At 44.8% G+C, this 288358-nt stretch overlaps 2 protein-coding genes across 6 annotated transcripts in view; one reads left to right on the top strand and one right to left on the bottom strand.

Annotated features, from left to right (window-relative positions):
• Window positions 1–7400: 7400 nt before the first annotated feature.
• Window positions 7401–120025, bottom strand: LOC140105516 (gamma-aminobutyric acid receptor subunit pi-like). Its single transcript, XM_072129461.1, has 10 exons — window positions 119810–120025; window positions 76086–76172; window positions 72964–73076; window positions 39313–39380; window positions 38222–38439; window positions 36392–36474; window positions 35175–35312; window positions 30485–30637; window positions 27570–27763; window positions 7401–10410 (listed from the first exon to the last, which is right to left on the bottom strand). Exons 2-10 carry the CDS (start codon window positions 76133–76135, stop codon window positions 10141–10143), a joined length of 1287 nt encoding a protein of 428 aa, XP_071985562.1. The 5' UTR covers window positions 76136–76172; window positions 119810–120025; the 3' UTR covers window positions 7401–10140.
• Window positions 120026–176312: 56287 nt separating this feature from the next.
• The window catches only part of CFAP46 (cilia and flagella associated protein 46), a 119165-nt gene continuing 7119 nt past the window's right edge, over window positions 176313–288358 (top strand). Inside the window, exons 1-56 of one of the 5 annotated variants that reach the window (XM_072131226.1) lie at window positions 176313–176395; window positions 179339–179414; window positions 182697–182821; window positions 184907–185038; window positions 186719–186783; window positions 187332–187496; window positions 188156–188279; window positions 189634–189728; window positions 191711–191824; window positions 194061–194160; window positions 195067–195165; window positions 195893–196083; window positions 199828–200056; window positions 204237–204357; window positions 206213–206339; window positions 207278–207405; window positions 209911–210053; window positions 211205–211338; window positions 219225–219437; window positions 221420–221633; window positions 223119–223268; window positions 225225–225332; window positions 226419–226585; window positions 228616–228747; window positions 230083–230248; window positions 232957–233044; window positions 234512–234671; window positions 234754–234937; window positions 236118–236271; window positions 236362–236630; window positions 237817–237933; window positions 239898–240059; window positions 241399–241547; window positions 243012–243110; window positions 245470–245566; window positions 245828–245971; window positions 246204–246404; window positions 247077–247183; window positions 249598–249780; window positions 250823–250955; window positions 256183–256380; window positions 258823–259011; window positions 262148–262264; window positions 264871–265050; window positions 266792–266959; window positions 270773–270870; window positions 271930–272012; window positions 272735–272892; window positions 273451–273575; window positions 275761–275843; window positions 276766–276930; window positions 277982–278061; window positions 279566–279626; window positions 280925–280960; window positions 281285–281387; window positions 283867–283979. In XM_072131226.1, the coding sequence (XP_071987327.1) occupies window positions 179366–179414; window positions 182697–182821; window positions 184907–185038; window positions 186719–186783; window positions 187332–187496; window positions 188156–188279; window positions 189634–189728; window positions 191711–191824; window positions 194061–194160; window positions 195067–195165; window positions 195893–196083; window positions 199828–200056; window positions 204237–204357; window positions 206213–206339; window positions 207278–207405; window positions 209911–210053; window positions 211205–211338; window positions 219225–219437; window positions 221420–221633; window positions 223119–223268; window positions 225225–225332; window positions 226419–226585; window positions 228616–228747; window positions 230083–230248; window positions 232957–233044; window positions 234512–234671; window positions 234754–234937; window positions 236118–236271; window positions 236362–236630; window positions 237817–237933; window positions 239898–240059; window positions 241399–241547; window positions 243012–243110; window positions 245470–245566; window positions 245828–245971; window positions 246204–246404; window positions 247077–247183; window positions 249598–249780; window positions 250823–250955; window positions 256183–256380; window positions 258823–259011; window positions 262148–262264; window positions 264871–265050; window positions 266792–266959; window positions 270773–270870; window positions 271930–272012; window positions 272735–272892; window positions 273451–273575; window positions 275761–275843; window positions 276766–276930; window positions 277982–278061; window positions 279566–279626; window positions 280925–280960; window positions 281285–281387; window positions 283867–283979 (7495 nt within the window). In that variant the 5' untranslated portion in view covers window positions 176313–176395; window positions 179339–179365. Of the gene's footprint in view, window positions 176396–177337; window positions 177590–179338; window positions 179415–182696; window positions 182822–184906; window positions 185039–186718; window positions 186784–187331; window positions 187497–188155; window positions 188280–189633; window positions 189729–191710; window positions 191825–194060; window positions 194161–195066; window positions 195166–195892; window positions 196084–199827; window positions 200057–204236; window positions 204358–206212; window positions 206340–207277; window positions 207406–209910; window positions 210054–211204; window positions 211339–219224; window positions 219438–221419; window positions 221634–223118; window positions 223269–225224; window positions 225333–226418; window positions 226586–228615; window positions 228748–230082; window positions 230249–232956; window positions 233045–234511; window positions 234672–234753; window positions 234938–236117; window positions 236272–236361; window positions 236631–237816; window positions 237934–239897; window positions 240060–241398; window positions 241548–243011; window positions 243111–245469; window positions 245567–245827; window positions 245972–246203; window positions 246405–247076; window positions 247184–249597; window positions 249781–250822; window positions 250956–256182; window positions 256381–258822; window positions 259012–262147; window positions 262265–264870; window positions 265051–266791; window positions 266960–270772; window positions 270871–271929; window positions 272013–272734; window positions 272893–273450; window positions 273576–275760; window positions 275844–276765; window positions 276931–277981; window positions 278062–279565; window positions 279627–280924; window positions 280961–281284; window positions 281388–283866; window positions 283980–288358 lie in introns of those variants that run through there. The other 4 variants (XM_072131228.1, XM_072131227.1, XM_072131230.1 and 1 more) reach the window with 4 other exon arrangements.

Here is a 288358-nt window from a genome sequence, read left to right on the forward strand (position 1 = left end):
GGAAAAATTGAAAAAAACCGCATGTGCGTCACGTTCTTGTGGGCCCAGTTTTTACGAATTTCCCTCTGCGCTCCAAATAACACCTCGACTTTAGTCTTTGGTTCGGTATGATCGCAGTGATACCAAATTTATATAGGTTTTATTGCGTTTTAATACATTTACAAAAATTAAACAAATGTGTACAAAAAAGAAAAAAAAAATGTTTGCTATCTTCCGACGCTAATAACTTTTTCATACTTTGGGGTACGGAGCTATGTGAGGTGTAATTTTTTGCGAAATGAGCCAAAGTTTTCATTGCTACCATTATGAGGTCTGTGCGACATTTTGATCACTTTTCATTACATTTTTTTATGTCATGTAAAAAGGTGTAAGAGTCGCATTTCAGACATTTAGGCGCCATTTCCCGTCTCGGAGGTCACCGTCGCCAATAACTGTTTTTATATTTTGATAGACCGGGCATTTTGGGACTCGGCGATACCTAATGTGTCTGTGATTTTTACTGTTTATTATAGTTTATATCAGTTCTAGGGGAAGGGGGGTGATTTGAACTTTTAATATTTTATTAATTTTTTTACATTTTTTTAACTTTTTTTTCTTGTTTTTTTTTTCTTAGACCATCTAGGGTACATTAACCTTAGATGGTCAGATCGTTCCTACCATATACTGCAATACAACTGTATTGCAGTATATGGCATTTTTGCACATGATTCATTACAGTGGCTCATTGTACCGAATCCTCAGAAGCCATTCAGCCTCGGGTCTGACGAAGACCCGAGGCTTCCATGGCAACCGATCGCCGCCCAATGACGTTCGGGGGAGTGACGATCTAGGTAAGATTGTGGTGCCCATGCGCCGCCACATTTTAAGTGCCGCCGTCGAATTTGCCGGCAGCAAACAACAGGTTAGCACACACAATTGGTGCAAGCACTGACCGCAGGTGTTAGCGATGGGTCTTTCCTGCGATATGCAACAAACCCCATCCCTGTATGTAGATGGCTCAGCCCATGAGCCCTCTTTATACACCCTTTATAGCTCAGTGGCGGATATATCCATCACGGAGCATGAAGGGGTTAATAAAATAATAACAATGTTCGATTATCATTTTTAATTCCATATTCAAACTCTTTTGTATCACTGGCTCTTTACCAGCATACTGTTTAGACTGTCCTGTTTTCCACCCAAAAATTACACTTTCAAATTTATGCTAAGTAGCTTCTCGGAGTGAAATCCTGCACCTGGTGGTGCAACCATTCTTTACCTCCTAGGCTGCCCATACAGCAGGCATGACTACACCTCAGTGCACCAAGAAGATAATTTTCATAAAGTCATCTGGGCCTTTGTTGAAAAGTGCAGTGCAAATTAAAGAAGCATTCCAGAAATATGAACGTCTGCTACAAAAACCCATAATGCTATAAAAAATGAATGCAACAAAGCTCAATGTCATAAATCACAGAACAAAGTTTAAATAGTTTGCTTTTATGATTCACAAAATGTATGGGTTTTCTATAGAAGGCAGAGTTTTCTCCAAGATGGCTGCCATCTACAACTACAACTCACATGAACCCTCAGTTCTCAGTAACAGCTTCTCCCTCTCATACTCTGCTCCCAGTGATTATCTCACCACAACACTGGCCATACAAGATGCACTGCAACCAACCAACTACAGCCAAATGTAGTGCTGATCACGTGACCTCCCCAGGCATGTGCAGAACATGTGACCAGCAGCCATCTTCTGTCCTGTGTCTCCCCCAGAGGGACATAATCAATGGACTGATTAAAGGGCCAGTAGTGTTTTAATTCTCCATTGCAGTCTATGTCACCAGCATTTTTCTGCTAAGGGGAGCAAAATTTTAAATAAACAACTCATTTCATATTAACTTATATTTTAGTGATATGTTTGATTGTGAATTATGCTTATTCCTGGAACACCCCTCTTGAATTTTATTCCGCAAACCAGACAAATCATTCCCTAAATTTTTTCTACCTTTGGCTACGTTAGCTCCTCCTACCGTCACTCACTGCTAATTTCACCATGCAGTGAGAGGGACAGCTTTCTGGTAAGGACAGGAAGTGGACAAGCAGAGGACTTCCTGTTTTCTCAGGCGAAGATTTTTAAGAACCACTGAGCTGTCAATCGAAAGAAAGAGGTGTGGCCTGGAGAAAACATGACTCCTTTTCAGGATATGACTCTTCTATACTCATTTTTACATCAGAAAATCAGCTGTGATTTTTCTAGTGGCAGATATTTTTAGGTGATATGGGACAAGTAGGTATCACTGGTGTGAGGGGTAAAATTATGGTGCCAGGTCTTCATTAAGTTGGAAGAAAGTGCAGTAGTAAGGGGTTTAAGGTAACTGATGTATTGTAATATCTCGAAACTATTGTCACATTATGACAAGTTCTTGACACCACGACAATAATTTGTAAACAGTAAGGAGATAAGGGACGTCTATTCATCCCCACCCATGAGACATGACATATAGGGGCACATTTACTTACCCGGTCCCTGCGCTGTCCGACGAGGATGAACTCTGCTGCGATTCACTAAGATTGTGCACCCATTATCCTGCATGTGTCTCTTCTCTGGTCAGGTTCTCCTTCTTCTTCCAGGTGCATGTAAGTGCTTGGCGTGCGACACAATTTCAAAATTAAATCCCGCCCCCCGATTTGTGTCGCATTAAAGCCGGCGCCGATGTGCCAAAATCCAATCACATGCGGCAAAATCCAATCACATGCAGCAAAATCCACCGCTAAATGCGGTGAGGATCGGAAATCGTCGGACTATCTGACCATGGTGCGACCGCAGGACCCTTAGTAAATGAGCCCCATAAGTCTATCAATCTTTCAGTTTCTCTGTTATTGCAGATCTGGAAGACTCTAGTATAATTACTGTTTATCAATACAGGAAAAATAGTAATGTTACCTTTCAGTATTTGGTATATGAAGAACCGGTGGAGTTGATTTATTGGTTTTGATTCCAGGTTATCAGTCCTCGGAGCGTGCAGGGGCTCCCTCTGCTGAGTGCCCGCGGCTACTGCACTCCATGGGTTGCGCATTTGCTGTTTTCTAGGACGGAGATGATTTAATGTTGGCAGCATTTAACAATCTTCTTTATAGACTTTTTCGGATCTGAGGTTGTTATTTTGCATTCTACAAATCTTGAGCGCCCCCTGGCTTCAGGAAGATGTCCTGACAAGCCCCACGTCTGCTCCTCGCTGGCATGCTAACCTTGTGGCATAATGTCTTTGATCCAAGCTTTTTCTCCCGCAGGCAAATAGAAAGGTTTGATTTTATTGAAGCATAAAAGAGGAAATTACAGCTGGATGATTTTTTTAGGGTCGGTCGTCATATTAAACAAACCACAAAGAGTTGCGGCAAAAATTGGGAATTTCTTCCTATTTTATCTGGAATTGGGTAATAACAGAGAACATGCTGAATATCTTGATATTTCTGTAAAGCATCCCATTAATTTATTTATATTTATTTTATTAAGATGTATGTAGAAAATTAGCAGATTTTTGGTTCCAGCCCCATTCACAAATCTTGAAGGTGTCCGATCAGAAATCTCCCAGCATTCCCTGCTGACTCATTACCTGCATAGATCTCAGCCCTCCTGACCACCTGGCTTATAGGTGACGGTGGTATGGCCCCACTTGGGTACATAAATAACATTTTATAGGAAATACAGTAGTTAACCCATGTGGTGGCACTCAGTTACTTTTGCTGTATGTTAACACAGTCCGGCCTTCGGATTCCCAGGTGGTGCCTCCTCTACTAATTTGGACACAAAGGGGCAGATTTACTTACCCGGTCCAGTCGCGATCCAGTGGCGCGTTCTCAGTGGAAAAGCAGCGGAGCTCCATAGGCGGATATAGAACTTTTGCGAGGAGCCGCCTAATGATAAATCCCCCCAATGGGTTCAAATTATAACTTTTTGAGGAACATACTCTAGCCAGTGCTTTACGCAAAAATAATTGTAAGATAAGAGATCTATGCCTTTATCATGTTACCTAGCGACTTACATGGCAACTACCATACTTCTTTCCCACTCCTGTCAAAGTGTCAAAGTCCTCCTCTGTCCACAGAGTGCGGCTTGGATGGCGTCCATTTTCCTATGTGTTTTGTGTGTCTAAACTGTGGCTTAGGTTGCTGCAGTATTGCGACTGACTGAATCAATCCTGGTTCCTCTGTAGCTCAGCTCTGTCAAACAGTTAACTTGAGTGATGGTCGCCCGATCTGGTCAGCAGTTGTGGGCCGCGTCCAGGAACCCCTTTATATATCTGCCCAATTCAATAACACCTTGCTGGTTCTACTAGCCTCCTCATATCTTTTCTTGGTTTCAGCTTGCTATTACTGACCTCAGTTACGTTTATCCAACCATTCTCTTGCTATATATATCTGTGCCTCACCGCAATATTGGATTTGACCCAGTTTCTTGTACATCTGTTATCTGAGTTTGTTCCTCTGTGTCTTGTCTGTCCTGGTTTTATACCACTTTCCCCATCTCAGACTGTGTTTTTTATTGGATTGATGTATTTTTGTGTCCTTGTGTGAACACTGGTCTGTCTTTGACTTCCTTCAACCTGTCCGCTCCCCATCTGCCTATGGGGATGTCTTATGAGGACATTTAGTGCCCATTGCTTTGACAGAGCCCGGGCATCCCAAATAGTCCTTTGATGTACCCTGGTTGACCAGTTTGACATTGTACAGTTCCACTTTTTCAATGAATATTTTTGGTTTTGATAAACTTATACAGAACCCCTCCTTTATGTAGACTAGTCCTTCAATTGTGTCATTTTATTCAAGGCAAAGTTCCTCCTGTAAAATATTTAATTGCGTTTTCTGAAGGCGTATTGTGGGTATGCGAAAAACATAGAGATCAGCGCTACCAATCTAGTCTTCAATGTGAAACATATTGGGGCACATTTACTTACCCGGCCCATTCGCGATCCAGCGGCGCGTTCTCTGCACAGGATTCGGGTCCGGCTGGGATTTAAGATGGTAGTTCCTCCGCCGTCCACCAGGTGGCGCTGCAGCGCCGAAAATAATCTTAACGCCCCGGAATGCACCATCCCATAGAAGGTGAAGGTGAGCGCTCCCCGAGCGACACATTTTCGTTTTTTAAATGCGGCGGTTTTTCCGAATACGTCGGGTTTTCGTTCGGCCACGCCCCCCGATTTCTGTCGCGCGCATGCCGGCCCCGATGCGCCACAATCCGATCGCGTGCGCCAAAAACCCGGGGCAATTCATGTACAAGCGGCGCAAATCGGAAATATTCGGGTAACACGTCGGGAAAACGCGAATCGGGCCCTTAGTAAATGACCCCCATTGTCTGTATGTGACCCCGGCTCAGTGGGTGAGGAAAAAGTTTAGTTTTGATAGATAGCAAAGGTTCTTGCAGCACCTTACAGGCTGTCAGCAATTTCTCTTAACAAGAACAGACAAGAACACATCTTAAGACTTTGTCTTTTTTTTCTCTTTTCTTGTAAGAAATGTACAGCAAAAGTGTCTGGAATCTATCATTTATACAAATGGAGGTATAAAAAGTTCAGATCTTCTTTTCATTCCTTCTCCATTTAGAGGCATGTGCCTCATTAGCGATGTGATTCCATGTAAAATGAAGAGACCTTGGTGAAAGAATTTGTTCATTTTTGATAAATATTAACTCTTGTGGTTAAATCATTGAACAAGACAGGAGGTCTTATCAGCACGGTGGCTCGGTGGTTAGCACTACAGCCTTGCAGCGCTGGGATCCTGGGTTCAAGTCCCATTAAGGTCAACATCTGCAAAGAGTTTGTATGTTCTCTCCGTGTTTGCGTGAAGTTCCTCCGGTTTATAATAATAATAATTCCTTTATTTATATAGCGCACACAGATTATGCAGCGCTGCACAGAGATTTCCAAATCGGTCCCTGTCCCCAATGGGGCTCACAATCTAATCATCCTACCAGTATGTTTCAGAGTGTTGGAGGAAAGCGGAGGATCCATAGGAAACCCACGCAAACACGGAGATAACATACAAACTCTTTTGCAGATGTTTACATGTGAACCCAGGACCCCAGCGCTGCAAGGATGTAGTGCTAACCACTGAGCTACCATGCTGCCCATATTCCTCCCATACTCCAAAACATACAGGTAGGTTGATTAGATTGTGAGCCCATTGGGGACAGGGACTGATTTGGCAAGCTCTGTACAGCGCTGCGTTATCTGTGTGCACTATATAAATATAAATGTCTTATCTAGGGCATTAGAGCCCTTATTAAATCCCAATAATAATGAGATGACTCTGTTCATTCTGTCTGAATCTACACAGCAAACCTGACAAGTGAACAATAAGAATTAAAAATAACTTCAGATTAAAAGTGTCTGATGCTGGATAGTAAATCTGTCACTGTTTACTACATTATAATACTCCTATTTGTTGATTTAATGGGACATACTAGTCACATGGTTGTCACAAATTAGGCCACTCCCACTTACCATTAAGTCACTCCCTTGTTTTCTTATATTAGAAATCAAAAAGCGTCTAAAACGTGGTACACAGCATGTTATACAAATACAAACTACTCTTAGTGGTATCATTCACGCTTTATTAGAAAAAAATAACAAAAATCTAGACAGTGCAATTTCGGCTATATAGGTAGAAAATAAAGAAATATACAGTAAATACATGTAGATACATAATTACTATATTGCATCCCCAAATACGGTTGTATGGAAGTATATGGTAACAATATGGATGGTACAGTATACAATGTAGATATATTTAGGTATAGATGTTTTTTTTAGGAATGAAAGTAAATATATAATATATGACTGTATCGTATGTATATAAAGGGAACAGCTGGAGTCAAAAATGTTTCCCTAGTAGTTGCCCTTGTGACTAGTAAAGGAAATCTACCATTTGTTTTTATGCATTGTGAACCAAACATCCCTTGAGAATGCTGTAGCTACACTGATGCAGAAACATATCTTGTTTAATCTCTGAACCAAATGGTTTTGGTCAAAAAACAATTATAATATTCAGGACCTTGGGAAAGCTGGGTGCCCTTGCTGCCTACATAAACACATTACTTCCACATACACAGCAGTTGCCTGAACTGTCCTGAGCTGGATGACTCAAACACAGCAGCCGGGGGATGGTGCAGCGATTGATTACTTCTGCCTGTCATGGATAACACAGTGATGATGTATTCTCGGCTTATGCTGGGCAGGACAAGGCTGGGGCAGTGCATAATTAGAGTAAGAGGAGAAGCGCTGGGGCAGCCACAGGAGCAAAAGAGCCTCATTAGCATAATATTAGAATTGTTTTTTCAGCAAAACCACTCAGATCAGGGATTAAACAAGATATGTTTCTGCATCAGTGTAGCTACAGCATTCTCAGGGTATGTTTGGTTCATAATGCATGAAAACAAATGGTAGATTTCCTGTAAAGAACATCTACCACCAGGATGAAGGGTTTTAAAACGAACATACTGGTGTGTGCCCCCTCTGGCAGGATCTACTCTTGTTAGAGCCAGGGAATAAGAAGCTAAAAGAAGAGCAGATCCTGGCAGAGGGGGCATACACCAGTATGTCGGTGTGTTTAGTTTACAATCCTTCATCCTGGTGGTAGATGTCCTTTCAAGAAAATGCTTCCTTCTCCTCTTATCAGACTCATTTCCTCATGCACTGTACTCACCGGTAAAATCTGTCTTTAGAGAGGAAGAGATTATACTACAGCCGGTGTCTATGGAAGTCTATAAAGAGAGGTGAGGAAGAGAAGGGAGTAGCTGCAGAGAGAGACAAAGAGATGGAAGAAAATACACTGCTGCTGCTTGTAGTAAGTGTTTTCTTAGAACAACTCATTGCTGCTTTGCTCAGTACTGCTGTATCATAAACTCAGGAAAACTAATTATAAGAGATGGAGTATTACTTCTACACCCAGTATTCATGTTTTGCATATTTTAAAGGGGTTTGAAATGATTGAATTAGGATAAGTGATCATTATCATATTGGAAGAAGTCTGACTTCTGGCATCCCAGATGAGCAGGTGATTGGAAGGGCTATGGCGAACGATGCAATTTCCTCTTTATATCTCTGAAACCAGTCTCTCCCTTCTTCTACAGCTTAGTCGCTAAGGGAATGCGATGGAATATCAACATATAGCGCTATTCCTTATCTACAATGAATAAGCCATAGCATTCGCACTAGTACAATGGGATATTGGGGAGGTGCTGAGAATCCATCTTATCTGAAATTGCCAACGATCCTAAGGATAAGATCTAAAAACCAATTACAGCTCAGCTTTCGTTTTGCCAGTGCTCATGAATATTTTAAAGGAGAGCTGTAATTGGTTGCCACGGACAACTAAGGGGATTCTTACTTTTAGACAGCTTGATAAATCTGCCCCTTTATGTTATATACTTTATTCTTCTGCTATTACAGTATATGCAGATTGCAATATAATAGAAATACAACATCCATTAGGCATAATAATCTGTCAGGACATGTACATTACATGAATGTTACACATTTGTGTCTGTTCACATTGATATTTGTAATGATGCTCACTTTGAGCTCCAAACATACCATAGGTTCCTATCCTCCCTAGTTTATACAATAACAGAGATGTCCCTGAGAGACACAAATAAATAAGTCTATGTACAATTCCAGTGTAACCTAAAATGGTTTTCCAGGAATTCCAGGTTGGAGCAAAAAATAAAGTCTACATACTCTGCTCCGGTACCTTGTTCAAATGTTTTGGCTTTTAACTCACCCCAGTGGGTCCAGTGACCCCTTGCACTACTGACCCAGTGGGCATCAGTGGGTGCCATCGATGTCACCCATTCTAAGTCTACAAGAAGACAATGGGACCCATCATGATATCCATCATTATAGACCAGGGGCACTTACTCATAGATTTAGGCACCGTGACTGTGGTAATCTTCCTTTATGGCCTCCTTCCTTCTAACATCCACTTTTAAAATTATGCTAATGAAGGGTGTTACCAAAGCCTTTGGGGGTGTTAGCAGAGCCCCTGTTGTAGCTTCACAGATTGTTACACTGTGCATGAGCATTTCCCACTCCCACTGTGTGAGATTACAGTAGGCTAAGGGAAGGCAGATGTACGAAGGGAACGGGGGGGGGGGGGGTGAGATGTGCTCCTACACAGTATTACAGCATGTGAAGCTGCAGTTTGGAGGGGCTTTGGTAATAACCCCAGAGCACTTCTGTCTCATTAGCATCATTTTAAGTTGATTTTAGAAGGAAGGAGGCCATGGATAACTCATATGAGAAGATGACCACAGTCACGGTGCCTGGATCTATGAGTAAGTGTCACTGGTTTATCGTGATGGGTTTTGATGATACTTATCCATTAAAGATATCTGCAAAACACCCTGGGGTCAGGAGTGCATGAAAATAATATGGTGTGCTTTTCCAGCTCCCAGTTCCAGGGGAAGCGGAACAGGGTAAGTACACACGGGCGTAACTACAGGGGAAGCAACTATAGAAGCTATTATGGGGCCCACAGTGTTAGGGGTCCCCTGGATCTAGGGTATTGGGTGTGAATTTGCTGCATGTGTGTATATGTGATCTGTATACTCTAAATGTGTATGCATATGTGTATATGCTGTATGTCTGTGTATATGATGCATGGGTGTATATGGTACTGTATGTATGTTTGAATATGCTGCATGTATGTATATATGGTGTGTGTATATACTGTATTTATTTATTTTTAAGGGGTAAATGGGGCCCCAATCAAAAGTCTGCTATGGGGCCTTGCTACTCCTAGTTACGCTCCTATGAGTGCGCTTTATTATTTTTGCTGGTCTTAAGGGGGAAGGGGGTTTCCAGGATTTCCTGGGGATCCCCCACATTTGACTGGGACATTCCTATTTTGGTAAGATCGTCTCTGAAAATGAGTCTGTACCATAAGTTTATGACTCCTGTTATGTATACAGTGCCGCAACCTCCACCGATCACAAAGTGATCACGAAATGGAGAACGCAAAATACTAAAATAAATATGACTGTAATTATTTGATTTGCAAATTTTCACCAGAAATAATAATTTTCTTCATTGCACAGAAAAATATGACTTTATGTGTTTTTCGTTTCGGCTCCGATACTTTTGTATATTCTGTAGCCGAATCGCTTCAAAAATACAAATAGTAAACCCAATAAAAAACATTAACTATAATAAAGCACAATGGAAAGGAAAGTCTGGAGTAGTTATCTATGTGATGGGGATTCTCAACCTGGAAGCAGTACAGAATACAAAGTAATCTTTTCATGGTGGCGGAGGTGATGCGGCCGCCCCGGGTCTTCTTATTTTTATTGCTGTCAACCTCAGTTGGGTTTTCTTCTCCACTGGAAATGGCGTTAATGGTCCCGTTCATGTCAATGTCTTCTTCTTCTTCAGGATCCTTTTGGTAAAATGAATAGATATAATGAGATTAGTAACATTACTATAGGTGGTAGTGTAGTAGTAGGTAGTGATCCTGCTAGTAGTGATAGTAATGTGTTCAAATTCCAATTCTTACATGTAGGATGTTGCTAGTTCAAGTACCTGGACCTGTTTTATTGGATAGCAAACTAACATCATATAGGACCCAAGATTTATAGGAAAGGACTAAACCTGGCCCCAGTTTTAAAGGATAGCAATATAAGTGACCCCAGTTTTATATGAAACATGCCATATTGGACCACAGTTTTTAGAGGATAGCACCATACAGGACCACAGTTTTTAGAGGATAGCACCATACAGGACCACAGTTTTATAGGATAGGACTATACATGTGTTTTTGATGTGTCCCTATTGACACATTCCATGGGAAAACACCATAAAATACCCCAGTTGTAAGGATAGCACCATACAGGACAACAGTTTATTTTAGGATAGGACTATGCATAACACCTGTTTTATAGGGTACATACCATACAGGACCCCAGTTTTAGGGATAGCACTATACAGGACCCCTGTTTCATAGAGTACACAGCATAAAGAACCCCAGTTTTAAGGATAGCACCATAACAGACCCCAGTTTTTACAGGATAGCACCATACAAGACCACAGTTTTATAGGATAGCACCATACAGGACCATATATTATAGGATAGCACTATACAGGACCCCTATTTTATAGAGTAAACAACATATAGGACACTAGTTTTAAGGATAGCACCATACAGGACCCCAGTTTTATAGGATAGGACTATACATGAGCCTAATTTTATAGGATAGGACTAAACATGACCCCAGTGTTTTAGGAAACATATCATACATGACCCTAGTTCATATATAGTAGCACCCTACAGGACCAAAGTTTTATAGGATAGGATTGTACATAATAACCCTAGTTTAATAGGTACTGTACATATCATACAGGACCCCAGGTTTAAGGACAGGACAATACATCATCCAAGTTTTTATAGGATAGCACCATACAGAACCTCATTTTTATCAGATAGGACTATGCATAACACCAGTTTAATAGGTACATCTCATACAGGACCCCAGTTTTATTGGACAGAGCCTCATTATATGTTATTCCATGTACTGGTCTTCTAAAACTAAGAAGAGATTTCAGGGTTCCCCTAAGATATAGATTCCACTTGTTTCCTGATCCTCTGTAGTTTTGTATTTGCTCTTGTCTTAATGTAATGTATGTGAACCTCTTACTGATTGTACAGCTCCATGGAATTCATGGTTCTATATAAATCATCATAATAAAAATAATAAGGTTCCTGATCCTGAATGCAATTGAACCCTTAGCACCCCTTAAAGTTAAGCCCTTTCCGAGAAACTCCTTAATGATGGTCCTCAGTCAGGTCATCAGTAGGGTATAAGCCCCTTCCAGCACCCAGAAACCTAGAGCTCTGTGAAGTGTGTAGTGGCCAGAAATGGTAATGAAATATTAGTCACAACCCCTCTAATTGTCCAAATATCTATATTTTTACTACTCAAAAATATGTCCTTGGAAGAACTTCTGTTCTAGGAAGAAAAGGGTCAGAAATATTTCAGTAGGATATAAAAGCAAGAAAGATCTAAGGATTCAGACAATACAGAACATCACAAACTATGAGAGCGTAAGCGGCGTCCAGCACCCGATACTCTATCGAGAGGCAGCAAATGAGCAATTATATAGAAGAGTCTCGCAGGAAGATGCTGATCTCTACACTTGTATTAATTAGGCTTATAACGCCTACCACAAGGGAATGAGGCATGAAAGTAACGGAATGGGCAGCGGGGTGGAAACTAGTTCTGTGACAGAAGGCAAAGCTAATAGCAACACTAACCAAACTCAACCACTCATGAGAAATACGAGTTCTGGGAATGTTTCATTTTTTCATCTTTTATTACTGAACATTCCGTGTAGAAATGACCCAACTTAGAACAATACGTAACTAGAACTTCTACTTTCATCAAAGGAATTCTCTAGTCAAACACTTACAGAGACTAGTAGTAATTTTGCCCATGCAGCCTTGTTAGATATTGTCTCTGGGCATCTGTGTAACCATACCTAAGTGTTCTGAGTAACAGCAGGATTGTGAAAAATGGATTTATTGTCCAGGATTGCAGCTGAACCTGGAGTCTAATCAACCTACCAGTATGTTTTGGAGTGTAGGTGTTAGATGTTAATTGGAAGTATAAAATCAGGGAGGCGGAGAGTTTAACACAAGCTCTGCCTGCCACTGAACACCTCCTCCCATTTGAATTACATCATCACTTTGAAAATGCATTTATATTCTAGGATTGTAGCTGGACATTTTGAACTGGGAGAGCTTCAGGAGATCTTGTCAATAATTGATGGTCCCAGAGCAGAGGACCATCAATAACAGTGAAGGGGACATTTTGAGGCAGGGAAAACTTGACTTCAGTGTTTAACTCTCCGCCTCCTTGACTTCATAAATCCAATTTACGTCTCACTTCAAAGTTGATTTTCTGGATGATGCCACCACACTGGGCTGTGAAAGAAACACGATCTATGGGGCAGATTTACTTACCCGGTCCAGTTGCGATCCAGCGGCGCATTCTCAAGGAGGTGGATTCAGGTTCTGCCGGGATTCATTGAGGTAGTGCGCCCGATGTCCACCAGGTGTCGCTGCTTCGCTGAAGTCCGACGGAGTTCACTGAAGTTCACGTTCCTGGTGCAGGTAAGTGCGTGTCGAGCGACACATTTTTAAAAAAAAAATACGGTGTTTTTTCCGAATCCGTCTGGTTTTCTGGCGGCCACGCCCCCCCGATTTCCGTCACATGCGCGTGCGCCAAAATCAGTAATTTTCAGGAAACTCGATGAAAAAACGCGATTCGGGCCTCCAATGTATCCTATTCTATGCGGTTGTATGCTGGGGAAACAATGTGAGTGTGACAGACTCCAATAAATTTAAGAAAACTGGTTAGGAAGGCGAGTTCGATTGTTTGCTCCAAGATGGAGGATTGGGAGTCTGTTGTGTGCCTGCGTATGTTTTCGAAATACAAGTCCATTTTGAGCAATGAAGTAAATCCACTACATAGTGTTTTAATTGGACAGCGCAGAACATTTAGCGAAAGGTTTCTGAAAATTAAATGTAGAACAAACAGATTTAAAAACTCATTTCTACCCCGGGTAATAGGGTTAGTTAACCTGGGTAATTAATTGAGACTACAGGGCACATTTACTAAGGGTCCGAACACTGCATTTTCCTCGGGTTCCCGACTTTTTCCGTTTTGCGCTGAATTGCCCCGGGTCTTTGGCGCACGCGATCGGATTGTGGCGCATCGGCGCCGGCTTGAATGCGACACAAATCGGGGCCGTGGACGTCGGACAACCCGACTGATTCGGACAAACCGCGAAATTTAAAAACCAAATTGTGACGCAAGATCAGCACTTACATGCACCGGGAATAAGATGGTGAACTCCGGCGGACCTCAGCGGGGAAAGCGGCACATGCAGGATCTCGGGGGCACTCTTAGTGAATGGCGGCAGACCCGAATCCTCATCGGACATTCCGGGTCGGCGTAAGTAAATGTGCCCCTATGTATACTCATGGCATGTAATTCTTACCGCTATTTCTTTTTATATATTTTGTGGTTTTCTTTTTATTTATTTATTTATTTGTCTTTTTTACCAACTTTTGTGTGTGTGCTTTGTATGTATTCTGTCATGTTTTTATTGTTTGTATCTGTATTTGTGATTATGTGGATGGAGCTGTTATTGTTGTGACACTACAATTTTCCCTATGGGGACAATACAGTATTCTATTTTATTCTATTCTATTCTATTCTGGAAGCTGCTCAGCTGCTTGTGACATACTTTTAGGGGTTTATTAGGCCAATTTATGGTGAAAAGTTCCCTTTAAACCAGAACCCTGCTACAGCTACAAATCTGATCAGAGGGGAAAAGTTTTGGCGCAGTTCAACACAGCAAGTTCAGGTCAATGCAATTTAAGAGTGCTCACCCAGTTCAAAAAGTCCAGCTATAATCCTGGAATATAAATGCGTTTTCACAGTGCTGCAGCTACTAACCACACACACAAAGGTACATTGTGCTTTGTATGGATGGCGTTGAACTGGCTTGCGTAGGACCCAGCAGTGTATTTAATTCTAAGGGCTTACTTGAAGGCTCCAAACTTATGTTACTTTGATCATCATTTTGCAAATTCCTTAAATGTTTCTGTTTTCTAGTCATTGGGGGTCATTTACAAAGGGCCCGATTCGCGTTTTCCCGACGTGTTACCCGAATATTTCCGATTTGCGGCGATTTCCCCTGAATTGCCCCGGGATTTTGGCGCACGCGATCGGATTGTGGCGCATCGGCGCTGGCATGCACGCGACGGAAATCGGGGGGCGTGGCCGAACGAAAAACCCGACGGATTCGGAAAAACCGCCGCATTTAGAACAAAAAATCTGTCGCGGAGCTTGCACTTACCTTCACTCAGCCCGAGCCGGTGAACTCCAGTGCGTTCCGATGCTTTTCAGCGCAGCAGCGCCACCTGGTGGACGGCGGAGGAACTACCTTAATAAATCCCGGCCGGACCCGAATCCAGTGCAGAGAACGCAACGCTGGATCGTGAATGGACCGGGTAAGTAAATCTGCCCCATTGAGTGCCTCTGTTATGAAGAACCTTTTAGTATCTGATCGCTTGCCTCTTATTTTTTTAATTTGTCTTATGGGGTCAAATCAGTAGCTTACTGCCGATCTAAAACACACAACCATTAATCACATGGACTGAACACAGTGAAGAAGGGACTCCAAGCATTATATAATACTATTTACTATAATACTTGGAGCTCTGTTTTGAAGACAGTGTTCCATCCATGAAATCCGGCCAGTATGGACTAAGTTTGTTTTAGCCCTTATTGTTTTTGTTTTCTTATAGGGGCTCATGTTCATGCCACCCTGTACTGATTTGTGCAACACTGGTGGTGGGATTCACTTACTGCATGGACTTATAGGGAATCCGTCAGTTAAAATAACCCACACTAACTAAACAGATCTTTGAAAACTGCTATCATACCACAGTACAACTACCCCTATATTGTTCCTCCCCATACCTGTAAAGTTCCAAAGTCTGTTTGTAAAGTTGACTCACCATCTATACATATTCATCCAGCTCATCTGGGCTTACTTTTTCTTCAGCTGAACTAACTTGGCTCTGCTACCTCAATCCCACCTCCCTCAGCAATGAGAGAGACAGTGTGTGACTCACTGAAAAGTAATCAACATGCTCAATCCCCATCCCTCAGGAATTCACTTTAGAGAGTCACACACAGCCTGAGGGAGGGGGAATGATGGAGCTGAGTTGGAGTGTCTGAAGAGAAAACACACTCCTTGTCAGTCAGGAAGCTGGGGTCATTTGTATAGAGGGTTAATCAACTTTATGAACTTTACAGGCATGGGGAGGAACAATATAGGGATAGTTGTACTGTTGTATAATAGCAGTCTTCAAAGATGTTTAGTGTGGGTTAGCTGACAGGTTCCTTTTAAAGGTTTGTGATACAAATGCAACTTAAAATGTTACCTATTCTCAGTGACCGGTAGCCCTGTATCCTGTCACATATAATACAAAGACCTGAGTATCCAACTCCTCTAACTTTATCAGTCTCATAGAAATTAGCGACATACACACGCTAGACCAGTGTGTTCCTTTAAAGCTCTCAGCTTACCCAGACCTGACTTTTAAGCAATAAACACTGTTCCTACTAATGTGATAAAAGTGAAGAGAGGATCTAAAACGCACATAATTGCCCTCACACTGAGAGGAACAGATGGGATTTTATTCTACATATAAATATATCCAGGGACTATAAGAAATGAGCAAGGCAGCCATTAAGGAACGTATAACTGCAAGAGGCTATCAGTGTGACGTCTGGGAGGTGCGCACAGGGTCAGGTACAGTTTCTTTTCCAATAATGTGCATAAAACAAAGGCGGTAAACCGGGAGAAGAGGGTGCTGCATGTGTGTGGTATATTTAAAAGTTAGGACTTTTTATAGCATGACACGTTTCCACCTATTACTTGGCTCTTCTTCAGGTGCATATTGGTAGTGAAATACATTTTCCATTAATGTGTTTTGGTGAGCTCATCTCCATACTTTTTCTCACACTGATCATTGTCTGAAGCCCATCATATCATATCTGGGTCCTCTCAGTAAGAACTAGTACCCCAAGATCTGGTAAAGAGGTCGATTCCAGGTTGCTTGCATTCCTTGTTAGCTTAGCATAATATTCTGCTAAGTACAATAATATTCTGAGAAGTATGAAACTGCAGTTTGACATTGCAGTTAGACAGGGCAGGTTGTTTTACTTGCCTACCGTCCATCTATTCCACCAGTACCAACTATCCATATCAATGCCTCCCTTCTTCACTCACCTTTCTTTACCACTCACACACTCTATACGTTATGTAACCAGACTAACTTATCACAGTCTTCTGCCGTGAAGCAAGAAATAACTTCGTATAAATCTCTGCAGCATCTTTTGTCTCTTTTCTCTCTCCTTCTGCTTGCTGCAGGGGACGTCTCTCCTAACCCAGGCCCACCTTCTGCTTATTTTAACACTTCACACAGAAACCCTGCTAACCTTATAAAGATTCAGTGTATCCCCTCTTCTCCTTCTCCACCCGTAACCCCTTTTAAATGTGCCCTATGGAACGCCCGCTCTGTGTGTAATAAACTAGAATCAGTTCATGACCTCTTTCTTTCTAAGTCTTTTGACATGCTTGCCATTACGGAAACATGGATCCAGCAGGATGACTCCGCCTCCGTTGCAGCATTGTCTTATGGCGGTTTACACTTTTCGCACTGTTCCAGACCTGAGAATAGGCAGGGAGGTGGGGTAGGCATACTCCTCTCTCCACAATGCACTTTCCAGGTCATTCCTCCTGTACCTTCTCTTACTTTCCCATCTTTTGAGGTCCACACCCTCAGACTTTTCCGCCCATTCTCTCTTCGTGTGGCTGTAGTATACTGTCCTCCTGGCTCACCCTATCAGTTTCTTGACCACTTTGCCTCTTGGCTCTCTCACTTTTTATCCTGTGACATTCCAACCATCATCATGGGAGACTTCAACATCCCTGTTAACACTCCCATTTCCCCTCCTGCCTCTCAGCTCTTAGCACTAACTACTTCTCTCGGTCTTTCACAACTCTGCGATTCCCCCACTCATAATGAAGGAAACATCCTCGATTTGGTCTTCTCCCGACCATCTTCAATATCTAATTTTACCAATTCCTCCTTTCCACTTTCAGACCATAATCTCCTTTCTTTTACTTTCAATAATCCTTCTCATTCTCAGAATCCTTCCACCCATACTCATCAACTCACAGAAAACTTACAGTCTGCACTGTCCCCCATCTCCTCTTTCACCTGTCCAAACCTGGCTACTAACCACTATAATCACACTGTCAGAAGCGCCCTAGATGAGATGGCACCGCTCACTATCCGAAATTTTCAACACACAAGCAGGCAACCTTGGCACACTGAACAAACTCGTTTCCTTCGGCAGTGCTCCAGGATTGCTGAACGTCTGTGGAGAAAATCGCGCACATCTGCAGACTTTCTTCACTTCAAATTTATGCTAAAAACGTATAACTCTGCCCTTCACCTTGCTAAACAGGAATATTTTACTAATCTCATATCCTCTCTCTCTAACAACCCCAAAAGGCTCTTTGATACCCTTCACTCCTTACTAACACCCAAGGTGCAGCCACCTGTCACAGACCTTGGGGCTGAAGATCTGGCCGCCTATTTTAAGGACAAAATTGATTGTATCCGCCAGGAAATAATTGCTCTATCCACTCACCCCACTAATCCCCTTCCCTCCGATACCTTATCTTGTTCACTCTCTTCCTTTGAGCCAGTCACAGAGGAAGAAGTGTCTAGGCTCCTTTCCTCTGCTCGCCCCACTACCTGCATCAGTGACCCCATCCCCTCACATCTGGTACAGTCTCTCTCCCCAGCAGTCACTTCTCACCTAACTAAAATTTTCAATCTCTCTCTCTCTTCTGGGGTCGTCCCCTCTTCTTTCAAGCATGCTATTGTTACCCCTTTACTAAAGAAACCTTCACTGGACCCATCCAATGCTACTAACTACCGACCAGTTTCTAACCTCCCTTTCATCTCCAAACTCCTGGAACGCTTGGTCTATTCTCGACTAACCCGCTATCTCTCAGCTAACTCCCTCCTTGACCCCCTACAATCTGGTTTCCGCTCTATGTATTCCACTGAAACTGCTCTTTCTAAAGTCTCCAATGATCTCCTCACTGCAAAATCCAAAGGTGACTATTCTCTCCTCATTCTCCTGGATCTATCCGCAGCGTTCGATACTGTGGACCACCAGCTCCTCCTTAGGATGCTTCACTCCATTGGCCTAAAGGACACTGCACTCTCCTGGTTTTCTTCCTATCTCTCTGACCGCACTTTCAGTGTCTCCTTTTCTGGATCTTTCTCTACTCATCTTCCTCTCAGTGTCGGGGTTCCTCAGGGCTCAGTCCTGGGTCCTTTTCTCTTCTCTCTCTATACTGCCCCCATTGGACAGACCATCAGCAGATTTGGTTTCCAGTATCATCTTTATGCTGATGACACCCAGCTATATACTTCTGCACGTAACATCACTCCTGCCTTAATCCAGAACACTAGTGATTGTCTCTCTGCTGTCTCTAACATCATGTCCTCTCTCTTCTTGAAACTTAATCTTTCTAAGACTGAACTTCTTGTCTTTCCACCATCTACTAACCAACCCAACCCTGACCTCTCCATCTCGGTCTGTGGGATCACTATAGCACCGAGGCAGCAGGCCCGCTGTCTTGGGGTTGTGCTGGACTCTGACCTCTCCTTTTTACCATATATTCAATCTCTTGCTCGCTCTTGCCGTATGCATCTCAGAAACATCTCCAGAATCCGGCCGTTTCTGACATTTGAAACTTCTAAAATGCTAATTGTTGCTCTGATTCACTCTCGACTAGACTACTGTAACTCCCTACTAATTGGTCTTCCACTCTCTAAACTCTCTCCTCTTCAATCTATTCTTAATGCAGCAGCCAGGCTCGTCTTTCAGGCCAAACGCTACACGGATGCCTCCAGTTTGTGCCAATCACTGCACTGGCTACCTGTCTCCTTCCGTATTCACTTTAAGATAATAACCCTCATCCACAAAGCTCTGAATAATGCTGCACCTCCCTATCTCTCTTCTCTCATCTCAGTCTATCACCCTTCCCGTGCTCTTCGATCTGCCAGTGACATTAGATTAATCTCTACCTTAATTCGAACCTCCCATGCACGTATCCAGGACTTTTCCCGAGTTGCACCAATTCTCTGGAATGCCCTTCCTCAGACTCTGAGACTAATGCCTACCCTCCAAAGCTTCAAACGTGCTCTTAAAACCCATCTCTTTAGGCAAGCCTATCACACTCGCTAACTGCTTGAAATGTCAACTCTCCCTTTACTAATTCATCCTATCTCCCATCTGTTATCTGGCAAACAGCTGATATATACCAAGCTCCAGGCTTCTCTGCAGTCTTTTTCACCTAGGACCCTGTAAATAAGATGGCGGCTGATGGCTGGTCCAAGCAGCAACATCATTGTTTAGTAAATTATTTATTAAATTATTTTATATTGTTCCCTTATAAAGAATGGCTGGACCATTATACTACCTCTTGTGTCACCCCCTCATCCTCATAGTTTGTAAGCTCTTGTGAGCAGGGCCCTCACTCCTATTGTTCTATATGACTGTTTGTACTTTGTAATGTAATATAGTTGTATATGTCCCCTATGATTTGTAAAGCGCTACGGAATTTGATGGCGCTATATAAATAAAGATTATTATTATTATTATTATTATTAGAGATGAGCGAACACTAAAATGCTCGGGTACTCGTTATTCGAGACGAACTTTTCCCGATGCTCGAGTGCTCGTCTCGAATAACGAACCCCATTGAAGTCAATGGGAGACTCGAGCATTTTTCAAGGGGACCAAGGCTCTGCACAGGGAAGCTTGGCCAAACACCTGGGAACCTCAGAAAAGGATGGAAACACCACGGAAATGGACAGGAAACAGCAGGGGCAGCATGCATGGATGCCTCTGAGGCTGCATAATCGCAACATTATGCCAAAATTATGGGCAACAGCATGGCCATGACAGAGTGACAGAATGAAGCTAGATAGTATCTAAAACATCCAATAATTGACCCTGACACTATAGGGGACGGCATGCAGAGGCAGCGGCAGCAGGCTAGAGAGTGTCATGGCGACATACCCTAAATGGACTCAGGCTTCAAACCAATGGGTGGCAGAGAGGAACCAAAGGAGGTGAGCAAGAAGCGCTCAAATAATATCGGTACATGATAAAAGTTTGCCAGTATATTTTGTGGATTACACAGCAGGGTGGCGACAAAGTTAACATGGAAGCCATGAAAACAACCCAAAATTCTGCCTGACACAGCTCGTTTGATAAGGGGACCATGTATGGAGGCAGTGAACTAGTAGTAGATTAAAGGTGCTGCAGCTAAAACTATGTTAGTTGGATCTTGGGATGGAGCTGGCGCTCTGCAGCCAGGCGAGCTTTCGCCAATCCAAGCCCCTGTCTCTAGGCTACTCCCCAAACAGCACTTCTAAGAACCTTTTGTATAAGATCAAGTGTAGTAGCGTTCTTATAAGTTTGGGATATGGCGGGTGAGGGGAATGTAAACAGCTGCGCAAGAAGCGCTGAAATAATATCGGTTAATCATAAAAGTTTGCCAGTATATTTTGTGGATAACACAGCAGGGTGGCGACAAAGTTAACAACTTTGATGTGGAATCCATGAAAACAACCCAAATTTCTGCCTGACACACCTCGTTTGATAAGGGGAGGATGTATGGAGGCAGCTATATGGACGACTTTTGGAGGTAGCAATGGAGACAACGTGTGGAGGCTGCTATGGAGACAATTTAATTTGGATAGTGCCTGTATGTGGCAGTCCCAAAAAGTTTTCAAACCAGAGGAGCAGGTAGGTGTCCCTCCAGAAAAATGGAATAGATTGAGTGCATGTATGTGGCAGTCCCAAAAAGTTTTCAAACCAGAGGAGCAGGTAGGTGGCCCTCCAGAAAAATGGAATAGATTGAGTGCCTGTATGTGGCAGTCCCAAAAAGTTTTCAAACCAGAGGAGCAGGTAGGTGTCCCTCCAGAAAAATGGAATAGATTGAGTGCCTGTATGTGGCAGTCCCAAAAATGTTTCAAACCAGAGGAGCAGGTAGGTGGCCCTCCAGTAAAATGGAATAGATTGAGTGCCTGTATGTGGCAGTCCCAAAAAGTTTTCAAACCAGAGGAGCAGGTAGGTGTCCCTCCAGAAAAATGGAATAGATTGAGTGCCTGTATGTGGCAGTCCCAAAAATTTTTCAAACCAGAGGAGCAGGTAGGTGGCCCTCCAGTAAAATGGAATAGATTGAGTGCCTGTATGTGGCAGTCCCAAAAATTTTTTAAAACAGAGGACCGGGTAGGTGGCCCTCCAGAAAAATGGAATAGATTGAGTGCCTGTATGTGGCACTCACAAAAATTGTTTCAAACAGAGGACCGGGTAGGTGGCCCTCCAGAAAAATTAAATGCATAAAGTACTATAGCAAGAGCCAGTGGGCCCTGTCAAAAAATAGCCAGTTTCCTCTGCTTTACTGTACAAAGAGGAGGAGAAGGAGGAAAATGAGGAGGAGGAGGAGTGGATCAATTATTCAGGTTGAGCTTCCTTCACCTGGTGGAGATTGGAAATTCTGAGAAATCCAGCCTTTATTCATTTTAATAAGCGTCAGCCTGTCAGCGCTGTCAGTCGACAGGCGTGTACGCTTATCTGTGATGATGCCACCAGCTGCACTGAAAACCCGCTCGGACAAGACGCTAGCGGCAGGGCAGGCAAGAACCTCCAAGGCGTACAGCGCCAGTTCGTGCCACATGTCCAGCTTTGAAACCCAGTAGTTGTAGGGAGCTGTGTGATCATTTAGGACGATGGTATGGTCAGCTACGTACTCCCTCACCATCTTTCTGTAAAGATCAGCCCTACTCTGCCGAGACTGGGGACAGGTGACAGTGTCTTGCTGGGGTGACATAAAGCTGGCAAAAGCCTTGTAAAGCGTACCCTTGCCAGTGCTGGACAAGCTGCCTGCTCGCCTACTCTCCCTCGCTACTTGTCCCGCAGAACTACGCACTCTGCCGCTAGCGCTGTCAGAAGGGAAATACTGTTTCAGCTTGTGCACCAGGGCCTGCTGGTATTCATGCATTCTCACACTCCTTTCCTCTGCAGGGATGAGAGTGGAAAGATTTTGCTTGTACCGTGGGTCCAGGAGAGTGAACACCCAGTAATCGGTGCTGGAATAAATTCTTTGAACGCGAGGGTCACGGGATAGGCAGCCTAGCATGAAATCTGCCATATGCGCCAGAGTACCAACGCGTAAGAATTCACTCCCCTCACTGGCCTGACTGTCCATTTCCTCCTCCTCCAACTCCTCCAACTCCTCTTCTTCTGCCCATACACGCTGAACAGTGAAGGACTCAACAATGGTCCCCTCTTGTGTCTCGCCAACATTCTCCTCCTCTTCCTCCTCATCCTCCTCCACCTCCACCTCCTCCGATATGCGCTGAGAAACAGACCTGAGGGTGCTTTGGCTATCAACAAGGGAATCTTCTTCCCCCGTCTCTTGTGACGAGCGCAAAGCTTCCGACTTCATGCTGATCAGAGAGTTTTTCAACAGGCCAAGCAGCGGGATGGTGAGGCTGATGATGGCGGCATCGCCACTGACCATCTGTGTTGACTCCTCAAAGTTACTCAGCACCTGACAGATATCAGACATCCACGTCCACTCCTCATTGTAGACTTGAGGAAGCTGACTGACCTGACTACCACTTCTGGTGGAAGTTGACATCTGGCAGTCTACAATCGCTCTGCGCTGCTGGTAAACTCTGGATAACATGGTCAGTGTTGAATTCCACCTCGTGGGCACGTCGCACAACAGTCGGTGAGCGGGCAGTTGGAGGCGGCGCTGCGCTGCCCTGAGAGTGGCAGCATCTGGGCTGGACTTCCTGAAATGCGCACAGATGCGGCGCACCTTCGTGAGCAAATCAGACAGATTGGGGTATGTCTTGAGGAAACGCTGAACTATCAGATTTAACACATGGGCCAGGCATGGCACATGTGTCAGTCTGCCGAGTTGCAGAGCCGCCACCAGGTTACGGCCGTTGTCACACACAACCATGCCTGGCTTCAGGTTCAGCGGTGCCAGCCACAGATCAGTCTGCGCCGTGATGCCCTGTAATAGCTCTTGGGCGGTGTGCCTTTTGTCGCCTAGGCTCAGCAGTTTGAGCACCGCCTGCTGTCGCTTAGCGACGGCACTGCTGCTGTGCCTAGAGCTACCGACTGATGGCGCCGTGCCCACGGATGGTAGTTCGGAGGAGGAGGTGGAGGAGGGGTGGGAGGAGGAGGAGGCATAGTAGGCCTGAAACACCTGGACCGAGGTAGGCCCCGCAATCCTCGGCGTCGGCAGTATATGACCAGCCCCAGGGTCAGACTCGGTCCCAGCCTCCACCAAGTTAACCCAATGTGCCGTCAGCGATATATAGTGGCCCTGCCCGGCAGCACTCGTCCACGTGTCCGTGGTCAGGTGGACCTTGTCAGAAACGGCGTTGGTCAGGGCACGGGTGATGTTGTCTGACACATGCTGGTGCAGGGCTGGGACGGCACATCGGGAAAAGTAGTGGCGGCTGGGGACCGAATACCGAGGGGCGGCCGCCGCCATGAGGTTGCGAAAGGCCTCGGTCTCTACTAGCCTATAGGGCAGCATCTCCAGGCTAAGCAATCTGGAGATGTGCACATTAAGGGCTTGGGCGTGCGGGTGGGTTGCACTATATTTGCGTTTCTGCTCCAGCGTCTGGGGTATGGAGAGCTGAACGCTGGTGGATGCTGTGGAGGATCGTGGAGGCGACGATGGGGTTTTTGTGGCAGGGTCCTGGGCAGGGGGCTGACTATCAGCTGACACAGGGGAAGGAGCAGTGGTGTGCACGGCCGGAGGTGAACGGGCTTGTTGCCACTGAGTGGGGTGTTTAGCATTCATATGCCTGCGCATACTGGTGGTAGTTAAGCTAGTAGTGGTGGAACCCCTGCTGAGCCTGGTTTGGCAAATGTTGCACACCACAGTCCGTCGGTCATCCGGTGTTTCCTTAAAGAACCTCCAGACTTCTGAAGATCTAGCCCTCGCCGCAAGAGCCCTCACCACGGGAGCTTCACTAGTTGACACATTTGGCGCTGATGCACCAGCTCTGGCCCTGCCTCTCCGTCTGGCCCCACCACTGCCTCTTCCAACCTGTTCTGGTCGAGGACTCTCCTCCGTCTCAGAAGCACTGTGTTCACCCGGCCTCTCAACCCAGCTTGGGTCTGTCACCTCATCATCCTCCGATCCCTCAGTCTGCTCCCCCCTCGGACTTCCTGCCCTGACAACAACTTCCCCACTGTCTGACAACCGTGTCTCCTCATCGTCGGACACCTCTTTACACACTTCCACTACGTCAAGAAGGTCATCATCACCCACAGACTGTGACTGGTGGAAAACCTGGGCATCGGAAAATTGCTCAGCAGCAACCGGACAAGTGGTTTGTGACTGTGGGAAGGGTCCAGAAAACAGTTCCTCAGAGTATGCCGGTTCAAATGCCAAATTTTCCTGGGAGGGGGCAGACTGGGGGGGGAGGAGGCTGAGGTGCAGGAGCTGGAGGAGTGGCGATTTCGGTGACATGGGTGGACTGCGTGGAAGACTGACTGGTGGACAAATTGCTCGAAGCATTGTCAGCAATCCACGACATCACCTGTTCGCACTGTTCTGGCCTCAACAGTGCTCTACCACGAGTCCCAGTAACTTCAGACATGAACCTAGGGAGTGTAGCTCTGCGGCGTTCCCCTGCTCCCTCATAAGCAGGTGGTGTCTCACCCCGCCCAGGACCACGGCCTCTGACCCCTGCAGTAGTTGGACGCCCACGTCCCCGCCCTCGTCCTCTACCCCTAGCCCTCGGGTTAAACATTTTTAAAATGAGAGTTATAACTTTAATTTTTTTTTAACTTTTTTTTGTGTTTTTTGTTTTTTTTTGTGTTTTTTGTTTTTTTTTGTTTTTTTTGTTTTTTTTTGTGTTTTTGAGTTTTTAAAACCAAACGATGCTATCCTATTGCTATGGCTATTTTCTAGCCAAGTATGAAAGCACACTACTATGCCAGATGAGATGACACTGAGTTATTAAACAAAATAAACGTAAAATAAAAAAGGACAAATGGCAGACTGTGCCTAATTGAAATCCAACCCCTACTAAATTTTCCCACTTCGGTCTTTGCTATGGATATGTGCGTCACTAAGCGCAAAACACAGCGGTCGCAAGTCTCACTACAAATTGCTCAGAATTGGCTAGTACATGCACTGCAGCAAGTACAGCCACCAGCAGATCAACCAGAAATCAAATATATAGAACGCTACTGTAGGCGTAAGTAAGCTGTTTGGATTCTCCTATGGCTATTTTCTAGCCAAGTATCAAAGCACACTACTATGCCAGATGAGATGACACTGAGTTAGTGCCTAATTGAAATCCAACCCCTACTAAATTTTCCCACTTCGGTCTTTGCTATGGATATGTGCGTCACTAAGCGCAGAACACAGCGGTCGCAAGTCTCACTACAAATTGCTCAGAATTGGCTAGTACATGCACTGCAGGAAGTACAGCCACCAGCAGATCAACCAGAAATCAAATATATAGAACGCTACTGTAGGCGTAAGTAAGCTGTTTGGATTCTCCTATGGCTATTTTCTAGCCAAGTATCAAAGCACACTACTATGCCAGATGAGATGACACTGAGTTATTAAACAAAATAAACGTAAAAAAAAAAGTTAATGGCAGACTGTGCCTAATTGAAATCAAACCCCTACTAAATTTTCCCACTTTGGTGTTTGAGGTGGATATGTGTGCCACTAAGAGCTAAACACAACGGTAGCAAGTCCCCCTGCTAATTCCTCACAAAATGGTACTAGATGCAAATAAAAAAAAAAAAAGTAGAACGTTATTGTAGCCCTAAGAAGGGCTGTTGGGTTCTTGGAGAATCACTCCTGCCTAACAGTAAGCTAATAGAACACCCTAACGCTTTCCCTGACCAGCAGCAGCTCTCTCCCTAGCGGCATCCAGACACAGAATGATCCGAGCAGCGCGGGCAGCGGCTAGTCTATCCCAGGGTCACCTGATCTGGCCAGCCAACCACTTGATCTGGCCAGCCAACCACTGCTATCGACGTGTAAGGGTACCACGTCATGCTGGGTGGAGTGCAGAGTCTCCTGGCTTGTGATTGGCTCTGTTTCTGGCCGCCAAAAAGCAAAACGGCGGGAGCTGCCATTTTCTCGAGCGGGCGAAGTATTCGTCCGAGCAACGAGCAGTTTCGAGTACGCTAATGCTCGACCGAGCATCAAGCTCGGACGAGCATGTTCGCTCATCTCTAATTATTATTATTAAGAGGTCCTCAAATTAGAATAAACCATTTGTCAGTGGTCTAGTAGTGGTCTCCAGCAGGGGTGTAACTAGGGCACCATAGCAGACCCCCCTACTAACTAAAAAAATATACATATTTGTACTCCCATATTTATCCACTCATATGAACACATTTATGCGCAATATATACCTCTATACATAGATCTGTCCCAGTAGCTGCTGACCTCATGGGGGAAGTACACGGCAGGAAAAAGAGATCCCTAGCCCCTCCGTTCTGCTATCGCCTCCCTCTCCCCCAACATTTGCTATCTGAGCTGCTGATTTATGCTAGGTACTGTGGATGATGTTATATACACTATGCTGTACAATGTGCATCATAATTTGTATATAACGGTTCACATCCTCCATTATTTAGTGTGTCAGGTTGGATGCAGGGCCCCTTGGCACTGTAGGCTCCATAGCAGCCGCTATGGTTGTAGTTACACCCCTGGTCTCCAGCATGGCGCACTGCAAGTTGGAAGCCACATATGTAAAGTATAGTGGTGTGATCAAGGTCTTAGAGTCATATTATTGTAAGAAGAAGCACAAAAGTAGATGTGTAATATCTCTAGTAGTTAGTATATAGGATACTGTACCTTTATAAAGTTCTTATGGTCTGGCCGATGAAGGGTACAGAAATGTGCGATTGCATATTCCAGAAGAGCTCCAAATATAAAACTGAAGCAAATGCCAAGGTAGACGTCAATCGCCTTTATGAAGCAGTTTGCGTTGGGCAGCGAGGTCCTGGCGCCCATCATGAGTGTGGTCATGGTTAGGACTGTTGTGACACCTGCAAAATACATACTAGCAAAACTTTATTTATTATTGTGTTAGAACAATGTAATAAATTATAGAAATAACAGATAACGTTGTATGTAATTGGGCAATGATATACATTGTATGTGAGGTGACCGGAGAGGCGGCTGCACATCCATGGCTCTCACCATTTACTTCTATAAGGTAACCTAGAAATCATTGAAACTGCAACAAAACTGGACCAATGATTGTCTCATTGATCATCCCCTAAGAAAGTCACATTCAGCCGGGGGGGCTGTGAAAAAAGTGTAATCACCCTGCTCCGGCTCTTGCGTTGCATTGATCACCCATGGCACTGCCATCTAGGCTAAGGGTTGAGAGGATAGCTATGGTGGGGCCAAGAGGCGTCCATTGTAATAGAACAAAGCTGCTGCATGGCTGAAGTGGGTCCCCTGACCCCAGACACTTCTGAATCAGCCACCAGCCAGCAGAAATGAGAGCCAACGCAGGGGTAGTAGACTATTCTTTATTGGTCACATCAGCTCCCCGGGAGTTTCACTTTTTGAGGCCTCTTTCACACTTGCGTTGCAGATCACGTCAGAGGGCTATGGGGCACATTTACTTACCCGGTCCTGTCGCGATCCCGATTCACTAAGATGGTGCCCCCGATATCCTGCATGTGTAGCTTCCCCGCTGAGGTCCGCCGGAGTTCACCTTCTTCTTCCCGGTGTATGTGAGTGCATTTCTTGCGACACAATTTGAATTTCAAATCTGGTACTTAGTCCGAATCAGTCGGGTTGTCCGACGGTCACACCCCACGATTTGTGTCGCATGCAAGTCGGCGCAATTGCGCCAAAATCGGATCAGGTGCGCTAAAAACCCCAGTTAAATGTGGCGCAAGTCGGAAATAGTCAGGAAACCCTACGAAAATGTGGTGTGCGGACCCTTAGTAAATGTGCCCCAATGTGTGAAAAACTGATGTTTTTTGCTGCATTTTTGGTCAGTTTTTGCTAGGAGTCATTAGCCTTTTTAAGTTTTTCACGTATGTATTGTTTGTGTTTTTTTACTGCATTTTCCATGCAAGTGTTTCAAATCACATGATTCTTTAATTGGTACCCACATGCCACTTCCTGCCCTTTTTTTCAAATCACCTAGCAACCCATCCATTTAAAAATGCATTGCACTTGCATTGCATAAGCAATGCGTTTTTCATCCATAGACTTGAATGGGGCATGATAAACATGCATGAAATGCCAAAGTAAAGCATGCTGCGATTTTGACACACGTCAAAGAAAAATGCATCCGCATGTGTGAAAAAAAATGCAAATAAGAAAAAGCCCATTGAAAACAATGGGACAGAGTGCAATTCGAGTTTGGAACAGCTAAAGCACGCACAGAACATGTGCGTAAGAGGCTTTAGGGGGAAAGTTTGTGCTTCAGGGGTTTACAGTGCATCCCCACACACACATACAGCATATTCACTCCCAATACAAACCCAATATCCTAGATGTTGGGGTCCCCAGACACTGCGGGCCCCACAGCTGCTGCTATGGCTGCTGTAGTTATGCCCCTGATACTTTATGACTTGAAAGAAAACTGGGTCAAGGAAAGGTATTGGTCCAGATAAATGAAAACTGGTGCAAACTACCTTTGTAGAGTTTGCCTCACTAATGTGCAGTTTGCGCCAGATAATCTAATAGTGTCACATACTTTTAGTAAATCTGGTCTGTTTTCAGGATGTGACACAGTTGCACCTTTTTTCTCTCAGTGTACGTAAAAATTATGGGTTATGATGCACCCCCTCCCCAGCTAAATATTGTGAGGAAATCACCTCTGCCTTTTGCCTTTTTGCATATTAAATCTGTGGGCTATATACGTTCCCATAAGACTGGAGAGGTGAATTATCGCTAAGCCTTGTTACCCTGTGTGTGTCTGTGTCTGTACGTCCCTAGAGGAGTGTGTATCTGGGTGTATGGGTCCTGGTGTGGGCGTCTCATAAGCCATAATTGTGAGCGGTGGCAGAGAGGAAGTTTATGGAATAAGTTTGTGACTGTATTGGGGAGTAAAGTTGCTTTGTGCAGTAACATTACATAGGCACCTGGGTGGTAGGGGGGTACATAGTGTGGTTGTGCGTTCTTTGGGCTGTGCGTGTAGTGTAGTGTCAGGAACTCTGATGCATTCGGTTTCCCTTACAGAATCGGGTGCTGGATGCAAGGGGAGTAAAATATGGCATAAAGACACCATCTCCCCTAGATGGGCAGGGCTAAATTGTGGGGCTCCCTAGTGCACCCTGTGATTGAACTCAAGAGTGGGGGGTTCAATATAGAGCACTTTTCTTCATACGGTTACAACAGAATTGTAGCGTAGTGCAGTAATAAATATGGCGCAAACTAGGAACCCACACTACCACGCCACTTTATGTGCAGAGTCTTCCAAGCGGGCCGACGGACGATCCGACGGATTTGGACAACGTGTGGGATATAACATTCAAAATTGTGTTGCAAGCCAAGCACTTACATGCACCGGGAAGAAGATGGTGAACTCCAGCGGACCTGAGTGGGGGAGCGACACATGCAGGATATCGGGCGCACAATCTTAGTGAACCGCGGCAGCTCCGAATCCTCGTCAGACAACGCACCTCAGGGATCGCGACGGGATGGGTAAGTAAATGTGCCCCAATATCTTGGAAATTAAAATGGCGCCCTCAGTACTTTACCTTGCTATGGTCTTGAGTATGACTACAATATTCTCTTACCTATACAAATTCTTGCTGGGACTGAAGACTGACTGATCCAAAAGGACACCCAGGAGAGTACAACCAGAAGGATAGATGGTACATAAGTCTCCAGAATGAAGTATAAAATATTTCTTTTTAAATCAAAATGGAAAATCAACTTTGGGTATCGTCCTGCAAAAATATAGATGATTGTGCGTTAGTGTCTACTATTTCAATAAAAAAAACTTGACTATGAGGAATTTGATGTAATAAAAGATGATCAGACATGAATGAATATCCTACTGACATAAAAAGTTAACTGTTTTTTCAGACTTTCTATCTATGTGTTTCATCATTTCTTGATATGATATGAGACCAATATCCTTTGGGGGACATTTATCATGGCGGCGCTTCTGCATTGGAGTATGACAAAGTCCCTGTCCCTCTGGTGCCATGGGATACATGAAGAAGTCCTGGCTTCTTGATGTGCCACTACAGAATTGAAAAAGGTCTTAAGAAGAACCCCCTGCATTCCGAATGCCCTCAGCCTCTTCAGCAGGTGTAGTCTGCTCTGACCCTTTCTGTGAAGTGCGTTTATGTTCTCTGCCCAATTTATTGTTGAGGAAGCAACCCAAGTACTTATAGGACTCCACTGCCACATTGTCAATGGATAAACACTGGTTGAGAAGGAGAACTGTGCCTACAGAAGTCCACCACCATCTCCTTGGTCTTACTAGCATTAATCCTAAGGTGGTTTTGCTGGTACCAGTCCACAAATTCCGAGATCAATTCTTTGTACTCCCTGTCCTCCTCACCTGTATTGAGGCCGACTATTGCAGAGTCATCAGAGAACTCCTGGAGTAGCACTAGTTGAATAGTCCCTGAAGTCTGATGTGTACAAAGTGAAGAGGAAGGAAACCAGAACTGTACGTTGAAGTGCACCGATACTACTAATTCTAAGAAGCTGATTCTATTCCCATATGCATCAAGTGTATCCCAGACTTGTAGGGGCTATAATATTCATACAGTCCAAAGCCCATGGTGGTCTTAATCCACCGCTGTGTATTACCTAAGAATATGGTGTCAAATTAAAGATACGAATCTCATCTTTCATATCGCACCATGCTTGTTCCAACTATGTGTAACTGCCTCTAGAACCACAAGCCTGATGCCATTTGAAAGATGAGAGTCTTATCTTTAATATGACACCTGCATGTTTCTAGGTACTGTACATCCAGAGATTTGGGCATCTAATCTGACACTCCCCCTGCAACCTCAAACTCCTACTCTTAAAACATCTTCTAATCTAATTTTCATGTGATTTTGGAGGAGATTTTTTTTATAGGTAAACGGGAGAGATTTCACATAAAATAGGTAATTCTAAAAAAGATTTCATACCCTACCTGAGGGGGCTGCTAGTTTAATAGGATAGAATCTGAGGACAGGTTCCCTTTAATGCCTATAATGTGGATACTTTTTGGCTGCATTCACACCTCTGGTTGACTTGTGTTTAGAAATGCAAGTCAACCGGAACAGATCGGACCAATCGCATATGTGTTTCAGTTGAATAGCGTAAAATTTGCAAGCACTCATATGCGCTCCTAGATTTTTTTTTTACTCCATGTTTACACCTTTGGCGAAAGCCCAAATTTACATCCTTTTTCATTTCCTTTACTGTATGGCCATTTTATGTTGTCTCCCTTTATGTACGAAGTGCAGCCTGTTATATAATGGAATGGAAGCACAAGGGCGGCAGGGACAGGCTTCCTCTCTGCATGTTGTCAGCCGGTTTATTTAATTACTTGCTCTCCTGATTTTAATCACCATTAAATGAACAATCCCCTCCCTTCCTCTTCACTGTCTAGTTGCTCAGTGGCCACAGATGGAGGGAACTGTAAAGTCTTATTTCTGATGCACTAAAATAAACTTGCCTATTGAACCTGTCTTAATACGCTGCAAGACAGACCAGTTAAAAAGTATTATTTCCTCCGAGTGCATCTGAAGCCGCCTAGTATGCTGCAGGCAACAGAAGTAAAGCAGATGCGGGTTATATAAGTCATCATATAATTTAACCCAATGCGAGTGAAATCTACAGAGCTCCACAGTTTGTGCGTTAACACTTCACTACAGTAACATGAGTTAAAGCAATGGTTACATATGTGTCTGGGTCTCCTACAGTTCATACTGTCAAGGTGAGAAGATGCTGAATTCATCTGGTGCTTTTCAGTTCTCTATTGGCTGCGCTGCTGGTTTTCTGCAATCCTTACTCTGAACCCACAAGGGTTAACAGTCTCACACCTTCAGAGCTCTTCACCTCTTACATGGAGTCATACTCTAATAAAAACTCTGTATGTGCTATCCCGCATTGCCGGTTAAAATATTGTCTTGCTAGCTTTCTGGTCTGGTTTTCTTGCTTGGCTTACGTTCATGAATATTCTCCTGTGTATATGATTCTGTGCTTTACATGCTATCTCAGCTGTGACCCGGATTGTCGACCTCCCCTTTGTGTTATTTGTTTGTCTGTCTTGTTATGTGTCCACATTTACACAGTGAGGTACTGTCTTTGTGGTTTTGTGATTGTCTTGTATTGCCTAGGATACGCAAAGGCAAGCAGGCAGAGCTTTTGGGAGGCTGGAGTTTTAGGTTTCGTCCCTGCGTCTAGTCTACACATTACAGCAGCTATGTGACATTTCAATGCTAGAAAGAGTGTCACAGTCTATGGGACTAAAGTCAGTGGACTCCCTGGACCTCCGTGGGGGGTAAAGATGCTAGCCGCATCCCGGGAGAGGAGTCCAAGTGGACTCCTGGTCTTCTCCAGAGCCCGCCGCAAAGCGGGATGGTCTTGCTGTGGCGAGGAGCCACCAGGTCGCTCCATGGGTGCGACTAGTCCCGCGGTGGCAGCCAAGTTAGGGACACAGGGCAGGCAGGACCACGGGAAAGGCAGGACCACGGGAAAGGCAGGACCTCGGAAAGACGGCTGGAAGGACCTCGGAAAGACGGCTGGAAGGACCTTAGAAAGACGGCTGGCAGGACCTCAGAAAGACGGCTGGCAGGGCCTCGCAAGACCACAGGATAACGGACCGCCAGAGGATAACCAGACCACCACAGGATTACGGGAACGCCACAAGAACGCCACATGAACACGGGAACGCCACATGAACACGGGAACACGAGAGGAACACGGGAACATCACAGATACACGGAGGCATCTGGAAATGCTCTGGAAACTCGGAGGCATCTGGAAACAATCAGGGAGGCTTTCTCTTCAGTAGAATGACCTGAAGATACGGCAGGAGATGCTGGGAGTCGCCAGGCTATATAGGAACCCGGAAATGCCAGTGCCAATAAGGAGGATGCTGGCCCTTTAAATTCCTGGAGAGTCGGGCGCGGCCTGGAAGGAAGGAGGCGCGCAGACTACACTCCGGGACCCGAGCGGAGCCAGGAGAGGTGAGTACAGGCGAGGGGAGCATGGCAGCACATGCAGCGGAGCACATGTTCACCCAAGATCCGCGACATGGATCGCGGGGACACACGTGACACAAGATCAAACCGGGGGCTGCGCAGCACCTTGGGACACGGGTGCCCCCGCAATCCGAGACATGGATCGCAGGGTCACCCGTGACAATGAGGCAAATCATTAAAGATTTGATTTGTAGATTTTTTTTAATAAGATTGGATTTGGATCTGAATTGAATTGGTCAGAACTGATGTTGCTTTAATTGTCCTGGAAATTGGTATATAACCCCCCTAATCCTCCAAGACAAATATTTTTCTTATCTGAAGGTCCTATTTCATTTTATTCATTTTTTTTACCATTTTTTTCTAACATTTTAAGTTTTCACCAAAACAAAATAATTACAAACACATTACGGAAAACATCAAACTCCCATTGAAACCAAAAGATGCTTTAATGGATCTGTTAGATTTCCATTATTATTGTATATAATGTCCTCCCAAATTGTAAAAGGAATTCCATGGCACACAATACACATAGAAAGGTCACCGTACATGGTGATACATATAATGCTGTCACAGTACATGGATAATACACGCATTGATGTATTAGTACAGAAATAATACGCACAGTGATGTCACAGTATAAGAATAACAGACAGTGATGTCACATGACGGGGATGTCACATACAGTGATGTCATACCACATGACAAATTGTAAAAGAAAATCAATCTAATGACATTTGATATAGACAGCAGAGACATGATGAACAACCAAGGTACCCCACAGAAAAACAAAATCAAACATTATGGCACATTCTGTAGGAACACCTCTTAAATTAATGTTGAACAATATGATCAACACTTTTTCATATTCCAAAATTAGCAAGTAAATCAAGTTAAATTAAACAGTACACATCTTTATGTTTTCTCCAAAATGCATCCGTAGGATGCTATGCTGTAGGATTAGGGGTGGCACCATCCATGAGGTGAGTTGAGCCTCTTGCCTCAGGTGACACCATCTTCAGCAAGAAGGGGGCGCAATCACTTGCTATAAAGCAGGACCTAACGCCTAAACAATAGTGTCTCTTCACACCCAATATCAGCACGGGTAGGAGACACAACATGGAGAACCTAATTTAATAAAACCATATAGCTTGCCTCAGGCGGCAAATACTTTAGATTCATGCCACCTTGGGATGGTACAGTTTTCCTCATTTGAAGGATGTTAGATGTAAGATGGTTTGATGATTGTGACTTGAACGGCTGCTCCTACCAGTTTCATATACGGCTTCAGACACTGATGTGTAGTGATCCTCTACTGTATACTGCGCCAAGCGAAGGGTATTAAGACCCCGCACTGAGTCGTTTCCTCTCGTCCAGTAGAACATGACATCATTAATGTTATATCCCCCTGTAGAGATAATGGACATGTCACATATATACAATTTACAAGCTCAGTAAAAATCTTATTTCATACAATCTTAATGCTCCAATAATAGAAGAAAATACTTTTATAAAGTACAGGAGTTCTGCAGATTGCAGAGGCTGGGACACAATTACACATTGCATTGGGACCCAACTACTTCTAATATCTGTAGATATGTCTGTCCATATAGGGGTTGGATCGAGTTTTATCTCCTTTCCACAAAGTAAAGTATAAATGTATGATGCTTGACTGACCCAGGTCTGTTAAGGACTTTTGGATTGACTAACAGAAGTCCTACTGGTGAAGAACCATTCAGTTGACCCATGCTCCAACGGTCACAATGTGAAGAGTCCAACATTAAGAAGTTAAATGTAAAACCTACTACAACCCCTTCAAATTAACTTGATGGAATTGTGTTTCTCAAATCCATTGCAATATCACAATTCTCTTCTAAACCCTTAAAAGATTGGTGTTGCAACATTCACCTTAACCACTACATACACCATGTAACCATTACATGTTAGTGAAAGTTTTCTCTTATTTGACACATTTCAAGGGATGTTGAGGTCAAAAGTAAAGACTTATCTGTACATATTAAATCCTAGAATTTGCTTGGACACTGTTAGAATAGGGGATATGTTTGTTCTTGCAAAAATTCTTGGGTTCCAAAACAGAATCTGTATCAGGGCAATGAGGACTTCTTGTAAGCCCACTCTGTACATTTAGAGTCTGTCCAGGTGTGTCCTATGCTTACTTTACTCCTGTAGGACTTCAGGACTGACAGAAGTCTTACCGCTAAACTTTAAGGACTTGTGTTTCTCAAATATCACAATTCACCTTCTAAACCCTTAAAAGATTGGTGTTGAAACCTTCACTGTAACCACTATATAACCACCACAAAACCACTAGCTACACCACTATATCATTACATTTTAGTGAAAGTTTTCTCATGTTTTGTAACACATATCAGGGGGGTATTGAGCTTAAAAGTAAGGAAAGACTTATCTGTACATATTAAATCCTAGAATTTGCAAGGATACAATAACTCATAGAATGTCTCTTACAGCTCTCCAGTTGCAGTGTGCAGGTTTGCTTATCCATAGGATACTTTGTTAGGTCCATACTGCACGCAACCGTCGTCGTTATCCTGCAGGAAAGCAAAAGTCCCAATAAATTGTTGGATAAAAAGATAGCACAAATGCCATATATATAAAATAGGTCAATAATAATCAATTGCAATAACAAGGTATGTAAATCTACAATGGAGGAATTACACTTTAAACCTAACAGGTTTGAGTAAACTATTAAGATTTGTCCAATTTGGACAACTTAATTTTTTCTCATGATATTTAGCTGGTATATAATCGAGTTTAAGCCGACGCGAGTATAAGCCGAGGCCCCTAATTTTACCACCAAAAACTGGGAAAACCTATTATAAGCCGAGGGTGGGAAATGCATTGGTCACAGCCCCCCAAGTATATAGCCAGCAAGCCCCCAGTAGTATATAGCCAGCCAGCTCCAAGTAGTATACAGCCAGCCCCCATTAGTATATAGCCAGCCAACCCCCTTTAGTATATAGCCAGCTAGCCCCCTTTAGTATATATCCATCCCCCTGTAATATATAGGCCAGTCCCGTTTAGTATATAGCCAGCCAGCCACCTTTTAGTGTATAACCATCCCCTTGTAGTATTTAGGCCAGCCCCCTTTAGTATACAGCCATCCCCCAGTAGTATATAGCCCGCCAGCCCCCTGCAGTATACAGCCTGCCAGCCTCCTGCAGTATACAGCCTGTCAGCCCCCTGTAGTATAGAGCCTGCCAGCCCCCAGTAGTATATAGCCTGCCAGCCCCCTGCAGTATACAGCCTGCCAGCCCCCTGCAATATACAGCCTGCCAGCCCCCTGTAATATACAGCCTGCCAGCCCCCAGTAGTATACAGCCAGCCAGCCCCCTGTAGTATACAGCCAGCCAGCCCCCTGTAGTATACAGCCAGCCCCCTGTAGTATACAGCCCACAGTATAGCCAGCCCAGCACTTAAAAAATATAAACTTATGTACTCACCTTAGGGTGGTCCCGATGTTTGGCGCGGCGTCTCTTCTGTCTTCTCCGTGATGCTCCGGTCCCCTGGCTCCTCTTCTTTGTTTGGTCTTCTGTAACAGCATATTTTGATGTGGCCGCTGATGATATCATAGTATGCGTCGGCAGGTCGCGTCTCTGCCGTCTGTTACAGAAGACCAAAGAAAGAAGAGGAGCCACGGGGACCTAACTAAGGGTGCGTCCACACGTTCAGTTTTTCAGATGCAGTTTTTGATGCCAAAACCAGGAGTGGAGTGAAAATAGGGGAGGAGCAAAACTTCTTAAGTCCTGACCCATTATGGTCCACAACTGCTTTTGGTTTGAAAAACTGCATCTTAAAAACGGAACGTGTGGCTGATCCCTTACAATAGCTTCCAGGTCTACCATCTTACTATTCCTAATAAACCTAGTTAGACACATTGGGGCAAATTTACTTACCTGGTCCTGTCGCAATCCCCAAATCGGACGGTCCAACGAGGATGAAGTCCAGCGCGATTCACGTAGCTCGTGCGCCCGAGTTCCTGCATCCGTCATTTCCCCGCCAAGGTCCGCCAGAGTTCACCCTCTTCTTCCCGGTGCGTGTCTTGCGACACAATTTGAAACATTAAATCCCGTGCATAGTCCGAATCCATCGGGTTGTCCGACGGCCCGCCCCCGTTTTGTGTTGCGTGCAAGCCGGAGCCGATGCGACAAAATCCAATTGTGTGCGTCAAAATCCCCTGTTAAATGCGGCGCAAAACGGAAATCTACGGAAATGCCCTCCGTGGGCACTTAGTAAATGAGACCCATTGCCTTAATACCTAATGAGCTTTATCTATACCTTAAAGCATAAAGAACTGTTCCATTTGGATAAATTCGTATCAGACGGTTTTCTACAGTGATGTCATGAAGAAATGATTTTTTTGAGTCCACAATGAATGTGTCCGGGACCCACAACAATTCCACCAGACGACCATCTAAACTTAAGCTCTTGTTGCCTTCAAAACAGAGTCGCTCATCAGTCCAGCGCTGTCTCAGGAATATGGTAGCGGTATAGTCCTAGAAAATGTAAAGAAAATTATACAAAATTTGGGCCATACATTTATAGTTACAAATTACAGGTGAAAAAAGGACAAAGGTGCCCCAAATTCAAGTAGCAATAAGATGAATGATGATCCAACCCATCAGATTGCCAAGACAGACCACGGTGTGGGACCTCAAAACTTTTACCAAATTTTAAACTCCTGAATTATTTTTTCTTGAGGAGATCAACCTAGGAAATATATTTTTCTCTTTCTACAGAGGACAGATGCAAGCTCAGCCAAACCCAACCTTAAAGGCGTTATCCACTGTCAGCAAATAATTTGTATTGTTTGTGTAATAAAAAGTTATACAATTTTACTATATACTTTCTGTATTATTTCCTCCTGGTTTTCTAGATCTCTCCTTCCCCTTCTTCTATAGGAAACTTCATTCAAACTTTATTCACTTCTTGTGGATAAACACCGGTTTCTAGTCATGTGATGTCACACAAGTAGCGTCATAACACACAGTTTTAATAATAATTCTTAATTTATATAGCGCACACAGATTACGCAGCGCTGCACAAAGCATGGCAAATTGGTCCCTGCCCCCATGGGGCTCACAATCTAATCAACCTACCTGTATGTTTTGGAGTGTGGGAGGAAACCCACGCAAACACGGAGAGAACATACAAACTCTTTGCAGATGTTGACCTGAGTGGGATTCGAACCCAGGACCCCAGTGCTGCAAGGCAGAAGTGCTACTCACTCAGCCACCGTGCCGCCCAGTTTTGCTTACTCTGTGTAACATCACATGACCAGAGATTAAGGAGCTGTGCACTTGTGTGAAATCACATGAGTATAATCTCCAAATTCAACTCTATTTCAAGAATTATAGTCAACGTCTTACCATATTAATTTCCGATATTGTATCAATGCTGGCAATGTCCAAACTCATTCCCACTGTCACAGGTCCATCTGTATGGAATCAATCACAGCGAGAATTAGACCGGGAACCAAGCAGGTCACAGGTCCCATCACTGTTAAGCGAAAAAGTGAGGGACTAGATATAGAAATATTCTTATATGAGCGATAATAAACCAGCAGACCTCCACAGAGTATGGGATGTGTTTATTCAGGGAAAAGTAAAGGCAATTAATAAGGTTTTTATGTCACCTTACTCACAGCTCTCACTTAGTCCTAATGGGTGCTAAAATGTACAAGTAGGGAATTGGATCTCTTACAACCAGACTGCACTAAAGAGATTTCAAATGTATATATTACTTAATATATTTCCTCTTTACCTCATATATATATATTAGCCTCTTAATGTCTTTGCCATTTTGCACCTTCCTGACACGGCCCACTTTTTAAAATCTGACAAATTGGTTATAACTTTGGGATGCTTTAAATTATCCAGGGATATGAGACTGGTTTCTCGGGACACGTTGCACTTTGTATTAGTTGGAAAATGTGGGTGTTATGTTTTGCATTTATTTATGAAAAAAATGTATATTTGGCAAAACTTATGAAAAAGTTTTTCAAAATTCAAAATTTTCGAACTTTTCCGACACACAGTCATAACACCAAAGTAACTAACATTTACCAAAATAACTGTTTTATGTTGGAATTTTTTTTAATGTGTCCTCTCATTTTTGCAGGATGTTATGAGGCCCCTACCCCAGTATAACGCCCCCCTCCCCCTTGTAGCTCCATTCCTTTTTTCCTGTGCTCCTGCAGGTCTGTGTGAGCTGGTGACACACACTATGATGTCAGCGGTGGCTGACGTCATAGTGTGCGTGTGGCTAAAGCGCATGGACCTGCGTTGCCATTCCAAGGACCTGCAGGGGTGTCGTAAAGGTGAGTACTGATTTTTTTCTTTTTAACTCGAATATAAGCTGAACTTTGAGGCTTTCAGCACTATTTTGGTGCAGACTTCCGGAGCAGTGGGCACCAGATTAATGAAGACCGTATGCCATTTTTTTATTAATCCGGCGCCCCCTGCACACTCCACAGGCAAACTGCACCTAGTACAGACTGCACTTCTTTTGAGAAATGTGGCCCACTCTGTCACATTTAATGACAGCAGTGCGAACTGTACTAAATGCAGTTTTCCTGTGTATAGTGCAGGGGGTGCCAGATTCAGGGTTTCTGGTGCACATTCTTCAAAAATCTGGCGCCCCTGCAATTTTTTTGGTGCACCTTTAACATGGGGCGTGCAACACATTTATGTCGGACTTTGTGTGTTAAATCTGGTGCACGGTCCGGCTGTGCAGCGGAACGCCCCCTAATTTGTGTTGCCTGATGACTAGTGACCCTTGTTATATACCTGTGCAAGCAGTTTGTCCTTGAAAGAACCTGCAAATTCAGACAGAAAAATGGCGCAAGGACCTTAGTGCCCCATTGTGTTTTTAAGAAATATACATGGCAGCAGCTTTCCGATAAGGACATCCTTGCCCTGACCTTGACTTTGTATTCGAGGTCACAATTACATAGAGATGAGTGACCATTTCTTCGTAGCTATATCACTGCTCACCAAATGTGTTAAGCGTGTCCTCTGATTGTTCCGAGCAGCACGCAGCATTAGCACATGCCATCTTGCCAGGAGAGGAGCAGCTGCGGCTGTCAGCTGGCTTTTCATTGCTATTTTTTCTTAATTTGCAGAACACGAGATAGAAATATGTTTTAAGCTGTGTCCTGTCCTCCTGAATGTATCTAGTGGTCAAGATTGAGGTACAGGAGAGGAAATATTGTCATACTAGGCTAGTTATTAAATGGGGGATCCATCTGGATGATTGTTTTAAGCCCCTTTTAGTTATAGGAGAGTGAAAATGAAGGATTGTTATTCATGCACCCTGGGGATTATGGGTATGGAATATGCAAATATGTTGTCATGGGTGGGAAAAAGAAAATTATGCATCCAGTGCTAACGCAAATAAGACCCTCTACAACGATCTCTGAGTATTGGATGTGGATAATAGCTAACCAAATAAGTAGTTCAAAAGAAATAAGCTCCCATTTGTAGACATCGCTGTTTTGTAGTCATTCAATCTAGGCAGTGCAGTGTAGGTAACTGGTTTAGCTAGATGAGAGGCCATAAAAGTTGGACAGGAAGGGATTCATTCTTCTTTTGAAAACTGCCTTTGCAGACCAGCCATGGATGGTGCACTGGGGATTCAGGCTAAGGAGTAATTCCTTCCTATCTATGGCCAGTTCTGATAAGCAGCAATGGAAGGGATGTAAAGGAAATTATTCTATATTCTATAACCATCAATGTTATTTTGATGTAAAAAGGCATCTAGGCTCTTCTTGAAGCTTTCTGCCTTCCCTGCTGTGAGCAGCTCCTGAGCTCGGCTATTCCACGGATTGACAGTTCTTACAGTAAAGAAGCCCTGTTACCTCAGGTGATTAAACCTTGTTTTCTCCAGCCGGAGACAGCGCCCCCTTGTCTTTTGACTGAAACAACTTTCCACCATATTTTTTGTATGGACCATTCATATAACCTAAATTTATATAAATTAATCATGTCACCTCTTAGTCGTCTCTTTTCTAGACTAAATAAATCTTTTTTTTAAATTTCATTTAATATCTCCTCATAAATGAGATCCTCCATGCTTAGCATTTTTGTGACTTTTCATTGTACCCTCTCCAGCTTCCTTTTTTGGATTGGCGACCAGAACTGAATGGCATATTTCGGGTGAGGCCGAACCAATGCCTTGTACAGTGGTAATATTACATCCCAATCCCGGAGGTCCAGACCACTTTTGATACATGACAAGATCCTGCTGGCTTTCGAGGCAGCTGATTGACATTGTAAGCTGTTATTTAATCTGTGATCTTCTAGTCATCCAGGGCCTTCTCAACAATGTACTCTCCTAGATTTACTCCATCCAAGGACATATGTTGAATGAGGATTATATGTCCCCAGTTGTATAACACTTGCATGTCACATACTCCTGTATACATTATTTTAGTAATCCTTCCAATATTTCGACCCACAATTGAAGTTAAGCTTCTAAATGTATTCCTGTACATAACAACTATATACAGGGTAGAATACGCCCTGAATGGTTTACAGCTACAGTTAAAAGGGCAATACATGATAAAAAAGGGGGCATTCAAAAAATATAAATCTGACGGGTCACCTGAGGCCTTTATTAAGACTTTTGTAATTATTAAGATCTGTACGAAAAAATTAAGATCTTCTAAAGTACAAAATGAAATACAAGTGGCCAAAGATAGCAAAACAAATCCCAAGAAATTCAGAGGTCAGAGCAGTTTGGACGCCTATATACTGAAAATGGGGGATTCCTTATTGGTGACAAAAGAAGGCGGAGATACTAGATGTATTTTTTAGCTCGATTTATACAATAGAAGAAAGACAATCTGGTGCGGGTGATGCATCCTGTAATATGCTAGACTTGATCCAATCTAAGCTCAATAAAATATATGTGTACAAGGCTCCTGGAGCAGATGGGTTACACGCCATGGTACAGTGCCAAGTGATTGGCACAAGGCAAGTGTGGTGCCAATATCTTAAAAAGACTCTAGATCTTCGCCAGGCAATTACAGGCCTGTAAGCTTAACTGAAATTGTCATCATGATGAACCAGGGAAATGTAATCATAGATCCAGGCAACATGACTGTAGTAATATTCCTACATTTGTTATCCATGGTCTCCTTCCTTCAAAATCTAACTTTTTAAATTATGGTTATGAACCAAAAGGGATATTACAAGAGCCCCCTGTGCTGTAGCTTTACAGGTTGTTACACTGTGCAGAGGAACTTCCCCCATCCTATTGTGTGAGATTGTAGAAGGCAGTGGGAGGGGACAAGTGCTTAGGGAACATGGAACTAAAAAATCATCTCCCCCTTCTGTTGGTCACCAAAGCCCCATTTTCAGTATATAGGGGTCCGACCTCCTTTGACCTCTGAATTTCTTGGGATTTGTTTTGCTTTATTTGGCCACTCGTCTTTCATTTTGTATTTTAGAAGATTTTATTTCTATCCTACAGATCTTAGTAAGCGTTTCGTAATTATTTAAGGCTTCAGGTGACCCGTCAGATTTATATTTTTTTATCATGTATTGTCCTTTCAACTGTAGCTGTAAGCCGTGCAGGGAATAATCTACCCCATATATACTTGTTATTTACAGGAATAAATTTAGAAGCATAAACATACATAATAGATAGGAATGTCTCCCATTTAACATTAGTATCATCATGTGACCCCAGTCTATATCTTTAAGTGGCGCCCTCAATTTTGGATAATTTACCTTTTTAAAATGTGATGCATTTGCTTCTTCTAACCTGTATTTGTTTTTAACAGTTTATGAAAAAAAATCCTTATGTTATGTGCATTGCTTACAGGTGGCTACCATATCCGGGGGAGCGGGCCACAATGTGGGGGGAGGAGGAGATGGACCACAATATAAGATGAAGCTTGGGGACACAATATGAGGGGTACCTGGGGGACACAATGTGAGGGGAAGCTGAAGGACACAATGTGAGATGGACCTGGGGGCACATTATGATTGGGAACTGTGCCACAATGTGAGGGGCATATGGTAGACACTAAGGGGGGGATTATACTGTGTGGGGGTAGAATAAAGGGGAAGGGCTTAGAACAAAAACATTTTTTCTCCCTTTTTTTAACTCAACAAAAGTTGGTAAGTATGTGATTTTGATGGTAGATTTCCTTTAACTTATCTAATGGTTTATGACATCTGTACATTCTATTATCACTATCCTATCTTGTATCAGGAATGAATCAGGATCTTAAGTTGTGTTGGTTTTATGCACATGTTTGGGTTAGTATAAGCAATTGACATAAATCTTTGGACAGCTTCAGCCAAGGCATTGTATAAGTGCCAGGGTCACTGATACTGAGTCTATCTTCCATCAGCAACGTTGTCAGGACTGATTTCCTACAGACATAGCACTAAAATAGCCGCACTGTAATCCACTAAATCAGGATCAACATCCATTATCATTTCAGATAGTAAAACTGCACTGTGGACAAAAGGTGGTCATACTCCTTACTAAGCGCAATGAAGGTCTAAAGAGCGATGGTCAACGGAGGTCAATCCATTTTTTTTATTGTTACATAATATGTTTTACTTTTTTCCTAAAGTTTTTATTCCCACCTTATAAATTTAAGGGATCCCATCAAATTACAGTTTTAGCCAATATAAATCAAGACCTATAACTGTGCATAACTATTGGAGAGCGTTTACAAGGGAGCATGCTTTGGAAAGCCATAATAGATCCATCGAAACCTAAGCCATATAGCTTTCCTAATGATGAGTTGAAGGGTCTGACTCATAAACCTTATTAACATAGAAGAAGTAATCCCTCGAAGAGACCACAGACTAAATCAGTAAAATGGATGACATTTGCGCTGGATTTTTTTTTTTAAGCAGGTTCGGCCAGGTTTCACGTAGGTTTCAGGAGGCCCCTGGGTGACAGAGCCTCAGTGGGCCCCTTTGCAATGAACTTACGTGGTGGCATTAACAATTCAGAAACTAAAACAGTCTTCTGTTCTCTAAAATATTCCCTAGTTTATCATACCAACAAGCCCCCTCATTGTTATTTTATACAAGCCTCTCTCACCCCCTATGGATTTATTAGGTACAGCCTCCACATCCCCATCGATTCCTTATTGGCACTTGCCCAGGTATGCCCAGTGCTGACGAAAATTCTTCTAGTTCTTAAAAAATATGTTAAATATAATAATAATTCCTTTATTTATATAGTGCACACAGATTATGCAGTGCTACACAGAACTTGCCAGATCAGTCCTTGTCCCCAATGGGGATCACAATCTAATCAACCTACTGTTTTGGAGTGTGGGAGGCAACCGGAGGAAACTCACGCAAACACAGAGAGAACATACAAAGTCTTTGCAGATATAAAAGTATATTGAGTGCATACAATACAGGTGAACTCTCCTGTACAAACAATAGTATATATTTAAGGAACACTCTGCTCCTTAAAACATTGGACTCATAAACTACGTGTCCAGTGCATTCCAGAGCAGAGTAGCCCCTGACTCTTCCAATTTCATGCAGTCATGACAGACATGACAGTCAGCCATGAATTACCACAGGCATGAGGGGACATGGGCAGAGTCACCAGAAACCCAAATTTGACATTTAATTATAAAACTGGAGGTAATTAATGTGCTTTTACTCTGCAGTCACAATCTAATACAATTAAATCATAAGCTAATTGTTTGTTTCAATAGGATAATTGCTTTTTAATTTTAGCAGCATGTTATGATGGTGAAAAAAAACCTTTGAATAGTAAAATTTCCTAAAAAGCTAATGGCGTTCTTAAACTAACAAACATGTAAAAAGCCAAAGACTGATCAATTATTTAGCATTTATGATTATTTTAGTAACCCAATAGTAACTACTGTCTGCTTTAAAATGGTCTGTTCATAAAGAGATTCTCTTCTAAATTATTGAACAATCTTATTATTTTGCAGGTTCAGGTAAAAAATGGTTAGAGAAGTTTTACGAGATTTATGGGATTTTTCCACCTAGCATATATATTATCATATCTGTAGAATTCCACCAGAGATCGCTACTCTTCAAGCCATGTAAGGCAGAAGCGGTTGTATCATGGTGGATACTGAAAGAAAATTCTGGGGGGAATTTATCATGACTGGGAGCATTGAGCACCGGCTGTGATAGTCCCCCGCCAGTATATTGTGTGCCTGATTTAATTCTACACGAGTACCTGCCTGGCCTAGAATTGTGCTATAACCTGTGTACCTGGTCCTCCTCTGCACACTTGAGGGTGATTGCTGAAAAAAGTTGTGCCCTAATAACTTTTTTGTGGCTTGTCCGTCTGGAAATTGGCTAACAAGCCATGGTAAATCCCTCTTCTCTGTTTTTCTAAACTGACTTGACTTGGGGAAAGTCTCCTTTTAAGATCTACTCTTTGTTGCAGGGAAACCACTAGATCACAACCTCTTGGTCTCAAGGTGACCGAGACGGCTCCAGAGACACCAGTGCATAGCACCAAACGGACAGACAGGGAAACAGAAAACATGGCAGGAAAGTAATATAAAAAATGTTGCTCCTGCCAAAGGTTCAGGGACACTGAGTGAACTTAGAAATCTCATTGCTAAGGAACATTACCATGAAAGGTTTAGAGGGTATGACCTGCCCAAATTACTGGCCACTGGGCCTAGTAGCCACCAGGCAACTGTAGTAGAAGAATGGACCCACAGAACGTACCATATAAATTCTACCCTTCAATATCTATATAATATTTGTTTTTGGGATATTGCTTCTCATTGAGGAGATCCGAGCTCCAGATGGAAAATGGCAACAGATACATTGGAATGCAATGCACCACACATTAAACAGCCTAGACTCGGGCTTCAGCCAACCAGAATTTCATCCATATGGAGAGGTAGGATCTCACCCCTGATCAGCAACTTGATGAGCACCTGTTGACTAGGTGAGAGGCCTTTGATATAACTCTTGGTGGTACAGTTTACCCCGCTCTATACTGATGAGGAGCAAAAGCAATTAAACAATGTAATTGTAATTTGGTGACGGGTTCCGCCTCTGGTTGCATAACCTCAGCCGCTGTGTCCGGCCATGCTTCAGCTTCTGAAGGGTGTGGAAGGCACCTCTCTCTCCTTCTTAAAGGCTGTCCCAGACTATCAGCGTGCACATCCAGCCCAGCCATATAGCCCAACATGACCTGTTCTCCACACCTGAGCAAAGGTTCCTAGCCTGCTTGTCCTTCTGTATGGTATCTGATTTTGCTTGCCTTCACTTGTGTAACCTCAGCTTGTTCTCTGACTCCTTTCCTGTTCTATGATCCCTGATATCCAACCCCAGCTTGTTTCCTGATCCTGAGCTGCCTGTCAGGAGCTTCTGCCTGTTCCTGACTTTGATTGTAGCATGGATGCCTCGACTCCAGTGTGACTTTGACTACTCGCTCTGCCATGTACCCCTTGGTACCATGTATCAGTGTCCCTGTGCCCGCTGGGCCAGCTGTTATAAATACTGGGACCACCACAAGAGGTATCAATCTCTCCAGACCCCTATACATTGGTAAAAGGGTGAATACCAGAGAGGTCCAGGCATTGCACCCTTAGTGTGTGGGCCAAAGTCTGACCAGTTGGATAGCACAGTGGGTTCACAACCAATTGCTTGTTACAATATTGTTGTCTCTTCCGATCGGAGGAGATTCCTTTTTAACTACAATTCTGTCTCAAGCCTTGGTTATTGGTCTGACTACCTTCCATATAATTTGTGGATAAGGCAAGACTTAGACTTAGGCTTTTTGTTTATAGAATTATTAAATCTACAGAGGAAATCTTTTTATTGGCTAAAACTAGATACTGTAACTAAAATCTTCTTCCAATGGATCTTTAGAGAGAGAGAAAGAGAAATAATATCCCATATTAACTATTTTTTACATTTTCCACAAGAAAGGTATTTATCTTCTGTCTAATTTTACAGAAGAATTTTACAGCCTTTGCTGCAAAACAAAAACATCAATCTGTAAGAAAACGACTGCGTTGTTAACCAGCCACGACTCAGATGAGATAAAATTAATGCCGGGGTTTTAGAGAAAATAAAAAGTATCAGACGCTTTATTGTCTGTTAGTTTATTGTAAATTTATTTAACAATGAAGAAACTTTACACTTCATGAGGGACATATCTGAGTTTTATTACCCCACCCAATAAACCACCCTTTATTCCACAACTGAATTTCTGTATAACTCAGTTTTATTTTGTAAAGATTTGTTTGAATAGATTCTTATCTTGGCTTAAACATAGTTATGGAAAACAATGAATACTTTTAAAGGGGCATTCCAGGAATAAGCATAATTCATATACAAATGGGTACTCAAAATATAAGCTAATGTGTAATTAGTTGTTATTTAAAATTTTGCTCCCCTTGGCAGAAAATGCTGGTGACATAGACTGTAATGAAGAATTAAAATGCTACTGGCCCTTTAATCAGTCCGTTAATTTCCTCCTCACGGTCCGTTGCAGAGATGACACAGGACAGAAGATGGCCGCTGGTCACATGTCCACATCACATGTCCCGCACCTGCCTGGGTAGGTCATGTGATCACCACTATGTTTGGCTGTAGTTGGTCGGTTGCAGTGCATCCAGTATGGCCACTGTTGTGGTGATGACAGTTATACATCATTACTATGGTAACAGAGCAAGAAAACCTGTTACATTATCACTGGGAGCAGAGCATAAGAGGGAGGAGGAGTTACTGAGAACTAAAGGATCATGGAACTTGTAGTTTCCAGTGGCGGCCATCTTGGAGATAACTCCACCTACGTTAGAGAGGCCATAAATTTTGTAAATCATAAAATCAAACTAAGCTCCGTTTTGTGACTAATGACATTGTATTCATTTATTTATATCATCATGCGGTTTTTTTGCCAGACATTCACATTCCCGGAATACCCCTTTAAGTAATTTTTATTTTTAAGTAGGCCTAATGAGTCATGTGCTGACTACCAGTGGGATTCCCATTTGGCACTTGCCCTGGCATACGCCAGAACTTGCAGGCCACCAGCCTTCTCCTCTAGTCGGACTGCTAGGACAGCATGCCCGCTGTGCAATCCAGTAAGCCAATCCAGAAGGAGGTGCCTGAGCAATGGAAGGTGCCTGAGCAATAAAGTTTCTAGTTCCAACTAAGATGTTTCTTTAGTTTAATCATTTGCTTGTTTTCTGTATTCTATCATTTTACTGTTTATGATGATGTTGCCCCCTGCCCTATCCTCTGCCTAATTTTTATCAGGTTCCTAACTATATCAATTGCTGTCTACTTATGGCCAGGCACCAGTGTCCAATGACCAATCTTGGTCAGCTGACACTAAACTGAGACTACTCCAGAGGTGGTTCCCTGCAGCACAATTTAGTTCCTCAAGTAAGGTTGAAGTGGGACCAAAACTTATGAGTCCCCAAAGGCCCAGGTAGTGGCCACAATCTCTCAAAGCTCAAGTTACATCCATGATTATACTTTTGTAAGGAGGACAACCTTCAATAGCATAATGTATAACATATAGGAAAAAGCGTGTGTCAGTCCATGTCTATACTTTGACTTTTATTGAAAGATACAGGCGGTCCCCGACTTACAGTTGACCCCTAGTTACAGACGGACCCCTCTGGCTCTCTGGGTGCTTTACTTTAGTCCCAGGCTGCAATGCTCTGTTTTAAAGTGTCTGTATTAAAGCTTTATTGATAATACTTGGTCACATGTCAACACAGAATTTTGAATATCCAATTGTCAAAATTTTGTCTGGAGTAACAACTATAAAATATACCAGTTCTGACTTACATACAAATTCAACTTCAGTAAATACCTAAAAACCCCATCTTGCACGTATCCCGGGGACTGCCTGTATATTCAGATATATAAGGCACCTCTGTTTAGTAGTTCTCTTGCTATTTTTATTTTCTATAGTAGTTGATTGGATGCAATGACCCCAATGGCTGGCGAGCAGGATATAGGGTAGTTGACCTGCCAAAGATGAGCCCCCCGTGTCATCAGCTATTTCTGATAAATAATACCACAGCACTGAGCGCTACCCAGTGCACCGCCTGGATGTCGGCGTGGTTTGTGCTTATGTACAGATTACACATTGCTGCAGCAGGGAACAGGCCATCAGAATATGTTATGTCAGAGCTGCCACATCTATTATCGGTGAAGAGTATTGTGCGTGATGAGATGAGGCGCATGGTGATGTGCACTTTACAACATTAAAATAATACCTGTCCAAAGTAATCATTCAGACAAGGTCAGGATTTCTTCAGCCTAAACTTGTAATTTCTTCATTTTTGTATGTCCATACTGAGACACACATTAAAGAACTATTGCTGGCTGCAGGAGGAGCTGTTTTATTATTTTTTGGCCAGTACATAGCTGGCAGAACAGTTAGAATTTCAGAAGGAGTGGGGTGTCCCGCCTGCCATGAAGAACAAATCCAATCATGCAGCCATGATATGGGAATGGTGACCTTATATCTTGACCTCAAGTGGAGATGACAGTAGAAAAGACTTCCTGAGCCACAAATTTGGACAAAATTATGGCCCAGACTGTTGGCTCACACATGGGGCTGTGGAAACCACGACACATAAAAAAGGACTTGTCTGCGTGTTATCTGTTGCATCAAGGGATAGCACATGGACATATAATAAGTTCATTTGCAGATGCCCTGATGTTTTCAAATGTATTGCATCACAGCGACTTCTTGTGGCCTCTGTGCTCAATGCCGACAAACCTTCCGCTACAACCCACGTACCTTGTGGCATCTTCATTTAGCCATGGAGTGAATGGCTACTAGCTTCATGAGCTAAAGTTGACTACATGGTGCTGTAATAGTCTAAGACACTTCCCACTGCTCTTTACAGGGGTTCATTATGGTCTCAGTGATGGGACCCCATGGAACGTGAGAATGGGTATCCATTGTACCTCCAGAGAATTGAAAGAACGGTTTCACGTGCGCTGATGCTTCATTCAACATCTATGGAACTTACGGATATGGGCAAGTATGGCACACAGTTATCTTCATCAGCACCATCAATAGAGCAGTAGAGCCCCCTTTTCATCTGGGATACAAAGGACCCCCATTATTAGGATTTATTGGCATCCCATCACTGAGAACCCCATGTGCATAGGGGCTAACTTCTGTGACTGGATAACCTTTTTAATGGACCGGCCAAGAAACAGGGTGAGTGTCTTAGCACAGTTTATAAAGATTTTTCTAAAAAGCTGTTGGGGACTTGATAATAAAATCTGTACTTCCTGCTAGTAATGGAAAGTTCAAAGTTAGATTTTTTTGTGCCGATTTGTGCCGCGTGAAAGCCGGCGCGATTGCGACACAAAACGATTACGTGCTACACAATCCCCAGCGCGATCCCAAAAAAGTCAAGAAAACCGACGAAAATTACCGTTATTAAATAAGCCCCATGGCTTCTCCTAAATTTCACCCATTGCAGTTAAGGACTAAAGCCACCGATATGTGTAACTGGAAGAATTTGCTATGGATTTGCAGCAGGAGTGTTTCTACTGCATCTGAACTCACCCTAAAACATGAACTTATTCCTTCTATAATGACAAATTCCTTCTGACTAAGGAAACAGCTGAAAGGGAATTTCTGCCAGGAGAGGCATAGCAGACTGGTCCTGTCCAATTAACTCCACGGATGGCTTTCCAATTAATATGCTTAATGTCAAGCATCCATAGGATCAGTCATTGAGAGGTCAAGGCTGACCTTTTCTTGTGGGTAAACTACCTGTTGGTCAAAATCATGCCCCCTCAAAAGTCCCAGATTAGGGTCCTGAAGGAGGGGGGCAGGTCTGTGGTTTCTTCAGAAATCAATGGAAAATCTAGTTGAGACGATGTTAAGAACTCACACATCTTCCAAAGATGCAAGTTTCAGGCCTTAAACGTGAAAACAACCATGGTTATCTGGGTGAATGAAGAATAGTTAAAAAAAAAAGTGCATGGTTATGGGTAAGGAGGAGAGGAGAGGGGGTTATTGGGACTGTGCAATAGTAAACACTCAACCCCTATCTACATTATAAGGGATAAGTTCTGAGAACTGTAACTCCTAATGTTAAGGAGAATGTGAGAAGTGCCCTTAAAGCAAACCTGGCACCAGGAATGTAATTTTTAGTTGGTGACAGGTTCCAATAGCTTCTGCAATGCTGATTTTACAAAATTCCTTTGTTAGCAGTCTGCATGATTTCAGTAGTTTATAAAACTTTATTTCTAGAGATGAGCGAACATGCTCGTCCGAGCTTGATGCTCGGTCGAGCATTAGGGTACTCGAAACTGCTCGTTGCTCGGACGAATACTTTGCCCGCTCGAGAAAATGGCAGCTCCCGCCGTTTTGCTTTTTGGCGGCCAGAAACAGAGCCAATCACAAGCCAGGAGACTCTGCACTCCACCCAGCATGACGTGGTACCCTTACACGTCGATAGCAGTGGTTGGCTGGCCAGATCAGGTGACCCTGGGATAGACTAGCCGCTGGCCGCGCTGCTCGGATCATTCTGTCTCTGGATGCCGCTAGGGAGAGAGCTGCTGCTGGTCAGGGAAAGCGTTAGGGTGTTCTATTAGCTTACTGTTAGGCAGGAGTGATTCTCAAAGAACCCAACAGCCCTTCTTAGGGCTACAATAACGTTCTACTTTTTTTATTTTAATTTGCATCTTTTACCATTTTGTGAGGAATTAGCAGGGGGACTTGCTACCGTTGTGTTTAGCTCTTAGTGGCACACATATCCATAGCAAAGGCTGAAGTGGCAAAATTCAGTAGGGGTTGGATTTCTATTAGGCAATAACTCAGTGTCATCTCATCTGGCATAGTAGTGTGCTTCCTTTGATACTTGGCTAGAAAATAGCCATAGGAGAATACAAATAGCTTCTTGAAGCCTACAGTAGCGTTCTATATATTTGATTTCTGGTTGATCTGCTGGTGGCTGTAGTTTCTGCAGTGCATGTACTTGCCAATTCTGAGCAATTTGTAGTGAGACTTGCGACCGCTGTGTTCTGCGCTTAGTGGCGCACATATCCATAGCAAAGGCTGAAGTGGCAAAATTCAGTAGGGGTTGGATTTCTATTAGGCAATAACTCAGTGTCATCTCATCTGGCATAGTAGTGTGCTTCCTTTGATACTTGGCTAGAAAATAGCCATAGGAGAATACAAATAGCTTCTTGAAGCCTACAGTAGCGTTCTATATATTTGATTTCTGGTTGATCTGCTGGTGGCTGTAGTTTCTGCAGTGCATGTACTTGCCAATTCTGAGCAATTTGTAGTGAGACTTGCGACCGCTGTGTTCTGCGCTTAGTGGCGCACATATCCATAGCAAAGGCTGAAGTGGCAAAATTCAGTAGGGGTTGGATTTCTATTAGGCAATAACTCAGTGTCATCTCATCTGGCATAGTAGTGTGCTTCCTTTGATACTTAGCTAGAAAATAGCCATAGGAGAATACAAATAGCTTCTTGAAGCCTACAGTAGCGTTCTATATATTTGATTTCTGGTTGATCTGCTGGTGGCTGTAGTTTCTGCAGTGCATGTACTTGCCAATTCTGAGCAATTTGTAGTGAGACTTGCGACCGCTGTGTTCTGCGCTTAGTGGCGCACATATCCATAGCAAAGGCTGAAGTGGCAAAATTCAGTAGGGGTTGGATTTCTATTAGGCAATAACTCAGTGTCATCTCATCTGGCATAGTAGTGTGCTTCCTTTGATACTTGGCTAGAAAATAGCCATAGGAGAATACAAATAGCTTCTTGAAGCCTACAGTAGCGTTCTATATATTTGATTTCTGGTTGATCTGCTGGTGGCTGTAGTTTCTGCAGTGCATGTACTTGCCAATTCTGAGCAATTTGTAGTGAGACTTGCGACCGCTGTGTTCTGCGCTTAGTGGCGCACATATCCATAGCAAAGGCTGAAGTGGCAAAATTCAGTAGGGGTTGGATTTCTATTAGGCAATAACTCAGTGTCATCTCATCTGGCATAGTAGTGTGCTTCCTTTGATACTTGGCTAGAAAATAGCCATAGGAGAATACAAATAGCTTCTTGAAGCCTACAGTAGCGTTCTATATATTTGATTTCTGGTTGATCTGCTGGTGGCTGTAGTTTCTGCAGTGCATGTACTTGCCAATTCTGAGCAATTTGTAGTGAGACTTGCGACCGCTGTGTTCTGCGCTTAGTGGCGCACATATCCATAGCAAAGGCTGAAGTGGGAAAATTCAGTAGGGGTTGGATTTCTATTAGGCAATAACTCAGTGTCATCTCATCTGGCATAGTAGTGTGCTTCCTTTGATACTTGGCTAGAAAATAGCCATAGGAGAATACAAATAGCTTCTTGAAGCCTACAGTAGCGTTCTATATATTTGATTTCTGGTTGATCTGCTGGTGGCTGTAGTTTCTGCAGTGCATGTACTTGCCAATTCTGAGCAATTTGTAGTGAGACTTGCGACCGCTGTGTTCTGCGCTTAGTGGCGCACATATCCATAGCAAAGGCTGAAGTGGGAAAATTCAGTAGGGGTTGGATTTCTATTAGGCAATAACTCAGTGTCATCTCATCTGGCATAGTAGTGTGCTTCCTTTGATACTTGGCTAGAAAATAGCCATAGGAGAATACAAATAGCTTCTTGAAGCCTACAGTAGCGTTCTATATATTTGATTTCTGGTTGATCTGCTGGTGGCTGTAGTTTCTGCAGTGCATGTACTTGCCAATTCTGAGCAATTTGTAGTGAGACTTGCGACCGCTGTGTTCTGCGCTTAGTGGCGCACATATCCATAGCAAAGGCTGAAGTGGCAAAATTCAGTAGGGGTTGGATTTCTATTAGGCAATAACTCAGTGTCATCTCATCTGGCATAGTAGTGTGCTTCCTTTGATACTTGGCTAGAAAATAGCCATAGGAGAATACAAATAGCTTCTTGAAGCCTACAGTAGCGTTCTATATATTTGATTTCTGGTTGATCTGCTGGTGGCTGTAGTTTCTGCAGTGCATGTACTTGCCAATTCTGAGCAATTTGTAGTGAGACTTGCGACCGCTGTGTTTTGCGCTTAGTGGCGCACATATCCATAGCAAAGGCTGAAGTGGCAAAATTCAGTAGGGGTTGGATTTCTATTAGGCAATAACTCAGTGTCATCTCATCTGGCATAGTAGTGTGCTTCCTTTGATACTTGGCTAGAAAATAGCCATAGGAGAATACAAATAGCTTCTTGAAGCCTACAGTAGCGTTCTATATATTTGATTTCTGGTTGATCTGCTGGTGGCTGTAGTTTCTGCAGTGCATGTACTTGCCAATTCTGAGCAATTTGTAGTGAGACTTGCGACCGCTGTGTTCTGCGCTTAGTGGCGCACATATCCATAGCAAAGGCTGAAGTGGCAAAATTCAGTAGGGGTTGGATTTCTATTAGGCAATAACTCAGTGTCATCTCATCTGGCATAGTAGTGTGCTTCCTTTGATACTTGGCTAGAAAATAGCCATAGCAATAGGATAGGATTGTTTGGTTCTAAAAACTCAAAAAAAAACAAAAAACACAATAAAAAACAAAAAACACAAAAAAACACACAAAAAAAAAAAAAAAAGTAAAAAAAAAAAAAAAGTTATAACTCTCATTTTAAAAATGTTTAACCCCAGGGCTAGGGGTAGAGGACGAGGGCGGGGACGTGGGCGTCCAACTACTGCAGGGGTCAGAGGCCGTGGTCCTGGGCGGGGTGAGACACCACCTGCTGATGAGGGAGCAGGGGAACGCCGCAGAGCTACACTCCCTAGGTTCATGTCTGAAGTTACTGGGACTCGTGGTAGAGCACTGTTGAGGCCAGAACAGTGCGAACAGGTGATGTCGTGGATTGCTGACAATGCTTCGAGCAATTTGTCCACCACCAGTCAGTCTTCCACGCAGTCCACCCATGTCACCGAAATCCCCACTCCTCCAGCTCCTGCACCTCAGCCTCCTCCCCCCCAGTCTGCCCCCTCCCAGGAAAATTTGCCATTTGAACCGGCATACTCTGAGGAACTGTTTTCTGGACCCTTCCCACAGTCACAAACCACTTGTCCGGTTGCTGCTGAGCAATTTTCCGATGCCCAGGTTTTCCACCAGTCACAGTCTGTGGGTGATGATGACCTTCTTGACGTAGTGGAAGTGTGTAAAGAGGTGTCCGACGATGAGGAGACACGGTTGTCAGACAGTGGGGAAGTTGTTGTCAGGGCAGGAAGTCCGAGGGGGGAGCAGACTGAGGGATCGGAGGATGATGAGGTGACAGACCCAAGCTGGGTTGAGAGGCCGGGTGAACACAGTGCTTCTGAGACGGAGGAGAGTCCTCGACCTGAACAGGTTGGAAGAGGCAGTGGTGGGGCCAGACGGAGAGGCAGGGCCAGAGCTGGTGCATCAGCGCCACTGTCAACTAGTGAAGCTCCCGTGGTGAGGGCTCTTGCGGCGAGGGCTAGATCTTCAGAAGTGTGGAGGTTCTTTAAGGAAACACCGGATGACCGACGGACTGTGGTGTGCAACATTTGCCAAACCAGGCTCAGCAGGGGTTCCACCACTACTAGCTTAACTACCACCAGTATGCGCAGGCATATGAATGCTAAGCACCCCACTCAGTGGCAACAAGCCCGTTCACCTCCGGCCGTGCACACCACTGCTCCTTCCCCTGTGTCAGCTGCTAGTCAGCCCCCTGCCCAGGACCCTGGCCCAAAAACCCCATCGTCGCCTCCACGATCCTCCACAGCATCCACCAGCGTTCAGCTCTCCATACCCCAGACGCTGGAGCGGAAACGCAAATATAGTGCAACCCACCCGCACGCCCAAGCCCTTAATGTGCACATCTCCAGATTGCTTAGCCTGGAGATGCTGCCCTATAGGCTAGTAGAGACCGAGGCCTTTCGCAACCTCATGGCGGCGGCCGCCCCTCGGTATTCGGTCCCCAGCCGCCACTACTTTTCCCGATGTGCCGTCCCAGCCCTGCACCAGCACGTGTCAGACAACATCATCCGTGCCCTGACCAACGCCGTTTCTGACAAGGTCCACCTGACCACGGACACGTGGACGAGTGCTGCCGGGCAGGGCCACTATATATCGCTGACGGCACATTGGGTTAACTTGGTGGAGGCTGGGACCGAGACTGACCCTGGGGCTGCTCATATACTGCCGACGCCGAGGATTGCGGGGCCTACCTCGGTCCAGGTGTTTCAGGCCTACTATGCCTCCTCCTCCTCCCACCCCTCCTCCACCTCCTCCTCCGAACTACCATCCGTGGGCACGGCGCCATCAGTCGGTAGCTCTAGGCACAGCAGCAGTGCCGTCGCTAAGCGACAGCAGGCGGTGCTCAAACTGCTGAGCCTAGGCGACAAAAGGCACACCGCCCAAGAGCTATTACAGGGCATCACGGCGCAGACTGATCTGTGGCTGGCACCGCTGAACCTCAAGCCGGGAATGGTTGTGTGTGACAACGGCCGTAACCTGGTGGCGGCTCTGCAACTCGGCAGACTGACACATGTGCCATGCCTGGCCCATGTGTTAAATCTGATAGTGCAGCGTTTCCTCAAGACATACCCCAATCTGTCTGATTTGCTCACGAAGGTGCGCCGCATCTGTGCGCATTTCAGGAAGTCCAGCCCAGATGCTGCCACTCTCAGGGCAGCGCAGCGCCGCCTCCAACTGCCCGCTCACCGACTGTTGTGCGACGTGCCCACGAGGTGGAATTCAACACTGACCATGTTATCCAGAGTTTACCAGCAGCGCAGAGCGATTGTAGACTGCCAGATGTCAACTTCCACCAGAACTGGTAGTCAGGTCAGTCAGCTTCCTCAAGTCTACAATGAGGAGTGGACGTGGATGTCTGATATCTGTCAGGTGCTGAGTAACTTTGAGGAGTCAACACAGATGGTCAGTGGCGATGCCGCCATCATCAGCCTCACCATCCCGCTGCTTGGCCTGTTGAAAAACTCTCTGGTCAGCATGAAGTCGGAAGCTTTGCGCTCGTCACAAGAGACGGGGGAAGAATATTCCCTTGTTGATAGCCAAAGCACCCTGAGGTCTGTTTCTCAGCGCATATCGGAGGAGGTGGAGGTGGAGGAGGATGAGGAGGAAGAGGAGGAGAATGTTGGCGAGACACAAGAGGGGACCATTGTTGAGTCCTTCACTGTTCAGCGTGTATGGGCAGAAGAAGAGGAGTTGGAGGAGTTGGAGGAGGAGGAAATGGACAGTCAGGCCAGTGAGGGGAGTGAATTCTTACGCGTTGGTACTCTGGCGCATATGGCAGATTTCATGCTAGGCTGCCTATCCCGTGACCCTCGCGTTCAAAGAATTTATTCCAGCACCGATTACTGGGTGTTCACTCTCCTGGACCCACGGTACAAGCAAAATCTTGCCACTCTCATCCCTGCAGAGGAAAGGAGTGTGAGAATGCATGAATACCAGCAGGCCCTGGTGCACAAGCTGAAACAGTATTTCCCTTCTGACAGCGCTAGCGGCAGAGTGCGTAGTTCTGCGGGACAAGTAGCGAGGGAGAGTAGGCGAGCAGGCAGCTTGTCCAGCACTGGCAAGGGTACGCTTTACAAGGCTTTTGCCAGCTTTATGTCACCCCAGCAAGACACTGTCACCTGTCCCCAGTCTCGGCAGAGTAGGGCTGATCTTTACAGAAAGATGGTGAGGGAGTACGTAGCTGACCATACCATCGTCCTAAATGATCACACAGCTCCCTACAACTACTGGGTTTCAAAGCTGGACATGTGGCACGAACTGGCGCTGTACGCCTTGGAGGTTCTTGCCTGCCCTGCCGCTAGCGTCTTGTCCGAGCGGGTTTTCAGTGCAGCTGGTGGCATCATCACCGATAAGCGTACACGCCTGTCGACTGACAGCGCTGACAGGCTGACGCTTATTAAAATGAATAAAGGCTGGATTTCTCAGAATTTCCAATCTCCACCAGGTGAAGGAAGCTCAACCTGAATAATTGATCCACTCCTCCTCCTCCTCCTCATTTTCCTCCTTCTCCTCCTCTTTGTACAGTAAAGCAGAGGAAAATGGCTATTTTTTGACAGGGCCCACTGGCTCTTGCTATACTTCATGCATTTAATTTTTCTGGAGGGCCACCTACCCGGTCCTCTGTTTGAAACAATTTTTGTGAGTGCCACATACAGGCACTCAATCTATTCCATTTTTCTGGAGGGCCACCTACCCGGTCCTCTGGTTTGAACAATTTTTGGGACTGCCACATACAGGCACTCAATCTATTCCATTTTACTGGAGGGCCACCTACCTGCTCCTCTGGTTTGAAGAATTTTTGGGACTGCCACATACAGGCACTCAATCTATTCCATTTTACTGGAGGGCCACCTACCTGCTCCTCTGGTTTGAAACATTTTTGGGACTGCCACATACAGGCACTCAATCTATTCCATTTTACTGCAGGGCCACCTACCTGCTCCTCTGGTTTGAAGAATTTTTGGGACTGCCACATACAGGCACTCAATCTATTCCATTTTACTGGAGGGCCACCTACCTGCTCCTCTGGTTTGAAGAATTTTTGGGACTGCCACATACAGGCACTCAATCTATTCCATTTTACTGCAGGGCCACCTACCTGCTCCTCTGGTTTGAACAATTTTTGGGACTGCCACATACAGGCACTCAATCTATTCCATTTTACTGGAGGGCCACCTACCTGCTCCTCTGGTTTGAAACATTTTTGGGACTGCCACATACAGGCACTCAATCTATCCCATTTTACTGGAGGGCCACCTACCTGCTCCTCTGGTTTGAAACATTTTTGGGACTGCCACATACAGGCACTCAATCTATTCCATTTTACTGCAGGGCCACCTACCTGCTCCTCTGGTTTGAACAATTTTTGGGACTGCCACATACAGGCACTCAATCTATTCCATTTTACTGGAGGGCCACCTACCTGCTCCTCTGGTTTGAACAATTTTTGGGACTGCCACATACAGGCACTCAATCTATCCCATTTTACTGGAGGGCCACCTACCTGCTCCTCTGGTTTGAAAAATGTTTGGGACTGCCACATACAGGCACTATCCAAATTAAATTGTCTCCATAGCAGCCTCCACACGTTGTCTCCATTGCTACCTCCAAAAGTCGTCCATATAGCTGCCTCCATACATCGTCCCTTTATCAAACGAGGTGTGTCAGGCAGAAATTTGGGTTGTTTTCATGGATTCCACATCAAAGTTGTTAACTTTGTCGCCACCCTGCTGTGTAATCCACAAAATATACTTGCAAACTTTTACCATTTAGGGATATTATTTCAGCGCTTCTTGCGCATCTGTTTACATTCCCCTCACCCGCCATATCCTAAACTTATAAGAACGCTACTACACTTGATCTTATACAAAAGTGCTGTTTGGGGAGTAGCCTAGAGACAGGGGCTTGGATTTGCGAAAGCTCGCCTGGCAGCGGAGCGCCAGCTCCATGCGCATCATGCGCTTCTTGCGCATCTGTTTACATTCCCCTCACCCGGCATATCCTAAACTTATAAGAACGCTACTACACTTGATCTTATACAAAAGTGCTGTTTGGGGAGTAGCCTAGAGACAGGGGCTTGGATTTGCGAAAGCTCGCCTGGCAGCGGAGCGCCAGCTCCATGCGCATCATGCGCTTCTTGCGCATCTGTTTACATTCCCCTCACCCGGCATATCCTAAACTCATAAGAACGCTACTACACTTGATCTTATACAAAAGTGCTGTTTGGGGAGTAGCCTAGAGACAGGGGCTTGGATTGGCGAAAGCTCGCCTGGCAGCGGAGCGCCAGCTCCATGCGCATCATGCGCTTCTTGCGTATCTGTTTACATTCCCCTCACCCGGCATATCCTAAACTTATAAGAACGCTACTACACTTGATCTTATACAAAAGTGCTGTTTGGGGAGTAGCCTAGAGACAGGGGCTTGGATTGGCGAAAGCTCGCCTGGCAGCGGAGCGCCAGCTCCATGCCAAGATCCAACTAACATAGTTTTAACTGCAGCACCTTTAATCTACTACTAGTTCACTGCCTCCATACATGGTCCCCTTATCAAACGAGCTGTGTCAGGCAGAATTTTGGGTTGTTTTCATGGCTTCCATGTTAACTTTGTCGCCACCCTGCTGTGTAATCCACAAAATATACTGGCAAACTTTTATCATGTACCGATATTATTTGAGCACTTCTTGCTCACCTCCTTTGGTTCCTCTCTGCCACCCATTGGTTTGAAGCCTGAGTCCATTTAGGGTATGTCGCCATGACACTCTCTAGCCTGCTGCCGCTGCCTCTGCATGCCGTCCCCTATAGTGTCAGGGTCAATTATTGCATGTTTTAGATGCTATCTAGCTTCATTCTGTCACTCTGTCATGGCCATGCTGTTGCCCATAATTTTGGCATAATGGTGCGTTTAAGCAGCCTCAGAGGCATCCATGCATGCTGCCCCTGCTGTTTCCTGTCCATTTCCGTGGTGTTTCCATCCTTTTCTGAGGTTCCCAGGTGTTTGGCCAAGCTTCCCTGTGCAGAGCCTTGGTCCCCTTGAAAAATGCTCGAGTCTCCCATTGACTTCAATGGGGTTCGTTATTCGAGACGAGCACTCGAGCATCGGGAAAAGTTTGTCTCGAATAACGAGTACCCGAGCATTTTAGTGTTCGCTCATCTCTATTTATTTCACATTCCCTTTCAGCAGCGTGTGGTGAGTCCCAAAGGAGGGGCAACTGGCTGCAGCTGCCCCCTCCCTGGGAACCAAATGCTGCTGGCAGGGACCCAGGTAATGTAAAATTATTATAAACTACTGAAATGATTGATAATACCCATGCTGCAGTATTATGATATCAGAAATAACTGATGACATAGGGACCTCGTCTTTGGCAGGTCTTCGCTTTTGGTTATGTCCTGCAAGCTAGGCAGGACATTCCTGATGAAAGGTTCACTTTAAGTGCCCCATAACAAAAATAATGCCAGTGTGTCAGGCTAGTAGGTTGTGGATCCCTTGGACCACTGCAGATGATGACACAAGCCACTACCTGGGACAGGAGTCTAAGTGGTACCCGGTTTTCACCAGAGCACGCCGCAAGGCAGGTTAGACAAGCTGTGGCGTGGTACCACCAGGTCGTTCCTCAGGCGTGACTTGTCTGCAGTGGCAGCCAAGATTGAGGTACAGGAACGGCAGTCAATCTCGAGGTCAGGTCCAGGCACAGGGTCAGGGCAGGCGGCAGAGATGCAACGTCAGAGTGCAATCCGGGGTCAGCAACAGGAGGTCCAAGCAGATGGGTACGGGAACACGGCACACAGGACAGCAGCACGGAGGAACACTGGTACACAGGAACACAGAGGAGCTCAGGTAACACATGAACACGGAGGGACTCAGGAACGTAGGAGACACAAGAACGCAGGAGACACAGGAACGCAGGAGAATTGCAGAAGAGCTTTCTCTCAGGCTGTGAGGCACAAAGATCCAGCAGGGCTTGCAGGAAGAGGCAGGCTTATGTAGAATTAGGCAATATGGAAGGCGCCCATTAATGGCGCGCTCGCCCTTTAAATCTGGAGAAGCTGCCGCGTGCGCCCTAGCAGTCGGGGACGCGCGCACACAGCAGAGGGGAGTGAGCCAGGAGGCGGGACAGGTGAGACGTGCTGGTGGGGGCAGAGGAGCACGGGTGAGTGATGTGGGTCGCGGGACCACCAGTGACACAGTGTTAAGGCTTCGACTTGTTTCAAGGCTCGACTACTGCTCTATTCACTTCTGTGGGTACTTTGGGTGAACTATGCCAGAAATAACATAGAATTAAAAGGAATCGAACATGCACACATGCCTTTCATTCAGTATGGGGACTTTAAGCGGATGGGGCATCAGTTACTATTATTGCACTTTTCCTTTAATAGTGTTAGCCCTGTAAGTGATGTTACTAAAGGATAAGTTGTAGGATTATTAAGAAGTCAGTTGCTTCTTCATAGTGGTCACGCAGACCATAGGAATCACTGCAGGGCTCGTATGCATCCCACAGTTGACCCTGTGATTGGGTGCAGTGCTTCATGGGCTCTATGGAAGTGCTGTTGACCGTATGGAACCATCAGACCTTCAATTTTCCACTTTAGTGCTATAAATGGTTGAAATGGCATTTTGAGTGTCCTGGAGTGTTCTAAAAGTAATAGTAAACTTGGATTGGGAAGATATGGCGCAGCAGTCCTAATACCCTCCCCTGGTCTTATAACCCCCAGTCCTAGAACACTCCTTCCAATCCTATAACCCACCCAGTTCTATATCCTACTCCCCCCAGTCCTATAACCCCTCTCCCCTCAGCCCTATAACACCTCCCCCCGGTCCTATAACCCCTCTCCCCCCAGTCATATAACCCATCTCCCCCAGTCATATAACCCCTCTCCCCCCATCCTATAACCCCCTTTCCCATAACCCCCTCCTCCGATCCTATAAAACCTCTCCCCCCATCCGATAACCCCTCACCCCTCAGTCCTCTAACTCCTCTCCCCCCAGTCATATAACCCCTCTCCCCCATCCTATAACCCCCATCCCCCAGTCCCATAACCCCCATCCCCCAGTCCCATAACCCCCTCCTACAATCCTATAACCCCTCTCCTCCTATAACCCCCCCATTCTATAACCCCTCTCCCCCCAGTCCTATAACCCCCTCAACCCCAATTCTATAATTCCTCTCCCCCATCCTATAACCCCCATCCCCAGTCCCATAACCCCCTCCTCCGATCCTATGACCCCTCTCCCCCCAGTCCTATAACCCCCTCAACCCCAATTCTATAACCCCTCTCCACCCATCCTATAACCCCTCTCCTCCTATAACCCCCCCATCCGATAACCCCTCAGTCCTCTAACCCGTCTCCCCCCAGTCATATAACCCCTCTCCCCCATCCTATAACCCCTATCCCCCGTTCCTATAACCCCCATCCTATAACCCCTCTCCCCCCGTTCCTATAACCCTTATCCCCCCAGTCATATAACCCCTCTCCCCCCATCCTATAATCCCCATCCCCCATCCTATAACCCCCATCCCCCAGTCCCATAACCCCCTCCTCCGATTCTATAACCCCTCTCCCCCATCCTATAACCCCTCTCCTCCCATAACCCCCCATCCCATAACCCCTCTCCCCCCAGTCCTATAACCCCTCTCCCCCCAGTCCTATAACCCCTCTCCCCCAATTGTATAACTCCTCTCCCCCATCCTATAACCCCCATCCCCAGTCCCATAACCCCCTCCTCCGATCCTATAACCCCCCTATCCGATAACCCCTCTCCACTCAGTCATATAACCCCTCTCCCCCCAGTCCTATAACCCCTCTCCCCCATCCTGCCTTGTTCTGTTAATATGCCCTAATTTGAATACTTGTTAATAATTCATTAGGATATATATTGCTCTGACTGATGAAATCTGAACACATAACCAGAGGGCAATGTAAATAAGCGAATATAGAAAAGAAATACCAAACTGTCTCATGTCGTTTAGCGCGATCCCTGGAAACCTCTCTAGGGGACAATATCTTGGAATGTTTTATTTTCGCTGGAGCCGATTATTCAAAATAATCAAATTTGTTTGAGGTTAAATTTGCTTTATCCGAACTGCGTAGTCGTGACTCAGTAATAAACTTCCCAGACACAGCGCACACAGTAATATAACATGAAAACAGACATCCCCTCGCATTTCTATATCCAGGTAAAGAGCCTTCAGCGTTTTATCTCCCCAGATTTAGGACTAGTTAGAATATATGCTCATCCGCAGCAGAGCGTCTACCGGGGGAGGATTACTGGGGGAAACTATTTTGTCTGAATTTACAACAACAAAAAAACTATGTAACGTGACTTGGGGTCCATATATGGAGCATTTTAGACACTTTTTAACACTTTTACAACTTTCATAAAAGGGGTATGGCTTTTCCAGAAAGGGGTGTGGCTTCAGACAGAGTAGGGGTGGGCTGATTATGACTGTAATACAAAAAGGAGGAGTAAAGGTCTAATTATGCAATAGATTAATCATCCATCAACAGACACTTTGAGAAATCTGGGGCATGTTAACGTATATACTCGAGTATAAGCCTAGTTTTTCAGCACATAAAATGTGCTGAAAACCCCTAACTCGGTTTCTACTCGAGTCAAGGAAAAAAAACAAAAAGTGAACTCACCTTCTGACGCTCTCTGGCATTCATCGATGCTCCGACATCGGGTCCTGGTCCTGGTCAGTCACAGTCTTTGTGACGTCAGCCGCATCAGCACACACTATGATGTCAGCTTGCGGCTGATGTCATGGTGCCTGTGACGGACCGGGAGGGGATGGCAGGCTATATACTCGAGGGGGCAGGCAGGCAGGCTATATACTTGAGGGGGCAGGCAGGCAGGCTATATACTTGAGGGGGCAGGCAGGCAGCCTATAAACTCCAGGGGGCTGGCAGGCTATATACTTGATGGGGCTGGCTATATACTCCAGGGGGCTGGCTGGCTATATACTCCAGGGGTCTGGCTGGCTATATTCTCCAGGAGTCTGGCTGGCTATATACTGGGGGGGGGGGGGGGCTGTGACCAATGCATTTCCCACCCTCGGCTTATACTAGAATCAATATGTTTTCCAGTTTTTTGTGTCAAAATAAGGGGACTTGGCTTATACTCAAGTATATACGATAACTTGTTACAGTCACTGTTTAAAAAAAAATCTTTATGTTTTTTCCATAGTAAAACAGTTCTGTAGCATCTTTATTTAAAGGGAATCTGTCATCAGTTTTGACTATATAATCCTGCAGATGGTGCTGGATATGGGCCCTAGAGATCTCTGTTAATATACCTTTATTAAAGTTGTTAGTAGCAGCAGGACTGTGAAAAACACATTTATAGTCCAGGGTTGTTGGTGGATTCAGAGCACTTAGGTACACTGGTATGTGAGGTATGTATAGGTCCTGTGTGTCTTCTGACACTATGCTCCTAGTCACACCTCTGGGAGTAAAAGGCATGTCCCGATGGTACTGGGGGGAGTCTGTGTTCTCTGGATTTCATGGGTTTGACCCCGGCTTTGTTCTTTGACCACGATTCCGATCTGTTATCCTCTGCGTACGACCTTGTCTTGTTCGCCAAAGCTGGCAGAGGACCGTTGTTGGATTCTGATACTTTGTCACCTACCCTGACTATGGACTGTTACCGACTATTCATTTGCCTGATCCTTTGGTGTCACACACCGTTGTCTGTGCCCACTGGGGTGGCTGCTATCCAAACCAGACCATCACCAGCGTTGTGATCCTTCTACAGTGAAGTCCAGATCCCTTTATAGGGGTGAAATCCAAAGAGAGCCCTTAGTGTTTGGCCAAAAGTCCAAATAGTTGGGTAGCACTGTCAGCCGACAACCCACTGGTTAATACAATTAGAGAGGTTTATGTGTTAACCAGAGGAAATGTTTGCAAGAATCCAATAGAAGATAGGCGGGAGACCCGAGATTGCTGATACCAGAAGTCTTTCAGTCCCAGAATAAGAACTGGAGGTCCAGCTCTGTTCTTTGTATAGTGGTCGGTGCAGGAACTGCAGCAAAGATCCTATTCAAAGAGGTTACTTGTAAATCTACCCATTAGAATTTGGGAAACCCAAATGTTGCTTGAAAGACTACTCCTGATGCGGTTGTCATATTCCGGACTGGGTTTTAGCTTAATCATTTAAAAATACATCTAAAATTCAAACTTGCCTACTAGAAAGAGTTTACATCCAGTACATGACGCATAAACACGAAAAGGAAACAAAAGAAAACGGGCCCTGAGTCTTACCTTAACGCTCATATAACCCGACAACGCTTAAGTAAATAGCTATATGATTTTATATGGACATGGCAGGTCTACATTTATGGTTACAGGAAAACATAGCCTGCAGCTCTGATACATCCAGGTACTTTATACTCAACCGCATATGTGCCACATCCCTCCCAAAAATCACTCGGAGTGCTGCAGAATTGTGTTGAAAATTGTGGAAAAGAAGTCACAATAATCCCATTGTTTACTGTCACATACTTAATCAAGATGTCAATGTGGACATTATTGTTGGAAAGTGAAATGAGAGGCAAAGGTTCGGTACGTGGTGACATTATAGTAGCAGTTGTGTAAGTAGTGACATATATGTGTATATTGTGTGGGAGATTTGGCCCAGTAGAGACCGTGGTAGCGGGGTGCTGTGATGCAGTTCAAGACAGTGACACCAAAGTACAGACCAAAACAGGTCTCGCCTGCGTTTATTGCAGCAAAAATAAAACAGCCTTTACATTCAGGCATTAAATAAAAAAAAATCCTACCCGTCAGGGTGCTAACTATACACGTATTCCACTAACTCACCACTATACAAAATCACTGGGCTGCTCCAGGCACAGAGGTCAGGGCTGTGTGCTCTCCAGCCTCCTTCCAGAGAGAGACAACACTTCCAGCTCTGCTGAGCGGTTTAAAAAAAAGACTGATTAGGCTGCTCCCATCACCTGTGTCCAAGGTGCTGGACACCCAACCTCAGCACTAAGGCCTTGCATAATAGCAAAACCTAGGGGAAACATACCGCCCATCCACAGTTAACCCCTTCAGTGTCTCACATACCCTCCCCCTCTGTTTGACCCTGTGGGGGCGAACACTTTTGGCCATCAGGCAGTGGGTACGAGACAGGGCATCGGCATTCCCATGCAGCTTTCCTGCTCGATGTTCTACCGTGAACTTGAAATTTTGTAACATTAGGAACCACCTTGTGACCCTGGCGTTCCTCTCTTTGGCCTGACTCATCCAGGTGAGGGGAGAGTGATCGGTCACTAGTGTAAACTGTCGCCCTATCAAGTAATACCTCAGGGATTCCAGAGCCCACTTTATCGACAAGCACTCCCTCTCAACTATACTATAGTTCTTCTCAGGGGGTGTGAGCTTGCGGCTCAGGAATGTCACAGGATGTTCCTCACCCTCCACTACTTGGGACAGGACAGCCCCTAAGCCCACGTCCGAAGCGTCAGTCTGCACAATAAAGGTCTTGGTGAAGTCAGGGGTGATCAGTACCGGTCCCTCGCACAAAACCGTCTTAAGTCGCTGAAATGCCCCCTCAGCCTCTTCACTCCACTTTACCATCACCGCCCTGCTACCCTTGGTCAGGTCAGTCAGGGGTGCCGCTATGGTAGCAAAATCGGGGATAAATCGGCGATAATAGCCCACTATGCCTAGGAAAGCCCTCACTTGCTTCTTGCTCATAGGTCGTGGCCACTGCTGGATCGCCTCCACTTTATTTACTTGGGGTTTGATGACACCTCGCCCAATACGGTACCCCAGGTAACGGGCCTCTTTCAGACCCAGTGCACATTTTTGGGGGTTCACTGTCAACCCTGCTGCCCTCAGGGAGTCTACCACTGCTTGCACCTTGGCCAGGTGACTCTCCCAATCGTTACTATAAACTATGATGTCATCCAGATAGGCCGAGGCATATCTCCGGTGAGGTTTTAGCACGAGATCCATTAACCTCTGGAATGTGGCGGGAGCCCCATGTAGCCCAAAGGGGAGTACCACATACTGAAAAAGCCCATCAGGAGTAACAAAAGCGGTCTTCTCTTTGGCCCTGTCAGTAAGGGGTACCTGCCAATACCCTTTCGTCAGGTCAAGGGTGGAGAAGAATCTAGCCTGTCCAAGTCGTTCTATCAACTCGTCAACCCTGGGCATGGGATAAGAATCAAATTTGGACACCTTGTTCAACTTCCTAAAGTCATTGCAGAACCGTAGGGAACCATCAGGTTTGGGAATCAACACAATAGGACTCGACCAGTCACTTTTAGACTCCTCGATAACCCCCAGGTCTAACATCTGCCTGACTTCTTCGGATATGGCAAGCCGGCGCGCTTCAGGGACCCGGTAGGGTTTTTGGTGTACCCGGATGTGGGGTTCGGTTATGATATCATGCTTGATGACTGAAGTACGTCCCGGTAACTTAGAGAACACATCCACATTTCGGAGCACAAACTCCTTCGCTTCCTGAATCTGGGCCCTGGAGAGGGACTCCGAGATCCGTACTTCAGGCACCTTGGCATCGGGTACACCTCCCTCCGGTGTCCCCTTCTTGGGGACAGATGCTTTTTCTACCCCCACGGCCATCAGGGACTCCCTTTCCCTCCATGGCTTTAGGAGGTTCACGTGGTATATCTGTTCGGGTTTCCTCCTCCCCGGCTGAGATACCTTGTAGGTTACCTCCCCTACTTTCTCCATGACCTCATATGGTCCTTGCCATTTTGCCAAGAACTTGCTCTCAACGGTGGGCACCAGAACTAGCACTCTGTCGCCTGGGTTAAAGGTCCTGAGTCTGGCTGACCTATTGTAGACCCTAGACTGGGCCTCTTGTGCCCTTGTCATGTGCTCCTTTACAAGGGGCATTACCGCCGCTATGCGGTCCTGCATAAGGGAGACGTGTTCTATCACACTACGGTGGGGGGTCCTCTCCTGTTCCCAGGTCTCCTTGGCTATATCCAAAAGCCCACGTGGGGAACAGCCATATAACAGCTCAAAGGGTGAGAAACCCGTGGAGGACTGGGGAACTTCACGTATGGCAAACATCAAATAGGGCAACAAACAATCCCAGTCCTTCCCATCCTTGCTGACCACCCTCTTTAGCATCCCCTTCAAGGTCTTGTTAAACCTCTCGACTAGGCCATCTGTCTGAGGATGATACACAGAGGTGCGGAGCTGTTTAACCTGCAGTAACTTACACATCTCCTTCATTACCCTAGACATGAATGGGGTACCCTGGTCAGTCAAGATTTCCTTGGGGAGGCCTGTGCGTGAGAATACCTGGAACAGCTCCCTAGCAATATTTTTGGAGGAGGTGTTCCTTAATGGAATCGCCTCGGGATACCGCGTAGCGTAGTCCAGGATAACCAGGATGTATTGGTGCCCCCTTGAGGATTTGACTATGGGGCCAACCAGATCCATTGCAATCCGTTCAAATGGCACCTCTATGATTGGTAGCGGGACCAAAGGACTCCTGAAGTGGGACACCGGGGCAGTAAGTTGACACTCAGGGCAGGAGCTACAATACCGGTTTACCTCCTCCCACACCCCGGGCCAGAAAAATCTCTGCAGGATCCTCTCCCGGGTCTTCTCAGCACCTAAGTGCCCTCCCAGCACATGTTTGTGTGCCAACTCTAGCACCAGCCTACGGTGAGATTGGGGTACTAGAAGTTGTTCAACCTCCTCACCCCGTATCTGGTCGACCCTGTACAACAGCTCCCCAACAATCACCATTCGGGGGTATATTTTGTCAGCCCCTGGTATCTGGAGTACCCCATTTATCACCTTAACATTCTCCCGTGCTTTAAACAAGGTAGGGTCCTGTAGCTGTGCAGCCCCAAAATTCTCACGGGAAAACTCAAGGTCCGGCATGTCGGCCACCTCCTCGTGGCCCTCGACCTCACCAGCTAGGACCTCTAGGGGAGAGAATTCATCACATGGGGTCACCCCTACTGCTGGTGTGGGTACATCGGCCTCAAAGGGTTCAGGGGCCAAGGCCGGACATACCTGACGTCCATTATCTGCAACAGCACTGGGTCTTCGTCTCCAGAGGTCCCAAAACACTGGTAAGTCTCTGCCGATAATAGCCTCATGAAACAGGGTCCCCACCACCCCCACTTCATGGGTAATAGTACCACAAGGTGTATGTAGGTTGATGACAGCAGTGGGATATTCGCGAGTGTCCCCATGTATACACAACACTCCCACTTTACGCCCACTGTACAGTCCAGGATCAACCAAAGTTCCCCGCACCAGGGTAACCAGACTCCCTGAGTCTAGCAAGGCTTCCACCGTGTGACCACCGATTGTGACCATACACACTTGGGGTTCTGCATCCGTGGCTGACTCGGCAGCCAGAACCGGCCGGGCAAACAGTGACATTCACCGGGTCTGGTTGCAGTCCATTGGCTCCACTGACAGGGGACAGTTGGCAGCAATATGGCCCATTTCATGGCATCGCCAGCACTGGATACGGCTATGACCTCTGTCACGAGCCTCACTGGGTTTCTGTGTATCCAAGCCCATCAGTGTACCCCCTCCCAACCTGACCTGTTTCCCTTTTTCTGCAGTAGCAGTCCTACCAGATGGTTTAATGGCCTTGTCACTGGCACTGCTTCGTGTGGGAGGGATAAGTAGAAGATCCTCCGTAGCCCGATATCTCTCTACTAGGGACACGAGTTCCTCAGCATTTGTGGGACCGGCCTGTCCAACCCACCGCTGGAGCCGAGAGGGTAGAGAACGGGTGAACTTGTCAAGAACCACTCTCTCGACCATCTGTGCTGGGGTGCAGTCATCGGGTTGTAGCCACTTCCGGACAAGATGGATCAGGTCATGCATTTGGGAGCGCGGGGGTAGTTTTTCAGAGTATGCCCACTGGTGGACCCGGCTGGAACGAACTTGAACGGTGACCCCAAGACGAGCCAGAATCTCCGCCTGGGGGCTGGGGGTACTCACGGGCCTCCGTTTCACTCAGGTCGTAGTAGGCCTTCTGCGATTCGCCTGTCAGGAACGGCGCCAGGACATCTGCCCACTGCTCAGCTGGTAACTCCTCTCGCTCAGCTACTCGCTCGAACACAGTGAGATAAGCCTCCACGTCGTCGGTCGCCGTCATCTTTTGTAAAGCCTTCTGCACTGCAGCCCGTGCGGAATGCTGGACAACCGGGTACCGTTGCAAACCAATATGGGACCCCTCAGTAGTCGTCGCTTGCGGTGCTGCCATAACGCCAGAAAACTTTTCCATCATCAGCTGGAACATGGCTCGGGACTCTTCCTGCTGTTGCTGTAGCATGGCTCGGGACTCTGCTTGCTGTTGCTGGAGCATGGCTTGCTGCTGTCGGGACCTCTCCTCCTGCTGCTGGAGCATGGCTTGCTGCTGGCGGGACCTCTCCTCCTGCTGCTGGAGCATGGCTTGCTGCAGCTGCCGATTAGCCTGGGACTCTTCCTGCTGCTGCTGCCGATTAGCTCTGGCCTCCTCTTGCAGGTATTTAATAAAGTCCTCTATCTTGGCTTTATCTTGCAATTTGCCTGCTGCTTTCACCCAGGCCATGCAATGTTGCAGGATGTAGCGAGCCTTTTCAGGTGTGTGTCTTTTGAACTGCCCGCATCCTCCACCATATGTGGGAGATTTGGCCCAGTAGAGACCGTGGTAGCGGGGTGCTGTGATGCAGTTCAAGACAGTGACACCAAAGTACAGTCCAAAACAGGTCTCGCCTGCGTTTATTGCAGCAAAAATAAAACAGCCTTTACATTCAGGCATTAAATAAACAAAAATCCTACCCGTCAGGGTGCTAACTATACACGTATTCCACTAACTCACCACTATACAAAATCACTGGGCTGCTCCAGGCACAGAGGTCAGGGCTGCGTGCTCTCTAGGCCCCTTCCAGAGAGAGACAACCCTTCCAGCTCTGCTGAGCGGTTTAAAAAAAAGACTGATTAGGCTGCTCCCATCACCTGTGTCCAAGGTGCTGGACACCCAACCTCAGCACTAAGGCCTTGCATAATAGCAAAACCTAGGGGAAACATACCGCCCATCCACAGTTAACCCCTTCAGTGTCTCACAATTGGGTGTTCCCCCCATTCTGATTGCAATATGTGTCATGTCCCTCTGTCTACAGTATAAGTATTTTCTCCTGACCCTTCTTGGCATCATCTCGTGTCTTCTATTACTGGGTTTACTGTATGTGCCCGTAATGTTCACCATACCATCAAGCTAACTCCAACCCTTCAAACCATTGACAATGGTGAAGAGCTTAGGCTATGTGCAGACGAGGGTGTGCACATACCCTCCATCTAGGGGGAAGATTACAGTCCATTGGAGATGGACAAGGTGAGGGGCTCCATAGGGAGACAGGAGGCCGTGCCAGAACACAGGCAGGCTCAGTCACGGTGCTGGCTCGGTGAAATTACATAATAGAAGTCAATGGAGGCCTTGGGCTGGCGGCAGTTTGTGCAGCCACTTCACACACAGCCACATACGGCCGTGTCCAAAGGTAGCTTTGGACTCTTCCACACTTATATGACATGGTGTATAATTTTACATAATAGAACAGTACTTACTATCGAAGAAAGGGCGCAAATATTTGTTGTATCCTTTCATGAGCTTCTGGATTGTAGGGGGAAGGATCTCTCCGTCCTTTCCGTCTGCATGAACACTGGTGATAAAACTGTTGCTGATGGAAATAATGGGAAAGAAAGAAGGAATATTTGTTAATACTTTGAAACATGATGAATTAATTAAGCAATTTGTAGTAGAGAAGATCTCAGGTTTTAAAAAATATTTTTTTTATACATAGAATTGAAAAATTAATTGTTAATAGACAAAGATCGCACTGTAGCATCTGTCCTGTTCTGCATTGAAAGCAAACCCAAAGATTTACAGTGTAATTCTTCATTTGTCCTGTTGCGACGCTGTATGAAAAGTGATCCTTGCTGCCAGATTTCTAAGCAGATTACAGACAATTGCTGCAATACAAGTGCCGTGCACTTAAAGGGGTTTTCCTATCTAGACTATTGATGACATATCCACAGCATGTATAATAAACAGATGATCATACTTTGAATGTTAGATTGATGAATGATGAAAATCTTGGAGTGCTGCCATCCTTTATTGCTCTATAAAGAGATGATAGATGCAGGTTACAGGGTTAGGAAGTGTTTCTATCTTGGGAAACTGAAGTCTGCCAACCCCCCTTCCTGCAGCCTGGTTGAATGTAGAGTGTGTCAGGCTTCTGGGGTAGTGAACCCCCTGGACTACCGCGGACGATGACACAAGCCAACATCTGTGACCAGAATTCAAGTGGCACCCGGCCTTCACCAGCGGGTTGCAAAGCGGGTTGGATTTTCTGCGGCGTGGTACCACCAGGTCGTTTCACAGGTGCGACTTTCCCGTGGTGGCTGCCAAGGCGAGGTCCAGAGTCAGAAGACAAGTTCTGACGAGCTCCACACGTTTTCCCACTCTCTATTCAATTCTGCTTCTCTCAAAGTCTTCCCCATTGTCGTCACTCCCATAGAGTGGAACGGAGAGTGGTAAGATTACACATCACGTTTTCCACTCTGTCTTCAAAAAAAAGTGGTCCATGGACATCTGTTGCTGAGATGGGTGTGAGTCCCACAGGTAGGCAGATGTGTGGGCACCTTTAATAGAAGCACAGAGTGTGAGAGACTCTCAGTTCACTGCACTGAAGTGTCTCCTGCCTGCTCTGATCAGACTCTATTATTGACTCTCTTTGTGGTACATTATCAATCCCATAATGTCTCAGCAAAGCATCACCACTTTTGCTGCATGTCATTTTTGCAGCACAAATCTATACAATCTTATTTCACTGGTGCACAAGAAGGAGAAGAGGTAACAACATAAAAATGTGTTCCGTCATAATCCAATACAGTTCATTCTAATATCCCCTACCACCGAGCTAGACAATAGAGTTATGTCACCTGATGTCCCAACCAGGAAATTACGAACCACATACTGTTATTACATATTACTCAGTTTAAACAATATGCAATAAACTATTATGCTTCCTGTAGGAGTGAATACAGACACCCAGCACTATTAGGGAATTTAGAGCTCCAGTCATAAAAAAGAAATATTACAATTAATCAGTACACAATGTTGGATCTATTTACATGAAAAACACAAAGGGGCTCATTTACTAACCCGGCCACTGAAGTTCACCGAAAGTGCATTGTCCGACGATAACTGTGCCGCGATTCACTAAGATCGTGCAGCCGATATCCTGCATGTGTCGCTTCCCCATTCAGGTCCTACAGAGTTCACCATCTTTTTCGTGGTGCATGTAAGTGCATTAGCGTGCGACACAATTTGAAAGTTAAATTCCACGCTCAGTCCGAATCAGTCAGATCATCTGACGGCAGGCCCTTCCCCCCGATTTGTGTCTCATGGAAGCAGTGCAGCTGCGCCAAAAACAGATCACGTTTGACACGTTCTTAGCACGGACACCTGTTAAATAACTGTCCAAAAAACCCTGTTAGATGCGGCGCAAATCAGAAATAGTCAGGAAACGCGACGGAAATGCGGTGTGCGGACCCTTAGTAAAAGTGCCCCAATGTGTTACTCTACTGGCCTGTGCTCTGTCTGTGACATCCCGTTTCCTGCTGGCAGATGAAGAAGACTACGTGGCCATTACTGTCTGAGTATAACCACTCCTATATCAGAGGTTGGTAGTGATTTGTCGTTTGTCTAAGTCACTGTTTCACGTGAGCGATGGGAGTCTGCTCCCTGCAATGAGCCGATAGCTCACTTAACCCCGCCCCTAACTGGCACCCACACCCCCTTTAACCCAATACAATCTGGTTAAAAGTGGTGGGGAGTGGGGGGACTGGCTGGACTGCAGCTCCGTTTTATACACGTAATAGGGAGCCGTTCAGGAGCCGGAAGAACCGAATCACTAGTGGTTGGAGGGGCGTCACCGGACGTCCTGAATCCTGCTACCAGAGGGTCATGTGACCTCATCTTAATCAGGTTGAGTATAATATGGGTGCTTTTTTTCTTGGGAACTTCTTAGTAGGACATAACTAGCATCAGTAATTAAAGAATTTTATTTTGTGGATGTATTTATGGCTTTGTGTATGTTTAAAATCTACAAAACATTTATGTGGTGTTTATTAAAAAGTATCTAAATTCAAAAAAGTAGAATATGGGCGACCCTCTAACGGTCCTCTACTTACCCTGGCAAAGTTTTGTATTAGTGGCCAAGCTTTTTAAATGGCAGAGGGGGTCACAGAAGATTTCCCTTGTCCCTGAGCTCTTACATAATTTAATATGTTTTCATGTCCTCCTGTATCTAAAATATTGGACTAATTACAGTAGGCTTCATGCGCACAAGCGTAAGTGGAGGCCCCTAGATGTCTATGGCACCCGGTGATGGTGCGGTGGGCACACACTTTCTCAGAGCACTTTGACCGTGCATGGACAAGTAAAGGCCATGTCCTATAATTTGCTGTATTACAGTGTAGGGTGCTTGGCTTTCTACGGAGAGTGGAGGGGTCAGTAGCGCTCACCCCTCCTCTCTCCTGCACCAATCTGGATTCTGCACATCCGTGTGTGAGTCCATAGTGAGATTCTACCCCAAGCTCAGAAGCCACTGGGATAATAAAACATAACATAAACACATAAAAGTAACATTTTGTTGCCCGGAAGAGACATTCCCAAACTTTACCTGCATATAACTGATAGAATCGCTGGGATCGCCCATTGAAAACGATACATCGTAGCACTGGAAGGGCAGCAGAGGCAGCAATGTATCCTGCAATGACAAAGGGAAACCGTAAGCATGGGGATGTCCCGAAACAGTCCAGATAAAGGTATCGCACTGTGCAATGCAAGGCCATTGCCTGTGTCACATGACTATCCCCAACCCTTCACCTCCTAATGTATAGGACACTGTAAAAACAAAACAGTTTCACCCACAATTGTCCAATGGATGGAAGAAAAAAGATTTCACTTTAAAAAAGAGTTTTTGGACAGGTTTTCCAAATTTGCGCAATTAAAAACGGACAAAAACGGATGCATTTCCAAAAACGCATGGGTTTTTTAACGGAGTGCTTAAAAACGGGTTCAAAACGCCACGTGTGCCACCACTCTCAATCTCCCCCATAGTCTGCTAGAGCTCCTGTAGGACAGGCTGGTGGTGGGAGTCTCCCGCTCCGCATTATAGTCCATTCCAGGTGTTTTCAGACTATTAGACCAGGGAAATGAAGCCTGGAAATCTACTTAGTGCCTGTGAGAACACACTAGGAGGTAAGGACACCTATATCTTGTTTGGTGCCTGGTATTAGGGTAGCAGTGAGATAGTGAGTTATCCTGCTGAAGACTTAGAGCTGGCTAAGGCCATGTTCGCACACAATCTTTTTAATCACATTGTTAATGCAATTATTTCTGTTTGCAGTATGTTTACATGGTATGTTAACAGGGCCGGATCATAGGGGGGGCTCCCGGGGCGCAAGCAACGGGGCCCCCACCACTTAGCCCTTTAAAGGGGCCCCCACCAAATGTGGGCGATTTGGGCAGTTGCACGACCGCCCGAATCGCCAACAGTGTACTTGGCTCCAGGCTCCCCGGCCAATTCGCACCGATGTTCCTCACTTTAGTCTTTGGCAGAGCGAGGGAACAATAAGTTCCATGCTCTGCCATAGAAGATCGCATAAAAACAAAAATGATGGCCCCCTGCTGCTAGTGGCGCAGTGCGTGACGTCTCAGCGTGTGATGATGATGCGAAGATGATGACGGCGCGCATCGGGGGAACGCTGGAAGGTAAGAACAATTTTATTTTATCTATTACTGTATATAGTTAATTATAGGGGGATTGTCTGTATATATTTATTATGGGGGGGGAGGTGTTGTATATAGTTGTCATAGGGGGAGTGTATGTAGTTAGTTATTATAGGGGGTCTGTATTTAGTTATAGGGGTTCTATATAGTTATTATAGGAGGACTGTATACAGTTATAGGGGTGTATAGTTATTATTGGGGGACAGTATATAGGGGGAGTTGTATATAGTAGTTGCTGGGGGGGGGCTGGATACGGCGGTTGCTGGGGGTGGCTGGATACGGCAGTTTCTGGGGGGGCTGGATACGGCGGTTGCTGGGGGGGCTGGATACGGCGGTTGCTGGGGGGGCTGGATACGGCGGTTGCTGGGGGGCTGGATACGGCGGTTGCTGGGGGGGCTGGATACGGCGGTTGCTGGGGGGGTTGGATACGGCGGTTGCTGGGGGGGCTGGATACGGCGGTTGCTGCGGGGGGGAGCTGGATACGGCAGTTGCTGCGGGGGGGGGCTGGATACGGCGGTTGCTGGGGGGGGCTGGATACGGCGGTTGCTGTTCCCTGTCTGGACTACATTGGCGCAACACCTACGGGAGCTGATGCGGGCTGCCGCGGCTGAGCACGGGCCCGAATGGGTGTCGGAGCAGCTGCAGGCAGCCTTGATTCCGGCAGCGGAGACGGATGGTCCGGGGGCAGGAGCACAGACAGCAGGTACCACGTGGCAGCGCACACGGAGGTTGCGGCCTCCGGAGCGCCTAAGTCCGTCGCCACGTGCAGCGAGGCGCCGGCAGCAGAGTGGAGAGGAGGGAACGGCTCGCGCTAGTGCGGGCTCAGCAGGAGAGAGTCGGGCGGCGGGGGGGAAGCATGGACAGCCTTCCTCCCGCCGGTCTCCGGTGCGGTCGCAGAAGGCCAGAAGGAATGTGGGAGGAAGCGGGCGCAGCTGGGGGAGAGATGCTGGAGCGGCGGCTGCGTCCTCGCCTCAGACGCTGAGAGGAGGGAGAAGGCAGACCCGGAGTGCGGCCCTGTCAGGTGCATCGGCGCAGGGCTTAATATTATCACCAGTGGGTTCCTTAGGCCAGGAGCGGGGGAGGGGGCGGACGCCCCGGGTGTCACCTACCCCTAGGGCCTTTCCACTCCAGACACCGGATGATAGTGCGCAGAGCCTTGCGGCTAGCCATGCGTCAGCGCTGCAGGTGGCAGGGGAGTCGTATGTACAACAGTCGGTGCTGGTTGATGATGCAGTCTCACTCCACGCTACAGAAGAGGTCGAGTCCCATGCGGAGTTCGAGGATTCCCTTCGCCCTGGCTCAGGCCCAACGGCTGCTCCGCTTCCTGTGCGTCAGCCTGGTGAGTTACTCATAGCACCTGTTTTGTCTTGTCCTGTAATGTCGCCTAATTGTCATGTGTTAGCTAGTCAATCGCAAGGGGTGGGTGGGGGAAGTGGGTCTGCCGGTCAGTCAGATAATCAGTTGACGCAGTTTTTTCAGGGCATGCAGGAGTTATTGCAAAAATGCGCGCCGGCCGCGAGGTCAGAGCCGCCCGCAGCTGCACCTCCAGTGCAGGTGTGGGCGGTAGACCCACCAGTGCAATTGCCACCCGCGTCGCCCCTTCCAGTGGCGCCCGCCGCATTGCCCGCTGCCGCTCCGGTTGCGTCGGATGTCAGGTCGGAGGACACAGCGCGCAGGGAAATTTACGTATGCTTTGGAAGCGCGTTGGGTTCGCATTTAAAACTAGAGGTGAAGGAGAAGATATGGAAGGACGAGTTGAAATGTTGAAATATTTTCATTGCTGCCTTTGGAAAAGTTTAACCTGGATCGGGGAAGGCCTGACGACAATAAGAAGGAGGATGCTGCTTGATCCCTCGCTCTTTTTTGAATTGGTGGCAGGCGTTCGCGATCTTGGCCAGCATTATTGGAGAAAAGACGCCGGAGCATTGTTCGGCTCTTTTTAAGTATATGGATACGATTGGTGAAGCGTATAGGCTGTATGGCGGACTAGCTTGGCTCCGGTATGACGAGAAGTTCCGCCAACAAAAAGCTATTAGACCTTCCTTGCGTTGGGACCAGAAAGACATTGACTTATGGATGAGTTTGATGACTGCGGCAAAGGTGGGGCAGCAGCCCTTTTGGAATAGCGGGGGGGCGGGCCCCCCTAGAGCAGGTCAGCAGCAGGAAGCGCCCGCGGGAGGGACAAGGCCAGGATGCTGCTGGCAATTCAATGAAGGCGCCTGCCGATTTGCTAATACATGCAGGTTCAAGCACGAATGCTCCCACTGTGGGGGTAATCACGGATACAATAGATGTTTTAAGCGACAGCGACCGGGTGCCGCGGAGCCTGCACGAAAAGGGGAGGACGCCAGTGAACCTAGAGCGCATGCTGCCGTGGCTAAATAAGTACCCGAATAGGAGGGCAGCGGTTTTGTTACAGGAAGGCTTTCAGTTTGGTTTTCGTATCCCGGGTGAGCACAGATTTGATCATCAGGGTGGGGGGAACTTGAAGTCCGCCTTACAGCATCCGGGAGTAGTGGGGGAAAAATTAAGTAAAGAAGTGGCTTTGGGGAGGATGGGGGCCCGTTTCGGGCCCCTCCTTGGCCGTATTTACGGGTGTCGCCTTTGGGCGTGGTGCCCAAGAAGGAGCCCAATAAGTTTAGATTGATCCATCACCTGTCCTATCCGCAGGGTGATTCTGTGAATGATGGGATAGGCGAGGATATGTCATCTGTATCTTATGTATCTTTTGATAAGGCGGTGGATTTGGTAAGGAAGTGCGGGCAAGGAGCACTGATGGGCAAGACGGACATAGAGGCGGCCTTTAGGTTGTTGCCGGTGCATCTGGATTCTTTTCACTTGTTGGGTTGTGTTTGGGATGGGTATTATTATGTAGACTGTTGCTTGCCTATGGGTTGTTCTTTGTCCTGCTCCTATTTCGAATCATTTAGTACATTCCTGGAGTGGGTAGTTAGAGCGGAGGCTGGGGTGGATACTATTATCCACTACTTAGATGACTTTTTGTGCGTGGGGCCGGCGGGCTCTAGGGTGTGCTCGGTTCTGTTACACACCATGGAGAGGATAGCAGCTCATTTTGGGGTCCCTTTGGTCCATGAGAAGACAGAAGGGCCGACGACAGTGCTTAGTTTCTTGGGGATTGAACTGGATTCTGTGGCAATGGAGTGCAGGCTCCCACAGGCGAAGTTGGTAGATTTGCGCCAGGCTGTTGAACAGGTTAGATTGTTGTGGAAGGTTCGTCTGAAGCAGCTCCAGTCAATTTTGGGAAAGCTGGCGTTTGCCTGCAGAATAATTCCGATGGGCAGGGTCTTTTGCCGCCGCCTAGCGGCTGCTACGGCAGGGGTAAAACATCCCATGCATTTCATTCGCTTGACGGGAGCTCTTCGGGCGGATTTAACGGTATGGTCACAGTTTTTGGAACAGTACAATGGAAAGTCAATGTGGATGGAGGAGTGGGTGAGCAATGCGGATTTAGAGTTCTTTACTGACGCATCGGGTTACATGGGCTTTGGTGCCGTTTTTAAGAACCATTGGATGGCGCATGAGTGGCTGGTGTCTTGGGTTGAAGCGGGGTTTACCAGGAATCTCGCATTGTTGGAACTATTCCCGGTCATGGTTGGTATTGTGGTATGGGGGGAAGAGTTTGAGGGGAAGAAGATAAAAGTGCATTGTGACAATATGGCGGTCGTGCAGTGTATTAATGCGCAATCAGCATCTTCTCCTCCTGTGGTGAATGTGTTGCGTTTTTTGGTGTTGGAATGTTTAAAACGTCATGTTTGGCTATGTGCGGTGCATGTTCCGGGGGTCAGGAATTGTGTTGCTGACGCCCTTTCTCGTTTTCAGTGGGACAGATTCCAGCAGCTGGTACCGGAGGTGGATCGGTGTCCTTATACTTGTCCTCAGCGGTTATGGGACCTGCCGTTCGGGCAGCATTGCCCTTTCTGAGATCATCAGTGGCGCCATCTACCAGTAGTGCTTACACGGCTGTGTGGAATGTTTGGGCCGCATTCTTGAAGGAAAGGGGAGTGAGTCCTGGTGCAGGTGATATGTTGCCAGTTTTATTTCTGTACGTAATTAGGTTGTTTGAGGCGGAGGTTTCGCCGTCGGCAGTAGTGAAGCAGTTGACGGCTGTCGCCTTTTGGTTAAAATGTCATGGGGTTGAGGATGTGACCAAGGCGTTTGTTATTAGGCAGGCCCTAAAAGGTTATAGGAGGTCGCATCCTAGACCTCCTGATGCGAGAAGGCCAGTGTCATTTGCCTTGTTGGAAAGGTTGGTGGAGGTAATGCCGCGGGTGGGTCGGGATGCATACGAGGCGGTGTTGCTGTCCACAGCTTTTTCATTGGCATTCTTTGGTGCATTTAGAGTAGGGGAATTGGTGAGCAGTTCAGCGAGAAGCCAGGATGGGTTGTGAAGGCATGACGTGTATTTACTGGAGGATAGGGTTTGCTGCAAATTGAGACGCTCAAAAACGGATCAAGAAGGTAAAGGGGCGGATGTGGTGCTATACCAGATGGCTGGGTCTGCGGTGTGCCCGGTAAGGCTGCTGCGGAGTTTCCTGGCTGTGCGCCTGGAGGACCCGGCAGTTTTGTTGGTGCATCGGGATGGCTTAGCGCTGTCAAGGTACCAGTTCACCGCAGTTTTTTGCAAAGCGCTGGGGGTGCTGGGGCTTCGGGCATCGGAGTTCGCAGCGCATTCATTTAGGATAGGGGCAGCTACAGAAGCAGCACAATGGGCCCTCCCAGCGCGCAGCATTCAGCGGATAGGTAGATGGAAGTCGGGGAGGTACAAGTTGTATGTTCGTCCTTCTCTGGTTATGTAGTGATGTTATGTGGTGTTGTGTGTTGTTTTCTTTTTCAGATTCAGCCCCTCTTGCCTCGTATGGATCATGGGGCATTCGTTTGTTTTTTGGGGAGCTAAGAGGGCGGAAGTGCGTTCGCAAGGTCGACAATTGGGTTTGGCAAGACAGGATGCCGTGGTCAGGTGGATTGGGATTAGGGGGATGGTATGGGGATCGTTGCTCAACCAGGTGCATTACTACTCACGCATGGACGCCGCCCCCGACATCTTAGTTATTCACTTGGGTGGTAATGATGTGGGGGAAAAGACTTCGGTGGATTTGATTAAAGATCTGAAGTGTGATATGTTGAGGCTGTGGGACATGTATCCGGGACTGATCATAGTATGGTCCGAAATAGTCCCTAGGATTAAGTGGAGGAATGCGAGGTCGGTGGCAAGCTTGAACAGGGCCAGAGCAAAAATCAACAAATCGGTATCGAAGTTTGTTGCACGTCATGGGGGATTGGTGGTAAGGCACCCGGACTTGGAGTCAGTCGACCCTTCTGTGCAGAGGGGGGACGGGGTCCATGTGAATCACATAGGCACTGATCTGTGGGCTTGGAGCACCCAATCTGGTGTGGAGTTGGCCTTCCAGGTGTGGAGGGACGGGCAGGTGTAAGGTTTTACACCTACCTCGTCGTGGCGGGATAAGGCCTTTGGGGGTTGTCTAGGAGGAAAAAATAATTCGCACAAAGATGTTGCTGTGCGCTTAACACAGAGTGGAAATGGAGAATGACGGGTATGGTAGCTGGCCCACCCAGAGGTGGGTACAGAGGGAATGGTTACCTGTGACATATTTGTCAGCTCTCGAGCCGGCGCGGTGCGGCGGGAGTAAGCAGGTAACGCTTAGGAATCACCCCTCTCAGGCCTTGTCATTTCAGGTTGTTAGAATTGCACTTTATTTGTACATGTTAATAAAAGTTAATATATATACTGTTTTATATGTTATATGTTATTTTAAAAAAACAGGCAGCTGTGGCCTTAGTTATCCATCGTCACGCAGTTGTAAGTGTCAAATATTTCCGGGTATTTGGGGAAGGGTCTAGGATATCCAGGTAGGAGGCTTCAAAGGAGGCCTATATTTGTCCTATAGGTCAGAAAAGGGCAGGAGGTTAGGCGGAGCCGTAACTGTATGCCCGCCTTGACCTAAGGGAAATTGGGCTGGGTTTAAGGTTAGGGAGGGGTTAGGGGTTGAGGAGTGAGTTAGGAAGTGAGGTCAGGATAGGGGAGTGTAGGATAAAAGCTGGGCCTTACCGGTGTGACTTCCTCTTGGACCCCCGGCGCTGGATCAAGATGCCCACCTGCCCTCCCTTTTTTTTTGTTTTTGTGTTGTTTAGTTTTTACCCCCCTTTTTTTTTTTTTTTCTTGTTCCTTATTTGAAGAAATATAGAGATATAAGTTGTTTTCTTGTCACGCAGCTGCGGGATAAGGCCTTTGGGGGGTGTCTCGGGGGAAAAAATAATTCGCACAAAGATGTTGCTGTGCGCTTAACACAGAGTGGAAATGGAGAATGACGGGTATGGTAGCTGGCCACCCGGAGGTGGGTACAGAGGGAATGGTTACCTGTGACATATTTGTCAGCTCTCGAGCCGGCGCGGTGCAGCGGGAGTAAGCAGGTAACGCTTCGGAATCACCCCTCTCAGGCCTTGTCATTTCAGGTTGTTAGAATGCACTTTATTTGTACATGTTAATAAAAGTTAATATATATACTGTTTTATATGTTATATGTTATTTTAAATAAACAGGCTGCTGTGGCCTTAGTTATCCATCGTCACGCAGTTGTAAGTGTATAATTGCTGATGTATGGACTAACTAGCCTCACATCCCTGTAGACGAAGTATTACATATAAAAAATAGCGGGGATGTGCATGAAAAACTGGCCTCAAGAAGTAGATATCAAATATACATTTATAAATTCCTTACTTTATTGTGATGCAAAAAAAGGATTCAGCAACATTTATCCACCGTCAACATGGCTAAAAAACATTTTAAACAAGATAAGAGCCTTACATCCGTGGCTATGCATTTTCTAAATTCTCACAACAGTCATTGCAGAGGCATAAAAATATATGGCCTTGAAAAAGTGGACATCAACATCAGAGGAGGGAACCCCACACCACTACTCTTACAAAAGGAATCAAGGTGGATCTACGAATTAGATACAATGACACCGAAAGCACTTAATGAAGAATGGCTATTTACTGGGTTCTACAAACAGGTATGAGCTAGCCCAGCACTAAGAAACTGGCATCATATACCATCTCTTAGATAACATCAATCCTTTAATATATAAGGGCACTATTCAGATTTGAGTTTTTCCAAAAGGCTTTTATTCGACATAGGGGTTACAATTTAGAAGATATTTTTTTATCACTATTGTGAGTCCAAATTTCACTTTTTAGCTGTCTTGATTTTATAATGACATCCCAAGTTTGTTTCACTCAGCACTTATGTTTGTTTTTTTTTTGTTTTTTTCTGTCGTTTGTTTTTTCACTAGTCGTAATTTCACTGACGTGTGCATATTGGAGAAAAAAATGGCCAACATCGTGAAACGAGAATACCGGCATTTGACCGCTTGGAGAATATAAGAGGACAATCTACACGGAAAAACGACTCATATGGCACAATATCAAGCACCACAAGAAGAGCACAACAAGGAGCACATAATTCAAAAGCAAAGTCAAGTTTGGTACTCAAGAGAAGATTCAAAGTCCGGATCAAATGACGAGGTCTTTAGAATTGGACACTCATGGACTATAGGTCCCTTTATCACCCTTCACAACACGTTCACAATTTACTCACATAGATTAAGTATAAGGACCTTGTCCACTAGACTTAAAAAATTCTTTCACCCCACATTACATCAGCGGCACACATATAGACTTGTATTCCCCTATATATCGCAGCAGCCGACATTACCTCATCCTCTCAGATCCAGTTATTATAGGCCATTACCCCACATCTACACACATGATGGGGCACTACTCATATTCATTGGCATCTACCGTAAGTGCCATAGCCTCTGCCCAATACATATATATATATGCACATTTATTAACCCCTGGCTTTACGTTATCATTTGTCTACAGACAAATTATACATATCATGATTAATGCCACCCACAGTTTCCAACATGCAATTATTTTACTATACTTACCTAAAGTTTAAGATTTCCGATAATACACGGGGCGGCGCTGGGGGGCGTGCTGTGGGTGCGCCTACCTGGTGACGCGCGGCCGGCACAAGCAGGAGGCGGAGGATTGTGCCGGTCTCGCGAGAACTGGGTGGGCGCATGCGCAGTGCGCTCCTCCACGGCCGCGATCACACGCAATACATGCGACTTCACACAGAAGAATCACACAGGTGAGTCCTCTCATGCCACTTACTTTTAGGGTATAAACAACGCCCAGCACCCCACACAAATCATACCCCTGAGGAAGCCTGTGGAGGCGGAACGCGTGGGGCACAACCTTCCATCCCCCAACAACAACACGGTGATATCATTCTAAACTGTTTTGGACTTTATGTGTTAGACTGCCTATGGCATAGGATGCACACTCATCACTTTTCAGGCACTTGCCACTTTATTTGTTGGATTAATCTGCATTGTTTACATAATTAGTCCCAACAGACCAGGATTTCTAGATTCACACCAGAGTCAGTCCATACCGGACCCATTGGGGGTTGTCAGCATATTGCACGAATTGTATGCATTTATGCACTGTATTATGGCATTTGTGGCCAGATGTTTTTAAATGTTTTTATGTTAGTGCTATGGCATCACAATAAAGTAAGGAATTTATAAATGTATATTTGATATCTACTTCTTGAGGCCAGTTTTTCATGCACATCCCCGCTATTTTTTATATGTAGCAGTTGTAAGTGTCAAATCTTTCCGGGTATTTGGGGAAGGGTCTAGGATATCCAGGTAGGAGGCTTCAAAGGAGGCCTATATTTGTCCTATAGGTCAGGGGGAACATGACGGTGGTAAAGGGGGGACCTATAACGCCTGAATTTCATGTATTAGTATTGAGGTAAGATGCTGGTCCTTGTTAAAAGAATAGAGTAGGTGGTGTATAGTGTAGTGGTGAGCGAGTATACTCGTCCGAGCTTGATGCTCGTTCGAGTATTAGAGTACTCGGAACGGCTCGTTGCTCGGATGAGTATTTCCCATGCTCGAGATCGAGCATTTAATTAAGAAAAGACAGTGAAGAACAGTGAACACAGGATCATTTAAGTGAAGAACAGATTGCAGATGTTCCGAACATCTGCTCACTTAGCCGAAGACACGAGCGCCGCCGCTGGATCAGGCATACAGGAGCAGACCCTGAAGTAGAGCGGAGAGGGGGCTGAAGCGGGCATGGACACACACACACACACGGATAAGGCCATGTTCGCACATGGAGGAGCGGGCATCACGGGACGGGCATGGAGGAGCAGAGCGGGCATCACGGAGCGGGGGCTGGAGCGGGCATGGAGGAGCAGAGCGGGGCTGGAGCGGGCATGGAAGATCGGAGCAGGCATGGAGGAGCAGAGCAGGGCTGGAGCGGGCATGCATGGAGGATCGGGGCAGGCATCACGGAGGGGGGGTCTGGAGCGGGCATGGAGGATCGGAGCGGGGGCTGAAGTGGAGGCTGGAGCGGGCTGGAGCAGGACCAACGGCACAGAAAGGACACATTGCAGATGTTTCGAACATCTGCTAACTTATCCGAAGACACGTGTGCCGAACGGTGTTCTTCACAATAGTATATGAAGAACATTATGGGGGTCATTTACTAAGGGCCCGATTCGCGTTTTCCCGACGTGTTACCCGAATATTTCCGATTTGCGCCGCTTGTACATGAATTGCCCCGGGTTTTTGGCGCACGCGATCGGATTGTGGCGCATCGGGGCTGGCATGCGCGCGACAGAAATCGGGGGGGCGTGGCCGAACGAAAACCCGACGTATTCGGAAAAACCGCCGCATTTAAAAACCGAAAATGTGTCGCTTGGGGAGCGCTCACCTTCACCTTCTATGGGATGGTGCATTCCGGGGCGTTAAGATTATTTTCGGCGCTGCAGCGCCACCTGGTGGACGGCGGAGGAACTACCATCTTAAATCCCAGCCGGACCCGAATCCTGTGCAGAGAACGCGCCGCTGGATCGCGAATGGGCCGGGTAAGTAAATGTGCCCCAATGTGTGAAGAACACATTGCAGATGTATGGAAACATCTGCAATGTGTCCTTCACACATATTGTTCATGGAGGTCACATGTAGTATACACTAGGGCAGTGATGGCGAACCTTTAAGAGGCCGAGTCCCCAAACTGCAAACCAAAGGTGACGTTTCTAGTGCAAGGTGCCAACACAGCAATTTAGCCCAATAGCGCCACAATACCACTATACAAGAGACAAATAACACTTTGACATCATGAGGCCACCATTACAACCACATAAATAGCAGAATTCTGGTTATAAAGACCACTATAGAAAGGCCAACATTACCAATAATAACGCTATACTAGAAGCTAATAAAGTGATGAATACTGTATTACTGCCATCAGTGTCGAACTGGTGTACCTTGGGCCCACCAGAGAAAAATTTGGGGGGGGCTCCTGTAGCTCCATGTATGGCTGTGTACTGTGGCTGTAGCTCCGTGTATGGCTGTGTACTGCGCCTGTAGCTCCGTGTATGGCTGTGTACTGCGCCTGTAGCTCCGTGTATGGCTGTGTACTGCGCCTGTAGCTCCGTGTATGGCTGTGTACTGCGCCTGTTGCTCTGTGTATGGCTGTGTACTGTGGCTGTAGCTCCGTGTATGGCTGTGTACTGTGGCTGTAGCTCCGTGTATGGCTGTGTATTGTGGCTGTAGCTCCGTGTATGGCTGTGTACTGTGGCTGTAGCTCCGTGTATGGCTCACCCCCACCTCAGTATAGAAATAGGGCCTCACCCCCCACCCCAGGATAGAAATAGGGCCTCACCCCCCACCCCAATATAGACAGACAAACACAGAGGGCCTTACCAAGTGCCGGCGAGGATGCGGTGACATCACCGCCACAGCACAGGAGCAGGCATCGGGCGCCGGGACCCCTCAGGCAGCAGCACGGGGCCCGCGACTCCGCATGCAGTGGGACGGGGCTGTGCAGACATCGGCGCGCTGGACCCCCGCGACTCCGCATGCAGTGGGACGGGGCAGTGCAGACATCGGCGCGCTGGGACCCCGCGACTCCGCAGGCAGTGGCCCGGGGCCGCGCATACATCGGCGCGCTGGGACCACGGGACTCCACAGGCAGCGTGCCATGAACAAGCAGGCAGCGGGACGCCGGGGCCGCGCAGGCAGTAGAGCTCTGTGACCAGGCAGGCATCGGAGTGCAACGGGGCCGCGCACGTACCCAGCAGGTGTCGGTGCCCACTTTGATGGGATTGGGGAGATGGTACGCGTGCCAGCAGAGAGGGCTCTGCGTGCCCTCTCTGGCACGCGTGCCATAGGTTCGCCACCACTGCACTAGGGAGAGAGGAGCTGCCATAGAAAGCACATGTACAGGATCAAAGATGGAGGCTGCACTATTACTAGTCCCTTATAATCTCACCTAGCTCTCTATAGTCTAGGTGGCCTACACCTTACTGCTATTTACTGCTATATAAGTGCGGGTCCCTCACATTTCTGGTCTATGTGGTCCAGCAATGCCTGTACGGAGTAATTGTAGTGGCTAGCTATGGGGAATTTAGTGATCTGAATAGAACCCCCATGTCCCTCCATATATATTCTACATTAGCCCATCCCAGGTCAGGTGTAATCACCACATGCTGCGTTCAGATCCTTATGTGCCTGGTGCAGTGTACATGACTTTCATCTCACTGCTTCATGGTAGTTATGGCACCAAGTTGTGTGTGTTATCTAAAATATATACATATATATCTCCTTTATTGTGTCTTATATATTATGGACTGACCATGTATACCTACCTTTTATGCACTCATATACTTTATAATTAGAGATGAGCGAGCACTAAAATGCTCGGGTGCTCGTTATTCGAGACGAACTTTTCCCGATGCTCGAGTGCTCGTCTCGAATAACGAACCCCATTGAAGTCAATGGGAGACTCGAGCATTTTTCAAGGGGACCAAGGGTCTGCACAGGGAAGCTTCGCCAAACACCTGGGAACCTCAGAAAAGGATGGAAAAACCACAGAAATGGACAGGAAACAGCAGGGGCAGCATGCATGGATGCCTCTGAGGCTGCTTAATCGCACCATTATGCCAAAACAGCATGGCCATGACAGAGTGACCGAATGAGGCTAGATAGCATCTAAAACATCCAATAATTGACCCTGACACTATAGGGGACGGCACGCAGAGGCAGCGGCAGCAGGCTAGAGAGTGTCATGGCGACATACCCTAAATGGACTCAGGTGAGCAAGAAGCGCTGAAATGATTTCCTATGTGAACAAAAGGTTGACAGTATATTTAGTCGATAACACAGCATGGTGGCGACATAGTGACCAAGTTCCATAACGTATCTGGTGAAACACCCGAAAAATTAGCCTGACACAGCTCTTTTGATAAAGGGACGACATGGGGAGGCAGCCATGGAGACGACTTCCATGATTAAGAGTGACTACTGGGGCATCCATATTGCTTCTATGATTGAAACTTCAGGTCTCCAGCATGGTGACAGATGGGCCGAGTTCCACTATGTATCTGGTGAAACACCTGAAAATTCTGCCTGACACAGCTCATTTGATAAGGGGATGATGTGCTGCATATCCTCTCGTGCTCCAGCGTCTGTGGTATAGACAGTTGAAAGTTGCACATGGAGACATTGGTGGACGCTGTGGAGGATCGTGGAGGCGAAATGGACAGGAAACAGCAGGGGCAGCATGCATGGATGCCTCTGAGGCTGCCTAATCTTGGGATGGAGCTGGCGGTCCGCTGCCAGGCGAGCTTTTGCCTGTCCAAGCCCCTGTCTCTCGGCTCCTCCCCACCCAAAATGGGCCTGGGGGCCAGAAGCGTTTACTTTGGAAAAATAATAATTTTCAAAGCAGGCCGGGTCGTTTGAATATTTCACCTAGGAATAATGGAATAGCATAGTGGTTCTATTTTTAATTGTTTTTACGGAAATGGTTCCATGATTAAGAGCGACAGTATGGGGCATCCATATTGCGCTGCTATGATTGCAACTTCAGGTCTCCAGCATGGCGGCGACAGATGGGCCGCGTTCCACTATGTATCTGGTGACACACCTGAAAATTCTGCCTGACACAGCTCGTTTGATAATCGGACGATGTATGGAGGCAGTGAACTAGTAGTAGATTAAAGGTGCTGCAGTTAAAACTATGTTAGTTGGATCTTGGGATGGAGCTGGCGCTCTGCTGCCAGGCGAGCTTTCGCCAATCCAAGCCCCTGTCTCTAGGCTACTCCCCAAACAGCACTTCTAAGAACCTTTTGTATAAGATCAAGTGTAGTAGCGTTCTTATAAGTTTGGGATATGGCGGGTGAGGGGAATGTAAACAGATGCGCAAGAAGCGCTGAAATAATATCGGTAAATGATAAAAGTTTGCCAGTATATTTACACAGGAGGGTGGCGACAAAGTTAACAAGTTTGATGTGGAAGCCATGAAAACAACCCAAAATTCTGCCTGACACAGTTCGTTTGATAAGGGGATGATGTATGGAGGCAGCTATATGGACGACTTTCGGAGGCAACCATGGCGATGACGTGTGGAGGTAGCAATGGAGACAATTTAATTTGGATAGTGCCTGTATGTGGCAGTCCAAAAAAGTTTTCAAACCAGAGGAGCAGGTAGGTGGTCCTCCAGAAAAATTAAATACATAGAGTACTATAGCTAGAGCCAGTTGGCCCTGGCAAAAAATAGCCAGTATCCTCTGCTGTAGTGTACAAAGAGGAGGAGAAGGAGGACAATGAGGAGGAGGAGTGCATACATTATTCAGGTTGAGCTTCTTTCACCTAGTGGAGAATGAAAATCCGGAGAAATCCAGGCTTTATTCATCTTGATAAGCGTCAGCCTGTCAGCGCTGTCAGTCGACAGGCGTGTACGCTTATTGGTGATGATGCCACCAGCTGCACTGAAAACCCGCTAGCGGCAGGGCAGGCAAGAACCTCCAAGGCGTATAGCGCCAGTTCGTGCCACATGTCCAGCTTTGAAACCCATTAGTTGTAGGGAGCTGTGTGATCATTTAGGACGATGGTATGGTCAGCTACGTACTCCCTCACCATCTTTCTGTAAAGATCAGCCCTACTCTGCCGAAGGGAAATACTGTTTCCGCTTGTGCAGCAGGGCCTGCTGGTATTCATGCATTCTCACACTCCTTTCCTCTCCAGGGATGAGAGTGGAAAGATTTTGCTTGTACCGTGGGACCAGGAGAGTGAATACCCAGTAATCGGTGCTGGAATAAATTCTTTGAACGCGAGGGTCACGGGATAGGCAGCCTAGCATGAAATCTGCCATATGCGCCAGAGTCCCAACGCGCAAGAATTCACTCCCCTCACTGGCCTGACTGCCCATTTCCTTCTCCTCCAACTCCTCCAACTCCTCTTCTTCTGCCCATACACGCTGAACAGTGAAGGACTGAACAATGGTCCCCTCTATTGTCTCGCCAACATTCTCCTCCTCTTCCTCCTCCTCATCCTCCTCCACCTCCTCCAATATGCGCTGAGAAACAGACCTAAGGGTGCTTTGGCTATCAACAAGGGAATCTTCTTCCCCCGTCTCTTGTGACGAGCGCAAAGCTTCCGACTTCATGCTGACCAGAGAGTTTTTCAACAGGCCAAGCAGCGGGATGGTGAGGCTGATGATGGCGGCATCGCCACTGACCATCTGTGTTGACTCCTCAAAGTTACTCAGCACCTGACAGATATCAGACATCCACGTCCACTCCTCATTGTAGACTTGAGGAAGCTGACTGACCTGACTACCAGTTCTGGTGGAAGTTGACATCTGGCAGTCTACAATCGCTCTGCGCTGCTGGTAAACTCTGGATAACATGGTTAATGTTGAATTCCACCTCGTGGGCACGTCGCACAACAGTCGGTGAGCGGGCAGTTGGAGGCGGCGCTGCGCTGCCCTGAGAGTGGCAGCATCTGTGCTGGACTTCCTGAAATGCGCACAGATGCGGCGCACCTTCGTGAGCAAATCAGACAGATTGGGGTATGTCTTTAGGAAACGCTTAACTATGAGATTTAACACATGGGCCAGGCATGGCACATGTGTCAGTCTGCCGAGTTGCAGAGCCGCCACCAGGTTACGGCCATTGTCACACACAACCATGCCTGGCTTCAGGTTCAGCGGTGCCAGCCACAGATCGGTCTGCGCCGTGATGCCCTGTAATAGCTCTTGGGCGGTGTGCCTTTTATCGCCTAGGCTCAGCAGTTTGAGCACCGCCTGCTGTCGCTTAGCGACGGCACTGCTGCTGTGCCTAGAGCTACCGACTGATGGCGCCATGCCCACGGATGGTAATTCGGAGGAGGAGGAGGCATAGTAGGCCTTTGAGACCTGGACCGAGGTAGGCCCCGCAATCCTCGGCGTCGGCAGTATATGACCAGCCCCAGGGTCAGACTCGGTCCCAGCCTCCACCAAGTTAACCCAATGTGCCGTCAGCGATATATAGTGGCCCTGCCCGGCAGCACTCATCCACGTGTCCGTGGTCAGGTGGACCTTGTCAGAAACGGCGTTGGTCAGGGCACGGATGATGTTCTCTGACACGTGCTTGTGCAGGGCTGGGACGGCACATCGGGAAAAGTAGTGGCGGCTGGGGACCGAATACCGAGGGGCGGCCGCCGCCATGAGGTTTCGAAAGGCCTCGGTCTCTACCAGCCTATAGGGCAGCATCTCCAGGCTAAGCAACTTGGAGATGTGGACGTTAAGGGCTTGGGCGTGTGGGTGGGTTGCGCTATACTTCCTTTTGCGCTCCAGCGTCTGGGGTATGGAGAGCTGAACGCTGGTGGATGCTGTGGAGGATCGTGGAGGCGAAGATGGGGTTTTCGCACGGAAGGTGTTTGGGCCGTGGTCCTGGGCAGGGGGCTGACTAGCAGATGACACAGGGGAAGGAGCAGTGGTGTGCCCAGCCGGAGGTGAACAGGCTTGGCCCCATTGAGTGGGGTGTTTAGCATTCATATGCCTGCGCATACTGGTGGTAGTTAAGCTAGTAGTGGTGGAACCCCTGCTGATCCTGGTTTGGCAAAGGTTGCACACCACAGTCCGTCGGTCATCCGGTGTTTCTTTAAAGAACCTCCAGACTTCTGAAAATCTAGCCCTCGCCACGGGAGCTTGACTACGGGCAACATTTGGCGCTGATGCACCAGCTCTGGCCCTGCCTCTCCGTCTGGCCCCACCACTGCCTCTTTCAACCTGTTCTGCTATAGGACTCGCCTCCGTCTCAGAAGCACTGTGTTCACCCGGCCTATCAACCCAGCTTGGGTCTGTCACCTCATCATCCTCCGATCCCTCAGTCTGCTCCCCCCTCGGACTTCCTGCCCTGACAACAACTTCACCACTGTCTGACAACCGTGTCTCCTCATCGTCGGACACCTCTTTACACACTTCTGCCACTACGTCAAGAAGGTCATCATGACCCACAGACTGCGACCGGTGTAAAACCTGGGCATCAGAAAAGAGCTCAGCAGCAACCGGACAAGTGGTTTGTGACTCTGGGAAGGGTCCAGAAAACAGTTCTTCAGAGTATGGCGGTTCAAATGCCAAATTTTCCTGGGAGGGGGCAGCCTGGGGGGAAGGAGGCTGAGGTGCAGGAGCTGGAGGAGTGCCGATTTCGGTGACATGGGTGGACTGCGTGGAAGACTGACTGGTGGACAAATTGCTAGAAGCATTGTCGGCAATCCACGACATCACCTGTTCGCACTGTTCTGGCCTCAACAGTGCTCTACCACGAGTCCCAGTAACTTCAGACATGAACCTAGGGAGTGTAGCTCTGCGGCGTTCCCCTGCTCCCTCATCAGCAGGTGGTGTCTCACCCCGCCCAGGACCACGGCCTATGACCCCTGCAGTAGTTGGACGCCCACATCCCCGCCCTCGTCCTCTACCCCTAGCCCTCGGGTTAAACATTTTGAAAATGAAAGTTATAACTGTAAAATTTTTTTAATTTTTTTTTTGTGTTTTTTTTGTTTTTTCTTGTGTTTTTTGTTTTTAAAACCAAACGATGCTATCCTATTGCTATGGCTATTTTCTAGCCAACTATGAAAGCACACTGCTATGCCAGATGAGATGACGCTGAGTTATCAAAAAATAAACGTAAAATAAAATGAAACTGGCAGACTGTGCCTAATTGAAATCAAAACCCTAATAAATTGTCCCACTTTGGTGTTTGAGATGGATATGTGCGTCACTAAGCGCTAAACACAACGGTCGCAAGTCTCCCTGCAAATTCCTCACAATATGGTACTAGCTGCACTACTAATGCCAACAAGCCCAGCCACAAGAAAAAAAAAAAAGTAAAATAAAACGTTATTGTAGCCCTAAGAAGGGCTGTTGGGTTCTTGTAGAATCACTCCTGCCTAACAGTATTCTAATAGAACACCCTAACGCTTTCCCTGACCAGCAGCAGCTCTCTCCCTAGCGGCATCCAGACACAGAATGATCCGAGCAGCGCGGGCAGCGGCTAGTCTATCCCAGGGTCACCTGATCTGGCCAGCCAACCACTGCTATCGACGTGTAAGGGTACCACGTCATGCTGGGTGGAGTGCAGAGTCTCTTGGCTTGTGATTGGCTCTGTTTCTGGCCGCCAAAAAGCAAAACGGCGGGAGCTGCCATTTTCTCGAGCGGGCGAAATACTCGTCCGAGCAACGAGCAGTTTCGAGTACGCTAATGCTCGAACGAGCATCAAGCTCGGACGAGTATGTTCGCTCATCTCTATTTATAATACATGATTGGTGGATGGTACAATACTGAGGGGATTACATGCTGCCTCAGCCTATAATGGAGCATTGTAATATTATATTACATTTATCCCCGTGAAATGGCTGGAGAATTAGCTAGACACATGGTCAGTGTTACTGCTGCACCTAATTCTGTAAGATAGATGGATCCTATGGATATATTCCAGGTCCTTTGGACGTTTTAGATCTTACCTGGCTAGTGTCTGACCTGGCTGTACTACATTGTATACAGAAATTTTAGTTATTACCACACGCAGCCAAAAGGCAAATAATTGATATAACTATGGAGCCTGTATTGCAGTGCGTGTATCTGCAGGATGGCACTGTCTGTATTCGGACCAGCAGGCTCTTCATATAGTATTTATCATCACTTGTGCACTGCAGCACTGTGCATCATAGCCAGGGACTTGAGGTAGTTGTCTCAAGTATAGCCCTCTGGTCTCTTCAAGATAATGATCAAAATTTGTATTCAAAAAAAAAAAAAAAGGGGCGCTCCCTGGGAAGATGGTTTTAGTTTTGTAAGCCATACCTGGTTGTGCTACCATCCAGTTGGTTTTGCAGCTAATAGATTATATGTGGTGAAATATTATATATGCACTTCTCTAAGGGGCGGTCCCTGAGAAGATGGTTTTGGTTGCACGCTATGCGTGCTTTGTATATATATGGAGACATATATGCACTTCTCTAAGGGGTGGTCCCTGAGAAGATGATTTTGGTTTTGGTTATCTACACCTAGTTACGCCCCCTAGCTGGCAAGGTTTGCGGCTAGCGGATCACTAGAGTGTTGGCTTGCACACAGTGGAGACATACACTCTCCGGCCACTTTATTAGGTACACCTGTCCAACTGCTCTTTTACACTTTAATCAGCCAATCACATGGTGGCAACTCAGTGCATTTAGGCATGTAGACATGGTCAAGACAATCTCCTGCAGTTCAAACCGAGCATCAGTATGGGGAAGAAAGGTGATTAGAGTGCCTTTGAAGGTGGCATGGTTGTTGGTGCCAGAAGGGCTGGTCTGAGTATTTCAGAAACTGCTGATCTACTGGGATTTTCACACACAACCATCTCTAGGGTTTACAGAGAATTGTCCGGTAAAAGAAAAAACATCCAGTGAGTGGCAGTCTCTGTGGGCGAAAATGCCTTGTTGATGCCAGAGGTCAGAGGAGAATGGGCTGACTGGTTTGAGCTGATAGAAAGGCAACAGCATCTCTGAACGCACAGTACGTCAAACTTTGAGGCAGATGGGCTACAGCAGCAGAAGACCACACCGGGTGCCACTCCTTTCAGCTAAGAACAGGAAACTGAGGCTACAATTTGCACAAGCTCATCGAAATTGGACAGTAGAAGATTGGAAAAACGTTGCCTGGTCTGATGAGTCTCGATTTCTGCTGCGACATTCGGATGGTAGGGTCAGAATTTGGCGTCAACAACATGAAAGCATGGATCCATCCTGCCTTGTATCAACGGTTCAGGCTGGTGGTGGTGGTGTCATGGTGTGGGGAATATTTTCTTGGCACACTTTGGGCCCTTTGGTACCAATTGAGCATCGTTGCAACGCCACAGCCTACCTGAGTATTGTTGCTGACCATGTCCATCCCTTTATGACCACAATGTACCCAACATCTGATGGCTACTTTCAGCAGGATAATGCGCCATGTCATAAAGCTGGAATCATCTCAGACTGGTTTCTTGAACATGACAATGAGGTCACTGTACTCAAATGGCCTCCACAGTCACCAGATCGCAATCCAATAGAGCATCTTTGGGATGTGGTGGAACGGGAGATTTGCATCATGGATGTGCATCCGACAAATCTGCGGCAACTGTGTGATGCCATCATGTCAATATGGACCAAAATCTCTGAGGAATGCTTCCAGCACCTTGTTGAATCTATGCCATGAAGAATTGAGGCAGTTCTGAAGGCAAAAGGGGGTCCAACCCGTTACTAGCATGGTGTACCTAATAAAGTGGCCGGTGAGTTTATATGAACTTCTATAAGGGCAAGGTCTCTGGGAAGATGGCTTTAGTTTTTCGGTCACATCAAATTTTTTACCACCTTCCAGAAGGTTTGCGGTTGGTGGAGCCGGATCTGATCTGCACGCTGAACGCACTTTATCCTGCTTTATGGACGTGGAATACCGGATGCAATTTCAACTTTGGCAAGCTATATATTTAGGATTTATGTCAAGAACTCCACTATTGATTAGTCATCAACAAGATAACTTTTTATTTATTCATTTTTTAATTCACAAATAATTTTAAATTTGGATGTAAAGGTATCAGAATGTGGGCCTTCTTTGAGGGTTATCCCTGGGAAGCCAGATATATGTAAGAGTTATGATGGTTTATACCTGGGTTATTCCACTGTTTCTTGCTATAGTTGAAGCCAGTGGTCTTATCTTCAGTATGGTTAATGCAGCTTATAAACAAACATGTGCAATCAAGATGGCGCTGGTGCTATATCAACTACAAAATAAATTTTCAATTGGATTGTTATCCGATTTGAGAAGACTACGTGGAGGATTATGGCTCGGCTCAGAGTGAAGAAGACACACACAGCATCTTGCAAAAGAAGCAGGTGGCAGGGTATACGCTATGCCGCCTATAGTGGTTCTCTCACACACACACCTAGTGGACTTAGCGGCTCAGCATTGTTCTCTAGATACTAGGTACAGCATTTCTGGTGGTTTAGAATAAGGGCAATGCATGTTTTGCAATATATAATACATAAGAACATGCAGAAAAGTTACTGTAGATACAGTAAGATTTTTCCCCGCAAGGTGGGGAGGAGGGAGTTGTAAATAGATGTTTTTGGTGTCTAGTACTTATTCTGGTGAAAATATATTTTGCTCCGCAGGCAGTTATTCCACATCATACTTATACGGTATCCTGCTTCACTGTATTGTTGGACACGTTTTGGTAGAGTATATCTGTACAATTTTGGAGTCCCACAATGCCACTAGATTGTGTTTGGTAATTTTCTCAACATTTTCTTATTTTACCCATTTTTATTCCTATGGATAGGATTTTGTGGTTTGGTGGTCGAATCCATTTAAGGTGTAAAATGGCCTCTTTGCGGCGGTGGAGGAGTCAGGTGGAAGGTGCAGGCAAGTTATTGGTGGACTAATTTAACTTATAGAGGATGCAAAACCTCATGGTGGTGAACAGGCTGAGCTTTGGAAGTGGCCAGCCTCAAGGGTCTGGTAATGGTAAAAGCAGCCAGGGGCGGGCACGGTGGTGAAGCACACAAGGGATGATCTTCACTAGGGTTATTGGTGCCCTTAAAGTGTACTGGCTCTGCTAGAATGGCAGCCAGAGCGCGCCACCCCCTTTATTGCTGTCTGGCCGGGGGCTATATGTCAGGCAGCTGTGGATTGGGGTATTTGGTGAATTCCACGGATAGCAATTCACCTGACTCCTCCTCTGTTTGCTTTATTCCAATGATTTAAATAAAGCTGTGGCCATTTAACCCATTAAGTTATGGGTCACACGTCACGGAGACATCCAAAAATCTCAGGCAAAAACTACTGAGGTAAAGAACCTATGGACAAACTCCACCAGAGAAAGTGAGGTCTTGAGGCATATCCTCCAGGCAATAAAGGGAGAGAAGACAGATGAAGAGTTATTGTTTATGCTGGCTGACTGTGAAATCTTCTCATTGCTGTCCAGTCCAATAGTGATAGAGGCCCTGAGAGATTATGGGGCTCATTTAATAAGGGCTCTGTGGCCGCACTTTCATCGGGTTTCTTGAATTTTTCAGTTTTGCGCTGAATTTCGCGGGGATTTTGGCGCACGCGGTCGGATTTTGCCACAATCGCACTCTGCCTTTCACGCGACAGAAATCGGGGGGCGTGGTCTTTGGCAACCCGACGGATTCGTAAAAACCGCAGAATTTAAAAAAACAAAATGTGTCGCAAGATCAAGCACTTACATGAACCGAGAAGAAGCAGGTGAACTGCGGCGGACCTCGGCGCAGCAGCGACACCTGCTGGATATAGGGCGCACGATCTTGGCAGAACCCGAATCCACGTCAGACAACGCGCCGCGGGATTGCAACAGGACCGGGTAAGTAAATGAGCCCCTATGTTTCTTTAGTCCAACAAGCTGCAGAAAAGCTGAACATTCAATTACGGAGTCTTGTTCGGGCGCTTGACAACCTGGGTAGAAAAATGTCTGACCTGTCCTATCAGATAATGGAGCTTGCAAGTGCAACTGCAGAACTAATAAAAAAGAGTAATGTTCATGGGCAGGTGCTCTGGCCGGGGTAGGATCCCATGCAGCGTCTCTGGAATCCTTCCGACCGATGGTTAACTGAAGTTATGATGTCCTGGATGATAAGTTCCTTGTATAAAGACATCTATCATTCGTGTGCTTGAGGCCTAAGACTGTAACGCATACATATTTTACAACCCACTCAATACCTATTCTGTTGCAATAAAATAAAAAATAAAACCTTTTTTGAAAAATATATTTTTCTCTGTATTGTGTTTCCATTATTCGCTGCCTAAACATAGAATAAAACCATTGCTGAGAGATGTCGGGTTTACAGAGTATAATAACCCCTTCTGCATATATTGTGTTTATAAATGTGCTTTCCATTGTAAGTAATTACTGTTAAATCACAATCCCAAATAAGAGCGTTTAATGTGCCCTGGGCCTTTCGGCACGGCTCGGTGAGCTGGCGTTATCCTCACATACAGTATCACTTTGATGTAAATAAGCAAAACTATTCAAATTCACTTAATTTCACACCTGACTGATCAGGGATGTGGATTTAAAGCTCCAGAGTAGAGATATAGAGGAAATCTAGAATATACTATGCATTATTAATGTAAATGATAGTATCCCATGGCTTGGAGGACACTTGACCAATACTGGAAGTCCCACAAGAGACTAGAAATTTGGCCACTTACCTGTATACTTTTGGTACTATTTTAAGCACTTTTTAGATTGTAACCATTGTTATGAACATGTTATCCCAAACCCCATAATAAAAATTCCCTAATATACTTAAAGTGAACTTGTCCACAGTAACTTAATTGTATTTGCTGATGACATCTTCAAATATGTTATGGGTGGCATCCAGGTGCTAACTCTGTAACACCCCCGGTCCCCGAAGGACCCGCAGTTTACGAACTACCCCCATGTGCAAACCTCGGTTTGGGGGATAAGGTAGCGGTCAGTGTTTTACAAAAAGACGGTCCGACACAGCCACACTACAACCTGTAAAGCCTATGAAAGGGTTAATGCAGACTACTGGCATATATTTTGACAGTGTGCAAACAGGTTAACTCACATTGGCTTAGAAGCCCAATGGGTACACATCTTATAACATTACAACGTTACAGATAGATAGGCTACTTAGGGTAGCACGATAGTAAATGTCTCTTTTCCTGCAAAGGAAAAGCATGGAAGTGCAAACATAATGTCCGTACCTAAAAGGAAAGGCATTAAGTGCAAAATAATAATACATTACATGGCAACTTTTCCTGGTAGTATCCGGCGAAAGTCTCACAGAAGGTCTTTAAACCCTTAAGGACGCAGCCATTTTGTAGCTTAAGGCTCAGCCCGATTTTTTGGATTCTGACTTGCGTCTCTTTATACGGTTATAACTTTTGAACACTGTTACTTATCAAAGCGATTCTGAGATTGTTTTTTCCCCACATGTTGTACTTCATTTTAGTGGTAAATTTTGGCAGATAAGTTTTGCGTTTATTTACAAAAAAAAAGAAAATATGATAAATTTTTGGAAAAATTTGCCATTTTCGAAATTCAAAATCATTGCGTTTTCAGGCAGATCGATTTACCACCTAAATAACTTGCTGAATAACATTTCCCATTTGTCTACTTTACATTTTCATAATTTCTGAAATGTTTGGATAATTTATTTTGATGTCACGCGGCTTGCAAATAGAATATCGCTTTTCCGGATTTTCAGAATTGACTATTTTGGGGATAAATACAGTTTTGAATGAAATTTTACATATTTAGCATCAAAACCCCCTATATAACCAACCCATTTTCAAATCTGCACCCCTCAAACTATCAGAAACAGCATTTACACAGATTGTTAACCCCTTGAGATCTTCATAGTAATTGAATCAAAATGGAGGTTAAATTTAGAATAGTCAAATTGTGCCGGTTATACGTTCATTTAGCCCTAAAATTTACACATTTCCAAAAGATAAAAATACAAAACCCACCATACAATTTGTTCTGCAATTTCTCCTGAGTACAAAGACCCCCCACATGTGGCTGTGACTTGTGTTATGGGGGCACAGCGAGGCGCAGAAGGGAAGGAGGGCCCTGCAGCTGCCAGGATTTTAGTTTCCTCATTGGCCCCTTTTGAAGGCTATAAAATTTTCGCTTTTTCGTTATTGGGGCCATGTGATGCCATTTTTTTTGCGGGATGAGATGCTTTTTCCAGTGTTACCATTTTTGGGTTTGTATCACCTATTGTTGAAAATTTAGGAACTTTTTTTGAGGACATGAGTAGAAAAGCATCAATTCTGTACTGGATTTTTTACTTCTTTTTTTTTGGTGTTCACCGTATAGACTAATAATCATGTTATCTTTATTCTATGGGTCGATACGATTACGGGGATACCAGACATGAATATATTTTCTTACGTTTTACTAAATTTGTCAAACAAAACCCTAATTTGGGGAAAAATCTATCATTTATGTATTGCCGTCTTCCAAGTGGCATAACATTGTTACTTTTTTGGCTACGGAGCTGGTTGATGGCTTGTTTTTTGCGGGACATGTTGTACTTTGCACCAGTATCATGTCGGAGTACATATGTTTTTTTGATCACATTTTATAGCATTTTTTGTGGGATTGAAAAGGTAAAAATCATAATTTTTGGAGGGTTTATAACAGTTTTTTTTATGGCGTTTATCGTGGGGGTTCAATAACGATTTACTTTTATTCTACGGGTTGTTACGCACGCGGTGATACTATATATGTGGGGTTTGTGTTATGATTTAGACTTTTTTTTGAGTTATATGTCTCTTTATATGTTTTGGGGCTTTTGGGCATTTTTAGTGATTTATTACTTTATTTTTTTATTGAATAACTTTTTTTTTTTTACTTTTTCACTTTTATACCATGGGACATGAACAAGTAATCATCTGATTGCTTGTTCATGATAATATTCTGCAATACTCATGTATTGCAGGATATTAGCAGTGTCAGCCTATACACTTGCATAGGCTGGCACTGTGCCAGTAAGATGACGTCACAGACGCCATCTTACTGGCAGTTCTTGCAGGTAACTCTGGGGTCCAGATCGGACCCCAGAGTTACTATAGCAACGATCGGCGCCCCCCGAAAACGGTTTGGGGGGGCGATCGTGGGGGAAAGAACCCCCAGCTGCATGTTAGATGCCGCGGTCGCGCTGACGGGTTAAGCACCCGCGATCGGAGACAACTCCGATCCCGGGTGCTACACTGGGGTGCCGGCTATCAGTCACAGCCGGCACCCCGTGTTTCCCGATGCCGGTTCAGCTCAGATCTTGAGCCGAACCGGCATCAGCTCAGCGTCCGATATATCAGACGCTGAGCGCTAAGTCACTGCGCTCAGCGTCCGATATATCGGACGCTGAGTGTTAAGAGGTTAATGACAAAGTTCATCTTCTGGGTACAGCCCTTGATGTGGGGAAAAGTGCAATAAAGACAGTAGAAAATCTCTTGACTGAGATAAATAAGGGTAAGAGTCTCAGGACAGTTTCTGGCTCTGTAGGGATAATGGAAATAAATATACATATGTACGCAGTACCTGAAGAAGGCTTTCAGCCCATCAGGGGTTACTCGGCATCGCTGGGTTCAGCAGAGACAGGATCCAGCTCCAGCAGGGAATCCTGTACATCCTCAGCGGGAGTAGGTGCCGGCTGGGGACACCCGGTGGTAGTAGCTGGTACTACAGGTGCAGCATTATCCTCCGGACATGCAGGGGGAGGAGCGCTGTCGCCGGGATGTCGGCTGCTCCAGCCGGGGGCTCAACTGAGCCAGGGACCACGGAGGGGTCCAGAAATAAATAGATGGGAACCTGCGGCAGCGCCGCGGCTCCTTCCAGCTCCGGTTCTTCTGGGGCCGGGTCGTCACCCCATTGGTAACCAGCAAGTGGAGAGGTGGGCCTCGTCGGAACCTCCGGACAAGGTTCACTAGCCGGGATGTCTTCTCCCACGGAAGAGCCGCGGGACCTGGCAATGCTCCCGGCAGGAGAGATGGTGGGGGTGGCGCCCTGGATCATGCCCGGCCCATGGATGGCAATGGGACCCGTACTCACGATCACCGTGGATGGAGCATTCACGTGGGTCACCGCCCGGGGACTCGCAGCCGAGGAAGACGAGGTGTTCGGGGATTCCGGCCACTCATCGTCCTCATACAGCTCATCGTAGGGTGGGTAGCGGTCCTCGTCGGAGTCCAGGATCCGGATCACACCAGCCGCCCATGGCCCTCGGGGCCCCTCCTGCAGGGAGAACTCGATGCACTCTCCTGGCTTCAGGTTGTGCAGTCTCTCTGGCAAGTCAGGCCTCTTGACAGACCGGCGGGAAATAAATACCTCCCGTCCGGTGTAGTCCTGGGTGGCAAAGCCATAGCCACGTTGCTTGTCGAAGAACCGGACCATGCCGTTGGTGTGGTTCTTTTCCACCCAGGCTCCAGCTGCAGACCGGCCGGCCATGTAACGCTGGGCCTCCTTCTCGCGGCGTCGCTGTTCTGAAACAGCGTCTCGGAGCCTCTGGCGGACGGCCTCACCTCGGCCTCGAGGCTGCGGAGGTGCCGGTGCTGGGGCTCGTGGCTCCGGTGCAGGCTCGGATCTCCGTGGTTGTCGGGCAGGTGCCGGAACAGGAGCAGGGGCAGCCGGAGGATCAGGAACCGTCACAGCAGGGCTAGCAGGCCGAACAGCAGGGACAGTAGGCCTCGGAGCAGGTGGCACGGCAGCAGTAGGCCCAGGCGCTGGCTCGACAGGAGTCGGGGCCTCCCCATGTGGCGCCTCCACGTGGGCCCGCGGTACCGGCATGGTAACCGGGAGAGGCACGAGGAACCGCCCGGGTGGTAATTGGTATTCTGTCACCGTCTCGACATACCTCCTGGTGACGAAGGCTTGGGTCAGTCCTCGATGCAGCCGGTGCCCAGCAAAGGGCCTCCGGACCGGCTGAGCAGAGACCACAACCATGGTCTCCAAAACCTCGAAGAACTCGGGACGCTCCACAGAAGGGAATGGCGGAGGACCCCACATGATGCTGACCTCACTGTCCAAGATCCGCACGAGTTCTTGCGTTTCGTGGAGGCGGGGCAGGAAGTCCGCTTCGTGCCAGAGGGAGGAGTCCAAGTCCTTCCCGCCAAGAGCTGTGGCGGGCTCTAATTTTTCCTGCGCCACAGGAGGCGGGGTTCGCGCCCTTCGCGCATGGGTGGAGCTTGGTGTGTCGTCTGGGTTTCCCGCCAGTGAAGATTTTGGCGGGCTGGAATTACTTGCTGCGCCACAGTTTCTGAGGTAAAATCTTTAGGCGTGGCAGCGCCGGATGTAGCAGAGCTGGTACAGTTCTTGCAGGGATTTACCTCTTGAGTGCTGGAGCGGCGCTCGACAGCACGTGGCAGCATTAACACAGTTCAATCCAGAAACACACAATCACTTGGGCCTAAACCCGGATGGCAGCAGGGTTAGGCAGCACAGTCTTTTTCAATAAAGGATAGTCTTTAATGCCGGAATAAGGCACAGAAGTATCAATCCTGTTCGTGACGCCACTTGCAACATCCCCCACCGGGGTCTAGCCTTTTCTTGGGGCCTGGAGACAGCCTGGGCCCGCAGTACCTGAGTGGCTGGCGGTTGCGGCCTAAGCACGCTTGTGTCACGGTGCTTGGTATGGGGAACCGGAGGGCTGTCCTACAGCCTGGCAGGTCTCCAGCAGGGTGGTGTTGGCAAGAAATGATGAGGGAGAGGCTGCTATAGCGGATCTCCCTGAGGCAACCCTTTGGTGTCTAGAGTATAAGTCTCTGTGTGGTGGACAGGGTGCCCATGATGGTGACAGCCGGAGTAGCAGGGACCAGACGGAGGCAGAGGTTGAACAGAAACACTTACAGTTCTTTATTGGAACCGACAGGAACATCAGCAACGTGCCTTTAACAAGATGGTGGAGTGCTGAGATGCAAGTTGGAGGGAGCCACAGGAGGTAGATCGCCAGCCTGGATGCAGAGGGCAGGCTGGGAGGTAGCTGTGTCCTAATAGGAAGCTTCAGCTTGTCCTGGAGTGCTTCAGGTATCACCCTTGAAGGTAGGATGATACCCCTTTCCTCACTAACTCTAATCTATTAGCTCCACTCTTCAGAGGCAGGGGCTAGGCTCTTCCTGCTCTTATCTGGTATGCTGGCTGAATAGAGTCTGGACTGGGGTAACCCAGTCTGCTTCTCTTCTCATCTGAGCTAGGCTAAACTAGTCTCTAGCTGTTCTGATCTTGTGCCCTGCAGACCCAGAGGGTCTGACTGGAACTGGTCTCTTCTCCCTCCTGGGAGAGACTCCTCTAGTTCTGGAAGTTTCCTGACAGGGTCTTGTAACTCCCCTGGTCAGGTGGTGGCTGCTCCTCCAATTACATCTCAGCTTACAGAGGACAGGATGTAACACAGATCATTGGATAATAGAATCTTACATCATACACAGATTAACTTCTGCCTTGCCAGGCAGGATTAACCACTGCAATGTCCCCTTTGTCCTATAAGGACCATGTAGTGTAATGTGGTTACATGCAGGTGGGGCGTAAGTCCCTGGGAAGGGGACCTGTCTATGTTTGTGTGTCTGGCTCCTCATGTATTCTTCCTCTGCTACACACCACCATCCTCCCCTCCCCTCCCCTCCCCTGCCTGCTCAATGCACATAACGGAAAGTAAGCAGAGGAGAGGGGGCTGCTTGAGGAGACTGACACAGGCTGTAGGATTCCACTGGGACTCACCACACACTGCTGGCAGGGAGCCAGGTAATGTAACATAAACCACTGAAATAATTCAGAATGCTGACAAAATCTGCTTAGCATAGGCTATTGTAAACTTACATCACCTGAGCACCTCCTGACTCTGTGGGCTCATAATTTATTCACAACCGCAATTGTACCCAGTCCCACCCCAGTATCAGAGTCAAACAAAAAGACAACAGAGGACAGCGCCTCGGGTGATATCGTTAAGTGAATCCGGCAATATCGTAGGTGAAATAGAGGGTGGTATCTTGTAAATTCAGCTCATTGAACGAATATGGATCTTCCTGGTATCAATATGGTCCATAGGCTAAAGTGTATTTGTAGGGGGTGTCACTATCCGTGCAGCTCCCGCAGCTCACAACGCACAGAGACACCACTAGGGGTACCACCCCAGTATCGTACAGACTACCTGTGACATCACTTTCTGTCACTGTGCCAAGACTTTCCTTGCCCAGACGGCTTAAAAGAGGTGCGACTGTGCAAGGAATGTCTCTGCATGTGCGGGCGCGGGACTTAGACTGCTGGGTGACGTCACGGGCAGGGCCGCATCTGCCATGAGGCGGGATGAAAATCCCGCCTCAGGCGGCAGATGAAGGAAGCGGCATAATTGCCGTTCATAATGTGGGTGATTCGGGCAGCTGCCACTGGAACGTCTATGGCATCTGTGTATACAGAGTGGCGCAGAGAGACAGATTGATGCTGCGCCGCTCTGCATACACAGATGCCATAGACGTTCCAGCGGCAGCTCTATAACTCAGGTGAGCTCTATTTCCGTGGAGGATCCAGGCGGTGTGTGATGACGTCATCACATGCAGCCTGTGTTCCTGCACGGAGCCGGGACCTGTCAGAAAACAACAGTGTCGGCGTGGGAAACACAGGTGAGTATTAGTTTCTTTTTTTCCTTCTGCTGGCCATGTTCAACATGTTTAGGGTTGTGCATAATGAAACTAGGGAGGGAGAAAGCTGCATTTGGAGTCCGGGTTTTAATTAAACTGGGGGAGTAGAAGGGATGTTTATAGGGTACAGTGTGTGACTAAACTGGGTAAGGGGCTGTATATGTGGCCATATCTGAATTAAACTGGTGGTTATAGGGTACTGTATGTAATTACACTGGGGGGCGGAATCTGTCTATAGGGACAGAACTTAAACTAGGGTTATCTGAATATAGGGGGCTCTATACAATTATACTGAGTGGAACAGGTGCCAAAATATAATTTAACTGGGGAGTGAGTGGATATGGGGTGCTTTATATTAATATTTAAGGTGGCACTCTTTAATTATAGTATAGTATATGTTTGTAAATTAGAGAGGGCTATATATATATAGATTAATTATGCTGGTGCTTTATATAAATTCATTAGGGAGCTTTATGTAAATAAATAACAGTGGGATGTATATTAATAAAATGACAATATATTATTGAGGTTGCGTTCACATATATTAGTACTGTTTTTGACACTTATGCATCTTATAAGTAAAAGCATGTGTTTTGCTTTGTTAATGTTCAATACTAATGTAAAAAGGGGACACAAATGCTATTGCTTATATAATTAACTTTTATGTAAATGTAGTAATGAGTTTTGTACAACATATTTTTTTAGATTTCAAAACACAATGCAAATGTATTATGGGAATGAAACCTTAGGGGGCTATATATATTAATTAAGGGTTCTGTATATGATGTATATGTAATAATTTATCAGGAGGTGCTATATCTAATCAGTTTAGGGGAACCCTGTATATATAATAGCAGGGGTGCTGTAAATACTTGAATTTATTCTTGAGGGCTTTATGTTGGAAAATTAATTTATTACAATATTTATTTAATTTATTTAGGAATCTAGTATACAAACGGTCCCCTACTTAAGAACACTCGACTTACATACGACCCCTAGTTACAGACGGACCTCTGGATGTTGGTAAGTTACTGTACTTTAGCCTTAGGCTACAATAATCAGCTATAACAGTTATCACAGGTGTCTGTAATAGAGATTTATTGTTACTCCTGATTCTTATGACAGTCCAACATTATTAAAATCCAATTGTCACAGAGACCAAAAAAAATTTGTCTGGGATTACAATGATAAAATATACAATTTAGACTAACATAAAAAAATCAACTTAAGAACAAACCTACAGACCCCATCTTGTACGTAACCCTGGGGACTGCCTGCATGCTATAATACTTTAGGAGGGCCACACACAGTGTATGTTCTATATATGGGGGACAGTGTGGTCAGTTGTGATGTGAGGGGTATACATATTTTAGAAGCACTGTTATCCAGGTGACAAACTGTAAGTGACTGTGGTATTTTATAGGCACAGTGTGGAGATGTGCTGCACAGAGCTGAATACATCTGGTTGTGATTTCAACAGTGATAAACCATGGTTGGGAGAAGTTGTATGGAAGTCCTTCAACATAATCACTTATAAGGTACTAAATGCCACTAATTGTTATCAATTGTTAGTAATGTTGACAGCGTTTTTCTGATCAGATAGTAGTAGCCAAAAGTAATAGGAGACCAGGGGTTAGGCTTTTTTTTTTTTTTGGGGAGGGGGGGCATAATTTCATTTTCCGCCTCAGGCAGCAAATAGGCCAGAATCGGCCCTGGTCACGGGTACTCTGAATGATACTGGGCTGGGTCCGTGCACAATAGGGGGTGTGAATAAATGATGATCCCTGAGAGGTGACAGAAGCCTGAGCTCCTCTGGCTCATTAGCATAAAGAATATAACTTTATATTTCTGCTAATTAGGACTCTCCTAATGCTAATAAATGTTTTAGAAATCTAGGGAAATAGCAATCCGTAAAATCTAATGGTAGATGATTTTAGAAGGACAGAGGACATGGATAACAAATAGATGAAGATTACTGCAGTCACGGTGACTGGAGCTATGAGTAATGTTTATCATGCTTTATTTTTGTATTCTATATAACACCCCCTCACACCCAATGGATTCAATGGGGCACTTTTACTTCACAGAAAGTGCATTGTCCGACGATAATGCACTGTGCCGTGATTCACTATGATTGTGCGCTCGATATCCTGCATGTGTTCCTTCCCCGCTCAGGTCCACCGGAGTTCACCTTCTTCTTCCTGGTGCTTCCTCCTGATGTATCAGGCAGCAGCGTAACTATCATATGCCAGCATAAGGTAAATAACCCCCACGGTGTGTGTGTGTGTGTGTGTATATATATCTCTCTCTCATAAATTACACATATAGTATATAAACCCTATATATTCACATGAGTACAGTATAAACACATATGTACATACAGTGTATATAGACGCTACATATACACTTCATGCAGCTCAGTAGCAGCTGACTATATGGGAGAAGTAGAGATGAAAGATTTCTGGTGCCGCTGTCCATAGGATTTCTTATTTGAGATCCCAGCTCAGGTGTGTACACTAGAAGATGTGCACTGCTATATGCATATTGCGATGTACAATTTGTGTACATCCTCCGTTCTTTGCAGTGTGGCAGGTTGGGTGGCCGGGCCCCTTGACATTGTGGGCCCTGTCGCAATTGCTATGGCTCCTACCCCTCCAGTTACGCCCCCGTCGTCTTTCTTGAGGTAAAATCTCATTCCTACAATGACTACAACGCAACAGGAAGTTCAACACATTTCTACACTAAGCTTCTTAATCATGATCTATCGTACCTGAGTATACCAAACATTAAAAATACTGCCCTTTACTCTTCCAGTCATCTCATCAAAGAGTCCAGCTCATAGCGATCACATTTAAGAAACAGCTACTCATCAATCGGGGTATAAAATCTTTATGTATAGTCCATAGGAAACAGCTGCTTATGTGACCATTCTTCCATCCCCCCCCCATAAGTGGGTTAATTGGTTACATACTTTAACAAACATAATTGCTATTCAAATATTAATGTGTCACTCTAGAATCTTACAGTAGAAAACATTGTCCTTAGATCGGTTACGGCAATAAAGTTGTAAGTGTTTTTTTTTGTTTTGTTTTGTTTTTTTTTGCATGAAATATTAAAATGCCTCACTTCGAGCATCCGATACGTACATTAAATGAACATTCTGACTAGATGACGGCTTGTTGGCAAGTTGTGAGAAGCTAATTTGGAAGTAAAAACAATTTGGACATTAAAACAATAAAAAAAAAAATTCAAAATAAACCTTCAGACAGATCTGATTTGGGACAAGCGGGGAATGTAAGAAATTATTGATAAATGGTACATGCTATACACTCACCGGCCACTTTATTAGGTACACCATGCTAGTAACAGGTTGGACCCCCTTTTGCCTTCAGAACTGCCTCAATTCTTCGTGGCATAGATTCAACAAGGTGCTGGAAGCATTCCTCAGAGATTTTGGTCCATATTGACATGATGGCATCACACAGTTGCCGCAGATTTGTCGTCTGCACATCCATGATGCGAATCTCCCGTTCCATCACATCCCAAAGATGCTCTATTGGATTGAGATCTGGTGACTGTGGAGGCCATTTGAGTACAGTGACCTCATTGTCATGTTCAAGAAACCAGTCTGAGATGATTCCAGCTTTATGACATGGCGCATTATCCTGCTGAAAGTAGCCATCAGATGTTACAGGGTACATTGTGGTCATAAAGGGATGGACATGGTCAGCAACAATACTCAGGTAGGCTGTGGCGTTGCAACGATGCTCAATTGGTACCAAGGGGCCCAAAGAGTGCCAAGAAAATATTCCCCACACCATGACACCACCACCACCAGCCTGAACCGTTGATACAAGGCAGGATGGATCCATGCTTTCATGTTGTTGACGCCAAATTCTGACCCTACCATACGAATATCGCAGCAGAAATCGAGACTCATCAGACCAGGCAACGTTTTTCCAATCTTCTACTGTCCAATTTCGATGAGCTTGTGCAAATTGTAGCCTCAGTTTCCTGTTCTTAGCTGAAAGGAGTGGCACCCGGTGTGGTCTTCTGCTGCTGTAGCCCATCTGCCTCAAAGTTCGACGTACTGTGCGTTCAGAGATGCTCTTCTGCCTACCTTGGTTGTAACAGGTGGTGATTTGAGTCACTGTTGCCTTTCTATCAGCTCGAACCAGTCTGCCCATTCTCCTCTGACCTCTGGCATCAACAAGGCATTTCCGCCCACAGAACTGCCACTCACTGGATGTTTTTTCTCTTTCGGACCATTCTCTGTAAACCCTAGAGATGGTTGTGCGTGAAAATCCCAGTAGATCAGCAGTTTCTGAAATACTCAGACCAGCCCTTCTGGCACCAACAACCATGCCACGTTCAAAGGCACTTAAATCACCTTTCTTCCCCATACTGATGCATTTTTTTATATGTTGCAAAATAATGTTTTAGCCAATTGGGCACTATTTTCCGTACTAGGGTTTAAAGGGAACCTGTCACCAGGAGACCCATTTTTAGCACTCCCCCAGTCCCCACAGAGCATAGTACATACACTGCCAAAGTGTTTTTGTATTAAAAATTCGTCTTAAAGAAAAAAAGGGATGTTATATTGTACCTTTCATTAGCATCTGCTGTGTGACTAGGCAGTTGCCTATTGGAAGGGGCTGGAAAGGAGCAGTTCCCCCCACCCTTGGGAAACAGCTACTCCATGTGACTTTTTCAAATATATGAAAACACCCATCACTTGGCTTAGCGACGCCCCCTGCTCCTCTACAGCCAATCCCGAGTGTGGGGAGTTATTCATATATTTGAAAAGGTCACATGTTTCCCAAGGGTGGGGGGAACTGCTCTTTTCCAGCCCCTCCCAATTGGCAACTGCCTAGTCACACAGCAGATGCTAATGAAAGGTGCTATATAACATATCTTTTTTTCTGTAAAACCAATTTTTATTACAAAGACACTTTGGCAGTGTATGTACTATGCTCTGTGGGGACTGGGGGAGTGCTAAAAATGGGTCTCCTGGTGACAGGTTCCCTTTAACGCTGGGAATAAACACTTATTGTATTTGTATAGACTTTTGGGACGTAACAATACCTAACATAACTTTTAGATACTAGTAACAATAGTCACTGTTAGGGTTCAGGGGGGCCCCATTAGGAATTTTGCCCCAGGGCCCAGTGAACTCTAGTTACGCCACCGCTGCAGATGGAGGGTCATGTGATCTGTCCATGAGCAATCTCCCTGCCAGGACCTTGATCTTTATAATTATTGCTAATGGACGGAGCCTTTTAACTTCATTCCACATTGGTTGAGGAATCCAATTCCATTTCTCAAGCAACCAATTCGGTACAATAACAAAACATAGAAAACGGTTCACAACGCGACATTGGGGTGGCCTCACATATAGGATATCAACGAGTGAAATAATCTCATGAAACAGTCTTGAAAAGTTTTATCATCTTATGTCATATGGATCTAGACATGTCCACCCTTGAGGAAAGGTGAGGTGTATCTCTATATACCTTCACGTCCATGCATACTACAGCTCCGCTCAGGCTTTTTGCACAAGCTTCTGCCTGTGAATTATGTATACTATAGAATATTTACTGTATGCTGTAAATGATGGATGTTTTCTATGAACCCTTTTAGTGTTCCTAGTAGCGGTTCTTTATTACTTGAATATTTATGTGTTTTGTTTATATTTATTTACGTAACAGTTGTCTTTTTTAATTTTGTGATGTTTATGGAGGCAAAGTAAGTTCCCATTAAAGTGTTGTGTGATGGTTGAATCAGGTTGGAAAAATGTATCAATCCAAGGCATTCCGACAGCTGAGACCCCACCCCATGAGGGACCTACAATGCTGGGGTTAGGGGTGGCCCACGCTATGCTGGGTCCACCAGGCACCATTGAGATGTCACCAGGTGTTGCTGCTCCCTGGCATGGATGGTAAGGCGTGGTGCACCCCTGTGGGAAATAAGTCCAGAGAGTCGGGGTCTACAGTGACATTTCCTTCTTTACTGAAGATAAAAACGACCTGGGAAAAATGGAGAGTAGGAGGGTCTATCGACCTTTGAATCCCATATCTTCACTGACGGTCAGAAAGGGGAGACACAAAGAACACAGGGGCGCTCTCCTTGTGCAGTACCGTTAGTAGTAGGTTTGGAGTGAGTAAAAATAATAAGTGCTCACCTGGTGGCACAATACCATGTGCATGTAAGTACAACTCCCTGCCTTCATTTTCTTTTTACCTGTTTCCATCCAGGTGGACCGGCAGGTAGTGAGGTTTACAGGTTAAAAACTCTTGAGTTCCAGAGTGGAGTAACTCAAAGCGCTCACGGGGGTCGGATTAGCAGAATGTTACAAATTCTATTTATTAGTTGCTACGCGTTTCCTGATGTAGGTTCAAGACCTGAACCGAAATGTGTAGCAACTAATAAAAAGAAATTGTAACTTCCTGCTAATCCGACCCCTGTGAGCGCTTCTTCGAGTTACTCCACTCTGGAGCTCAGAATTTTTAACCTGTACTTCTGTACTGAAGAAATTCAAGTGCAAAGCAATACAGGCAAATGGCTGACTTCTCCATTGTCCTCCCTGGTAGAAAAAGCGTTAATGCCGAGGAAGGGTCTGGGCTCGCTGTCCCTCTCACATGGACACGGGCACAATCCAATAAATCTGACATGCATACTAAACAATCTACACCTTTTTGTGGAAGACAGCACAGGGAGAACAAATGTTCCTTTTGGATGTTTTTTTTTCCAGCCATTGACCTTCATAAGGTCCATCGGGACTTCCACGTTTTTAGCCAATCCATAGAGTGCAACAAAGCACCGGACATATAAACATGCATTCTCTCTGCAGCAGGTCTGGAAACAGGTCTCACGTTCTGCAGATCGCAGTGGTGCGACTCCACTGCACAGGGCACCACAATTCCCCCACCTGCTCCAAACTAATGGGACTAAAGTGTCACAGAAGTCAAAAGAACATCCACAGGTTAATGTCACACTTGATACAACCACTTCAACACCTTAAAGAGGACCTGTCACATATATAAAAAAGGTCCATTGGAGCTGCCTACTAAAGTAAGCTCCTAGCGCTAGCCCATTTTTAGCAGTGATAAACTGCTAGCTTTATCGGAACTGCTGCCGCGCAGTACAATAGGAACGCCGTATTCATGAGGGGGCGGGACTAGGAGAGGGTAACTGATGGCCTATGGAGTGGAAGGGAAGGTTAGTACTAGGCTAGGAGGAAGCAGCACCTCGGACCACCCCCTCATGCTGTGAGCTCGGTCCGGTGTTCCTATTGTACTGCGCAGCAGTGTCTGCTATTGTTATCAGAGGGTTCCGATAAAGTTAGCAGTTTATCACCTCAAAAAATGGTCTAGTGCTAGGAGCTGCTTACCTTAGTAAGCAGCTCCTATTGACCTTTTCTATAGATGACCGGTCCTCTTTAAGGATACGGGCTAAAATGGTCTTGAGGGGAGGGCACTTTTCTGACAAAGACGCAGCAGGGTTTGTTTGATGTGTTAAGTTGTATTTTTACAGTAAAAAAATATGATATAAGAAAACCTGTACATGTTTGGAATCTCCTAACCCACAGAATAATTATATTTTACTGTTTTAGCAAACATTTTTTTTATTTTTTATTCCTCAATAAAAACAGGATTACTAGGGTTTCTTTTTTTGTGGGGAAACGGTTGGTAGTATTTTGAGGTACATACAACTTTTTGATCACTTTTTTTGGTAGGTAGCATTAAATAGTTGAAATAGGTTTTTCTTATTTTTTTTATGTCTATCATAGTGTGAATATAACAAAATATCTGTTTAGCCAAGATCGCTACGGATACAACAATGCCCATTTTGTGAGAGTTTTTTTTTCTTTTTTGCATTGTATTTTTAACTCTTTATATAGGTACTTATGGGGGAAGAAGGAGATTTTTGGGGGTGTTTTTATTTTTATTTTATTTTTTTTTTTAATTTTTAAAAATGTAACTTTTTTTTTTTTTTAACTGCCCCACTATGGGATTAAAACTAAGCATACCTTAATAACTTATATGATGCTTTGAAGTACTGCAATGTATTGCATTGTATCTGTCACTGTTTCACTGACAGTTTGCCTATTAGACTCTGTCTTGAATTGGACCTAATAGACATCCGTACATGGCAGTCTCGGAGGTCTCGTTCAGATCTCTAGCTGTCATGGCCATGTCCCGAATTTGCCTTGCGGAAGGGGTGGGGCTAGTAAAAAGAAAGATCCCTGATCCCTTTGTCTCTCTTGTTAGCTGCTGCGATTGTAACAGCTGTGGGGTTAAACTTCTCTGCACATAGAAATCTTTGGGCCGGGCAGACGGAGCAGGGAACAAGCTGTGTATATCAGCCGGTCCTCCTACTGCAGATTGGACTGACACTTTCACAGTGTCGGCTTGATTATCAGGACGAGAATACCTGTCCTAACGTGGCAACTTCCTGCTAATTAGGACGATTATTCTCATCCTGCGTTGTCAAGCAGTTGAGATGAAGTTGATTGAGAACAAACTAACAAAACAACTTTACCATAAAAATCTGTAGTACATAAAATGCAGGACAGACTATACATGACTATAATGCCATTTAGCATCTGTGCAGCTTACTGTCCGCTCAGCATATGTGACTGCTTGCTACAATTCGCTTCCATTACTGTCTATGAAAGAGCATTTAGAACGGAGGATTAACATGCCAGCGATGCTGGGCACATCTGGATGGCAGGCAGCCAGTCGTGGAAAGCAGCTGCAGACCCTGGCTCTGTGCGGGGGGTCTTTTCTAATAAAGTGTTATTTTATGTCACAATTTCAGGCAGGAAATTAAAATGATGGTTTTTACTCTGAAATTAAGAGTTACAAAATTACAGGAGAATGAACCAATGTGTTTTTTTATATTGGGGCTACAACTTACAACTTACAGATTAGTCAATTAGATTAGTTCTATATTTTTTCCTGTGAGTATTTCGATCTGCATATGGTCTTACACAATAGTAAGGGGACACAAAGTTGTATCTCAGGTCCTACATATATACATATATACAGTGTGATGTGATGACACAATATATGGATACCGTACTCTTATTAAATTCAAATCTCTAATGCAGATTTATTACAAAAAGATGTATAAAACTAAACACATTGTTATACAGTCTCCATAGACCCACAATGGTAGTCTTGGGGTATAGAGATGAGTTCAGTGACTTTAAGGGGCATCAACATGGAACAAATGGGCGTCCTAAATAGTGAGCAAAAGTGTTGTCTACAAGTAGAGATGACTGGACCTATTGTTTTAGTTTGGGTTCAGCCACATGACCCGGACGTATTGCCATATTGGCAGCCATAAAGCCAATCCGGCAAATGGACGCCCCTTGCTACAAGCAATGCCCATGATTGGCTAGGGGAACACTGAACCTGAACTTAAATTACTGTCCACTTATCTCTATCTACAAACCAATGCCTGAAATTGTATATTGAAGCTGGAGTATCTAAGGGGTATCTATTGGATCAGGTCTTTGGTTGCAAAATGTGGATGAGATTTGTAAAAATCCCAAATGCTGTGATGATTACTGTACATCCTAGAAGTGCCGGTTTACATTCTGCCATTAGAACCAAATATAGACATCCCATCAATGTGAAAATTATGTCATCTGCATGCCATAGAAACGCTCCAAAATCCTAAGTAAAGCCTGCCTACAAGGTGGTAAGCTGTGATAGATATAAAAGGGTCCAAATCCATGTCTTTTGCTCAGGGGTCATGGAAATCAGAAACTTCTATCTTTTGTGGTTGGGGGGGAGAGGGTGAGTGTTACCGGTCCCAGAAGTAGGGCCTTTTTAATCAGGGCTTAGAGTCTCTCTGGCGCTCCGATTCAGTGCAGCGCCACCCACCTCTCTATGCTGGGGCTTGGCAGTGTTGTCATAGTACAGAGTGTAGCCGCTACAGTCTAGTACAGGCTAGACTGTCTAGTCATGTGCTGTAGTGGCAGCGATGGACCAGAGCACCGGGGACGGGAAAGTATTAGTTCTTTGTTATTTTTAGACCACACTTTGACCTATATAGAAAAAGGTCCCATCCTCCACAGGGTGTCTACAAATAGACACAAATAGACTATTAAATCGATTGTGCCATAATATCCACATACGTGTATTATCACTCACCAAGAACCCTAGAAACTGGGACAACCAACCAACCAGCCAGAGCCCTAGAGACTGGGAAAACCAACCAACCAGCCAGAGCCCTAGAGACTGGGACAACCAACCAACCAGCCAGAGCCCTAGAGACTGGGACAACCAACCAACCAGCCAGAGCCCTAGAGACTGGGACAACCAACCAACCAGCCAGAGCCCTAGAGACTGGGACAACCAACCAACCAGCCAGAGCCCTAGAGACTGGGACAACCAACCAACCAGCCAGAGCCCTAGAGACTGGGACAACCAACCAACCAGCCAGAGCCCTAGAGACTGGGACAACCAACCAACCAGCCAGAGCCCTAGAGACTGGGACAACCAACCAACCAGCCAGAGCCCTAGAGACTGGGACAACCAACCAACCAGCCAGAGCCCTAGAGACTGGGGCAACCAACCAACCAGCCAGAGCCCTAGAGACTGGGACAACCAACCAACCAGCCAGAGCCCTAGAGACTGGGACAACCAACCAGCCAGAGCCCTAGAGACTGGGACAACCAACCAACCAGCCAGAGCCCTAGAGACTGGGACAACCAACCAACCAACCAGAGCCCTAGAGACTGGGACAACCAACCAACCAGCCAGAGCCCTAGAGACTGGGACAACCAACCAACCAGCCAGAGCCCTAGAGACTGGGACAACCAACCAACCAGCCAGAGCCCTAGAGACTGGGACAACCAACCGACCAGCCAGAGCCCTAGAGACTGGGACAACCAACCAACCAGCCAGAGCCCTAGAGACTGGGACAACCAACCAACCAACCAGAGCCCTAGAGACTGGGACAACCAACCAACCAGCCAGAGCCCTAGAGACTGGGACAACCAACCAACCAACCAACCAGAGCCCTAGAGACTGGGACAACCAACCAACCAGCCAGAGCCCTAGAGACTGGGACAACCAACCAACCAGCCAGAGCCCTAGAGACTGGGACAACCAACCAACCAGCCAGAGCCCTAGAGACTGGGACAACCAACCGACCAGCCAGAGCCCTAGAGACTGGGTAAAAACCAACCGACCAGCCAGAGCCCTAGAGACTGGGACAACCAACCGACCAACCAGAGCCCTAGAGACTGGGACAACCAACCAACCAGCCAGGACCCTAGAGGATGAATGCCCTTTGAAGTTTCTGTGCTGCATAGAGTTCAGGTTCACGTGTTTGACCCATTCACTTCTCTGGGACTTATGGGAAAACTGTTCTTAGAGTCATCCTGGCTCCATTCAGTCCAGTAGATTTTAGGTCACTTTTGGTCTCCTGTTCCACGAATTGCTGCTTAGACCCCCAGCAATTAGATTACTATCCCCTAATCTGTTGAAATAGTATATTGTAGCATAACTCTTTCTTTCTTAAAATGTCCTGCCAAGAGGGCAAGTAAGGAAGAACATGTGTACACATAAATTTATTTGGATTCCGGCCATCATCAGAATTAAATATTTTAATAATTCCGCACATTCAGTGACTATAGACAGGAGGCTATGCTGTAGGGAACCCCATGTCAGTCATTACTTGCATTACTCACTTAATCCAAATAGGAAATGCAGTAAAAATAAGAATTTTGCACATATATAATTAGTTGCCGTACATTGTTTTTAGAAATTTATAGGATGGAACTGGGAGACTCTGCAAGTCACTTTGTTCATATGTTATTTGCATAATATTACCCAAAAAACACTACCGATGAAATGAAAAATGTAAAAAAAACAGGAATCACAACTTGGTTGGAATCGCACATACATCATAGAGAACAATATCAAAAGTTGATGACACTTGAAACAGCTGAACATCCTCCTATTTCTTCCAACCATCAATGTTTATTTCCCCAGCAGAAAGGATTGGACATATTGAAACAACATGTACAATCCTTTACTCACAAAACAACCAGCAGAGGAACCACTTACATGTTTTCAGGCCAACCCCACCAATTAGGGATGGTCCGATTAACGAATCCAGTTCAATGAACCTTCTACAATCAGATTTGATCTGATTGGATAGACATTGGCCAGAAATGAGACTGCACACCAATCCGACACCTGAACTAAGACCATTTCACATGATATGATGATTTGGATACAACTATAGGACTAACAGTTGGCCAATTGGTTAATTCCAATGATGTTAAATCTGTTTTTAAATCTCTTCTGCTTTATTCTTATTATATCTAACAAGTTCTATGGTCAACTGGTCAAAAATTGGTCCGAAATCTATACAAATAAACCGAAAAAGTGTCACACAAAACAGTCAATTTATCAGGACTGTTTATCATTATAATAAGTTTCAATTTCCGCCTTATTGTGAGGGACGACCCAAAAAGGGAAATCACAAATTCGGCTCTGCTACATCTGTATCATCCATGTTGTTTTATCATATTGTTATTACAGATGTAGCAGTGCTCAGTGGGTAGATTTAGCTACAAGCACCGAACCAACTCTGTTCCCTCCGTGAAAGTAACACAGATTATTATAATTCAATCTTCCTGAGCATTTTCTAAAAGTGACGAGTTATCAGTTCCACATTGCGCAGGAATCGTTTACGACAAATCTCTGGCATTTTATGACTTTTTACGAGACGTCACATTTAGACAAATTTATCTCCCTGTTCTGGAGTTCATTACTTTTTTTTCTCAGACCATCTGCCGTGTCTTTAACCAGATTAGCATCTATAGACGTATCCGAGGCAATAAAAGTCTGCCGGAAAATCAAATCTGTCCTGATTGTGCCCGTATCCCAACCTGACCTCCTGCCTAATGCTCCCTGCCATGTACACACACTCATGCCGCACGGATCAGACACCTGATGGGTGATACCACATAAAGGCAATAAGTTTTAGTCGTATACTCGCCTATGAGCTGCTCTTGTACATGGTGTCCTGTGGAAGGAGACGCAGGCGAAGTGGGATTCCCCTTTGGCAAAAAGTTGCTTTGGTCCTTGTGCACAGCGGAGGGTCCGGATCACAGCATGTTGGTGTTAGATGTGTACAGCAGCCAAGCTCTGGAGGATTGCAGATGCTCGGGATAAGAGGGAAGGCTTATGTCAGAGGGAACAGGCTGCAGTACAATAGGAGCGGAGCATGGAAAGTGTGAAAGAAGGGGGGAGGTCCTGTATCGCTATGACCCAGGAGGGGGCATCCACAGCCTAATGTATTAGATTTGTTTTATGCCTTGTGTATAGGACAACATCAGTGCTTAACAATGTGTATTCTAAAAGGAAAATGATTGAATCTGCTATTAAATAGGTTAAATTTAGAATCCAATTCATAGTATACAAAGTATATTACACTATTGTATTATATATTCTTGGCTCGTTTTTGTGTTCATATTTTTCAATTCCCTTCTTCAAAAATCCACAACTTTTTTATATATTCCGTTTTTTCTGACATTTGGGTGCTATTTTCTGTTACAGGGTTCGACGCTGGGAATAACTGTTAATTGATTTTGATAGATTGGACATGTTTGTTTTATTATTATATCAGTACTAGGGAAAGTGGGTGATTTAAAATTTAAAAGGGGTGCTCCCATTTCAGCAAATAAATGTTATTGTTTTGCTGAAAGATTCATTGACAAAGATTCATTGTGAATCGAAACGTTGCACTTTTTTCTATGCCTGTGTGAATAAAGGTTTAACCTTTTTTCATCATATTGGATGCTGTGGCCTTCTCTCCCCTTTTTTACTCATAGATATAGGCACTCTGACTGTGCTAATCATTTTTTATTTGATATCCATGGCCTCCATCCTTTTAAAATCAACTTGTATGTTTATTCTTATGACCCATAAGGGCTCCTAGGGGCATTAACAGAGCCTCTCAGTGCTGTAGCTTCACAAGCTGTTGTACTGTCTCCCTTCCCTCTGCCTGATGTCATCTGACTGCAGCAGAGGAAGTTTCACCACAAAGCGGGAGGGAGGAAGTGCTTCTGCACTATAGCTGATGGGCCCCGACTATAATGTACATAGTACTAGTTGACACATTATGGGCCCTCTAAGCATCTTGGGCTGCACCCTGTGACTGCACTCTCTGCAAGCCTTCAAGTTATGTTAACAGTGTAACAATCTGTGAATCTGCAGCATAGATGGGCTCTTCAGGATTTTAGAAGGAAGGAGGCCATGGATAACAAATATGACGATTACCACAGTCACAGTGTTTATCATGATGGATTTTGATGGCATATTTCCATTAATCCTTTTTCATTACCGTGAATAGAATTTATAGGGGTTTATCAGGCTTTAAATATTGATGATACATCCTTAGAGTGGGTCCTTGATATCAGATTGATGCGGTACATCATCCAGCACCTGTGCTAGGCATGTTTTGATTTCAAGTGATCAGATACATACATGGGGTCTGCTAATATTAGAAGACTAAAGGACCTTGGATGATGTTATATGACTTGTTGAAAAGAGTCGTGGGATATTGGGAGGAGTAGATGGTAGGGGCCAGCTGAGCAGGATAAACCTTCTCTGATGCCAGGGAATATAACATAAAGTTGATTTCTAATGATGTAGTTGTAATGATGTAAGGATGCACTTCCGGTGTATGTGTTATGTAAGGATCCCCAGGTAGATGATAGAGGGGAGGCCCATGATGTTAGCGGCAGCCAGGGATCACACATGGAGACAGGATGTAGAACATCAAACTTAGTCTCTTTATTCAAAGACTTCAACCCACTGGTAATGGGCTTTGGTAGAGGTCCTATCTGCCAAATTCCAAGGTAGTTTGGTAAAGAAAGATCACAGTCCTGATTCACAACCTTGGGGCTGGAGAAGGTAGAAGCTGCTTGTGCAGCAAGGTTACGGCAGGCTTTGTATAGCTAGATTACTGCAGCAGGCCTGCTGGAAAGAGATTATCCTCTGGTAGGAGATCTGGAACTTCCAGCTCGAGGGAATATAAGTTAAACCTCCTTCTGGGCGAAGTTCCAGGCATCCACCAATAAGGAACCTCAGTGCAGAGCAGGATTGACATAAGTGCAACAACAATTATCATTGGTTACACTATTAAACCCTCCCTTCCCTGGCAGATGATATCCAGCTAATCAGGCTCTATGGACAAATACCAAACTAATAGGAGCACAATATTTCATAATAACCGCATTCACCAGGCCATTACGGTAGAAGGTGTTGGATATCCACCAATCCTGATATTGATCAGCTATTGCATAAATATTTTTTTTTCCATATTTGTAACCCAGAAAACCCCTTCTATGGTGCAAGCGAAAAAAATTGTAGCAAAATAAATAGATAAAATGAAAGCCGTTTAACACGATATCGATCATGTGCATAAACATAACCCTAAACATGGACGCCTCAAACCCAGATAAATAATCCTCATCTGCATAGCAATAAATGAACACATTTAAAAGCAATTAGTGAAATTACAATGGGAGCCGATATATGATTATGTCCCTACCGAGATTAACGAAGGATTCGACGCAGTGTGTCCCTAAATCTCCGCTCAAACATTAGTATAATTCATCCTCCCAAGTTCAGCCGAGGTCTAAATGGCTAAAAAAGAGGAGATTATGGGTCGTTCTTCAAACAATAGGACAGAAAGCAGAGATTTATTCCTCCATCAATTTGACAAAACCCGACCGAAATCATAATTGAATAAAATTGGCTCTAATTAACAAAAGTACAAAAATAATAAATGATGGCGCGGCTGGCCGCTTTTATTTTTTGTGTAAAAAGACTAATGAGTTCAGGAATCAGTGGAGCACCGTCTCCCATATTAATCATGAAATTTATGAATTGTGACACCATTATCTTAATGGCACAGACACACACGGCGGGTATGAGGAAGGATAAACTGTCTATTCGGAAGCCGAAGATGGAATATCCTCGAATTCTAAGGATTGGCCTTCTCCGTTATGGGAAAGGCTGTGGGATAAATCATTCACCAATCACACTCACAACTTCTTGGGTCAGTGGCCCTACACCACTTCACCATATTCAATTACATATTTGTCTAGATACAGGCAGTGCCTGAGTTTTTTTTTTGGTCTCTGTGACAATTGGATTTTAAAAATGTTGGATTCTCATAAGAACCAGGATTAACAACAAAGCTTAATTACAGACACCTGTGATAACTATTATAGCTGTTTATTGTAGCCTAAGGCTAAAGTACAGTAAATTACCAACATCCAGAGGTCCATTTGGAACTAGGGGTCGTCTGTAAGTCGAATGTTCTTAAGTAGGGGACTGTCTGTATATAGGGTAGAAAGGAGAAAAAGACCGAGCGCTATCATGTGCAGCCTATTTTCGCAGAACTTACAATTTTCAGTCAGTTTCTCTCTCCTTTTTCAGTTGTGCAAACCGCCAAAAGCGTGAATCGCATAGATCTTTTATTCACCTTCTGCTTCTATCTGGGAGGTCCGAACGAAGGGTCTGAACGCCGCATTTCCATGGGGTTTTCGCAATTTTTTTTCGCTGAATTGCCCCGGGTTTTTGGCGCACGCGATCGGATTGTGTCACTTCAGCACCGGCTTGCATGCGACACAAATCGTGGGGCGTGGACGTCGGACAACCCGACTGATTGGGACAAACCGCGGAATTAAAAAAAGCAAATTGTGACGCAATATCAGCACTTATACACACCTGGAAGAAGACGGTGAACTCCAGCGGACCTCAGCGGGGGAAGCGACACATGCAGGAAATTGGAAGCACAATCTTAGGCAACTCCGAACCGAGGTCGGACAACGCACAGCGGGGATCGCGAGGGGACGGGTAAGTAAATGTGCCCCAATATCTTTTTGTAATTTTATGTATAAAATTGGTCATACAGACCTTAAAGGGAATCTGTCACCAGAAATTGGCCTAATAAACCACTACCAGTATGTTGTCAAGCAGCTGAGCAGCTTCTAGATCAGGTTTCTTTCATGGCCCAGTGTGGTGGCATCATCCAGAAAATCAACTTTGAAATGAGGTGTAAATTGGTTTATGAAGTCAAGGAGGCGGAGAGTTTAACACTGAAGTCAAGCTCTCCCTGCCTTAGAACGTCCCCTTTACTGTGATTGATGGTCATGTATTCAGGGACATCATTTATCAGATCTCCTAAAGTCCAGCGCATGATGTGAATCAATGAGAGGAGGTGTTCAGAGGTGGGGAGCATTTGACTTCAGTGTCTCTGCCTCCCTGACTTTATACTTCTTCAAAGTTGATTTTCTAGATGATGCCACCAAGCTGAAAGAAACATGGTCTAGAAGCTGTTCAACTGCTTGACAACATACTGGTAGTGGTTTATTAGGCCAATTGTTCTCGGTAACAATTTATCTGATTTTCTTCCCGCCATATATTTAAGTGTCCATGTGCATAAGTCACTAATTCATTAGCCAATACAAATGGGAGGCAATCGGCCACAATATATTCTGTTCATTTTACAATTGTTTCTATAATTGTTCACTAGTGTATTAATGGTGTGTTAATAAGTAAAATCCTTCACTTTTTTTTTTTAATTATATATTCTTCTTCATACTTACTGAGAGAGTTTTTCTCCATTCTGAACTTCCACGCAGCTAAAAGTACGGAAGCCAAAATGGAACAAAAAGAAACAGATCAGCACAGATGGGAGATTGACACAGTGGGGCACATTTCCCAGTCCTGTCACGATCCCAGATCCAGGCGGTCCGCCGAAGATTAAGTCTGACGCGATTCACCAACATCCTCGCACGTGTCGCTTCCACCGCTCAGGTCTGCTGGAGTTCACCTTCTTCTTCCTGGTGTATGTAAGTGCATGGCTTGCGACAATTTGTGTCGCATGAAAGCCGGCGCCGATGCGCCAAAATCCAATCGCGTTTGCTAAAACCCCTGTTAAATGCGGCACTAATCAGAAATCGCTGCGAAACCCAATGAAATGGGCTCTTAGTAAATGAGCCCCAGTGTATCTCAAAGTGGAATAATGTACCTTAATATTAAATTCCTAAATGCAGTGGGTATACTGCACTGGAATTCTATATATTATGTATTAATATAAAAAAAATAATGTGATGGATCAAAGGGATTATGGATCGCAAAGGTATTTTTTACCCTATAACATGCTATTTTTCATAATGATATTTCTTCCTATAATAACTCTTTAATATTTAATATTGTTTCAAAAATTTCATTAAGGCCTTCGGGTTGTAATGTGTTTAATTGGAAGATCCAAAAGATTTCACGTCTCTTCAGGGCTTCAAACCTATTTGGATGAGTTTCTGGGATATGATCTATCGGGGTAATATTAAATCCATTTTCTCCTGAGTACAGTGACCGGCTAAACTGCGCTTAGCATTGTTTCAATATCAACCACAAAAACACTGATTTAATCTAAAATATAGTAGCTGGATTGTTGTCCCTACATATTGTAGATTGCAAACGCATTCCATAAGGTGTATTATATATTCTGATTGAATAAAATTAAAATTTTCAATCTCAAATTCCTCCGCACTGGAAAGTGACCTAAAGGTATTAACTTTGTCTAATTGTTTTGCAACCTCTTTTCTAGATGTCGCTCCACTGATTCTGGAATTGTTGCTTCACCCTCGGCACTTGCTGGTGCCATTTCAGAATGATGCTGTTCATGTTCCAGATTCTAGCTTTGCAGGTGTACTTCCAGTCCTCGGCAACTACCTGCAACTTGTTGCGCCAATTCGTGGCCTCCCCAGATCAAAAAATCACTCTTGTGATATCAGAGTAACAGATGTCCCATGACCTTGCAGCAGTTACAGCCAGACACAAGTATCGTAGACCTTAGTTACCGTCCTGATACAGGAAATAAGGAGCAGGGTTATTTTGTGAAAACATTCTCCATGCCCCTAGAAAACCCTTTAAGAAGATTCCCCTTCCCTTCCCTTGACCCTAGTAAACTCTTTAACTATATTCTAGGATTGCAGCAATTTTTTTTCAGGGTTATTTTTTTCCAACCCTTCCCTTGCCCCTGGTAAACCCTTTTACTAGATTGTAGCTTTACAGAAGTTCTTCCAGTCTTCGGGACCTGCATCCGACCTGTTGCGCCAATTTGTGGCCTCCCCAGATCTAAAAACGACTCTTGTGATATCAGAGGAACAGATGTCCCATGACCTTTCAGCAGTTCCAGCCAGACACAAGTATTGTAGACCTTAGTTACCGTCCCGATACAGGAAATAAGGAGCAGGGTTATTTTTTGCCAACCCTTTGCTTGCCCCTGGGTAAACCCTTTTAAGGTAATTAACAAACTAATACCAATTGCCAGAAGACAACATAATTCCCTTACAATAAAAACTACATTTTGTTCCATTGCTATTAAAATCTTAACTATGAAATTCAATACTATAGTGTTTAACATTCCAATTAGAATGGCATGTGCGCTACGTAAGACACAATAATAGGGAAGCTCAGTCAGTGTATAATGCAGATCAGGGCCGGCTCCAGGTTTCAGTGGGCCCCTGGGCGATAGATCCTCAGTGGGCCCCTTAACAGTGAACTCATGTGGCGGCATGGCCTTACCACCTGAGCTCAGACAAAATCATATATTTCAATTACAAAGGCAACAAGGATGCCGTTGTTGATGTAATAAAATTTTCTGATCAGGGGTGTAACCAGCAGAGGATGGGCTCCATACCAGACCATTGAAGGGGGCCCCCATTCCCTTAAAACACATGTTTTACACATGTTTTTACACATTTTTACACACATACAGTATATACACAAATTTACAACATACATACACATGTATCCAGTATGTACATCATATATACACACACATACAGTATATACAACACATACACACAGCTATACAGCATATATACACCATACACACCATATATACACACACATACAGTATATACAACACATACACACAGATATACAGCATATATACACCATACACACCATATATACACACACATACAGTATATACAACACATACACACAGATATACAGCATATATACACCATACACACCATATATACACACACATACAGTATATACAACAAATACACAAAGATATACAGCATATATACACCATACACACCATATATACACACACATACAGTATATACAACAAATACACATAGATATACAGCATACATACACCATACACACCATATATACACACACACATACAGTATATACAACAGATACACACAGATATACAGAAGATATACACACAAACACATATACAGCAGAAATACACAAAAACATATACAGCATACAAACACATTTACATGTGTAGCAAATATACTCACCCCAGCCGCAGTTGAGGGCAGACACGACGCGCACAGGAGAGCTCCGGCGCGGAGGCCCGGACGGAGGAGAAGCTTGCAGGCCGGGCCGGATGAGAGGCACGCTGGTCGGGTCAGAAGAGAGGTGCGCTGGCCGAAATGGAGGAGAAGCACACAGGTTGGGGCCGGACGAGAGGCGCGGGATGCGCCACGCCATGTAGGAGAGGCACGCAGGCCGGGCCGGACAAGAGGATGCTGGCCGTGTCAGAGGAGAAGCGCGCAGGCCGGGCCGGACGAGAGGCAACTGGCCGGGGTGGAGTAGAAGCGCAGGATACGCACTGCCACATGTGAGGTGGGCAGGGTGGGGCGGTCCTCATGTGAAGTGGGCAGGGCTGGCCATGCAGGCCATCCAAGCTCCTTCAGGAGCAGTCAGGTCACGGGACGGGCCGGGAGCGGATGCGATCATACTTTGCCGCCAGGCAACTACCTCTCCGCCCACCTCCTAAGCGGCCTGCAATCAGGGGAGGTAGTGAACGTGCCCGGGAGCACGTAATAGGGCTGGTATTGTTACGCCACTGTTTCTCATGGATCGTCGTGGTGGGCCCCTTTGGAGCTCTGGGGCCCCGGCACTTGCCCAGGTCAGCCGGGTGCTGACGCCGGCCATGATGCAGATGCACAACCAAGATCATCCGCTAGGGTGATACTTAGTCATAAAAATATCATTAAGAGCCCCTCCTGCCATGGCTTGGTGTCTACAGTGAACGTCTATAGTAAATGGAGCGGTACACCTCTTCATAAATTTTGTTGTCACGTCACTCTGGGCCATTCCTTTCGGACACATCAGCAGCCATTTGAGGGCGAACCTTTTTCCTTACCGATAAATTAAACAAAATCAATCTCCAGTGTTTCCCATCTTTTGCCACGCACATACAGTACTTCTAAAAAACAATAGCTTATAGTAATAACAATAGTTAATAAAAATTTGCATAAATCCAAAATGGTGTTGGCTTGATGAAAAATATGCTTTGGCCTGAAAATACCAACACGACAAAAGTTAAAAAACGAAAATACAATATGACAAATAATAAAGCACAACTGTAAAATTGACAGCCAATACCTGATAAAAGAAATATATCAAAGCAATAGCCAATTTAAAATGGTATCTCTAAAAATATAACCTGTCCTAATATAGGAGAGACATCTTACAGGGATTCTATCACTTCCACCAGGAGTTATTATCTGCTGGCAGCATTCTGTAGAGATATTCACTTTGATTTCCTGCATACTTTATCATTTCTATCGATTTATGCCTTTTCTGAGATATTTCCAGTTTAATCCTTATGCTAATGAGGAAATTGGTGCACCCTGGTTTTGTACTTGAGAACTACTTTTTTTTTTTTCCAAATCTTTTCCCTCTGCTTTCAGTGTTTCCCAATGCTTCTCATCTTATAGAGAAGTAATAGTCCAGACTGGAATAACCATGCTCAAGGTGCTGAGTGTCAGGATCAGAGGTAGTGGATCCTCTGGACAACCGCAGACGATGATGTAAGCCGACACCTGGGACCGGAGTCTAAGTAGTACCTGGTTTTCACCAGAGCCCGCCGCAAAGCAGGTTGGACTTGTTGCGGCGGGATACCACGAGGCGTTCCACAGGTGTGACTTTGTCCATGGTGGCAGGCGGCCCTGGCGTAGTGCAAAATCGTCAGGCAAACTCGTGGTTGGGAACAGGCAGAAGATCAAGACAGGCAGCACAGGATCAGAGGCGGGGACGTAGGGGTAGGTCAGGACAGGCAGCACGGGATCGAAGACAGGAAATCCGGATAATCGCTAAGGGCATGGAACAAAGCTTTCTCTTAGGAACAGAAGCACAAAGATCCGGCAGGGGACACAGGAAGGGTCTGGGAATTTATTAGGGAAGGCGGCCGGCCAGCGCCAATTACCGGAGCCAGGAGATCTGAGAGCAACGCTGGAGCGTCGCCGGGATATGGGTCGCATGGGCACATAAATAATAAAAGTATTTTTGAAGTTCTAGTGCATTTCTCTACAACATTCTGCCAGAATTTCAATATGTTGGTAGTTGGTAGAGCCCCTTTAAAGTAGCAATGTCAAAATAAAAAACAAAATTGTATAAATTTTGTACAAATGCAAAGGTCTAAAAGGTAAATTCCTTATGGAATTACAAAACACGGACTTGTTTGAGTTATAGAACTAATGTTTGCTACCAGTCTGAGAGTGTATTTCTCATACTTTGTTATATTTCTTTTTGTTCATTTAAGTTTCATTTTAAACTTTCAAGAAAAATTTTCCTGCTAAATATTTTTCTTGCCAAAAGAGTAAATAACAATGAAACGCCTTGAACTCTTCCTAAAGTAGCACTTGTGTCGTGTGATAGCATGATTAATACATTGACGGACTGACGGATGGCTCATCCCCGCGGAGCTCTCCATCTGCTCAAGCTGCTCAAACGTGTTACTTTCACAAGGTAGAATCCTGTAATAAACTCTCTGGCTTGCTGACTGACGCCGTAGGTTAAAAATGTACAAATTACAGGACATTTTCTCAATTAGAGCAGAGCTTGCTTTAGTTAACTTCTTTAATTGTATATTTCTTTATTATTATGATCATTAAAACTTTTAATTAATTCGTTATTTACAGGGGATTTAAGTTCATAAAAAAGTAAGAAATAAATTGGTCTACTATTTACAGTTTACCATAAACTCTAGTTAAGATCCCAGTGACCCAAACTGACATGTTCAGCATGCAGACTTATTGACAGGAGCACATTATAGAGCAGGAAGAGATGAGCAGATTGTACATGGTTTCCTGTCTGCCTGCAGCATGTTATACAGGAGAAACAGCTGTGGAGATTGTACAAAGTGTCCTATGTACATACAGTATATGATAGAGCAGTAGGAGCTGAGAATAGAAAACATAGTGTCCTTTCTGAAAACAGCATGTTATAGAGCAGGAGGAGCTGAGCAGATTGTACATAGTGTCCTATATGCAGGCAGCATGTTATAGAGCAGGAGGGGCTGAGCAGATTGTACATAGTGTCCTGTATGCAGGCAGCATGTTATAGAGCAGGAGGAGATGAGCAAATTTATTAAAAAAATTCCTGGCAAGGAACACTGTAACTGAAAATATCGCCCACAGTGCGCTGGAGCGTTAGAGGCCGCTGCTGGACATGTTATCAGTGAGGGGAGGCCACTGCTGGACATGTTATTAGTGAGGGGAGGCCGCTGCTGTGACATGTTATTAGTGAGGGGAGGCCGCTGCTGGACATGTTATTAGTGAGGGAGGCTGCTGCTGGGACATGTTATTATTGAGGGGAGGCCGTTGCTGGGACATGTTATTAGTGAGGGGAGGCCGTTGCTGGGACATGTTATTAATGAAGGCCGCTGCCGGACATGTTATTAGTGAGGGAGGCTGCTGCTGAACATGTTATTAGTGAGGGGAGGCCTTTGCTGGGACCTGTTATTAGTGAGGGGAGGCCGTTGCTGGGACATGTTATTAGTGAGGGGAGGCCGTTGCTGGGACATGTTATTAGTGAGGGAGGCTGCTGCTGAACATGTTATTAGTGAGGGGAGGCCTTTGCTGGGACCTGTTATTAGTGAGGGGAGGCCGTTGCTGGGACATGTTATTAGTGAGGGGAGGCCGTTGCTGGGACATGTTATTAATGAAGGCCGCTGCCGGACATGTTATTAGTGAGGGAGGCTGCTGCTGAACATGTTATTAGTAAGGGGAGGCCTTAGCTGGGACATGTTATTAGTGAGGGGAGGCCGTTGCTGGGACATGTTATTAATGAAGGCCGCTGCTGGGCATTTTATGTGCTTGGTGCATCTTTGCTATTCCCTTATTGTAATTACTTTTAATGCTGCACAAATTAAGGGTTAACCCCTTCCTTTGACGTAATAATAATACTGCATGGAGAGAGGTGTGTTCCCGCATTTTGCAGTATTATTAAATCATGCTTCCGCAGCATGCTCAGTGTGTCACATAATACAGTGTAATATATCTGTATTACACTGTATTAGGTGAAAAAGAGCTTGAACAAGCAATCAGAGTATCGCTTGTTCAACCCAAACTGTAAAATGAAAAAAAAAAGTTAAAAACACTTGATAAAAACATTTTTTAATAAAAAGAATTAAATTCCCTATACACATCTAAAAAAGTAAAAAAAACCCACAAAATCGCCCCAAATATCCCCACATATATGGTATTGCCGCGTCTGTAACAATCTGTACAATAACTCAGACTCTTGGTGTAAATTTTTCATAAAAGCAAAATTTAAAACTCAACAGGCAAAAAATAAGCCCAAAATCAACAAAAAAAAAGCTCTGTCAACCAAAATATATTAAAGTTATGTCTCCGATTTAGATGGTGATACAAAAATAAATGAGATTTTCTCTGTATTAGTTTATATTAGTTGATAAATATATATAATTTAAACTATATAAATGAGGTATCACCATAACCGTAGTGATCTATAGAACAAAGAAAATGGGGCAGATTTAATTACCCGGTCCATTCGCGATCCAGCGGCGTGTTCTCTGCGGAGGATTCGGGTTCTGCCGGGATTCACTAAGGTAGTTCCTCCGACGTCCACCAGGTTTCGCTGCTGCACTGAAGTTCACCGTCCTATCGTGGGTGCAGGTAAGCGCATGGAAAAGCTACACTTTTTTTTTTAAAATGTGGCGGTTTTTCCGAATCCGTCTGGTTTTTGTACAGTCACAACCCCCGATTTCCGATGCGTGCATGCCGGGGCCAATACACCACAATCCGATCGCGTGCCGAAATCCCGGGGCAATACAGGGAAAATCGGCGCAAATCGTAAATTTTCGGATAAGCTGTCGGAAAAACGCGATTCGAGCCCTTAGTAAATGACCCCCAATATGTTCTTTTTATGGTAAGGTGTACGGCTCCAAAAAAATACAAGAATAAAGGAAATTTAAAAAATTTACGATTTTTTTTTTTCCTACATACATTTAAAGTTAATTAAACCGCATCAATAAGCAACAGACCCACTAAAATGAAGTATTTGTAAAGTGCATCTAATGTCACAAAAAATAGGCCCTTATTTGTCCAAATTTCGAAAAAATAAAGATTGTATAGCCATTATAAAGTGACAATGCATAATCTGCTCTGAATGCCCATACAGCAGGTTACCACCACATATGGGGTAATGTTATACATGGGAGAGATTGGGTATCAAAATTTGTGAAGCATTTTGGTATTTTATCCACTGAGCATTTGTACATTTTTTTGAAAAACTTTCATTTAGCCAAAAAAAATTTAAATTTCAAAATTGCATCCGATTTTATTTTATCCCGTGTTAAACAATTAAAGGGTTAACAAACTTTATGAAAGTTGTTTTACATACATTAAGGGGTGTAGTTTCTACAATGGGGTATTTTATGGGGTTTTACTTTTATTTAGGTCTCTCAAAGTGACTTGAAACCTGAGCAGGTCCCTCAATAGCAGGATTTTGTGTTTTTAATGAAAATTTGAGAAATCGCACCTAACGTTCAAAGCCCCATAACATCCTACAAAAATAAGACTATGCATAAAAATCCATGTCCACATAAAGTAGACATTCTGTTAATGTTAGTTATCAAGTTATTTTGCTGTTATGACTACGTATGGAAAAACTAGAACATTTTCAATTTAAAAAAATGAGACTTTTTCCAAATTTTCACCAAATATCTTTTTTTTTCGTAAATAAACGCAACACACATGAACAAAATTTTTCAACTTACATGAAGTACTAAGTGTCACAAGAACACAATTTGAAAATCACTTGGATATGTTAAAGCTTTCCAAAGTTATAACCACTTACAGTGACAGAGGGCAGATTTGAAAAAATGGGACGTGTGAGGAAGGTGAAAAGTGGCTTTGGGTTAAAATAAACAATTTAAAAAAAAAACATTGTATATGTTCAAAATGGGCAGGGGATGGGATGAGAGGTTGTGGTCGGGAGGGAGGGGGCACCAGCCAAAAGTTTGCTATGGAGCCCACTCATTCCTAGTTACGCCACTGATCGCCCATATAGGTCCCAAATTGATATAAATTGGGACAATGACACTTTACATCGGTCCATACACCAAAGTGTGAAAAAGTTATTGGCCTCAGAATTTGGCAAAATGCCAAAGATTTATTTATTTATTTATTTTTTTGTACAAAGGATTTACATTTTTTTAAATCTACTGAAAGCTAATAAAATCTGTATAATTTTGTATGGCTGTGATCTTACCTAAGAATAAAAAGGTGTCATTTGCAGGGCAGAATGACAGCCATAAAAAAGAGAAGTTAAAGTTAAAGCCGCAAATGTGTCTTTTTTTTTTGGCAATTTCATCACACTTGGAATTTTTTTTCCAGCTTTACGGTACATTGCATGTGATATTAAATTGTGCCACTAAAAAGTACAATTTGTCCCGCAGATAACAAGTCCTCGCACATCTCTATAAATTGAAAAATAGTAAGTAATCCCCGCACCTTATAGTACAGCCGGAACAATGGTCTTGACTGCCCTCATACAGTTATGCAACACAATTAACACAACTGAATTATACAAGAGACTGACTAGACAAAATCATGCAGAAAATCCATTGCTCACAAAAAAAAACCTTTGCAAAGGTGAATTTTATTGTGTGAAGTTCACACCTACCCAAATATATCTTAACTTTTTAAACCAACTTTGCCTGAATCAATAGACCAACAGAGTATCAAATTTTTTTTTATGTAACATACAGGATGATATTCATTTATATAAAGTTTGTTGAAAAGTTTGCTTTGCTTTAAAGGAAATCTACTATCAAAAACCATCATGATAAACCAGGGGCTCTTACTCACAGATCTTCTTCTCTTCTTCTAAATCTTCTTATATCTATTATCCATGGCCTCCTTCCTCTGTGCTGTAGCTTCACAGGTTGTTACAATGTACAGAAGCGCTCCGTCTGCCCGATTTCATCTTCCACAGTGGGAATGGGGAAGTGCTGAGGGAGAAGAGGATAATATGACACAGTGTAGTAGCCTGTGAAAAGTGGAGGGGCTCTGGTAATGCCCCCAGAGACCTTCTGGCTCATTTTTATGATTTTAAAAGTTGATTTTAGAAGGAAGGAGGAAATGAATAACAAATATAAGAAGATATCACAGTTATGTTGCCTGGGTGAGTAATTCAGTTTAACAAGCTTAAAGTAGATTTCCTGTAAAGCGTAACCATCATTTGTGCTCATTTTTATATAGTGTGCAAGGAGGAAGTGTGGAATTTTTTTCTAATAAACTTTAACAAATTCAGTTTAAAAAAAAAAAATCCAGCTACTTACTCCCATAGAGATGTGTATTTCAGCCTGTACAGTGTGTGTCTATGGAGGCTGCGTCACATCTAATCTCCCCGGGGAGGCTCATTATGCCTTGTGGAGGAGAATCCACACGGATCTCCCTCTACCGGATGGTTGTGGAGTTTCTCTGACCCGCACGCTACTGTGGGAGCAGGGAGGGCGGAGGCCCGGTCCGTCATGTTTACTATAGCCTCTGCCGGAAAAGTGGTGGAGACTATAGCAACAAACTACCAGTTCCGATTTGGTCTAAAGATCAGAACTGGTGGAGTTAGCGCCAACATTTACTAAGAGGCCAGAGCCGGTGTTTTGTGTTTGAATTGTAGTCTGTTTTCCCACTCTGTACCCATGCATACATCTATGTCATGATCCTATCGGGTGTTTTGTATGTAGGATTATATATACCTTTTTCCACTATTTGTCTTTACTATGACTAAGGCTGCATTCACACTACCGTATGGGGGACGTAAGTACGGGCGATAGCTTAGGGACGCATGTACGGCCACTAGCTTGCGGCCATACATACAGTACGTACCCCACATGCGGCACCTTGCCACCTTATCTTTTCCCAAGTTACGGCCTGTACACCGTGCATTTCTATGGAGAGGGAAGGGGTCACCCCTCCTCCTCTCCATGGCTGTGGACGTAACCGTGCGGGCATACGTTCCTGTCCATGCAGCCTAAGAGATAGCTATTCTCGAAATGCGTCAAACGCTCTGTGGCGCCACTGTGTTTTTAGAATGTTTAAATAAACAATGTTTTTAGAACTACCTTGGATTCCATGCCTTGAAGCTGGACAACACTCTTGTTTTTTTCAGAAAAAAAGACTGCCCGAGGCAAAAACTCTGTCAGGAATAAGAAAGTCGAGAGAATTTATCCTTTCAGGAAAAACATATTTTCAGGAAAAGTGAGTGTAACATCACAGAGAAAGATACTATACCCCTCGGAAGCCATGCCAATCAAAATATACCCTGTCTTCAATGGATCATTTGGCACACTATATTTTTTTTGCCCATTATAATTATAGCCTACTTGCTGTAGCTCTCAGCATTACCTGGGACAGTAAATAACTGCTCTAAGCTATAACAAAATAGAATGGGTTAACAAAAAATATTCTGGTTGTCTCTGACTGGGGGGAATTTATCAGAAGTGTCTGAACTGTTCTAGTTGCCAATGACAAACAATCAGAGCACAAGTTTAAGTTTTAGCTGATCTCTGATTGGTAAAACTGTTCCAGTTGCCCATGGAAACCAATCAAAGCTCAGAGCTCATATTAATGACCTGTGAAAAAACAGCAACCAATCACGGCTCGGCTTCCAACGGCCACAGCAGCAGCAGACAGTGGCTCCTGTATATGGTAGTTAATAAGTGGATTTCGGAAAGCGCAGGGTAAAAATTTCAGCTCAAAACCTGGTCTATGACGTTCCCTGAGTCACAGAGAGCGACTGTGCAGAATTTGGTGATTGTAAACGCAACGGCACACACACACACACACACACACACACACACACACACACACCTTTATATATTAGATACCATTTTATAAAGGATTATGTATTAAGGAAATTTTTTAGCATTTAATGGGATTTCACATTAAACAGAGATTCACCGCTGCGCTCATTACGAATAAATGAAACAATGGCGGTGGCGCGGCTGTGAGGACGGCGGAGAGTATTTAGTTGGGATTCCAGCTGCATTATTTAATAGTGTGGTAGTGCACTAAATGGAGCTGCTGTTTCAATGACCTTCGGAAATAGAAATCTGTCGTCTGAAAAGCTTTAAGATTTTAATGAAACCAAAATAAGGCTAAAACAAATTACAGCCCATAATTACTTCATTACTGTATCATGTACGGAAAGAGAGACTGGGAGAGAGTAGATTATCACAAAGTTCATTATAGGGCAAAATGTCTTAGTGGTACAGTAGTCCTTTCTGGACATTTAACCCCTTACACTAGAAATCCTTGCTAAAAGAAATATGGAAGGTTTTAAGTCAGTGATGACGAACCTATGGCACGGGTGCCAGAGGTGGCACTCAGAGCCCTTTCTGTGGGCACCTGCGCCATCACCCCAACGCAGAGTTCGCCAGGCAGCCCAGAACCCTAGAAGGAAGCTACAAGGATAATCCAAAACTTCTTCTCCTTATTTCTACTGTATTGGTGTCCTCAGGTGCCCATACAATTTAAACATGTAACAGAGCAGGGAGTCATAAGTTACTGTTTAAATTGTCGAATCAGCACTTTGCAAAAGATATTTGGGTTTCGGTCGTAGTTTGGGCGCTCGGCATCTAAAAGGTTTGCCATCACTGTGTTAAGTTGTCCATACACAATTAAGACATATTGGGGCACGTTTACACACTCGGTCACTGAAGTTCACAGAAAGTGCATTGTTTGACTGTAATGCAGCGTGCAGTGATTCACTAAGATCATGCCCCCGAAATCATGCATGTGTCTCTTCCCCGCTCAGGTCCGACAGAGTTTACCATCTTTTTAGTGGTGCATCTTAGATCTAGGGAGTGCAACACAATTAAAGGGTAAATTCTGTGCTCGGTCCGAATGAGTTGGACCATCCGACAACACATCCCCTATGTGTGTTGCATGGAAGCAATCCTTAGTAAATAAGCCCCATTGACCAAACTTGACTTGCCAACAGCCGTTTCTTCAAATTTTGTTGTGCATTTGTATGTTCGGTTTGGAAAACCATGAATTTGTTCTCAAAAAGGAAAGGCTTGTTATCTGTTCCCAGCTTCAATGAGAACCAAAAGATCAGGCATTGGAATTTAAGAAATTTCTCTATTTTATTTTGTATGAACTGTCGATTTGTGGAATAGCTGAGCTCAGGTGCTGGTCACAGCAGCGACAGCAGAGAGCTTCAAGAAGGGTCTAGATGCCTTTTTACATCTAAATAACATAGATAGTTATGTTCTATAGAATTGTTTCCCCTAAATCCCTTCCTCATGCAATCTCTTCGCTTCCTTGGTTGAACTTGAGGGACATGTCTTTTTTTCAACCATATAAACTATGAAACTATGAACATGCCCAATCATTTTCTTCAGTGGAGATTTCCCATGAGGAATCTATACATTGAACCTATATCTGCAGGATCCGCCATCCATATCCAATACCTGCCCCCCATGCCGATCAGCTGTTTAGTCCACAGTAAACATTGGAGACATAACCAGAAGCTGGTGATTCCATGTTCCATGTAGCGGATAGAGGACGCAAATGCAGATATGTATTTCATAAGCTGTAATTCCAGACTCTACAGGGATATGGGGCACATTTACTAAGAACAATGGGAACACCAGATTTATGGTTTCACCCAAAAAATCCACGTGTTTCTCCAGCCTGACCGTTTTTCTAACATACGCCAGAAACATTCATAGGCCGGTAAGCAGATTTGTCCCCCAACCAGCTAAAATACTATAGAAAGTTCATTTAGAATTCATACAATGTAGCACTTGATTGGAAACGTCCCCAAGAATACCTAAAGGAAATGTTTTTTAATCTTCTTTTATTGTTTAAGATGAGAGGACTCTTTGGAGTGCGCTAATCACCCTCCCTAAATATTCTCCGTTACTTGTTTTCCAACATTGAGAAATGGGTTTAATTATCTCGAATTAAATTATTTGACATTATTTTACAGAAGAGACAACAGTGAGACTTCACATAATTGTTTTTTCCTTGTATTTATCCTCCGGTGGGGTTAGACTTATTTATGTCTCTTTGTTTGTTTTACAGACATAATTATCGGGCTGTATCCACATAGAGATCGATACACCTTCCTCACGGGTAATGGTGGAGGAAACGATTATTTATTTAGTGTATGGTAATTCAGGAGCTGTAGCTTTAGGCCTTGTCTACACAGTCATTTTCCGGTTCTGAGCGCCCTATAAAATTAATGGACTGTAAAATAGAACTTTTTGGGGTCCAAAAGTATAAAAAACTAAATTGTTGGTGTGCTCCATTGGTTGACATGTTGCTGTGGGACAATGGGGCTCATTTATTAAGGGTCGCGGATCGCACTTTAGATGGATTTTGTCACACGTGATCTTTTTTTGGCGCAGCTGCGCAGGCTTCCATGCGGCACAAATTGGGCGTGTGCCATGGGACGATCCGACTGATTTGGACTGAGCACGGGATCTAACTTTCAAATTGTGTCGCAATCCAATGCACTTTCATGCACCACTTAAAAGATGGTGAACTCTGTCGGACCTGAGCCGGGAATCAATACATGCGATGTATGTGCATTAAACATAAACATAAATGCTGACAAAAGCATTTTTAATAATAAACACGTTTTTAACCTTATTCACATGTGCTAGAAAAAAATGTCTTTTTTGGGTGGTTTATGTATAGTTTATGTATACATGCCCACTGAGGCCAGTGAGGACATTACTTCTGGTCTTCTTAGGACAAGACCATGTGGTGCCGGAAGTAGAGGTCCTTAAGCTGTTAAGTAATTTTTTTTATGTTAATTAGACCCTCTGCACCCTACTCAATTTTGAACATTAATGGAATATCCCTTTAAAATACCTGGTTCTCCTTTTTTTCATCTTTATGCTATGATTAGAGATGAGCGAGCACTAAAATGCTCGGGTACTCGTTATTCGAGACAAACTTTTCCCGATGCTCGAGTGCTCGTCTCGAATAACGAGCCCCATTGAAGTCAATGGGAGACTCGAGCATTTTTCAAGGGGACCAAGGCTCTGCACAGGGAAGCTTGGCCAAACACCTGGGAACCTCAGAAAAGGATGGAAACACCACGGAAATGGACAGGAAACAGCAGGGGCAGCATGCATGGATGCCTCTGAGGCTGCTTAATCGCACCATTATGCCAAAATTATGGGCAACAGCATGGCCATGACAGAGTGACAGAATGAAGCTAGATAGCATCTAAAACATCCAATAATTGACCCTGACACTATAGGGGACGGCATGCAGAGGCAGCGGCAGCAGGCTAGAGAGTGTCATGGCGACATACCCTAAATGGACTCAGGCTTCAAACCAATGGGTGGCAGAGAGGAACCAAAGGAGGTGAGCAAGAAGCGCTCAAATAATATCGGTACATGATAAAAGTTTGCCAGTATATTTTGTGGATTACACAGCAGGGTGGCGACAAAGTTAACATGGAAGCCATGAAAACAAGCCAAAATTCTGCCTGACACAGCTCGTTTGATAAGGGGACCATGTATGGAGGCAGTGAACTAGTAGTAGATTAAAGGTGCTGCAGTTAAAACTATGTTAGTTGGATCTTGGCATGGAGCTGGCGCTCCGCTGCCAGCAGGGCAGCCATCAGGAAATTCGGGGCCCCATACAGCAAAAGTGTCTGGGCCCCAACACACCCCAAAACCGAACAAGCCTCCTGCCCCCCGCAGTGACCTTTCACAAACAGGGTTTGAGGCCTGTTGCTACGACAAGGCACACTCTTCTGGTAGATTGCCAATAGGAGTCATACTTTTGGTCAAGTATATTTATTATAGTGCAAATATGGCATCAAAAACTAAAGCATGGTGAACAGTAAACATATAAAAGTGTTTAACAGACAACATATAACAAATATAACATTATAAAGTGCAATTGCTAGGGCCGCCACTATCTTTTAATGTTTTAATAAAGAATTGTGTTAATTACCAGTGGGGGTGCTCCAGTGCACCTAAGGGCTCTTTACGTCACCCTGACACCAGTCCTGAGGTAATCTGAAGTCCTGGTACCTGTGCCTGCTCAGCAACCTCTGTGAATCACTGCATAAGGGTCAGGACTTCATATTTCCTCAGAACCAATGGGAAGGAAAAGAAGGAGCGTTCATTGCATGCCCCAAGGAAACCTAAAGTCCCTGCACCTGCACACTGATTCACAGAGGCTGCTGAGCAGGCACAGGTATCGGGATTTCGGATCACCGCAGGACTGGCCGCTGGGTGACATAAGGAGCCCTTAGGTGCACTGGAGCACTCCCACTGCTCCTAAGCTGGTAATTAACATAATTCTTTATAAAAGCATTAAAGGATAACCATAGAGGCCATTTTGATGGAACTTACAGTGCTGAAGTCAGGGTCATCAGGTGCATAGCATGATACCTTCAGGTACTATGCTGTGCACCTGGTGCTTGATTCCCTTTAAACAAGGGATATATATAAAGACAAAATACTCATGTACCACACTATAAAAATAACTTTATTAGATGCATGCATCTATAAGTGTGTAGTCACAAGAATGCCAATAAATAAGCATCAGCATTCAATGGATAAAGTAAATGCAACTCGTACTGCCTCTATTATAGAGGAATAATGCTTCTATTTTAAGAGCACACAACTTAATACTGCCATATATGTACACTAAAAACATACTACAATACCTTCTCTGATAAACAAGAATGTAACTACCATAGTACTGCCCCCTATGTACAAGAATATAACTACTATAATACTGCTCCCTATGTACAAGAATATAACTACTATAATACTGCCCCCTATGTACAAGAATATAACTACTATAATACTGACCCCTATGTACAAGAATATAACTACTATAATACTGACCCCTATGTACAGGGATATAACTACTATAATACTGACCCCTATGTACAGGGATATAACTACTATAATACTGCCCCCTATGTACAGGAATATAACTACTGTAATACTGCCCCCTATGTACAAGGATATAACTACTATAATACTGCCCTCTATGTACAGGAATATAACTACTATAATACTGACCCCTATGTACAAGGATATAACTACTATAATACTGCCCCCTATGTACAGGAATATAACTACTATAATACTGCCCCTTATGTACAAGAATATAACTACTATAATACTGACCCCTATGTACAGGAATATAACTACTATAATACTGCCCCTTATGTACAAGAATATAACTACTATAATACTGACCCCTATGTACAGGAATATAACTACTATAATACTGCCCCCTATGTACAGGAATATAACTACTATAATACTGACCCCTATGTACAAGGATATAACTACTATAATACTGCCCCCTATGTACAGGAATATAACTACTATAATACTGCCCCCTATGTACAGGAATATAACTACTATAATACTGTCCCCTATGTACAGGAATATAACTACTATAATACTGCCCCCTATGTACAAGAATATAACTACTATAATACTGCCCCTATGTACAGGAATATAACTACTATAATACTGCCCCCCATGTACAAGAATATAACTACTATAATACTGCCCCCTATGTACAAGAATATAACTACTATAATACTACCCCCTATGTACAAGAATATAACTACTATAATACTGCCCCCCATGTACAAGAATATAACTACTATAATACTGCCTCCTATGTACAAGAATATAACTACTATAATACTGCCCCCTATGTACAAGAATATAACTACTATAATACTGCCTCCTATGTACAAGAATATAACTACTATAATACTGCCCCCTATGTACAAGAATATAACTACTATAATACTACATATATACACAGAAGTGAACATGCAAAAAATCAGTATTTATCATATACAGCTACAGAAAACACATGAGATCCTCACCTATTGCATCCAGTGACATCAGGTGACGTGTCCTCGGATTGTTCTCGTTCCTCTTCTCCATTAGTTCCACCATCACCTTGTCTCTTCCTCCACGTACACAGAATTCCTGCAGAGTTTACCACACAGACGTCTTATGTTCTGCACTTTCCCATTGTCCCTTCTTCTGCTACCACCAATACTGTGCCCCAAATACTGTAATAGAGCCCCCTGAAATATTAGTACCACACAAATAGTGCCCCATAATGTAACACACTGTAATGGTAAGGGTAATTTATTTCTTCTTTCTCTCCTACCCCAGACATAGAATGAATGGCCCCAGCCTATCCCAGACATATAATAAATGCCCCTGCCTACCCCAGACATATAATAAATGCCCCCTGCCTACCCCAGACATATAATAAATGCCCCCTGCCTACCCCAGACATAGAATGAATGGCCCCAGCCTACCCCAGACATATAATAAATGCCCCCTGCCTACCCCAGACATAGAATGAATGGCCCCTGCCTACCCCAGACATATAATAAATGCCCCTGCCTACCCCAGACATAGAATGAATGGCCCCAGCCTACCCCAGACACAGAATGAATGGCCCCAGCCTACCCCAGACACAGAATGAATGGCCCCAGCCTACCCCAGACACAGAATGAATGGCCCCTGCCCACCCCAGACATAGAAGTAATGGCCCCAGCCCGCCCCAGACATATAATTAATGCCCCCCTGCCCGAGACATAGAATTAATGCCCACTGCCAGCCCTAGATATACAATAATGCCCCCCCAGACACATAAATAATGCCCCCTGCCAGCCCCAGATATAGAATAATGCCCCCCCCCCTGTCCCAGACACATAAATAATGCCCCCTGCCAGCCCCAGATATAGAATAATGCCCCCCGTCATATAATTAATGCCCCCTGCGGGCCCCAGATACAGAATAATATCCGCAAGCCCCCCCCCCCCCCTGACATATAAATAATGCCCCCTGCAAGCCCCATATATAGAATGCCCCCCGTCATATAATTAATGCCCCATGCGGGCCCCAGATACAGAATGTGTCCCCCCCTGCCCCAGACACATAAATAATGCCCCTGCCAGCCCCAGATATAGAATACCCCCCGTCATATAATTAATGCCCCCTGCGGGCCCAAGATACAGAATAATGCCCCCCCCCCCTGCCCCAGACATAAAATTAATGTCCCCTTTCTATAATTAAAAAAAAAATACATAATACTCACCCCTTTGGCGCAGGTTTCTTCCTGTCCTCGGTCTTCTGTGGCTTGGTGTAGAGGCTCAGGATAGTGACGTCACTGCCCCGCGCCTCCACACCAAGCCGCGGAGCTGCAGGGAGGGCCGGAGCTGACATGGTAAGTGCCAGCCTCCTCCACGCTACACAGGTTGCGCAATGACGTCGATTGCGCAACCTGTGTAGCTGCCTGTATACACAGACGCAGAAGCAGCGGTGCTGCGCTGCGTCTGTGTACTGATTAATAGTACCTGCATCGAACGATCGTACGATGCAGGTACTATACATTAAATCAAAAATTGTAAGGAGGGAGTGCGGGCGGCCCGGATCAGCGCCGGCCCGGCCCCAGACCGGCCCAGGACCGACCGGCCGCACCTGTGTGCAGCACAGACCGCACAGTCTGCGGCCCACCGGCCGGGCCCCCGGGCCCCCCCCCTAGTGTCTTAGAGTCCGGGCCCCATAGGGCAGTACCAGTTGTACTGCCCTATCGGCGGCCCTGGCTGCCAGGCGAGCTTTCGCCAATCCAAGCCCCTGTCTCTAGGCTACTCCCCAAACAGCACTTCTAAGAACCTTTTGTATAAGATCAAGTGTAGTAGCGTTCTTATAAGTTTAGGATATGCCGGGTGAGGGGAATGTAAACAGATGCGCAAGAAGCGCTGAAATAATATCGGTAAATGATAAAAGTTTGCAAGTATATTTTGTGGATTACACAGCAGGGTGGCGACAAAGTTAACAAGTTTGATGTGGAATGCCCTGTAATAGCTCTTGGGCGGTGTGCCTTTTATCGCCTAGGCTCAGCAGTTTGAGCACCGCCTGCTGTCGCTTAGCGACGGCACTGCTGCTGTGCCTAGAGCTACCGACTGATGGCGCCATGCCCACGGATGGTAATTCGGAGGAGGAGGAGGTAGAGGAGGGTTGGGAGGAGGTATAGTAGGCCTTTGAGACCTGGACCGAGGTAGGCCCCGCAATTCTCTGCGTCGGCAGAATATGACCAGCCCCAGGGTCAGACTCGGTCCCAGCCTGCACCAAGTTAAGTGTAGTAGCGTTCTTATAAGTTTGGGATATGGCGGGTGAGGGGAATGTAAACGGATGCGCAAGAAGCGGCTGATGCGCATGGAGCTGGCGCTCCGCTGCCAGGCGAGCTTTCGCCAATCCAAGCCCCTGTCTCTAGGCTACTCCCCAAACAGCACTTCTAAGAACCTTTTGTATAAGATCAAGTGTAGTAGCGTTCTTATAAGTTTAGGATATGCCGGGTGAGGGGAATGTAAACAGATGCGCAAGAAGCGCTGAAATAATATTGGTAAATGATAAAAGTTTGCCAGTATATTTTGTGGATAACACAGCAGGGTGGCGACAAAGTTAACAACTTTGATGTGGAATCCATGAAAACAACCCAAATTTCTGCCTGACACACCTCGTTTGATAAAGGGACGATGTATGGAGGCAGCTATATGGACGACTTTTGGAGGTAGCAATGGAGACAACGTGTGGAGGCTGCTATGGAGACAATTTAATTTGGATAGTGCCTGTATGTGGCAGTCCCAAAAATTTTTCAAACCAGAGGAGCAGGTAGGTGGCCCTCCAGTAAAATGGAATAGATTGAGTGCCTGTATGTGGCAGTCCAAAAAAATTTTCAAACCAGAGGAGCAGGTAGGTGGCCCTCCAGAAAAATTGAATAGATTGAGTGCCTGTATGTGGCACTCCCAAAAATTGTTTAAAACAGAGGACCGGGTAGGTGGCCCTTCAGAAAAATTGAATAGATTGAGTGCCTGTATGTGGCACTCCCAAAAATTGTTTAAAACAGAGGACCGGGTAGGTGGCCCTCCAGAAAAATTAAATGCATAAAGTACTATAGCTAGAGCCAGTGGGCCCTGTCAAAAAATAGCCAGTTTCCTCTGCTTTACTGTACAAAGAGGAGGAGAAGGAGGAAAATGAGGAGGAGGAGGAGTGGATCAATTATTCAGGTTGAGCTTCCTTCACCTGGTGGAGATTGGAAATTATGAGAAATCCAGGCTTTATTCATCTTAATAAGCGTCAGCCTGTCAGCGCTGTCAGTCGACAGGCGTGTACGCTTATCGGTGATGATGCCACCAGCTGCACTGAAAACCCGCTCGGACAAGACGCTAGCGGCAGGGCAGGCAAGAACCTCCAAGGCGTACAGCGCCAGTTCGTGCCACATGTCCAGCTTTGAAACCCAGTAGTTGTAGGGAGCTGTGTGATCATTTAGGACGATGGTATGGTCAGCTACGTACTCCCTCACCATCTTTCTGTAAAGATCAGCCCTACTCTGCCGAGACTGGGGACAGGTGACAGTGTCTTGCTGGGGTGACATAAAGCTGGCAAAAGCCTTGTAAAGCGTACCCTTGCCAGTGCTGGACAAGCTGCCTGCTCGCCTACTCTCCCTCGCTACTTGTCCCGCAGAACTACGCACTCTGCCGCTAGCGCTGTCAGAAGGGAAATACTGTTTCAGCTTGTGCACGAGGGCCTGCTGGTATTCATGCATTCTCACACTCCTTTCCTCTGCAGGGATGAGAGTGGAAATATTTTGCTTGTACCGTTGTTCCAGGAGAGTGAACACCCAGTAATCGGTGCTGGAATAAATTCTTTGAACGCGAGGGTCACGGGATAGGCAGCCTAGCATGAAATCTGCCATATGCGCCAGAGTACCAACGCGTAAGAATTCACTCCCCTCACTGGCCTGACTGTCCATTTCCTCCTCCTCCAACTCCTCCAACTCCTCTTCTTCTGCCCATACACGCTGAACAGTGAAGGACTCAACAATGGTCCCCTCTTGTGTCTCGCCAACATTCTCCTCCTCTTCCTCCTCCACCTCCACCTCCTCCGATATGCGCTGAGAAACAGACCTGAGGGTGCTTTGGCTATCAACAAGGGAACCTTCTTCCCCCGTCTCTTGTGACGAGCGCAAAGCTTCCGACTTCATGCTGATCAGAGAGTTTTTCAACAGGCCAAGCAGCGGGATGGTGAGGCTGATGATGGCGGCATCGCCACTGACCATCTGTGTTGACTCCTCAAAGTTACTCAGCACCTGACAGATATCAGACATCCACGTCCACTCCTCATTGTAGACTTGAGGAAGCTGACTGACCTGACTACCAGTTCTGGTGGAAGTTGACATCTGGCAGTCTACAATCGCTCGGCGCTGCTGGTAAACTCTGGATAACATGGTCAGTGTTGAATTCCACCTCGTGGGCACGTCGCACAACAGTCGGTGAGCGGGCAGTTGGAGGCGGCGCTGCGCTGCCCTGAGAGTGGCAGCATCTGTGCTGGACTTCCTGAAATGCGCACAGATGCGGCGCACCTTCGTGAGCAAATCTGACAGATTGGGGTATGTCTTGAGGAAACGCTGAACTATCAGATTTAACACATGGGCCAGGCATGGCACATGTGTCAGTCTGCCGAGTTGCAGAGCCGCCACCAGGTTACGGCCGTTGTCACACACAACCATGCCTGGCTTCAGGTTCAGCGGTGCCAGCCACAGATCAGTCTGCGCCGTGATGCCCTGTAATAGCTCTTGGGCGGTGTGCCTTTTATCGCCTAGGCTCAGCAGTTTGAGCACCGCCTGCTGTCGCTTAGCGACGGCACTGCTGCTGTGCCTAGAGCTACCGACTGATGGCGCCGTGCCCACGGATGGTAGTTCGGAGGAGGAGGTGGAGGAGGGGTGGGAGGAGGAGGAGGCATAGTAGGCCTGAAACACCTGGACCGAGGTAGGCCCCGCAATCCTCGGCGTCGGCAGTATATGACCAGCCGCAGGGTCAGACTCGCTCCCAGCCTCCACCAAGTTAACCCAATGTGCCGTCAGCGATATATAGTGGCCCTGCCCGGCAGCACTCGTCCACGTGTCCGTGGTCAGGTGGACCTTGTCAGAAACGGCGTTGGTCAGGGCACGGATGATGTTGTCTGACACGTGCTGGTGCAGGGCTGGGACGGCACATCGGGAAAAGTAGTGGCGGCTGGGGACCGAATACCGAGGGGCGGCCGCCGCCATGAGGTTGCGAAAGGCCTCGGTCTCTACTAGCCTATAGGGCAGCATCTCCAGGCTAAGCAATCTGGAGATGTGCACATTAAGGGCTTGGGCGTGCGGGTGGGTTGCACTATATTTGCGTTTCCGCTCCAGCGTCTGGGGTATGGAGAGCTGAACGCTGGTGGATGCTGTGGAGGATCGTGGAGGCGATGATGGGGTTTTTGTGGCAGGGTCCTGGGCAGGGGGCTGACTATCAGCTGACACAGGGGAAGGAGCAGTGGTGTGCACGGCCGGAGGTGAACGGGCTTGTTGCCACTGAGTGGGGTGTTTAGCATTCATATGCCTGCGCATACTGGTGGTAGTTAAGCTAGTAGTGGTGGAACCCCTGCTGAGCCTGGTTTGGCAAATGTTGCACACCACAGTCCGTCGGTCATCCGGTGTTTCCTTAAAGAACCTCCAGACTTCTGAAGATCTAGCCCTCGCCGCAAGAGCCCTCGCCACGGGAGCTTCACTAGTTGACACATTTGGCGCTGATGCACCAGCTCTGGCCCTGCCTCTCCGTCTGGCCCCACCACTGCCTCTTCCAACCTGTTCTGGTCGAGGACTCTCCTCCGTCTCAGAAGCACTGTGTTCACCCGGCCTCTCAACCCAGCTTGGGTCTGTCACCTCATCATCCTCCGATCCCTCAGTCTGCTCCCCCCTCGGACTTCCTGCCCTGACAACAACTTCCCCACTGTCTGACAACCGTGTCTCCTCATCGTCGGACACCTCTTTACACACTTCCACTACGTCAAGAAGGTCATCATCACCCACAGACTGTGACTGGTGGAAAACCTGGGCATCGGAAAATTGCTCAGCAGCAACCGGACAAGTGGTTTGTGACTGTGGGAAGGGTCCAGAAAACAGTTCCTCAGAGTATGCCGGTTCAAATGCCAAATTTTCCTGGGAGGGGGCAGACTGGGGGGGAGGAGGCTGAGGTGCAGGAGCTGGAGGAGTGGCGATTTCGGTGACATGGGTGGACTGCGTGGAAGACTGACTGGTGGACAAATTGCTCGAAGCATTGTCAGCAATCCACGACATCACCTGTTCGCACTGTTCTGGCCTCAACAGTGCTCTACCACGAGTCCCAGTAACTTCAGACATGAACCTAGGGAGTGTAGCTCTGCGGCGTTCCCCTGCTCCCTCATAAGCAGGTGGTGTCTCACCCCGGCCAGGACCACGGCCTCTGACCCCTGCAGTAGTTGGACGCCCACGTCCCCGCCCTCGTCCTCTACCCCTAGCCCTCGGGTTAAACATTTTTAAAATGAGAGTTATAGCTTTAATTTTTTTTTAACTTTTTTTTGTGTTTTTTTTTTTTTTTGTGTTTTTGAGTTTTTAAAACCAAACGATGCTATCCTATTGCTATGGCTATTTTCTAGCCAAGTATGAAAGCACACTACTATGCCAGATGAGATGACACTGAGTTATTAAACAAAATAAACGTAAAATAAAAAAGGAAAAATGGCAGACTGTGCCTAATTGAAATCCAACCCCTACTAAATTTTCCCACTTCGGTCTTTGCAATGGATATGTGCATCACTAAGCGCAAAACACAGCGGTCGCAAGTCTCACTACAAATTGCTCACAATTGGCTAGTAGATGCACTGCAGCAAGTACAGCCACCAGCAGATCAACCAGAAATCAAATATATAACGCTACTGTAGGCGTAAGCCGTTTGGATTCTCCTATGGCTATTTTCTAGCCAAGTATGAAAGCACACTACTATGCCAGATGAGATGACACTGAGTTATTAAACAAAATAAACGTAAAATAAAAAAGGAAAAATGGCAGACTGTGCCTAATTGAAATCCAACCCCTACTAAATTTTCCCACTTCGGTCTTTGCAATGGATATGTGCGTCACTAAGCGCAAAACACAGCGGTCGCAAGTCTCACTACAAATTGCTCACAATTGGCTAGTAGGTGCACTGCAGCAAGTACAGCCACCAGCAGATCAACCAGAAATCAAATATATAACGCTACTGTAGGCGTAAGCCGTTTGGATTCTCCTATGGCTATTTTCTAGCCAAGTATGAAAGCACACTACTATGCCAGATGAGATGACACTGAGTTACTAAACAAAATAAACGTAAAATAAAAAAGGAAAAATGGCAGACTGTGCCTAATTGAAATCCAACCCCTACTAAATTTTCCCACTTCGGTCTTTGCAATGGATATGTGCGTCACTAAGCGCAAAACACAGCGGTCGCAAGTCTCACTACAAATTGCTCACAATTGGCTAGTAGATGCACTGCAGCAAGTACAGCCACCAGCAGATCAACCAGAAATCAAATATATAACGCTACTGTAGGCGTAAGCCGTTTGGATTCTCCTATGGCTATTTTCTAGCCAAGTATGAAAGCACACTACTATGCCAGATGAGATGACACTGAGTTATTAAACAAAATAAACGTAAAATAAAAAAGGAAAAATGGCAGACTGTGCCTAATTGAAATCCAACCCCTACTAAATTTTCCCACTTCGATCTTTGCAATGGATATGTGCGTCACTAAGCGCAAAACACAGCGGTCGCAAGTCTCACTACAAATTGCTCACAATTGGCTAGTAGATGCACTGCAGCAAGTACAGCCACCAGCAGATCAACCAGAAATCAAATATATAACGCTACTGTAGGCGTAAGTAAGCCGTTTGGATTCTCCTATGGCTATTTTCTAGCCAAGTATGAAAGCACACTACTATGCCAGATGAGATGACGCTGAGTTATTAAACAAAATAAACGTAAAATAAAAAAGGACAAATGGCAGACTGTGCCTAATTGAAATCCAACCCCTACTAAATTTTCCCACTTCGGTCTTTGCAATGGATATGTGCGTCACTAAGCGCAAAACACAGCGGTCGCAAGTCTCACTACAAATTGCTCACAATTGGCTAGTAGATGCACTGCAGCAAGTACAGCCACCAGCAGATCAACCAGAAATCAAATATATAACGCTACTGTAGGCGTAAGCCGTTTGGATTCTCCTATGGCTATTTTCTAGCCAAGTAGGAAAGCACACTACTATGCCAGATGAGATGACGCTGAGTTATTAAACAAAATAAACGTAAAATAAAAAAGGACAAATGGCAGACTGTGCCTAATTGAAATCCAACCCCTACTAAATTTTCCCACTTCGGTCTTTGCAATGGATATGTGCGTCACTAAGCGCAAAACACAGCGGTCGCAAGTCTCACTACAAATTGCTCACAATTGGCTAGTAGATGCACTGCAGCAAGTACAGCCACCAGCAGATCAACCAGAAATCAAATATATAACGCTACTGTAGGCGTAAGCCGTTTGGATTCTCCTATGGCTATTTTCTAGCCAAGTATGAAAGCACACTACTATGCCAGATGAGATGACACTGAGTTATTAAACAAAATAAACGTAAAATAAAAAAGGAAAAATGGCAGACTGTGCCTAATTGAAATCCAACCCCTACTAAATTTTCCCACTTTGGTGTTTGAGGTGGATATGTGTGCCACTAAGAGCTAAACACAACGGTAGCAAGTCCCCCTGCTAATTCCTCACAAAATGGTACTAGATGCAAATAAAAAAAAAAAAAAGTAGAACGTTATTGTAGCCCTAAGAAGGGCTGTTGGGTTCTTGGAGAATCACTCCTGCCTAACAGTAAGCTAATAGAACACCCTAACGCTTTCCCTGACCAGCAGCAGCTCTCTCCCTAGCGGCATCCAGACACAGAATGATCCGAGCAGCGCGGGCAGCGGCTAGTCTATCCCAGGGTCACCTGATCTGGCCAGCCAACCACTGCTATCGACGTGTAAGGGTACCACGTCATGCTGGGTGGAGTGCAGAGTCTCCTGGCTTGTGATTGGCTCTGTTTCTATCCGCCAAAAAGCAAAACGGCGGGAGCTGCCATTTTCTCGAGCGGGCGAAGTATTCGTCCGAGCAACGAGCAGTTTCGAGTACGCTAATGCTCGAACGAGCATCAAGCTCCGACGAGCATGTTCGCTCATCTCTAGCTATGATCACTTTGATTCCAGATTACCATTTGTGTAAAATGACCTCCAGCTCTTTTACAGACAATGGGGCACATTTACTTACCCGTCCCGTCGCGATCCTTGAGTTGCATTGTGCGACGAGGATTCGGAGCTGCCACGATTCAATATGATCGTGCGTCCAATTTCCTGCATGTGTCCCTTCCACGCTCAGGTCCGACAGAGTTCACCTTCCTCTTCCCAGTGCATGTAAGTGCTTGGCTTGAGACACAATTTTGAATGTTAAATCCCACGCTTGGTGGGATCATCAAGATCTTCAAATACTAAATCCTGCCTGACTAGAAACTTTTTAAAAGAAGAAATAAATTTTATTAAAATTGTATAGAGCTAGTCTCACGAAGTATGTATGTATAACTTCATTTTTCAGGCATTGGCCAGCAACTTTGGACTAGTGTAAAGGTCCTGTATCAAGGCAGCCCTTTTGTGGGAATTGTAATGCACTGCCCCGATTGTGCGAGCCACAAATGGTCTGTTAGAAAGTGATAAAAATAGCTAGTCTAGACCTAACAACAGGCAGGCACTGGTAATTGTCAGTGGCCTAGTCTTAATCTGCATTAATTCAAGATCTTCCAGTAACTGTCATCCTCAAGGACCTGAACCATCAACACAATGGGGCTCTGGTCTTGAAGGCACCTGTTTCATATATTAAAATGTATGTATGTGACATATCCACTCTCCATACACAATTCTGAGGATCTAAAACCACAAACAATTCGTGCCAGACATTGGTTATTCATCCTAAAACTGAAGCTGTCAAAGTTCTTATGAAGATGAAAGCTGCTAGTCGTATGCTTGGAAAGTCTCTCCAGGTATTCCCTAGAACTGCCTGATCCTGCCCCATCCATTCACTAAATCCTAAACAAAGTGAAAATATTAAAGTGCCCCTCCCCCCGTCTAGTAGTCCTCTCCATTTTTTAATTATCAATGTACTATAAGTGAGAGAACGAAAATACAGAAAGTGACTTTTAAAAAATGATGAACATTAAAGATGCAGAATGGTAAACTTTATCCATAAATGTATGATATTTCAAGACACATAATAGATAAGACATGAAAATTTGATGACTAAGGTGTCAAAAGAAGAAATTGGTTCTCAATGATGGTCAAGTCACTTTTGTTAGAATGAGGTTCCCAATGGTAAGATGACCACAAGGTCGACATCTGCCAGGACCTCTAAGTGATGAGAAGATATTGTTAAGGAGACCAAAAACATGTATTATACTTTACTTTTGTTCCTCTAGACTGGAAAAGCTGAATATTAAAGGGAAGGTATCCCAGAAAATAATGAAGCTTTAATGTAAAAATAGTTTCTAGGAATTCATCTAAAAATACTCATCAGACTACCTCAACAGAAAAATAAAAAAGTTATGAATCTAGCGAAATACTGTTCCATCTTTGGGATAGAGGTAACCTTATGGGGTGTGTGTATTCATAGGAACCTAATTTGGAACGCTGAAAGTTAACCAAATTGCCTACTAAACTATTAACAATATGTTGTCAACCAGATGAACAGCTTCTTCATCATTCTTCTTTTAAAGCCCAGCTTTGTGGCACCATCAAGAAAATTAATTTTGAAGTCATTTGTTGACTGGCTGTATAAAGTCAAGGAGGCGGAGTATTTAACACTTAATTCAAGCTCTCCCCGCGTCTGAGATCCTCCTCCCTTGTGATTGATACCATGCGCTGGACATCAGGAGTTCTGGTCAATGATGTTCCTGGACGCAGGATCATCAATTACAGTTCTGAGGCATGGAAACTCTCTGCCTCCTTGACTTCATAAAACCAATTTACACCTCATTTCAAAGTAAATTTTCTGGATGATGCCACCACAACAGGCCATGAAAGAAACATGACCTAGAAGCTGCTCAGCTGCTTGGTAACATACTGGCTGTAACGGGTCACACAGACAACGGAACTAAAAGTCTCTATGGGAAGAGTCCGGAGGGAGGAGTCTGTGGACCAGTGGACCCTCTGGACCACCGCAGGAGATGGTATGAGGCCTGCGGTGGCAGCCAAGGTACAGGGATGTGCAGGAAACAGTCCAAGCCTGGGATGACAGCAGCAACACAGAGCAACACTGGTGACACTGGCACGGACTGCAGACAGCGCTGGACTGGAACCCTGGGAGGCACAGCAGGAAGCGTATGGAAACGCTGGAGACGGGAGACACGGAGGCGTCTGGAAACGCTGGAAGACAGGACACACCAGGAGCGTATGGGAACGCTGGAGACAGGAGACACAGAGACGTCTGGAAACGCTGGAGAACACAGGAAAGCGTCTGGAAACGCTAATGGGCTTTCTCTTCCACAGGAACGGCTTAGGAAAGCCTGGCATGGAAACCATAGGAGATCCTAGGAGAAGATCCGGCAGGGAGTGAAGGGAGGTGCCGGATTATAAGGGCGAGCCGAATTAGCAGGAGCCAATCAGGAGGACGCTGGCCCTTTAAGGCTTGAGAAGTCCACGCTCTCGCCCTCTAGTGGTGAGAGCGTGCGACTGCAGGCAAGGAGGCGTGCAGCCTACACGCCGGGAGCCGGAGCACAGACAGGAGCCAGGAGAGGTAAGTGAGGGCAGGGAGACGGGGACCGGCAGGCAGCGGAGCACGGGTGTACCAATTTCTGATGACAGATTCACTTCAAATGCACGCACCTAGGGTTCCTGGGAGAAGCATCCTTAGGTGAGAACAAAGATTCTCCACATCTAAACATATCTGTCTTACTCAGCTCCAGGTAATACGTTTCCAGCTTCTGCCTTCCTGAATTCCAGTTCGGCAGGAAAATTCGTGGATGTTGCACTGATCTCTCAATACCATCTTTCTGTGGTCCTTCTCGCGAAGCCACTTGTCATCTCCTCAATCAGTGGGTAGATTCTCCAAGAGCCAATCCGGTACCGCACTGAACCCCTATGCCTACAAGTGGGGGTCTTGCACAAGGAGAGACTTTCCTTATACGTGCTAACCTGGTGCACGTCTACAATTCTTCTGGATCTTCCATGATTGCAGCTTCATGGACCTGTGCTCGACTGGCACACGGACGAGGTTGTCTGGAACTGCCTTGTCCCTTCTCCGCCATTTCTCTTCCAAAGTCCTCCAAGCCTCTGGTGTGTTTCCCTGCTCCATATGAGGACTTTGCCAATGTTTTTTCAGAGACGCAAGCAGAGACTCTGCCACCATGCCGACCATATAACTGTCCAATAGACTTTATGCCGGACGCATCTCCTCCACTGGGTCAAATGTACCCCCTATCTGTTCCTGAAGCTGCGGCCATGTTGGCCTACGTAAAGGAGAAGCTGCAGAAGGGCTTTATACGCAAGTCTTCATCCCCTGCTTGTGCGGGATTCTTCTTTGGTGCCGAGAAGGATGGTTCTCTCAATAAGGTCACAATGAAAAAATGCTACCCACTACCCCTGTTCACGGAGCTGTTTGATAGTCTATGTGGTGCCAAGGTTTTCACCAAGTTGGACCTGCGGTGGTCATATAGCCTCATCCACATACGTAAAGGTGAGGAATAGAAAACAACCTTCAATACTCGAGATGGGCACTTCGAATACCTTGTTATGCCCTTTGAACTCTGTTAAGACTGTTCTAGGAGTTTTTCAACGACTATTTACTTTATACCTGTGTTGTGGTCTACCTAGACAATATCCTGGTGTTCTCTGCTGACATTGAGCCCCATCGGGTCCATGTACGGCAAGTTCTTTAGGCGCCTTAGGGCCAATCGCCTATATACCTAGCTCCCAATGCCAAGTGCCAATTCCATCAGAAGAGTCTCTCATTCCTTGGATATATTATCTCAGACAAGGGACTACAGATGGATCCTGTCAAGTTGTCTTCAGTACTTCAGTGGCTGCATCCAGATTCCTGGGCTTCGCCAATTACTACTGGCAGTTTATCCCATATTTCTCCTCCCTGGTATCTCCCACTGTGGAGCTGACCAATAAGAAAGCCAACCCTAAGCTCTGGGCTCCGGCGACTGAAGACGCTTTCACAGAACTAAAATCTGCATTTTCATCTGCTCCCATTCTCACCCGGCCTGACACTGAGAAACCGTTCCTACTACTATGAGATTTTGTGGGTTTCTGCACTTCCTGTGTCCGAAACAAGCCATCTCCTCTTAAACCTGCTGGTCTTTTTCTACCATTACTGATACCCAGCTGCCCATGCACACGTGGCAATGAACTTTATCACTGATCTTCCATCTTCCTCGGGTAATACTGTCATCTGGGTGGTAACTGACCGCTTCTCCAAGATGTCCCACTTCTTCCTCTGCCAGGTCTGCCTTCGGTTCCATGCCTTGCCAGCCTGTTCTTCCAGCACATCTACAAGTGAAGCTGGACTTCTCATCTGCTTACCATCCTCAGTACAATGGACAAGTTGAAAGGGTTAATCCGACCCTAGGCTGCTATCTCTGCCATTTTGTCTCTGCCCGACAGGACAACTAGTCCACCCTGCTACCATGGGCGGAGTTCTCCTACAACTCTCTGGACTCTGAATCTGCTAGCTCTGCTCCATTTTTTAATTATGTATGGACAACATCCTCGTCCACCTTTCCCTCTTGCTGAGAGCTTAGATGTTCCTGCCGTAGACGAATTGGTCCAAGATCTCAGATCCATCTGGGAGAAAACACGTTAGTCTTTACTCCGGGAATCTGCCAACTCTAAAATCCAGGCGGACAAGAAGCGCAGGTCTCCTCCAGTCTTCTCCCCAGGTGACAGAGTATGGCTGTCTTCTAGGTACGGCGGTTTGAAGATTCCCAGCTATAAACTTGGTCCATGATTCCATTTGAAGTACTGAAGCGCATTAATCCTGTGGCATATAAGCTTTGCCTTCCTCCCACCATGCACATCCTTCCATGTCTCCCTCCTGAAACCAGTCGTCTTGAACCTCTTCCCTCTTCTCCAGACAGGTACCTCCTCCCGCTCCTGAGGCTGATGCAACTGATGTCTATGAGGTAAAGGAGGTCCTGGATATGAAGTTGGTCAGAGGAAAGCGGTTCTTTCTTGTCGAGGGGTTTGGTCTGAAGGAGAGGTCCTGGGAGCCTGAGGACAATATCCTGCACCAGGATCTCCTGCGGAGATTTCTCCAGCCTAAGAAGAGGGGGAGGCTAAAGGGGGGGGGTACTGTCATGGGTGCTCCCACAGCTTACCTCTCCCTGCACCTGAATTCGGGCCATGTGCACGCATCACTGTCTCCCAGGGCGAGTGCATGCCGGCTTCAGAAAATTTAAAGGGATCTTCCTTTCCCTGTACACCCTGCCGGACCTTCATGCCTTGTGTCCTACAGAAAGCTGTGTTCCATGCTCTATGCTGAAATTGTGATTTCCCGTTCCCATTCCTGACTATGCTCCTCCGCTGCCTGCCTCGACCTATTGCTACATCCCCGATTCTGATCCTGTGCTGCCTGTCTCAACCTTGATTTTGTACTTCACCTTTGCTGCCACCACGGACAAAGTCACGCCTGTGGAATGACCTAGTGGTACCACGCCACAACAAGTCCAACCACCTTTGCGGCGGGTTCTGGTGAAAACTGGGTACCACTTAGACTCCGGTACCAGGTGTCAACTTACATCAACACTACCACTGTCCACTACCACCACAGTGCCATCCGCAAATTAAACAACTTATAGCACACGGTCAAAAATAACGTCCACCAGCACCAAATATCCAATCCATGCGCAATGAAACTAGGTTGTACTATTGCAGATACATTGAAGCACACGAGCCAGGCGCATCAGAGATAAGTCTGACATGCCTGATCGGAAATTTTTGGGTTTTTCCAAAGCAAACACGGACTGAAATGATATAGGGACATAAGGACTTAAAGTTTGTTTAGTGTTCCAAATCACCATGACCGTTTTCCGTTGGAGGCTCCTGCCCCAGCCAGTTGTTTCACAGCCAGACACAGGATCTTGAGGACGAAGGGGAGGGGATGCACAAATATTTAGAAAGGGATGAAGTTCTGTAAAAAAAATTTTTTCTGTACCTATGCCAGGACCCAGACTATAATATATGGTTTATAGTACTAGTATTTTCATAAGGGAAAGTGTTGCCTTATGGGCCCTCTAGGCCTCTAGGGTCCAGTTGCGACCACACCGTCTGCACCCCCTCAAGTTACGCCTTGATTGCTGACTTTAAACGAGAATTATTCCCCCTGCTCAGTGCCGGTAACATAATTATTATTATTTTTTATTTATTTTTTCACAAGACAATCACTTTATGCAAACCAGATGAAAACAATGGAAATAATATCTGCTTGACAACTATTTAATCATTTCCAAATTAATCTAAAAAAAAAAGTCAAGATTTAGAGCCTGATGTTAAGGAGGATAAAAGGAGAGCAGCTGAATATGCTAAACAGAAGAAGATAAAGGACCTGCAGGCAGATTTCATCTACGCAGAGAACTGGCAGAACCGCGCATGTATAACGAGGATGAAGATGAAAAGTGAAAGACAAATAAATACAGCTGAGTTTTCAATAAGGTCAATTATGTGTTTGTTTGTGATACATTGGTTATAGATGTCTGCTCTGCAGTTCATTGTGGAAAATCTGGAATAATGCTCCACAAGATATATACTTGTTATCTGCTTATTCACCGCCAGGATCACCTGACCTGAGGTGTACATATACATTCCCTGCTTACAAGGATGAGAACTCATTGAGCTTTGAGTGAGGCATATCATGATTACTTGTGCCTGTAGATCTTGCTACTTTACAAGGTCCATTATAGGACAGGGTCAGAAGTCAGAGTCATAGATGTTACTTTATAATTAGAGATGAGCGAGCACTAAAATGCTTGAGTGCTCGTTATTCGAGTCAAACTTTTTCCGATGCTTGAGTGCTCATTTCAAATTGAAGTCAATGGCAGACTCGAGCATTTTTCAAGGGGACCAAGGGTCTGCACAGGGAAGCTTGGCCAAAAACCTGGAAACCTCAGATGGAAACACCACAGAAATGGACAGGAAACAGCAGGGGCAGCATGCATGGATGCCTCTAAGGCTGCCTAATCGCACCATTATGCCAAAATTATGGGTAACAGCATGGCGATGACAGAGTGACCGAGTGAGGCCAAATACTGATACTATATGTATCAGTATTTGGCCTGGTTATGGTGGCAGAGAGGAACCAAATGAGGTGAGCAAGAAGCGCTGAAATTATTTCCTATGTGAACAAAAGGTTGACGGTATATTTATTCGATAACACAGCACAGCACATTCGATAACACAGAGTGACCAAGCTCTATAACGTATCTGGTGAAACACTCGAAAAATGAGCCTGACACAGCTCGTTTGCTAAGGGGACGACATGTGGAGGCGGCTATGGAGACGACATGTGGAGGCGGCTATGGAGACGACGTGTGGAGGCTGCTATGGAGATGACATGTGGAGGCGGCTATGGAGACGACATGTGGAGGCGGCTATGGAGACGACGTGTGGAGGCTGCTATGGAGATGACATGTGGAGGCAGCTATGGAGACGACGTGTGGAGGCAACTATGGAGACGACGTCTGGACGCAGCTATGGAGACGACGTGTGGAGGCAGCTATGGAGACGACGTGTGGAGGCAGCTATGGAAACGACGTGTGGAGGCAGCTATGGAGACGACGTGTGGAGGCAGCTATGGAGACGACGTGTGGAGGCAGCTATTGAGACGACGTGTGGAGGCAGCTATGGAGACGACGTGTGGAGGCAGCTATGGAGACGGCATGTGGAGGCTGCTATGGAGACGGCGTGTGGAGGCTGCTATGGAGACAATTAAATTTGGATAGTTCCTGTAAGTGGCAGTCCAAAAAAGTTTTCAAAACAGAGGACCGGGTAGGTGGCCCTCAAGAAAAATTTAATACATAGAGTACCTGTATGTGGCACTCCCAAAACATTTGCAATACTGAGGACCGCGAATGTGGCCCTCCATAAAAATGTAATACATACAGTACTATAGCTAGAGCCAGTTGGCCCTGGCAAAAAATAGCCAGTTGCCTCTGCTTTAGTGTACAGAGAGGAGGAGAAGGAGGAGGAGTGCATACATGAGAATTATTCAGGTTGAGCTGCTTTCACCTGGTAGATAATGGAAATCATGAGAAATCCATGCTTGATTCATCTTGATAAGTGTCAGCCTGTCAGCGTTGTCAGTCGGTGATGATGCCACCAGCTGCACTGAAAACACACTCTGACAACACGCTAGCGGCAGGGTAAGCAAGAACCTCCAAGGCGTACAGCGCCAGTTGGGGCCAGATGTCCAGCTTTGAAACCCAGTAGTAGTAGTCCAGGGCCTGCTGGTATTCATGCACTCTCAGACTCCTTTCCTCTACAGGAAAGGAGAATTTTTTCCAGCACTGATTTCTGGGTATTCACTCTCCTGGACCCACGGTACAAGCAAAATCTTTCCACTCAGAAAAAGTTCTTCGAAAGCGAGGTTCATTGGATAGGCAGCCTAGCATGAAATCTGCCATATGCGCCAGAGTCCCAACGCGCAAGAATTCACTCCCCTCACTGGCCTGACTCTCCATTTCCTCCTCCTCCAACTCCTCTTCTTCTGCCCATACACGCTGAACAGTTAATAAGGATTGAACAATGGTCCCCTCTTCTGTCTCGCCGACATTCTTCTCCTCTTTCTCCTCATCCTCCTCCACCTCCTACCAAAACACGCTGAGAAACAGACCGGAGGGTGCTCTGTCTATCATCAAGGGAATCTTCTTCCCCCGTCTCTTGTGACGAGCACAAAGCTTCCGACTTCATGCTGACCAGAGAGTTTTTCACCATACCAAGCAGCGGGATGGTGAGGCTGATGATGGCGGCATCGCCACTGACCATCTGTGTTGACTCCTCAAAGTTACTCAGCACCTGACAGATATCAGACATCCACGTCCACTCCTCATTGTAGACTTGAGGAGGCTGACTGACCTGATTAGCAATTTTGGTGGAAGTTGACATCTGGCAGTCTACAATCGCTCTGCACTGCTGGTAAACTCAGGATAACATGGTTAATGTGGAATTCCTTCTTCTGAAATGCGCACAGATTCGGCGCACCTTCGTGAGCAAATCAGACAGATTGGGGTATGTCTTGAGGAACCGCTGAACCAGGCATGGCACATGTGTCAGTCTGCTGAGTTGCAGAGCCGCCACCAGGTTACGGCCATTGTCACACACAACCATGCCTGGCTTTAGGTTCAGGGGTGCCAGCCACACATCGGTCTGCGCCGTGATGCCCTGTAATAGCTCTTGGGCGGTGTGCCTTTTATCGCCTAGGCTCAGCAGTTTGAGCACCGCCTGCTGTCGCTTAGTGACGGCACTGCTGCTGCACCTAGAGCTACCGACTGAGGCGCCATGCCCACGGATGGTAATTCGGAGGAGGAGGTGAAGGAGGGGTGGGAAAAGGAGGAGGCATAGTAAGCCTGAGAGACCATGACCGAGGTAGGCAGCAGTATATGAGCGGCTCCAGGGTCAGACTCGGTCCCAGCCTCCACCAAGTTAACCCAATGTGCCGTCAGCGATATATAGTGGCCCTGCCCGGCAGCACTTTAGGTGGACCTTGTCAGAAACGGCGTTGGTCAGTGCACAGATGATGTTGTCCGACACATGCTGGTGCAGGGCTGGGACGGCACATCGGAAAAAGTAGTGGCGGCTGGGGACCGAATACCAAGGGGCGTCCGCTGCCATGAGGTTGCGAAAAGCCTCGGTCTCTACCAGCCTATAGGGCAGTATCTCCAGGCTCAGTAATTTGGAGATGTGGATGTTGAGGGCTTGGGCGTGTGGATGGGTGGAACTGTATTTCCTCTTGCGCTTTAGCGTCTAGGGCAGCGATGGCGAACCTTTTAGAGAGAGTGCCCAAACTACAACCAAGACTAACTTGTTTATCGCTAAGTGCCAACACAGAAATGTATTAGTGATTTACACTCCCTGCTCTGTCACAGCTACAATGATAATCCAGATCTGTCCACACCTTTCCACTCCTCCAGTAGTCCCAGGTACAGCTGTCACTTTAAAATACCTCTGTGCACAGCAAGTCCTGGGCTGTCTTGGACTGCAGGAAGATACCTGGAGTCCTCTCTGGTGATGGCCTGGGTGCCCACAGAGAGGGCTCCGAGTGCCACCTCTGGCACCAGTGCCATAGGTTCGCCACCACTGGTCTAGGGTATAGACAGCTGAACGCTGCGCATGGAGACATTGGTGGACGCTGGGGAGGATCGTGGAGGCGAAGGTGTGGTTTTCGCCCGGGAGGTGTTTGTGCCGGGGTCCTGGGCAGGGAGCTGACTAGCAGAGGCAGCAAATGACGCAGGGGAAGGAGCAGTGGTGGGCCCCGCCGGAGGTCAACGGCCTTGGTTCCATTGAGTGGGGTGTTTAGCACTCATATGCCTGCGCATACTGGTGGTGGTTAAGCTAGTAGTGGTGGAACCCCTTCTGATCCTGGTGTGGCACAGGTTGCACACCACAGTCCGTCGGTCATCCGCTGTTTCTTTAAAGAACCTCCAGACTTTAGAACATCTAGCCCGCGCCACAGGAGCTTCACTATGTGAAACATTTGGTGCTGATGCACCAGCTCTGGCCCTGCCTCTCCGTCTGGCCCCACCATTGCCTCTTCCAACCTGTTCTGGTATAGGACTCGCCTCCGTCTCAGAAGCACTGTCTTCACCCGGCCTATCAACCCAGCTTGGGTCTGTCACCTCATAACCTCTGATCTCTCAGTCTGCTCCCCCCTCGGACTTCCTGCCCTGACAACAACTTCACCACTGTCTGACAACCGTGTCTCCTCATCGTCCGACACCTCTTTACACACTTCTTCCATTACGTCAACAATGTCATCATCACCCACAGACTGTGACCGTTGGAAAACCTGGGCATCGGGAAACAATTCAGCAGCAAGTGGTTTGTGACTGTGGAAAGGGTCCAGAAAACAGTTCCTCAGAGTATGCCGGCTCAAATGCCTAATTTTCCTGGGAGGGAGCAAACTGGGGGGAAGGAGGCTGAGGTGGAGCAGCTGGAGGAGTGCTCACTTGGGTAACATGGGTGGACTGCGTGGAAGACTGACTGGTGGACAAATGACTTGAAGCATTGTTCGCAATCCACGACATCACCTGTTCGCACTGTTGTGGCCTCAACAATGCTCTACTACGAGTCCCAGTAACTTGAGACATGAAGCTAGGGAGTGTAGCTCTGCGGCGTTCCCCTGCTCCCTCATCAGAAGGTAGTGTCTCACCCCACTCAGGACCACGGCCTCTGACCCCTGCAGTAATTGGATGCACACGCCCACACCCTCATCCTCTACCCTTAGCCCTGGGGTTCAACATTTTCCAAATAAAAGTCTATTTTATAGACAAAAGAGAAATATAAACTGTACATTTTTTTTGGTAATTTTTTTTTTATGTTTGTTTTTTTTGGATTTATAGAAGAACAAAACATGCAGAAGAAATCAGACATCAACCTCAGAAGATGATTGCTATGGCTAGTTTCTAGCCAACACAGACAATTTTTTTTAAATGTCCTGGTATTGATGTGAACAAAAGACCGTATTTGATTACGCCACACGTGATGTACAGTACGCTTCACCGGCAGAGAGAATGTGTATTGGGATTTCTGGAGACTAGCTTGCTAAACAGTAGCAGGCAGACTAAGCTAGATGAAATTGCATTTGCACCAGTGACAGCACACAAAAGGATTTTGTGCTGTGACTTTCACTTTTGAAGAAAAAAAAAAAAATCGGTAGACTGTGCCTAATTCAATCAAACCCCCAATAATTTGTCCCACTTAGCTGTTTGAAATGGATATGTGTGTCACAAAGAGCCAACAATAACGTTCGCAAGTCTTCCTGCAAATTCGTCACAATATGGTAGTAGCTGCACTACTAGTGCCAGAAAGCCCAGCCACAAGCAAATAAAATATAACGCTATTGTAGCCCTAACAAGGGTTGTTGGGTTCTTGTAGAATCTAATCTAATCTACTAGAACACCCTAACACTATCCCTGACCAGCAGCAGCTCTATCCCTAACGGCATCCAGGCAGAGAATGATGCGAGCAGAGCGGTCAGTGGCTAGTATATTCCAGGGTCACCTGATCAGGCCAGCCAACCACTGCTATCGACTTGTAAGGGTACCACGTGATGCTGGTTATAGTGCGGAGTCTCGTGGCTTGTGATTGGCTCTGTTTCTGGCCGCCAAAAATCTAAACGGCGGGAGATGTCATTTTCTCGAGCGGGCAAAATATTTGTCCGAGCAACGAGCAGTTGCAAGTATGTTCGCTCATCAGGTACCAGTGTATGGTTAATCCGAGGCAAATGGGTCCAATCAGTGAGCACTGAGTTACTGAAGTACATGCCCTGACCAGCGGCTTCTTCTGAATAGTACAGTACTGCTCTGTATTGGTATTACATGCACTGAGCTGCTATTTGACCGCACTACTTGTAATGGTTTATGTTGTAGAGTACTTGCACTATATGTACTGTACTGCTCTCTACCTGTACTACATGCACTGTACTGCTCTCTACCTGTACTACATGTCCTATACTACTCTCTACCTGTACTACATGCACTGTACTGCTCTCTACCTGTACTACATGTCCTGTACTGCTCTCTACCTGTACTACATGTACTGTACTGCTCTCTACCTGTACTACATGCACTGTACTGCTCTCTACCTGTACTACATGTCCTGTACTGCTCTCTACCTGCAATACATGCACTGTACTGCTCTCTACCTGCACTACATGTCCTGTACTGCTCTCTACCTTTACTACAAGCACTGTACTGCTCTCTACCTGTAATACATGCACTGTACTGCTCTCTACATGTACTACATGCACTGTACTGCTCTATACCTGCACTACATGTACTGAACTGCTCTATACCTGCACTACAGGTCCTGTACTGCTCTATACCTGCACTACAGGTCCTGTACTGCTGTCTACCTGCGTTACATGTCCTGTACTGCTCTCTACCTGCGCTACATTCACTGTACTGCCCTCTACCTGTAATACATATACTGTACTGCCCTCTACCTGTACTACATGTCCTGTACTGCTCTCTACCTGTACTACATGTCCTATACTGCCCTCGATCTGTACTGCATGTCCTATACTGCTATCTACCTGTACTACATGCACTGTACTGCTCTCTACCTGTACTACATGCACTGTACTGCTCTCTACCTGTACTACATGCACTGTACTGCCCTCTACCTGTACTACATGTACTGTACTGCCTTCTACCTATACTACATGTTCTGTACTGCCTTCTACCTGTACTACATGTCCTGTACTGATCTCTACCTGTACTACAAGCACTGTACTGCTCTCTACCTGTAATACATGCACTGTACTGCTCTCTACATGTACTACATGCACTGTACTGCTCTATACCTGCACTACATGTACTGAACTGCTCTATACCTGCACTACAGGTCCTGTACTGCTCTATACCTGCACTACAGGTCCTGTACTGCTGTCTACCTGCGTTACATGTCCTGTACTGCTCTCTACCTGCGCTACATTCACTGTACTGCCCTCTACCTGTAATACATATACTGTACTGCCCTCTACCTGTACTACATGTCCTGTACTGCTCTCTACCTGTACTACATGTCCTATACTGCCCTCGATCTGTACTGCATGTCCTATACTGCTATCTACCTGTACTACATGCACTGTACTGCTCTCTACCTGTACTACATGCACTGTACTGCTCTCTACCTGTACTACATGCACTGTACTGCCCTCTACCTGTACTACATGTACTGTACTGCCTTCTACCTATACTACATGTTCTGTACTGCCTTCTACCTGTACTACATGTCCTGTACTGATCTCTACCTGCACTGCATGAGTTGCACACTAATAAACTTTCTTATTGTATCTATGCTATTTTACCACCCATGTACTTTGTATCAGAATGCACACAGCATATATACATTAAGTGCAATCAGTGTAGCATAAAATCCTTTCCTTTTCCATGGTAAGAAATAAATATTGATGAACAAACATTAAAGTATAGCACAGCAGAATATAAAGTAGAGTTTCAAATATCTTGCTTAAGGTGGCTATAATATAGTAGATAGAAAGATATAGAGATAGATATATATTGTCAGTCTGTGAATACAATGTATGGTTTGTTTTTATTGTAACATGAAAACTAATGGCGGTGTCATTACAAGAGTTAATAACCAAGACTCTCATCTAGGCTTCAAACGAAACACGTCTACAATCAATTATTATCTGTAATTTCTACTGATACTGTAGGAAATAGACACCTGATATAGATAATAATACTGTTCATAGGACCAGCTGTTAAAATAACATCAGGTAGGAGGGGGATTATAACCCTCATCCTCCCTCCCCACTTATTTGTGTAATGCGGGGCTGCCTGATGTTGCTATCATTCTCCTCTTGATCTAATTTCCCCTACATTTTAGACAGAAGGGGAAGACCTGGAGAGGAGAAGAGTGGCTCCAGGCATCACACTAAAGGATGGCGTTAATCATTAAGAAGGCCCCAGACATAAGGTTGGTATACGTGTAAGCTAAGGGCTCCTGCAGAATACCATAGTCAGTCTGTGATTGCACTGACCGTCCGGGGTCTGGACACTACTATGAGCATTATAGTGATATATGAGACAGTGGGGCACATTTACTAAGGGTCCGCCGGACGCATTTCCGTCTGGTTTCGCGATTTGTTCCATTTTGCGCTGAATTGCCCCGGGTTTTTGGTGCACGTGATCGGATTGTGGCGCATCGGCGCCGGCTTGCATGCAACACAAATCGGAGGGCTTGGCCGTCGGACAACCCGACTGATTTGGACAAACCGCGGAATTTAAAAACCAAATTGTGTCGCAAGATCAGCACTCACATGCACCGGGAAGAAGAAGGTTAACTCCGGCAGACCTCAGTGGGGAAAGCGACAGAAGCAGGATATCGGGCGCACGATCTTAGTGAATCACGGCAACTCCGAATCCTCGTCGGACATTCCAGATCGGCGGCGTGCCCCAATGAGTCCCTGCTGCTCTGCAGGGAAGAAAGGACTCCTTTTATCATATCTAACTATGATGCTTGGAGTCCCATACATGACACTCTGGTTGGCCCGTGAAATCTGCCAACTGATTCATGGATTCTGGAAAACTGATTCATGGATCATGGGAAAAAAAAGCTCTAACAAGTAGGTATTTCTGGAGAATCCTCAGAAAGGAAATCTACCATTTGTTTTTATGCATTATGAACCAAATAAACCTTGAGAATTCTGTAGCTACACTGATGCAGAAACATATCTTATTCAATCCCTGAACTAAGTGGTTTTCTGAAAAAAAACTATTATAAAATTATGATAATAAGTCTCTGTCGCTCCTGTGGCTGCCCCCGGGGCTTCTCCTCTTACCTTAATCATGCACTGCTCCAGAGAACACTGTAATCACTGTGTTATCTCTGACAGGCAGAAGTAATCAATCGCTGCACCATCCCCACCTGCAGTATATAAGTCATCCAGCTCAGGTTGATATGTCCTGTCTGGACAGTTCAGGAAGCTCTGTATGTAATGTGTTTATCTAGGCACTCAGCTTTCCCAAGCTCCTAAATTTTATAATTGTTTATTGAGCAAAACCACTCAGATCAGGGATTAAACAAGATATGTTTCTGCATCAGTGTCGCTAGAGTATTTTCAAGGCATGTTGGTTCACAATGCATAAAAGCAAATGGTAGATTTCTTTTAATGAGAGTGTTTTTGATATCTGCGTACAAATCTTTTTCGGGTTTTTAGGTATTGGAATGCTATGAAATTGCCCGTCACTAACAAAGAACACACTTAGATCCAAGCTCTTGGTGTGTACTCTCTCTGTTTCTTTCTGGAGTGAATTTTGAGGTTGGCTTAATTGTGCGTCCACAGAGGAAAGCCCAGAGGTCTGTATGTGAGACGGAGGGAGACGTTAGCTACTAGAAAGAGTATATTATACAGGCAGAGCCCCCCGTCCCTCCCCCTGCACTTCACACTGCGCTTTCTAGACGGCGTCTCACCAAATAGATGAGCACAAATATTTCATGAAAGTCGATGAATATTTTACGATTGGAGTGTTTTTTATGCCGTACTCCAGCATTGCAGAAATTTCCCAACATTAAAATATGCAAAGCTTCAAAAAGCTGTTAACTGGCAAACTTGTATGAAATATGTAACAGGAAATCGCTAAAACACTTCGGCATAATCACACTAAGCTTTTAAAGTAGATAGCAGCTTTTAGGATGTTACTGTAGCACCCCACTGCACAGGTCTGCGATACAATTATTTCAGTCTATCCAAACATTCCCTGGCTATGCTAATAATTACATTGTATTCTGTTCCTACAATATGACGGAATGCTGAAATGGCCAAAAGACCCCATTAACTACGTTAATAAGTTGTGTTGGGCCTCCTTGGTCAATTTTGTTATCTTTTCATGCATTGGAAGCCCCTAAAGTAATTATTGATATAATTGATATTAACCCCTTAAGGACGCAGTCATTTTACAGCTTAAGGCTCAGCCCCATTTTTTGGATTCTGATATGCGTCGGCTTTATATGGTTATAACTTTTGAACACTGTTACTTATCAAAGCGATTCTGAGATTGTTTTTTCCCCACATGTTATGCTTCATTTTAGTGGTAAATGTCGGCTGATAAGTTTTGCGTTTATTTTCCAAAAAAAGAAAAAATGATGAATTTTTTGAAAAATCTCACTTTTTTGAAATTCAAAATCATTACATTTTCAGGCAGATAGATTTACCACCGAAATAAGTTGCTGCATAACATTTCCCATGTATCTACTTTACATTTTCATAATTTTTGAAATGTCTGGATAATATATTTTGATGTCGCGCGGCTTACAAATCGAATAGCGATTTTCCGTATTTTCAGAATTTACTCTTTTGCGGATAAATACAGTTTTGATTGAAATGTTACATATTTAGTATCAAAACCCCAGTATATAATCTACCCATTTTCAAATCTGCACCAATCAAACTATCAGAAACAGCTTTTAGGAAGATTGTTAACCCCTTGAGATCTTCATAGAAATTGAATCAAAATGGAGGTGAAATTTACATTGGTCAAATTGTTCCAGTTATATGCTCATTTAACCCTAAAATTTACACATTTCCAAAAGATAAAAATAGAAAACCCACAATACAATTTGTTCTGCAATTTCTCCCGAGTGCAGAGACCCCCCACATGTGGACGTTACTTGTTTTATGGGCGCACAGCGAGGCGCAGAATGGAAGGAGGGACCTGCAGCTGCCAGGATTTTAGTTTCCTCTTTGGTCCCTTTTGTAGGCTATAAATTTTCGCTTTTTCGTTATTGGGGCGATGTGCTGGCAGTTTTTTTTTTGCGGGATGAGATGCTTTTTCCAGTGTTGCCATTTTGGGGTTGGTATCACCTATTGTTGAAAATTTAGGAACTCGTTTTTGAGGGTATGAGTAGAAAAGCATCAATTCTGTACTGGATTTTTGACTTTTTTTTTTTCGTGTTCCCCGTTTAGCCTAATAATCATGTTAGCTTTATTCTATGGGACGATACGATTACGGGGATACCAGACTTGAATATATTTTCTTACATTTTACTAAATTTGTCAAATAAAACCGTAATGTGGGAAAAAATCTATCATTTTTGCATTGCCGTCTTCCAAGTGGCATAACATTTTTACTTTTTTGACTTGGGAGCTGGTTGATGGCTTGTTTTTTTGCGGGACATGCTGTACTTTGCAGCAGTATCCTTATGGAGTACATATGTTTTTTTGATCACTTTTGATGGCATTTTTTGTAAGATTGAATGGGTAAAAATGTTAATTTTTGGTGGGTTTTCAATAGTTTTTTTTTAACGGCGTTCATCATACAGGTTCAAGAATGATTTACTTGTATTCTGCGGGTTGTTACGGACGCGGTGATACTATATATGTGGGGTTTTTGTTATGATTTAGACTTTTTTGGGGTTATATGTCTCTTTATATGTTATGGGGCTTATGGGCATTTTTATTGATTTATTACTTTATTTTTTATTGAATAACATTTTTTTTTTACTTTTTCACTTTTTCCACCATGGGAAATGACCAATCAATCATCTGATTGCTTGTTCATGATAATACTCTGCAATAATCATGTATTGCAGGGTATTATCAGTATTAGCCTATGCGCTTGCATAGGCTGGCACTATGCCAGTAAGATGACGTCACAGACGCCATCTTACTGGCAGTGCCTGCAGGCAGTGCTGGGGACCAGATCGGACCCCAGCACTTCCATAGCAGTGATCGGCGTCCCCCGAAAACGGTTCAGGGGGGCCGATCGTGGGGGAAAGACCCCCAGAGGCATGTTAGATGCCGTGGTCGTGCTGACCGCGGCATTTAACGGGTTACACACCCGCGATTGGAGCCCACTCCGACAGCGGGTGTTACACTGGGGGGCCGGCTATTAGTTTCCCGGTTTGGCTCTGATCCAGAGCCGAGCCGGCATAAGCGCCGTGGCGGATATATCCGCCACTGAGCGCTAAGTCACTGCGCTCCGTGGCGGATATATCCGCCACGGAGCGTGAAGGGGTTAAAGAAAAACTAACATCAAAATCCATTATGATAAACCAGGGACATTACTCATAGATCCAGGCACGGTGACTGTGGTAATCTTCTTATATTTGTTATCCATGGCCTCCTTCCTTCTAAAATCAACTTTTAAAATTTATACTAATGAACCTAAAGTGCTCTGGGGGGTGCTAACAGAAACCCTCTGTGCTGTGGCTTCACAGGCTGTTACACTGTCTTGCCTCCTCCCTCAGCACCCCCACCCCCATATCTGCCTGCTATAATCTTATGCAGTGGAAGAGGGAAGTGCTCATACACAGTGTGACAGTCTGTGAAGCTACAGCACGGAGGGGCTCTGGTAACACCCTCAGAGGGCTTTTGATTCGTAATCATTAATTTAAAAGTAAGGAGGCCATGATAACTTCAGTCACAGTGCCTGGATCTATGGATAAATACTTTCATTATATGCTTATATTTATAATAGGGGGGTTCTGACAATTTGCAGAATGGGGACTGCAAGTCTCCCTTAGCTGCCTTGTATGGCAGATTTCTCAGCTTGTCTTACAGAACAATATTGGGGAGATAAGTGGGATTTGTGGTCAACCCATTCTAGTAATCGCTTGCAGTCAGACATTTCTCACCTATTCTGTGGATAGAGAATGAATATCAATTGTAAAAATCTGCGTAGTTAAAAATTGGGGCACATTTCCTTACCCGGTCCCTTGGAGTTCCCAAAAGTGCAATGTCCGACGACAAAGCACTGTCCCGTGATTCACTAAGATCGTGCTCCCAATATCCTGCATGTGTCGCTTCCCCGCTCAGGTCCGCCGGAGTTCACCTTCTTCTTCCCGGAGTACGTAATTGCATCGGATGCAACACAATTTGAATGTTAAATCCCGCGCACAGTCCGAATGAGACAGCCCGCCCTCAGATTTCTGTCGCAATCAAAGCCGGAGCCGCTGCCCCAAAATCAGATCGCATGCGACACATTCCGCTTCTACATACCTGTCCCAGCTGCGCAAATCCCAAAAACGCCGGGAAGTCAGTTGGAAATGCAATCCGCAGACCCTTAGTAAATGAGGCCCATTGTGTGCAATATGACCATACACTAATGACTAGGGCCAGATTATGGGGAGGGCTCCCGGGGAACGCAACCTCAGGACCCCAACCACTTTTCTTCTACAGGGGCCCCCACAAAAGATGGATTACAGTGTTGGCGTTTCTGGTTGTTCGTTAGCTGACTAAACTAACATCCAGAGAGCTTCACCAGAGGTCACAGTGGGCAGAGGGGTCCGTTTTTAACTATGGGTCGTCTGTAAGTAGGGTGTCCTTAAGTAGGGGACAGCCTGTATTGTGATCATTGTCCCATTTGGAGTCAGGAAGAATTTACCCCCATAATATGGGATAATTGGTTTCCATCCTATAGGGACAGTTGAAGTTTAGGTTAGTCTTGAAGAACCTGGGTCTACATTCAGTGTTATCCTCTATGATTACTTCTCTTCCCAGAATAAATTTTGGTCACTGTTACTGAGAGGTTTGGAAAGTCTTACAGAATTACAGAATTCCGTGCAGATTAATATCAATTTTGTGTATTTTCTTCATTCTAAGCCTTTTCAATACCTACAGCGCCTCTGCGACAGGTAGACATCAGCCGTGGAGATAAATATGGATGTGACAGGCATGAGGTGGTGAGGCTTTTGGTAATGAATGTTCTCTTCCTCTGAATCTGTAATGAAGCGCTGCTTTATCAAGATTTAATTTGCAGCCGCAGTTGCCTTCAAGACACGATGACCTAAAAAGCTCACAGATAAGATAATTATCCCTTGAGACGGGGTCTGAGGACCTGGGAGGTAAGAGGTGCTCTCGCCTGTGAGGGGTGCACCTAATTATCAAGTGAGGTGGCATGGCTCATACTATTGCAGGTCATTAGGTGGGCAGGGGAAGCCGCTGGGGGTTTTCATCATTTCTACCTGTGCCAGTTGTGCCTGTAGAGAATACTGTCCAGTGACCAATTATATATTACAGAATATAGATGTCACAGAGCCACTGACAAGTGCGGAGAGATCTGCCCCTACCACAGATGCTGCCAGAATTACGGCATATTGTAGAGGAAGACAAAATATCACCCATCCTGGTGTAAAAATGCAGACTTTTCACATGGAAATAACGAACAACTGATGCTTTTTTAATGTGAGTTTTAAGTAAATTACCGTATAAACTCGAGTATAAGCTGACCCAAGTATAAACCGAGGCCCCTAATTTTACCACAAAAACCTGGGAAAACCTATCGACTCGAGTATAAGCCAAGGGTGGGAAATGCATTGGTCTAAGCCTTCCCATTATATAGCCTGCCGGACCCTGCCCTATAGTATATAGCCAGCACCTGCCCCCCAGTATATAGCCTGCAAGCCCATATCCCCCAGTATATAGCCAGCCCCCCGCCCCAGTATATAGCCAGCAGCGGGGGAAGCCAGAAAGGTGAGTTTTGATATTTTTTTACTCGAGTATAAGCCAAGTTTGGGTTTACAGCACTTTTTTTTTTTGCTGAAAAACTAGGCTTATACTTGAGTATATATGGTATTAGGAAGACACCTAGGGAACATTGGGGCACAACTTGTCCCAGATACATTAGAACAAGCAGGGGGTTTTTTTTGGTGGTTTGAGTTTGCACATTTTTTGAGTTTTTTTTTTTTGCTGTGATTTTTTTGAGGCGCATGTATGGGTTAGTTTTGCTTTGATTTGCGCCTAAAAGGTCTCTAGTTTGCACAATAATAGGGGGTTAAAAGGTACAAATCAAAGAAAACATGTGTCTTGCAAAGATAAATTAGGGACACTGCTACAGACACACACCGGCAAACTATTGAAGACCCTGGAGCTAAAATGTGCAAAAACTCCTAAGAAGGTGCAAAAAAATAAAAAAATGAACAAAAAGCAAAGAACAAGTCACAATAAATACACATGTCCTCTGATTGTCAAAAAAAAAAAAGATTTATGCATATATAGATATTTTGCTGCCACTGTCAGGGTCGCTAGGGAGAATGCTGGGACTTCTGGTTCTTCTGGTGCTAGCAGTGTTCTCCAACCTCCGGCGCGTATCCGCGCAAACTCCACCTCTCGTCCCGGGCAGCAGCTGATAAGACCTTGCGCTGTCTAGGAGTTGTGTTCGGAACTGCTGGGACTTGTGGTACCTCTGCATGGTGCCTGCGATTGTGCTTGGTTATTCTGCACAATGAGGGGTTAATTTCCAGAAGTTGTCCAGCTCCCATCAGGTTCTGGAGGTGGAGTTCTGGCTGCATAAATTGAAGCCTCACTAGTCACCTGTGCCAGGGTTTGAAATCCCTTCATCACTCGCTCTCTGCATTAGGTGTGACTTGCTCTGTATCGTTGTGACCTCGGCTAGTTTTTGACATTGACTCTTTGCTTACTGACTTTTGTTCTTGACGTACCCTCTCGTTGTGACTCCGGATAGTTAACCATTCTTTTGTGTTTTATGTTTGTCAGTCTGTTCGTGTTTCCCTTCCCACACTTATCCAGTGAATTCCGAGTCTTCAAGTAGTCGCCCCACGGTTTAGCGTGTTGGGGCTATAGGAAGGGACAGAGGTTGGGGCGAGCTCAGGGCACACTATCTTCTGTGTTGCCCAACCCTAACAGCCACTTTCCAAATAGTTTTGGTGAAGCCGGGCCCTTTGGCCCTTACCTGTTTTAACCCATTTCACCCCAGTAAACTGTTCAGCGCTGAGGGCAAGAAATGACCCCTTCCATAATATATCACCATTATAAGCCGTCCTCTCCTGTGCATAGTGTTGGGTCCATGAAGCAGGATACTGCATGGTCTGTGATTCATAGGGGCACATGTATCATATTTTCATGTAGGCAAATTGTCTTTTTCTTTTTGTGACTTTTGTTGGCGCTCTTCAAATGTACTTCGGTCTGCACCTTTTGCAGTGTGCCTCATGTATCTTAACTTTCAAGATGTTCCGTGCGACTTTTCACGTTTTTTGCGACTTTGCAAATCTGCACCTGGTCTAGGGCAGGTGCAAAGGAAGTTTTTTATTTTTTATTTTTTTTAATGGACCCGATTTTAACATGTAAATTGGAATTATTTCACATGCTTTAACTGGTTAACATTTTGCACAGTAACCTCTTTCGTCAAATCTTACATTTTTGCATATTTCTTTTTTTAATTGGTTACTTCTAAGGGTGACGACGTAGCTGTTTAATTGCATTTTTTAATGTATTTTGAAACTAATTACAACAGCTGAGGAGAGGTGATTTGCCTTATTTCATTACTGTTAACATTTGTGTTTACAAAACGCTATATAACGCCGCATTGATGCATGTTTACATTGCGTTTGCTATGCGATTTGTAAATTCAAATGTTAAGTCATGAAATAAGGCAAATCACCTCTCCACAGCTGTTGTAATTAGTTTCGAAATGCATTAAAAATGAAACATGTTAAATCCCAAAAACAATAGTGTCCTCTCCTGTATATAACCTCCTCACATGGCTTGTGTCCTCTCCTGTATATAACCTCCTCACATGGCTTGTATCCTCTCCTGTATATAACCCCTCACATGGCTTGTGTCCTCTCCTGTATATAACCCCCTCACGTGGCTTGTGTCCTCTCCTGTATATAACCCCCTCACGTGGCTTGTGTCCTCTCCTGTATATAACCCCCTCACGTGGCTTGTGTCCTCTCCTGTATATAACCCCCTCACGTGGCTTGTGTCCACTCCTGTATATAACCCCCTCACGTGGCTTGTGTCCACTCCTGTATATAACCCCCTCACGTGGCTTGTGTCCACTCCTGTATATAACCCCCTCACGTGGCTTGTGTCCACTCCTGTATATAACCCCCTCACGTGGCTTGTGTCCACTCCTGTATATAACCCCCTCACGTGGCTTGTGTCCACTCCTGTATATAACCCCCTCACGTGGCTTGTGTCCACTCCTGTATATAACCCCCTCACGTGGCTTGTGTCCACTCCTGTATATAACCCCCTCACGTGGCTTGTGTCCACTCCTGTATATAACCCCCTCACGTGGCTTGTGTCCACTCCTGTATATAACCCCCTCACGTGGCTTGTGTCCACTCCTGTATATAACCCCCTCCCGTGGCAGGATCATACATAAGGCGCAAAAACTAGCCGCCAAAAGTCTCTAAAATTCACCTCAGAGACATAACTATGATAAGTGTCCCCCATAGGGTGATGGCAGACATGCCGTCTTGGCTGCGACCAAGCCGCACCTACCGGTCGAATCGGCATTTCTATGGAAACGCCTGCGCTCAGGAATGAGCCGCCAATGTGTACGGCTTGGTCTGCGTTGGTAGACGTGCCACCTTGGCTGCGTTTGCAATCACCCATAGACTGATCATGGATGTCTGAAAGTGCCTCAAGGGCGACGGCACGTGGCGTTTTGAACCCGTTTTTTTGGACCGTTTTTAAGCGGCCCGTTAAACGCATCCATTTTTGACCAGTTTTACCAATTATCTTAATTAAAACGGGTAAAAAAACTGATGCATTTTCAAAAAAACGCATGCTTTTTTTTTTTAACAGGCTTCTTAAAAAAATGGCCCAAAAACAGGTTCCAGATGCCACGTGTGCCGCCGGCCGTGAGTCTGCAACTTGCATCATGTGCTGACTGGATTGTCAGGCCCAAACTCTCATAAACAGGAACTTACATTCTGAGTACAGTTCCAGTTTATGGCTGTTCAGGCCGGACATTCAAGTCAGCACACAATACTAATTTGACGCATCAAACTCGCTTGTGGGCAATAGGCCTAAATCTACGTGCGCATGACAGAGGTGGCTGGTGTGGGGCGTTCCTGCTGCTTGGCGGGGAACCTGCTATAGCCTGCGACCATTCCAGCCAGAGCAAAATTTTACACCAAGCCATTGCCTGCTGTAGGTGTACAGCCTCAGCCTCATATACAGCCCGCAGCGCCGTATTCCATAGACATGTCCTATCTTGCTACAGGGCGGTACGGTGCCGCACATGTGACGTACCGTACCGCTCCTGTACAGGACCGTGAGCTCACACAAGTGTATGGGGAACGTATATATGTCGTATATACGTTGGCCATATATACGCCTGCCCCCCCCCCCATACGTTTGTGTGAATGTATCCTTAATCCGTATTGTACCTATACATATGTAGGGGCGGTTTTAGCCTCCATTGCAATTTCTTGCTACCACAGATTCCAATACAGTTTACAGCTCTGCCTCTTACAGAGCAGGGGGCAATGGGCTCAGAGCCCTTCCATTCAGATTCACCCCCCAATAATAAAAATTAAAAAGTATACATTGTATGGAACACAAAAATAGCATAAAAATAGAACTTGATCATGCAAACAATAAGCTCTCAAATTTTTTTTCATTCTTTTAGAAAATACTTTTATTTTTTACAGCTTTTGTAAAATTCTGCGTACAGCATAGACGTGGTCTGTTGAGAGGAAATGTTTTCATGATGATTATTATGTATATGTAGACAACGAGAAGACGGCAGCTTACAGATTTGAGCCGCTGCGGCACCCGTAGCTGGCGGCCGCTCAGTGCGTCCTGTTGCCTGGTTACCGGGTTGGGAGTCTTGTAGCGGCGGCGCCTTGGTAAGTGACGGTATAATGTGTACAGTGCCGTGTATTCTCCGTTATTACACCATTGCTCGGGCCCCGCGGCCACTTACTGCTGTAGAACTACAAGTCCCAGCATGCCCCGCGAGACTCCGGGCCTTCTAGTCATCAGAGGGATATACAGAGATGTGATTGCTTCCTTCTGACAGGTCCTCTGTAACCTCTTCATGACTGGACCTGAGTTCTGGAGGGCTCAATACAGTGTAACCGGCGTGCTTTGTTATTTGTGGTGGCACTCAGCATGCTGGGAGTTGTAGTTTTACTACAAAATGATTTACAATAACTTACAAAACACTGGGAAATGCACCTGAAACAGCACCCCAGGTCATGTCTGGTATTACAATTCCAGATTCAGTATAAACCGTGTGTGTGGAGGTGTGTGTAGTGATCCCATGAAAGATCCTGCTACAACCTTTTATTTTACATGCAAAACTTGTCAGTCAAGAGATAGGAGGCGTGGCTAGTTAGAGAGCCCCTCCCACTCTCTGCTGATTAGCATACCACACCATCAGAATGTAATTAAGCTAATTAGGATCAGAGCATTGGTTCGGTGATTTTCAGCCCTATGTGGGTCAGCCATGTGAGGCTACATGAACGTGAAAGTTGTTTCTGTCATAGTAATTTTTTGACCCAATTATTTCGATGGCCCTCTGCACATTAATTTGTTTTCACGGATCTATGTAGCGGTTGTAGTAACCTCAGAGCAGGTCCACTCCTGCCTGTGTTTGTGGCTCGTGTCTATGGGTAATGGCACACGTGGGGTTTTGAATGCGTTTTTGTCGAGTTTTTAAGCAGTCAGTGAAAAAACGCATGCGTTTTTGACAGGTTTGACCAATCATCTTAATTCAAACTGGTCAAAAACGCATGTGTTTTTTTGACGGACTGCTTAAAAATGGGCCAAAAATGCATTCAAAATGCCAAGTGTGCCATCGCCCTATGAAAAATACACGTCACACGTGTCACATACCTGCAGTCCGTATTTGCCGGCCAGTTGCTAGGTAACACAGTCATGTGACCCTTCAATTGACTTCGTTTGCCGGTCCTTTCGCAAACACAGATGACTCACGGACCGTATTTGCGGATGTAAGGGTCAGCGAGAGGTTACAGATGGAACACAAAAACCGACCCAGGATCTGTTGTCTCTTGAGAGGAGCACGCGTTCATGTACGGGTAGGTTTAGTTTAGGGTGATGCCACACATGGCGTTTTGAACCTGTTTTTGGTTTGTTTTTAACCCCTTGTCACCGACACTAGTTTCAGCTCAATGACCAGACTCGTCAAATCTGACATGTCTCACGATAATTGGTTATAACTTCGGAACGCTTTAACATATCCGGGTGATTTTGAGAATGTTTTCTCGTGACACATTGTACTTCATGTTAGTTCTAAAATTTAAGTGATACGTTTTGCGATTCGTTCTGAAAAAAAGTGAAAATTTGGCAAAAGTTTGTAAAAATTCTTCATTTTCCAAGTTTGAAATGTTCTGCTTTCCAGACAGGAAGTAAAACTACCCAAAAAGTTTGCTAATTAACATTTACAGAATATCTGCTTTATGTTGAGATGATATTTTATGCATCCTCTCACTTTTCTAGGATGTTATGAGGCGCAGAACTTTAGGTGCGATTTTTCTTATTTTCATGAAAATTGCCAAAACTCACATTTTGAGGGACAACTCAGCTTTCAAGTGACTTTGAGAGGCCTAAATAATAGTAAAACCACATAAATTACCCCACTATAGAAACTTTACCCCTCAACGTATGTAAAACAACTTCTATTAAGTCTGTTAACCCTTTCAGTGTTTCACATGGGTTAAAACAATATGGACCTGCGATTTAGAAACTATGGAATTTTTTTGGAAATACATTCATTTAGGCCAAACTGACATTTTCAGAATAAATTAAATGATGAAACGCACTGCAACGTTTGATGCCCAATTCCTCCCGAGTGTACTGATACCCCATATGTGGTGGTAAACTGCTGTACGGGCGCACGGCCGAGTATAGAATGAATGGAGGCGCCATTCACAGCAGATTTGTATTGTCACATTGTACGACCTATACATTTTTATTTTTTTTGGTAATGCAAACATATGAGGGCTTATTTTTTACGGGATGAGATACAATGTATAGATAATTTATTTTGGGAGTCTAAAGCTTATTCATGAGATTTTATTAACTATTTCAAGGGGGACACAAACAAAATCATCAATTTTTATTTTGGATTTTAAGCATTTTTTTTTCCCCCGCTCACCGTAATATGAAAATAATATTTTATCTTTATTCTCTGGTTCACTACGATTGCGGTGATACCTCATTTATATAGTTTTTCTTATCTTTGCTCAATTTTCCTGAGCAAAACCAATATTGGAGAATATCGCATTGTTTTTACTATTGACTACTTTTTAGGACCATAACTTCTGTATTTTTATGTTGTCAGACCTGGTTGTGGGCTTATTTTTTGTGAAAAGAGTTGTTCTTTTCAGTCGTATCATATTAGGGAATGTAGCTTTTTTTGATCACTTTTTAGAACATTTTTTGTGATGGTGTTTGATGAAAAATTGTATATTACGGGAAGTTTTTCGTAGTTTTTTTTTTCATCGTTCACCGAGTGGGCTCAATATTGATTTAGATTTATTGTACAGATTAATACGGACGCGGTGATACCAAATATGGACATTTTTCGTGTGTTTTTGTGTTTTATTTACTGTATTTGCATTATATGTGGGGAGATTATGGTACTTTATTTTATTTATTTAATTATTATTATAAATTGATTCAATCTTTATTTTTTTTACTTTCACATATTTTCCACATTTTGGTTTGACCAAGCGATCATCCGATCCTATCTGCAGATATGTATGAATTCACACGTAGCAGGTTTGTTCTGATGTACGGTAACTCCCCTCTGCTGTTCTCTGTAGGGGTCTCCTCATCACTCCTGAACTTTGATGGATTTGGTCATAAGGCAGCAGCTCTCAGCGGCTGAAAATCAGCAAGGTAACTGCGTCGTGTCTGAACATTTGGGCTTTACTTCCGACTACATGCGAAAACCTGAGACTGCGTTCACGCGGGGCGTTTACAATGCGTTTTGGAAATGCAAAACACCGGCTGAGAAGAGGAGATTTCACTAATGACACTGCTGTTAACATTTGTTTACAAAACACAATAAAACGCTATATTGACAAAATATGTTTACACCGTGTTGACATTGCATTTTGTAAACTCAAATGTTAACAGCATCGTAATTAGGCAAATCTCCTCTCCTCAGCTCTTGTTGCATTCAACTCCGTTTTGAAGCGAAATACGTGTGAACGCAGCCTCAATGTGGACATCCAGCCATTGCCTACATGCAAACTGTGTGTATTATGCAAGACTTTTGCACACGTGGCGTTTCGAACCCTTTTTCTGTCAGTCTGTTAAAAAAACGCATGTTTTTTTGAAAACTCGTCAATTTTTTTTACTTTTTTTTTTTTGTCCATGGGAAAAACGGTCAAAAACTGATGCGGTTTCAGAAACACATGTGTTTTTTAACATAGTGCTTAAAAACTGGTTCACATGTTCAGCTAGCGTCGTGTTCATAGCGCGACGCTAGCGCACAGGGCCGTTCGCATATGCGTTTCCAGATAAATGCATGCAATCGGGTTATCAATCACCCCACCCTCTCTGTGCTAGCGTCGCGTTATGAACGTGACACTAGCAGAACGTATGAACGCGCCCTTAGGGTGAAGACACACATGGCGTTTTTGGGCCGTTTTTACTAAGTGCGTTTTCAGATCGTTAAAAACGCATGCGTTAAAAAACTCATCCGTTTTTTTAAAAACGCATGCGTTTTTTGAAAACGCATGTGTTTTTGTCCGTTTTTCCGAAATTGCGCAATGAAAAACGGACAAAAACGCATGCATTTTCAAAAAACGGATGCGTTTTTAAAAAACTGATGCGTTTTTTAACGCATGCATTTTTAACGATCTGAAAACGCACTAACTAAAAACGGCCCAAAAACGGCCTAAAAACGCCATGTGTGTCTTCACCCTTAGGGTGATGCCACACATGGCATTTTGAACACGTCTTTGAGCGCTCCTGCGATCGGGAATGAGCCGCCTGTGTTTTGCGTTAATTTAGAAACGCCGATGCGATTGGGCCGCCCCGGTGGGCGTGGCTTTGTCTGCGTTTGCAAGCGCAGACAAAGCGCTACGTCATACATCACCCTCATGGTGAAGACACACGTGGCGTTTTTAGGCCGGTTTTAGTAGAGCGTTTTCAGATCGGAAAAAAACGCCTGCGGCCTAAAAACGCCACGTGTGTCTTCACCCTTAGGGTGATGACATGCGTGGCATTTTGAACACGTTTTTGGACCATTTTTAAGCATTCTGTCAAAAAACGCATCTGTTTTTGACAGGTTTGACCAATTAAGCAATTTTAAGCATCCGTTATTGACTGTTTTTCCAAATGATCTTAATAGATAAACGGGTTGTAAGCAGCCAAACGCAGGGTAAATGGTCAAAAACGCATTTTGCGTTTTTTGATGGACTGCTTAAGGGTGGTGACACACATGGCGTTTTTAGGCCGTTTTGAAAAACGATCTGAAAACGCACAAACAAAAATCTCCTAAAAACGCCATTTGTGTCACCACCCTAAAGTTGCAATACCTGGAACACAGCCAAGAGATGCAACTTTCTCCCACTCTTCCATCTACAATGCAACTGCTAACACAAATCCTCTTGTCTGTCCCCGGGCTTAGGGTGAAGACACACATGGCGTTTTTGGGCCGTTTTTGGGCCGTTTTTACTAATTGCGTTTTCAGATCGTTAAAAACGGATGCGTTAAAAAACGCATCCGTTTTTTAAAAACGCATGCGTTTTTGTCCGTTTTTAATTGCGCAATTTCGGAAAAACGGACAAAAACGCATGCGTTTTTAAAAAACGCATGCGTTTTTTAACGATCTGAAAACGCAATTAGTAAAAACGGCCCAAAAACGGTCCAAAAACGCCATGTGTGTCTTCACCCTTAGGGTGAAGACACACATGGCGTTTTTGGGCCGTTTTTACTAAGTGCGTTTTCAGATTGTTAAAAACGCATGCGTTTAAAAACGCATCCGTTTTTTAAAAACGCATGCGTTTTTTGAAAACTCATGCGTTTTTGTCAGTTTTTCATTGCGCAATTTCGGAAAAACGGACAAAAACGCATGTGTTTCCAAAAAACGCATGCGTTTTTAAAAAACGGATGCGTTTTTTAACGCATGCGTTTTTAACGATCTGAAAACGCACTTAGTAAAAACGGCCCAAAAACGCCATGTGTGTCTTCACCCTTAGGCTGCGTTCATACATTGCGTTTACATTGTGTTTTGAAACGCAATTAAACAGCAGAGAAGAGAATATTTTACTTAATTACTTTGCTGTTAATGTTTGCCTTTACAAAACACAATGTTAACGCACTGTTAACATGTGCGTTATTAAGCGAAGCAAAATGTGTCATAAATTTGGTCAGAATTCCTTCCCTGTACAAATTGTTCCCCCCTGGGCACTGATCAGGGGATTGCACCTGTACCTGGAAGTAATGAGCCTGTGCCACATCACATCAAGGAAATCTACCATGAAAATCCATCCTGATAAACCAGGGACATTACTCATAGATCCAGGCACCGTGACTGTGGTGATCTTCTTATATTTGTTATCCATGGCCTCCTTTCTTTTAAAATCTGCCTTTTAAATTATGCTAATGAGCCTGAAGCCCATCCCTTGCCCCTCTGTGATCTGTCTGGCTGGAAGTGCTGAGAAAGCGGGGGATAGAGTGAGACAGTATAACAGCTTGTGAAGCCAGAGCACAGAGGGCTTCTGTAACATGCCGATAGTCCCTCAGGCTCATTAGCATAATTCTAAAAGTTGATCTTAGAAGGAATGAGGCCATGGATTACTCATAGATCCAGGCACCGGGACTGTGGTAATCTCCTTTTATGTGTTATGTCCCTGGTTTATCTGGATGGATTTGATGGTAGATGTGGCACAGGCTCGTTACTTCCAGGTACAGGTTCGTGCCTGGTGGGCACAATTTTGTTGAAGGTCATTTTCGTGCAGCCACCCTAAAAAAATGAGAGACCCACATACACAAAGTTCAGTTGTATAATTCCATACTTTGGTAAATAACTTTTCCTAATTGCGGAGCTCAGTGATGTAATTACTTGTAATGAGGAGACAATGGTCCATGTGTCTGTCTCTGAGCAGGATCGGGGGCGATCATTGCGGCTAATTGTGTGTGGTAACATCTGTCCTGTCCCCTCCCCAGATGCTGCGGCCCTGCTCAGGGCTTACACCTTAATTAAAGCCGCAAACCGAGAGGCGGCTACTAAGGATGGGGCCGAAAACTTCAGCTCTGACTTGTACGTCCTGTGCGCTGAGCGAGCCCTCCAAGTAAGTGTCCGTATACTGTATCTTCATCTCCATATTAATATTCGGACATTTTCAGAACAGCCGCCACCAAATCTGTTTTATATTGTACTGAGAACTTGAGGGGGTCTTTCACCTTCTGCAGATAATTGATATTGTTTGTATGGTGAAAAGTTATACGATTTTCCAATATACTTTCTGTATCAATTCCTCTCGGTTTTCTAGATCTCTGCTTGCTGTCATTCTATAGGAAGATTCCTTGTTTACTTCCAGTGGATTAACACCAGTCCCTTGCAATGCAATGTCACACAGGTGCGCGTCTCGATATATCCCTGATCATGTGATGTCACACAGGTGCATGGCTTGTTATATCCCTGGTCATGTGATGTCACACAGGTGCACATCTCTATATATCCCTGATCATGTGATGTCACACAGGTGCATGGCTCGTTATATCCCTGGTCATGTGATGTCACACAGGTGCATGGCTCGTTATATCCCTGGTCATGTGATGTCACACAGGTGCATGGCTCGTTATATCCCTGGTCATGTGATGTCACACAGGTGCATGGCTCGTTATATCCCTGGTCATGTGATGTCACACAGGTGCATGGCTCGTTATATCCCTGGTCATGTGATGTCACACAGGTGCATGGCTCGTTATATCCCTGGTCATGTGATGTCACACAGGTGCATGGCTCGTTATATCCCTGGTCATGTGATGTCACACAGGTGCATGGCTCGTTATATCCCTGGTCATGTGATGTCACACAGGTGCATGGCTCGTTATATCCCTGGTCATGTGATGTCACACAGGTGCACGGCTCGTTATATCCCTGGTCATGTGATGTCACACAGGTGCACGGCTTGTTATATCCCTGGTCATGTGATGTCACACAGGTGCACGGCTCGTTATATATCCCTGGTCATGTGATGTCACACAGGTGCACGGCTCGTTATATCCCTGGTCATGTGATGTCACACAGGTGCACGGCTTGTTATATCCCTGGTCATGTGATGTCACACAGGGCACAGCTCGTAATTTCCCTAGTCATGTGATGTCACACAGGGCACAGCTCGTAATTTCCCTATTCATGTGATGTCACACAGATGCACTGCTCGTTATAACACAGAAAACAATCAGTGCTGTGTGTTGTTAGAATGAGCTGTGCACATTACATGACCAGGGATATGACGAGTTGTGCACCTGTGTGACATCACCTGATCAGGGATATGACGAGTTGTGCACCTGTGTGACTTCACAAGACCATGGACCATTAATATGTAATAAGTAAACAATAACGCTTCCTATAGAATGACAGCAAGCAGAGATCTAGAAAACCTTGAGGAATTGGTGCAGAAAGTAAATTGTATAAATGTACATGTTCACTATGTCTGAGCTTTTGCAGTAATGGTTTTAGACTGTGTTCACACTTGTGTTTGATGTTCTCTAATAATCTGTTTTAAAAGATGGACATGAAATACAGAAGGGGACCTGAAGGTCTGCTGTTCATTTCGCCATAGAGTTCAAGGATATTTTCCATTATTCAGAATGGAAAAATCTAGCATGTGCTTCTATGCCGGTTTTCCAAATAACGGAAGAGAACACAATTGAGATCTCAGTGTTTTCGGCAGAGGGTGAATAGATAGAGGAACATGGCGCAGTATTCCGAGAAAAGCTAGGACATGTCCTATCTTTTCACGGGGTACGGAACGGTATGGTGCCGCACTTGTGTTGTGCCGTACCGCTCCCATAGGGCGAGGTGCGTCCATTGTCTGCTATGGTGGACGTATAAACATCGGCCGTATATATGCCCCCCATACGTCAGTGTGAATGCAGCTTCTGTGCGTTTTCAACTTTTAATCCCTGCAAAAATGTATTACAATTCTGCACAATTTTCCGGATATATTTTTGACCTTTTTACCAATTTTTTCAATGTGTCCGCTGTGATATTGGTCCCGCTCCGTCTGATGTGTAGATCGCATCCGCGCCCCTCGTCTGGTTCTAATGATTGATTCCTGCATAGTCTTTGTGTTTTTCTGTAAAATAATTGCTCCGTGTTCTGAAACTGTACAATATTTATTTTTTCGCTTTAATTCACTTGACAGCTCGGAAGACCAGAAGTGAGCAAAGCCTGTCTGCAGATGTACTTCAAGAGTCAGCCGCCTCCAAATCAATTTTTAGGACGGGCGTTCCTGTGCCAAGCTCAATTACACAACCCAAAGTCTCCTAATAATGTGGTATAAGCCCAATGCGCTCTGCGTGTCTCTAGCATTATACCACGATGTCCCCAAGTGGCTTCTTAGAAGTCATCGGCACAGAACTCCTTATTCTATGCTTGCCATGTGCAGACAGAATTTCCCTCGGGAGTTAAAGGGGTATTCTCATTTTGGCACATTAATATTCTTGTTTCTACGATGAAAAACTACAATTTTTCCATATATTTTCTGTATCAATTCCTCACGGTTTTCTAGATCTGTGCTTGCTGTCATTTTTTAAGAAACTTCTATGTGTCAGAAATCTGACACTGGTCACACCGGTGCACGGCTCGTTAGCATCTCGGAGAATAATCAGAGCCGTGTGTTATAATGAGCCGTGCACCTGTGTGACCATGGACAGATTCCTATCCACTGGATGTAGACATAGAAGCTTTCTATAGAATGAAAGCAAGCAGAGATATTGGAAACCATGAGGACTTGATACAGACAGAATGTATATTGGTAATTGTATAACTTTTTCATTTTACAAACAATTACCTTTATTTGCTGAAATGGGAACACCCCTTTAGAGCCATAGCTGATGAGACCTACCTTTCAGTATTTCTAGACAACCCCTTTAAGATGCCTGCATTTGGCTTTTAGCTCCCTCCAGTGGCAACTGTAAACAGCTTTAATTTACTATTTAAACTCACCTTTAAGCTTACAATAAGACTTTAAAGGAAATCTACCATAAAAACCAATGTGATAAACCAGGGACCCCTATATATGTTATCCATGGCCCCCTTCCTTCTAAATCAACTATTACAATTAGGTTTCTGGAGGAGTTACCAGAGCTTCTCCATGCTGCAGATTCACAGGTTGTTACAGTGTGCAAGGAGTACTGTGTGAGGATGCAGCAGACAGAAGGAGGGGGGTAAATGCTCCTGGACAGTGAAACAGCCTGCGAAGCTACAGCACAGAGGGGCTCTGGTATGTTGGTGTGAACCCAAGGACTGCAGACATTGCACAGGATGGGAGTCCTTGCATCATCTCGAAATATGACGCATAGACTCCCTGTCTTTTTTGCCGAACTCCAGCACCCTTACTGTAACTGTATCGTACTGCGTTCACGATTTCTGCAGATGGATGGAAAGATGTGGCTTTTGGCTATTCTGCAGCCAGAAAAGCTGGCCCCGAACTGGCAGTATGTGCCTGGATACATTTAGATTATATGGTGGAGCTTTCCTGGCGTATATACACTGAGCATATAAAAAAACCAAAAACCGCATGATGTGAAGGTAGCCTCTGCTGGTTAAGCTGGTGTATGCCAAATTGTCAGATTCAACTTTTTTTTTAAAGTTGCCAAAATTGTTAGTCTTTACTCATTGCACAGAGAGTAGAGAAAAACCTGATAACATGCCCCAAATGTCTTGATAAGTCTGACCAAAAGAAGTGATGCAACACAATAATAATAATCTAATATATAGCGCCATCATATTGTGTAGCGCTTTACAAATCATAGGGGACATTACAGAGTACAGTCATATGGAACAATAGGAGTGAACAAAGTTTTAAGTTTTCATGATGATGAATACTCCCCTTTGTACGAAACAAAGCCGACTGATGGACATGTGAGACCAGCTCTGATACTTCTATATATGTAACTTGGTGCAGGCTCCTGGTGATGCCCCTGGATAGTGACCGTTTTATTTTTCATTTAAGGGAGAACTGGAAAAGTCGGTGGCATATTATCTGAAAACAATTGATTTTGCAAAACAACAACAAAGGTTAGAGCCTCGGATTCTCTGTTATGGAGTTGAACTCGCTTTATATTGTAGCAGGTTTAGCATATGGGCTCGGAGGCCGTCTACTTAATGCATTGGCATTGCTCTAAGGGCAGCTTTAAGGAGTCCCTTCTTCCCCTCTGAAATCATGATTACATTGTCTGCCCTGTTTTGCCGGGAAGCAGGGACTCTATGTATCATATATTCCTATACATTATATATCACTATGATTCTCGTAGTCCCATCCGCGGCACTGTAGCCATTCCGTGAAATGGGGAACTGCACAATATGTGATTCTCGGACCGACCTCGGTTATGTCCTGATGCATCACAAAAAAGGGTTCTTTAATACAAGGAACCCGCAACATTCATCACCAGCTCAGTGCAGTCAACCAACCCCTCCCCATGTGTAGACATAATTCCTGTGTGGGGGTAATGAAATAATTTTTTAATGGGAGCAGTTTCTCCTTAAGATCTTATCATACTGTAGATATCAAGCTTTCTCATATAATGTGTGAAATAAACCAACCTGCCCTGGTTGTGTTGGCCCAGGTATCACTTCCTTGTGTATAACGCTTCAGTCTTATACCGGCAAATGGTGCGCCCCTTCATGAAGCCTGGAAGCCGTCTCCTCCTTATTCCCAGCCTCGCTCATATTGTCAAGTCATTGGGGGAAATCGAAGACGCTGACAAGGACTGGAGAGCGGATCTGATGATGTAAGTCCTCCCTGTGATCCGGTCTTCATATTGTAGACGATGACTATGGATCTGGCTCAGAGCATCAAACATGAGAAGTGAAAATTAGAGGATATTATCCCATTTGCGACGTGGCTGCGTGTGGCTTCTGTGCCCTGCGACGTGGCAGCGTCCTCACCATACATTTCTTACTGGAACCTACCGATAGTTGATGTGATGATCATAGCTCTACAGGTGGTCCCCGGATTACGTACAAGATGGGGTCCATCGGTTTGTTCTTAAATTTAATTTGTATGTAAGTCAAAACTGTATATTTTATAATTGTAGCTACAGACAAAACTTTTTTTTGCCCCAGTGACAATTGTATTTTCAATTTTTTTTGCTGTAATGGGACCAAGGATTATCAATAAAACTTCATTACAGACACCTTACAGCTGATCATTGCACTGGGACTATAGTAAAGCATCTATAGACCTTCAACCAGAGGTCTCAGTGGACAGAGGGGTCTGGCTTGAACTAGGGGTCGGGTGTCCTTAAGTAGGGAACCACCTGTTTATGTATATGGGTCAGGTAATTACTTATGGGGTAACTAGTTGTTCTATTCACCCCATTGTCTTCTCTGCCCAGAATGCATAATCCTATTCTAGTACGTGACGTGCTATTTTACATTCTCTTTTCAGAGAGCTGCTAGAAAGTTATTTGGATGCCCAGAAAATGAAGGAAGCTGCTGACTGTGCATCTACGACCAGTGAATTTGTTAAAGTCAACGCTCCTCAGAAATACCCTGCTCTCTTTGCCAAAATGGTAAGTGCATAAGGGCTAATGGCCCTCACACCCGCACAGGGCCGGCTCCAGGTTTTAGTGGGCCCCTGGGCGACAGAGCCTTAGTGGGCCGCCCTCCAGTGGCCACACTGACCCCCCTTCCACCTGTGGACACACTGAACCCCCCCTCCCCCTGCGGACACACTGAACCCCCCCCCCTCCCCCTGCGGACACACTGACCCCCACCTCCGGACACACTGAACCCCCCCTGCCGACACACTGACCCCCTCCCCCTGCGGACGCACTGAACCCTCCCCCCCTCCTTTTTTTTTTTTTTCGCTTCATGACAATCGGTGACATGTGGGGACAGTCTTGGGGTTAGTTCAGCATTGTAGAGTTTGTTTTACTGAAGCAGATTTTGACTTGATTTTGATGTAATTTGCATAAACAAAACAGGTTATGGTTGGAATATAGAACTTTTTTTTTTTCTTCGGTAATTTGGTGACTGAATTGCAAAGTCCTATTGGGTTTATGTTTAATTCAGGCAGAGTTGGGTTGTGGCCCTGATATTTTTCGTGGTATATAGAACATATTGCACTTTTTTTCTTCCCCCTTTCCCCAGGAGATTAGACAAATTTGCTCACTGAGGTCCACTTTTCTTACATTGGGGCACATTTACTTACCCGGTCCAGTCGCGATCCAGCGGAGCTTTATCCGACGCTGATTCGGGTTCTGCCAGGATTCACTAAGGTCCATGCGCCGATATTCACCAGGTGTCGCTGCTGCGCCGAGGTCCGCCGGAGTTCACCTGCTTTTTTCTGGTGTATGTGAGTGCTTGATCTTGCAACAAAAATGGCTTTTTAAATTCGGTGGTTTTTCAGAATCCTTCGGGTTGTGCGGTGGCCACACCCCCCGATTTCTGTCGCGTGAAAGTTGGCGCCAAAAATCAATTGCGTGAAATACAGCGCAAAACGGAAATATTCGGGAAAAACCCGATGGATTCGCGGCTGTGGACCCTTAGTAAATGTGCCCCATTGAATTCAGTTGTAGTGGAATATCTCTATCCTGTGTGTTGTACTCCTCTTTGTGTAGATGTGCATTGCTCGTGCTCTTTCGCTCTTTCTAGCAGAATATATTGAGGCTCCTTATTCCATATTACACTTTTGTAAAATGCGCCAGTTTGTAGTAAACATCAGACGCGCGTGACTGCGGCTTTAAGGATTTTTAATGACCTTTGTTTTCTAGCTGCAGCCGGCTCTTCCTTCTAATCATTTATGTAAATCGCCTCCATCCATGTGACTAGTCAATTAGATCTATACATGCAAAGTGCATTTAATGTTTTGTTTTTTCCGCCTGCCATGAATAATGGACTGTTTTTTTTTCTTCTTACATTAAGGTGCATCACAAATTAATTGATTCCACTAAAGCCGCTAAAGAAACCAAAAGTTCAGCAACTCTGTCAGTCATCTATAAAATCCAGAAGCTGAGATCGTAAGTGCGACGCTTGTTTGTAGCTGGAAGCCTCTGATCTGACGCTTTTTGTTGATCTGTCGTCAACTAGGTGCTGTCTGATGTAGAATCTTGTTAAGGGGCTTCCTCTGTGTTAAAGGGATGATCTATCAGTAGAGTATTCCATCCCGTAATATTTGGACCTGTATTTATCTGGGGGATGATGGGGAAGCAGCACTGCTTTAGTAATCTGCCCCTTACTCCACCAGTTGGTCTTGCAAGGAACTACAACTCACATCCGCTTTTGTCCAAAAATGATTTTTATTCCCCCAAGAACTTTTGGATGCAGTCAAGATCCTCACGAGCGTTCTGCCTTGTAAACCTGGCCCTCCGCACTGCACCCGACTCTGTCACCGGAGGTCTAGCTCTGCACTGCACCTGCACTGCACATTCATGTATAGACCCGGCCTGCTCACGTAAAACAGCACCGAATTGACAGGTGCACAGCACAAGCGTGGTCATTTCGGACAGGCTTGTGTAGAGGTGCGTTAATGAAGAAGAGGCTGGGGAGCTTGACTGCTGTAGCTTCACAGGTTGTCACACTGCGCAGGAGCACTTGCTCCCTCTGACTGCCTGGTGTAATTTCACTGCAGCAGAGGAAGTTTCAGCAAATGGTGGAAGGGAGGGGGAAGTGCTTCTTCACAGTGTAACAGCCTCTGAAGCTACAGGGCAGAGGGGTTCTGGGAACTAACCCTAACTAACAGTAACCCTTCAGGCTCATGAGCATACTATTAAAGTTTATTTTAGAATGAAAGAGGCTATGAATAATAAATATAAGTAGACTACCGCAGTCACTGTGACTGGATCTATAAGTAATGTCCCTGGTTTATCATGATGGATTTTTCCTTTAGTGAAAATGAGGTCCCTGGTTGTTTTGATTAAAGTCCGGTTACAGAAGCCCATCACACCTGCAGTGCACAGATGCCTTTCTGCATTTTCTAAGCATTTGCATTACAATATAATTGTGTGTTATAACTTCCTTTGCACACTGACAGAATCCTCCGTGTAGACCCAGGGGTTGGGCTTTGGTTTGGATGCATTTAAAAAAACATGTGACTGGTCTGTGCTGCAGACTCCTCAGCTCTTGGCCCCCACTAGTGATATGTCGTTCTAAAAGGGGTCTACTCTAATAGCCTGCTCTTTTACCTGAATAATGGGAGCCGGCTCACTTAACCCCGCCTCTATCCGGCTTACCACACCCGCTTTAACCCGATACAGTCGTGTTAAAAGTGGTGTGGAGTGACTGGCTGGACTGTTGCGTATCATGCATGGCTATTCTTAGTGAGTGGAGCCTAATGATCCAGCTTACTTAGAAGAGCTGTAATTCTCATCATTAGCCCCCACCTTTGTGTTCCTGTACAGCTGTTCCCTCCTGCTCCTTCACAGCCTGGTGACATCAGTGGAAGAGGGAAGAGCTGTACAGGAGCACAAAGGTGGGGGCTGAGAGCTGAGGAGTCTGTGACACAGACAAGCCGCATGTTGTTTTTGAAATGCATCCAAGCCAAAGTCCAACGCCTGGGACAACACAGAGGATTGAGGATGCAAGGTAAGTTATAACACACAATTGTAATGCATACGCTTAGAGAAAGCAGAAGTGAAAATGAGGTCCCTGTTGACCGGTTCTCTTTAAGGAAGATCATAAATCGCATAGTGGAAGATTTATCAGGGCTTGATAGTTTTCTTAGTACAAGCTGTGAAATATTCACAAGGTTTGGGAAGTACCAATTCTATGCTACACCGGGCCTGGGGCAGGATAGTAGACCGGCACAGCCACCCAGCCGAGGACATCAGGGGGGAGGACTTGCGTACACCGGTGCACAATAGCACAAGAATTACTGCAGAGAAACCATAAAACTGACACCTGCTATAAGCTGCCGCCTGGTTTTTCATTGTAATAATCCTCAGGCCGGAACCTTGTATTGTTAGGAATCTCCCCCGCTCTTAGTTCTCCTTTATATTTTTAGGCAAATGGATGGCTCCGTTACTGCAAAGGACGTTTTTACAAACCTTAATGAAATTTATAAACTCCTGGCGAGCGCGGACGGCGAGCCTGCTCTGCATTTATCCGCTGCGGAAAAGTGAGTTCATCTCTTCCCATGATTTATTAGGTGCTCTGGTGCAGTAAGTGCTCAATATAACAAACTGTGGACGTATACGGTGTGTCTCCAGAATGTGCATCTCCTCGCCTGTGCGTTAGAGTCTCTGTAGTAAAATCCTGTCTGGTTAGTTGCTGATTGAGGTTGAGGTTCTCTGCATGGTATTTGATGGTGAGGTGTCCTGTGTGATGAGGATGCTTTTTCTTGTCTATCTATGTAAAAGCACATTGGCGCAGTATGGGTGGTCACAAGGTGCCAAGGGCCTCTAAGTCTAACGCGTTTTTGGCCCGTTTTTTAAGCAGTCTATCAAAAAATGCATGCGTTAAAAACGAATCAGTTTTTGGCAGGTTTGAACAATTATTTCAATTGAAACTGGTCAAAAACGCTTGTGCTTTTTAACGGACCGCTTAAAAACGGGCCAAAAACGCGTTCCAAACGCCATGTGTGCCATCACCATAAGCCTTTATTGGACCGTGAATAGGAGAGTGCACCGTGACAGCCATGGACACCGAAAATGTCTCTTCAGGCCGGTTTCACCAAACAATCTTGAACCACAAAGCTACACATAAGTATCAATGGGTTCACATGCGGCTTTCGAATTGCGTAACACAAATCAAAGGGTGCGTTCACACGATGCAGATCTAACAGCATTGTTGTCGTGACGCAGTTTCAGGTGCAGTTTTGGTAATGTTACAGGTGAAAGATATGAACTAAACACGTGAATCTGATTTTAAATGGGAAACCTGTTTAATAAATGGGAATTACCTGTTGTTTATGTTGTTCACCCATTAAATTAATAAACTGCACCTAAAACCACTTTAAAACTGATTTATCATGCAGTTTTAAACAGCAACCTGTGAATGTGTGTCTAAAGGCTTTGGGAAGAGGATTGGCCCCATCGCAGATGCGTTTCCATTGAAACACTTACAATCCGTAGCAAGCATCATGCGCTCTGCATTGTTTGCACGTGGGGCTTGTTTTTCCAATCAAAAGTATTTCAGTGGAAACGCTTCTGCGGTCCGGCCGAGCACCAACCCACAACCTTTAAATTGCATGTAAAGCACATTTCTAGTGCTGCATGTGAACACCGCTTTAATCACTCCATGGATTTTCACAGGAAAGCTATACTTAGGTTGCAGTGCAAATCATTTAAAAGGTTATAGGTTTAGTTTATAGGTCACCTTCAAGGTTCCCATGCACATTGCATAAAAATTAGCTGAATTCTTCAATTGGTGGGTTCAGGCAAACTTCTGATGTGTACGGCCTTCTCCACTCTCTGCCGACTTTCCTCCATTGGCAAGTATTGAGGGAGATAAAGATTAGGCAGGTTGGCTTATTTCCAGAGAACAAAAGAGTGCCCTCTTTCACTCCATTCAAAGAAAGTCCCAACAGTGGGACCTCCATAATATCAAAAGATTGCTGAGCACAGCGCTCGGCTATCTCCGGTCAATCTTGTACTGCTGAATGGAGCAGCAGGGTGCATGCAAGGCCTGACGCTCATCCCATTAGCTCCATCTCCTAGTACTCCCTGATTAGCAAGCTGCATGATAACTCCGAAGTTTTGCCTACCCCTTTAAGGTAATTATTGTAGAGCTGCTGGGTCAGACCTAGTACACCACTGTAAGTCGTTCCACTCCCCTGGAACTGAGGGTCTTATAAATACCTTAGATAATGTGGGAAAATTTGAAACTCTATATGTCCCCTAGGGATCTATGCGAGTGCTGGAAATACCTGACCGCTGTGCACTGCAATTTCCAACACTACCATAGGTTTAAATGGAGCAGCAGGAGGCGTGCTGGACCTGCCAGTCCATCAGTTAGTGAGAACAGGACTGCGGTACTTGTAATCGCCGGGGGGGGGGGGGGTCCGTTCGTGTTATAGGTGGTGGTTGCAGCAATGGGGCCCTCAACGGTCCGATTGTTATTCCATTTTATTTTTTGTTTGTTTTATTTCAGGTAGTCGTTACAAAAAGTAAAAAAAAAAATACTTGCACATCCCTAAGAGTAAAAACTGAAAAAAACAAATGTATTTGGCACCCTTTCAAATTACAAAGTAATGTAACGTGTGGTCAGTGATGGGTTAATAGTCTCTCCTTTATACTGTATGTTAGCGGGGCTGCTGCGGGGCTTGTACCCAGTATTATTATCTGTAGAGAATTCCCTCCGTTCTCCTTTCTTCATCACTAATGCTCTCCGCACTGTGTCCTGTTTATTTCCAGGATTCCTCTGCTGATTGATCTTTCTCGTCTCTCCATGGATTTAGGATGCAATCATGTAGCGGCGGCCTGCATCGCTGACCTGAGGAGCGCCCAGCCCGCCGTATGTGCCCAGGATTATCACACGCCGCTAGACCCTTCTGTGTCATTCCTCTTCATCGAATTTCATTTGCAGATATTTTGCATTTATGTTTACACTGAGCGGATACATTGTGTAACCCACTGACTGTGGTGCAGAAGGAGACTTGTACCAATTACCCACATACAGCGCACACACACTGTACATACAACGCGCACACACATTTTTTGGGGATATCTGACCTTACAAACCGGTGGATCAGGTTTGTTGGAGGTTTGCACCCACCATTGGACTTGATCCATTACACTCGCTGTGCTGCTCCACAATCGGACTGTTTACTCATACACATACAAGCAGGATCACAGTGCTCGGGGCCCCTAAGCCTGCAGCGTGTCATTATTCTTCTGGTATTTGGGGCCACCGACCTGGTAATCTTTCCCCCTTTTTAACGTTATTGAGCTTTTACATTTTTACTATAGTTTCACTCACAACGCAGCTGCTGAACACGAGTCCTGGACTTTGGTCCACTACACAACCTTGTAAGACTCTGCATGTGTTTTGATCAAAATGCTCCTTATACAGTATCAAAAAAGACACCTTAGAGGACATCTACCACCAGGATAAAGAATTGTAAACCAAGCGCGCTTACATTCTGGTGTGCCCTCTGTCAGCATCTGTTGTTCTTTTAACTTCCCCCGAACATAAGTTAGGCCCTATCCACAGGTGTTCTTTTCCCGTCGCTCTGAGTAAAAGCTGTTGCAGGCTTCTGGTTGAATACTACAGCAGTCTCCATAGCATTCACAGCAACTCTTCATGCCAACAAAATACAGGAGCTCTATGTTCCTTAGTCATCTTTAAACGTTATCTAAACTAATGTTTCTATAGCAACATTGTATCCCTTGTCTAAATTATATTTGTGCTTCGTTTCAGGATCCGAAAACCCTCATAACCATGGAATGTCTACAGAGTGTCCTGCAAGTTCTTAATCTCGGCCCTCAGATTGATACATACACTAAAAGTGTTGTGGAGGTTTGTACAGGATTCCTTACTGTCATCCCATTTCATTAGATATTTCATTTAGGTTCTAGTGACTTTCACCGTTTTATGGTCCTGAATACAGATGATCACTAACCTTTACCTTAGATAAGATTTTGAAAATGCAAAATAAACTTTAAGAATTAAGCGATATTAAATAGAACTTTTAAGGAATAGCATCAAATTGTCCAAAAAACTGTGTAAACATTATCTACTACTTGGTCCATAATCCTCTGTAGCATCTGTATTTATTGCTGAAGGTTGAGTGTGAATGTTACCTTTCTAGATCACTTGCGATAGGCAGGAAGACATTGGGGCTCATTTACTAAGGGTTCGCGGACCGCACTTCCGTAAAGTATTCAGACGATTTCAGATTTGCGCCGTGTTTAAAAGAGGATTGTGTTACATGCAATTGGATTTTCGGGATAGGCACCGACTTTCATGCAACAAAAATCACGAGGGGGTGGGGGGGGGGCGTCGGACAATCCGATTGAATCGGACTAAGTGAGGGATTTAACTTTTAAATTGTGTTGCAAGACAATGCACTTACATACAGCGAAGAAGGGGAATGCAGGATATCGGGCGCACGATCTACGTGGATCGCGGCACAGTGCATCATCGTCGGACAGTTCGGATCGGGGATCGCGACTCGGACAGGTAAGTAAATGTGCCCCATTGTTGATGATATACACAGTATTAATGTATATATTCTACTATACAGGCACAGCTTAGAGTTATAAACAGACTGGAGACGACTTTACAGAACGCCATTCGTCTCGGGGAACCGGACTCCATCCAGGATGTGTGCACCACGCTCTGGGATCTTTGTCTTCCCTTACTACAGCACAACCTGCGCAAACACTTGAAGAAACCATTAACGTCCGTAGCAGAGTCTTTGGAAGACATTGACAGGTAAGTAACTTTAAGAGGTTCCACATACTCCCTTATACACAGGATAGGGGTCTGACGATTGGGGCAGCCAAGGAGTAAATGAAGATAAAGGTTGAGCATGTGTATTGCTGCTCCATTCATTGATCATTGGCTGCTGAAATATGCAAATATGTTTTCCAGTATGGAATACGGAAATTCATTCTTCACGTAAAAGGGTCCACCTTACAAGGTAGCCAAAAGAGGAAATGGTTTTTCTTGTTTTCCTGTAAAACATATTTACATATTTCCCAAAATCACCCAGTGGAGCATCAATGGCGGCATGTCACCACAAGGCAGGCTTAATAGGCAAAGTATGCATACGGAGGGCTTTTGCTTCTCGACCCTAGGCAGAAGCCTCTCGCTCATCTAATTCAGTTCCCTACACTGTACTGAAGAGATGCAAAGACGTTGAAACAGTGTTGTCTAGAGTTAGATATCTGTTCCTCCTGGAATAGATATACTAGTTCGGTTTTTAATCCAGAAGCATGTCATTGGGCTTCTTGAAAGGTGTGCTTGATGTTAAGGGGGCTGCCTTACAAGGTAGCTAAGAGGCAATGGTTTCCTTATTGCATCCTTTGCACCTTTCCCCCAGTGGAGCATCAATGGCTGTAAGTCTCCACATGCTTAATTGGCAAACTCTCTAAGGAGAACTCTTGCTTCCCAATGAAAGTAGTTGAATTCAGTCTGGTTATCCCCTGCAGTGCTATAAAGAGTGTATACATGCTCTTCCTGTGGTTACATCCAATAGGGGAGCAAAACCACTGTTCAAGTGGTTATTGGCTATTCTGCTAGTAAGGGATGAGATGAAAACTTGGGACAATCTATTATAGGCATAAAAATGAATTCAGTTCACGTAATGTATGTAACCCTAGACAGTGTATGGGTCACTATTCACTGTACAGAGATAAAGATTTGTTCACCTCTCTGAGTTATAAGTACATCACTGGAAGGGTAGTAAGAGAGTATCGACAAAACAATGTTGACTAAAATATAACTTTTAATTCAGAATTTAAAAAAATAAACGAATGTGGAGGGTGTGTAGTACTACACCAAATTCATGTGCGTTAAAAACATTCGTACTGGCCCCAGTTCATGGCGCTAGTCTAAGGCAGACTAAACCAGGGTCAGACAGTATTGCAGGGGTTACAGGCTAGTGAATAATGGAGAGCCTTTATATGTGCCAAAGGCAGGCTGATGCACCTCTTATCCGGCCAACACCTCTTGCTTGAGATGGAAAAAAAAAAAATGTATTAATTGAAAATATGTATCAGATCCCAACCACAGTGCAGAGCGGGGTGTACACCCTGCACCAGGAGGGGAGAGGAATATGATGGAGGCTACCAGCTGAAATGATGTAGGAGAAGGGTCAGCTAATCGGCTAGACTGAAGCCACAATGGGCTAAAATCAGCTACTAACCTAATATAAAAGCTGTCTAAGGCCCTAACTCCTCAGCGAGCACTCCTAACGATACTAAGATCCTACGCGTTTCCTGACAATTCTCATCAGGGATCAGATAGATTTGTCATTTTAAATTAAAGCTATAATGCATTGTGATGGGTGCACATTCGCACAGTGTGTCCCCGTAGTGATATCAACGGCAGCGTGCGCGGGGATACGCTGGGTATTTAAACTTGAGACCCCGCCCACCTGTGACCTCATAGGGTGGCTAGCGGCCAATGCAAAGAGCCGTATCAGACGGGCCCTCGCATTGGACACACCCACGTAGCGTCAGGAAGTTCCGGCCTCTAGACACAGCCGGGGGCGGAGGCCCACCGCCGGTCATGTGATCGCGGGTCTGGCGCGTCACTCGGACCGCCCAGATTCCGCGTCAGCTAGGGCTATTGGACGACTGCGAGGTGTCCAGATACCCATGATGGGAAGACACTCCTGTTTCACGAAGAGAGGCAGGTACAGGGTACCAAATAGATACTTGGGGAACGGATCAGATGCCCGTCACCCGGCATCCTCGGCCAGGTACAGATGTGTAAGTAGCAGACCACTACAGCACGGAAAGTATAATCATCACAGCACGATATAAATCATACAGAAATGTAAAAATGTAAGCAAAGCTCAACAAAGGAGCAAACAGGTGATAAAGGGGCTGTTATTACACAAATGGGGGAGGACACAGCAGAACATAAAGAAGGCACACAGAACATAGATTGATAAATCATTGGTTGATGAGTGACAGAGTGAAGAGGAAAGGAGATTAAAGGAAGCTCACAAAGGAAAGCTTCTCATTGAGACCGTTGGGTTCCACTGTGTTCAAGGTATAGATCCACCTTCTTTCTTTTTGTTGTATTAGTCTATCCCAATTGCCTCCTCTTTTTGGGGGTCTCACCCTTTCTATCACCTGAAAGCGTAGCAATTTGGGATTGCTGTTATGGTGGTTCTCAAAATGTCTAGCTATCAGGAGCATAACTTTATGCTCCCAAAATTTCCCACCACGGCAACCTTTTATGGCCTCCCCAAGGTCCACAAAGGCTATCCCCCCACTCAAAGGACATCCAATCGTCTCGGGGATAAATAGCCTTTCTCAGAATATCAGCATTTATGTGGACCAGATCTTGAGACGATTTGTCACGAGCTTGCCTTCATATGTACGAGATACCACGGACGTCCTTAAGGGAATTGTTCTGGAGGAGAACATGTACCTCGCAAGTTTGGATGTGGAGGCTCTCTACTCCTCCATCCCACACTCTAAAGGGTGTGAGGCAGTGGAGACCTTCCTGAGCATAAGAGGTACTCACTTCTCTAGCCATAACAACTTAGTGGTGGACCTTCTCAGATTCACCCTGGAAAGGAATGTGTTTCTATTTGGGAACAAGCTCTTCCACCAGCTGAGGGGGACCGCTATGGGGAGCCCTATGGCCCCCAGCTACGCGAATCTCTACCTCGGCTGGTGGGAGGACCGAATAGTCTTTTCAGAGGAATATGCCAGATGGACATCACATTTGTCCATCTGGCTTCGGTATATAGATGATATACTGATTCTTTGGTCATCTACCCCCGGTGAGTTTCATGCATTTGTCCAGGCACTCAATGTGAATGACCTGGGTTTAAAATTCACAAGTGAAATTCATGAGGAATCCATAGCTTTCTTGGATTTACGCATATCGAAATCCACGGATGGACAACTTCAGACGAAGGTACACAGAAAGGAAACGGCAACTAACAGTTTACTGCGGTGGGAGAGCTGTCATCCTCCACCTCTTAAAAGGGGTATTCCGAAGGGCCAGTTCCTCAGATTGCGCAGAAACTGTAGCCAAACGGAGGATTTCCTGACACAAGCTAGGGATCTGAGCTAGGGATCTGAGTGATAGGTTCGCACAGCGAGGCTTTCCAAAAAGAACTGTCACAAAAGCCTTTCAGCATGCCCTTGGCTCAAAAAGAGATCTCTTGAGCCCTAAAACGAGGGAGAATGATAACATTGTGCAGATGATTGGCACTTTTGATATGAACGCTGTGGCGATCAAACAAATCCTTAGCAAATATTGGCGGATTCTGAGACAAGATCAGGACTTGGAGGAATGCCTTACACTATTTCCATCTGTCACGTATCGGAGGAGGAAAAACCTATTAGTTCATAGCCATCTTGAACCTGTCCACTACCCCCAGACATGGCTGACGACAAAAAATATAGGCTCTATGTAGTATAACAACATACAGTTCGTGGGCTCCTTCCACCATAGGAATCTCATTCCACATATTTCTTTTGTTTTCAGTTTATTGACGGTAATGCGCTGCCAAATTCACTTGGAAATCGCTCAGATTGAAGAAGAGGAGGACAGAGTTGAACTTGCGATAAAACATCTTGAGAAAGCGTTGACCCTTGATGGTAACGAACAGTATCAAAACCACCTGAAAACTTTCCTTCATCGGCTCCAGCTCCGGGCTACTCTGTACACAAAGCCACAACGTGCTGAGGATCAGGCAGCCATGATCATAGAACAGGTGAACTTTCTCTGATGCCTTTAACCCCTTATCACCGACACTAGTTTTCAGCTCAATGACAGGACTCGATTTTTCAAATCTGACATGTCTCACGATAATTGGTTATAACTTCGGAACGCTTTAACATATCCCGGTGATTTTGAGAATGTTTTCTCGTGACACATTGTACTTCATGTTAGTTATAAAATTTAAGTGATAAGTTTTGCGTTTCGTTCTGAAAAAAAGTGAAAATTTGGCAAAAGTTTGTAAAAATTCTTCATTTTCCAAGTTTGAAATGCTCTGGTTTCCAGACAGTAAGTAAAACTACCCAAAAAGTTTGATAATTAACATTTACAGAATATCTGCTTTATGTTGGGATGATATTTTATGCTTCCGGTCATTTTTCTAGGATGTTATGAGGCGCAGAACTTTAGGTGCGATTTTTCTTATTTTCATGAAAATTGCCATAACTCACATTTTGAGGGACAACTCAGCTTTCAAGTGACTTTGAGAGGCCTAAATAATAGTAAAACCTCATAAATTACCCCACTATAGAAAGTTCACCCCTCAACATATGTAAAACAACTTCTATTAAGTCCATTAACCCTTTAAGTGTTTCAAATGGGTTAAAAAATATGGACCTGCGATTTAGAAACTATGGAATTTTTTTGGAAATACATTCATTTAGGCCAAACTGACATTTTCAGAATAAATTAAATGATGAAACGCACTGCAACGCTTGATGCCCAATTCCTCCCGAGTGTACTGATACCCCATATGTGGTGGTAAACTGCTGTACGGGCGCACGGCCGAGCATAGAATGAATGGAGGCGCCGTCCACAGCAGATTTGTATTGTCACATTGTACGACCTATACATTTTTATTTTTTTTGGTAATGCGATCATATGAGGGCTTATTTTTTATGGGATGAGATACAATGTATAAATAATTTATTTTGGGAGTCTAAAGCTTATTCATGAGATTTTATTAACTATTTCAAGGGGGACACAAACAAAATCATCAATTTTTATTTTGGATTGTGAGCATTTCCCCCCCCCCCCCCCCCGCTCACCGTAACGTAAAAATAATATTTTATCTTTATTCTCTGGTTCACTACGATTGCGGTGATACCTCATTTATATAGTTTTTCTTATTTTGCTCAATTTTCCTGAGCAAAACCAATATTGGAGAAAATCGCATTGTTTTTACTATTGACAACTTTTCAGGGCCATAACTTCTGTATTTTTCTGTTGTCAGATCTGGTTGAGGGCTTATTTTTTGCGAAAACAGTTGTTCTTTTCAGTCGTATCATATTAGGTACCGTAACTTTTTTTGATCACTTTTTAGAACATTTTTTGTGATGGTGTTTGATGAAAAATTGTATATTATGGGAAGTTTTTCAAGTTTGTTTTTTACGTAGTTCACCGAGCGGGTTCAATATTGATTTAGATTTATTGTACAGATTAATACGGACGCGGTGATACCTCATTTATATAGTTTTTCTTATTGTGCTCAATTTTCCTGAGCAAAACCAATATTGGAGAAAATCGCATTGTTTTTACTATTGACAACTTTTCAGGGCCATAACTTCTGTATTTTTCTGTTGTCAGATCTGGTTGAGGGCTTATTTTTTGCGAAAACAGTTGTTCTTTTCAGTCGTATCATATTAGGTACCGTAACTTTTTTTGATCACTTTTTAGAACATTTTTTGTGATGGTGTTTGATGAAAAATTGTATATTATGGGAAGTTTTTCGAGTTTTTTTTTTACGTAGTTCACCGAGCGGGTTCAATATTGATTTAGATTTATTGTACAGATTAATATGGACGCGGTGATACCAAATATGTACGTGTTTTGTGTTTTATATACTTTATTTGCATTTTATGTGTTACTGGGGAGATTATGGGACTTTTATTTTATTTATTTATTTAATTATATTATAAAAAGATTTAATTTTTTTTTTGTACTTTTTTACATTTTCTACTTCTTGGCTTGAATAAGCGATCATCCGATCGCTTATTCAAGCCTTTACACTGCAATACACTTGTATTGCAGTGTGTAGTGAAAGTACTTACAGCTGAGGTGAGAAGAGGTTACAGGTGAGAAGAGGAGCCGACAGCCCCGGGTCACTCGTCGGAACCCGGGGCAGCGGCAGGAGGGATCGGATCCCCCGGTAAGCACACCGGGGGGGTCCGATCCACGGGGGACACACTTGCACGCCGCGGTCATGCTTGACCGCGGCGTGCAAGGGGTTAAACACCCGGGACGGAGTTTTTCCGATCCCGGGTGTTAGTGCCGGGTCTGGGCTGTGATATCACAGCCCGACACCGGCACCAGCGAGACCCGGTGTCCCGAAAACTTCTTCTGATGCGCCGCCGTAGAAAGGCGTCGCATCAGAAGAAGTACCCTTAATGACCGCCGTAAAAACCCGATAGGGCGGTCATTAAGGGGTTAAAGCAAAGTTTGATCATTTTTTTTATATTGTAATAGCTGAAAGCTAACATTTTACCTATATACATTCATTCATTTTTGCAGCTGTTTCTCTGCTAATACTTTGCTTTCTGCCTGCCTCAGCCCCTCTCCCTTCAGTAGTGCGCAGAACCTGTAGTGTGCAACAGGATAAGCAGGCTATGGACTCCAGGGTCAGCAAAGGATGAGGGGGAGGGCTGTACAGTGTGCTCACTCCCGATTCTTCTTATTAATTACAGGAAGCGGCTCCTTCATGTCTGCCCTCACCTGTGTACAGTATGTCTCTCATGTTCCAACACTCGGTGCATCTTCTCTCTTTGCAGCTTCTTAATTCAATAATGATTATAGTATCATTCATTAGCCTTCCCTGAAGAGAAGGGGGGAAGGTCATCCTAGCAGTATGATAACAGGATAAAAATTACTGTGTCTCCTCCTCCTCCTCCTCCTCCTCCTCCTCCTCCTCCTCCTGGATGTCAGCAACTGCTTTATTATCATTCTCTGTACATACCTCAATGTCCTGGGGTGAGTGATAACATATGCAGCCTGGCTGACACATCCAGCATAGCAGCCAGTGAGTACAACACTAATTTCTGTGTCTCAATAGAATCTCTTCTTGTGTATAGTTGTGTTCATAGGTGTATAATACACACATAATGTGTGTAATAATCTGTGTGCATGTTAGAATGGATGTGAACATGAGAAACTGACCTTGAGTTTATATTGTGGGTTAGGGTCACGTGTGCTGGTGACATTACTGTATGTTCAGTACAGGATGTAAGGATCCAGTGATTTGTGCTGTTAGCTCTGTGTCTTGCTCTGCACTAGACATCTTATGCTGAGGAGAGGCTAAGATTCTGTGTCCTTATTGGCTGGGCTATATTAGTGTATGTGAGGAGACCTCAGCATTATGGGAAGTGAGGGAAGCTGCTCTGGACTCGACGCCCTTAACTGATGTCACAAAAAGGAAGTCCCACCCACTTAAGGAGAAGCTGGAGATGATTTTACAAGAAGGGCTGATAGATATATCAGGCTGGGTCTCGGCCAGGAAGAAGCCTGCAACACGACCTAAATATTGTGGGAATTGTTGTCAAAGGCGCTCTCCAGCGGTGCTGGAACTATTTGGAGCCAGGTAACCTCTGAGTTTTCCCAGGGTATTCCTTTCTGGGACATATGACAGAGGACATGCCATGTATACATGACAGATGCCACTAGTCACGTAAAATTACATTCACATAGGCAGCAATTTTGCAATTTTACCCCCAACTTCTACCGTTGTGTGAACATGGCCCAACTGTGGTCAGCCCTTAACTGGTCACATGGCCAGGACAGATTTATTTTCAAAGGATGTAAAAGACTGTACTCTCTCCATATTGTAAATGTTTCTGGACATTGGCACGTCCAGTATCTTTCAGCTGGATGAGCTGATATATGTGGAAGCCACCGGAGGTCTGTGGCCATTCAGCCACCTGGTAGCCCTTAACCCCTTCACCCCCTGCAGCTCGACTGAATCCACACGACTTTGAGGATTGGGGTTGTCGCTGCCAGCAAACACCTTTCAGCCTGCAGCTGTATTCTGCCTCCGCTGACCTGAACTCTTCTCTTTTGACAGGTTACAGATGGCGATGATGTCTTACAATAGCCCAGAATCCTCCTGGGAGTTGTAGTTCTGTTTGTATTTACTGCATGAGATGTAAAACTTTTAGACATATTTTTTTTTTTAATTTGGGTCCCAGGCGAAACAAAGCAACGCAAAGGACTCTGTAAGGAAGAAGAGGTCGCTGCTGGTCAATGCCGGGCTCTGCCTGGCCCCCGACGGTTTTCAGATGGTGCTGGATAGTGAGAATGAAGCAAAAGGTATAACAATTCAGGCAGATTTTCTGTCATACCCTCATAAGGAAACAAGACTGCTGGAAGGCACTTGATGTCCTGGATTAAATTTGCATGCTATTCTTTGGACCTTTGACTCCACCGAAACCTAAGCTTGCTGGTGGCTTAGTGACAACTTCATAAATATTGCTAGGAAGAGATTTGGGGTTTGAAGGAGTTTGAATTTGCTGATCATTGGTGGTCTAACTTCTAGGACCCCAACTGATCACAAGATGGATCATAAAGGGAACCTGTCACCAGACTTTACCCCAATACACTAGGGCATTGGTGGCGAACCTATGGCACGGGAAGCTCTCAGAGCCCTCTATATGGGCACCCTTGCCATCACCCCAGGGTAGAGTTTGCCAAACAGGACTCAAGGCCTCTTGTAGTCCCAGGCAGCCCAGGACCCTAGAAGGAAGCTACAATGATAATCCAAACTTCTTCTCCTTCTTTCTACTGTATTGGTGTCCTCAGGTGCTATTACAATTTGAACCTGTGAAAGAGCAGGGAGTAATAAGTTACTGCTTAAATTGTCGCATTGGCACTTTGCGAAAAATACGTGGGTTTCGGTTGTAGTTTGGGCACTCAGTGTCTAAAAGGTTTGCCATCACTGCACTAGGGTATGAAATGTCCTTCCTAGAATTCCCTCTTTTATCTGAAATCTTAGCCATTTACCCATAAAAAAACTCAGCCCATTTTCACATGAGATGAGTCAACTTTGGTGGTTGCATTTATAGCACCTAGAAACTTTGTGCTGTATTAAAGATAAGAATCTTATCTTTCTGATGCCATTAGGCTTATGGCTCTGTGATCTTCACAACTGGACATACAGCATTGGTTACTAATACCACATCCCTTTAATTCAGTTCTTCATGTTGTGGTGACCCCCCAACCCTGAAATATTTTTTTGCTGCTACTTCATAACTGTAACTTAACTACCATAATGAATCTTAAATGTAGTTACTGGAATGCCGCCCCCTGTGGTATATGGGGAAAAATATATATATATATTTTGTCACTCTCCACACCTTCCTTCTGCTTTTGCCGCCTACTTCACTCCAATGCTAGAGTTGCGAACACTTTGAGAACACTTATTTCCGATGATCTTGAGCAACCACTCTGAAAGGACTGTTTGACCCCCAAAGGGGTCGCGACCCACTCATTGAGAACCCCTGGCATGCAGGCAGTAAACAAAAAAGAGGGAACTGGTTCTTTATCTGCAGCTTGTACTTATCTGTTTAGCTGCAGAAAGATGAGATTCTTATCTTTAATATGACACAAAAAGCATGTTTCTAGGTGCTATAGAGCAGAAGATGAGAACTTCAGAACTGACTCTCCTCCTGCAGCCTCTAAACTTGACTCATCTTAGATTCTTCTAGTATTTATGCAAACATGTCCCCTGTGCAGGATTTTTGTGCCTGTTCATACTTTGTTATGACTCCGGTTCAATAAAACTTCTTGAAATGAAACTTGGCTCATCGCCTATAAAATTAATGAGGTGAGAAGAGTCATATTTGCCTGACTTCAATGGAGATTTTTAAGAAGTAAATGGATGCTATTTTGCATAAAAGATGTAATTCTAGAAAGGACATTTAATCACCTACCTGAGGGGGCTGCTAGTTAAATGAAGTAAAACCTGGTGACGGGTTCCCTTTAAGAGTCTATATTTTATAAGTGGATGAATAGCTTTTCGTCTTTTTCCCATTGTTTAATGAAGCCGGCATAATTATTGATCTGATATCCCGTCTGCATTTTTTCCTGAGTCTCTCAGATCTCGGCGATGACTTCTACACGTCTTCAGATGTAAGATTTCTAACGCTGAGGTCTTGTCCGCTGTCAGTCTCCACAGGTGGAAGTAGCAAGGGACGTATAAGTCATCTCTGTACGAAGGCGCAGCATCATTCAAAGTGCGTCCAGAAGACTGACGGCCACTTACAGCGTATGGAGAATACTAATGATGCAGAAAGGTAAGTGTCGCCCATTGGGGGTGCAGTAACCTCGGCGTTTCCGGTGCAGTGTCCCCTTATTGTATCCATGGACTAGATCCTGCTGCTGTATTGTGAAAAGCACATTTTATCCATCATTCATGTCAGAAATTATCCGGTGAACCTAAGAACAGATGTATCTATGGAGAATCTTCTGATCTACACTGCTGCTTGTAGCTTCAAGGGCTGTTCTGTGCCCCGGAGACCTGTATGGCATCTGCACAGGACAAGTATTGTATAGATGTAGGTCTCACCTCTAGGACCTGCTGCAGGTGTGCAGACACTTCTCTGTGTGGTGGTGGTCTAAAATGGTATTCTAGATGGGCACAGGTCCCAGAGGTTGCAGAGAAAAGAAGAAAAAGTCCTGAAAAAGCCTCCCACTTGTTTCAAGTTGACGATCAGACTGTTTCAGCATTAAAAACTAGCATCCTATATAAATGAGTTCCACCATGCCAGAAGAAGCTCAGCAGATTGTACATGGTACCTGGTAACTGCAGGCAGCATGTTATAGAGCAGGAGGAACTGAGCCGATTGTACATAGTGTCCTATCTGCAAACAGTATGTTAAAAAGCAGTAGGAGCTGAGCATGATGTACATAGTGTCCTATCTAGAGGCAGCATGTTATAGAGCAGGAGGAACTGAGCAGATTGTACATAGTGTCCAACCTGCAGGCAGCATGTTATAGAGCAGGAGGAGCTGTATATTTGTGAAACTTCTAAGGTTAATGATACTTTGTCATATTTGTCTATAAACTCTATAGGTTTCACTTATGCAACAATTTTTTGCTGTGACAGCAGATGTTACAGTACAGTATAGTCGATAATATACAGTACAGTATAGTCAATAATATACAGTACAGTATAGTCAATAATAAATAGTTATCCAATTGTAGAGTAAAATACCAATGATTTTATTTTTAGGGTCAGGTTGTGGGCAGACTTGGCGAAAGTAGCGCGGAAGCAAGAGGTCTGGGATGTGTGCCGGGCTGCGTGCCGTTTCTGTCTCCTTTATGACGATGGCCGCTGGAGTATATCAAAGCCTGATGCCTGTAAGTATATTGCTTTATAGTTTATATTGTGCTGGGGCTGGTGTATTATTAGTTTTATGTTACAGCCCCAGGTCTAGGCTGTGTACATGAAGACTTGTACGCTGTACATGCAAGCGATCCAGGACACTAATGAGCACTGACTGGACTATAAGATGGAAAGTTGTGAATCGGTTGGCTCCCAAACATTGTCACGCTTTCATGTGACTGAAGAGGTGGAGGGGTGAGTGCTCCTCCCCCCTCCCCCCTCTACAGGCGGTGTACTGCCGGGCCCTATGTACAGCAAAAAATAGAGTACCCTTCTTTTTTCCCGTCCATACCGTGCCTCGCACAATGAACTTATATGGCGGCCGTATCCAACCTCCAAGTCATACGTCTAGCCAGGGCCGGATTAAGCTTAGTGGGGGCCCCTGGGCGCAAAATATGGTGGAGGCCCCCATTGAATGTAGTACAGACAGGGAACAACAATCGCTGTGTACAGCTCCCCCAGCCATCGCTGTGTACAGCTCCCCCAGCCATCGCGGTGTACAGCTCCCCCAGCCATCGCTGTGTACAGCTCCCCCAGCCATCGCTGTGTACAGCTCCCCCAGCCATCGCTGTGTACAGCTCCCCCAGCCATCGCTGTGTACAGCTCCCCCAGCCATCGCTGTGTACAGCTCCCCCAGCCATCGCTGTGTACAGCTCCCCCAGCCATCGCTGTGTACAGCTCCCCCAGCCATCGCTGTGTACAGCTCCCCCAGCCATCGCTGTGTACAGCTCCCCCAGCCATCGCTGTGTACAGCTCCCCCAGCCATCGCTGTGTACAGCTCCCCCAGCCATCGCTGTGTACAGCTCCCCCAGCCATAGCTGTGTACAGCTCCCCCCAGCCATCGCTGTGTACAGCTCCCCCAGCCATCGCTGTGTACAGCTCCCCCAGCCATCGCTGTGTACAGCTCCCCCAGCCATCGCTGTGTACAGCTCCCCCAGCCATCGCTGTGTACAGCTCCCCCAGCCATCGCTGTGTACAGCTCCCCCCCCAGCCATCGCTGTGTACAGCTCCCCCCCCAGCCATCGCTGTGTACAGCTCCCCCCCCAGCCATCGCTGTGTACAGCTCCCCCCAGCCATCGCTGTGTACAGCTCCCCCCCCAGCCATCGCTGTGTACAGCTCCCCCCAGCCATCGCTGTGTACAGCTCCCCACAGCCATCGCTGTGTACAGCTCCCCCCCCAGCCATCGCTGTGTACAGCTCCCCCCCAGCCATCGCTGTGTACAGCTCCCCCCCCAGCCATCGCTGTGTACAGCTCCCCCCCCAGCCATCGCTGTGTACAGCTCCCCCCCCAGCCATCGCTGTGTACAGCTCCCCCCCAGCCATCGCTGTGTACAGCTCCCCCCCCAGCCATCGCTGTGTACAGCTCCCCCCCCAGCCATCGCTGTGTACAGCTCCCCCCCCAGCCATCGCTGTGTACAGCTCCCCCCCCAGCCATCGCTGTGTACAGCTCCCCCCCCAGCCATCGCTGTGTACAGCTCCCCCCCCAGCCATCGCTGTGTACAGCTCCCCCCCCAGCCATCGCTGTGTACAGCTCCCCCCCCAGCCATCGCTGTGTACAGCTCCCCCCCCAGCCATCGCTGTGTACAGCTCCCCCCCCAGCCATTGCTGTGTACAGCTCCCCCCCAGCCATCGCTGTGTACAGCTCCCCCCCAGCCATCGCTGTGTACAGCTCCCCCCCAGCCATCGCTGTGTACAGCTCCCCCCCAGCCATCGCTGTGTACAGCTCCCCCCCAGCCATCGCTGTGTACAGCTCCCCCCCCAGCCATCGCTGTGTACAGCTCCCCCCCCAGCCATCGCTGTGTACAGCTCCCCACACACCTAATATGGATTCGATCGTCTATGGCATAGACCAAAGGCAGACACATCGCCGGGATTCGGCCCGAGGAGCCCAGCGCCAAATACATTGAATTGCCCCAATTTGGCGGGTGCCCTTTTAAAGGCAAAGTAGTGGAGCCCCCCCTATGATCCGGCCGTGCGTCTAGCATATGGCTGAGCTATACGGTTATGTACAAGGGGCCTAACTTTGTAATATTCCTTCATCTCCTGTGACTCTGATCTTCCTATCATGCTCCTTTCTTACCCAAGAACATGCACTTTGATGTAAAATCTCTGCTGAATTCTGTCTTGTTAGAAAGAAATGCTATAAGGCGCACAAAAAATCCTTTAATTTTGCGCCTTTATAGTCCAGTGCGCCTTATATATGAACTGTACTTACAGACAACAGCTGCCTTGGACTGTGCACAGGTCTGCCACCTGCTGGTCATTCATCCTTATAATCCGATGTGCCTTATATATGAACCTAGACGTTTTATCAGTCATTTATTGATGGTGTGCCTTATAATCCGGTGCACCTTATAATCCGGTGCGCCTTATAGTCCGAAAAATATGTTTCTTAGAAGTGCTGCAAGTAAACTCAGTCTTGCCAGAGAAATGACCTATTTTTCTTTAATGCTTTTGTTTTTTTTGTAATTTTGCTTTAGTACAAGATAAGAGTCCTGTCCCCAGTACAATGGATGAAGGAAGGAGTTCAGAACTGGAATCTTCTAGGCCAAAGACGGAAGGATTCAGTGATGAGAAGGTTCTAGTACGGACGCTTGCAGAAATTCGATTTATCAATGCAGAGGTCAGTACTGTGTACGGGAACAGACCCCCGTATCACAATGGAGGGGAAATGCTTGTTATCGGTTGGTGTTAGTTATAGAGCACCATTAATTGCATGGTGCTGTACAATCTCTAAGGGAATCACATACATTACATCAGGACAAGTACAAGGTGGACCCTGGCTGTGAGGGCTCACAATGTTATATATGGGAGGGAAGATGGCGACATGGGGTAAGTAGCCGATCCACAACAGGTGGATTTTTATGTTAGGCCAGCGGCATACGTGGCATTTAAACCCATTTTGGGCAGTTTTTAAGCAGTTTTGAAAAACGCATGTGTTATTTACATTCACTTTTGACCGGTTTTACCAATTATCTTTATTAAAACGGGTCAAAAACGCATGCATTTTTTAACGGACTGCTTAAAAACGGCCCAAAAACACACAATTATATTGTAATGAAAATGCGAGGAGAAGGCAGAAAGGCAGATATGTAATGCAGGTGCAATGGGCTTCTGCAACCTGTTTTTAGTGAAAATGAGGTTCCCTGTAAACACACACAACCCTTCACACAGACTTACAGACAACCCCTAGTTACAAACGGCCCTCTGGATGTTAGTAATTTTCTGTACTTTAGCCCCAGGCTACAATAACCAGCTGTAATAGTTATCGGTGGTGTCTACAATGAAGCTTTATTGTTACTCCTGGTTCTTATGACAACCCAACATTTTTAAAATCCAATTGTCACCAAGACCAAAAAAAATTTGTCTGGAGTTATAATTATAAAATATACAGTTCTGACTTACATAGAAATTCAACTTAAGAACAAACCTACAGGACCTATCTTGTATGTAACCCGGGGTCTGCCTCTATCTATATTCTGTATTTTCTGAGCTTTTTATCATACGTGAGGTACACTTTGCCTCCTCTGTCACGAAAGTAATAAAAATAAACTTTAAGATTTTACGTGATGTCTCCGGCCCATGACAATCTCCCTGTGGTCCCTCTGACACCCACTGCAAACACTTAGTTTGTGAGAAAAGTAAAAACGTGTTTGGGGAAGCGGACTGCTTAATACAAAGATCGATGATGCGTTTTCTCTAAATCTGTTGAAGGGATATCGACCGTAAGTAACTGTTTAATACAATGTGATAAAACCATCTTTTTGTCTCCAGGCAACAATACACTTCCTAAAGTGTGAAGGATGTAAACTGAATGAAAGTCCCATCCCTCCAGAAGACACAAGTCTGCGTCCCTCATCCTATGTTCCTAAAAAGCCAGAAGAGGATCCAGAGTGGATCTTGTTTAGGTAATTGGTTATATTGATTGTTGAGCTCCTCACGACTCGGTATCTCCAGAAAATGCTCCGCGTGGGCGGGGCATCCAGTGATTGGCTGTGCAAGAATTTTGTAGCATTTTCATTGTGTCGAGAGACATCAGAAAGTGGGGTGCAGTGGGAACTCATGTGGATCACAGATTTTTTTAATTATTACCTTATTCAATGCAAAGAACCTGTGAACATCATATCTTATAAATCCAATAGAAATATTATTCCATGTACTGGATAACCTCACGTCCGCTCCTCCAGTTCTGAGATCTTTTTGTGTCTCTGCAATTGAAGCAATAACCTGACTTGACACAAGTAGATATAACAATCACATAAAACCTCACCGCTGAAAACAGCTTTTCGGGGAAAGGTGTAGTGAAGTGTTCTTGTCAATGAAGAGCCAAATGCATTGTTGAATAAATGCTGAGATTTCCGAAGTCCCACTTCAGTAACAAAATATGTGCAATCACTGCAATGAGGCACTTAGAGTCCCAGGTGCTTGGCGGCACAAATAACCCAAAACTCAAGGCTTCCCGCAGGAAACCTACCACCATGACTCTACCTATTAAGATAGATCGGGTGGTAGGTGCCTCTATTTTACGTGAGGATACCCCTTTTAAGGACTATTGTTACGTCCCCTGTATCTTTTTACAGCTTTTATTGCCTTAATATGCTAATTTTCTAAAGAGGCTACTGGGGCGCATGGAGTAGTCTAGTCTCAGCTCCAGCTACTCCACGCCCCAGTAGCCTCTTTAGAAAATTAGCATATTAGGGCAGTAAAAAGTTACTGGGGCTATCCTCATGTACAATAGAGGCACCTACCACCTGATCTACCTTAATAGGTACACCCATGGGGGTAGGTTTCCTTTAAGTCTCAGCGTAAAACCTTTACAGAGGACCCGTCAGATCAATTTGGAACCCTAAATCATCTAGAGGTCCTTATCGAGCTCCCGTTGGCGTGCTATATACACACATACTGCATATGCATACATATGGCATATACACACCATACATCAAATACATCAAATACAGCATATACACATATACATACAGTGTATACTGCATATACAAAAATACAGTAAATACGCACATATATAAACATACATGGCATATACACCACATAAACACACCGTATATACAAACCATACAACCCACATACACACCTTAAACAAACACAGCATATAAAGATACAAGCTTGTCTGTGTGTTTTATATATATGTATATATATTACACACGCTCATGTAAATATTAAATGTACTACATATATCTATTATACTCCCCTCCTGAGTCCTCCACCTCCACTCAGAGGACGTTGTTGCATGGAGTCGGGACACTGGTCACATGACCTTTACTGGGAAGAAGAGAGAACGGACCGAAAAATGAGGGCGGGCCAAAATGGAGATGGGCAGGCCGGGCTGGGTGTAACACAACTGAGTCATAATTCATGCTGTGCCCGCAGGTACATCCCTCTGTCCCTGCTGAGCATTGTAGCCTACAAAGCCCTGCGCTAAGCAGGGACATAGAGGGTGGGGCATGGTATATATAAATATGACTTGGCTGTGCCCCAAGGACTCAAATTATGATTTGGCGAGCCCCTTACCACCTGCTGCAGCTGCTAAGAGGGCAGTTAGGCCACTTGCACAAGTGTTGACAATCTCCAACTATCCCATAGACCGGAAATGGAGCACCGGGGACCACAGACGACCAATCCATTCCTTACTGGGAACGGAAACCCTTCTTCTCATGACTGCTGGTTATCTGCCCCCTGTTGGACGGTGGATGACATGCAATCTTTAGAGAATCACATTGATGGCCTGTAAGAAAAAAATCATTGATAGAATAAAGGTGTTTTTACCATTAAACCTAAAAAAAAATGTGTAATTATTAATTCAACTTCAGTAAAATAAAAAATTCCATGGCTTTTAATCGCAACATTTGGGCATCTTAAGGTGTAAAAGCAACATGATCCCTTTATTGTTCCTGTGTTGGATTTGGGATAATTCATGTAATTGGAAATTGCAACTTTTTTCTTTTTTCTTTCCTTAGCCAAGTTAGCGGTGATGCGGGCAGAGGTCTGATGCATGTGATATGACATGGCTGAGCCTTGTCTGCGTATGCGCTGCCTGGAGCTGCGCTTCCCAGGAGGTCTTGCTTCATTGCTCTTACATGTACTTCAGGGAGGCTGTCATGATCAATAAAGAAGAGTGAAATTAAAAAAAAAAAGTTAGGGAATTCAATATTAATTGGACACAAGCTCAGAATTTAAGTTTACTTTATATGTTATATAGAATCAAATGGTGGAGGTCGGTGGTTGTAGCTGATAGACCTGAAAAATGATTTACAACTTCACTTCAGATTACCCCATATTTTTCGGACTATAAGGCGCACTAAAAATCCTTTGATTTTCTCAGAAATCAAAGGTGCGCCTTTGAACCGTACTTACAGACAACAGCTGCCTTGAACTGTGCACAGGTCTGCCACCTGCTGGTCATTCATCCTTATAATAAGGTGCGCCTTATACTCCGGTACGCCTTATATATGATCCTAGAAATTTTAGCAGGCATTTATTTATGGTGTGCCTTATACTCCGGTGCGCCTTATAGTCCGAAAAATACTGTAGGTGTAATGTGGGCTTATTTGTGTCCCAGAAGATTTGCCCTGACTGGGGACTTCTAATGACCTATCTATGAGAGTGGTAGTTGAGGATGACTGTCGAGAGGGCATCCAGATCTTTTTTGAACAGTGAATATATCCCAATGAAAATGCATCACCGTAGCATATTTTACTACAATTTAGTGAAATCTAGTCCTAATCCTCTTGAAACCCCTTGATGCATTATGGTTACACTTTATCGTTCGGGAGTATTTCAAGAACATCTTATAAGAATTTGCAATAAATTAAAAAAGAAACGGGTAAAAAGTTCAGTGACCTCTAAGATGCAGGAAGGTCCTAGAGTTCAGATTCTGCCCCCTCTCCCAATTTTATTTTATCTTCAAAACATGAAAAAAAAGTACAGGCGGTCCCCTACTTAAGGACACCTGATTTACAGACAGCCCCTAGTTACAGACAGACCCCTCTGCCCACTGTGACCTCTGGTGACCTCTCTGAATGCTTTGCTGAATCATTTTTCACCCATCTACTGTGTCTTTAAATCCAGTCTCACTCTCTGCAATGGTATATATCTCTGATTGCTGAATCATTTTTCACCCATCTACTGTGTCTTTAAATCCAGTCTCACTCTCTGCAATGGTATATATCTCTGATTGCTGAATCATTTTTCACCCATCTACTGTGTCTTTAAATCCAGTCTCACTCTCTGCAATGGTATATATCTCTGATTGCCCTAGTATTGCATGTGTCTGTTTCTTTCTGTAACATTTGACCCTTTTCTGTCCTACCTGATTTAATGTTCATCTATGCCCCTCAATGAATTTGTTTTTCTCTGTTCAGAACTTGATCCACATGTGTTAAGTGTCCTAGATTAATTGTTTTACGAGCTAAATGAGGGCCTGGTCTCTTGTCTTCTCTGGGTATAAATTTAGTGATAGTATAGGATGCTTGCATTCCAGGTTGCTTGCATTCTTTGTTTGCTTAGCATAATATTCTGCTAAGTATAATAATATTCTGAGAAGTATGAAACTGCAGTTTGACATTGCAGTTAGACAGGGCAGGAGACAGGTAAGATGGCAGAGAAAAATGAACAATTACGTTTGTCTCAAAATGTTTTCCATTTTCTCCCTGTTTGCCATGGTTGGTTTACTTGCCTTCCGTCCATCTATTCCACCAGTACCAACTATCCATATCAATGCCTCCCTTCTTCACTCACCTTTCTTTTCCACTCACACACTCTATACGTTATGTAACCAGACTAACTTATCACAGTCTTCTGCCGTGAAGCAAGAAATAACTTCTTATAAATCTCTGCAGCATCTTTTGTCTCTTCTCTTTCTCCTTCTGCTTGCTGCAGGGGACATCTCTCCTAACCCAGGTCCACCTTCTGCTTTTTTTAACCCTTCACACAGAAACCCTGCTAACCTTATAAAGATTCAGTGTATCCCCTCTTCTCCTCCTCCACCCGTAACCCCTTTTAAATGTGCCCTATGGAACGCCCGCTCTGTGTGTAATAAACTAGAATCAGTTCATGACCTCTTTCTTTCTAAGTCTTTTGACATGCTTGCCATTACGGAAACATGGATCCAGCAGGATGACTCCGCCTCCGTTGCAGCATTGTCTTATGGCGGTTTACACTTTTCGCACTGTTCCAGACCAGAGAATAGGCAGGGAGGTGGGGTAGGCATACTCCTCTCTCCACAATGCACTTTCCAGGTCATTCCTCCTGTACCCTCTCTTACTTTCCCATCTTTTGAGGTCCACACCCTCAGACTTTTCCGCCCATGCTCTCTTCGTGTGGCTGTAGTATACCGTCCTCCTGGCTCACCCTATCAGTTTCTTGACCACTTTGCCTCTTGGCTCTCTCACTTTTTATCCTGTGACATTCCAACCATCATCATGGGAGACTTCAACATCCCTGTTAACACTCCCATTTCCCCTCCTGCCTCTCAGCTCTTAGCACTAACTACTTCTCTAGGTCTTTCACAACTCTGCGATTCCCCCACTCATAGTGAGGGAAACATCCTCGATTTGGTCTTCTCTCGACCATCTTCAATATCTGATTTTACCAATTCCTCCTTTCCACTTTCAGACCATAATCTCCTTTCTTTTACTCTCAATAATCCTTCTCATTCTCAGAATCCTTCCACCCATCACTCATACCGGAACCCACGTGCAATAGATACTCATAAACTCACAGAAAACTTACAGTCTGCACTGTCCCCCATCTCCTCTTTCACCTGTCCAAACCTGGCTACTAACCACTATAATCACACTGTCAGAAGCGCCCTAGATGAGATGGCACCACTCACTATCCGAAATTTTCAACACACACGCAGGCAACCTTGGCACACTGAACAAACTCGTTTCCTTCGGCAGTGCTCCAGGATTGCTGAACGTCTGTGGAGAAAATCGCGCACATCTGCAGACTTTCTACACTTCAAATTTATGCTAAAAACTTATAACTCTGCCCTTCACCTTGCTAAACAGGTCTATTTTACTAATCTCATATCTTCTCTCTCTAACAACCCCATAAGGCTCTTTGATACCCTTCACTCCTTACTAACACCAAAGGTGCAGCCACCTGTCACAGACCTTGGGGCTGAAGATCTGGCCGCCTATTTTAAGGATAAAATTGATTGTATCCGCCAGGAAATAATTGCTCAATCCACTTACCCCTCCAATCCCCTTCCCTCCCATATCTTCTCTTGTTCACTCTCTTCCTTTGAGCCAGTCACAGAGGAAGAAGTGTCCCGGCTCCTTTCCTCTGCTCGCCCTACTACCTGCATCAGTGACCCCATCCCCTCACATCTGGTACAGTCTCTCTCCCCAGCAGTCACTTCTCACCTAACTAAAATTTTCAATCTCTCTCTCTCTTCTGGTGTCGTCCCCTCTTCTTTCAAGCATGCTATTGTTACCCCTTTACTAAAGAAACCTTCACTGGACCCATCCAATGCTACTAACTACCGACCAGTTTCTAACCTCCCTTTCATCTCCAAACTCCTGGAACACCTGGTCTATTCTCGACTAACCCGCTATCTCTCAGCTAACTCCCTCCTTGACCCCCTACAATCTGGTTTCCGCTCTATGTATTCCACTGAAACTGCTCTTTCTAAAGTCTCCAATGATCTCCTCACTGCAAAATCCAAAGGTGACTATTCTCTCCTCATTCTCCTGGATCTATCGGCAGCGTTCGATACTGTGGACCACCAGCTCCTCCTTAGGATGCTTCACTCTATTGGCCTAAAGGACACTGCACTCTCTTGGTTTTCTTCCTATCTCTCTGACCGCACTTTCAGTGTCTCCTTTTCTGGATCTTTCTCTTCTCATCTTCCTCTCAGTGTCGGGGTTCCTCAGGGATCAGTCCTAGGTCCTCTTCTCTTCTCTCTCTATACTGCCCCCATTGGACAAACCATCAGCAGATTTGGTTTCCAGTATCATCTTTATGCTGATGACACCCAGCTGTATACTTCTGCACGTAACATCACCCCTGCCTTAATCCAGAACACTAGTGACTGTCTCTCTGCTGTCTCTAACATCATGTCCTCTCTCTTCTTGAAACTTAATCTTTCTAAGACTGAACTTCTTGTCTTTCCACCATCTACTAACCTAACCACCCCTGATCTCTCCATCTCGGTCTGTGGGATCACTATAGCACCGAGGCAGCAGGCCCGCTGTCTTGGGGTTGTGCTGGACTCTGACCTCTCTTTTTCACCATATATTCAATCTATTGCTCGCTCTTGCCGTATGCATCTCAGAAACATCTCCAGTTTCTGGCCGTTTCTGACATTTGAAACTTCTAAAATGCTAATTGTTGCACTTATTCACTCTCGACTAGACTACTGTAACTCCCTACTAATCGGTCTTCCACTCTCTAAACTCTCTCCTCTTCAATCTATTCTTAATACAGCAGCCAGGCTCGTCTTTCAGGCCAAACGCTACACGGATGCCTCCTGTTTGTGCCAATCACTGCACTGGCTACCTGTCTCCTTGCGTATTCACTTTAAAATAATAACCCTCATCCACAAATCTCTGAATAATGCTGCACCTCCCTATCTCTCTTCTCTCATCTCAGTCTATCGCCCTTCCCGTGCTCTTCGATCTGCCAGTGACATTAGATTAATCTCTACCTTAATTCGAACCTCCCATGCACGTCTCCAGGACTTCTCCCGAGTTGCACCAATTCTCTGGAATGCCCTTCCCCAGACTCTGAGACTAATACCCACCCTCCAAAGCTTCAAACGTGCTCTTAAAACCCATCTCTTTAGGCAAGCCTATCACACTCGCTAACTGCATGAAATGTCACCTCTCCCTTTACTAATCCATCCTATGTACTATCCTATCTGTTATCGGGCAAACAGCAGATATATACCAAACTCCAGGCTTCTCTGCAGTCTTTTTCACCTAGGACCCTGTAAATAAGATGGCGGCTGATGGCTGGTTCAAGCCGCAACATCGTTGTTTAGTAAATTATTTATTAAATTATTTTATATTGTTCCCTTATAAAGAATGGCTGGACCATTATACAACCTCTTGTGTCACCCCCTCATCCTCATAGACTGTAAGCTCTTGTGTCACCCCCTCATCCTCATAGTCTGTAAGCTCTTGTGTCACCCTCTCATCCTCATAGTCTGTAAGCTCTTGTGTCACCCTCTCATCCTCATAGACTGTAAGCTCTTGTGTCACCCCCTCATCCTCATAGACTGTAAGCTCTTGTGTCACCCCCTCATCCTCATAGTCTGTAAGCTCTTGTGTCCCCCCCTCATCCTCATAGACTGTAAGCTCTTGTGTCACCCCCTCATCCTCATAGTCTGTAAGCTCTTGTGAGCAGGGCCCTCACTCCTATTGTTCCATATGACTGTTTGTTCTTTGTAGTGTAATATAGTTGTATATGTCCCCTATGATTTGTAAAGCGCTACGTAATTTGATGGCGCTATATAAATAAAGATTATTATTATTATTATTATTATTATTACTATAGTCCCAGACTGCAATGATCAGCTGTAAGGTGTCTGTAATGAAGCTTTATTCATAATCCTTGGTCCCATTACAACAAAACATTTTGAAACTACAATTGTCACTGGGACAAAAAAAATTTTGTCTGGATCTACAATCCTATCCTGTACGTAACCCCGGGACTGCCTGTAATATTGTGGGTACAGGGAAACTGTTAAACTTTGGTGCACGATTATTACATTAGTAAATACCAGTGGATACTAATGACATTGCCTGTTCCCATTTTTTTTATTTCTGGCTAGCGATTGGATTCTCCAACTTTCGGCATATGCTACAGAAAACTTCTTGCGCACTGCAGAGTTGGCAGTGGAGCTGCAGGAGGCCTGGGTAGCCCATAACGCCGCCGTCTATGTCCTCAACCACAACAAGCACCTCATTGCATCTGGGAGGTTGACGTCACTTGTGGAGACTCTGAAGAAACTACTTGAAGCACTGAAGAAAACAGGGCATTGTGGGTAAGTTCTTCTTTTAATTTAGTGGGTCCACCTATAAAATCTGAACTGTTTTGGGCCCATACGGTCGCTGGGCTCTTTGCAGTGGTCCTCTGAGTGCAGATAACAGCAGATGGTGTGGGGTGTGGAGCTTCTCAGGGGGAAGATGCCACTTTATAATTGAGGTCACATGGGTTTGACCCGTGAGATGAATTCTTCAGGTGGCTCTGCTCACTTTCTCTGGTTGCTGGATGTTTCATCATAGACTGCTGCTATTGCTTCCATTCTAGAGATCCATGTGTCAGAGGGAAGACACTGGTGAAGATGTCACAATTGTCACATATCACAGAAGACCAGAATTGTCTCAGAAATCGATTGCCACAATCAATTCTTACTTTTTTTTGGGGGGGCGTCAAAAGCTTTCAAAGCTGACGTTGCAACAGGTGATGCACAGCTATCTGATGTGTTGTCCGTGGTGCTGAACACAGAGCTGAAGGTGCTGGATCCACTCATGAATGAACTCCACTTGAGAAGCTATGGAGAATCTGTTTTTTTTTTTTTTTTTACTTTTGAGCCACCAGAGAGATGACAAATTTGAGTGTGACAATCAATTTCTGAGCCAATTCTGCTCTTCGATCTGCTACATTACTACCTCCCCATTGGAAAAACTTGCCCTTGAGCCAATATGGCTGCTTTTGATTATGACCGTCTAAATGATAGGCCTCCTTGTCCATGAATTGCTGGAATATTCGGTTGTATCCTTTTCCCTGCAATAAAAGGGTGTCCTTGGATTTTTTACTTGCCCTGTATATTGCACTCCATTGTTATGTATGAGATGCCACCCCTTGGTGACACTTTATCGCTTGATTTTTTTGTAATGTAAGTAGCTATGCCATACAACCGTGTCCTACCACTGTCCAGCCGCTTTGCAGGATCGTCTGCTATCACCTCCATCTCTAGTGTACAACAGCTGATGGGTAGCAGTGGCGCTGCCGGATCTTAGATCAGCCAATCATTAGTAGAATAGGAGCAAAGATAAAAGGGATTGTACCAGCTTTGGTCGTCATCCTGATTGGTGAGTGTCTGTCTGCTGGGATCCCCAACCAATCACGTGAATGGGAGTCCCATCCTCACTAATTAAAAAGGGCAAGACATAAGATACCGGAGTGCTGTGCTCAACAATCTCCGACCCGTGTCGGACTGGGATTCCTGGGGCCCACCATAGATGGACCTTAAGGACCTCCTCATAAGGTTGTATAACGTTGGATTCTGGGCCTAGAGGATCCAGTGGTTCTTTGGTGGACCAGTCTGAAGTAAATGGTTAGGACACATGCTCAACCTGCTGCTTCATTCCATTGGTGAGAGCGGATCCATTCTCGACGTCGGTGGGAATCTGACACCTGTTGATGGGGGGATAACAATCAATCTTGAGTCAACCCTTTTAAAGTAAATCTACCCCATGGATGCAAAGCTTGTAAACCAAGCATATGAGCCTCCTGAAACGGCATCCGTGTTTTTTATGAAAAAAAAAAAAAGCTAAATTATGCAAATGAGCCTCAGGCGCTTCTGTCTGTCACAGGAGCCCATTCTGGTGCCGTTGTCTGCTAGTTGTTCACTTCTCCTTTTGGCATTTCCATTCGGAGGAAGGAGACAGTCAGAAACACCAAATGAAGGCATGAATAAGTATTAGATGATGGAGCCAGAAGGGGCTCATGTGATGTAGACAGGAGCCCCTGAATCTCATTTGCATAATTTTAGAAAACGTTTTTCTTAAAAAATAAGTTATTTGACGCAAAAAAGGCCCATAACAGCGTGAAAGTATGCTTGGCTTAGAAGCTATGCATCTATGTGGTAGATTTCCTTTAAGGAATGAAGAGACTGCATTGTTCTGATCCGATTTTTATCGCGTATCCTCACTATTTGTGATCCACTACAACATCCTGTGATACCCCTTTAAACGATCAATGAAGAAACATCACTATGTTCCATATTCTCTCTTTTTTTAGGAACCCGGCTCTGTTGGTTTTGCTGTCCAGTGCTTTAGCCAAAGGCTTAATTCTTCGCTGGATACCTGTGTCAGACAATGATAAAAGATCCGGCTCGCGTCTGCTTTCCGAGAAAGGCAAGAAAGCTTCAGGGAAGGGGCCGGAAAAATCTAATGCTGCACATGTTTTATCAATTGATCCAAATGGCCTTCCTGATGTGAGGCTGGCCCTGGAGGTAGGCATCCGTTTTCCTGGGATATCTATGGATAAATGATGTGAATATTGGGCAGAGCTGCCGGCAGGGCTCCTCTATGTAAAGGTTACTTTATAGATAATTGTCTTGCTCTCCGCTTTCCCATAGATCCTTAAACATATGCTTACTTTATACTGCTCCGAACCCCCAGAGGAGTGACATTGACATAACACTATAGCCTGCAGGTTACCATAAGACGCACCAGCATATTGTACGTTTCAATATCAGGGGATATTTGGACTCATGAAATTTAATGAGTTCTTTTCTCCCAAAAAAAAATTTCCGGAGGACATTTAACCGAGACGTCCAATTGTTACAATTGTCATCGTCTGAATCGGGTTGTAGCGGTGTCATTTGTCATTCCGGCTGAGGTTACACTTCTACTTTTCAGATGGATCGGAGAGGATTTTATACATTTTTATGGTGGCAGAATGAATTATGTGAATTTTGGCTGAAGCCACCATAATCTCATGTTATACCTGTATGTGTGTAGGGGGTGTCCTAATGAAAGAAGGGGGGAGGGGATTGAGCAGTTCAGTTTTAGCATGTCTGATCCTTCACTCTCCCAGGCGTATTCTTGCTTATTGCTCTCTCCTTCTCGTTAGAAGACTATGGTCTTTTGTCAGATGACAACTTTCTTGGACCTCCTCAGGGGATGTGCTGATCCAGACTGGTATCTCTAGATCATCCAAGGATTATCCAGTTCAGTAGATATTGTGACCATAATCCAGAAACCTCCTAGGGAACCCGTCACCAGATTTTTCCCCACTAAACTACCAGCCCCCTTAGGCTGGGTATGAAATGTCCTTTCTAAAATTATTTCTTTTTATGTGAAATCTCACCCGTTTACTTTTAATAGAAATCTCTGCCAAAGTCATGTGAGAAGAGAAGAGTCACATTTTCCTGAGATGAGTCCCTTTCGGTTTTAATTGTACCTAGAAAAATGCTGCTGGTGTCATTTTAAAGTTAAGAATCTCATCTTTCAGATCACATAAGGCTTGTTCTTACTTGAGCTACAGAACTAGAGGGCGTTAAACGTAGCTGAGAATGCATGCTGCAGGTCAAAGTCCTATTCATTGTGTCTTTACCAACCTGTATCTTTTGACTCTCGAGCCTGATTTAGCTTTAATATGAAGTATGGTTATAGGTACCATGGAAGTGAAGATGGGGGCATCTGACATGACGCTACTCTACTCTAAAAGTGACTTCTCACAGGAAATTTAGTGACAACGTATTTGCTTATTCATTTGGAGATTTCGGTTTTTTTAGTGCGGTAAAAGACGGTGTCCCAAAAATTGGCTGTGCTACCAATAATTTTATGAGCTATCCTATAAAAGTTGCTGATCACTGACTGCTGGGACCCTGATTGATGAAAACCTTGTGGGAATTGGTCTTCCCTAGTAAAAAAAAAAAAGACTTCATGTACATCAGGTCTATTATATAACATTGTGTATGTTGCGCTTTTAGGTCTGTGACTACGCTTTTGAGTTGACCAATGGGATCTCACCGGATGAGGTGGTGCCCATCTCTGTCAGGCAGGACCTCATTACTACATGGGTGAAGGCTAAACAGCTCCTCCAGCAGCAGATTGGACCGAAGCTGGGAACAGACGATGAGGTGCGATTAAAATTTCCTGTAATGTGTGAGGGATAGGATTTGGAGTAATTTACTAATACACACCTATGAGTAGTTCTGGATGTATTCTCAAAAATCTGATGGTTCAGCAATGTCTTTCCACGTCCATTCTATTCCTGCCAATAAAATGGCAGCAGATGGAGGGGATCTGTAACTGTCCATGACCAATCTACCTTCCAGGACCATAAGATTGTATTCATGGATATTATCAAAAGGTCCTGGAAGGAAGAATGGCCACGGGCAGTTAGAGAACCAGGGGCTTTGTTTTACATTTCAAGAAAACGCAGCAGAACACCGTCAGAAGGTCAATATTACTGAGCCGCAGGGTCCATACAACAGTCATGGGACCACAAAAACTCTGACCTATAACTGTGCTTATGATGGTGGCCCCAAAACACAGCCATACTGCCCTCAGTACATTGCGCTCTGCATTTCCTAACTTGCTATCTACAAGGCATTGTCCTCTTCTTCTTTTTTTTTAAATTTTATACACATACCCATTTATTCATTTAAAGGAAATCTAACAATTTACACAGTACTGAGAACTGATCATGAGTAATGGGCACAGGCTACTGGGGCATAGAGTAGCCTCTCTGTGTAGCCTCAGCTCTGGCTACTCTACGCCCCAGTAGCCTCTTTGGTAAATTTGCATATTACCACAATTACAGATTAAAAAAGATAAAGGGGATTAAAGGATTAGCCCTTAAAAGGGCTATCCTTACATACATTAGAGGCACCTACCACCAGATCTACCTTAATAGGTAGATCCGTGGTGGTAGGTTTCCTTTAATCATACTGTATATCCAGGCACCGTGACTGTGTGTAATCTTCTTTTATATTTATTATTTTCTTCTAAAATCAAGTTTTAAAATTATTCTAATGTTCCAGAAGGGCTCTGGGGAGTGTTACCAGAGTCCCTCTATGCTGCAGCTTCACAGGGTGTTGCACTTTCTCACAAATTTTAGAAAAAAATGAGTCTGCTATATGACCACTCACTGGTATGCACCACCTGCTATGACAGTATTTAAACACTAGGGGTCAGGATGTAGTAAGGAAAGACGTTGGTGTAAAAAGCTATTTAAAAATTGCTTGTCCCATTGTATTATGCAATAAAGAAATTCATTATTTCATAATACAATGTGGTAAACCATTTTAAATATTGATTAATAAAAGTAACTTTTTACACTCTCCTCTCTCCCTACTACACCCTGAGCCCTACTGTTTAAATAATGTTACACTGTCTCCCCCTCCCCTCTGCACCCTCAGCACTTCCCCTCTCTGCCTGATATAATCTCACTACAGCACTTGAAGTTTCAGCACACAGGGGCAGGGGGACGTTCTTCTGAAGGAGACCATGGATAACATATATAAGAAGATTACCACAGGCACGGTGCCTGGATCTATGAGTAATGTCCCTGGATTATCATGGATGCATTTGATACATGGGAGATGGTAACGCTCTTACTGTCCGTGCTTATGGTATAGGCAGGACAGGCAGTCAATGTCACATCTGGTAATAGCAGCAGTTAGTTGCGTCTATCCCTCCTCCCTGCAGAGTTTCAGAATGGTAAAACTTTGTTTCTATAGCGCCAACATATTCTGTAGCGCTTCTTTATTTTATTTATATAGCGCACATGGATTTACGCAGCTCTGCACAGAACTTGCCATATTGGTCTTTGTCCCCAATGGGGCTCACAATCTAATCAACCTACCAGTATGTTTTGGAGTGTGGGAGGAAACCGCAGGACCCGGAGGAAACCCACGCAAAGAAGGAGAGAACATACATTATACTTGGGGGGGGGGGGGGGGGTAAATTGTAAATATCTGGACTTTTAAGGGACACACCATGTTGGATCAGTCTTATAGACGTATGCATGGAGTATGTTAACTGTACTTTTTTTTTTTTTTTATTTCTTTTATCATCTTTTCTGTTCTCAGGATGATAATGAAGGCCAGAACCCTATGACCAGGGTAGTTGTGGCTCTAGAGATGCACTCATGTAACGGGCTGGGACTGATGGACTTTACTGTTCCCAGCCTCTCACAGGTAAATATAGCATAAAATACACCATATACTACAATAAGGGCAACGTAACCGGGAAATCTCATTGACTACACATCTAACCCAGAGCTTAGTCGTGTGATAAATATTATAACTAGATTGTTATGAGCTGTTATATCTCTCTCTATCCCTCTCATAAAATGCTGATAAGTCTTCAGGAGACTGATGATGGAGATGACAAGACTTTGGTTATTGGGAGAACATTGAGCCCTAGTCATATTGGGGTCAGGATCCCTTTAAGGAGAATTTGCCATCAATATCCATCATGATAAACCAGGGGCAGTTACTCATAGATGCAGGCACTGTGACTGTGGTCATCTTCTTATATTTGTTACCCATGCCCTTCTTCCTTCTAAAATCAACTTTTATAATTATGTTAATGAGCCCGAAAGGCTCCTGGGGGTGTTACCCGAACCCCTCCTGTAGCTTCACAGGGTGTTACATTGTTTCCCCTTTCCCCTCAGCCCTCTGCAATGTAATCTAACACAGTGGGAGAGTGGTCTGCTCCTGCACAGTGTAACAGCATGTGAAGCTTCAGCGGGAATGGGCTCTCGTAACACCCCCGGGGTTCATTAGCATCATTTTAAAAGTTCATTTTAAGAGGAAGGAGGCCATGGATAATATATATAAGAAGATTATCACAGTCACGATGCCTTGGCCTACGAATTGGTGTCTTTGGGTTATCTTGATGGATTTTGATGGTAGATTTCCTTTAGCTACGTCGGCATGCGCTGGATCTCCTTCTCTGCGTTCCCATGTCATCCATCTCTAGAAATCTTTCAGATGTGATGGATGTATGAACGCTGCACATATAGTAGCTGCACATATAGTAGCTGCACATATAGTAGCTGCACATATAGTAGCTGCACATATAGTAGCTGCACATACAGTAGCTGCACATATAGTAGCACATTACACCATGCAGAGATATCTTCTAACCCCACCCCCATGACACCAGGACCCACTGATTTCAGTCTTTGTATTGTTACTTATAGTTGTGTTCAGGACATTTGTATGTACTATAAGGCACATATATAATGTACATCTGAAGCTGATGTGCTCTGTTACCAGGTATGGAAGATGGCGCTGGACTGTGAGTGGTCCGATCCTCTGGTAGAGCTGCAGGCGTTAACCAGACTGGCGCACTTTGCCTACAAATCCCATGACCTGGAATTGGCCTTATCCTGTACCCGGAGGGCATTGGCCTTTGAGGAAAAGATGAAAAAGCAAGAAAATCTGTATGTATATACTGTGCGCGGCTTATGTCCGCTATTTACATTGTCCTGTAGTATATTCCATAATCCTCACCTGCACGGGGGTTCCCTAATTTCACTCTTTTACATCAAAATAGGATGTTAAATGATCAATGAGGCCTTTATAATGCAGGGAACGGGAACAAGTCATGTACAGGAGCGAGGTCAGCGTCGCTGTATTATTACAGTATGGCAACAGCGACACCTTCTGGCTGCTTCTAAGATTACATGCTCATGTTTAAAGGGCATATGCAGAATGGAATAGAAATAAAGTACAGCAATAAGGAATCTGCTTTATATAATGTATATATTATATACATGTGCCTGATGTCTAGGGTGATGAGCTGCCACCAGAGATGTGTAGCAGCTGGTCACTTCCTTTTCGTAGAAAAAAAGCTTGCACGTGTTGGCATACCCAACATTGTCCCTTAACATTGTTCACACTTGGCTAAGGGGATTGTCACAAGTGTTTTCGGTTATCCCCCTCCATCACCAGGAGGGGGATTGGTGAGGGACTGACTGCTGGTACCCATTCGTAGAACTGGGGTCCCGTTCTCCGTAATTGGTGAAGCATCAGGGCGAGCGTGTCTCCTGTCACTCCATTTATTGTCTAAGATATCCTGAGAGCTGTGCTCTCTATTTCTGACGTTCTTATACAATCGCAGGACACATGCTCGGACTACTACTCCACCCATCAGTGAGAACGGGATACTTGCCACTAGTCGGACGCTCACTGGTCAACTATGCTGTGAAAAGGGATTAATCAAAAACTTGGAACAACCCTCTAAAGGACTCCAGTTTCCATTGAAATTTTTTCAATACAATAATACTAAGAAAACCCTCAACAGACTGCAATGCACAACACAGCCACAAGGTGTCACAAGATAAATGCGGTGACAAATACTTGAAATCCCCAAAAGACCCCTTTAAACGAAATCTGGCATCAAAATCCATCATGATAAACCAGGGGCACTTATTTATAGCTCCAGGCAGCGTGACTGTGGTAATCCTCTTATATGTGTTATCTATGGCCTCCTTCCTTCTAAAAATCAGCTTTTATAATTATGGTAATGAGGGGTCTTACCAGAGCTCCATTTTGCTGTATCTTCAAAGACTGCTACATTGTGCAGCAACACTCCACCCCCACCCCGCAGGCAGGGAGAGGAGGTAAGTGCTGAGGGAGCAGAGTGAGGCGAGACAGTGTAACAGTCTATGAAGCCAGAGCATGGAGACAGCCGCACCACAAATAGGGCAGGTCCTATTCCTGCCAGGATTTGCGGCACAGCTCCTCGTTTCCTATGGGCATGGGTTGGGTATGTGGCGCTCTCTCCCGCCGATGTCTACCTGGCCAGTATTGCTCACACTGTATGTGCATGTAGTGTGAACAGGGACTAACTAGGAAATGTGATTGCAACTTGTGTGTTTTCGGTTTGTATAGTCCAGTGATGGCGAACCTTTTAGAGGCCGAGTGCCCAAACTACACCAAAGAGCCACTTATTTATCGCAAAGTGCCAACACAGAAATTTAATTTGTGATTTATACTCCCTTCTCTGTCACAGTTTTCATTGATACCAGCACTCTGAGGACACCAAAAAGGCAGAAAATAGTCCCTGGTAGCGCTGTCACTTTAAAATACCTCTGCACATCAAGTCCTGGGCTGTCTGGGACTGCAGGAAGATACCTGGAGTCATCTCTGGTGATGGCCTGAGTGCCCACAGAAAGGGCTCTGAGTGCCACCTCTGGCACCAGTGCCATAGGTTAGCCATCACTGGTATAGTCTCTAAAGCTTTAGCCCCGGTCATTCTCAGTGAGGAGTTTTGACACATTCAATAACTGATTTGCATTTCCTGCGATGAAGTGCATCAGCGACCGAGTAAAAGCCTATTGATATTTTATAGCGCTTTCTAAAAGGATAATTTTGCGGCTGACGATTATGTGGGGATGTAAATACTGTAATAGACGTGTGTTAGCTCTTATTCAATAAGTAATTAGGAAATTGCTTGTGACTCTTGCAGGCGCAGTTCTCCGCTGGCGTACGAGATGCTGAGCGTCACCGCCTGTATCCAAGGCCAAAGCATAATGGATAGTTTGGCCGGAAAAAAACACTCTCGACTTTCTGCCATAAAAGCCTTTGAAATGAGCTCGAGGTAGAGTTTTTATGGAGTAATCCTGTTAGCCCCATGGCTTTTTATTAAAGATGATTCATTAAGGAAAGATGCAAATAGACACAATGGACCACAAAAGCTTCTAATAAAGCAGTTGTGTGTAAAAGTAACTGACTGAGTTGGGTGACGTGAGGCCCAGAAGACGTATTTTAGCCTTTGGACAGTACTTTTGTTCTGTTGAAGTGATTGACTCATGTTCAACTGTGCAGTCAGCAGGTCACCTCCTGCTCTATAACATGCTGCCTGCATATAGAACACTATGTACAATCTGCTCAGCTCCTCCTGCTCTATAACATGCTGCCTGCAGGTAGGGCACTTTGTACAATCTGCTCAGCTCCTCTTGCTCTATAACATGCTGCCTGCAGATAGGACACTACGTGCAATCTGCTCAGCTCCTCCTGCTCTATAACATGCTGCCTGCAGATAGGACACTATGTACAATCTGCTCAGCTCCTCCTGCTCTATAACATGCTTCCTGCAGGTAGGGCACTTTGTACAATCTGCTCAGCTCCTCTTGCTCTAGGACATGCATCCTGCAGATAGGACACTACGTACAATCTGCTCAGCTCCTCCTGCTCTATAACATGCTGCCTGCAGATAGGACACTATGTACAATCTGCTCAGCTCCTCCTGCTCTATAACATGCTGCCTATATATAGGACACTGTGTACAACCTGCTCTGCTCCTCCTGCTTTATAACATGCTGCCTGCAGATAAGATGCTATGTAAACTCTGCTCAGCTCCTCTTGCTCTATAAAATGCTGCCTGTATATAGGACACTGTGTACAATCTGCTCTGCTCCTCCTGCTCTATAACATGCTGCCTGCAGATAGGAAATGTATACAGTCTTTTTAGATTTTCCTTCAGAGACGAGATTCTCACCCAGAAACTTGTATATTTCAAATCTGCAATACAGCGGCTGCACAGTAAATTAAGAAATTTGCCGTTTTTCCAAATGGTAACTATTTTATAGGCTCCAGTTTTTCTAAAGATTCTGTTCAAAAAGAGCTTATTGAAAAAATAAAAACCAGTTAAATCAAAGACATCAAGTCAGACCTCGGCATGGAAAAAGTAAGTTCTATGGAAAACGTCATATAGACAAGAAAAAAATCTGCCCAGTACTTATTCTTATGTACCAGATATATGCCGGAAGGAAGGATATGAGTACAGGCTCAGACTGCAGCAGTGTTGTCTGTTACCATGGAGACACATAAGTTTGCTTAGCTGATTTTTAGCAATGAAAATGTAGGAACTCTAGGAATTTTTGCAAATTGGAGCGATTACAATGTTGCATGCGTTGTGTTTTTGTGTGTTCAGGTTTGCTGGTGAAGCCGGAAGTCCTGCTCTCACGTTACAAGCCGCTAGACACTTCTGGTCCGCATGTTCTCCGCTGATAAGGTCAGCTAAGGAGCGGGAAACGCTGAAGGATTCGGTCCTATCTGTTATCAGGGCCTTTGCTGAGGCGGAGGTCCAACAAAAAAAGGTACTGCAGTGTTATACTGTTGTAGGGTTCTGATGATGTCATCGGAACCTCAGCTGCTTGGTATCTTACACATTTTTGACCCATTCACTCCCCCCACCTGCCCCCCAATCCTGGATTCTGGGTTCCTCTGTGCAACAGCTAAGCCCCCCGTCTTCTCTTAGACCCTAAATGACGGCAGTGGAGATGAAGGGTCAAACACTTGACCCAATGTCTGGCCCAGAATCCCAAGCCTCCATCAGGGGTGGATGAAGACAACTAGAGGCCCTGGGCTCTTGCCCTGTACAGAATCGTGTAGCCTGTTGTGCTATTACATATAATAAAAAACAATGACTTATACTGCCCAATAGAGTCTAGATGAACCCTCCCTCTGCCATTAATGAAATGGGAGTCTGTCCGAATGTTAACTCCTTCCTGCCGATGCCCATTTTCGATTTTGCATTTATTTTTTTTTTTTTGCTCTGGGTCAGTGTGATTATGGGGATAACACATGTATAAGTTTTATTTTTTCAGTAGGTTTAAAAAAATAGTGATTTGGGCACTATTTTACGGGGTTCGCCACTGGGAATAACCATTTTTTGATATTGACCTTTTTGGGATATGGTTATACCTAACAACATGTTTGTGATTTTTTTTTGGTTATTTTTAATTCAGTTCTAGGGTAAGGAGGGTGATTTGAACTATTTTATAGATGGTGTTTCTTAGGTGCCGCCATCGTTTTTGTTGGTGGCACTTAAAGGGTCAACACTCGCGATTGGTGCCAGCGCTGATTGATGGTGTCAGCTGCGGCCGCTGTGTTTAGTTGGGGATCAGCCCATGAGCCCGTTACATATATCTTTAACCAACATGTGTCGTGTGACAGTCATGTCAGAAAGGGGTTAAAGGAAATAGTAATGAGAGTCAACCAGAAAAGGGAGGGGCTTATCCCTTATATATGCATTCCAATTGAAACGCATGCAATCGGTAATGAGCACCACATGTTTTTCGTTGTTTACTCATTGTGTTTGTTATCACTCGCGTAATTTTCAGTTTAAATATATGTGCAGTCGGGACAAGCCCCTCCCTCTGCTGGTTGAATTGCGTATCTAAATGCAAGTCGACTGCAACATGTGAATGCAACCTTAAAAGAAACAGTATGAAGAATCAGTAGTAGATGTGATGGTAGATTCCTCCTGCCTCTGCCCTAATCTGTGATTTAATAATCCTGGAACCTAACTTGTTAAAAGCTTTTATTGTAAATGTGTACATTACCTGCAGAGGCTACTGGGGCGTGTACTAACCTCGGCACCCAGGGCCCAGCCAGGCTAGTACACACCCAAGAAGCCTCTGCAGATAATTTACATATTACTAAATAAAGCTTTTAGTCCCAAAATGTCCGATTTACCAAAAAAAAATAACTGTCATTCCTGTTACCCCATAGCAGAAATTGTTGCCCAAAGTCCAATATGGCCCAATTTCGCATTTTGCAACATAAAAATATGTAATCAAAAGAGATCAAAAAGCCATACCCTCCTCACAACGGTAGCATTGAAAACGTAACTTCATCATCCAAAAAATGACACCACCCACAGCTCCGTACACCGAAGTATTAAAACGTTATTAGCGCCAGAAGATGGCAGGACAGAATTTTTTTTTTTTAATAGGTTTTAATTTTTGTAAATGTATGAAAACATTATAAAACCTATAGAAATGTGGTATCCCTGTGGACACACCGACCCAAAGAATATAGGAGACATTTGGGGCGCACAGTGAAGGCCGTAAAAACCAAGCCCAAAACAAAATGCACAGTGTGGAATATTAAATACCGTCACTACGGTGTGCAATTTGTTACACCGAAATACAAGCCCTCAAACAGCTCTTTACATGGGAAAATAAAAAAAATTATAGATTTTTGAATGAGATGAGAGAAAAATGGAAATGCATAAACAAAACATGGCTTGGTCACTAAGGGGTTAAAGGAATGGTACCAACTACAGGCGGTCCCCTACTTAAGAACACTCGACTTACATACGACCCATAGTTACAAACGGACCTCTGGATGTTGGTAATTTATTGTACTTTAGTCCTAGGCTACAATGATCAGCTGTAACAGTTATCACAGGTGTCTGTAATGAAGCTTTAGTGTTAATCCTGATTCTTATGACAATCCAACATTTTTAAAATCCAATTGTCACAGACACCAAAAAAATTCTGGCTGGGATTACAATGATAAAATACACAGTTCCGAGTTACATACAAACTCAACTTAAGAACAAACCTACAGACCCTATCTTGTATGTAACCCGGGGACTGCCTGTATTTAAGTTGGTTTGGATAGGAGATAACGAGCTGACTGATAAACGTGTTATTGCTGGTATCTGTAGAACAGGGGTCCTGTTGTCTTGCTCTTTCACTCAGTTGTGTGGGAGAGATGGAAATAGCCGAGCATAGCGCTCTGTTATCCCCATTCACTGTCTATGTGAGTGACGGATAAAGCAATTGTGACGTACGAATCGCATACGTGAGCAGATCATTGATATTCAGACTATGAAACAATAATAAAACTGGTATGAAATAAAGAGCAGGGCCGGACGTCATTCACACCTGGAGGTCCTGTTGTTGGCGCTGCTTGTGAATAAGCGAGATAAAAGCTAATGAGCAGATTAGTCAGCGGCTCTGCCCATGGGACGCCCTGAAGTTCACCCCATTAATAATCCATTTTCCTTTGCTAGAGGTCAGAGAACGATGCCATGTTATTTCACCTGTGGCCTTCCATGGATGTTCAAAGCCGAGAGGTTCACGACCCCAAAAATCTCCAAGGTAAAGCCATGAATAGGTAAAACTATTAAACAGGAATAGAGAGATGTCAGACGCTGCCAGACGTGTCTTATGCAGAATTTTTATTACGTTTTCTCTAATAACTTCCTACATACAACCAGTTCTCCGAAACTCCTGATCATTAGGCCTCACTTTATGGCAATAGGCAGAATGTTAACATTTGTAGGAAACCTGTCGGCAGAAATTTGCCCAATAAGCCACTACCAATCAATCAGATCATGATCCTTTTTATGGCTCAGCATCCTCAAGAAAATCTACCAATTGTGAACCAAACATACCTTGAGAATGCTGTAGCGACTCTGATGCAGAAACACGTCTTGTTTGATCCCTGATCCGTCCTAATCTAAGCTGATCAAAAATTCAGGACCTTGGGAAAGCTGGGTGCCCTGGCTGCTGTACTGTACATAAACATAACTTCCACATACACAGGAGCTGCCTGAACTGTCCAGGACTGTCCAGAACTAATCAGCCTGAGTTGGATGACTCGTACACAGCAGCTGGGGGATGCTTCAGCGATTGATTACTTCTGCCTGTCAGGGACAGCACAGTGAATACAGCATTCTCTGGAGGAGTGCATAATAAGGGTAAGAGGAGAAGCACAGGAGTGACAGAGCCTCATTATCATAATTTTATAATTGCTTTTAGAGCAAATCCACTCAATTCTGGGATTAACAAGATATGTTTCTGCATCAGTGTAGCTACAGCATTCTCTGGGTATGTTTGGTTCAAAATGCATAAAAGCAAATGGTAGATTTCCTTTAAAGAGATCTGCCCATTAGCTCTATAAAATCACGGGGTGCTGAAGCTCTCAGCATCCCTCAATCGCTGTGAATTATGTCCGGATCTTCTTCAGGGAAGAGCTAAATAGTTCTGAGATGAAGAGGGAGGTTTTAACTTCATTACTGAGTTCTGCCTCCATGACTTCATACGACTAATTTGTATATGACTTTAAATTTGGTAGTCTGGATGATGCTGCCATGCTGGACCATATAAGGAACATAATCTTGGAAGGTGTTTATCTGCTTGATAAGAGAATTTAAGGTTAAATTAAAGGGGTTAGCTACTTGTATGTACCCTGGTAAAGCTTTGTATAATACTCTAAAGTTTGCCATGTACCAAGGGTCATGTGATGTGCCTTTCTGGAGGGGACTGTCCATATATTACTGTATACTTGTCCCTCCGTCATAAACACTCCCATACCAGTGGTGGAACATGGAAAATCCTTATGATACATACATATAATCTCTACAGAAACTTATTAGTACATGTTCAGTTTTCCTGCAGCTCCCCCGCAGGAAAAGTTGGGGATTACACTCTTTGAAATTGATTTGTTTAGATATTTCATGATGGTTCAGATACCCCTGAACGGAGAGAGACCATTAGCTGAGTATATAAAGGAGGCTTCCTAAACTATACAACCCCATAATCCCGGCGCTGTATTTATCCCAGGCTCCTCCGGTGAACCGGATGGATACAATCAGGAGCTGGGCCTCAGAGCTGCACTGTACGAGCTGCTGTTTAATATTCATGCGGATAAAAATGACTGGCAGCCGGGCCTGAAAGTGTTGGATGAAGCCATTAACGTAATGCCACGTACAAAGCACAGACTGTAAGTGCCCTCTCCACCTCCTCCAGGTTCTTAGAGACAGTAACCCCCAAAACTTATTGCACTCCTTATCTCTTATTTGCAGTGTACTCTTCAAGCATCGTGTTCTGGTGAAGGCTCGCTTGGGTCAGAACTTCTTTATGGACATTCAGAAGTTTAAGGATGAAAGTGAAGAATATGTGTCGTACATATGGCATCACGTGGCTCGGGCCTGTAAGAACCCCAGCGATCAACTGGCCTGTTACATGAACGCTATAGATGCCTTGCAGGTTGGTATTATAGCGCTATTATGTACAATGCTTCTACATTCTATAAGGAATGCCCAGAGGGTGCAACATCCAGTACCAAATGTTGGTAGAATGGGGGGGAAGGGTGACACTATACAGGCTGGTATATACAGGCTGGTATTTACAGGTTGGTACTTCCTTGAGGTGCTATCCTTCATGTTGGCAGAGTGCTATAGATATCTATGGAGCATCAGACAGACTCTATTGACCTCTATGGGGATCAGACAGGACAGCACATCCCAGTAGCACCCGCTTGTATAAATCAGCTAAACTTGTAACCCTGTTCTGCCAATATCTGGAGGTCAGAGCCTGAGCGACCAGACTTTTATCCCCTATCTTCATAGTAAAAAACCCTTTATTGCGTGGATATGGAAGTTGTTTTAAACATCTTAAATGTATAAAATGTCATAGACTGGAGTTGTGCCCAGCTTTACCCACCATATGCCAAATGATTACAGTTGTAACTTTGTTCTAGAACTCTGTGATCCATAAATCACTTCTGTCCTTCACTGATTGACACATTTATACGTACGTTTTATTGTCATATCTCAGTATTTCCCAGATGCATCTTAAAAATGCATCAGGTGCTTATAAGTAAGCTTTCCCTTTAAGTGCTATGCCTTGTGTCTGCCCATAGATGTCACTGTTACCCATGCTGGAACATGAATCCTGGCCCAGATACTGTAGATCCATTCAGTGTTTTTCTGCACCCATTGTATTGATCAGCTTCATCAATGTTGAATTATGATGTCTTAAAGGGGAAGTCTGGGATGGTAGTCCCTTATATCAGATGAGGCAATAGCTCCTCAATTTGTTAAGTCTGTTTTAGTAAAATATTGTATTCTCCTTTAAAATAACTTCTTTACAACATCTATTCTTTTCCCTCTGTTGTACTTTAACTTCTCGTACACTTCTTGGAGCAATAAGTCAAGTGGGTGTTACCAGTTGGAGATGTGTCCGTCTTGTCCAATCAGAGCTGACAGTACCAGAGTTTACAGGGGCACGCATCCAATGGGTAACTCCCACTTGGCTAACTTCTCTTGGATTTCCAGGAGGAATAACAGAGGAACTACACAACACGATTATAAGAAAAGATGCTTTACTAATGGAAAATACAAGTATAGCGCGTAGTAGATTCATTGCATTTGCATTTCCTTTCTAGACACCGGAGAATGATTGGCAGAAGGTGGACTACTTACTGGAGCTGGCCCAGTGGTTGTACTGCAAGCAGTTTCCAGTAGCCGCTGCTGTCGACCTGCTGGATCGGGCTGTGGATATTTTACTACATATGAAGTTTACAAGTAGTTCAGAAGAAGGTAAGTGTCCCTGATACTTTACCTACAGTCTAGGAATATATGATCTTACATTCTATTAATATAACATATTACATGATGGAAACTCAATAGGGAAGAGCCAAAAGATTAAACCGAAAACTAAGAAGAAACCTTCCCAGCACAAAGAGCTGACGCCAGAAGAAGATCTGAATGTAGAGAGCGGCAAAGCGGGGATCGGGGAGGAGGCGGCCATAACTTGGCGCTCATTGGAGGATTTGAAGGATGTGAGACAGCTGGAGGCCTTAGCCCGAGCCTTTGTGTTACTGGCGGTGATGGCTGGTCGTGGGTCACATGAGCAGCACTGTCTGATGGCGTATTCGTGCATCATGCGTATCTGGCAGGTAAAGTTATACTGCGTAGCAATCTTCTTTCGTGCCTGCATAATACCAATTGTGGCAGAAAACCAGACACAAATGTTATATTTGGAGATGGATTTGGGCCCAGTGGTCAACCAGGTTAGTCTCCGGACTCTAACCATCAAACCTGACGGGCGTATGGACATAATATAATCCTATGTATAATACTACAGTGATACCCACATGATTATATGACATGATTGGAATCTTGGGGTAAAAGGAATCTTTGTGTTTCTTACCTTCATGTTCTGCACAGGTTTGGACTTCCTGTGAGTAATTAATAGAGCAAGGAATCAGTACGACCCGATCAAACGCAGTTAAAGGACATCTACCACCAGGATGAAAGACTGTGCAAATGAGCCTGAGGGGCTCCAGGCTCCATTTACACCTATGGAGCCTGGAGCCCCTAAGGCTTATTTGCATACAATCATTAATTCTGGTGGGAGATGCCCTTTAAAGCAAACCGAGAATGTGCTTTATAGCTGGTGACAGGTTCAAATACCCTCTGCTATGTTGATTTTAAAAATGCCTTTGTTACCATTCTGAATCAATTCAGTATTTTACAAAACTTTATCTTGCATTACCTGGCTCCCTGTCAGCAGTGTGTGGTGAGTCCTTAGGAAGAAGGGGGAGAAGCTTCAGCAGCCAGTGCATCTCCTCATGTCTTCTTCCTGGATGAGTGTAGAGGCTGTGAGACAGATAATGTGAAATAAAGTTTTATAAAGTACTGAATTGATTCAGAATAATGATAAATTGGAACCTGTCACCAGCTAAAAATGACATTCCAGGTGACAGATTCTCATGGGAGCAGTTTTGACCTTGTAAAAGGGGCTTTCTGTATCCCCTACTAATTTCGCTACTCCTCTGTAGCTATAAGATTCCACATATGTAATGATATTGTGAAAAAGAAGAGCAGCGCTGATTTATACAACATATTAATAAATCTTCTTATTTATATGACCCTCTCGATAAAAGATTCTCTTATTGTTACACAATGCATTCAGTTATTGAGGAGGGTGATACCTTTGTAATGAACGGAGGGGGGTTAGGGGTCAGGATCGTGTGCGGAAACCGTCATTCAAATCGGACGGTAAATATGCAGCGATATTAATAATGCAGAACGCCCTTATTCATTATTTCTAAGCAGATCTGACTCGTCTTGTTACAATAGGTGTCATTGCCCGCGGCTGGAAACTTTACTAAATCATTACCAAAAAACCCTGCGCCAACTCAGAACCCGCAGTCTGCGTCCAGCCAGAAGGAAAAGCGGAAGAAGGAAACGAGCGAGGTAAAGGATCTCTGCCTTGGGAGTAGCATATAGTCACTTACTAATGTATCTACCCAACAGTGACCTGTCCTGAGAGCAGAGTCTGGAGGAGAACAACAAGTACCAGGCAAACAATACAAAGCCATAGGCCATATGTAGGAAATATAAGCTGAATGAAAGATTTTGGCTTCATATGATTCCTTCCAGAATTGAGACTATTAAAGGGAAACTGTCACCAGGGGCCTCATTTTCACTAAAGACTGGTTGCAGAGGCCCATTACAGCTACAGTGCAAAAATTCCTCTCTGCCTTTTCTAAGAATTTGCATTACAATATAATTGTGTGCTATAACATACCTTGCACCCTGACAAAATCCTGAGGTAGTCACAGGGGTTGGGATTTGGTTTGGATGCATTTCAAAAAATTTGACCTGTCTGTGTTACTCAGCCCTCAGCCCCCACCTTTATGCTCTTAAACAGCTCCTCTCACTGATGTCATCTTACCAGGCTGTGACCTCTGTGAAGGAGCAGGAGGGAGGAGCTGTACAGGAGCACAAAGGTGGGGGCTAAGATCAGAGGAGTGAGTAACACAGACAAGTCAAATTTTTGAAATGCATCCAAAGCTCAATACCTGTGACTACCCAAGAATTTTGTCAGGGTGCAAGGTAAGTTATAACACACAATTATATTGTAATGCAAATGCTTAAAAAAAGGCAGAGAGGCATTTTTGCAATGCAGGTGTAAAGGGCTTCTGTAATCGGTCTTTAGTGAAAATAAGGTCCCTGGTGACAGGTTCCCTTTAATATGTATTTAAGCCTACGGTCACAGTTCCAATAATTCATACTGCTATATGAAAGAATAGTAAAACTGTACCAAGTTTGTTATCCCCTAGGGATGGTGCAGATCAAAATTCTGATCGGGAAGCTACTGATCAGGTACAGCCAGCACTATTATGGACAGTGAATGGGAGTGTCTAGGTGTAACACTAGGTTTGTGATCCTCACTTAGTATTGAGTGGAGCAGCAGAACTCACACTCATTCTGATCAATTGTCAATTGGTGACAACGGGAATCTTGTGAATGTGGGGAGCCATTCCCATGATCAATAAGGGTCCCAGCAGTCAGAATTAATAATAATAAAACGTGGAACAACCCCTTAAAGGAAATGTACCATCAAAATTGGCCTCCATGGAGCCATTATGAAGCCACTTGGAGGGGCAGGAATGTTGTGTTTTTTAAAAATAACCATGGGAGAATAAAGGAATCACTGTTCATGTACAGGGAACCTTCCATTCAAATTAACCCACCCAAATAAATACTTCATAAAAAACTATTGGGGAAAATTCTTTTTAATCAATGTATCCCTAAATGTTTCCTTTCCATGGCTGTAACGTTAAAAAAAATCAGTTTGTAAAATTATATGCAACGCACCTGAGGTGAGTCCAATGACAATAAGTGAGTCCTGGATATTCATTGTTCCCTGCGCTGGCCTGCCTCCATGTTGCTGATTGACTGGTATTACTGCTACACGCGTTGCCAGTATGGAACAAGTACTTGGGGATTGTCTCCCAATATTCAACTACAAACATATACAGTTCTGTTTACTTCTTATCAGGGGTAGGAAATTCTACACAATACCTTGCTGGAAAGTTGAGAGAGAGAGAGGGAGACAGACAGATAGCTGGTGTGCACTACTCGGCCCTGCTACATCATTAAAGACACCATCAGGAAGGGGGGGGGGGGAGAATAACTTGCTATGTGAAAAGAAATATCATGCTGCCCTCAGGAATTGTCTCTCATCAGTAAGGAGGAGGAAGGGATATCTCTTTTTAAGGTCCCATGGATAGAGGCATCAGTGGAAGTGTATAAAATATCTAACCTGCTGACAGGTTCTCTTTAGCCAGTGAATCTTATATCCAGTGCTGCATTATATTATAAAATATGTAATTATAGATTTTTTTTTTTATAACGTTATGGTTTCACTACAGTCTGGTGCAGTCAAGGAAAAGCCAAGGAGGAAATCCCCAGTAGACGCCTTACCTTCTACAGCGGAGGACTGGGCCGGCTATGACTGTCCTGATGAGGTCAGGGAGGCGTTTAGACAAGATACATCCTGCCAAATCATAAACTCCAGCACCATTGTAAAGCCGGTAAGTAGGCTCCAGGTAGGTCATCCTGAGACTTGGTTACATAGGGTGACATCTCTCTTAGGGTGGTCTGATATTTGTTTATTTATTGTTTTATTGTTAATAATGAAATTATTGTTGCAACAGATTTCTCAAGTATGTATAAAAGCAGATTTCTGGTGGATATACCGACGCGTATAATACCGCATGATAAATCTGGCGGAGATTAACCACTTCCTGACCAGGGAACTTATTAGTTGTTTTATCTCCAGGTTTCTGTTTTATCACTCCCCCATGTGAGGCTTGTTATCTGCGGGATAGGTTATTCTTCCTAGTGTTACCTTATACCGGCAAACTGGAAACAAAAATTCTAATATGATGGAAGTGTTAAAAAATAAAAAGCCCATTCTACTCTCTGATCATAAAGATCCCAAATTTATATAGTTTTGAATCGTCTTCATACCTTTAAATACAAAAATCAAATACTGTACCTGCTCTTATCGCCCATGCAATGTACCTCTATAACTAATTACTCCCAAAAAAAATTTTTTATCCAGATATTTAAGAATTATTTGAATTCCGTTCATGTAGGTCACTAAGGGGCGTTTGCCAACCCCCTCCCCCCCCCCCCCCAAATTCACACCGTATTTGACCACATCTGGTTTTATAGTTAACCCTTTTATTCCACCCCATTCTGCAGTACTCTGCCATAGAACAAAGTTGTAACAGCTTCATGTGAAATGTGATATATAACGGTGTAAATTTGTTACTCAGGGTGTACAGGATAGTGGATCAGTCTGCGTGTCACGCTTGTCTCTTATTCTCACTCATGAGAAGAAGGCGTCCTCGCCTAGTTTAGTTTTGACAGTTATCAGGTGAGAGAGAGATTGCAGAGAGCACAATACGCCATGAATCCCCGCACAGGGGGGGATAGTGGTAATAAAACAATACAAAGGTGTAACTACACAAAAATGCACAATTGGTCTAAGCTCAAAAAGAGCGGAGGTGAGGTTATATCCATCTCCCACCAGACTAGGGTGCAGTTTACAAATACACCACTAGTGTACAGGAGCGGGCCACGGCCCAATTGCTTATGTGTTCCTTTGGGAACGCAAGTGATCGGTAACCAAAACCCAGTGCCTTGTATTAAAACAATGCAAGACACGGGGTTCTGGTTACCGATCACTTGCGTTCCTGCTAGCGGTACGTGTGACCGCAACCCTCAACAAAAATAAAGCTCCCTTTCCTAAATAAAGATAAAATGTTAAAATTTCTATGATCATGTAAAATAAATGGGGTTTTTTGTGTGTGTGTTTATTTTAAGAACTAATGCTAAATAGTTTGTGTGATTTTTGTTTTACAGACATACAGTCTTTATTACTTGGATATTCTAGTAAAGGAGCTGCAGAGCATCGTGCTGGCTCACCTGAGCCTCCCTGTTCTCCAGCTCGGGGAAGTGATCGCACATGACGTAGTGCAATGCAAAAGCCTCTCTGATCTTTATCACCTGAGGTTAGTGCAGGGACTGATCGTGTATGGTGGAGGGGCTTGAGCTTTGGTATTTATTTTTACATTCGCTCCGTTCAATGTTTGTTTTCGAAACCCAGAGGGATCAGAACAGCCAATTGGTGTAAGGTCTGAGCTTCACACCCACATCCATATCATATACTCATGACCTGCATAGACTGGGAGTATGAGGAATGCACTGATGGAGAGACTGTATCATCATAAGACATATAATTGAATCAGACTGTTATGTGCAACACATATATATTTATTTTGAAAATTGTAATACACAAGTTTTTTGCTCGAATATAAACCGAGGCTCATACTTTAACCACAAAAAAACTGGGTAAACCTATTGACTTGAGTATAAGCCTAGGGTGGGAAATGCATTGGTCACAGCCTCCCCTAGTATATAGCCATTCGGTCCCTTACCCCTAGTATACAGCCAGCCTCTGTTTGCCCCCAGTATACAGCCAGCCTCTGTCTGCCCCCATCATACAGCCAGCCTCTGTTTGGCCCCCATCATACAGCCAGCCTCTGTTTGGTCCCCATCATACAGCCAGCCTCTGTTTGGCCCCCATCATACAGCCAGCCTCTGTTTGGTCCCCATCATACAGCCAGCCTCTGTTTGGTCCCCATCATACAGCCAGCCTCTGTTTGGCCCCCAGTATACAGCCAGCCTCTGTTTGGCCCCCAGTATACAGCCAGCCTCTGTTTGGCCCCCATCATACAGCCAGCCTCTGTTTGGCCCCCATCATACAGCCAGCCTCTGTTTGGCCCCCATCATACAGCCAGCCTCTGTTTGGCCCCCATCATACAGCCAGCCTCTGTTTGGCCCCCATCATACAGCCAGCCTCTGTCTGCCCCCAGTATACAGCACCTATTTATGATTAAATACGTTTCTTAAAGGGGTTTTTAGGCCCAATCCATAAATTGGAGACCCCCACAGAGCTTGAGAATGGGGGGTCCCTGAGATGAGTGGAACAGACGGCCGCCACCGTAGATAGGGCCATCTATGGATAGGGTCTAACTTGTTTGTTGGAAAAACCCCTTTAAGGTGGATTTGTATGGAAGTCGGAACTCAGAATATGACAACTGGATTTTAAAAAATTGGGTTGTCCTGGAAACAAGTATAAATAATAAGGTTTCATTGAAGACGGCATTGGTTACTCTTCCATTTGATAACTAAAGTATAGTAAAGTCCAGAGGTCTGTCTGTAATGAGGGGTCTGGTGTACATAAGTTGGGGACTGCCTGTATATATTTTTTCCCTTGGTGTGAATAGGCCCACAATGTGTATCCTCTCTATACAATATATTATTAGAGGGGTCTCTCCTCTTTTCCCCCAAACAATGTGCAGTACATTAGCAGCTTTTAGCCCAATAATAATCTCTGCTTACTATTTATGTGATGGGAACGTAAGATGTGAAGAGAAAGAACTTCTGAACGGTGTTTTTTTCTTTTTAAATAGGATTTCTGGAGTCTGCAGGAAGTTAAAGTTGTACCAAGCCGCCGGTTATCACCAGAGAGCAGCCGGGAATGTGTTCATTAGTGAATACGAGCAGATAAGGTGCATTCTCTACTTAGTTGCGTCTCTTGTTTTCATTAGAACTTAAAATCCTTCATTTATTAATTAGTTTGGGTTTTCAGTTTACAAAAACAAAAAAAATCACAAGAGTTGAAAGTGCAGCTTATTCTGTTGTGTCTCACAATTCCAACCGCAGTGGTCCTCAGCTGGAAGCCCAAGTCATCCGTGGAAATGGGTGGGGGGGCATTTCAGGGAGTGTTTAGGATATTTTATTCTAAATTATTCAATGAAGTCACATCTTCATCAGAATCTTCCTTTGGATGTATTATCCCTGTAAATATGAACTAGTAAATACAGCTATAATTGGCTTACGGGTATGTGTGGATATAAGAGAAGTTGAGGATCACTGCACATCTAGTAGTTGGGCACGGCTACATGTCTAGTAACCATGTGGGACTGCCTACACCTCTAGTCATTGTTGTGGTAGACACATCTAGTAGTTGGAGGACTAGTCTGGAATGGCTACACATCTACTATTTGGAGGAGTAGTCGAGCATGGCTACACATCTAGTATTTGGAGGAGTAGTCGAGCATGGCTACACATCTAGTAGTTGTAGCACTAGTCTGGAATGGCTACACATCTACTATTTGGAGGAGTAGTCGAGCATGGCTACACATCTAGTAGTTGTAGCACTAGTCTGGAATGGCTACACATCTAGTATTTGGAGGAGTAGTCGGACATTGCTACACATCCAGTAGTTGTAGGACTAGTCTGGAATGGCTACACATCTAGTATTTGGAGGAGTAGTCGAGCATGGCTACACATCCAGTAGTTGTAGGACTAGTCTGGAATGGCTACACATGTAGTAGTTGGAGGAGTAGATGGATATAGGTGCACATCTAGTACAGGCAGTCCCCAGGTTACATACAAGATAGGTTCTGTAGGTTTGTTCTTAAGTTGAATTTGTATGCAAGTCGCAACTGTATATTTTATCATTGTAACCCGAACCACATATTTTTTTTTTTTTTGGTCTCTATGACAATTGGATTTAAAAATCGTAGGATTGTCATAAGAACCAGGATTAACAATAAAGCTTCATTGCAGACGCCTTTAATAACTTCTAGCTGATTATTGTAGCCTAGGGCTAAAGTACATTAAATTACCAATATCCAGAGGTCCGTTTGTAACTAGGGGTCGTCTGTAAGTTGGGTGTTCTTAAGTAGGGGACCGCCTGTAGTTAGGAAAATATGCAAAATTTTCCAGGATAGGATAAGGAAAACCACACCTCTTTTAGCTACCTTGTGAGGCAGCTTGTCCTACAAGAGGCCTGATGACATGATGCGGGATTAAGACCAAACCAGTATATCCATTCCTGAAGGAACAGACTCCCAACTGTAGACAGCGCTGTTTTGACCTGATTGGGTCTCCTCAGTACAGCGTAGGGAACTGGTTTGTAGTTGGAGCAGTAATCGGGTATAGTTACACATCTAGTAGTTGTAGGACTAGTTGGGAATGGATACACACTAATAGTTGGAGGAGTATTTGGCTACGCATCTAGTAGTTGGAGGAGTAGATGGACATGGCTGCACGCACGTCTAGGAGTTGTAGAAAGGTATGTGTAAATGCTCACAAAATATTGTGTGTCTGCTTAAGCTGTAGATTGATACATTTTTGTAGGTAAATGGATGATAGCTGAGTAAGACTATGGGTAGCTAAAGTAGTTATACAACTTTGATAATATTTATCTGTGATGTTTTACAAGGGTGTACTTAAATATACAACAGTAGTTGTTTGACAATATTGTTAGGGTAGGATTTAAGATATCATCTTTTAATGTGCCTCAATTGCGTGTTTCAAATCAATTGTAAACATAAGCAAGTAATGACTCAGACAAAATGCTGATTCAAGTCTCACTCATGCTCCGGGCAAGTTGACACTGCGTGAACTTTATTTGTTCTACCAGTCTATATAGGAAAATAGGAAAGGAGAGCTAGATAGGGAGGAGCATAGAAAGCGTAACAATATCAGACATGGTTTTGATTGGAGAGCTTCTCTGCTGTCGCACGTTCACGTCATAATAGTGCATTTCTGAAATTCTTTAGTCCTGATGTTTTGGTTGCTCTCCACGATGTCGGCGCCATCTTAAAATGAAGTCTCTGTTACAATGCTTTTAGGAAAATACGTAGAAATGACAGGATTTGATCTATCAACTAGGTTTACTTTAACAATATCTCCTAGGAGTGTGTGGAGAAAGCACAGCTCAGTACTTAGCGGCTATGGTTGAACATATCATAGTTGTACGAGGGTACAGTAACATTAAGCGGTCATAGATAAACTTAGTCATAAGAATTGGACGTAGCTATAGTACCCATGACTTACATGATGTCTGATGTATTACAGCTGTAGACAAGAAATCTCTCTGCTCCAGAGTGAAAAACTGGATGATAGCAGGATGACTGGAAACCTAGAAACCCCTCCAGTGGGCAGCAGAATAAAGGTAAGAGGCTCAATATGTGATAAGACATTGTGGATAGTTTATGGCTGTTATGATGTGTTACCAGGTTCTTAGTTCTGCTCCACCGAACCCCTAACTTGGACAAATAAAAATACTGAATGCTGCGGAATGTAACCTGTACGACCCCTAGATCCCAGTCCCATGATGGCGGAGAGCCCCTACAATATGTATGTAAATGGGACAAGCGGCTGAGTAAGTCTCAAGAATGTTACATGGAAATCCTTGTGTGTTTTCTCTCCTCAGATGCTGAGCGTACACGCAGATGGGAAGGGATTAAGCGGACTTTCTCTTCCATATCTGTGGCTGGAGAAGGCCGATATACTTCTAGATCTTGGGTTTTTTCAGCCTGCTCGGGTTCTTTTAGCACAAGCTTCTAAATCTCTCCAGGTGAGACAGAATCTCCGGAAATCTTTACATAGATTTACAAAGCAAACCTGAGAAAATGAAAGGAAAATAAGTCTCTGCCTCATGTAACTTATAGCTTCTGAGAGTTTAATCTATAGATTGAGGTCTGTAGATCTCCAAGATATGTTGTATCGAGCTACTTCCCACCCTTCTGCACATGCCACAAAGATGCCAAGTGATCACCTTGTATCCTCATGTTGTAATCTTCTTGTAGGATATTGGAGATGCACATTACCTACTAAGGTGCGTCTACCTGTTGTCAGTGTTGGCCATCAACGAGAAGAGTTATGGCCAAGCCAAGTCCTTGTTACTGGGAGTCCATGACGTGCCGAGAGATGCAGAGCTGTGGTATAAAAGCATAGTGACCCTCACAGAGGCCATTCTAGGTGCACAGAAAGAAGGTGGAGATAAGAAGGTAAGTGAATTGGTTGAAGTCAGTTGTAATAACATAGTATAGGATGGAAAACAACATGTATCTGCTTAGAGAGTTCCCGCCCACCAGCACTGAGCTAAAACCGCAATAAAACTGAATTGTAAAGTAAGGGAGTAAAAATGATGCATGTTAACTCTCTAGGGGTTTATATTTGAAAACTATTTCTTCTGTTTATTTATTTTTTTTTTTTTGCATCACTACTCTGTTAATGGTGTATATAAGATCTGTGTCACTTCAGTAAGCCTGCTATACCAGGCCTGATAAAGGGACCGTAGCTGTCCCGAAAGATTGTAATATCTTATATTTCAGTTAAAGGTAAGGTAAAGGTATCACAATCTCAAGAAGGTTACTTTTTTAAAAGCAACAGGAATTCATGAGAAAACCCCTCTAACTCTGTATAGTCACTGGATAGTCACCTGTTAGGGTATTGAGACCCAACACCAGGAGTGGCTGAACACAGAGAAGAAAATAACTGGGGCCCTAAGGGAGATGTGAACTGGGCCTAAGACGACGTGGTACATAACAGTACTACTACTATATTCTGATATTAAAATATGAAAAACATCAAAGATCTTCACAATATTTTGCTGTGTTGAACCTTTCCGAACAGCTAATTAAATTCACTGTATGTAAGAAAAAAATGTTTTCTTTCAGGCCTTGACTCTCATAGAAACCACTATTGACGTCTTTAAAACCATGACCCAGAAAGAAGCAAACAGAGAATCAGAATATGGACGACTTATAGCAAAGTTAAATGCCAGGTATCACGTTTCCAAAAATTGGAGTAAAAATGGCTCAGTTTTAGTAGAAACATCGCTGTTCACTATGAAGTAAAGGATAAGCCTTCAAGCCTGGTTGTATTGCTGCTTTTTTCTGGAACCAAAAACTAGGGTAGATACAGGCTTTAATATAAAATAAGCAAGAGAAAAAAATATATAAAATTTAATGTAAACAAAATTGGCAGAAAAGTCTAGATCTGTTGTAATCCTAGACTGTGTTGGAACCTGTCACTTAAACTAACACGAACTAAACATATGTTTAAAACACCCTTGCCGATGCAAGGCAGAGTGGTTGTTGCGAATACGTCCCACCATGTAGCTTGCAGCCTGTGTAGGGTCTGATCAGCCCCACAGCATGTCACTACATAGTCACTACATAACACAAATGAGCACTGCAGTGGTAGAGCCTGCCTGGCAAGGCAGGAGTTAATTGTTTTGTGTGATGTCATATGTGTCAGCCAATCACATGTGTTACACTCTGTTTCTGTGAGCTGAGATGTAATTGGAGGAGTAGCCACCACCTGACCAGGGGGAGTAACAAAACCCCTGGGTAAGAAACTTCTAGAGTTCAGTTTCCAGTCTACTTCAGACTGAGTACAGCTAAGAGTCAGTGCAGCCAGCACACCAGACACAGCAGGAGAGCTCAGCTCCCTGCCTGAAGAGTGGAGCTAAGAGCTAGTTAGTGAGAGGAAAGGGGTATCATCCTACCTTCAAGGGTGATATCTGAAGCACTCCAGGATAAAGCTGAAGCATCCTACCAGGACACAGCTATCTTCCAGCCTGCCCTTGCATCCAGGCTGATGATCCATCCTGTGGCTCCCTCCAACTACATCTCCAGCATTCTACCATTTGTCAAGGCACGTTGCTAATGTTCCTGTCAGTTCCAATAAAGATCTGTAAGTTATTTTTGTTCAACGTCTGCCTCCGTCTGGTCCCTGCTACTACGGCTGTCACCATCAGGGGCACCCTGTCCACCACACAGAGACTCCTACTCTAGACACCAAAGGGTTGCCCCAGGGAGAACCGCTATAGCAGCCTCTCCCTCATCATTTCTTGCCAACACCACCCTGCTGGACACCTGCCAGGCTGTAGGACAGCCCTCCGGTTCCCCATACCAAGCACCTTGACACTAGCGTGCCTAGGCCGCAACCGCCAGCCACTCAGGTACTGCGGGCCCCGGCTGTCTCCAGGCCCCAAGAAAAGGCTAGCCCCTGGTGGGGGATGTTTCAATTGCTATTATACAGCAGTACAACTATTTCTATATTGAGCCTCCCCATACCTGAAAAGAACCACAAGCGGCTTGTAAAATGTATGCAGATGACTCCATGTGGGTCCATTCATCATCTTTCCTCCAAGCTGTGTCTGGCATATTCATGTCCTTCCTGCTCAGGCACGTCTCCAATTCCCCTCACCAAAGAGAAATCCTGAGGGAGGTGCGAGCTGATTTCTCTGTGTGATCTAGTGTCTCCCTGAATTCCCTCTTCCTCCCCTAACTCAGGAATTCTCTTTGGCAGTCACACAGGCACAGGCAGCCGTGAATGATGTAGCAGAGCAAAGAAAAAGCAGACTACTTGTCAATCTGGAACCTAAAGGTTTTTTACTTCAATGTTTAATGTAAACAACACTTAACCCTTTCAAGTTAGTCATATAATAATATAAATTATGCACTTGCAATGCAAGTGGTGGTAGTGCTGTGGTGGAATGCAACCTAACTCGGGGTTTTGAATGCAATTAAAGGGATTCTGCATGTGAATGAGGTCTTAAACATCTGGATTAGGAGAATAGGGGGAACAGTCGCACTTGATTCCTGGAGTAAGAATTCCAGCATTTAGTTTAGTAATGGCCCAACTCAAGGATATCACAGAGGATTGGGTGGCCTGGAAGAACATTAGAATGCATAGATGGTGAGTCAACTTTACAAAAAGACTGTGGGACTTTATAGGCATGGGAAGGAACAATATAGGGATAGTTGTTACTGCTGTATAATGGCAGTTTTCAAGTTTGGATCAGTTTAAGGTGGATTCACACAAACAGCGTGAAAACAGCCATATGCAACCTGTACCAAAGCGGTACGGTTTCCATAAGTTACCATGCCTTTCAATGGGTACGGCTTCCATCCATTTTGATGGACGTATTGCCTACTGTGCCGTATTTGGGAGGAAAGATATGTGCTTACCGGGCCATAGCCCGGTGGACACACTGTCATTGTGAAAGCGGCATAACTGACAGATTCCCTTTTAGGGCCTCTCTTCTAAGCTACGTAAGACATAATTTAGACGCAATAGAAAAAAATGCAATATTTTTCAGAAATATGAAAAAAAATGGTCATTGTTGACAGTTACCAATGCTTTTAATTACGGTGACGTTTTGTAAATCTGGATTTATCTATGTTCTAGGAAATTTAAGATCCTCTTAGGAAAAGCCCAGGCCTTGATCTGTAAAGACAGCGTACCTTCTCATGTTATTGTGCCTCTGCTGGATATGTGCGACAAGATGAGTCAAACGGAAGCCGATCTCCTGCGCTATGGACACAAGGAATACAGAGCGGAATTCATGATGGAGCACGCGAATATTCTCAGGTATATGCCGCACGGTGCACCCATAATGCCGCACGCTAGCACAGTGCACCCATAATGCTGCACGGTAGCGCGGTGCACCCATAATGCCGCACAGCACAACTGCCTTCGAGGGATTTTATTACAGTTGAAATTAAAAAATCATTAAATCTGATGAAGTAATGGTTCACTAATATTTGTTGTGGCTTGGCTGCTACACGTGTTTACCAAATTCATCAGTCTCATAGCTTGAGTCCGTCTGCATTTAGGAGATGAGCCCTGTCCAATCCCTCAGGACAACAATTAAAGGAAAGCTACCATAAAAATGAAGCATGGTCAACAAAGGACAGATCCAGGCACCATGATCATGGAAATCTTTTCATATTTGTTATCCATGACCTCCTTCCTTCTAAAATCCACTTTTAAACTATGCAAATGAACCAGAAGGGCTCTCTGGGAGTTGCCTGAGCACCTTGATTCTCTGGCTTCACAGGCTGTTACACTGTCCGCTAAAACTTCCTCTGCAGCAGTGAGTTTACATCAGGCAGAGGGAGGGGGGAAGTACTGAAGGAACAGAGGGGAGGGGGATACAGTGTAACAGCCTGTGAAGCTGAAGCACTGAGGGACTTTGATAACAGCCCCAGCAGCCCTTCAGGCTTATTAGCATAATTGTAAAAATCGATTTTAGGAGGAAGGCGGCCATAGAGAACAAATATAAAAAGGAGCATGTTGCTGTGTATCTACTTGTACAAAGTCCAGTGGGTGGGGAAGGCAGGGTTAGCTTGCTGCTGATTAATATAGCAAAACCCCGCCCCCCGATTTATTTTTTTTGTTTGTTTTGTTTTTCAGTTATGTATTACTAACAGCAAAGATTTTTTTTATTCCAGTAAAAACTTTTTAGCTTTCTCTTGATTTTTCAGCAAAGCTTCTGACAGAGCGGCATGTGCTTTATACATATGCAGTAGATGCCGCAATACCAGACATGTTTTATTTATCTTTTTCATATATTCATTACTTTTCTCTTCTTCTTTCTCATTATTTTTTGCTTTTCATTATTCTCTGTAAGGATCCTGGCCTGCAGTGTAGGAGACCCGGGGCGGAAGCACGCTTATTATTTGGATGCATATGTTATGGCCGAGCAAGCGATCTCTACCATAGAGCAAATATTATACAACATCCAAAGCTCCGCCGTGATGGAGGTAAATAATGTCATCAGTAATAATCGGTAATGTAGGGATTTGTAATATGAGGGAGTGTCTCAGGTCTTATTAAAAAAAAAAAAAAAAAAACACTTTAGGCAAATAATTGATATTGTTTGTCTAATAAAAATTTCTACAATTGTCCAATATACTTTCTGTATCGATTCCTAATGTTTTTCTAGATTTTTGCTTGCTGTTGTACTAAGGAAGCTTCATTGTTTACATTGTTTTAAATACTGGTCTCTGGTCATGTGATGTCACACAGGTGCACGACTCATTATTTATCCCTGGCCATGTGATGTCACACAGGTGCACGGCTTATTATATATCCCTGGTCATGTGATATCATACAGGTGCACGGCTTATTATATATCCCTGGTCAGGTGATGTCATACAGGTGCGCACGGCGTATTATATATCCCTGGTCAGGTGATGTCATACAGGTGCGCACGGCGTATTATATATTCCTGGTCAGGTGATGTCACACAGGTGCACGGCTTATTATATATCCCTGATCATGTGACGTCACACAGGGGCAGGCCTTGTCTGATCATTATCTGCGATGAGCCATGCACCTGTGTGACATCACATGACCATGTACCGGTCTATATCTATAAAGTAAATGGTGAAGCCTCCTTTTAGATAACAGCAAGCAGAGACAGGGAAAACAGGGAAGAATAGATACAGAGTATATTTTGGAGATCTGTATAACTTTTTTGTTATTCAAACAGTATCAATTGTTTGCTGAAAGTGAACAACGGCGTTCAAGTGTTTTTTTTTTTTTTTTAGAAGGATGCATGATATGTCATCCTACAGCACCACATCTGACAGCATGGCCCACACATACAGGGGGAGTTACAGTCTCCTATATTATTTATTTTCTCACTGCCCTTTTCCTGCCCCTGTGAAATTTAATCATTAAGTTGTCCAACTTTTATCCCTCTGTTGATCAGCCAGGCACCATGCACTTTCATTGTTTCCAAGGTACAGCACAATACATTTAGTAGTGGTGATGGTTGGTACTGCACAAATACTCTCAAACATATCAGACTTGAAAAAGTCCAAATAATGTTAATAAGGTTTGCACTCCTGAATCATCCCTTTAATTGTGCCACATTTTATCCCCCATCCCTCGATCTATCCTTGCTGTCTTAAAAGGAATCAACCATCAAAATCCATCCTGATAAACCAGTGAAATTACTCCTAGATCCAGACACCGTGACTGTGGTTATCTTCCTATATTTGTTGGCCTCCTTCCTTCTAAAATCAACTTTTAAAATTATGTATATGAGCCCGAGGGGCTACCCTAGAACCTCTGTGATCTAGCTTTATAGACTATTGCACTCGCTCTCCCCCCTGTTTTGTCAGTACTGAGAAAGGGAAGGGTGAGAAACAGTCTGTAAAGCCAGATCACAGAGGGGCTACAGTAGCCCGTCAGGCTTATTAGCAAAATTTTTAAAGTTCCGCCTCCTCTCTACTAAGATGTGCTTTTATAATTATGCTAATAAACCTTAAGGACTCTTTGGGCAGTTACCAGAATCCCTCAGTGCTTTAGCTTCACAGGTTGTTACACTGTTTCTCCCAACTTTGTTCCTTCAGTACTTCCCTCCCTCAGTCTCATGTGATCTCACTGCAGCAGAGGAAGGTTCAGCACACATTGTAACCGCCTGTGAAGTCAGAGCATGGAGGTGCTCAGGTAAAGCCCCTCTGGTTAATTTGCATAATTTTGGAAATGTATTTGTAGAAAGAGAGAGTTTGACAGTCAGCTCAGGCTTGAGGATGAATATGTCAGGTGTCTACAAAGAAGCAAGGGATGGGTGCAACCAGACCTCTCCAAGGGCTCAATGATTGTGACATGGAGGGTCCATAGCCAAAATTTGTCATATTCTATAGAGTAGAATGCAATGAATGAATCCATTCCTTAGTAGAGGGTTAAATGAGCATGACCTCTCCCTGTACGGCTGATCGTGCTTTGCCCCATTAACCAGTGCGGAGATGTGAATGTTGCGGATAGCGATGAGAAGCCTTAGCACACAGGATACAATCACTGTATACATTTCCAGGTATATAATGTACCTCAATAATGCACAGGCTTTATCCGCTGGGGGGGATTAGATGCTTCTGAATAAAACATCCATCCCTATCATTGCTTATTAATCCAGATCTCTGCGAGTGCACAGGTCCTTATTAGGGAGGTGGAAGTTATGCACTGCAGTCCATGAATAGCTGTGCTTTTGTATATATTCCCTTAAAGGGTGTTTCCATCTGTTTGATGTGGCATGAATGTGTTACGGATGCACCCCCATGATGGAGGCAAGGGTGCAGGACCCCGCCTATTGTAGGATAGGTCATCAGATCTTCCAATCCAATAATGATCACCTTTTCTATGAGAATGATGATTGAAACACAATTCATTCTTTACAATGTCAAATAATTTTGGTTAAAAAGGTGTCCCCATGTCCTGCACTTAAGACACCTGTATTCATGGTCCAGGTCCTTGTCCTGCAGGTGTCATTCTATAGGAAGCTTCGTTGTTTACTTTCTGTGCATAAATAAAGGTTCCTGGTCATGTGTGTCATACAAATGCACAGGTCGTTATATCGCTGGAAAGGGGATGTCACACAGGTGCACGGCTCATTATATTACTGAGCGTAATCTGAGCTGTGTGTTATAACATTGACATCCCATCACTAGGGATATAACGAGTTGTGCACCTGTGTGACATCACATCACCAGAGATATATAACGAGCTGTGTACCTGTGTGACATCACATGACCAGGGATATAACGAGCTGTGCACCTGTGTGACGTCACATGACCAGGGATATAACGAGCTGTGCACCTGTGTGACGTCACATGACCAGGGATATCACAAGCTGTGCACCTGTGTGACCAAGGGCCATATTTTTATCTACGGGAAACCATGAAGCTGCTTATAGAATGACAGAAAATATTGGAAATTTCTATAACACAAATATTAATTATTTGCTGAAAGTGGACAACCCCTTTAAATATATAGATAGGGTTACTCCCTTCAATAAAAAATATATTGCAGCTTTTATAATAATCGCTAAATCTACAGTCAGTCCTATGACATAGTTGGGTTACAACAAGGTGAGATTCATCCTCGAGAGGGGATGCCCCAAAAGTTACAATCTTTTTTTAAAAACTTTTTGCATAGATTTCTGCTACCTATAGATTTATGATCCTATGTGCTGCTTAGCCTTGGTATAAAGATCAATGTAAGTGAATCTCCTGACACAAGACGCCATTGTTCCTCTAGATGTGTAATCTACCCGAGGAAACAGACTTGTATCATCTGTGCCCAGACGTTAGAAACACAAAGAGTCATAGACGTGTCGGCCATTGAGCTGGGTGCTACACGGCTGGTAACGTGACCCACCCAGTACATGGATATCAATCGCTTATTGTACTGTCACTACACATCTTATTCATAGATTTCACAATGTTTTCTTGTAACCCGGACATTTTTGTTAGTCTAACCTCCCTGGTCTTATGATGGTTTTGGGTAAAGGATCACTGAATCACCAGTTTGGGGAATTCTTTATTAAAGGAAATCTACTATACCTTGAGAATGCTTTCGCTACACTGATGCTGAAACATATCTTGTTTAATCCCTGGACTGAGTGGTTTTGCTGAAAAAACATTTATAAAAATATGATAATGAGGCTCCATCGCTCCTGTGGCTGCCCCACGCTTTCCTCTTACCCTAATTATCCACTTCTCCAGCATTGTCTCGCCCAGCATAAGCTGAGAATACGTCATCACTGTGTTGTCCCTGACAGGCAGAAGTAATCAATTGCTGCACTATCCTCCAGCTGCTGTGCATGAGTCATCAGGTTGATTAGTCCTGTCTGAACAGTTCAGGCAATTCTTGTGTAAGTAATATGTTTATGTACAGCAGCCAGTGCACCCAGCTTTCCCAAAGTTCTGAATGACATTGCTACATACTAATCTGCAGGATACTGGGAAAGCTGAATGACGCCACAGGCTCTTGGGAAGGTTTATGTGGGGTGGGATGAGGCAGCCTTATGCATGCTGGAGGAGTGCATAATTGGGGTAAGAGCCTCATCGTAATCTTAGAATTGTTTTTTCAGCAAAACCACTCAGTTCAGGGATTAAACAAGTTATGTGCCTGCATCGGTGTAGCTACAGCATTCTCGAGGTATGTTTGGTTCATAATGCATAAAAGCAAATGGTAAATAAGTCTTGCATGTATAGGGGCACATGACTAAATTTTGGCTACCATAGGCAAGTGAGCTGAAAACTTTTTTTGTTTGCTTTTTCATGCGCACATGTACTAAAAACTGTGCAAACTGCACTATGTGTAACGTGCAGAGGACACCAGATCCATGATTTGTGGCGCGCGTTATTCATGAATCTGGCACCATCTGCACAGCTCCAAAATAGTGCACCAACCTTTTTTGGGGCACCTTTAACAGGAGGGGGCAAAACACTTCTGTCGGACTCTGCATGTTAAACGGTCCGGCTGAGCACCGGGGCGGAGCTTTATGTGCAGGAATTTGTGTCCAGTACAGCGCAGCGCCGCGCAGACACGTTATAAATACCTGCGCAAACCGTTTGCACATAAAAGAACTTGCAAAGTCTGACACAAAAGTGGTGCAGGGGCTTTAGTAAATGTGGGCCTCAGTCTCCAGCTCCTCAGCTACTTCTAAAACTACAACCCTGGTAGCCGCAAGAGCTGCTCGTGGCTGTGGCTTTGTCATAGCTGGAGAGCCAGATCACTACGTTGGGAAAATTGCTGTGGATCGGGCGGCCGGTGTCCCCTTAGGCTGCGTTCACACCTTGCACTTTATATAGTGAAACACAATTCATGCGCATCGAGAAGGATTCCTCCTAAACACAGATGGATTTGAACCAAAACACTAGCGTTTAGCTGTAGAGACCTCTGTGTTCGGGAGTTACTGCTCCCAGATGAGCTTGAAATGTACAAGTGTGAACAGGGCCTTAGAGGAGCACTATAAAGATGGAAGGAGTCTATGGGCTCTGTCTCCAGGGTCGGCTCCAGGTATCAGTAGGCCCATGGCCGCTGCCTTAATGACACATCTTGTACCATCGCTGAAGAGCGGTGACTACCCATCACGCACCCCCGGGTCATGCCACTCACGTACCATCCGAAATATTTTTGCTTCTTTTCATTTGACTTTGTGGATCACTCTGCATCATGATTTAATTTGCTTTGCAGGCAGGGGGGATTATTTTGCCCGTACAGAGGAAACTTGCCAAAATGAAGCTTGATTTTGCTGAACTGTCAGTGGAAATCATCCAACTTGTCATCGCCGAGGAGGAAGAGAAACGGCAGGAAGAAAAGCGCAAAGGAGAACTTTGTGTCATCGTGGAAGAATTTGTAAGAGCGACCCCAGATTATAACTCGGTGGAGCAGGTACGCACCCTCATCCGCTATTCCTACATGTTCTGACTGAGGGCTTTACTTAAAGGGGTGTTCCCAGGGGTAAACCTAAATTCTCTGCTGCCTGAGCCAAGCTCCCCCCCCCCCCCTTCCCCAGTATTTCTCTTAGGATTTGGGTTCTCCATGCAGCGTCTCACACCCATGCTGACATCTGGTGAGAAGAAACCCTATTTTTACATGACAAGTCCAACTTTGCAACAGGTGACTACCCCCTAATGCTGTCCGCCCATCTTGCTGCAGTTGGCGCCGCCTGAGGCAAGTGGCTCAGTTTTCCTCATGACTGGAGCACCCTTGGGTGCTTCTTCTATGTATAGGCTGTGCGGCCAAGTTGTTGGGTTGTGAATTTCGTCAATGGTATTAGAATAATAAAGGAAAACCTGTCACCAGCTTTTACCCCTTTAAACTACTTGCTTTTTTATGTGGAGGTTGAAATTTCCCTTCTAGATTTTCCTAATTTATGTGAAATTTCCCTTGTTTACATATTTCAAATAAATCTCCCCCAAGTAATATGCAAATGAGCAGAGGAGAGTCACTTTTTGTCTGAGATGAATTACAGTATCCTTCAGCCTCTTAAAGTGTCTTGGATTTTGGGGAGGGGGATTGTGTTTCTTTTTACATCCACACCGCTCACTGTAAAACACTGGTCATGGACATCCATAACTAATAAAAGTAGCTCCTGTATTAATCCTTTGTACGTCCTGTGAATTAAAGCAAATCCATCATGACAAACTAGGGACATTACTCATAGCTCCAGGCCTTGTGACTGTGGTAATCTTCTTATGTGTTATCCATGGCCTCCTTCCTTCTAACATCAACTATTCAAATTATGCTAAAGAGCTGAAGGAGGCTACCGTAACCTCTGTGATCTGGCTTCACAAGCTGTTACACTCTCCCCTTTCTCCCTCAGCACTAGTGCATTCACCACATCCTGAGGAGGAGACAGTGTAACAGTCTGTAAAGCCAGATGACAAAGGGGCTAGGGTACCCCTCTGGCTCATTAGCATAGTTTTAAAAGTTGATTTTACAAGGAAGGAGGCCATGGATAAGAAATAAAAGAAGATAACCACGGTCACGGTGCCTGGATCTAAAGTAATATCCCTGGTTTATCATAGTGGATTTTTATGGTAGATTTTCTTTAAGTTACAGAATTTTTTTTTAATGTATTTTCTGACTGGTGCAGGATGGTATTTGTGCAGGGGACAGACGGTTTGTAGGGTTTGGGAACCAACTTCTTTCCTTTGCTAGATAAATAAGCTTTTTGGTTGGGTCTGACAGCTCTCCCATCCCATCTGTCTGTTCCCGATCGCACGTCCACTTCTCAGCGGGGCCGTATGGATGGGCTGTCTGCAGTTGTTGGGGGAGGCAGATGACCCCCGGCTTCCTAACATTCCAAGATCCTGAATATATACATGTGATGATCTCAAGCCAAAATGCCTTAAAACCCAAAGGAAATGTTTTTTTTTTTATTTTAAGGAAAAAGACCTCTTTATACAGGTCTGGGTGTAAGATGAGGTGGTTATTACAGTATTTCACTATAGTTGAAGGATTTGTAATCGCTGCTGGCAGATAAGACGCCCTGATCTCTGCCCGTAATTGTACGTGTGACGCACCCTAATAATGTCCTCCGGGGGCTTCCGTACTTACTGAATCGTTAGAATGGTTTTGAATTGCAGCCCCAATCACTTGAATAGGATTCAACTACAAACTGGCCCAGTGACCAATGGCTGGGACATCACAGCCGAAAGTGGTTGCTTCAAACAGGTGATGGGTAGAGGTGTCAGGGGTCAGGCCCCCACCATTCTGATATTGATGATCTATCCCAGGGATAGATGATCAAAAGAAAAGTCCTGGAATACCCCTTTAACCACGTGTTCACAACGGCCATACTATATATACTTTACATCCCCCTGATGAGGATGACATGTCCTAGCATCGGCCCACTTCAAATGGCTTTATCTTCTGAACCGTGCCACCTGGAAACACAGTTCTGGTGTCATTTTTAAGAGGAGAATTTTACAAGATTTAAGTTCAATGTACCACAAATATCCAGCCAATAGCCAGAAATATCCACTGTTGCTATTATTAAACAATGACCTGGATATTCAAGTAGCAATGAACCTCAGCGATGAAAGGGTCAAATTAAAACTACCACCAGGATGAAGGACTGTATGCAAATAAGCCTGAGGGGCTCCATGTTCCATTACCAACTATAAATCCTGGAGCCCATCAGGCTCATTTGCATACAGTCCTTCATCCTGGTGGTAGATGCCCTTTAACTTACAAGGTCCTTTCCATTTTGTTCCAGCTTCTGCACCCCATAGTCTGGCTCTCATTTTGCAGGGAAGGCAGCAGGGTAGTTGTATCTGCGATTACAGATGCAAAGAATATATTTTGTTTTTGTCTTTCCTTGATCAGGAGTGGACCACGCTTGGTCGCACGGTGGTCTCGGCTGCTCTGTCTCAGTTGATCAGCGCCTTGTCATTAGCGGGAAGCTGTAGTGACCTGAAGGCTAAGGCTTTGTATATAACGGGGAAAAGCCTCCGCTTGCTCTCCTGTAGAATGGATCCGCTTCACTCGGACATGTATTGGAATGACCACTATCTGGTAGGTCCATCATTATATTTGGCATAAAACAACGATGACCGGTATAGGACGTCTATATCGGACCTGTGTGCAGAACAATACAAATTGAATGGGGAACATTGAAAATAGGCCATTACAGGCAGTCCCCGGGTTACATACAAGATAGGTCCTGTAGGTTTGTTCTTAAGTTGAATTTGTATGTAAGTCAGAACTGTATATTTTATAATTGTAGCTACAGACAATTTTTTTTTGGCCTCTGTGACAATTGGATTTTAAAATTGTTGGGTTGTCATAAGAACCAGGATTAATAATAAAGCTTCATTACAGATGCCTGTGATAACTGTTATAGCTGAATATTGTAGCCTAAGGCTAAACTACAGTAATTTACCAACATCCATCCCCGTTTGTAACTAGGGGTCCTCTGTAAGTCGGATGTTCTTTAGTAGGGGACCGTCTTTAATTGTTATTCCTAGAATAATTCCCTTTTAGGGGATGGCCAAATAAAAAAAAGTTTACCTTGGTAAGTACAATATCCTAATAGGGTCACCAATAATGGAATTATTCAGATATAATTTTTGCCCCTCAGCCACATATACCTGACCTGCCGGCAGACACTTTTGGGAAATTGTGAAACGTCCTGTGTACTTCTGACAAGTCGGGGGCTCATTGCTGATTGCCTTTAACGCGTCCCTCTAAATAGTGACATGAAAGAGGTGTTAGCCGAGGGGTGTTCAGTAATGAGAGCAAAGCCCCTCGACCTGCTGGAGGTCCGCAGTACACAGGACATCACAGGAAGTGCCAAAAGTGTCTGCCGGTGCGTCATGTGACCTGAGGCTGGACCTGGGCAGAAGAGGAAAATTTACCATTTTGGATGACCCTATTATACTTCGCCTGGTAAATTTTATTTTTTGTGGCCAACCCCTTTAAGGAGGATGACAAAGGGTGACACTGAAGCTATGACTATGCGTGTAAGAATGCAGCACATTGCAGCCATGACACAATGGTCACAGTAAGTCCCAATCCACTGGATTTTTGATCATAACTTTGACATAATACACCTCAATATAAGTCACATTTGGTATCTGTAATTTTGGATATCTGAAAAATCACAACTACATTACACTCCTATTTATAGCCTATAAAAAACTACTTTTCATATTCTTTATGGAGAAAGTTTACATGATCACCAAGATGTGGAATGGTTTCCTTTCAAACTGAGGTCTGGGGCAAACTTCAAGGGGTTTATCACTTTAAGCTTATTCAGGTAAATAATTGCTATTGTTTGTGAACTGAAAAGTTATACAATTTTCCTAAATATACTTTCTATATCAATTCCTAAAAGTTTTTTTAAATCTCTGCTTGCTGTCATGCATCAGGAAACTTTTATTCTTCCTGTGGATAAACACCGGTCCATTGTCATATGATGTCACCCAGCTGCACGGCTCGTTATATTATGGAGAGTAATATCTTCCAATTTTTTTTTTTTTTTGTATCAATACCTGTGGATAAACACCGGTCCATGATCATGTGATGTGACACAGGTGCACTGATCATTAGCATTACACGGTTCATTCTGTGAGATAACAAGCCGTGCACCTGTGTAACATGACATGACCAATATATAATGAGCCGTGCACCTGTGTGACCTCACATGACCAGGGCTATAACAAGCCGTGCACCTGTGTAACATGACATGACCAATATATAATGAGCCGTGCACCTGTGTGACCTCACATGACCAGGGGTATAACAAGCCGTGCACCTGTGTGACATCACATGACCAGGGGTATAACGAGCTGTGCATCTGTGTGACATCACATGACCAGGGATATAACAAGCCGGGCACCCGTGTGATATCACATGACCAGGGATATAATGAGCCGTGCCCCTGTGCGACATCACATGACCAGGGATATAACGAGCCGTGCCCCTGTGTGACATCACATGACCAGGGATATAACGAGCCGTGCCCCTGTGTGACATCACATGACCAGGGATATAACGAGCCGTGCACCTGTGTGACATCACATGACCAGGGATATAACGAGCCATGCACCTGTGTGACCTCACATGACCAGGGGTATAACGAGCCGTGCACCTGTGTGACATCACATGACCAGGGATATAACGAGCCGTGCACCTGTGTGATATCACATGACCAGGGATATAACGAGCCGTACACCTGTGTGACATCACATGACCAGGGGTATAACAAGCCGTGCACCTGTGTGACATCACATGACCAGGGGTATAACGAGCTGTGCATCTGTGTGACATCACATGACCAGGGATATAACAAGCCGGGCACCCGTGTGATATCACATGACCAGGGATATAATGAGCCGTGCCCCTGTGTGACATCACATGACCAGGGATATAACGAGCCGTGCACCTGTATGACATCACATGACCAGGGATATAACGAGCCGTGCACCTGTATGACATCACATGACCAGGGATATAACAAGCCGGGCACCCGTGTGATATCACATGACCAGGGATATAATGAGCCGTGCCCCTGTGTGACATCACATGACCAGGGATATAACGAGCCGTGCACCTGTGTGACATCACATGACCAGGGATATAACGAGCCGTGCACCTGTGTGACATCACATGACCAGGGATATAACGAGCCGTGCACCTGTGTGATATCACATGACCAGGGATATAACGAGCCGTGCACCTGTATGACATCACATGACCAGGGATATAACGAGCCGTGCACCTGTGTGATATCACATGACCAGGGATATAACGAGCCTGTGTGACATGACAAGCAGAGATCTAGAAACCCGTGAAAAATTGATACAGCAAGTATATTGGAAATTTGTCTTTTCTTTACACAAACATCACCAATTATTTGCTGGAATGTGCTTTAAGTGGACAGCCCCTTTAATAAGCGGAGCGCAGTGAGTGTTAGTAAGCTGTGTGATGTATAAGACTAGAGTGGCGATGCATTATTACATTGTCAGGCAGTGTTTGCGGATGCTGGTGGCTCTGCGCTCCTGCTGCCTCCTGATAAATCCTGTATACATCTGAGTCTTCCCATTCCCTCTGATATCCTATATCGCTGCGAGCTAATCCTTCAAAGCAGACTTAAAACAACTTTACACTTTAAATTGTTCATTGCAGCTCCCTACTTGTTGTCTTCCAGGATGAAAGAAGAACCTCTGAATCCAGCGGAGATAATGACACGCCGTGGCACCGCGCCAACACGCCGCCAAGTAGTAACCAGCGAGATCAGCGGGCGAAGAAAGCCGCTGCATTAAAGGTGATGACTTGTGAGCCCTCGACATCTACAGGATATAGATACTCGGGACTGTATTTATTAAAAGAGGCTATGTTGTGAGGGCAGGTGCCCCATATAACTTATCTGAAACGTACACCACTGGCACGTAATATGTGTGCAATGGAGAGGAACGAGTCTCGTCTTCACTAACAGACAGAACTGCAGGTCACGCATATGTCCCGCTGTTCCATTCAGTACTATTGGATTGTCACCTATTGGAAGCGCAATACTAAAGTATCTCCAGCATTGCATTAGATAGTAGATGAAAGCGCAGTGCTCAGGTATCCCCAGCATTGCCTTAGATAGTGAATGAGAGCACAGTGCTCAGGTATCTCCAGGATTGCATTAGATAGTGAATGAGAGCGCAGTTCTCAGGTATCTCCAGCATTGCATTAGATAGTGAATGAGAGCGCAGTTCTCAGGTATCTCCAGCATTGCATTAGATAGTGAATGAGAGCGCAGTGCTCAGGTATCTCAAGCATTGCATTAGATAGTGAATGAGAGCGCAGTGCTCAGGTATCTCCAGCATTGCATTAGATAGTGAATGAGAGCGCAGTGCTCAGGTATCTCCAGGATTGCATTAGATAGTGAATGAGAGCACAGTGCTCAGGTATCTCCAGGATTGCATTAGATAGTGAATGAGAGCGCAGTGCTCAGGTATTTCCAGGATTGCATTAAATAGTGAATGAGAGTGCTGGAGAGACTCGAACGCTGTGCTCTGCAATTTCCCTTCGTATAGAAAATAGCTGTGTAATGCTTGCTCAAGCTGTTGCTCCAATAAGTGGTAAAAATTAATTGGGGTCTATTCTCTAGATCAGTAGGTATCCCAGCATTCAGAACCCCACCGATCAGATAGGCGATAACAATCAAATTTGGGAACAACCCTTCAAAGGCCTCCAACACTATTAGAGGGAACCTGTCAGGTTTTTTATTTATCCACCCAACCCTGGATCCACCATGTGGAGCAGGGCATCAATTAAATACCTTTTGTATGACGCCATACATTAAAAATTTCTACTGGCAAAAATTTGCTTTTAAAAATTCAGATTTACATATGAGAACTTACCTTCTAACAAGCGAAAGGAGGAGGGGTGCAGCTAGCTCTAGTCATGCAGTCATTATTATAAATCATTTAAGATTTGGCCTGCAGTTTGGGGTTGGGAGGTGGGTGTTGTGATTAGGTTATGCGTGCACGATGAAGCTGCTCCATGCCCCCCCCCCCCATTCACTGTCTTTGTGAGTGTCAGAGATAGTGCAGCGCTGTGATCAGCAATTTATGATGGTCCAATAATGTTGAATGGAGCAGCAGGACACATGCTCAACCTGCTGGCTCCACAAGATTAATGTCCTGTTATCACTAAATAAGATCACTGGTGGTCCCATCAGTCGCACCCTCGACAATGAGATTGTTGTGCATAGAGGATAATGATAAGAATTGGTACAACTGCTTTCAGTTTTCATGTGCCGATCTTGATATTATTGTAACGTTGTCATTCGATTCCTCTCTCTCCTCCTGGCACCAGTAGTGGTTTGGTAGTAGCCCAGGGCCCAAGCCTTCTAGGGCAGTGGTCCCCAACCTTTTTTTGGTCAGGGACCGGCTGTAAACATATATTTTCTCCAGGGACCAGTAGGTGGGGGGGGGGATACAGTCTGGTTTCTGTTTCATAGCCAAAAATGTAAGTTTGCATGCCCCACATAACTCCCTGTGTGCCAAGCTTATATTGTCCAATTTCCTGAAGAAGCCCCCCCCCCACTCTCTACTTTCCCAGCTGAACTTAAAACAAAAAAAATACTCACCTTCCTTGTTCCCCTGCAGCAGTCTTCACTTCGCTCACCGTCAATAGAACAGTGCATTTACATGGAAATTAAGTAATGGGAGAGAAGACTGCTGCAGGGGGACGGGGAAGGTTAGTATATTTTCTTTTGTTTGTTTTTACAGCGGTCCAGCGCTATAAAAACCATGGACCGGTGGTTGGGGAACACTGTTCTAGGGCACCCATGGGCACCCAAACCACCCACTAAATGTTATACTCATAAAGGCCTTCACCCATGAAATCCTTATACATCTATTCCTGCTCACAATCAACATGTACAAAAGTGCCATTTCAGGACCTTGGCAGATGTGCCCCTTTCTGCCTGTTTTTATATGTGGTTTCAGGACCTTTTGAAGGTCCTTCAAAGGTCCTGAAACCACATATTTAATGCAGCAGGAAGGGCACATCCTCTATTCCCCAAGAAGCTGAATCTAGTACCAGATGTAGGAAGTGATTCCAGACTGGTAGAGGCCATAATATTCATACAGCCCAGGGCCCATGGTGGTCTTAATCTGCCACTGTCTGGCGCATTCACTGTTCTTCACTGTCACTGCACATGTTGCAGAGATATGACCGAAATTACAAGTGGGAAAAGCCCCTAAAAAGTAGTTACATTCGAATTTACTATGAGTAGTGTGATTGCTTCCCATAGACATAACTGGTCAATGTAATGGGTCCAGCTCACAGATATGTGAAGGCAAATCCCACTTTAGATGTCTGTACTTGTACATGAATGATGTACGGTTATAATTTACTGATGATGATGTATTTCAGACCCGGAGGAGACTCGCACAGATGTATCTGGCACAGTCCACGGAGATTTTGTTGCAGAGCATTCATGTCGCGATAAGCTGCTGCTTGATGGACATCCTGTCTTCTGCGAGCCTCGAGATCTGCTCGTGCCTGGGACACTTCGACCCTTCCACCGCTGGAGTCTTCCTGGCACTTCATCAGGTTTAATAATAATAATTCCTGTATTTATATAGCGCACACAGATTACACAGCTCTGTACAGAATCTTGCCAAATCAGTCCCTGTCCCCAATGGGGCTCACAATCATACAGGTAGTCTGATTAGATTGTGAGTGTGGGGGGAAACCGGAGGACCCGGAGGAAACCCACGCAAACATGGAGAGAACATACAAACTCTTTGCAGGTGTTGAGCCTGGGACTTGAACCCAGGACCCCAGCGCTGTAAGGCTGTAATGCTAACCACTAAACCACCGTGCCACCCTAGGTTTGAACAGTTTTAATGATAAAAAATTAGTTTGATTGACTTTCCTTGCAGCGTTTTCGTAAGGAAACGTTACAATTCTCACTATTCACAGAAATAATTTTTCCTATATCTCGAGAGGTTTTCTTTCAGGGATTACAATCAAATGACTTGTATACTGTGGAGGTTGAGACTTAAAGGGGTTTTCCACTTTCAGCAAATAATTGATATTGTTTGTGTAATAACATTTTCCTATATACTTTCTGTATCAATTCCTCATGGTTTTTTTTTTTTTTAGATCTCTGCTTGCTGTCCTATAGAAAGCTTCTGCGTTTACTTCCAGTGGATAGAGACGTGTCACACGAGCCGTTATCACAGAAAGTAATCGGAGCCGTGTTATACTAATGGCGCGTGCACCAGCATGTCCATCACCTGACCATGGACAGATTTCTATCCACTGGAAGTGAACATAGAAGCTTTCTGTAGAAGGACAGCAAGCAGAGATCTAGAAAAACACAAGGAATTGATACAGAAAGTGTATTGGAAAATTGCTTAACTTTTCATTACACAAACCATATAAATTATTGGCTGAAAGTGGACAACCCCTTTAACTGCCCCTGCTCACTGCTCCTCATGGACTTCTGTGTGAATTGATACCTTTTGTAAGCTGCATTTTTGTATCCAATGGCAAGATGGATGTCTTCCCAGATTTCAGAGTGAACATTGGTTTAACATGGAGAGAGCAGGAAAGAGCCAAATAAGTGGAGAAAGAAACCCTTCAGGCTGCATTGACACTAACGTGTGCCCGCTGCACCGTAGCATGGCCCCTCTCCTTAGAGAAACATGGGGCACGGAGCCTTATTCCGGGTAAAGATCGGACATGTGCTCCACCATACTGCTCCCGTACGCCGCCGTGCGCCCATTGCTGTCTATGGGGGACATATATCCGGCAAATATACATCCCCCATACGTCTGTATGAGTGCAGCCTAAGGCTACATTCACGTCATGAATGCCCGGTGGACATACATCGGCGCTGGAGAGAGGAGGAGGGGATGAGCGCCGCTCTCCATAATAATATATGGCGTATGGCGCCGTGCTCCGGCGATAGATAGGGCATTTCTTTCTCTGTGCTGCACCGTACAGCTCCCGTAGGGCGCCGTGAGCTCATTGCCGTGTATAGGGGACGAATATACGCTGTATATACTTCCCCAATACGTTTGTGTGAATGTAGCGTAACTCTTGTATGATTTGTTACAAAGTTTCTTATATTCGTTTGTGCCCTCGATTTATGCCATTTATCCCATTTTACACTTTCACGTCTGATCAGTGAACACTTATTATACTGGGTAAGACTGATTTTGGGGCACTCACATTCCAGTTGGTAATTTGGTTCGGACTAAAGTAAAATCTCTCATTGTTGGGGTATTTTATATGTATTGTGGAGCCCTGTATATAATATAACATGTGCATTGGCCGTCCTCAGAGCTGTGTGTGCAGTATGACGACACGAGATCTGGTCCTCACAGCGACGCACAACACCAGCAACTCGCAGTTTGCAGCATTAATGCATCTCCTGCAATACCTGAAAGAGAGGGGAGACGAGGGCCCCCTGAGGAAGCAAGTGGAGCAAAAACTGGCCAGCACTTCAATGGTAAGGATTGACCCGAATTATACTTACCCCGTGGATTATTGCATGGTAGAGGCGTAGACTCATGACCCATGTCACACTGCCCCCTAGAGTACAAGAGGAGCTTTAGTTGAATGGCCCTGGCACTAAGTGATAAAAGAGCACCATTTGGGGACAAATTTTTGGGAGATAAACTGTGAATGTTCTATAAAGCCCCTTTTACACAAGCGTATGCATGCCGGCCCTCCTTATAGGGTAGAGTACAGCACGGCCGTACGTACGTACGGGGTAAGATTTTTTTTCCGATGTACGGTATGCTGGGCAATACATCCATTCTTATGGACGGACTTATTGGACATTGAAATACATGTAGCTGTGGGCTACCTGTACCTAAACAGTATGGTATGGGTAGCATACAGCAGAAAAAAAAGTGGTTTGAGTAAAAAGGGTATTCTCATCTGGACATTCACTTTTAATTGAATTCATCTGCCATATAAATGAGTACATGTATATTTCTCTCACATGATGTAATTATAAACAGTGTTCCTTTGTGATTAATTTTCCCATGAATGTGTACCTTACAAAAAAACAAGATTGTTGTCCTTGGATACAACCACTGCTGCTTGAGTGATTGCATAAAGAGAAAGTCAGGCGTTGCTACATGTCCCACAGCCGTCCTCTGGTATTGAAAGCTGTATTCATATGGTCAGACAGGTGACTACAGAGCATCTTTGGCCACCGCTCTGAGTACCGGGCTGGTCGAATCCAAGGACGGGTATCTTGTTTCTAATGGACAACGTGCCTAGATTTATGGTAAATTATCTTCACACAGAAAGATTCTTTTATTAATTACATCCAATAGAAGAAATGTATGTATATAGGCAGATTAATTTAAATCTAAATGTCCAGATGGGAATACCCCTTTAAGGGCCGATCCAAGCCAAGAATGGTCGAAATTGTTTATCAACATTGTAATTGTTTAATTGCCTTAGCTGCACGGTCTGTGTTGATGGTCGTATCCAAGGGGTTACACTAGCTGGTATTGTTACACCTATTACATTATAGGCCATTATTAAGAGGTTAAAAAAGTTGTTTCAAGGTTGATAAACATGGCTGCTTTCTTCCAAAATCCGTTCCACACCTGACTATGGGCAGCGTGTGGTATTGCAACTAAGCTCCATTCATTCCACACAGCTTAGCTGTAATACCGGCACAAACCATGGTCAGGTGTGGCGCTCATTTTGGAAGAAAGCAGCCATGTGACAGCCCCTTTAAGTTAAAACTTAAAAAAAAAAAAAAAAAAGATAAAAACTATACATCCCTCAAAATAACCATTCCAGAGCATTATACCGGATTCTGAATAATTGGACAACTGGGTGTTACCACTAGTCATTTGTACACTGCAGCATTAACTGGAAATGATCTGCCTCCACAATGGTAACACCCACTTGTCCATTTTTTATATGTTTCTTGAAATGACCAAAGATCAGACTTCTGTATATTGTGAGGAATGATGGTAAATGGTCATGTCCGGAGATTTCCTATGTGCGACCGCGCATGTCCGCTATCTGCAGGAAGCGCCGGGATACGTTACGGCACTGGAACGGTTTGTAAAGCTTTATACAGTCCTGTTTACCCGCAGGTCAGGGCTCCTTCCCTATAACACTTTATCAGTCGGTAACGTATAGACGGCAGTAGAAGCATCGGGGAGGAGGGGGTGGCATCGCTCCGTAACACGTCCTCCTTCTCCTCTGTAACGTCTCTCACGCTGTTTTGAGCCGATATCTGAAACGTTTCATATTAAGCTGCCAAACCACTCAGACACGGACATGAAAAGACGTGGAAAATTTTCTATAAGCGATTTTGTCGGCCCATTATTCCCTTTTGTATAGACGCTTGACAGGCGCACCTTACAATGTTCTCAAGCAATGGTCTCTTACAGTAATTGTCAGCAGGTAGGTGGCACATAAGTGCACTTTGGCCGTACATCAGCGCTGCATCTTTGTCACTCAGGACCCCCCCCCCCCTCCATATTGTCACCGGAGCCAAAAACGCTGTATGGGGAAGGGTATAAACAGCCCCCTGGGGGAAGGATTTTTATAGAAATCTATTATTTCATGGTTACAGGTGTCACATGGCACAAAAGATATTCAACAATTACACATGTCGCTCGAATATAAATGACTTCAGACTATTACTGAGCTGGAAAAGCCATAGTATAGATAGGAGCTGCGCTGTGACACCATCGTCTGGGGCATGTTTTCATATTTATTTGTCCTGAGCAGCGGGAGGGGCACTAAAACATGAAAAATAATGCAACTTACCTCTTACAGCTGAGAAAACAGGTGTTACCTTCCTACAAATATACAGGCAGTCTTCGGGTTATGTACAAGATAGGGTCCGGAGGTTTGTTCTTAAGTTGAATTTGTATGTAAGTCGAAACTGTATATTTTATCATTGAAGTTCTAGACAATTTTTTTTTGTTTGGCCCCAGTGACAATTGGAGTTTCAAAATTTTTTGCTGTAATGGGACCAAGGATTCTCAATAAAGCTTCATTACAGACACCTTACAGCTGATCATTGCAGTCTGGGACTATAGTAACATCCAGAAAGCTTCACCAGAGGTCACAGTGGGCTGAGGGGTCCGTCTGTAAGTCGGGTTTCCTTAAGTAGGGGACCGCCTGTACTCCAATTGAGCTGAGACCTTTCCAAGCAGGTACAGATAAAGCTGTAGGTTTCGGATACAGAAGTCTAAATACTCAGGAGGTAAAGGAAATCTGCCATCTAAAACCAGGGGTGCTTACTCATAGATCCGATCTAAGCACCATGACTGTGGTAATCTTGTTATATTTGTTAGCCATGGTCTCCTTCCTTATTAGTTCATCTTTTATAATTCTAATGACCCCTCTTTGGGTGTTACCAAAGACCCTCTATGTTGTAGCTTCACAGGCTGTTAAACTTTTCCCCCCGCCCACTATGTGTTTAAAGAAAATCTACCATGACCAGGGACACTTACTCACCGATCACCTTCAAAAATGAAGTTTTAAATTACATTAATGAGCTTGAGGGGCTCTGGTGTGTGTTTCCAGAGCTCCTCAGTGATGTATTTTCACTGGCTGTTACAATGAGCAGAGCATGTCTCCCCCTGCTCCCTCTCTCCTCCCTCTGCCTGTGTAATCCAGCAGCAGGAAGTACAGGGGGAGGGGAGGCCTGCTCTGCTCATTGTAAAAACCAGTGAAAAGACATCACTGAGGGGCTCTGGAAAAAACCCCCAGAGCCTGTCAGATTCATTAGCATAATATTTAAAGTTTATTTTGATGAAAGATTTCCTTTAAGTTTCCTCTTCTGTAGTGAGATTACTTTAGGCAGAGGGAGGGGGGAGAGGGCAGACGTAGAAACCGCCTGAGAAGCTATAGCATGGAAGGGCTCATAATCCTAATTCTAAAAGTAGATTTTTAGAAAGGAGGCCATGAATAACACATATAAGAAGATTACCACAGTCATGGTGCCTGGTTTATTATGATGGATTTTTATGGTAGATTTCCTTTAAGTTATCCCCTACTTACAGGATTGGGGATATCAAGGTGAATGATGAGGGTCTGACTGCTAGGATCCGAATCCGAATGGGGTCCTATCCTCACTAATGCGTTTCGCTACAGGACACGTGTTCCACTCCATCCATCAGTGAGAATGGGATCAACTTTCTCCGGATTTGTCTTCTCTGTGGACACAGAGAGCTCGAGGGAGCCATAATATAACTCCCATAATAATGGTATTTAGAGTATTATATAATCATTGATTGTACTTTTATTAAAATCAATTAAAATTTCTTTTTAGGTGTGGAGGAATCTTCAGGTCAGCATGCAACATTTCAGCATCTTCAATGAGCTGCCGCCAAACTTTACTCTGGTGATTTTGCAGCATTCAGAAGACAGGTACTCGCAAAGTCATTTCATTTAAAGTTTGGATAGGGCATAACTTACGGATTGGGACCACTATGGATCACCGAGGGTCACTTGTACCCCCAAATGAACGCAGAAGCTGATCACACGCCTGCTGTTCTATCCATCTTAGTCGCTGACAGAGACCTGGTGCTGGACTCGACTACTTCTGTCAGTGCCATAGACCGGGAGTAGAGCTGCAGCGGGCAACTTATGGCTCCATTCATTTAGTCCACATCTTCTCCCTCTACCTGCAGTCCTAAACAGTGCAGCCAAGGATCGTGATAAACCAGGGACACTTACTCATAGATCCAGTCACCGTGACTGTGGTGATCTATTTATATTTGTTATCCAGGACCTCCTTCCTTCTAAAATCAACTTCAAAAAGTATACTAATGAGCCAAAAGGGCTCTGTAGCTTCACAGGCTGTTACACTGTGCAGTAGTACTTCCTCCTCCCACTCTGTTAAGTTGCAGCAGGCAGAGGAAAGATTGAAGTGCGGAGAGAGCAAGGGGGAATGTGAGACAGTGTAGCAGCCTGTGACGCTACAGCATAGTGTGTCTCTGGTAGATCTCCCCAGCATAATTTTAAAAGTTGATGGATAACAAATCTAAGAAGATTACCCCAGTCACTGTACCTAGATGTATGGGTAAGTGTGCACACAAAGATGGCTACAGGTACCACCACTGGTTTTGGGTATCTCCTCTTTTTCATCCCTACTACCTGGCAGGAGTTATGGACTTTGTCAGGCGGGTTCTTGGTGGGAGTAACACTTGGAACTTATTTAGGAATGGTACAAACTTCTAGAGCAAATGAGCAAATAGGTTTACTCTTGTCTATTGGCCGCCTATCGCTCCGGGAAAATGAGGGCGATGAATAATGCACCAAAAGAGTTGGTGCATTTGCATAGTTTTTGGTGTAATGTGTGTATATATATTTATATATAATATATATATATTTATATGCATATAGCAGCTACGTTGTATGTAACTATGTAATTGATTGGAAAAAATAGTAATTTTCCATCTTTTCCTACTTTTTATGTTCTCATAGATCAGTCTTGTACGGCGCTCTGCTCGAAAAACCAAAACCAGTCCCTTCGCTAAAGGGGAAGTCAAGTCATCAGCCAAAGAACTGTAAGTTACTGACTTTAGTAAAATATGTGTGTATATACCGTATATTCCGGCGTATAAGACGACCCCCCTACTTTCCTGTTAAAAATATAGAGCTTAAGATATATTCGCCGTATAAGACTACCCCTTTTCCAACAGCCAGCTCCCCCTGTATATTGCCAGCCTGTACCCCCAGTATACAGCCAGCCCCCCTGTATATAGCCAAACTGCCCCCCCCTAGTATACTGCCAGCCTGTACCCCCAGTATACAGCCAGCTATTATACAGCCTGGCGGCCCCCAATTGTGCAGAATGCCGGCCCCCCCCAGTTTGCATCCTGCCGCCTCCCCCTCTATATAGCCAGCCTGCTTGGCACACTAATAATAAAACAGCTTCTCACCTTTCCCGCGATCCACCGAAGCTCCGCCGCTACACTCCGGCTGGCGGTGACAGCTCATTGAGCGCTGGCGGCTCACAGAATATGACGTCAGCCGCGTGCCGACGTCAGATTCTCTGCGACGCCGGCACCCACGGAGCTGTCACCGGCAGCCGGAGCGGAGCTTCGGTGGAATGGGGGAAAGGTGAGAAGAAACATTACCGGCGTATAAGACGACCCCAGAGAAGACAGAAGATTTTTCAGTCTTCAAAAGTCGTCTTATACGCCGGTATGTACGGTATGTATATATATTATAAATTTTTTTTCAACATTTTTCTTTTCCTTCCCAAAACTCATCCTTATATCATCAGCGCGGTTAAAAGTCGCCCGAAGTTGTGTGGATCGTCAGATATTTACAAGCTTGTCTGAGAAAATGGAGCTGCTAAGACAAGATATGATGCAGAGCGTCCTCAAAAGGGAACATCAAGAAAGCTTCACAAGGCGCAAAATCAACAAGGACCCATCGACGGTAACTTCAGTGTCTGTAAATACATCTCCATTCATGGCTGAGCTGTATTACCGCGTCCTGTGAACCGTCCCTGTGCTTCTCTACCAGCTCCGATTGTGTAGACTTTTCCTTTAACAGACGTCTGGATTGTACTGATACGGACCAGTTAGCTAGCGTTTGGTCCGGTTTGTGCCTATGAATCCTGTGATGGTAGAAACTCCCTCAAAGTAATAAATCTTCCCCTTTGGGTCGATAACCAGGACTAATCTGAGCTGCTCTCTGTTGTGAGTGACTCTCATGTTCCACAACCAGCACTATACAGATTTACAAGGATGTAACTTAGTCATATCTCTTTAACCCTTCCATTTATACCAGTCTTGGCCTCCGTATTATACAAAGATTCATATTCTTAGTGCAGTCTTTGAGGGATTTGTTTGATATCCAGATGAGAAAAACAAGTTTTACTCTTTTTTTTTTTTTTTGTAGATTGATAACTGGACATCACCCCTTTAAAAGCCCCTTTAAATCCTATGTATGCTATAAATTGTATTTCTCATGATTCTCTGCTGTGCCATTTAGATTGACCCGAACACAGAAGATGGCGAAAAACAAAGGAAACTCGCAGAAGACTTTCATGAGATAGTAGAAGGCCTGGAGTCCTACCTGGGCCCTGTGCTGCTTCAACTGGACATTACTCCTTTCAGGTACTCCCGAAATGTTTTATAGAGTTTTCAGGTACTGTTTCTTCTTAGGAAGCTTAAAATAAGTGCGTAATAAAAAGCTGTGCCTATAGCGCCATCTATATGACAGTCCTATAAGTAGGTGCCTGACCCTTGTCTTTGTACCGACCACTGAAAAAACAATCATCAAAACATTAAGGTTAGCTCTTATCCAACGGACAGCGCATAACCGTATGATTGGTTGGGGTCTGTCCACTGAGACATCCAACAAGTACAGGGGTTCTGAGTGTGTGCTCCGCAGCTCCATTCAGTGCTATGGGAGTGACAGAAGTTGCTCAGCACAGCACTCGAGTGTAAACAGTCAATGATGATGCACGGAGATAGCCAAGCACTGTGCTCAGCAATTTCCTACACTCCCATACTGCATGAAGTGGCACAATGAGAATGCATTAACCCATTAGTGGGAACTAATTTCTCTTGATCACTGGGGCTCCATTTCTCCGGATCACTGGGGCTCCCATTCTTATAATCAGTTGGAGCGCCAGCAGTCCGACACCCACCATTTTGCTTATTACCCCATATCCCTAAGATAGAGCTTAACTTAAAAAGTAGGTACAACCCTTTTTAAGGTGGTTCATGGGTTAACACTTTGCTGGCTGTTGAGTAACACAATCCCCTATTACACAGCTGGATGCCTTCCTCCAGCCACTCTACTCTCCATGATTCGGCTGTTGCTCAATACTTTTTGAACCTTGGTACCTTAATAGTTAAATAGAAGCGTTGCAGTCCACATGCCGGCTCCCCTCCTCTGTGGTCAGGCAGTTTACATATTATAGTAGGATAATACCGCATGTTTACACTTTTATCATGCTTTTCATTTCATTGCTGACTCCATGGTGAGAGAAAAGCCTTCAGCTCCCTCCGGGAGAAAGATTCACTCACATGTGACAAAAGCTTGTTCTATGTCCTAAATAGGAGAATGGGAAAAATCATAAAATATAATCTGTCAACACCGTATATAGTACACTTCAAAGTGTACCCCATTTTTCAGAAAACCTTGTAGAAATTGTTGTCCAGTGAGTCCATGCAGGGTAACAGTGCTTCAGGGCATTATGTCACTTGTATTCTAGATTTACTAGCAGCTATCCAGGCTCCGGAAATGTTTTACTTGTTTTAGGGGGAGGAGACCTAGCTGCTGTGGCTCGCTCCTCCCCCTCCCTTCTGCATAGATCTAGCTGCTGTGGCTCGCTCCTCCCCCTCCCTTCTGCATAGATCTAGCTGCTGTGGCTCACCCATTCCACCTCTGCATAGATCTAGCTGCTGTGATTCGCTCATCCCCCTCCTTTATGCAAAGACCTTGGTGCTGTGACTCACACCCCCCCCTCCCCTCTGCATAGACCTTGGTGCTGTGACTCACTCATTCCACCTCTGCATAGATTTAGCTGCTGTGACTCACTCGCCCCCCTCCCCTCTGCATAGATCTAGCTGCTGTGGCTCACTCATTCCACCTCTGCATAGATCTAGCTGCTATGGCTCACTCATTCCACCTCTGCATAGATCTTGCTGCTGTGACTCGTTCTTCCCCCTCCTCTCTGCATAGACCTCGCTGCAGTGGCTCGCTCCTCCCCCTCCCTTCTGCATAGATCTAGCTGCTGTGACTCACTCATCCCCCTCCCTTCTGCATAGATCTAGCTGCTGTGGCTCGGTCCTCCCCCTCCCTTCTGCATAGACCTCGCTGCAGTGGCTCGCTCCTCCCCCTCCCTTCTGCATAGATCTACCTGCTGTGATTCGCTCATCCCACTCCTCTCTGCATAGACCTTGCTGCTGTGGCTCGCTCCTCCCCCTCCCTTCTGCATAGATCTAGCTGCTGTGGCTCGCTCCTCCCCCTCCCTTCTGCATAGATCTAGCTGCTGTGGCTCGCTCTTCCCCCTCCTCCAAAAGATAGTGACTGTTAAAAAGGGTTGTCCCCTATACACGGCATAGAGGGCTGACTGCTGGGGCCCTTCATGGGAATGGACCCCTGCAGTTCAGGAGAATGGGGGGTCCTGTTCTCACTAATTGCTGGAGCAGCAGTTGACACTTATCAGTGGGAGCCTAAGAAAATCACAAGTGTGAGCCTTGGTTTCTGACTGATCTATCGGCACAGCTTAGTTGGGGTTATTCTGTGAATGGAAAGTTTCATGTATGTTTTGGGATTTTTGCCTTGCAGGCAGCCGTCACCTACTCTTTCAGTAACCGAATCGGGGAGAGCAAAGTCCAGAGAGAAAGAAGAGAAGCCGATAACAACATCCAGTGTGTATAGTTCCCTATAAGCTGTTTTTGTTTTTCTGAAACTTTATGTATTGGTTTGGGGGGGGAAGGGCGGATGCGGCAGGAAGCTGTGCTTGGTCGGGCGGATGCGGCGTAGCGCTGTGCTTGGTTGGGCGGATGCGGCGTAGCGCTGTGCTTGGTCGGGCGGATGCGGCGTAGCGCTGTGCTTGGTCGGGCGGATGCGGCGTAGCGCTGTGCTTGGTCGGGCGGATGCGGCGGAGCGCTGTGCTTGGTCGGGCGGATGCGGCGGAGCGCTGTGCTTGGTCAGGCGGATGCGGCGGAGCGCTGTGCTTGGGCGGGCGGATGCGGCGGAGCGCTGTGCTTGGTCGGGCGGATGCGGCGGAGCGCTGTGCTTGGGCGGGCGGATGCGGCGGAGCGCTGTGCTTGGCCGGGCGGATGCGGCGGAGCGCTGTGCTTGGTCGGGCGGATGCGGCGGAGCGCTGTGCTTGGTCGGGCGGATGCGGCGGAGCGCTGTGCTTGGGCGGGCGGATGCGGCGGAGCGCTGTGCTTGGGCGGGCGGATGCGGCGGAGCGCTGTGCTTGGGCGGGCGGATGCGGCGGAGCGCTGTGCTTGGGCGGGCGGATGCGGCGGAGCGCTGTGCTTGGGCGGCCGCATGCGGCGGGGCTCTGTGCGGGGGTGGGGGCAGATGCAGCGGGGAGCTAACCTAAACCTTAATCTATGTTATATATCTCAGTCAAAGAATATGGTGTGTATACACGGTATAAATATGCACCATATACGTACGTAGTTAAAGGCACATATGATGAGATGTTTTCCCTTGATCTTTATGATGCATCATTTTCTATTTCTATTGTCTGTATCTTTAGGAGAAATCTCTTCTTTTCCCGGTGCATCTTGAGATTCTGATTTGCGCTCTGTAACCCCGTCCCCTCAATCTTTGCAGGTGCATCAGTGGACGGGGGAGATTGTATTATTTTGCTGGCAGATAATTCCCTCCAGCGATTGCCATTAGAGGCTCTGGGCGTTTTCAAGGACGACTCCATCAACTCTGTGTCAAGAGACTTTTCACTTCAATTATTGTATAACAGGATTCATCGAGATCATGCAGGTAACAAGGAGCTGCTCGCTGTACGGTACAATCTATATACTGTTCTGTATATGTATTACACTGATACATCCGACAGGTGAGTAAGTTGTGTCAAATGTAGTTTCATAGTTTCATAGTTTCTACTGTTGAAAAAAGACACTTGTCCATCAAGTTCAACCAAGGAAGGGAAGGGATTGGATGAGGAAGGGATTTAGGGGAAACAATTCTATATAACATAACCATCAATGTTATTTAGCAGAGATGTATTGAGAGATCTCTGCTTCTAGATCTCTGCTTGCTGTCATTCTATAGGAAGCTTCATTGTTTACCACCTGTGGATAAAAACTAGTCCATAAGTCATGTGTTGTGACCAGGGATATAACGAGCTGTGCACCTGTTTGATATCACATGACCAGGGACATAATGAGGCATGCACCTGTGTAGCATCACTTGACCGGGGATATATAATGAGCTATGTGCCTGTGTGACATCACATGACCAGGGATATAGCGAGCCCTGCACCTGTGTGACATCACATGACCAGGGATATAACGAACCGTGCACCTGTGTGACATCACATGACCGGGGATATAACAAGCCGTGCACCAATGTGACATCACATGATATTACGATAAGAAACATTGAGAAGAATAATCTACAATCGGGGAAAATGAAACAAATCAGAAAAAAAGTAATGAAAAATTAGGCGAAATAAGAATTGGCGACACGTTCCCTTTAATTCTCATTAATGTTACAGACAATAATTACCTTGTAAATTCTGATGTATTAAGTGACATAATAGGGAAGCAGTTTTCCTCGGATCTGTAGGTGTAAATGTTTAATAGTAGATCGGTAATTCCCCGCCGGGCTTATTGATCGCAGCCGGCGTGTACGGATACATAGGAGAGTTTTGCGTCTTGTTCATGAAAGCGCAGCAGTATCTGATCAATCCTCCTATTTGCCGGCTTAGGCTTTGTATGCGGGATCTGTGCTGTGGATATTAACAATTAATGATGATCCTTGATGGGGCTGACATAAATCTGACTTGTTCTCTGTGTTGATCGCCTTCCAGAAGATGCAGAAGCAAAGAGAGATGTGAAGAGCGCCAAAGAATCCAAGCAGAGAGGGGAACAGAAGAAGAACATAAAAACGGTGGGTGCCCCTCCGCGTATCCGTGTAATGGAAGCGCTAACTGCTGACACGTGACAGTGATGGATGGAGAATCCGCGCCCTTTGATCCAGAACACATCAAGCAGCTGAACTTTCATTGCCTTGAAAGAGTTGAGGATGTTGAGCAGAGACGACGTTGCGGCTCTACTAATAAATTCCCATCATAGCATTTCCCGGCTGAGATGTAACTAATCTAGTTCTAGCGCAGTCACTACACCCAGGCCACACTTCTATAGTCTTGTTATCAGCAATATTTATCCTACAGTAACATAGCGGGACATTGTGAGGAAAAATAAACAGGTCACTGCCTCCATCAAAACCAACACAGTCATATTATGACTAGGCGCTAATTAACTGCATGATGTTCTATGGCAGATTGATATACAGGCAATATATCAGTATGTAAGTCGGAACTGTGTAATTTATAATTGTAGCTCCTGACAAAAAAAATTTTGGCCCCAGTGACAATTGGATTTTTTACTTTTTTTTTTTTTTTGCTGTAATTGGACCAAGGATTATCAATAAAGCCTCATTACAGACTCCTTACATGTATCATTGCGGTCTGGGACTATAGTAACATCCAGAGACCTTCACCAGAGGTCACAGTGGCCAGAGGGGTCCATCTTTAACTAGGGGTCGTCTGTAAGTCAGGTGCCCTTAAGTAGGGATCCGCCTGTACTTCATACACCTCTGTCTGGAGATTGGTGCCTGCACATAATTTAGTCACTGTGTTAAAATTATCCTTATATAAGAAAACTCCTCACTGCCTCCCGCAAAACCCACAATGTCACATCATGATACTATGTTCTCATTATCTGTGTGATGTTCTATGACAAATTGGTTTATTGCTGACACTTTCCATCCCATTTGCTGCTTTTGGGGGTCTGGTGCCGTGACAAAATCACTTAGATCTCAATTAAAGTAGGACAATATGAACTAACAAAATCAATCATAAACCAGGGGCACTTACTCATAGATCCAGGCATTGTGACACTGATAATCTTCTTATATTTGTTATCCATGGCCTCCTTCCATCTAAAATCAACTTTTAAAATTATGCTAATGAGCCAGAAGGGCTTTACCAGAGCCCCTATGGACTCTAGCTTCACTGGCTGTTTCATTGTACAGGAGCACGTCACCCTCCCCCTGTCAAGCTACAGCACAGAGTGGCTCTGGCAACACCAATGGGAGCCCTTTAGATTCATTAGCATAATTGTAAAAGTTGATTTTAGAAGGAAGGAGGTCATGAATAAGAAATAGAATGTTACCACAGTCACGGTGCTCGGATCTATGAGTAAGAGCCCCTGGTTTATCATGATGCAATTTGATGGTTGATTTCCTGTTATGTAGAACCTTCTCTTCACTAACAAATTCACGTAAGCAAATTGGTCACTGCCTCCTGCAAAACCAACACAGTCATTTCATTAAATTTGTAAATGTTTTTTTTTCTTCCCATAATCCTGTTTTTTTTTTAATGTTTTTATAGGTGCCGATTAATCGTGTGCTACCAGCAAACTGTATGCCATTGGATACCCATCGCTTTAAATGTATCCTTTAGATCGTTTTACCCAGGGACCTGCATAATAAAGAAGGTGCCTCGTATGTGATGCTAAATTCAGATAACTTCATGAGGCAGGGCATGGAGTAGAGCCACAATGAGCAGACCCAACGTTCCCGTTCGTGTTCGCCCCCTGGACAACCATAACTATTGCTAGTTGTTGGCCAATCCAGCAAATTAATTCCCCTAATGACTACCCATTGCGATGATTGAGTGGGAACATCGGGTCCGCTCTCCTCTAGCCAACACACCTGCTCCATGGCATTTGATCCCTCTGCTTCCTTCCCAAAAATGTTTACATGCATAGATGAAGCTTTCAAGTGTAATACCACACACAGCCACTACATAATGGATGGTGCTGTGTCTGGAGCTCTAGCTTTGGCAGAGTGCTATGCATAGTTCAATCTCATAGGGGCTTATTAAGGGTCCGCAGCCGCACTTTTGTTGTATTTTCCGACGTTTTGGGGATTTACGCGGCTGTGACAGATATTTGACAGGGGATTGTGTCGCACACGATCAGATTATGATGCAGCTGCGGCGGCTTTCATGAAACAGAAATCAGAGGGCGTGCCGATTGATTCGGACTGAACGCGGGATTTAACACTCAAATTGTGTCGTAAGATCAAGCACTTACATGCAGCAGGAAGAAGAAAGTGAACTCCTGCGGACCTGAGTGGGGAAGCGACACATTCAAGAAACCGGGCGCACAATCTTAGTGAATCGCCGTAGATGTGCATTCTGGACGGGTAAGTAAATGTGCCCCATAATGTTTAAAGGGGTTGTCCCATTTCAGAAAATTAATGTTGTTAGAATTATAAAAAGTTATACAACTTTTCAATATACTTTCTGTATCAATTCCTCACGGTTTTCTGGATCTCTGCTTGCTGTCATTCTATAGAAAGCTTCTGCATTTACTTCCAGTGGACGGAAATCTGACCATGGTCACACAGGTGCACGGCTCATTATATCACAGAGTAATCAGAGCTGTGTAATATAACGAGCCGTGCACCTGTGTGACCATGGTCAGATCACTGTCCACTGGAAGTAAACACAGAAGCTTCCTATAGAATGACAGCAAGCAGAGATCTAGGAAACCATGAGGAATTCATCCAGAAAGTATATTGGAAAATTGTATAACTTTTTATAATACTAACAACATTAATTTTCTGAAAATCTGAATACCCCTTTAAGGCTTAGATCCTGACTGGCAATAATAATAAAGTCTCAGAAATGCCTTTAATTCTTTTATACTGTATTTTTAGCATTTTCTTAACATGTTTTTATTAGATATTGTAGATCCTTACAATGACATAAGAGAACCAGGTGAGGCTTTTATTATATTATGTACTGTATATTTATATAATACCATTTGTTAGTTTGTATACTTTTTCCTGTTTTTTTTTTCAGCTATTATATCTATACAGACAATGCCTTCCCCTCTCCACAGTAAATTATACACTTTTCTCCATTGATTTGTCTATGGATTTATTAACTCCTGATGTAGGGGGATAGATAAAACCCCTCTGATCTCTGCTTAGTTATTGAAGCCACGTCTTCTCATGTACATCGCTCTATCATACGGAATGAAAGGGCCCGGCCTGCGAGAGCTCAGAAACTCAATTTTCTATTCATTTTGTCTCTTTTCAGAAACGCTGAGCCCGCTCTATAGAATGAACGAGCTCCTTGTAAAATACAACCAGCAATTTACCGCTAATTGGGAAGGAATTACAGGCGGCTCGCACGTGCCCAGGTTGGTGTTTCCATTGAGGGGGCCACAATTGGCTTTTTAGTGTCGATACAAGCAAGTCAATGTGCTTCATTGTTGTCTTTTTTCATTGTTTTTCGGCTTCTGTTTTATTGACGTCTGTGCCGTCAATACTCTACACCTAATGGTATATTCAACGACGTGGGAGGGTCCATCTCAACTCTTCATATTGTTTTAGCATAAAGTCCTGTAAACTAGTAGCGATGGCTTGAGTTGCGTGAATTGCGGTTGCAGGGGCAGATACTTGATATTCTGTTTCATTTAGGACAGTTTATAGCCAAGCCAGGCTGCTCATATACACAGAACTGCTGTGCACAATATGGATTGGGGTGCACTGGGTATCCCCAGCCAGTGCTTGTGCACCCCTAGTGATTAAATGCACCTTCACCCACTTGTACTGGTTACTTCATTTTAATCCTGACCATTGGCTATGACTGTCCCTGACCAGCATCTCTACATACTGATTCCTTGTGTCACCCCTGGACCGACCCAAATCTAAACCATAGCTGAAAACCGTGACCCTAGCTTGTACCTAGCACTGACCTCTTCCTGCCCTGACCCTGGCCTTTCTATGACCATTCCTTATCTGATCCCTTGGTAATTCAAATTAAATTCCAGATAATAATAATTATTTTAATAATAATTCTTTATTTATATAGTGCACACAGATTACGCAGCGGTGAACAAAGCATGTCAAATTGGTCCCTGTCCCCAATGGGGTTCACAATCTAAACAACCTAACAGTATGTTTTTGGAGTGTGGGAGGAAACCGGAGTACCCGGAGGAAACCCACGCAAACACGGAGAGAACATACAAACTCTTTGCAGATGTTGACCTGGGTGGGATTCGAACCCAGGACCCCAGCGCTGCAAGGCAGAAGTGCTACCCACTCAACCACCATGCCATGCCGCCAATCCCTGCTCAGTTACAAACAGGGTCACTAGGATCACACCCTTGAGATTACCACATAGCCAACCCGGTCCCGGTATTTCAGATTCATATAATACAGAGGTAAAAGGAAATTTGCTTTCAAAATCCATCATGATAAACCAGGGACATTACTGATAGATCCAGTCTCTGTGACTGTGGTAATCTTATATTTGTGATCCATGGCCGCCTTCCTTCGAAAATCAACAGCTTCACAGGCTGTTACACTGTCTCGTCTGTGCTCCCTCCTCACTGCCTGCTGTAATCTCACCCAGTGGACAGAGGCAGAGGGAGTAGGGGGATGTGCTCCTGTACTGTATAAGCAGCCTGTATCGCCCACAGGAGCCCTTCAGGCTCATTGGCAGAACTGTAAAAGTTGATATTAGAACGATGGATAATAAATATAAGAGGATTACCACAGTCATGGTGCCTGGATCATGAGTAGTGTCCCTGGTTTATCATGATGGATTTTGATGGTAGGTTTCCTTTAAAATGTATTGGTGTCGATGGGAAGGTCCTATGGGCTGATACATGCAGGATTTGGACTTGGCACCGCTTAGCCATTACCAGCCAAGTGCTGACTGCTGGCCGGGCGCTATAACATTATACACTGCTCGCAGGCGCTCAGACCTGTGATTGAAGGCACAGTAGTCATTGGAGTGTGGGCATCTTTGCCAGTTTTCACATAAGCTGCTGCTGGCACAGTCACATAATTAGGGCTTTGTTCACATTTTCTGCTTGTTTCAGGATTTCACTGATCAATCAGAAAAGCAACGGAGCAGAAACCGACAGGATTTTAAGTTTCAGGTTTTGCTTGATCACTTTTTGTGACACGTCTGTTTGATGCAAACTGATCAGGCAAAAAACACAATATCCAAAATCCTGAAACTTGCCCTAAATGTGAGACCAAATTACAGGAGAATCCAAATATTTATATGACCTTGTGGGTGCAACATCATAAGATTTGTATGGTTATGGGATAGCTTTCTATTTGCAGGCAGCATGTTATAGAACAGGAGGAGCTGAGCAGATTGTACATAGTGTCCTATCTGCAGGCAGCATGTTATAGAGCAGGGTGAGCTGAGCAGATTGTACATAGTGTCCTATCTGTAGGCAGCATGTTATAGAACAGGGGGAGCTGAGCAGATTGTACATAGTGTCCTATCTGCAGGCAGCATGTTATAGAGCAGAGGGAGCTGAGCCGATTGTACATAGTGTCCTATCTGCAGGCAGCATGTTATAGAGCAGAGGGAGCTGAGCCGATTGTACATAGTGTCCTATCTGCAGGCAGCATGTTATAGAGCAGGAGGAGCTGAGCAGATGGTATATAGTGTCCTATCTGCAGGCAGCATGTTATATAGCAGGAGGAGCTGAGCAGATGGTATATAGTGTCCTATCTGCAGGCAGTATGTTATAGAGCAGGAGGAGCTGACACATTTGTCAGTAGATGGATCTGCATAATCTAAACATATGGCCATATTTGAGGAAACCTTTTCCAAGCATTTCATTACATTCTCTTCTATCCGTTGTTTTACAGCCATGCAGAATGGGAGGTCCTGATGACAAGCTGCAGTGCATTCATCTTCTATGGGACGGAGAGACTTTTAGCACATGTACTATTGGACACATTTTTGGCTATGGATTTTACAGGTGAGGAAACATTGTTCTAGTTACCCATAGCAACCCATCAGAGCTCAGCTTTCATTTTATGAACGGCTGTCGGGAAAATAAAAACTGAGCTCTGATTGGTTGCTGTGGGTAGTTCTGATCTCAGACACTTCTGATATATTTCCTCCTTTGTCTCTATATGCTCTATGTTTGGTGTGTGTATAAACGTGTGCACATGTACACTCACCGGCCACTTTATTAGGTACACCTGTCCAACTGCTCGTTAACACTTAATTTCTAATCAGCCAATCACATGGCGGCAACTCAGTGCATTTAGGCATGTAGACATGGTCAAGACAATCTCCTGCAGTTCTCCCGAGCATCAGTATGGGGAAGAAAGGTGATTTGATGCCTTTGAACGTGGCATGGTTGTTGGTGCCAGAAGGGCTGGTCTGACTATTTCAGAAACTGCTGATCTACTGGGATTTTCACGCACAACCATCTCTAGGGTTTACAGAGAACGGTCCGAAAAAGAAAAAACATCCAGTGAGCGGCAGTTCTGTGGGCGGAAATGTCTTGTTGATGCCAGAGATCAGAGGAGAATGGGCAGACTGGTTCGAGCTGATAGAAAGGCAACAGTGACTCAAATCGCCACCCGATACAACCATGGCAGGCAGAAGAGCATCTCTGAATGCACAGTACGTCGAACTTTGAGGCAGATGGGCTACAGCAGCAGAAGACCATACCGGGTGCCACTCCTTTCAGCTAAGAACAGGAAACTGAGGCTACAATTTGCACAAGCTCATCGAAATTGGACAGTAGAAGATTGGAAAAATGTTGCCTGGTCTGATGAGTCTCGATTTCTGCTGCGACATTCGGATGGTAGGGTCAGAATTTGGCGTCAACAACATGAAAGCATGGATCCATCCCGCCTTGTATCAACGGTTCAGGCTGGTGGTGGTGTCATGATGTGGGGAATATTTTCTTGGCACTCTTTGGGCCCCTTGGTAACAATTGAGCATCATTGCAACGCCACAGCCTACCTGAGTATTGTTGCTGACCATGTCCATCCCTTTATGACCACAATGTACCCTGTAACATCTGATGGCTACTTTCAGCAGGATAATGCGCCATGTCATAGAGCTGGAATCATCTCAGACTGGTTTCTTGAACATGACAATGGGGGTCATTTACTAAGGGCCCGATTCGCGTTTTCCCGACGTGTTACCCGAATATTTCCGATTTGCGCCGATTGTCGGATTGTGGCGCATCGGCGCTGGCATGCATGCGACGGAAATCGGGGGGCGTGGCCGAACGAAAACCCGACGTATTCAGAAAAAACGCCGCATTTAATAACCGAAAATGTGTCGCTTGGGAAGCGCTTACCTTCACCTGGTCCGGCTCGGTGTATTCCGGCGCGATCAGATGCATTTCAGCGCAGCAGCGCCACCTGGTGGACGGCGGAGGAACTGCCATCATAAATCCCGTCCGGACCCGAATCCTGTTCAGAGAACGCGCCGCTGGATCGCGAATGGGCCGGGTAAGGAAATCTGCCCCAATGAGTTTATTGTACTCAAATGGCCTCCACAGTCACCAGATCTCAATCCAATAGAGCATCTTTGTGGTGGAACGGGAGATTCGCATCATGGATGTGCAGCCGACAAATCTGCGACAACTGTGTGATGCCATCATGTCAATATGGACCAAAATCTCTGAGGAGCTTCCAGCACCTTGTTGAATCTATGCCACGAAGAATTGAGGCAGTTCTGAAGGCAAAAGGGGGTCCAACCCGTTACTAGCATGGTGTACATAATAAAGTGGCCGGTGAGTGTATGTTTTTGGGTTAAGAGGATGGGGCCCGATAGAGAAGCCTTCTACGATGTAATGTGGTCGCTTTAGTTTTTATATTTTTTTAGTTTTTGTTTTGTTGTGACAGACTCAGAGCGTTATTATTGATGAAAAGTGTGGAAGTGTCGGGAGCGCTTACGAAATCGTACCATGGAGACCTCTCAGTTTTGATTAAACCGTGGGACTTGCTGTCTCGTAAGCAAAGCTCCATTTCTGAGATATTGTATTTTGAGGATCAATACTGTGCAGAATGAGATATTGCGTCTCTCCGTTATAGAAAGCAAGTATAACCGCGACAATACATCCAGCAAGGGACAAATATGAATGTATATTCGGATAGACTGCCCATGTGTAGCTGGCTGAGGTTCTACTGTTCTTGCTTTTAGGCTACTTTGGTAGGTTTTCTTAAGTTTTCTTTGACTACCATAAACATATTGAAGATTTACCAAAACTGGCCAAAGCAACTTACCAGGTTGAGGTTTTAATTATTCTTGGGCTTTAGTCACTGTATGGATGTGTAGTCATGGTGTAGTGACATGTGGTCACTTTACGAAGGTATTGTGTAATCAAGCACTATATGGTGGTATTTGTGTTCATACTGAATTTTGGGGCTATTTGAGGTATCCTTGAAGGGAACCTTTTAAATTAACCCACAATAACTAAACATAACTTTGAAAACTGATATTATACAGCAGTGCAACTATCCCTATATTGTTCCACAATCTATTTATAAAGTTGACTCGCCATCTATGCATATTCATATTCTCCCAGCTCAGCTTATACCTCCAGCTTCCTGATTGACAAGGGTTTTACTTTCTCTTCAGCTGATCCAGCTCGTTTCTGCTACCTCATTTCTCTCTCTTTAAAGAGACACAGACTGTGTGACTCGCTGAAGAGAATTCCTGAGGAAGGGGGGAAGAGAACCTTGATTTCTCTTCAGCGAGTCACACAAAGCCAGCATCTCTCTCAACTCATTCATTCCCGCTCCCTCAGGAATTTTCTCCATCAAGTCATCGTGTCTCTCAATTCACTCATTCCTTTTTTCCCCCTCCGGAATTCTCTTTCACGAGTCACACAACCAGCGTCTCTATTAGGAAGCTGGAGGCGTGACTGAGCTGGGAGAACATGAATACGCCAGACTCGACGAAACGGAAAGACGAAATGATCAGACTCCCATGGGGTTATTTGCATTAGAGGCACAGAGAGGACCAATATAGGGATAGTTGAACTGCTGTATAATATCAGTTAATGCTTCCTTTTCATCTTGATATGGGGGTATTCTTTAACTTAATATAGGATAGTATTATTTAGTAGATCGGTGTTTGATTACCGGTGATATTATTTGTTCACTGTATGGCGGTATCTTTTCATTCTATGGTAGTGCTGCTTGATCAATGTATTTTGTTATTATTCACACATTAGGGGGGGTAATTTATTACTTTTTCCTGGCATAGAAGCGGTAAAATAATTGTAACATTTTGCGTACTGCAAGAATTTACGATAATTATGTGACTGCTCCACCTCTGTGGGCGTGGGCAGCACGCGGGTGTGGGCAGAGTAGTCGGGCACGTGGCTGCATACTTTTTATAAACCTGTGAATCTCCATACACAGGTTCTTGCGCAAAACTACGCCAGGTTGTACCTGGCACAATTCTACTGGGCCTGAGCCTCTTTTTTTTTTTTTTTTTTTTTTTCCAACTCTTTATTTGTAATTTTAAGTATAACAGTCACAGTTACATCAGCCCTAGCAAGGGCGAAATACAGGAGGAATTCACGGTGCACCTTCCCGACACAGCAGGAGAGGCACCCATTGCAAAAAAATAAACCTGCGAACACTATGACTTACTGCTGATATGCAAAGCTTGCAGTAATAATGAACAAACATTTTCAAAACATGAAAACTGGAGTTCCGTCTCATTTTTTGCATCTCGTGAAGAGAGAAGATGAAAAGGCATCATGAGCATTTGGTCCATTTATCTTGGTTCATACATTATAGCGAAGGCGTCCCAAGTGGCCCATTCATCGTCAAATTTATCCATCTGATTGTTAATTTGAGCAGTCAAGTACTTCATTGACCTCATGTCTTTAATTCGAGCATATAGGTCAATAGTAGATGGTGAAGAAGGTTTTTTCCAAAAGAGAGAAATAAGACACTTGGCAGCGGTGAGTACATGGAGGAGCAGCTTGGCACTTAGGCCCCGAGTGTTCCCAGGCAGGAGGTTGAGAAGGTAAACAGCAGGGTCTAAGGGTATGTCCCTACCTAGCAACCTAGTTGCTTAACTGAACTCCAATAGTGTCGTATAAGCAGGCAGTCCCAAAATATATGGGAGAGAGATAGTGAGAATGAACGTGGCTCTGAGATAGTCCATGTTTATAGTAGCAGTGCAGGTTGTCTGTCAGTTACGTCTAGAAGGGACTATTGAGTATAGTTGGATATGAAAGCTATATATCTAACATCAGCTTGACAGCTGAATCCCCTCACTGATAGTCGAGCCAAAGATACCAAGGGAGCACAAACGTGCCGGCTTGGATGGCCGCTTTTTCCCTGCTTGTTAATAAATGTGGATTGCTAC

This window comes from Engystomops pustulosus, chromosome 11, assembly GCF_040894005.1.
Source record: "Engystomops pustulosus chromosome 11, aEngPut4.maternal, whole genome shotgun sequence".
In the NCBI taxonomy this organism is placed as follows: Eukaryota; Metazoa; Chordata; class Amphibia; order Anura; family Leptodactylidae; genus Engystomops; species Engystomops pustulosus.

Bases quoted from the DNA above. Each gene is read 5' to 3' on its own strand.
- LOC140105516 (XM_072129461.1), bottom strand. From the start codon at position 76,135: ATGTATCGTTTTCAATGGGCGATCCCAGCGATTCTATCAGTTATATGC. The intron at 36,475-38,221 runs GTATAGATAAAG...GCTTTCCTGCAG, and splicing joins ACAGTTCTTTATGCTTTAAG to GATAACGACGACGGTTGCGT. The intron at 35,313-36,391 runs GTAAGAGACATT...TTATCTCTACAG, and splicing joins CACACTGCAACTGGAGAGCT to GGGGATATAACATTAATGAT.